General features: G+C 37.4%; 12 protein-coding genes and 2 long non-coding RNA genes across 28 annotated transcripts in view; 9 read left to right on the top strand and 5 right to left on the bottom strand.

Moving 5' to 3' along the window:
- LOC123874650 (protein groucho-like) overlaps positions 1–7,191 on the bottom strand; it is a 15,224-nt gene extending 8,033 nt beyond the window's left edge. For 4 of the 11 annotated variants that reach the window (XM_045920141.1, XM_045920144.1, XM_045920145.1 and 1 more), the window contains exons 1-6: positions 6,762–7,191; positions 6,105–6,202; positions 5,074–5,137; positions 4,941–4,985; positions 3,875–4,012; positions 2,539–2,571 (exon numbers count right to left, since the gene is read on the bottom strand). In XM_045920141.1, the coding sequence (XP_045776097.1) occupies positions 2,539–2,571; positions 3,875–4,012; positions 4,941–4,985; positions 5,074–5,137; positions 6,105–6,202; positions 6,762–6,803 (420 nt within the window). In that variant the 5' untranslated portion in view covers positions 6,804–7,191. The remainder of the gene's footprint in view (positions 1–2,538; positions 2,572–3,874; positions 4,013–4,940; positions 4,986–5,073; positions 5,138–6,104; positions 6,203–6,761) is intronic. The other 7 variants (XM_045920147.1, XM_045920150.1, XM_045920148.1 and 4 more) reach the window with 4 other exon arrangements.
- Positions 7,192–8,353: 1,162 nt separating this feature from the next.
- LOC123874652 (protein fem-1 homolog CG6966) lies at positions 8,354–96,403 on the top strand. 2 transcript variants are annotated; one of them, XM_045920154.1, is made up of 11 exons: positions 8,354–8,638; positions 83,540–83,699; positions 86,859–87,059; positions 87,610–87,828; positions 88,302–88,494; positions 88,999–89,165; positions 89,810–90,028; positions 90,662–90,806; positions 91,507–91,633; positions 92,215–92,448; positions 93,287–96,403. In XM_045920154.1, the coding sequence occupies exons 1-11, from the start codon at positions 8,570–8,572 to the stop codon at positions 93,533–93,535; spliced, it is 1,983 nt and encodes a 660-aa protein (XP_045776110.1). In that variant the 5' UTR covers positions 8,354–8,569; the 3' UTR covers positions 93,536–96,403. The 2 variants fall into 2 exon arrangements, with proteins under 2 accessions (XP_045776110.1, XP_045776109.1); XM_045920153.1 differs by lacking the exon at positions 8,354–8,638 and adding an exon at positions 76,303–76,431.
- Positions 60,999–76,135, top strand: LOC123874655. The gene is made up of 3 exons (XR_006797961.1): positions 60,999–61,396; positions 75,155–75,335; positions 76,013–76,135. It is a non-coding gene; the product is annotated as an uncharacterized LOC123874655 (long non-coding RNA).
- A 952-nt stretch (positions 96,404–97,355) lies between the features above and the next one.
- Positions 97,356–98,864, bottom strand: LOC123874654. The gene is made up of 2 exons (XM_045920157.1): positions 98,653–98,864; positions 97,356–97,934 (listed from the first exon to the last, which is right to left on the bottom strand). The coding sequence occupies exons 1-2, from the start codon at positions 98,862–98,864 to the stop codon at positions 97,451–97,453; spliced, it is 696 nt and encodes a 231-aa protein (XP_045776113.1). The 3' UTR covers positions 97,356–97,450.
- A 14,638-nt stretch (positions 98,865–113,502) lies between these two features.
- LOC123874653 (SKI family transcriptional corepressor 2) lies at positions 113,503–148,561 on the top strand. Its single transcript, XM_045920155.1, has 10 exons — positions 113,503–113,524; positions 128,107–128,200; positions 128,623–128,848; positions 130,916–131,057; positions 131,416–131,670; positions 132,451–132,617; positions 133,147–133,273; positions 133,827–133,995; positions 146,141–146,288; positions 148,274–148,561. The coding sequence occupies exons 1-10, from the start codon at positions 113,508–113,510 to the stop codon at positions 148,342–148,344; spliced, it is 1,416 nt and encodes a 471-aa protein (XP_045776111.1). The 5' UTR covers positions 113,503–113,507; the 3' UTR covers positions 148,345–148,561.
- Positions 148,562–149,447: 886 nt separating this feature from the next.
- On the top strand, positions 149,448–159,874 carry LOC123874154 (60S ribosomal protein L17). Its single transcript, XM_045919364.1, has 5 exons — positions 149,448–149,522; positions 149,723–149,811; positions 156,729–156,863; positions 158,335–158,472; positions 159,633–159,874. Exons 2-5 carry the CDS (start codon positions 149,731–149,733, stop codon positions 159,840–159,842), a joined length of 564 nt encoding a protein of 187 aa, XP_045775320.1. The 5' UTR covers positions 149,448–149,522; positions 149,723–149,730; the 3' UTR covers positions 159,843–159,874.
- A 3,086-nt stretch (positions 159,875–162,960) lies between these two features.
- On the top strand, positions 162,961–225,234 carry LOC123874153 (acetylcholine receptor subunit beta-like 2). 4 transcript variants are annotated; one of them, XM_045919363.1, is made up of 12 exons: positions 162,961–163,122; positions 171,415–171,519; positions 173,838–174,031; positions 174,658–174,786; positions 175,790–175,951; positions 176,535–176,691; positions 177,742–177,869; positions 180,625–180,800; positions 186,252–186,404; positions 189,978–190,090; positions 190,808–190,920; positions 224,669–225,232. In XM_045919363.1, exons 1-12 carry the CDS (start codon positions 163,023–163,025, stop codon positions 224,885–224,887), a joined length of 1,749 nt encoding a protein of 582 aa, XP_045775319.1. In that variant the 5' UTR covers positions 162,961–163,022; the 3' UTR covers positions 224,888–225,232. The 4 variants fall into 4 exon arrangements, with proteins under 4 accessions (XP_045775319.1, XP_045775317.1, XP_045775316.1 ...); XM_045919361.1 differs by lacking the exons at positions 162,961–163,122; positions 171,415–171,519; positions 180,625–180,800 and adding exons at positions 172,972–173,111; positions 180,836–181,011 and having other exon boundaries at positions 224,669–225,234; XM_045919360.1 differs by lacking the exons at positions 162,961–163,122; positions 171,415–171,519 and adding an exon at positions 172,974–173,111.
- Positions 208,541–209,608, top strand: LOC123874157. The gene is made up of 2 exons (XM_045919366.1): positions 208,541–209,010; positions 209,176–209,608. Exons 1-2 carry the CDS (start codon positions 208,728–208,730, stop codon positions 209,289–209,291), a joined length of 399 nt encoding a protein of 132 aa, XP_045775322.1. The 5' UTR covers positions 208,541–208,727; the 3' UTR covers positions 209,292–209,608.
- Positions 225,235–231,101: 5,867 nt separating the features above from the next.
- Positions 231,102–238,566, bottom strand: LOC123874155 (the record flags this gene model as incomplete). Its single annotated transcript, XM_045919365.1, has 7 exons — positions 238,398–238,566; positions 236,672–236,753; positions 236,059–236,190; positions 235,472–235,545; positions 233,366–233,473; positions 232,016–232,161; positions 231,102–231,118 (listed from the first exon to the last, which is right to left on the bottom strand). Coding segments are annotated over exons 1-7 (588 nt in total), but the record flags the coding sequence as incomplete, so codon positions are not given.
- A 4,275-nt stretch (positions 238,567–242,841) lies between these two features.
- Positions 242,842–256,053, bottom strand: LOC123874333. The gene is made up of 6 exons (XM_045919607.1): positions 255,970–256,053; positions 247,741–247,834; positions 247,209–247,340; positions 246,515–246,609; positions 244,535–244,639; positions 242,842–242,983 (listed from the first exon to the last, which is right to left on the bottom strand). The coding sequence occupies exons 1-6, from the start codon at positions 255,993–255,995 to the stop codon at positions 242,842–242,844; spliced, it is 594 nt and encodes a 197-aa protein (XP_045775563.1). The 5' UTR covers positions 255,996–256,053.
- Positions 249,385–261,976, top strand: LOC123874342. Its single transcript, XR_006797897.1, has 3 exons — positions 249,385–249,394; positions 260,175–260,179; positions 261,856–261,976. It is a non-coding gene; the product is annotated as an uncharacterized LOC123874342 (long non-coding RNA).
- Positions 261,977–262,908: 932 nt separating this feature from the next.
- Positions 262,909–272,322, top strand: LOC123874611. The gene is made up of 4 exons (XM_045920101.1): positions 262,909–262,926; positions 266,561–267,066; positions 271,391–271,501; positions 272,142–272,322. The coding sequence occupies exons 1-4, from the start codon at positions 262,909–262,911 to the stop codon at positions 272,320–272,322; spliced, it is 816 nt and encodes a 271-aa protein (XP_045776057.1).
- An 885-nt stretch (positions 272,323–273,207) lies between these two features.
- Positions 273,208–281,180, bottom strand: LOC123874332. The gene is made up of 4 exons (XM_045919606.1): positions 281,020–281,180; positions 277,601–277,830; positions 273,717–273,833; positions 273,208–273,391 (listed from the first exon to the last, which is right to left on the bottom strand). Exons 1-4 carry the CDS (start codon positions 281,164–281,166, stop codon positions 273,244–273,246), a joined length of 642 nt encoding a protein of 213 aa, XP_045775562.1. The 5' UTR covers positions 281,167–281,180; the 3' UTR covers positions 273,208–273,243.
- A 1,502-nt stretch (positions 281,181–282,682) lies between these two features.
- On the top strand, positions 282,683–288,047 carry LOC123874330. The gene is made up of 5 exons (XM_045919604.1): positions 282,683–282,801; positions 283,168–283,309; positions 285,239–285,459; positions 285,947–286,054; positions 287,855–288,047. The coding sequence occupies exons 1-5, from the start codon at positions 282,788–282,790 to the stop codon at positions 288,030–288,032; spliced, it is 663 nt and encodes a 220-aa protein (XP_045775560.1). The 5' UTR covers positions 282,683–282,787; the 3' UTR covers positions 288,033–288,047.
- The last annotated feature ends 311 nt before the right edge of the window (positions 288,048–288,358 follow it).

Here is a 288,358-nt window from a genome sequence, read left to right as displayed (position 1 = left end):
AATTTAAATGATGTCACGGTCAATGTTATTTTAATAATCTCAAAAACTGGTCAAGTGCGAGTCAGACTCGCGCACCGAGGGTTCCGTACTCAGGTATTTTTTCCGACATTTTGCGCGATATATCAAAAACTATAATGCGTAAAAATAAATTAAAAATCTGTTTTAAAATGTACAGGTAAAGAAAGCCTTTACATATCATATGTACCCCACTTGGTGAATATTACTTTGAAAATTGAAACATATTATGTCTTTTTTGTGATTTAACCACAAATTCACGGTTTTCCGATTTTTCCGTTACTTGTGGTATACCGTATAAGACCTACCTATCTGCCAAATTTCATGATTCCAGATTAACGGGAAGTAACCTATAGGTTTTCTTGACAGACAGACAGTCACACAGACAGACAGACAGACACCAAAGTGATCTTATAAGGGTTCCGTTTTTTCTTTTGAGGTACGGAACCCTAAAAATTGACTTACCAAGCGGTATTGTACGTTAAAATAATAAAATCCTTATCAAAAGGTGCTACTTATCAATCGACCGATATGTATTTCGACATCTAAACAATAAACATGCAAGTAGGTATTGTAAATGATATCACAAAACATGTGCAAAATAAGCAATAAATTCATGAGTTATTGGTGCTTAAAAACCTAATGAAATGTGAAGTTTGAAACTATAAACTTTCCTATTACATTTTATAAACAATGGCAAAATAAACTGATTAAACTTTTAATTATGTAGTTACTTAGTATCAGTAACTACAAAATTAAAATTTTAATGAAACGTGATAGGAAACAATCAATTTATTGAATTAATTTTTTTTTCTCTCTCGTCTGGCTTTACAAAAATTAGCCAATGTCAAGTTTGTAGTTATTTGTAACAAGTTAGTGGACCCCGTCTGTGCCGGCGCACGCCGACGTACGCACGGCACCCCCTTAGAGCACTTTCCAGTCAGTTTTAACAAGAAAAACACTCTAAAAGGCAGAGCACGCCCGCCAGCTAGCACCAACACAGACGAAGTCCTGAATTAAAATTGTTTATAATTCTGTTGTAGTTCGAAATTATCCAAAAATGACTGACAAAGGCTACTTTTTATTGCGGAAAATCAGAGTTCCCTCAGGATTTTAAAAACCTAAATCCACGCGGACCAAGTTGCGGGCATCATCCAGTCAATAATAATGTGTGTTAGTCATACTTCTTATCAAATAATTACAAATGTAATACATATTTTACTAAAAGCAAACATAGTATACTTAAAACTCGCATCATCATTTCATTACCATTTTACAGTAGACGTCATAAAAATGTGTAAACATGAATAACATTTATCTAATCTAAACAATATCTAAACAGTAAAAACTTCTATTAAGAGGGGTTTCTCCGTCACTCGCTTCATACAAACGTAGTTCCAATTTCATTTGAATATTAAGCAACCAAAGTCCATGAAATTTTGCAGACATATTCTAGAAACTAATATCTATGTCTGTGGTTTTCCAGATTTCTGTTAAAATATTCGGTTTCAAAGTTACGGGGTCTATAAATTTTCATACAAATCTTTGAGCCCCTGTAATTTTAAAACTACTTACATAATTTTAGAAAAATCTAAAACACCACAGACACAGATATTAGTTTCTAGAATATGTCTGTAAATTTTCATGGACTTTGGTTGCTTAATATTCAAATGAAATTGGAACTACGATTGTATGAAGCGAGTGACGGAGAGAGCTCTGTTAATCTAAGTTCTATACCATACTAAAAACATTGAAAAATAAAATAATGTGCCCTCAGCCAATAGTGTAAAATTTTAAGTCACTGGTGAGGATGTTATCTGTCAATCTGTACGTACAACAAAATCACAATATAGTGTGGCAAATTCTGTTGTATACAATCTCAAAATAAAACTTATTTGACTGGTCTACATCTAGTGCTATCCTTTTCCATAGGGAGCATTATGAAAGGGACAACAATACATTAAGACCTTTCATTTTAGCTGCAACACAATTATCACACTAATATTATAAAGGCGAAAGTTTGTGTGTGTGTATGTTTGTTACTCCATCACGCAAAAACCACTGGACGGATTTGGCTGAAATTCGGAATGGAGATAGACAATATCCTGGACTAGCACATAGGCTACTTCTTATCCCGGAAAACCAAAGAGTTCCCACAGGATTTCAAAAAACCTAAATCCACGAGGACGAAGTCGCTGGCGTCAGCTAGTATAAACTAAAATTACAGGTCTAAAGGTATTGCTATTGCTTCCATAATGCTTCCTGTGAAATAACTAAAAAAGAATAACACTTGAGCTGTCAATTTGTTAAGAGAATGTTTCCAACAGAAGTAGTCACATTTCCATATAACAATGACATTTCTCACTAGTGCAATCTAGCGAGTACAGAGTTGATGTAAGGATGAACCATTAGTCACGCAAAATAATACACTAAAGACTCTTTAAAACAAGGTGATAAAAAAGGATTGTTAATCACAAACAACAAAATAAATACCAAGCACAACAATGTATTGTTGTAACTTACAAGCAGTTGCTGGAGGCCGTGTTGTTGTTGTTGCTGTGGACAACATTAAATAAATGTTGCTGAATTACTACTATTTTTGTTGTCTATTGTTAATATGAAAATATGGCCAATTCTGTTGAATACAATCTGTAAACTAAACTAAAACGACAGTTCTGAATAAATTGCAGTTTCTTTTATTCCCATCAGAAAGGGATAGCACTTGATTAAAGTTGAAATCTATAGAGCGCACTTTGACTTTGTTTAGACTTAAGTTTCAGTTAAAACGAGACAGATTTATGCCAACGGTATAACGCTGTCTCGTTTTAATAGTGTCTTAAGTCTGAGCAAAGTCAAAGTGCACTCTATTGATCTCAGCTTTAGACCTATCAATTTAGTTTAGTTTAGAGACTGATAGTATACAACAAAATTAACCACTATTATATTTTATTATTATATTTAGTCAAAATATGTATAATCAAAATGATTGAAGTGTATTTAGGGCAGTTATTTGGTTTATTAGTAAAATAGCCTACTATTAGTAAGTATAATATGTAAATAGATATTTTTCTGGCAGCAGCAGGCTTGACTACAATAAAATAAGACTTTGTTTGATAATAATCTACCTCGATGATAAACCATAATGCTGTATAAAAAATATCTAACGCTAACCTGACTTTTAGCACAGAGTAAGGATTATGATATTACATACAGAGGTTCGATGAGGCAGAGTAGTAGCAATCATGCGGTAAATGCGGGACAAAGGAACGATTCGAACTGGCCTATGCACGTAGTTAGGGACCTATGTTAAAACGTCGAACTACGTTCTCTTTATAGTGTGATTGGGCCAACTTTCCAACTCTAAGCTGATACTGAGATTTTCTTCACAGAAAAACCTAATAGCGTTCTTATTCAACACAAAAGTTTTTTTTTTAAATCTTTATTTATTTTAAAGAACTTGTATACAATGTGTATATGTCAGTTCTGTAGCACTTAAACCTACATTAAACAAATTAACAATCGACTTAATCAAATTTTATAAAACCTACTACTAATCTATATTCTATCTCTAACTTAAACATTTTATATACTACCTAAACTATTTTTCGTTCGGAACCTACTAGACTAGCAAGTCAATAAATTGCTCATATAAACTTTAGTATTAATTTAAACATCTCCACTTTATTGTGATCCCGGAATATAATTCCTTTAAAACTGATGTTATCGTGCGAACCAACATCAAGCATAGTCAGTCAGTCAGATAATTCCTTTTTTAAATTTTTTTACCGAAAATTACTTGGCCAACTTTGGCAGTAATCAAAGTGAAAGAGAGACTAGGCCATGGCAGTGCTGGACTTACCCCGATAATAGCATTAAGTTCAGACATAGTGACCTGCTTAGCTCTGTCCACGGCCGCCGCCACCTGCTGCTGGTGCTCGCCCGCCAGGAACGGCAGCACCTGCCCGATGATGGCGCTCAGGCGCTTCGCTATTTCCGTCTACAATGGAATTAGCGAGATAGGTATCACACTAATATTATAAAGGCGAAAGTTTGTATGTATGTGTGTGTGTGTGTGTGTGTGTATGTTTGTTACTCCTTCACGCAAAAACTACTGGACGGATTTGGCTGAAAATCGGAATGGAGATAGATAATATCCTGGATTAGCACATAGGCTACTTTTTATCCCGGAAAACCAAAGAGTTCCCACGGGATTTCGAAAAACCTAAATCCACGCGGGCGAAGTCGCGGGCATCGGCTAGTTAATTAATATTATCAACTAGCAGAATAGCTGATGCCCGCGACTTCGCGTGGATTTAGATTTTTAAAGATCCCGTGGGAACTGTTTATATTCCGGGATAAAATGCCTATGTCATAATTGACATAGGAATTTTATCCCGAAAAATCAAAGAGTTCCTACGGGATTCGCAAAAACCCATCCGCTTAACTGATTTGTATGAAATTTGGTACCAAGGTATCTTGCGTCCCTGTTATTGACATGGGCAACTTTTTATCCCGGAAAATCAAGCAGTTCCCACAGGATCTTAAAAAACCTAAATCCACGCGGACGAAGTCGCGGGCATCCTCTAGTATTTAATAAAAACATACATATTACATACATAAACAGCTAAAATCAAACCCCTTCCTTTTGGCTTCGCCATAGTCAGATAAAATTAGGTAAAAGTTTATATGAATGTCTGTCATATTACAAGTTATATTCCTGAAAATTCATATTTTGGTTTTCGGTTAAAACTGAAGAAATATGTTGTTCACGGTTTTTTGGAAATGCCACCCCCAAATGGGTTAAGTAGGGGTTGAAAGTTTATATAAAACTTTGAGACAGACTTGTTTTTAAGTCTGAGCAAATCAAAGTACACTCTATAGATCTGTCTAACTCTTAGTCAGGTAATAAATGTAAATGAACTCACTTGTTTATGCATCTCGACATTAAGGCCATAAGACATTTCATAATACTGAAAAAGAAAGGACATAATTAGCTAAAATTATATTATTATATTCAGTTGCAATAAAAAAGCGATTTTCAAAAATCTATTTAGGTACCATAACGTAGTGCCTTTGCATTTCAGTTTTCTCACTGGCTAATTTTTCACACTCTAATTTTAATCTGCAACAAAACAAGGGTAAATTAAAACTTTATAACACCCCCGACAAGTGAAGGTTACAGTAACTAGAAAAAAGCTGGTAACTTTCAAATGGCTGAACCGGTTTTCTTGGATTATAGCTAAGAACACTTTCGATCAAGCCACCTTTCAAACAAAAAATTAAATTAAAATCGGCTCATTAGTTTAGGAGCTACGATGCCACAGACAGATACACAGATACACAAGTCAAACTTATAACACCCCTCTTTTTGGGTCGGGGGTTAAAAAAAGAGCTCTGTTAAAAGTCAGCTTTATTTTCATGATCTTACAAAATATAGAGACAAAGTTTTTTTTTTAATTTGTAGACTAGCACTTGCCTGCAAGCCCCTGGCAAGTGATAAGTGCACATGTACAACCGACAGCTATTCCTTAGTGTGGAACAGAAACTCAGGAAGTAGAAAGTGATGATGCAGCCTAAGATGGAACACACTTGCATAAAATATGCCTATTCACTCCTGCCTATATTAATAGTGGAGGGGAAAACTGATGCCAGAAGAGTGCTCAATATCCTAGCAGTTCAAATTAGAAATGAGGAAGTGAATCGCTTCATATGTGTTGGAGGAACTGTGGTAACATAAGCCAATCAAAAGTTAATAAAAGCTGAGTAAAAGAATAAAGTTGTAAGTAATTAAGCAACTATTTAATGTACTGCCACCTTTCACATGCACACAGTTTTTACAGTTTTTTACAAGATATATTTAAGAGAGTGTGCTAAAGAACTATTTGACGTAGTTCCCCCCTCGCCATTTTACAACCGAACCACTAGGCATAACCAAGGTCTGCATCCCTACAAAGTCGAAATCCCATAGACCTGTGGGTACAAAGTGATTTGCTTCCTCGTTTCTGATACGCTCTGCTAGAATATGGAATGCCTTATTTAGACTTTGGAATGCAGTTTTCATTGTTAGTAGACAAGAAAATATAACTCACGTGTGATACTGTGCTTGTAAAAAGTTAAATTCCTCTTTAATACGCTCTAAAGTGTCCGCTATAGTGAACTTTATAGGTCCACCTGAAGGCTGGGGACCCTGAAAACAATCATAAAATATTTTAGCATTTAAACTATTGTGAGTGATTTCCATTACCATAGATATAGATTATTACCGCTATTATTATACTCTAGAAGTAATATTGTAGAAACTAGTCAGGGTTACGGCAACTAAACACATGAGCTAAACCCATAATCATCTATATTTATAATCATAAAATAGAAATTTTTATTTAAATAATAGAAAGTTCACAAAAACAAGCATCTTGTTAAAATGAAACAAACTTACAAAAAAAACTTACTGGCCTTAAGGTAAAAGAATAAAAGAAAGTGTTTTAAGTATGTGAAGTTGAGCATTAACACAATTAAATGTGAAAGTGTATTTGTATGTCTGTAACTTTTCAAAGTCTCTGCTGAACCAATCTTGACAAAATTTGGGACAGAGACAGCTCGCATCCTGGAGGCAGACATAGGATAAGTTTTATCCAAAATTTCAAAAAAAAATCTAAATATCTATCCCACAGATTTAAAAAATATAAATTCACGCGGATAAAGTCGCGGGCATCAAATAGTATTAAGTATTTAAAAAAATCACAAACCCTCACAGAACCCGACGGGTGCCGCGTCGGCGTTGGATACATCTTGTAACTTATTTAAATAAAGTTTATATCCCACACAATCAAATAAAGTTCTCTTTAGATCCATACAAAACTAACACTGACGGCACCATTTCCACCTTCTCAGCCTCTGCTATAAAACACGTACGGGAAACCCGCGGCTAAGCTCTAAGAACAATGATATGCATAAACTTTGTCTCAAAACTTTTGAATTACAGCACATTATCTTGACATACACCACTTTTACTACAATCAGCACCTGCTGTGTTAAATCTTACAAAATATTATGATAAAAGATGTGAAACAATATACAAGCAGCAAGCAACAGTTATCTATCTTGGAATTCTTTAACCATAAATCCACGCCGCAGTTTTGTAGCCTGTCAAATCCATCAAACCCATCCATCATTCGTTCACTCAGCAAAGGTCAAAAATTCGAGAAGCAATAGGTAAATTAAAAATAAAATAACATAGTCTATGGTCTATGGTTACTGTAACGGTTATGGCGGCGCCACATGCTTGCGACAAACAGAAAACATTTGTGCAAGTTTCATCTCGCCGAGAATATAAAAGTGTTACTGGCAACATTGAAAAAATATGTCAAATAGACATTGTCGTGTCTACAGTATTAAGGTGGTCATACACGACAAAATTATAGAAGTTAAAAAAATTGGATAAAGTTAAGTTTATTATTAATGCTTTTAGATCAGGATCACAAGGAATTTGATAAACATAATAATGTCTTACAAAGGGCTGATTCACAATCGCCAAATATATTTTATCTGAGGAATTTTGAGGTTTTGACTGATTTCCTTTGGATTTCCTTCACAAAAACTGTCAAAATCGCTTTATTCCTCAGATAAAAGTTATTTGATAATTGATAAATCGGCCCTTAAAAAAAATCCGAATATAAGTAATATAGTGTAGTTTCTTTTTAAGTCTTTTAAAAGATAATATAATAGTGTGATGGTCTTAATTCCCACAAGGACCTATAAACCGTTTTATATTTTGTTACTAACTGATCAACTCCAGCTTCTTTCTGAATTCTGAATCTTTCATTGTGGTCTAAACTTAAAGAGAAAACCTTCACGGAAAAATTTCAAGTTTATATCCAGTTTTCTTCGTTTACTTAATATGAAAAATATTACATCAATTTGCAAGACAGAAGGAAAATTAATATTGAAGTATCGTACAAATAATGTCCAAAACTGCTAAAATATTTAGATAGAAAATGTTTAGTTCTAAACAATCTATAGATATACCTATGGATAAACTGACTAATTATCAATGTAGGTATTTTTTTTCTTGCTGGTATAGTTAGTTTGGGTTTGGGTAAAAAAATTTCATTAAAAAAATTATTATTTTATTCTTGATTTTATTTTACTATATTTATTAGAGCTGCACTGAAATTAGTTCAAAATATATTATTATTAAATCTAAAATTAGAGTAGTTACGTCTTTATCAAGGCAAGCTATGGAATAATATAGCTGATGGCATATTATGGTCTTTTAGCTTAAACGTCAACAAATCCGTACGTGTAAAGTGCGCCTAACAACCAAATGTTCACGTCACACTGTGGCAGACTGGCAACTGGCAGTGTGCTGGCAGTTGGCCTGCGGCTGCAGCTGTTCGATTGCAAAGCGAGTGTGCGGTGTCGGAGACCGGAGTGTTTTGAAAAAATTATGGTTGCATTGTTGTGGTGAAATAGTGCAATTAAAGGAAAAATAAAAGTGTTATTTTCTATGTGATTTTCGTTAATTGTGAGTTTCTACATAGCAAAGAAAACCATTATGGATTTCAATACAGCCGCCGATCACGTTTTTAATGCTGCACGAAACGGGAATCTTACGCGATTAAAAGTAAGTAGAAATAGGAAACTCTCTTTGTTTATTAGTTCTCAAAGAAAGCTGGATTCTCATTTATCATTCTTAAATGTTATTATTATTTTAACACAATAATAATAATTGTAAATCGAATTGAGTCCGTTAGCTTACGCGTGGAAACGGTTATCTACGCTCAATAATTTTTAAGTTTATAGAGTGTGATATACTACGATTATTTTATAACGAAGGTGTACTTAGTTATTTAAGAGTACAAGTAGGTATATTTAACTCTCCATTCTCCCAAAATTTCTTCACCTTGCCAATTGCGCAAATAGCTGTGATGTCGATATGATTTCGTCGAAAATAAATATAAAACCAAACAAGTTGTGTGTTGCTTTCGTAAGATCTTTGTGCAAATATTAATGCTTGGAAGGAGTTGATTATTATTTGTACATGTACATTTATAACTTTTTTAAATATACATTGTATTGATAATTCTAATACCACATGTATTCCTTTCAACATAATTTATTATTTTTGAGGCAAAGCTTTTTTATGGACGTTTGAGCTCTGCCACTAAGCAGTAAAATGAGACAAGTCACTGTACTGTAACCTCCTCGAGATACGCAAGTAAGCAACTTATTTAACTTAAGCAGCTCCTTCATATTGATTACCTGGTCTGGACCGGACCAGACTGAGTCAGGTCCATTCTATTCAAAAACACTTTCATAGGAAATAAGTCTTAAACTTTGCTTTTGTCAGGTGTCTCTTTCATCATTAAAGCATGTGAAATTTAAGCTTCTTCAAACCCACATAGCTCCGAAAAGTTTGAAATGTGTGCCTGGGATTGAACCCCCAACTGATCAGGAGGCTGACATCTTAACCACTAGTCTATCACCGCTTGTTTGTTGCAAAGTGACTTAAAATAAATAGAAAATAGGCACTAGTTACTTCAATGATTTCCTTATTACAACAAAGAGAAAGGTTTTCACTTACATAAGTACTTGAGATACTAAATTGAAATTCCTAGTAGGAAGATATTATGTTCTTTCTTGTTTGGGGCTGTGAAGGTCCTTGGGTTCTGTATCACTTATCTCTGATCCATTGTGATCACCATCAATTTTACAGTTTCGTGCCAGTATGTATGGCCAACAGGTATGGTCATATGAAGGTATTGACTATATCAGTAACAATACCTAATTACCTAATACATAGCAATGATGGAGGTACTTAGTAGGTTTCGTAATTGAGATAGAAGATTTAAGTAACTATCCTTAGTTTTATATGGTTTGAAGTCTTTCATCTGTTATCAATCCTTCAGCCTGCATTCAACCACTGCTAGTTACCTATAGCATATATGCTAATCTCTATATACTAATCTATGTAAATCCAGATGAGAAAAAAAAATCTCTATATAAGTAAGTAGTTACTTATGTCTTAGGAATGATATTAGGATAAGTTACATAATTTATACTTAAACAATTACTTATCATTAATCAATGTGTAAATGTTAATTTGTTACTGCTAGATACCTAAAACTATCCAATAAGTAACTGTTCAATATATCGAGGTGTGTGACCTCCTCCATAGTCCAGGTACTCTTGACAGTTATAGTAGATTCTAGTCCACTGTTGATTGGTGACTGATACAAGAAGTAGTAGAATTTAGATAGTTATTCTAAGAGTAGAATTGGAATTAAATGAATGTATTCAACAAAAGTAAATAATTACACTTCACCTTGTACTCAAGAATTTCCCATGGTGCCATCAAAAAAACTGGCCAATTATGTGTTGGACTCGCAGATGGAGTGTTCTATACCAGAAATAACACTTTTTAATTTTTTTATCTCATGTGACCAAGTGGTTTTCCGATTTTTTTCTTTACTAGCTGTGCCCGCGACTTCGTTCGCGTGGAATAGTGACTTTTTGGGCAGCATATACTCTGTACGTTAAAAATGTTCGGCGTGATTCTTTAAATTGACATAACTTTTTTATTTATGAACCGATTGACATGAAATAAACACAAAATGTTAAGTGAAGCTTACTACAATATATTAGTGAAAACCGTATCTAAATCGAATAAGCCGTTTCTGATATTAGCGTGCACAAACACACAGACAAACAGACAAAAAAATAATTAATTACAATTTCAGGTTCGGCATCGATATAATAACAACCCCTGCTACTTTTTTTTTTATATATTTCCATTGTACAGACACCACTTTTCTACAATTTTATTATATGTATAGACTAGCTGATGCCCGCAGCTTCGCCCGCGTGGATTGGTCAGATCCCCTGCAGCATCAGGATTGAGGAGTTGGACTCCAAATTTTTTATGAAACAATGTCGCAAAGTTCCTCTATCGATTAAAAAAGAAATGACGCAAATCGGTTCAGAAATCTCGGAGATTTCGGTGTACATAGGTAGAAAAACACAACTCCCTTTTTGAAAGTCGGTTAAAAAAGTAGCCTATTTTACGCCCTGGTCAATCCTCTACTTGCCTGTGAAAGTCCCGTCAAAATCGGTTCAGCCGTTCCAAAGATTAGCCTTTTCAAACAGACAGACAGACAGACAGACAGACAGACAGACAGACAAAAATTTTAAAAACGTGTGATTCAGTTATGGTATCGTTCAAATAACCATATGAGCTTAATATGAGGTAGTTATTTCGAAATTACAGACAGACACTCCAATTTTATTTATTAGTATAGATTTGTGCTATAAAACATTGCTACTTGCCAAATTTCATGATTCTACGTCAACTGGAAATAATTTATAGGTCTAGATTCCCTTAATGGGTCGTGCCAGGCAGACAGACAAAAAAATTGATCCTAAGGGTTCCTTTTTTTCTCAGGAGGTACAGAATCCTAAAAATCTAATTCTATACAGATACAGGTAAATCCAGTGGTGTGTCTGTCCCTTAGCACAACCGCTTAACCAATTTTGATGAAATTACGGCCCAGATCTAATAGCTTGATAATTCTGGAAATATTTTATCTATAAAAACAAAGGTTTTCTCGCTCTCTCGCTCTTTTATTATTTACATAATCTTCAATTGTATAATATGCTTTTCTTAGGAGCATAGTTTTAATAGATTTTTTGAACTTGTGTAAAGGCAAGTCCAAAATTGATTGAAGAATTTTGTTATAAAAGATTACTTATACCCATTCCCACCTTGGACCTTCCTGAGGCGGAGCGTCTAAGTCGCAAGCCTGTTACGGTGTCTAGTTAGCCTGTTGTGTAGATCGCCAATTTTCTTGTAACTAAGAATAATTTGTCTTACAAAAATTATATTGTTGTAAATATATTGAGAGGCTACTGTAAGGATACCTATTTCCTTACTTTTGGTTATAAGTAGGTATTTTTATTATACTTCCTATATACAATAATACGAATATGATACAGAAATATCTCTCCAAAGGGGGAAAGTGGGATAGAGGGCGTCGACCCCATTTGATTTGTTGTTCAGTAAATGCGCCTCGGTGCCGCGCGTGGGCGGATTGGTGGAGAAATCGGTCCTACATCAACTTGTGAATCAACATGAAAGTTAATTTTCATGTCGCATTTAACTAGGCGTTAGAGTGCATTATTAATGAGCTGGTGAATGGATTCGATTTTGAACCTTTATTTTAGTCATAACTGGTAACGGGTGAAATACGTAAATAGATTGGAAGATATAATAATCTAGATCGATATTGCCCGGAAAAAAGGACGTTTGTGCACTAGTAATCAATTCGTATTCATATCAGTAAATAACAAAAAATACATTCAAAATGTAGGTGCGTACGCTTGTGCACTCGCTTGATTCGTATTTATACGATACGTGAATATACGAATCAAATGAGTGCTCAAGCGCACTTTCATTTTGTATGCCAGCCAATTTGAATCGCATTTTTACGAATACGAATGAGTGCACAAACGCTAAGATTGGAACGTAGATTAAAACGTTTCAAGTTCTGCATTACATCCGTGCAGCTGTGATGACTTGAGTCTTGACATTTATTGAGAGAGCAAGCTAAAAGCATCTGTGAACTTATTTTAAGATTAAAGGGGAGGCGAGGCACATTTCAAGGGCCAAATTATTATGACTGTATAGTGAAAACATCGCCTTCGTAGTCGCCAGTCCGTCTTCAGGTGCCGATTAGGATGATTTATGCTAGACCGTGCCGGTGCCGGGCCTGAGCCGTGCCGCGTCCGAGACACAGATCGGAAAATGTATGAGGTCATATCAGACCGTGCCATGTCCGAGTCTTCAGAGCCTCGTCCGTGTTACGTTTCTTCATACAAAATTGCAATCCGTGAATCGCCAGCGCGTTCGGACGTGCCCCGAACGTGGCACCCACGTCTAGCATACTCGTAAGTCATCCCTTATTTATCAAGTCGCGTTTTTCATTCCTTTTCTGCGCTGTATAGTGAAACGTGAATAAGGACTTATAGACTGGTGAAGGAAAACATCATGAGGAACCCTTTATGCTCGAAAGCCCATAATGTTCTCGAAAGGTGTGTGAAGTCTGCCAATCTGCACTTGGCTAGTGTGGTAGCTGTTAAACTCTATTCAGTCTGGGTGGGAGACCCGTGTTCAGTAGTGGGCCGGCGATGATGATGATGATGACGCGACAGGTTGAGATGGAAATCGGGATATGAAATGGGCGGACGGCAGTGACGTACGCGCGTCGCGGCTGGAGAGAATATCGTGCGGGGCGCTGACGCGACGCGCAGTTCCGCTGCAGTGCAGTTCAAGTGCGTGGGCACCTTTAGCGCGCGGAATGTGTGGTTGTGCAGAGCGTCCCCACTCTGGTTGCCATCTCAACCTGTCGTGCACTACAGTTATAGAGTGTCTAGAATTGGAATTTGGAAACTTTCATAGTTAGATAGCTGATTAGTGATAACCGAAGTTAACCCCGGAAAAGTTTTTAAGTACTTAAGTTAAAAGGTTTCGTATTACGAATTCATTTTTAAAAGTTCCGTGAATAAATTCGCCTACATTATCGCTCGCAACTTTGCGAAACAACCCAAGTAGGTTTAACTACTTTGTGAACAAGATTGGCCCAGTAGTTTAGGCGCTAGGGTGGAACACTCAGATATCCATAGACTGCTAAAATCATAACCTTTCCTTTTGGCTTTGCCGCAGTCGGGTAAAAATGGAAATTGTACCTACCACGTTCCGTTTCGCATTTTGCGATTGCTTCAGCGAAAATTCGTCACAGCTCTGCTTTCAGTTCCGGAAGTGTTGTTACTCAAGTTAGTCATGCCGTTCGTCGCGTCGCTTCGGAATTAGACCAAGCATTTACTCATCGCTTTCGTCTCTATTCCATTTCTTCTTCCTTCTCTCTTTGTTTGTTACTGTTTCTGAGCCTTCAGTTTTGATGTTCTCTCTATAGTCGTATTCCTCATTACTGAGGGTCGTGACCCTTTTCCATGAATCCTATACTGGTAGGAGTTCTCTTTGTATAATGATGCGGTGGGTTCCCAGGTCTTTCCGCATACAACCCGACTAAGAGAACGAGGTCTCTTAGGTTAATTTACAGTTGTTTTAATTTAATTTACAGTATTTAGTTGTTGTAATTTAATTTACAGTAATAAATTCATTTTTAGAAGAAATATCTTTAATTTATCATCCACGCATCAACAATTATCAGATGTTATCGATAATAACCGGGACCGACGGCTTAACGTGCTCTCCGAGACACGGAGGCAACGAAAATTCTAAATTCGGTTCGTTTTGAATTTTGATGTTCACTTAAGAGAAGTATCTAATACTCGTAACTATTCGCAGGTATTTAGTAATTATGTCTGAGTCCAGGCTATTATAGTGGCAGAGATGGTCGTCAAAGAACCTCAGCTAGTGTAATAATTCGCATTTGGCGATTGCTTCAGCGAATTTTCGTCACAGTTCTGCTTTCGATCGCGGAAGTTGTATTCACGCCGCAGCTTCGGAATTGGATCACGCGTTTACTCATCGCTTTGCTCTCTGTTTCGTTTTGTATGGGCTGTATGTCAGGTTTAACCTCTTTGTTTGACTGTTTACAGTGATTCAGTATTCGTTTTAGTGCAAGAGACGATTGTCAAAACGATGTTAGTTAAGTATTTGACAAACAAAGGGGTTTGAATATTTTAGTATGGAGCCTGGCCTACCTACATGCCTGCCATTTTCTTTTTTTTCCAAATAGCGGCCACGCACAAAACCTGCACTAATCAATACAAAAAGTATTGTATGACACAAAATCTTCCAAAGTGTCACGTTTGCGAGATATAAACTACTATCAAAGTTGTACTGACTACTAAGACTGTTGTATTGATGACTCCAACTTCCTATCAATGATCTATCATTCGTGTTGTGCTATAGCTATACCCAATTATTTTGTAGGCATATAACTATGTAACAAGTGTTAAATCTTTTATTGGAGACGATTAAGGTTTAAGTATAATAAATCTGCATTACCTATAATTTAAGTATAATACTGTTTACATAAAATAAATAAAGTTTTATTTTCAATGGGCTCTTTGACTACTCCTAAAGAGATGCGAACAAGGAAGGATGGTTTTTGCCCGACATATTATTTCCTGGTAAGGTCTTTGTTTGGTGACAATCGTTCACGTTCCATCCTCAATCCTTGGACTGGTGCCAGTACTAAGTTCAGAGTTTTGAGACAATGGAAGTTTTTGAGATCCATTATAAAATTTGTTTATTGGGTCAATTTTTCGTTCGCGTTTTTTCGTACTTTTCTGTACGAAAGCAAATTGTTTTGATACTCAGCCTAAGCATCGTAATTTAACACTACTAAACTTAAACTAAATTAAAATCGGTTCATTAGTTTAGGAGCTACGATGCCACAGACAGATACACCCGTCAAACTAACACCCCTCTTTTTGGGTCGGGGGTTAAAAAAGTAACAGCATGGTATCCATTAAACCACTGAAAATGAAAGTTTTTTCGGTGAAGTAAAGTTGTTAATTTTGACTTACGTGGTAGGTATTAGAACATAAGTGACTATATAAAATGTTATTTCGACCATTGCTTGCTTGGCTCTGTATTATGAAACTTTGATGCAATCCAGTCAATGCTATAATAGCAATCACTGTCACGCTTGCACTACTTACTTGAGTAGTTATTGCCTAAAATTCAATGATGTAATGAAACAAGACACTATTTAGATACTCGTAGCGTCATAAATACTGAAATTTTCAAGGACCTGAGTTTCGAATTCGCTCGTCTTAGAATTCGCTTCCCGAAACGGTAGTAGAGTGTTGACATTCCTAATATCAAAAGTAGTATCGAAATCTTTCTTTTTGTCTATTCTGGGGTGCCTCGTGGTAACTGGTAACCGAAGAAAAAAGCTCCAGAAAAAATCACACGTCAGAAATCAGAATCATCACAAATCAGAATCAGACATCCGAAGGGAAACGAAGGTCGAGTAGGCGAAGCTGAATGAAGAGAAGAGCGAGTCTTCTGCCCACAGCGCATTTAAATCGTCAATCAGTCAGTCAAAAGTTTAGAATGTGGAGCTTTTCTCCTCGGAATTTTATTTCCGGATGCTGTTTTATCTGAGTTTCTCTTGTAACTATCAACAAATTCCTGAAAGGCCGGCAACGCATCGCCGGTGCTTCTGGTGCTCCAAATGGTCATAGACGGCGGTAATCACTTAACATCAGGTGTCGCGCCTGCTCTTTTGCTCGCTATTTTGATTAAAAAAGAACTTGTAGGTGCTCTCTTAGGTAGGTAAGTGTAGTCTATAGTCTCTATACTATAAATCACTTAAAGGAATCTTTAAAAACCTAAAGCGAGACGAAGTCAAGAGAAAAATGCTAGTCGATCTCGTAAAGCTAGTTGTTTGTCTAATTATAAGTTTATCTTACCTTTTCTTAACATAAAAAAGTTGATGTGCGCGTATTAACTTTTTTATGGTAAGAAAAGATATTGAGTACGCACTCGACAGGAAACGTGTTTAATAGCTATGTTTGTATTAATTTTTTTTATGGTGTACGATTTGGTACGAAATGGTAGAGCCATTCGTTTTGTTTAATTAATTTTTTTACATGGCACGGAACTTTCTGCTTTCTGCTTGCAGTTGATCGTTTTTATGTACATTTTAATTAGCTGCCGGTGTCAACGATTTGTACGGCCCAGTACGGCCACATTGTTCTGGCTCTGTGAAACATATCAGTACCAATGTTCATTGCCATGAAATAACAAAAGTTAGGTCGCAGTATCGCGAGCGCTCTTGTCCGTTACAAAACTGTATCGGAGTTTATACCGTTTTATTGCTGTTGCATTAACAGACGACCCGACTTGGTTGGCGCTGACAGTGTTCGTCAAACATGCAGTACCAGTGTTTATTGGGGAAATAACGCAAGCGGGGTTGCACTATCTGGTCCGTTACAAAACTGTATCTGAGTTTATACCGTTTTATTGCTGTTGCATTAACAGACGACCCGACTTAGTTGGCCCTGACAGTGTTCGTCAAACATGCAGTACCGGTGTTTATTGGGGAAAATAACGAAAGCGGGGTTGCACTATCTGGTCCGTTACAAAACTGTATCTGAGTTTATACCGTTTTATTGCTGTTGCATTAACAGACGACCCGACTTGGTTGGCGCTGACAGTGTTCGTCAAACATGCATTACCAGTGTTTATTGAAGAAATAACGAAAGCAGGGTTGCACTATCTGGTCCGTTACAAAACTGTATCTGAGTTTATACCGTTTTATTGCTGTTGCATTAACAGACGACCCGACTTGGTCAAACACAATACATTGCACATTGCCATGAAATAAAGACCGGGTCATAACCACTATTGCGAGCGCTCTTGTCCGAATTGTTCTAGTTGTATTAACCATTGATTTATTGATCAATAGTATTAACAAACTAGGTACCCAAGGTGAATGGCGCCAAGTTGTCATGATAGATCTATTTTTCGTCAATTATGTCACATTAGAGCCTTTGATATCAATTGTATACTTGCAATCAGCAAACGTGAAAAGAAACCATGTTTGTTGGCAGGTGGGTGCCAATGTAACTGAACTGAACACTGTACATAAATATAGACAATATACTTATATGTCCCAAATTCCAATCATGTAATACAAATTAATGAGTATTTACAGTTTTACCTGCTCAACCAGTTTTAGCAAATCTTGTACATGCTAGATTCTGCAGCTCGATTTCGGTAGAATGACAGCTACAATGTCACGACCGCAATCACCTCTGATTGGTTGACGGTTGCTCACTATTGGCTACTATGCATTGTTGCAACCAGAATAGCATAAAAGCCAATAACAAAGATTGTTACACATACAACATAATGATTGATGCAGGTTTTACGGAATCAAGCTGCTGGACGCACGTTCTTGGATGGTTTTTTCGGGTGAATTCTGTGCAATTCTTTGTTGGATGGTCGTTAACTAAATTGGTTCGTCTGTTCGGGGATAAATGTCGAAATGCGTCTTGTGTATTCAAGCTTGTAATGCCGTTGAAGCAAGTTTACATCATTGACATTTCGGTTCATGATAACTAGTTAGGTAAGTACTAACTTTATCTACTTATCCATACTAATATTAAATGCGAAAGTACTTGTACTAGGTATCCTCTAAGGATTCCTTATTCAAGGTTTTTCTATTAGTTTGTCTGTCTGCTTCGGCCATCTGTTTAACCGACTTTAACGAAATTTGGTACAGGAAAAGCTTGCACGTCAGGGATGGACATAGAATACATTTACTCCGGAAAATGTAAAGAATTCTTGCACGCGATTTTTAATAAACCTATGTATATCCACGCGCACTATGTTGTGGCATCATCTAGTATTTTATAAGACCAGTTAGGTAACCTTTCCGAAATCAATATATAAGCAAAATATATAGTTCAAATAATAATAAACCGCTACACGTTCCGCTTAGCGAAACATCATTGAATTGCGAAACAGCAGCGTAACTGCCTATTCTGACGCAAAGAATGCAAAGAGAGCTAAATCTTTTGAAAAACATTGTGCTCATTTATAGAACATCAGATGAAATTATATCGACATTGAGTCATGTTTAAATCAAGTCAATGTAACTACTTATTATATTGTAATTTTTAGTAAATAATATAATTTCAAGGCAATACAGTGAATGAAAGTGGGTTAAAATCAACAGATTGCAAGCATTGACCTGAACTGACTAAAAATATAACTTGTAAAAAGTCACTGAACTGAAATTAGCGGAGCACAAAATCAGGCCAATTTATCAACTCGTATAGCTCCAGTACACATTGGGTGTTCGGCGAATGCTGGCCAAAGTAGTGCTGGTGCAAAGATTCTTTGGTATTTTGAGAACACTTCCTTGAGTCGGCAACTCGACCAACGTTGGCTGCACGCGGAAAATATGGGCTAATGTGTATTAGGATCTTTATGGGCTGTACTGTGCACTGTAAATCTACATATAACTTAACAAATAAAGATTGAACATTATAAGAAAACTAGCGACCCGGCTTCGCACGAGTACAATTTACTTTTTTAAGCCCCGACCCAAAAAGAGGGGTGTTATAAGTTTGACGTGTGTATCTGTGTATCTGTCTGTGGCATCGTTGCTCCTAAACTAATGAACCGATTTTAATTTAGTTTTTTTTTTGGGTTTGAAAGGTGGCTTGATCGAGTGTTCTTACCTAATCCAAGAAAATCGGTTCAGCCGTTTGAAAGTTATCAGCTCTTTTCTAGTTACTGTCGGAGGTTATTAGGAGTTACCTTCACTTGTCGGAGGTGTTATAAATTTTTAATTTACACTTGTATATTATGTAAACTGTAAGTTCTTAATATAACTATATTTATTTTAAGTACCAAGTTGATATACTCGTTTATTATTTTTCTGATATCTTGTCGTGATTTTTTTGTCATTACTCGAGTGTCTGTTCTGTATTCGCATTTCTTCTGAGAAAATATAATTATATGTATCACACCTCACATCAATTACGTTTACATTTCCACGCTTCTTTTCGTGCAAGGTCATTAGGATTGAGACGATGTTGATATCATGAATCATGATGAAAGTATCGCATTAGAAATGTCGGCCGTATATTTGTTTCTACATTGATGTAGCTGAAATCACGACCCATGCTATAAATGCGAAAGTGTGTTTGTTTGTTGGTTTGTTTGTTTGTCCTTCAATCACGTCGCAGCGGAGCAACCCAGGTAGGTACTAGGCATAGTTATAGACCTGGAGAGTGACATGGGCTACTGTTTATCCCGGAAAATCAAAGAGTTCCCACGGGATTTTTAAATACCTAAAGCCACGCGGAAAATGTGACATGATCTAAATCATGTAGCTAAAATTATACATATTATATAAGTTTGAAGCACTTAATTAAATTTACAGAAATTAACAGGCTATGACAGAAAGACAGACGGACGGACAGACGGACAAGTGCAACTTCACTCATTAGCAGTCTCTAGACCTCGCTTCTCTCGTTCAATAATAAAATAACTTGTTTTTTACCCGACTACTGTTCTTATATTGTACTAAGTTTACTGTACATATATATTTTAAGTTTGAACTTCATATATAAGTTTAATTCTGCGGTACCTATTTAATGTAGGTACGTGCTAACATTAAGAGGGCTCTCTCCGTCACTCGTTTCCACTCGTTTCATACAATCGTAGTTCCAATTTCATTTGAATATTAAGCAACCAAAGTCCATGAAATTTTGCTGCCATATTCTAAAAGCTAATATCTATGTCTGTGGTTTTCCAGATTTCTGTTAAAATACTCGGTTTCAAAGTTACGCGGTTTTAAAAATTATCATACAAATCTTTGAGCCCCTGTAATTTTAAAACTACATAATTTTAGAAAAATCTAAAACACCACAGACACAGATATTAGTTTCTAGAATATGTCTGCAAAATTTCATGGAGTTTGGTTGCTTAATATTCAAATGAAATTGGAACTACGATTGTATGAAACGAGTGATGGAGAGAGCCCTGTTAAGTGTATTTATTTTTGTACGTATATCAGTGACGTGTAATCGTTTACGAGCTGTTATCGATAATCCACGATAGCCTGTGTTTGATATTATATTAAACACAACATATAATATGTACCTACTCATTTATATAACATTTTTATCAATAAGGTGACATTTATAGTATCGATATCTCCCTTATAATTAACTTAACTATGTTGCAAATATGTTTATATCCTACTAATATTATAAACGCGAAAGTTTGTATGTATGGATGTATGGATGTTTGTTAGTCTTTCACGCAAAAACTACTGGACGGATTTGGCTGAAGTTTGGATTGGAGATAGATTATACCCTGGATTAACACATAGGCTACTGTTTATCCCGGAAAATCATTGAGTTAACACGGGATTTTAATAACCTATATCCACCGGAACGAAGTCGCGAGCATCAGCTAGTATGACACCGTAAAATTATGACGTACAGACAATACCCAAAATTATTGATGAGCTGTGATGTTTGCTTAGTACACTGTTTAAAAAAACAATTACGAAACATAATTTATTCATACACCAATCAACAATAATGTACAATTACTTACTTAAATGCCTGCTCATACATAGAATAACAAATTAGCCGCATGAAATTCGCACGATTTAAACCACGTTTTGTCGTAACAAACAAAATTCGCATTGTGAATGCTACTTGAACAAACAATGTCATACAGTTAATATGCTTATTATGCTCAAAATTTCACACGTCCATGATCTGGTTTCTGTATGTGACATTATTGGAGCGGGGACGCTACGACTTCCAACTCTTTCTGAATGAAGATGAATAATAAAAAAACCGACCAAGTGCGAGTTAGACTCGCGCACTGAAGGTTTCGTACTCGGGTATTTATTCCGACATTTTGCATGATAAATAAAAAACTTTTATGAATAAAAATAAATAAAAATCTGTTTTGGAATATACAGATAAGCCGTTTCATATGATACCCCACTTGATATAGGAAGTTATCTTATTTTGAGAATTGAACATGCTAATTATTTGTTCATGAACACTTTTAATATTTTTTTTGTGATGTATATAACCACAAAAACGGTTTTCGGATTTTTTCCTTTACTTGTGCTACGAGTTCCTATCTACGTCCTGCCAAATTTCATGATTCTAGGTTAACGGGAAGTACCCTATACGACAGACGGACATACAGACAACGAAGTGATCCTATAACGGTTCCGTTTTTCCTTTTGAGGTACGGAACCCTAAAAATGCGTAGATAGACTTTAAACTGGCGCTGTATGGAATGAAACAGGCGTGCGGTGGCGCTTGTTGTGTTTAGAGTGCACATTTTGCCTTCCCGTCCGTACCGCTTGCTATACAAAGTCCCTAAAAGTAGGAACCTACATTAAATTCAAAGGCTATAACGAGGGCAAGCAGAGCATTTTTATCCTACTACCCTCATTTTTCGTCCCATTTCTACGATACTCGCCCTACTTTACTTATCCACTTGTTAATTGTCCTTCAAGTAAATTTTTAGAAATTCCCTGAGGTTCAGTTTACCTATTCTTCTATTCGTCGCTTTTTTACCCGACTACGGCAAAGCCGAAAGGAAGGGTTATGATTTTAGCAGTCTGTGTATTTTATTTTTCTATTGGCTACTATGGGGCCAGTTCAAAATCAAAAGACTAATGACTAGTTCAATCCCACTTCTGATTTGCGTTCTACAGTATTTACTTTGTCTCTAATATAGTACTGAGATATAATAAAATCAAATAAACTTAAGTATATAACTTACTTAGAAAAGTAAATGAAACACGGCGATACTCATTTATAACCAGCTCTGATACACGCCATCATGAGACTATATTTTACTAGCTGATGCCCGCGACTTCGTTCGCGTGAATTTATGTTTTTCGAATCCGGGATGAAAAGTATGTGCTAATCCTAGATATTATCTATCTTCATTCCAAATTTCAGCCAAATCCGTCCGGTAGTTTTTGCGTGAAGGAGTAACAAACATACACACACACAAACTTTCGTCTATATAATATTAGTGTGATGTGATTAAAATGGAATCCGCGAAAGCTGAAAATATACAGTAAGAAGTCCTCAATATGTCCTTCACAGCATTAAGTAGATTCTAATACATTTTTTGCCATTGTCAGCTTCGGTTTTGCATTTTAACTTTTTAGTGTAGTAGTTTTTGTACTTATGCCTTCATATAATTTGTTGAAAATTCAGATTTTTTGCTAATTACTCAATTAGAATTTGCATAAATGACTTAATTTCGGTATAATATTTATGGGTTTTTCCTAACAATTTTAAAATCATCTGCAATAATATCAATATGAGGTTCACTCCATAAAACTCAGATCCTCTACGCAATAGTACTTAAGTACTTCGATATATTTTAAGAACAGATTCCCTATTTTCTGTACTATGGACAAAAATAACTTGACCTATAAAACTGTTACGTTGCGTTGTAAAATGTACCTACTCCTATTGAAAAAAATATTTGTATATTTTTGATCGGTATGATTCGTTTCGCCAAATTATATTATTCGTGCTATGTCAGTGCTATAGTTTTTCTTATCTGCTTTTAAGATATTTGTTTACATTTTCACTCTTATAGCTCTTTTAATTAGGGTACTTATTGATAACTCGACAAATTCATTTCAAGAGTTCTCTATGTCGCTCTGTCTTATAATGATCTAAACTAGCGGCACGCTATGATGGCCGGTTTGACGTTTGTCCGCTCATGAAGTTCCGTATTAATTGATAACGACTTTGGAGGAAATAATTGTAATACTTTATTGACGATAGTGATGTGCAGAGATTCATAAATTTTATCGAATGTAGTTTTAGGTTTAGGACTCAAAATTTATTTATTAAATTGATTTCTTAAATGTATACAAGTGTAGAAAAATCAGTTTGCACCATTTAAGGGGTGAATGTACTTGTGAATATGAACAATTTTCACTATGTGGACAAACCTCTGAAATCGCAAAAAAATATCAATAAATTTTTAAAAATGGAATCTAATACGATCGTCACATAGGATCGCTGGCTAGCACAACTACTACCTCCGGCAAACTCGCGTCAATGCTCAATGCAAAACAAAGCAGTTTCGAATTGACCTTTTAATATGTTTCTTGTGTGCATATAAAGTATGTATATTCATTTTCGTTCAAATATTCAGTTCGTTCAAATAAATTAAATAAACATATACATTTTTGTTTTATTAAACCTATTTAATCAGGTACAAAAACAAAACTTAATTGTTTTTTGTTCGAGAATAAATTGACATTCCACATCACTATTGTAATGTGTCAAACCGGCCATCATAGCGTGCCGCTAGTGTAATCTTCTAAATAAATAAAAGGAAAAGCTGACTGATTGACTGATTTATAAACGCACAGCTCAAATTACTGGACGGATCGGGCTGAAATTTGGCATGCAGATAGGCTATTGTGACGTTGACCATCCGCTAAGGAAGGATTTTTGAAAATTCAACCCCTGAGTGGGTTGAAATTTGTGTACTCTACGCGCACTAAGTCGTGGGCATAAGGTAGTTTTTCATTAAATTATTCACAACTTCAGGAGATTGTAAAAACATGATAGATTGTGAGTTGCGACATACATTTTACGCTACTTTTATACGTGGCCATTAAAAACATTAAACATGACATGAAATGTATCCGTTTAAATAATGTCAAAATATCAAGAAACTGGCCGCAGACTTCTGCCATTTATTTTATAGCCTTGTTTATTGTATCTAGTTGTATGACTGGTACGCAATCATCAGGTTTATCTCTGTTTATTTTTTTTAACATACGTTTGGGTATGTCGTCATTGTTTGGATCGTGGAAAAGATGTGAGATCTTAAGACAGGTAAATTACCTTGGAGCGGATCTATTGGCTGCTAGTTGCAGTAAGATGTATGAAGTTGCAATCTAAGCAGTGGTTTACTTAAGCAATCAGAATCAAAGACTCATGAGCTCTGGCTTAGCTAGCCCAAATAATCATAACTATATAATGTAGGCTGCATCCTCTTTTTTTTTTTTGTTGACGCTGGGGAATGCATTTACGCATCCCCCCCGGAAGCTAGCCAGCCAGCCGTGAGGCAGCCAGCCAGCTGAGGGAGGGTATGTGGGACTCGCCGGCCGAGAGGCGACCGGAATACCCACTAAACCCCAGCGGCGCTACTGCGCGTCGCCTGGCGACTGGGTCACGGGAACGGCCGAAGCAAACAACCGCGACCCAGCCAGCGACGTCTGCCGAGGCAGACCCTCCACCGGGGTCCTGCTCGGTCCCCAACACCGCACCTCCGTGACGCACCAATGAAGTGCGTCCCCCGACCTTGGGACGCGCACGTCGCCCGCGTCCCTTCCGCCGCTTCGTCCACTGTGCCCTCTGCTAGTCAGAGACACACGCGGAGAAACCTCCCCCCCTGCCAGGTCATTAGCCATAGCCAACAATATCTCCGAAGAGAAATTATTAGCCATGTTACCGGGGCGCACCGGCCCGAACACTGCTCTTCCCCTCGGACGCATCCAAAAGGGACCAGGCTGCATCCTCACTTGCCAACAGATCTGAATGCAGCCAAGCGCTAGTCTATTAAAACAAAAAATGTTTTATTGGATTTTTGCAAAGAATTAGAATTGTAATGATGGTCTTTAGGTATCACAGTGAATAACTAGTATATTCACACGTGTTGGATTGCGACCCGATATTATATTTTTATCACGTTTTAGTTATTATGCCATCTATTCAGATGTTTGAAGACTAATTCTGACATTGTTTTGTTGCAGGTAAGTTGACGGCACCAGCTATAAAATTCTCACTGAGGTATTGTTTTTGCGTACAATTTCATCTTTTGGTAATTGTGGTACCATTAATATTTATTAATAGTTCCAAAATTAGTGGAAGGATAATAGCCCGTCCCCGGGATGCAACTTGTTTCTGTACCACGTAAAAACATTTAAACGGATGATCCTTTAAAAATCCCGAGGGATCACCAGGATTTAGGATTGCAATTCCTTACAGCATCAGGGGTTAAAGAATTGAGTCCAATTCATCTTTATCCAGATCTACTCCCGAAAAAACACCACTTAAAAATTTCGTGAGAGGGTTTTCTTTCTTATATTATTGATAACTGATAAGCATCTTAATTGATTCTAAACACCTTCTTTAGTGAGCTGATCTTGTATCTTATATTACCTGTTCTACTTGAGTTGCTAGTTCTTTAGGATCTGGCAGTGTTGTGTTATCGAGTGTGTTTTTCCTCAATTTCAATTTTCGACCAAGAATTAAAATTTCAATTATATCAAGAAATAATGTGTTACCTACAGCTAAAGAATCTACCTAATATTTTATGCTTTGGAACAAAAGATGTAATAAAAAGTCTTTAATTGTTTGTTTTTATTTTGCATCACGTTTTCCGTGTGCGCAGTAGGTATGTATGTGCGTTAGATTTCTGCTATTTGGCAAGTGCATGTTCTAAGAATAGATCACTGTACGCGATTAGCAGATTTTGTCATTTGTCTGACGGAGTGGACTCATTAGTGATTTTTTGTAACACATTTGGCCTAGGGATTTCCTCACTGAAGTTTGTCCTTGTATTATACAAATTTTTTTGTGTGTGCACAGTAGAACAATTGGTGCACTGCAGCCATGCAATAGCTTTCTAGGATTTTGCTTGAATATTGGACGCTAACGAAAATCTTCACGCCTGCTGAAAATACTCATAAAAAGAAAAATATATCCGAAAACAATATTTCCATTCCTTATACATGTCGACATTGAACTTTGATGGAGGCAAAGTTTCCTTTGCCATTTATATCGAAAGTAGAATATCTGTAATGAGTTGATGACTCATACTAGTATAAGTTCAACATCCTTACTCTTAAAAACGAACAACTTGACATTTAGGCATTTTATAGTTACTGCTTTTGATGCGCCGGCCACATAAACGGCCAACAACGCGATGTTCAACGGCGTTTCCCGTTAAACGTAGATGTAGCCATAGCCACGATCAATGTACAGCGGCATTCACAATGCCGTTTGGCGTTAGTCGATTTTAACCCCAATTCAATTGGTTCAATTCAATTGGTGGTTGGATTTTAACCGTTCAAATGTAGCCACTCAGTTTAACGCGTTGGTTATCGCAATAATTATGGCGCCCCAACCGGGACTCGCAGCGAGCCGAATCTCTATGAAAAGGTACTGCGGATGGGTTCGAAATTAGTCAGGCTTACATCGACTAAATACGTGAGTATGACCGTTACATTCTATACTTATAATTATGGCGTTGTTGGGCATTGACGTTGGCCCGAGCATGACTGATTTGACAGGCTACATACAAATTGTTCTTATCGTAAAACTAGATCCTATGCAATATGGAATTGAAGTGAAAATCGAAATCGGTTTTAATAGTAAACGTACAGATCGATATCGAGGCAAGCACGGACACGAAGGCCGTGGGACCACGGAAGCAGTGGCGGTCGCGTGCCATGACCTAATGAGGACGAACACGGGCAAGTGAACGACTGTCTTATACGTGGATAAATCAGTATAGCGCCTTATAGAGCAACTTGACACCGTTCACGATGTATTGGATATTGGAGATTGAGAAACCGATGACTTGTTATGACAAGGTTTCATATTATAACTGAACCTTTATGATTTAGAACTATTTTATCGTATTCGTGAATTAGGCAGCTGAAGTGGCAGTGAGCCACGTGTGCCGCAGTACTGGTAGCCGCTGGGGCATACGTGTTCTGGAGTGGAGACCGCGTATCAGCGGGTTGGAGGTCTATGGGACGAGCTCCAACCCGCTGGACTGACGACCTTAAAAAGATAGGTGGAGGATCGTGTGTGGTGGCGCGCTTTTGGGAAGGCATATGCCCAGCAGTGGACGCAAACAGGCTGATTAATTGATTGATGATATACTACAGAAAGGTTTAGTTATTAGAAATGGATAATTTGCTGTCACAAGGTTCCGCCTTTTAAGTTCATGGCATCTGATTTGGGTCCATTGAATAGTAAGCTAAGTAAATGGTAATTATGGCTCAGCATTCCATATCCGTTGGCAATCGTTATGCTTAATAAATTATTACAACAGCCTGTTGTAATTTGTTTTGGTTGTTTGTTTATTGAAAATTGAATTTCAACACCAGTAATGCATTATACCACAGTTTGTAATTTGTAAGGATGCCGGTGAACTTAACTAAAATAAGGCTCATTCTTATTTAACCGGCAAAGTATGATGAATGCAGTATCTGCTAGGTTATCCTAAAAATAAGCTGTTCCAGTAACTCCAATAATAAGTAAATAAACGTTATAATATCTTCTGATGATTAACTTCTAAACGCGTTTGTCAACGCCAGACCTGGCGATGATCAAAATGAGTGCGATAAGACTGAAAAAACTAGGTACCTGTTTGGTTTTGGAGGTTCTATAACTGGGCAGCTCACCTGAAGTATGAGGATTAGGAAGATTTGGATCAAGCAAATAAGCTTTTTTAGAAGGCATTTTTATTAAAGTTCCCTATTCATTGTAGAGAGACAGTCTTTAATTATGTAATGAGTAGGTACAAAACAACAAATGATGAATAATGTTTCGGAAAACCTAGAATTCGTAATTTCTTTAACCTTGACGTGAAATTTTCGTGTAGGTAATTTGAATAGTAATGGATTTTTAATGGTAATTACGAGTACATAATGCTGATAACAATAATGTAGGTACCTATCATTACCCAGGCCATCTAATAATTGTTTGTTTATATTCAATAACTTTGCAATGTGATAACTGATAAGGTACTTGTATTTAAATATGAATGGAAAGTTTGTTGGCGTTGATTCAAACTTCGAACCCGTATCATTTGTAACCGGTCAAAATCTTTTTTTTTTCTCGTTTAAAGAAAGTTCTCTATTAAAAATTAATGAAATTTTCTCTTAGAATATTCTGCAACAATACACCGGACAAAGTAACTTCTACTTCGTAATGTAGAGCCTGCACAACATCTTCCATACATTTTCCTTTTCCAAATATCCGATAGTGTGAAAACGTTCTTATTATTTGTTTATTCATGTAAACCTTCGGATACATCTGCTACTACTTGTTTAGGATTGCTTTGCATCTGTTTTGCATCAGCGGTATATTTTTCCTTATTCGACGTTACCAATGTTTGCCCAGCCTTGCTTTAAGCAAAAATAGTTTCCTTGACAGGTACTTTCTTATCATTTCTTTAAGCACCTAATTATTGGTAATTAAACCACTTCATTAATCAAATTTTTCACTATTATCATTGATATCAATATTTTTTGTCTCATTAAATGGATTTACAAAGGATACCTCAAATAGCTTTTACATCTTTGTTGACCTTTATGAGGACGGTAGGCGGTTAAAGTGACCTTTAAAATTACTTAAGCTTGCCCACCAAGAATAATCAAAATAGGTTATAAGGCATCTTTAAAAAAATCTTTTCACCTTCTTGATTAATGTTTTAAGAGTCAAAGGGAAAAAGTTATAAGATCATGACGAGTACTACCCAAACTGGCATTATTGGTGTTCTTTATCTTTTACGGTAACTTAACTTTAACTTTTTCTTACTATACAACTGGGCCTAAGTCTCTAAAATCGATTATTATGTATCGTTACCATTATCGATATTATATCTATTTTTGTGTCTCTAAACCGATTTTTAAAGGAGGTTTTAAATTATTCGTTTGCTTTGTCTATACTATCGATTACATCGCAATTATTAAATCGATAGCCTTTAGATAGCTCTCGTATAGATGCCCTTGCCCTAATATCGAGAAACGAGATCAGAATTTGATATGAAAATTATTCGTTCATTCTTTATTAATGACTTGATTTCTTTAAGGAAATAGTACTTATTTATCCTTTGAAGGAGATCGTGCTTTATTACAACGTCATAAAGATCTAATAATTATTATTATGAATATTAATAAATTATATTATTATCTATTATGAGGCTTAACAATATTGCGTGATTTATGCGCTACAGTAAGAATTTTACTGTAATTGAATTTAATAATATAATGTATTTTACCTGGCGTGTGCTACTATATAACGCTAATAAATAAAAAAGAATGCGCCTAATGCATTGTTTTAGTGGTGTGAACCCATCTTCGCATTGTAGCCTTTCTAATGAAACCGGGTTGAGGCAAATCAGTTGGGTGATTTCAAAATGTATAACGGACATAGGAAACATTGTTGTGTTTCATATACTTATTAGGATAATTTAAACTCGGTCGAAAAATTTTGCGCCTGACTATATAATGAGGTCTACCATTTATCCTAGCCTACCTAGTTATTACCTGACTTTTCGCAATTAATAAGGGTAAATTAAAAATTTATAACACCCCCGACAAGTGAAGGTTACAGTAATTAGAAAAGAGCTGATAACTTTCAAACGGCTGAACGGATTTTCTTGAATTATAGCTAAGAACACTCTCGATCAAGCCACCTTTCAAACAAAAAAAAACTAAATTAAAATCGGTTCATTCGTTTAAGCGCTACGATGCCACAGACAGATACACAGATACACTGATACACAGATAAACACGTCAAACTTATAACACCGCTCTTTTTGGGTCGGGGGTTAAAAATAGAGCGTAAGTTAAATAGATTCAAATTTTAAACTGCCATGCTTATATTGAAATTGTGAGTAAATTTCCTTGACCACTTTTAAAATCTCTGTCGTTGAGGTCTACTTATCTTTGGTCTTGAAAGAAAAACGTTATTCCATTGCAATTCCTATAAATAGCTATAAACAATTGTAGATCTATTATGACGCACAGACATTCAATATAAAGCTATTTATTGTTATGTTCATTAAGTGTCTGGTCTTGTAAGAAATGAGGAAAAATTTCTCATGTTAACCCTGCGCATGCCGCTGCAAGGTACTGTATGACAGTTGAGTGATTTATAATTACTAGTGACTGTAACTATTATCCGCGATAGATCGAGATGGCAATTTTCTAGGGAGGTGACATCACATACCGGTAATCGATATCTATATTTTTTTTGATACACAACTAATTTTTTCTATTCAGAAACGGTTTTTTTTTATTAACCCCCGACCCAAAAAGAGGGGTGTTATAAGTTTGACGTGTGTATCTGTGTATCTGTGTGTCTGTGTATCTGTGTATCTGTGTATCTGTCTGTGGCATCGTAGCGCCAAAACGAATGAACCGATTTTAATTTACTTTTTTTTGTTTGAAAGGTGGCTTGATCGAGAGTGTTCTTAGCTATAATCCAAAAAAATTGGTTCAGCCGTTTAAAAGTTATCAGCTATTTTCTAGTTTTCTTGTAGAAAAGAAGGTCAGATAACCCTTAGGTTCATAATATTCAAGTGTCAATTGACAAATGTCAAGCTGTCAAGATGGACGTTGCCTAGATATACATAATTATTTATTTGAAAATAATTTGTCGGGGGTGTTGAAAATTTTTAATTTACACTTGTTTAATGTTTATTTTTTATTATGAGTATTAATTGACGGTTTTTAATTTTTTTTTATTATGTGTGTAAATAAAATTTCCATAAATTTTATCTACTTACTTAATTTCTTTTTGGTTTATTACTTACGAATACTATTTTATTTTAAAACGTTATGCCTAGTTTAGATCCCCCTTGATTTGAATAATAATTAAAACCACCCTTCTCACAGTCTAATATTAATCAGTTCATAGAACCGGCTAATATTAAACTGTATGGAGGATATGTGGGACTAATATTCCATCTAGCTCACTGTGTAACTAATTACTTCTAATCATTGCATTCAGGTGCACTCACATAGCGCAGTTCACTTCGTCAATGCCACGTAGGTCTTGTCTCGAGTACGTTGCTATTGAAGTATTTGTGATATTTTAATTTGAAAAATAAATTCTTAAAACACGTTCTCACTGCCCTTTTTTAGCATTTGAAAAATAAATTAAATACAGATACGGAATCCTTACGCTTCCGTAAACATTGATACATGTTAACTACTCATCGTTTTGCGTTTTAAGTTTCACTGTGTATTATATGCCTTAAAGGCAAAAGGTAAACGATGATTCATTAATTTTACTTCTAAGCAATGAACTCCACATGCTAGGGTAAGAAAAAAAAATCCGGCTTCTTTTTCATGTTTGGGAGCCCCCCTGAAAAATAATCTAATTTTTCTAATCCAATGTTTGGTTTTGGGTCAACGTTCTACACCAAATACCAAAATTTCAGGTTTGTATCTCATTTCGTCTACAAGCTAGAGAGCAGTTACACGTGACAGACAGACAGCAGAGTGACATTAATAGGGCTCCGTTTTTACCCTTTGGGTACGATACCCCTTTTTTCCGCCGGTAGGAATGCAGTTACGCATCCCGCACAAAAAGGGGGTATTTGGGACTCACTGGCAATGCATTTGATGCAGCATTCTACAGCATACCCACTAAAAACCCGTCCCGTCCGTAAAAAAAGGTCCCGTCCGCGTCAGGTATGAGGCGTCTCAGGATACCGGCACAGGTGGTAAAAGCTCGATACATTACAACACAAGTGTAAATTAAAAATTTTCAACACCCCCGACCAGTGAAGGTTACAGTAACTAGAAAAGAACTGATAACTTTCAAAAACTTGGAGTTTTCCAAAACATCATTTTCAAATAAATAATAATGTATATCTAGGCAACGTCCATCTTGACAGCTTGACATTTGTCAATTGACTTAATATTAAGAACCTAACGGTTATCTAACCTTCTTTTCTACAAGAAAACTAGAAAAGAGCTGATAACTCTTAAACGGCTGAACCAATTTTTTTGGATTATAGCTAAGAACACTCTCGATCAAGCCACCTTTCAAACAAAAAAAAACTAAATTAAAATCGGTTCATTCGTTTAGGCGCTACGATGCCACAGACAGATATACAGATACACAGATACACAGATACACAGACACACAGATACACACGTCAAACTTATAACACCCCTCTTTTTGGGTCGGGGGTTAAAAATGTCACAAGTCAATCTCCAGCTTTAGACATGCGACACTTTTTTATCAGAAGTGCGCGTTTTCATTTACAGTGTGGCTCAGTTCCGGTGTGCGGAAACATAAATAATGTAAAACGCGCGTTTAAATGCAACTCAGTTTAATTGTACGTAACTTGCTAGTAACTAACTATGCAAATATTAAACACTAGATAATGCCCGCGACTTCGTATGCGTGGATTTAGGTTTTTATAAAATCCCGTGGGAACTCTGCTTTTCCGGCATAAAAAGTTGCCTATGTCAATTTCCGGGACGCAAGCTACCTCTGTACCTTTCATATAACTCGCTTAAACGGACCTTTGAGAATCCCGTGGGAACTGCTTGATTTTCCGGGATAAAAAGTAACCTGTGTCCATCCCCGGGATTTAAGCTAACTCTGTACCTTTCATCAAAATCGGTAAAACTGTTTGGCCGTGAAAAGCTAGCAGACAGACATACAGACACACTTTCGCATTTATAATATTAGTATGGAAGTATGGTAGTCCATACTACCTAGCTAGCTAGCTAGCTAGTAGCTGGTAGCTAGTGCTTCTGCCCGCGACTTGAACCGCAATACATCATATAGGTACATACAATTTGTAGCCTTATACCACTCTGGGATAGTTTAGCTATCTTTACCAGTCAAAGAATTTTTGAAATCGGATGACCAGTTTCCGAAATCATCTCTATTATACAAAGTCGAAACTTATAAATTTCATTTTTAGTGGCTCTATATTTTTGACAAAATTTATATAGGTTATGAATTTCGATAAAAATCAATAAATAAAATAAAATTACCTAACTAACTTTGTAAGTTTTGCTGCGTATAAGCATGAATAGTTTCATGTGTCAATAATACTCATAACTCAATATATACACATTTCTGATAAAAAGGAGTTACATATTTGTACCTAGATAGATAAAATGACGTACAAGGAAATATCGTCGACTAATATTATGCGCACTAAAGTTTTAGACTGCTGGTATTTTATAGTAACTACGCCTATTTTATACCCTTTGATTCTTATATGGACGAAAAAGTAACCCTCACTTAGGCTATCATATCTTTGTATACGAACTCTTAGCTAAAGCTATGGTTTCCTCCAAAAGCGGTGCCGTTTTTAAACGGACGCAATATGATGACCTCAAAAAGACGGCCGTAAACATGTGGAATGTTCGAGACTGCATTGACCGTTTTATTACGGTGAACAGACCACACACACACATATATAGCACATCATGAACCCGCACAAAATCAATTAAAATTTCATCATCCTCGCTGGTCCAGTTGATGAAACTCATTTTGAACAATAAATATTTTAAAATGACACGCAAATTAATATTACGCTTGAAAATACCTTCACCGCTACATGAAAAAAACGTTGACAGACATTTCGACACCGACAAGACGGCCGTCATGCAAATGGCGGTACCGCTTTTTGACGTTACGGTGTCAATTACCGTTATCTAGGAAACCGCGCCATATTGTTTACATAGACAACGTTCTAGTGACGTCATTCACCGCTGTATTACAGCCGCTACATGATGGCACCGCTTTTGGAGGAAACCAGAGCTTAAGAGGTCATCTTGTACCCCAAACTTATAATAGACTAGCGATATAATAGACCCGCCTCGACTTCCCACGGGTAGCTCGTAGGGATCACTAATTTTTTGAAAATTAAATATAGTCTTATATCACTCACAAATAATGTAGGTTTCTACTGGTGAAACAATTTTTAAAATCGGTCCAGTTGTTCCAGAGATTACTTCCTACAAACAAACTTACAAACTTTACATCTTTATAATATTAAAAAAAATAGAGTAAGTATATATTATAAGGAATCAAAAAACTAGTGTTGTGTGTCACAAAGCTAGTTAATTTATATGTAAAACGTAATATTTATGTATTCGACTCACAAGCTTAGAACCAAGCTTACAATACACCTATTATAACTCCTTCCGTTCATTTATGTCATCAAGGGACATTGCTTTATCCGTCATCACTTCCGAAGGTTTGTAGAAGCTTCCGTCTGACAAAAAGGTCGCATGCCCAACGTAACACTTATCTCTTTAAAAATTTCTACAGACACACCAATTTCTCTCTCAATGACTCAATCTATACGAAGTAATATTATAAAGAGGTAATGCTTGTAAGTTTGCTTGTAGGGGGTAATCTCCGGAACTACTGAACCGGTCTTGAAAATTCTTTCACCAGTAAAAAGCTATATTTTTCCTGAGTGACATATGCTATCTTTTATTTTCCAAAAAATTAGAAATCCCTATGAAACTTGTAATAAGCTACCCGTGCGAAGTCGGTGCGGGTCGCTAGTTAAGTACATTGGGTGAGTTAATTTGAGTCGATCAGTCCTACCACCTTACAAATTACCTACTGAACTAAATGAGTTGACAACTTGCAATAATTAAGTACAGTTTTATAAGTTCACAAGTCGTAACTCAATTTTCTTTGCCTCCGACTTATTTACTTAATTTTTTTACAGTTTAAAAGTTTACGATTGTATACTTAGTTTGGATTGGGGTAGTGTCTTAGTGGTGGATCTGCAACACCCGCTGGAGAAGTAACGAGGAGTTATCGATCCAAGACTGGCTCGATTAATCAGCGATGAGATAGGACTTCGTGAGGTTTTTAGACCATAGGAGTCCGACATAAACATCGCGCTCCCCCGTGGTCGGTGGTATCCATGATGGATTTTCGTCACGAAAACAAAAAACAGGTTGGAACTTGGAAGGCAACATGCACCGTATCAGCAGCCGACTTGTTGGCAGATCTGTAAATGGCTTTACTTTTAATTGCTCTGCGGTGTCCTTCAGGCCTTGCAGGTCGATGTCCGGGTTAACTCGTTAGCTCCAATTCGTGTATTGCTCAATCAATTCAATTGATCAATCAACACGATTTGCATTTATGTTTGTTTTTTTTTTTTAAGTTTTTCATCAGGTTGACTTGTTCGTTGAAATTGGTACATAACTGAATAAATGATTTTCCGGAAAGTTCTAAATGTCCGATTGAATAAAAATTTTGCAGACACGTGTGACTTAGGTAACGATAGATGATAATGGTACCACTGAGCTTCTCTGATCTTGGGGATGATTGGAACTCTATAATGATATTTAAAGGTATGATAGTTTATTTTGCTATAATTTAACTTTTTAGCCATAGCTTGATAGCGCTAGTGACGTGTGGGTGTGCGGAGTCCCCCGCCTCTTACCCCGATTGCCATCTCGACCTGTGGCAAACTGTAGGTACAACTACAATTTGCATGTCCGAGCGCCAGTATTACCTACTAGCGACTGCCCACTTGTTCGCTACCGTGGGAATTTAGTTAGTTGTGTGAGATTAGGTATATTTTATTTATGATAGAATGTATGAATCAGTTTAGTAGGAGTAAAACCCGAGACCAGCTAGGCTTTGCCTGCGTTCCGACTTTTGACCTACAAGCGGGCGAAGCCAAGGGCAGAAATAGATGTCAAACGAAAAACACATTGAATTTGATAGAGTTCTTTGTTGAAACTACATGGTAACTATGCAGCTGTAAATATTACCGTGTGTAAGGTTTCCTCATGGAAACTTATTGACTTATTGATACATACAAAACAATGCATGTAAGTTGGAACAGGTTTATTTTGCAATGATCTGTTTATGTTGCGTCACATGCTTAATAAAACATGGTAAGTAATGAGTATAGGAAGGGAAGGGAACTCCCTGTAAAACAATCGCCTAATTGGAATTTAAGATAAATCGATCAACTATGTAGGCGCGTCGTAGGTAAAGTACCTACTACTTGCTGCGTACGACACAAATTGAATTAATATAAGCCTCATAATCTAATAGGATATCTTTACAAGGAAAATGTTCGGTAATGAATTATTAAATCTGCTCACAAACAAACCCCAAGATAAGTAAGCAAGGCAATCTGAAAAAATGCGTAAGAACCTTATTGAAACCAGGACAGTGTTCTATGGAAAAGCAAACTTATAACTAACTAAACTGATAGATAGATAGAGAACTAATCAAACAATAGACCTTTTCGGGAACACAGTCCTCCGCCTTCATCATCCACCTGCATCTCGCCACCTTCCTGAGGATTAGATCCAGTATGCGATCTCCAGTCCAGAACAGAATTACAGAACACATCTGGAGATAACCTTTTTTTTTTTTTTTTTTTTTTTTTTTTTTTTTTATACACAGGAAATGCCTAACGCATACCCTTCCGTCAGGGGAAACGGAGGGGTTATGTGGGGCTTGCACCCACTAAAACCTGTGTTTGTTCCTCAACGGACTGGCGGTTGCGCGGGTCTCACTAAGGTAGTATTCACCGCACTCCCGCCAGGACTTGACCCGCCGCCAAGCGGACGGGTCCCATCGCTAGGCTGGCTGCTACCAGCTCCGTCTCAGAAGCGCACCCGGAACACGGTGCGCTACCTCCTGACCTGGTTATGTATCGGCTGACGAACGCCCCTTACGCCCGTCAACCGCAGGTCGGCAACTCATGGAGGCCGGAGGTCGTCGTTTGCCCTTCGGCGCCCGCTGCGTCTCCTGCGAGAGGGATCCACCATTGAAATTTCCCTCTCACGTTCCGCCGCCTCCTTTGCAGACATCACCTCCTCGCAAAAGGAGGCAGCGGCACTCCACGCTGTTTCGCTCCGAACCATCGCTTGCACGATGTTTGGGAGCGAGAGACCACCACCACCAACTGCCGCATCGAGTGTACGGCGCTGTTCTGCCCAAGCTTGGCACTCCTCCAGGGTGTGCTGCGCCGTGTCCTCAAGGCGGTCCTCACAGTGGTGGCAATCGGGCGATTGCTCCCGACCTATGCGATGCAGATACCTACCGAAACAACCATGTCCGGTAAGTATCTGCGTCAGCCGGAAGGTTAGGACGCCATGTTGGCGCCCTAGCCAATCCTCCATGACAGGCCTTACCGCCGCTATCGTGGCATGCCCTGCGCTGGGATTATCCAACCGCTCCCTCCATTCCACTAATAAGACCCCTCGGAGCTGGGAGCGATGCCGCGCATATTCTTGGGGCATCGGTAACTCACCCCGCCCGCGCACCTCCTTATTCCACTGGTACAGGGAGGCGAGAGATTTTGCCTCTAGATCCCAGGGTGGACATCCGGCAAGGAGGCTCGCCGCCTCGAAGGAGATCGTGCGGTACCCCCTTATTACCCTGACGGCCATCGATCTTTGCGGTCTCCGCAATATTGCGACGTTGCGGTCCGTCAGAGCTTCCGCCCACACAGGAGCCCCATAAAGGGCCATTGAACGCACGATCCCAGTGTAGAGCTTCCGACAGGAGGCGTCTGGACCACCGAGATTGGGCAGCAACCGAGCAAGCGCTCCCGCAGCTCCCATCAATTTGGGTAGAAGGTGCCTGAAATGTGGCCCAAAATTCCACCGGCCGTCGAGGATGAGTCCCAGATACTTCATTGTTGACTCGACGTCGATGCGAACGCCACCCACGATGATGTGGGATCCCGAAGGTGGCGCGCGTCGAGGGCCATGAAAGAACATCGCCTCCGACTTGTTAAGCGCCACCTCGAGACCCAGGCGCCGGATCCTCCCTACGACCTGTGCAACCCCAGCGGTTGCCAACAATGTCGCCTGCCGGTGTGTTTCGCCACACGCCGTAACCAGCGTGTCGTCAGCGTAGCAAGTGACACCGACGCCGGGCAGGAGTGCTCCGCGCAGCACCCAGTCGTAACCAATGTTCCACAGGAGTGGTCCCAAGACAGACCCCTGCGGAACACCGCACAAGCACTCTCGCCGACCCCAGCCATTCCGACCCGGGTACATGACCGCCCTATCCGCCAGATAAGCCCCAACCACAAGACGGAGGTTGTTTGGTACGCGATGGTAAACAAGCGCCTCCCTGATACAGCTCCAGGGTAAGGTGTTGAAGGCGTTCGCGATGTCGAGAGAAACCGCCAACACCACCTCGCCCCGGAAAACTGCTTCCTCCGCCAAGGCCCTCACGCGCATGATTGCGTCCACTGTGGAGCGCCCCCGGCGAAAACCAAACTGATTGTCCGCCAGGTCCGGCCCCACACTCCCCAAGTGCTGGACGAGGCGATCCGCTACAATTCTCTCGAAGAGTTTTGCCATCTCGTTCAACAGCACAATGGGCCGATATGCAGACGGAGTATCTGCCGGGCGCCCCTTTTTCTTCAGCAAGACCAGCTTTCCGACCTTCCAACTAAGTGGAAACTGGCCCCGCTCCAAGCACGCGCTAAAGAGACTTAACAATCGGGGCTCAAGAGCCTTTGAGGCCAGGACCAGGGCACGGCCAGGTATGCCATCGAGTCCTGGGGCGGTGTTTTTGGCCTGAAGTCTCCGCAACACCGCTCTCAATTCTTCCGGGGTCACTTCGTGCACGTCATCGTCGTTGCCCGCGTCAGGCAATGCAAAAGGCGGAGCCATCGGTGGCGGGTTGTGTTCCTCTCTAGATGGAAACAGGGAGCAGACCACGTCCTCCAGGAGCTGCGGATCAAGACTCTGGGTCAGCGGAGGCGCCGAAGGGCGAAGTTTGCCTCTTACCATGAGGTAAGGGCGCCCCCATGGATCAGTGTCCAGAGTCTCCAGCATCTCCTCACGGGCCTTGATTTTGGCTGATTTAATAGCTGCCTGAAGGGCCCGTTTTGCCATTTTATATGCTTCATATAGCTCCGCCTCTATAGCCGGCCCAAGCTGAGTTTGTATTTAGCAATTAAATACCCAACTACTGAAGGAACAAGATGAAAGTGAAGCTGAGATGAGGATCATTATTGCTAGGAACTCACAGTTAAAGTCTGAACTTGCAAACCTGCACAACGCTCATACTTTGTTATCAGAGGAGCGCGACCAACTTCAGTTGGCAGTAGGGTCGTTCAATCAGTGCATACAAACTTATGAAGAGGCTCTGGGAAAGATATCTATGTTAGAGGATGAATTAAGCCAATCTCAACAGTTAATTTGTGACCTTCAGTCACAAATAGCAAGTTATGAAACACAAAAAACAAATAACTTGTATGATGAGCTGCTTGCTTCATCCTCAACAGCACCAGTGTTGACAATTGACCTGACCTGTGACAGCCCTTGTGCTGCTAATAATAAGCCACATTCAGAAACTATCCATTTAAATAGTCACAAAAAAATTAAAAAATACATCAAAATTGGTAAATTAATTAAAAAAACGAAAAAATTAATAAAATTTCAGAAATTATGTAATAAAAACATTAGGCTTAGAAAAGAACGTTCAGATTTATTAAATAAGCTCAATACATATTGTTCCTCACTGCAAGAGATGAGAGTTCAATATGAAACTGACGTTCGGAGTCTTAATGAGGAGATTCTAAAACTGGAAAACTCCTTGAAAACAGTTACTTCCCAGTACGAGCTGTCACAGAAACAGGTCGGTGAGCATATACTGGCCGCTGATGAGCTGTTAGCCTTAAGTAATTATAATATAGATCGTCTTGACTCTCTGATTAATAGATGTGAGTGCTCAAATAAGGTTCCGGACGAAATGCCAGTGGACAGTCAGTGTATAGGACAACAAAAAGGCTGTGAAAACAATGGTTCCTCGTTACATTGCCCTCAGCGGAAAACATTTGTTGTTTCAGATGGATTGGGAAAAGACTTTGGTCATTTAATAAGTAATAAATTACATCAAACAGTGATCAACATATGTAACCCAGGGGCACCATATGAATATATAATTGAAAATTTAAAAGGCTGCTGTTTAGATAAATATAGTACAGTTGTCTTGTTGATAGGTGACAGCATGCAATTAACAAAAAAACAAATTTTAAGAAGTTTTGCATACCTATTGGACCTACAAGAAAATACGGGTTGTAAATTCATATTGTGCACTTTTCCTTACTCTTGCACTTTAACCCCAGCACAAAATAGGTATGTCTATAAACTCAACATGCTTATTAATAATTTAAGTTTTGGCCATAGGGATTATATTCACATAATAGACACGAATAATTTTATAAAAAAATTTTCACTGACAAAGGATACAATGTACTTGCCCCTTAGTTATAAGAAACAAATAGCTACCTTGGTAGCTTGTAATATACAAGACACAGCTATTTTTAGCTTGAGTTCTCTTGAAAACGGTACATGTTGTACTAATAATATAGACCTAATTAGTAATACTACTAATTCCAGTTTTTTTACGTTGGATACAAACTATTATAATAGTTTGGATACAAATAGTTGCATGGACACTACTGTAAACAGTAATAAGATTTTAAACTAAGTAGTGCGACAACAGATAAGCTATGTAAAATCAATCTTGTACACCAAAATATTCAGGGCTTATCTGGCAAAGAACATGAGATAGAACTATTTATTAAAAAATTTGATATTGACATCTTATGCCTCACTGAGCATTGGCTCAATAGTTATCAATTAATAGTAAATTTAAAACATTATCAATTGTCAAGTGCGTTCTCTAGAAAGAAAGCTATACGCGGAGGGTCTTTAATATTAACCCGCAACAATATCAATTATAAAGAACGGAAAGACATTGTTAATCTTTCATTGGAACGCACTATTGAGCTGTCCTGTGTTGAGCTGGAGCGCTATATTGTCGTCTGCGTGTACCGACCCCCCTCAGGTGACTTTGTTCTGTTTGAGGACGTTATGGAAGAGGCCTTGAGGCGGATATGTAGGTCATCAAAAAAGATATTAGTTTGTGGAGACTTCAATATTGATATTTTGCTTCACACTTCTTTTACTGACAGATTACTCAATTTATTTAAAAGCTTTAATTTACAGAAAATTTTCAATGAACCAACACGGATAACTGCAAATTCAGCCACTTGTATAGATAACATTTTCTGTGACTGTAAGATTGTCGCAAAATCGATCATGACGAATCTAAGATCCGATCACTGTGGACAAATGATATCTGTTCCCAGTGATAATCAAGACATAACAAAGTTAATAAAGTATAGGCCAGTAACCACTAAAAAGGTGGAGCAGTTCAAACTAAAGGTTTTAACTGCTTTACCTAAACTTGACTTTACTCAGGGTGGTCCGGATGAACACTATAATGCTTTTTTTGATCTCATAAACTCTCAATTTAATTCTACCTTTAAAATTGTAGAAAAAAAACTGTTTAAAAATCTTAAATTTAGTGACTGGGCTACTGTTGGCATCTATAAAAGTAGAAATAAGTTGTTCGACTTGTATGCAGAAAAACAATATAACTACACTCCCACATTTGTTGAATATGTAAAAAATTATTCAAAATTATTCAAAAAGGTTTGCATACAAGCAAAGTCACTCTGCATAAAACAAAAAATTATTAATTCTGATAATAAAATTAAAGCAGCTTGGGATATCATCACGGATGAAACTGGGAAACAAAAAGTGCATAACAATAAATTGGAGCTAAAAATTAATAACCGTATTATTGACTCCAATATTGAAATTGCAAATACATTTGAGAATTTTTTCCAGAACATTCCAGTCATCACTACTAGTTCCCTTAGCTCTTCACCAACAGAAGCCTATGATCTTCTCAGGGCCAATGTCACTGAATGCGGTGTGTTGTTTAGGTTTGAATACGTTACTCCATATGACATTGTTAAAGTGTTCAAATCTTTACAAAGCAAAAAAACCGGAGATCTGTGGGGAATATCAGTAAAAATAATTAACAATATTATTGATATTATTGCGCCATATCTAGCCTTAATTTTTAATGAGTCTGTGGATACAGGCGCTTTTCCAGATCTCATGAAATGTAGTAAATTGATACCTCTTTTTAAATCGGGTAGCAAAAGTGACCCAAACAATTACAGGCCAATTTCAATTTTGCCAACACTGAGCAAGATATTTGAGAAAATCATGCTCAACCAACTGCTTCAGCATTTCAATTTTAATAAGCTACTCCATTCTGAACAGTATGGCTTCACTAAAGGTCGATCAACAACCGACGCGGCCGCAATGCTGTTAAAGCATATATTCAATGCGTGGGAGGGGTCACAGAATGCCATTGGTATTTTCTGTGATTTATCCAAGGCATTTGATTGCGTTGAGCACGAGACTCTTTTAGTTAAATTGAGCCACTATGGAATCAAAGACACTGCGCTTGGTCTCATTGCGTCCTATCTTAGTGATCGTATTCAAACAGTATGTGTGAATGATGTGAAGTCATCCGGATCAGCCTCACTAATGGGTGTTCCTCAAGGCTCTATTCTAGGTCCTTTCATGTTCTTAGTATACATAAACGATTTACCATATGTAGTCCAAAATATTTGCGATATCGTACTATTTGCTGACGATACGTCTTTGATTTTTAAAGTCGATAGAAATAAGGACAATTTTGACGATATAAATGGTGCCATATCTCAGGTAACTCACTGGTTTACTGTAAATAATCTACTTTTAAATGCAAAAAAAACTAAGTGTATTGAATTCGCACTGCCCAATACCAAGAACACAAGTAACATTAATTTAAGGATAAATAATGATATTTTGAAAATAGAAGAGACTACTACATTTTTGGGGATAACCTTAGATGCGAAGCTGCAATGGGGCACCCATATATCAACTCTTGCTGGCAAACTAAGCTCTGCTGCTTACGCGGTTAGAAAGATTCGACAATTAACTGACGTGGAGACCGCAAAGATAGTATATTTTGCTTATTTTCATAGTATTATGTCTTATGGAATCTTAATATGTGGTAGAGCGGCAGATATTGGGAGAATTTTTGTATTACAAAAAAGGGCAATACGCGCAATTTATAACTTAAAACCACGCGATTCACTTCGAGAAAAATTTAAGGAAATAGGTATCCTTACCGTAGCCTCTCAATATATTTACAACAACATAATTTTTGTAAGACAAAATATTCTTAGTTACAAGAAGGTTGGCGATCTACACAACAGGCTGACTAGACACCGTAACAGGCTTGCGACTCCTACGCTCCGTCTCAGGAAGGTCCAAAAGTCATTTGTGGGAATGGGTATAATCTTCTATAACAAAATTCCTCAGTCAATTTTGGACTTGCCTTTACACAGGTTCAAAAAATCTATTAAAAATATGCTCTTGAGAAAAGCATATTATACTATCGAAGATTATGTAAATGATAAAAAAGCGTGGATTTAAACTTCGATTCGCTCCAGCAATGCGCAGGACTTCAATTGCTTTTATACATGGCATAATATTGTATATCAAATCTTTGAAAAGAGCAACCGCCGAGTTTCTTGCTGGTTCTTCTCGGTAGGAAAGGCATTCCGAACCAGTGGTAGATGCTTTTGACGATTCGAAAGAACTTGTAAAAGTCTAATTGAATAAAAACATTTTGAATTTTGAATTTTTGAATTTTGGCGACGCCTCCTGCGGTGCCTTTGGTACCGGCGCCTTGCTTCAACGCATGCGGCACGCAGGTTTGCGATATCTTGCGACCACCAGTATACCTGACGTCTGGCAGGAATGTGCTTGATACGCGGCATCGCCGCATCGCAAATCTGTGACAGTGCCTCTCGGAACCACTCTGCCTCCTCGTCAACACTGACTGGCCTAACTGGTGCAGAGACCCATGCCTGTACGATAGAGGCTTCCAGGAGTACCTCTTTATTTAGGCGTTTCAATGCCCAACGCGGGCTGCCCCCTCCCGAGGCGGTGCGTACATGAACGTCCAAAGCCGAAGGGGAGATATCGAATCGAATGTATCTATGGTCCGATAGTGTCTCCACCTCCTCCATGACACGCCAGCCCCGCACACGACTTGCTACAGCAGGGCTAGCAAACGAAATATCCACTATAGACCCGCCCCGCTGTCTCACGCACGTGTGAGCAGAACCTCGGTTCAGGAGAAGCAGGCCTTGCTCAACAGCCCACTCCTCTAGTACTCTTCCCCGCGCATTTGTCATTGAGGAGCCCCAAGCCGCAGATTTGGCATTGAAGTCTCCAAGAACAAGCACAGGACTAGGACGGCTTCGACCAACGACGACGCCCAAATTCCCAAGTAAGTCCTCAAAGTTGGCGAGAGTGCTGTTGGGTGAAAAGTATACTCCTGCGACCACAACTCCACCTATCTTCGCCACTACGAAGCCCCGATCCCGAACGACACTTTCAAAGGACGGAGATTCAATGGTGGTCCGCAAAATCAAGGCCACTGTGCCCGACAAATCCTCCACCCAGTCATCCCTCTGAGGGACAAAATACGGTTCAGCAACCGCCGCGATATTGATTGACCACTGCGCCATGCTCTGGAGGAGCAAGTCCTGAGCTCTGGCACAATGGTTGATATTCGCTTGGAGGAGGCGGAGATGTGGGCCCATTATTAAGTTTCCATACTCTCTCCCTCCTGAGCCCGGGATTGTGAAGGGTTTACCCCAGGTTTGTCTTTGCCTTTCTGTTTGGGCGCGGTACAGGTTTTTGTGCCTACCCGGTGATTCGCCGGCTTGTCTGCCGCCGCACACAACATGCAATGCGGCGTGGCCTCGCATGACCCTGCCTTGTGCCCTGGCTTGCCACAGCGGTAACAAAGGTTACTGCGGTCTATCTCCGAGGAACATTGGGCCCCGACATGCCCCTCCACGAGACATCGGTAGCACCTCATGGTCCTGGGCTGCAAGATCTTGACCTGTGCCAACACCCAGCCCACTAGGAGTCGGCCACCCTCAGCGAGTTTCTTGGCTGCCGCTACTGGACAGCTGACGACTGCTGTTCCCAGTCCATTGAAGCCCGACGAAATTGGACTGGACTTCACTTGGGCCGGAGAACAGTCTCCTACCCTGGCGATGGTAGCCTCCAACTCCTCAGTGCTTACTGAGTCATCTAGGCCCAAAATGCGTAATTCGGCGTTTTTGGTGGGCCTAGACACCTTGACTCCCATAGGCTCTAAAGACGCCTTCAACTTTTCAGCGAGAGCGTCGGCCTGTGGACCGCTGCTGGCACCCGCAACTTCCAGCATGCGGGCACCGGTCACAGTGGTTTTACACCGGACACCCGCAATGCCAAGCTCACCGAGTTCGATCTCTGCCTTCGCCTTAGCAAGGACCGTAGCGTACGTGAGGCCCTTCTCCTTGACGTCGGGCCGCAGCGTTAACACGACAGCCGCGGACCTAGGGGTGCGGAGCCGTGCCTGCTGCTTGGCGGTTTTTTGGGCCGCCTGTTTTGCCGCCTTGTTGGCCTTTGTTTTGGCCTTTTTGGCCTCCTTTTTGGCTCCCGCGGTCTGCCATTGACCACCGTTAGGCGGAGTGTTTGAGTGACTCTGATGTTCTGCATTAGAGGGGGCACTGCATCCTCCATGGGAGGTGGAGGGCTGCTCTGCATCAGGTGCTGGCGTGGCAGCAGAGGCCTTCCCCTTGCCTTTCCCCTTTCCTGAAGTGGCAGTCTCGGGTGTCTTCTGACTAGGCTGGCTGGAGGACTTCTGCGCAGCCTTCCGACTTTGTGGAACCGACGTACTCGGCTTTGCAGCCATTTCCGCAAAAGAAGACGTCGCATTCCCTGCTACTCCTCTGTCCGCGGCCAATGGTGGGCGCAAAACCCGGCCCTCAATCACTGAGAAGCGAGCAGACAGGCTCGATACTTCTTTTAGGAGCAGGCGAAACTGCTCCGATTGGTACTCCTCTTGTGCGGGCTCAGAAGAACCCTCCTTCTCCCTCTTCCCCTGACGGATCTTTTGTAGGTCTGCCCGTAACTTCTCCTGTTCGAACCGAAGCTCCGCCATTTCCTTTGTAAGCTTAGCATTCTCAGCCTGCAGACGTTTGACTTCATCCGTTGAGGTACGCCTCAGCAGTACCTCCGCGGCTTCCTCAATCGCTGCTACCGCATTTTGTAGGGCTTTCTGGTTCGTGCCTTTAAGGCCCTTGGAGGCTTTTGCCACTGTTTTGATGGTATTGACGGCCGAATGGACCCTGCTATTCAGTTCCATTCCCGTCAAGCCCTCGACTTCCATGCCGTCCGATGCCGCAGAAGAGGTTTCCGACAGTTGACGGGCCCGCCCACAAAAGATTTCTGCCGTCAGTTCGGCAACCTCCTTGTTTTCGGTGGCTTCTATTTCTGCCTGCTCTGCGGCACGCTTAGCAGCCTCTAAACTCCTCTTAGCCTGTGCCAGACCTATATATTTGCCACTTGTAGGTGGCCTGCCTCGACCGCGTTTGGCAGGGCCTTCTTTGGGTGCCACCGCCACCTCTTCTCCGCTAAGCGGCCTTTTTCTTGCCGTGCTCATTGTGCTTTCCGCACCTACGCTCATAAAGCTCGCCGCCGAGTCTGAGTCAGACCCAGATATGTCCACCTCCTTCGTCTCCACTTCGTTCATCTTAGGTTTGTTTGTGTTTTTGTCCATAATAAATCCCACGAGTACGACGGAATTACAGCTTAACAGGGGCAGAGCCGTCATTGCCCAAGAAGGTGTAAATTTGTAACCCAACCAGAGGGTCCACGAAAACTCTGGCTGGGGGTGCGCTAAAAACTGATCCCCCTCTGAGGATAGAAGCATAATCCATCAGCCATTCATCCCCTCGCCGCGCACCAAACTTGAGATTTGGATAATTTTTTATAGAGGTTTATTCCTCGCAGTCCGGGCGGTCAAGCCAAGACCCTCGGTCCCAGTATGAGGTCGTGAGACATGACCATGACGCTCCTACGGGATTACGATTTGTGGCGAGGGCCGCGCAGGACTAGTTCCCACACAGCCTTCTCAGAGGCAGGGTAAGTGCACACTGAACTCGCCTCTCCCTCCACGAGGATGTCTCCCTCAAATCCACCCTCATGTCTCGTCCACTGTGCCCTCTGCTAGTCAGAAGGACACGTGGAGAGACCTCCCCCCCTGCCAGGTCATTAGCCATAGCTAACAATATCCCCAAACAGAAAATTATTAGCCATGTTACCGGGGCGCACCGGCCCAAATACTGCTCCTCCCCTCGGACGTATCCAAAAGGGACCAGCAGCACTCAGGCACACTGGGAGGTTACCTGGCTGGCACCCCATCTGGAGATAACCTGAGATTTCGTAACCAATCTCAGTAGATATTGTATTTCATTTGTATTAAATCAAAATCTCTTATCTAAATATGTCGAAAAAAATCCTGATTCACTTACTGACTAACTCATCAACGCCCACTGTAACCCCTTGGATCTAGAAAGCTATCGCATAGAGATTCCCTTCATAATGTAGACAAGGAATAAGGTCCAATTTTTCAAAATTCCCAAGGTAGTGAAGTCGGTCGATAATAGGTACTAGACATTCTTCTTTTAACATAAGGCATACCTACTTAACTACTTTTTGAATGCGATTAAAAATACATTTCATATTCGCGTCCTTCAAACGAAATAGCTATTAAAAAAAAAAAAAAAAGTAGCTAGTATTACAGAAAATGTAACGTTGCTTCCCACACACTTACTAAATGTAGCATTAGTTAATTTAGCTTAAAGGCTAATTATGATTTTATTAGGCGCTAAGTCGATTTTAACTAACTAATTTTGGCAACTAAAATCTTTGCCAAATGGTCTTACGCTGGTCGCCCACGGTGCGTGAGATTACAGACTAAAACATGCGATCTTGGAGTTATTATGTAAGGTTGAGCAGATGAGTTGAGTTATGAGCACTGTTTTAAACGAATGTACCTACTTGTACAGAGCAACGCTAAAAAAAAGGGGTCTTGCGGGGCACGGGCGGCGCGGACCGCGTCTGCCAGACTCGCGTAGTTTGGCGTTCAACCGACCAGCCCGGCTAGCATGGGCAGTAGATAAAAATTATATCCCCCGATTATATCCACTGATGTCATAGAAATCAGTGGATATAATCGGGGATATAATTTTTATTTACTGCCCATGCTAGCCGGGCAGGTGCATATCTCGGTATCCGTAGTATTTTCGCGATATCACGCACCGTGGTAAACCACCTCGGGATTATTCGAAGTAGGTATTTAGATGAGTCGGCATTAGACTCAACTAGAATGTTGGCAGACGATATGTTTACGAAAACAGTGTTTGTTTTGAAATCAAGGAGCACATGAAATGACCTCGAATTATACATTTCAGGCATTTGAACTATTCAGAATTTTCATTTCACTTGTTTACTATACGAAATCACTTACAACAGAGAATGTATTATAGGTATGTATTTCATAAAATAGTAATATTTTAGTTTTTTAAAGGTATTAACTCCTAAAAACTTAACCTGAAATAAAGCCTTTAAATGTTGTTTTCTTTACTTAACAGCTAAGTAAATCTTTTAACACTATATTGTTATTAGTTTAGTAATAGTACTTACTTACTTAAATAAAAATCTTTGTTTTACAGTTCTCTGTAACACAACCACGCCTTATTTTATTTCCCTAAATATTCAAGATCTTCCTTATCGTCATTATATAATGTTTGATACTTAATTATGTTAATGAGAAAACGTTTAATTAAATTGTAAATTAAGTACATATTGTGTTAATTTGTTAAGCAAATACAACAAATACATACATGATTAAAACAATAGAGTGAAGCAATTAACATACTTTGATAGGTTACAATTCATTTAAATATTTCTTTTGTACATAATATAAATTATATTATAATACATATACATTATTAATTATTATAATCAATCACTGACACGTCTTGTGAGATAACAAACTATAAAATTCATTTACATAATAAGTAATTTAAGGGCACCTTCAAAGCCGCAATGTGCCGCGCGGAGGCAGCGTTGTTGCAGCGCTACACCCGCGCTACACCCGCGCGTCAATTCATCGTTCGAAATTATATGGACTTACAAAGCAGCGCTGCAGCCATGCTACCTCCGCGCGACACTTTGCGGCAATTTTGAAGGCGCCCTTAAAGCCTACCAATTAGGGACTCGTAGGCCGTAGCACTATGCTTACCAATTATTCCTTGTTGGTATGACTTTATGAGAGAAGCTTTTACCCTGTACTTGCAAAGCAACAAACAACGCGGCCGGCGCCTTACTCCATACAAACTCATATAAAAAGTATTGTCCGCTCCGCGACGCGCAGCGCAGCTCAAGTGCGTTGGTATCATTAGAAAACAAAAATACCAGATTTTATCGTGCAACCTTAAAGGTTATATAGCTGTGAGATTAGGTATAAGTAATAGCTTCCAATTCAATGATGCTAAGATTGCATGTGTTACCAATTACCATTACTACCATACCCCTATTGTAGACGGACATACTCTCTCTGAGTGCATTACTTACTCAATTTATCATACAAGGAACCAAAAGCTTAATTTGCTATAATCCGCAAAACCAAACAATGTATGGTGCAACATGCAGCATGCGACATGCACCGCCTGCCCTCCCGCTGATAAACATGCAGGAAAAGCCAGCCACCAAGCAAGCCATACGCACCACCACCACGCAACACCACACAAATCCCAAAACGACTCGATGCACGTTTCGCCCCGACATCGGAGCATCCTCAGGAGATATAGACCTGACAATGCCTAATTGCAAATCACCACCACCAAATAATCATCTCAATTCACACTCCATGTCCGGCCCACTATTGAACGCGGGTCTCCAAGTTCAAATTCCTCACGGAAAAAAAAAAGGTTCACGACCATAGCCCAGAACGCTGGCCAGTTGAGATTGCCAGGCTTCACTCACCTTTAGCATACAATATGGAAAACTCTAAGCATCTAAGTTTTCTCACGATGTTTTCCATAACCGTTTAAGCAAGCGATATTTAGTTGTTTGTAATAGTTGTATTTACTACTCAATTACTACCGCGACGGTTTAAACTACCTACTTTATAAGATGGGTTTCTGGAGATAATAATGTGGTAGGCTAAAATTCTTCGCATAATTTATATTACAACTAGCTGATGCCCGCAGCTTCGCCCGCGTGGATTGGTCAGATCCCCTGCAGCATCAGGATTGAGGAGTTGGACTCCAAATTTTTTATGAAACAATGTCGCAAAGTTCCTCTATCGATTAAAAAAGAAATGACGCAAATCGGTTCAGAAATCTCGGAGATTTCGGTGTACATAGGTAGAAAAACACAACTCCCTTTTTGAAAGTCGGTTAAAAAAGTAGCCTATGTTACTCCCTGGTCAATTCTCTACTTGTCTGTGAATATCCCGTCAAAATCGGTTCAGCCCTTCCCAAGATTAGCCTTTTCAAACAGACAGACAGACAGACAGACAAAAATTTAAAAAACGTGTGATTCAGTTATAGTATCGTTCAAATAACCATATGCGGTAGTTATTTCGAAATTACAGACAGACACTCCAATTTTATTTATTAGTATAGATACACTCTGCATATAGCCAATACTTAATATTTTTTGTATGTATGAACGCTTTCTAATACACGTAACTAATAGAGTTGCTGTTTGTATACCGCAAAAATAGGTATAAGTAGTTACAAGCAAAAACCCACTGGCGTATGAGCCATTGTTTTCAATACATTCTACTTTCTCGCGTTAGTCATACTTGTATGATGTATGTCGTATTATCGATTGGCATAACTGTATAACCACAGATTGGTAATGAAACTAAGCACAATCGTCAATCACTGAGAATAAGATTTTGTTAGGTTTGTACTTTGTAGAGTCAAAAGTGTTCTGTGTTCTAAGCCACGTAGCTTACTCGTGAATTTCCCATAATTATCATCAATATCAATCGATAAACGTCCACTGCTGGACATAGGTATCTTTTTTTTTATTTACAGACTAGCGCTTGGCTGCAATCAAGTGCTAGCAAGTGATGATGCAGCTTAAGATGGAGCGCGCTTGCCTAGAAGTTGCCTATTCACTCTACTAGACTACAGGCCCATGTTCAAAAATGGATGGGTCATATGAACCACCAGGTGACGTATACAGGACGATATAAGAGCATAAAATAATAAGATTCAGCACTATGCCGTCACTTGTAAGCTGTCCAACAGAGTGCTGGTGAGAATTCAAAAGTGCAGGTAGAGTGAGTACATTTTGGTCATATATTTTTGTACGGCATTTTTACCATCGATAGATCCATGAAAAATAATATGAAAGCGCGCAGTGCCGTAAAAAAATGGTGCGCCACAAAGTCAGTAAATTTTTTGATTTTCCGACAATTTCTGGGGTAAATTTGGTCATTTAATTCTGTACGGCACTAGTTTCATACTGTTTCAATACAGCCTCTAATCCATTATTCCGCAACGCCGTACAAAAATCATGCGACAAGGGGAAAAAATTGAGGGTAGCAACCCCCTCTCTTTCCGTGGTCCGGGGGATGATTTGAAACAACATAAAATTAATTTATTTTGAAAGTGTTTTATGCATAGATAATATTTTTTTACATGCCGTACATTTTCGTTGGTCCAAAGGTTTGTAGGGGATGTGGATATTATATACACACCCGTTCACTTCAGTTAGACGGCATAGTGATTTTATCATATTATCAATTGTTCTCTTCAAAAATATGTTAATGCCGTACAGTATCAGATGGCCATAAAGTACTACACCCTTAAAATGGTAGCGTCATTTTCATCAGCCTAAAAGATATGGTCTGCATTAAAATGTACGGCATATTTTTTTCCTAATTTATTTATCTTAATACTATTTAAAACAAGGGAAAAGCGTAGAAAATTGCTATATTTTATTAATCTATGAATATTTAAACTTTTGCGATAATTTGAAAAATTTCAGTTTTTGTATTTCTCTATAATTTTTTTTAGAACAGTTTCTTTTGAACGGCAATACTATACAACAATAGTATTTTACACTATCATGTTAAAAAAAAGTTGCCGTACAGAGTCAAATGATTTTACAGCTTTAAAAATCAAGTATACCATGAAATTAAGATAATTATTGATACACATTCAAATGAACACTAATTTTTTGACGGCATTATTTTTAATAGTACTTTTGAGTGCTAGATAATGTTTTGGAACCAAAGCCGTACTTTTTCAAATCACCCCCCGGACCACGGAAAGAGAGGGGGTTGCTACCCTCAATTTTTTCCCCTTGTCACATGATTTTTGTACGGCGTTGCGGAATAATGGATTAGAGGCTGTATTGAAACAGTATGAAACTAGTGCCGTACAGAATTAAATGACCAAATTTACCCCGGAAAAGGTCAGAAAATCAAAAAATTTACTGACATTGTGGCGCACCATTTTTTTACGGCACTGCGCGCTTTCTTATTATTTTTCATGGATCTATCGATGGTAAAAATGCCGTACAAAAATATATGACCAAAATGTACTCACTCTACCTGCACTTTTGAATTCTCACCAGCACTCTGTTGGACAGCTTACATGTGACGGCATAGTGCTGAATCTTATTATTTTATGCTCTTATATCGTCCTGTATACGTCACCTGGTGGTTCATATGACCCATCCATTTTTGAACATGGGCCTGTAGTCTATACCCTTGACTTGAAGGTACCCATATTAAAAGTGGAAGGGAAAAGTGATGCCGGAAGGGCGTTCCATATCCTAGCGGTTCGGATTAGAAACGAGGAAGCAAATCGCTTTGTACGTGTCCGAGGGATTTCAACTACGTACGGATGCAGACCTGTGAAAAATCCGGGACTTCTCACGCCATGGTCTTGCGTACATAATACAGATGTATGTCCAGAAGTAGACATCTGTCGGTTGATAATAACGATGATAATGAAGAACGATGTAGAAACCAAAGGAGTATACCTACGTTTAGTAAAAACTGCCATACCCCTTCCAGGTTAGCCCGCTTCCATCTTAGACTGCACCATCACTTACACCGTGAGATTGCTGTCAAGGGCTAACTTGTATCTGAAAAATAAAAATAAAAAACCACTCCCCTAGTAGCTTTCTACTATTCAACACTAGCACTTCTCCTTTCAGCAAAGGTTGCCTGGTAGAGATTGCTTCAAGCAATAAGGCCGCATTTGCACACAATTGTTTTTTCTGTTTTCTTCTTTCTGTGTTGTGATCCTTTACATATTGTGTTTTTGTGTGCAATAAAGTATTCTATTTATCGATCTTTCCACGCGATAAATCGTACCGGAACTTTAAATCGTTTGGCTATTTACCAAATAAACGTTTGCACATTAGTTGCATTTTGTTGCACGTACCGGCATCGCAAATAAATATAGTTGGCACATGACTATTGCGTCTAATGTTTTAGCAACAGCGGGTTTATAAAAAGCGAGAGTTGTATTACGCAGTACCATTACGTTGGGGCCATACAAAACGAATACCAATGTGCATTGACCTATCAAAAAGCCTGTCACACTGGCGTATTAGTTGCTGCGATGTACAACATAATATTATATACAGTAGAATCTCACTAATCCGGCACTTGAGTAGACCGACCCAGTTTTTTTTTCCAAAATTTTCTACTCACTGCACTGCGACGGCACTCCTAAACCTTTTCATTCAATAAGGCTGTAGGCGATGCCAAACAACTTTCTGCTACATATACTATGTTATACCTACATACCGAAAGACATAACCCTCGTTCAGTTAAATGAATTTGAAATGGTATGGAAGTTTTAATAAAACCCATACTTTTTATCGGTTTCTACATGTCAACGTACCGGAACGATAAATTGCTTGGCGGCGTGGCTTAGCCGGTAGGGTGGTAAGTGGTAACCAGCCACGGCCGAAGCCTCCCACCAGACCAAAGTTGAGTAAAAAGAAGCGTTATTTTCGAATGTGCTAACATCGTAAACCTTGTCGCCAGTCGCAACTCGTGATCGAAAACGAACAACGCGAGAGCGCGCGAAAGTTGACCGCCATAACTAGGTCAGTGGGTAAAGAGCATTCCCCCAAAGTGGGCTGTTAACAATTATCTAGTTCAAATCAGCTGTACACTGCGCACGATTGATCGACTTTCGAAATATTTAAAGCTCTGGTCAGATAAAACGCGGGACTGCAGCGACGCGTCTTGACAGCAGGCTCAGTGGGGTGATTCGCTAACTCAGTGATCAACACTAAATTATAGCCATCAAACTCATTTGACATTGGTTGGTTCCATATTGCTGCTGCATTGAGTGATATTAAAATTCTTAGAAAAGCATCCATGGATTAAAAATAAATCTCAAATGAGCTCGGTGGCTATCACTTAGCAATGGACAATGAGTTAGCAAATCACCCCATTGGTCATTTGCGAAAATTGAGAGCGTCAGGCAGTTGTAGTTAATTGTGATTGTTACACTGTTGCTTTTACTTTACCGCAATCGATCCCTAGATCATTATCCTGAGTAATCGATCTATTCGGTTGTATGAAATGAGGCATAACAACGGGAGTTTTCATAATGTCATGCGTCGCGTTTGTTATGTAAGCCAACCTTTCGTTCGTAATCCACGCGAAGAAAAATCAGCACTTATATGTAGTCACATCCCATCTAGTCTCGTCCTTAGCAATTTTTTACCTGAAACTCAGTACAAAAGCGACGGCAGCAGCGCGACTTCTGTAGAATGAACGCCTACGGTTCCTTTGTTTAAAAACTTCTATGAGTGGCAATTCTAGAAGTTGCTGCCGTCACGCGTGTTGTATGACCAAAGCTTTAAAGGTTCCATTCTTTTGTTACAATAACTTATAATAAAACATTGTAACAGTTTTGCTCTGTTAGTTAAGAGTTGTAGCTTTTTACGACGTACCTACCCAGCTATTTCGGCATTACCAAAAGAAACCAAGATTGCTAAATACATTAACTGCAGCTATGGCATAGATCGTCATGTAACCCGCATGCAATCACTACCCATTATTGTAAATGTTTTTTATTGGTTTGTCAATCCAATAGGTATTTGTAACTAGTTAATGCCCGCGACTTCGTCCGCGTGGATTATGTTTTTAATAATCTTTAAAAAAAATATTTTCCGAGATAAAGGTAGTCTTGCCTATATATCTGTGCCCAGTATACAAGCAAGCTATCTATACAAAATAGACGATACCCGCAACTTCGTCCACGGTGATTTAGGTTTTTAAAAATCCCGTGGGAGCTCTTCCATGTTCCAGATGCCAGATCGCTATTCTATTATGTACCTCAACATGGCCACCTCAACTCTGCAATCTGTTGAGCTATTACTCGGTTCTGTAACGGATCTCGTCATTTCTCATTTGATCCCGTAGAGAAACTTCGAGCACTCTCCATCGCCCGCTGAGTGACTGAGCTTTCTTATGGCCTATAGTTAGCCAGCGATGTCATGTCGACTTGGCTATGAGAACAATGTAACGCCTGCTCAATCGTAAATAGCTTATTTGCGCACGGAAGTTTTTGGTTGCAAATAATTTGAAGGCTTTTGCCGTATACCATTCAATGAATGAGGTTTTGAAAGAATCTGCCTGAATTTTCCAAGTGTTGTGAAACGAAAAGATTTTCTTTATGATTATTGATTTAATCTCTTATGTAATCTTGCTCAGTAGTAGTAATTTCATTTATTGTTTCACTCATAAGTCATATTGTTGTGTTTGGTACCTTATTACAATATTCGTTGGGATATCAATTTAATTTTTTTTTAAATAAAATGTAGCCTATGCCATTCAGGAATAATGTAGTCTTTTAATAAATTATTCTAATGGTGAAAGAATTTTCTAAATCGGTTCAGTAGTTCCAGAGATTACTTCCATCAAGCAAACTTACAAACTTTACTTCTTTATAATATTAGTATAGATGTCAACATGTCAATTTAGATGTGACTAGAGAAAGCCCGCGACTTCATCCGCGTGGATTTAGGTTTTTAAGATCCCGTGGAAACTGTTTGATTTTCCGGGATAAAAAGTTGCCTATGTCAATTACAGGAACGCAAGCTATCTCGGTACCAAATTGTATATAAATCGGTTAAACGGATGGGTGTTTAGGAATCCCGTGGGAACTTTTTGATTTTCCGGGATGAAAAGTGACCTATGTCCGTCCACGGAATATAAGCTACCTCTATACCAAATTTTGTCAGAATCGGTTAAACTATTGGGCCGTGAAAAACTAGCAGACAGACAGACACACTTTCGAATTTAGAATATTATGTAAGTAAATAAGTAATTTAAGTAATAAGTATGAATTATGAACAAAAGAATAGGTACTCGTACCATTAAGAGGTGATTGCGATCGTCACCAATGCATGTAAGTGTCGTCTGTGGTGCTTAGCAAGGCCTGCTGGTATTTGCTTGTTTCTTCTTTATATTTTTGTTTTGTTTTTATTAGGTAGGTAGGTAGGTAGGTAGGTATAAATGGGCAGTGTCGGATACAGTCAAACATCTTTATACGTTATTGGAATGTCGTTGCATAAAATAGATTTCCCTTTCTTGTGAATTATGTAAAACTAAGTAGGTAGTCAGGCTTGTTGTTGAAAACATTACGAGTTTTTCCCGTGTTTCCCCTATACCTAATATTGGAAAATCTCAGCCGTTTCTTTGTCATTTTATCACATATTTAATCGATTTCACGATAATTATTAAATCATTAAGTTTCTAAGTTTTTCCATTATAAACAAACACGATAATATATAATATATATATAATACCTATATAATATTATTTCAGTTTAGTCACGATTTGAGATTATGGCGTTGTTTGCGGGAAAAGTAGGTACCTAATGTTAATAGCTCAAAACTTAAATGCCCGAATGCTGCTAGTAATTTTCAAGCAAAACTTGAATTTATGTTTTTTGAAAAATACCTACCAAAACTTTGCCTTGACAAGAGAATTACGACAATAGTCTCGCCGCGCCATGCCACCAAATGCGATACAACTTTTATATGCCAATCTCTACAGGGCGATATATTGCCGACGAATGGTAACTCGGGCTTCACTTAGTTACCTATAGTATGATCGGGATATGAAGCGAGGGGTACGGCCCGCATATCCGCACATCACCCGCAGCGGATTAGCGTGGGGGTTGTGCGGGTGTGCGGGGCGTCCCCACCCCGGTTGCCATCTCAATTTGTCGCGCACTACATGCTATAGCGCTACGCTGAATTGAGAACTACTTTCTTAAAATATATTCTTCAACATTCGGTTGTATTAAATTATTGCATACTAGCTGATGCCCGCAGCTTCGCCCGCGTGGATTGGTCAGATCCCCTGCAGCATCAGGATTGAGGAGTTGGACTCCAAATTTTTTATGAAACAATGTCGCGAAGTTCCTCTATCGATTAAAAAAGAAATGACGCAAATCGGTTCAGAAATCTTGGAGATTTTGGTGTACATAGGTAGAAAAACACAACTCCCTTTTTGAAAGTCGGTTAAAAAAGTAGCCTATGTTACTCCCTGGTCAATTCTCTACTTGTCTGTGAAAACCCCGTCAAAATCGGTCCAGCCGTTCCGAAGATTAGCCTTTTCAAACAGACAGACAGACAGACAGACAAAAATTTTAAAAACGTGTGATTCAGTGTTGGTATCGTTCAAATAACCATACGAGTATGAGCTTAATATGAGGTAGTTATTTCGAAATTACAGACAGACACTCCAATTTTATTTATTAGTATAGATAGTATAGATTACGTACGTATGTATTTACTTGTAAGTTATTACTTACTTAGTTTCCCTATTTAATAAAAAAGAATATCGTAAACCGGAACAGAGCAAATAATAAATTCAAGGAAACTGCATTAAATCATTGTGAAAAATTAAATATTAATGTTGCATCCATGATTAATTCAAATGAAGATTAAGTTCATTGCCATTGTAAAAATATGCACAACAAATACAAATTATACGTTACTTATTTTAGTAGCTATATACTTACTTAATTTGAAACAAATAGTATTGGCCTAGTTCGTTACTATTTCCGGTTCAGGATGGAATATTTTGGTAGCTGCTTCCGCAATGCAACCAGCAACCGTCAAAAGTGAACAAGCGTTGCACAAAAGAGAAGGCAATGCGATACAGAACCGATATAAGCATATCACGTTATGTATTGCCAGACAACCCCCTGCCAGACGCCCTTAAAGTTTAAAAGTTAGAGGGTGTCTGGCAGTGTCGCTGATCGTTCCTACCCTCTGTGTTGGGGGCTGTACGCAGATAAACTTTCAGCTGTTATAAACATCGCAGGTCTGGCACGCGCTGGCTCTTAGTCCGTAGTGTTTAGCAAGAATAACATACTATATTATCCACAAACTCGATAGTAGCTATCATAACTTTGGTGACAGGCCTACATTCCAAAACAGAGACCAGACGGCTAAAAATTTCTTGTCAAACTGGTTCCATTTTTTAAAATTTGCTTAATTCACCGTTGATGGTTTGGATAGGACTAAATTAGCACCACTGTCCAAATATTTATCCGTCGCTCAAAAACCTAAATTGAAGGATAAAACAATATTAACAGTACGCAAAATTAAAATAGCGAGGTAAAACATGGCAGACACATCACACAGTCTGGCATGTCAACAAACAATACCACACTTGAGTCATTGAGTGCTATAAAAATACTTGAATAGCTTGTATTTGCAAAAACGTAGCCAAGAAAAAGCTACTGCCTCGGACTGACCTTCAAACTGGCAAGGTATTCGGAAATTATTGTTATTACATAAGATTTTTTTTTGTTATTATTAAGCCCCTAAGGTTTTCTCATTTTTACTTAACATTGGCGAAGCGCATTGTGCTGATTGGGCACTAGGAAAAACCATAAATTATGAAAAGGAGAAGTTAACTAAGGTCGTGGTGTAACTTATCCGCAGAGCGATATTAGTCTTGACGTACGACTTTGAGCGCTCTGGCAACTCCTACATCGGAATTGACAAAGGAATCTGCTTGCCATCAGTGACTATCGGACACGCTACCGGCGCAGCGTGGTGTTGCCACTAATAATTAGAGACTCGATAGCTCAACGGTTGAGGAGCGGACTGAATTCCAAAAGGTCCGCGGTTCGAACCCCACCCGTTGCAGTATTGTCGTATCCACTCCTGGCACAAGCTTTACGCTTAATTAAAGGAGAAAATGGAGAATTAGTCATGATTAGCATGCATTGTTAGCATGGCTAATATTCTTTATTAAAAAAAATATTGTCTTAGATTAAAAATGTTATTTATGGTTGTGTCAACAGGCCTTATATAGTAGTTTTAACAGTGCTATGTCGGTTGCCATCGCCTTGGATTGGCTTACACTCTTACTATTGGCTAAAATTCTGCAGCAAGAATACCATTTAAAATTCCAACCACAGATAGTAGTAGCAATGTGATAATAATGACTAAGTACTTTCATCGGGCAGAGCTTTTACATACCTTAATGAGTATCAGTATTAGAACGATGGAAAGTAGCAACCAAAGTGTGCCATAAATCATAATTCATAACCCTTGGCAGAAAAATACTCTATAAAATATCACATAGGATAGAAATGCTAGTGAGCTATTTAGCTGCGTGCATACAAAGTTGCGTGTCCGCCCGCAAACGCGTGAAGGAATTCAGTTTTGTTTTCTTTGACTAACTAAAGAAGGTGGCTGAAATAATTGTTATCAGACATAAAGTGTTTCTCTTTTATTGTTATTTTAGTGTGATAAGAATCGCGGCGAATCAAGTTGCTTCTCGCCTTAATAAGGTCGTTTGGTAAGTTATTTGTAATAAAACGAACATACTTTTCTTTGGTAAACCATTGAATTTGACTCAGTAGTCATCAAATTTCTGTAGTTTCGGTTTTTCGCTCAGCAGCCTGAATACCATAAGAGTTTATAACTACTCTATGTTATTGAAGACCTTTGCTTCCTCTTTTATTCTTCCATCTTGTTTCTTGACTTCTAATATAGTGAACAGGCATTTTACAAAATTGATCACATGATTTCTAGTTACACTTTATTTCTAGTTACATTTTAATACTATAGAAATATTAGAAATCAGCAAGCGATAAGTGATTTCCTGTAGGTACTTGTATCATGTTATATGTTGATTCAGGGTTCAATGACTGATGTTAACATTTTGTCATCGTATATCATTGGCAGAATGATAGGACATTTGATATTATTTCATTTGTTGCTAGTGTTTGCTTTTGCAATTTTTAAACAAGTGTAAATTAAAAATTTATAATACCCCCGACAAATGAAGGTTACAGTAACTAGAAAAGAGCTGATAACTTTCAAACGGCTGAACCGATTTTCTTGGATTATAGCTAAGAACACTCTCGATCTAGCCACCTTTCAAACAAAAAAAACTAAATTAACATAGGTTCAGTAGTTTAGGAGCTACTATGCCACAGACAGATACACAAGTCAAACTTAGAACAGCCCTCTTTTTGGGTCGGTAGTTAAAAAAAATACCGGTATAGGTACATAAGTATTGAAGACTTTCCACAGGAAGAAACGTCTATTTAGGTCTGTAGACTAAATGTGGTTCAGGTTCAAAGGCTACATACGTAAAGGATTTGTCAAAATACGACAGGTTTACTGTAACACCGATGTCACATTTCACAGTTATATTAATATGCCATTTGCACTTTTGTTAACGTGAACATTGGCTGGGCCCAGTTGTTCGATTCCAGAAAAGCAGCATCAATCATTATTGCAATCTCAATTGTTGTGATTGGAATTTATGGTATTCTTATTGCAATAATGTATTCTGGCTACTAGTGCGAGAGTGTCGATCAATCAGGAGGTGATTGCAATCGTCACATTTTAGCTGTCATACTACAGCGGTAGACCCCCGATACGTTCCGATTTACCAAGCATTGTATCATATATTGCTTCTTGGCCCAACCGGTTCCCATTCTTCAACTGACCCGGCAGCGCGCTTCGGACAACAAACATCGCCCGCTGCAGTTGGAAAGGCAAAAGTTTTACGTAAGACCGCTTGTGTAACCCCGAGTGAAAGAACTCTTGCAGTAGTGCAGCGTTTCCGAGCGCGGCGAGACGCGTGCGCGCGAGTTGATATACGTTTACGTTCGCAATACGAATCGGTATGATTGTGAAATTGTGTTATGTTATGTGCGTCTACTGTTTAGGGCTGCCATCGACCAAATTTGATGCTTAAATGCAAAGTATGCTATTCACAAAGAGTTTTACAAGTACATTACAATCATTAGAAGTAATGAGTCTTCCTAGTTAGGGTATACAAGCGAGAAATATGAGGCTTGCTTTGAAATTCTTCTGGATACCTCTAGTTAGGAAATACCAGTGAGGATAGTGGCGTTTTCTTATTAATTCGTCTGGATTAACGTGATAATTTTAATGTTCAACATTCATGAATAGATAGTTTCGCCAAATATCAGTGGCTCCATTAAGTAATTTATTCTCTAACGTAGCCAGACCATTTTTGAATGCGTGTTTACTACATTTCAAAAGTCTTGTAGTTTAAAATCCCTTTTAATTTTACTACTAGTTATAAAATTTGTTCGATTAATATCTATGACGTGTATTGTTGATTAGCAAATAGGGAAACGGATGGTTTAGAAAACCTCGTTCGGAAGTTCCCTGGCCTTGAAGCTTTCTTGAATCGTTATCAGTTCTTGTTTGATACGATGATTATATCTGAGAAAAACCGCAACGGGGGAATTATCCGGAGTTATGGCAACCCTACGTGCGTCCCATACATTCGTTGTGCAGTTATTCTAAACTTATTCCGTTTTCAGTTCAACTTGTTAACTTCATTTACAAATAGCAACCGGTTAGAAAACCTCGTTCGGAAGTTCCCTGGCCTTGAAGGTTTCTTGTGTGGTGTATCGTTCTCCGCTCTTATTGAATACCGAGAGTTTGATACGGCGATTCTCTGAGAGAAACCGCAACTTGGGAAATCCGGAGTGATGGAGAGTGGCAACCCTACGCGCGTCCCATACATTCCTTGTGCAGTTATTCTAACCTTATTCCGTTTCCAATTCAACTTGTTAACTTCATTCACAAATAGCTATCCTAGCATCTTATCGTGAATGTTTGTTATTTGTATTGCGATCATCACATTTGTCGTTACTTAGACGAGTTAGTGGTATTCTTGTTAAAACCGCATATTCACCCAATTCAAATGTTAACAAGCACAGTTTTGTGTTCCCTGCTAACTTCACTCACAATTTCGTTGTTACCAACATTATTACATTTGTAAGTGAAGTTAGCTGGAAATGTCATAATGTCTGTTAACATTTTTTTTTATGGGAGAAAAACATATTCTTAGTGATTGTTAAAAGTGAGGTTAGGTTTCCCTTTAATTGTTTTTAAGCCCTGAAATTGAACAGAGCAGAGCAGAATTAGCAGAGTGGACTGCTCGCTCTAATAGAAACTCTCGATTTGATCGTGAATCGACATCTGTGAAATATTAGGTTAGGGGTGACGTGAAATCAAAGATACTATAGTAGTCGGGTAGGTACTATAGTAGTTTCATAGCCTACCTACATTTGACGCCTGCCAGTGTAGGTGAAGCTTCGACGTTTTGTTACAATTTTTTTTTAAAGAACCCCTTTCCCCTCCAATTAAGCGTAAAAGTGCTAGGAGTAGGTATGACAATAGTGCAACGGGTGGGGTTTGAACCACCGACCTTTCGGAATTCAGTACACTCCTCAACCGTTGAGCTATCGAGGCTCTAAATTGGATTACAGTCGTGAACTCTGGTGCCTAATAGTCAAAAGGAATGATTACGATTATCACATCAATGTTTAGTGCCAGACGTGCTGTAATATTGATCAATCAGCAATGATAATATTGATTCAGATATAGATTTTATTATTAGACTGAGATGGCTCTTGGCCCTGGGTTTTTTTTTAACTTTATAGACTGGCGCGTAGCTACAATCAGACCTGCTGGTAAGTGGTACCCATATTAAAATTGGAGAGGAAAATTGATGCTGGAAGGGTATTCCATACCCTAGCGGTTCCAATAAAAACCAGGAGGCAAATCGCTTCGTACGTGTAAAGGATTCTGGAAAAATCAAGGAGTTCATCGTCAACTGTCATCCGCCCGCAACCCACGCCTTACCTCGCGAGCCGTCTCAGTGAAACAGTATTACCCTAGCCTCACTAAATTTGAGATATTCTTCATCGCGTAAAAATGTTGCTCAAACATGAATAATTTAAAATTCGTTGTGGTAACGTTTAGTTCTTACTATTTGTTAATCTTCTTGATAGTCTACGAGTATAAGTAAGAATATTAATCTAATTTACATATTTTAGACGATTAATGTTCCTTATTAGTGGTAATTATACTGCCTATGTGTTTGCTAAGTCGGACCTTATAGTACTTGACAATTAAGGTCAATCAAATGACTGAGGTACTGCAAAAGCTCTAAATGTTACATTCATTGCGAGTAGTAATTAATCACCAATATGCTATTGTAGCAAAACACTAAGCAATTCTTATTAAAAAAATATTTAAATTATTTGCACAGTAGATGATGGCCGCGACTTCGTCCGCGTAGATTGATATGTTTGAAAATCCTGTAGGAACTCTTTGATTTCCTGGGTAAAAAGTTACTAGCTACTTCTCTACCAAATTTTATGTAAATCGGCTAAGCGGATGGGCATTTAAGAATCCCGTGGGAACTCTTTGATTTTCCGTGATAAAAAATTCCCCGGGATGTAAGCTGCACCAAATTTCATCAAAACCGGTTAAACTGTTAGCCCGTGAAAAGCTAGCAGACAGACAGACACACTTTCGCATTTATAATATTAAGTATGGATTAATCTAGACAGGCATGATTCATCCTTATATTTTACACTTAGGTAATTCCGTGAACAACTTTCCATTTGTATTTTTACCTTGTTCAAGAAATTGTTTGGCTAATTGCAAAAATTGTTCTTTTGAGGTTATTACGCTAAAGGAAAGGCCTTGTCTCTCAAATCAGGGTTTCATAATTACTAAAATACGTTGCATTTTATGGTGAACAGTTCTCTCTTTTCTTACCATGTCACTGCCCTTTGCCAGAGTGTGTCCGAAATTGCGTGCCATATTTTGTTCAAAGTCCATATCGATGTCTTACGATTACTTCATCTCTAGAGTCTCGCATGTATCGTTGTATCTATTTGATTTAATTCAATTTCTGGTATGTTTTTCTAGATTTTTTTGTTATTATCTCTCTTCTAGATTGTTTGCGAACAAAGTTTCTTTATATTATTTCGTTTATTGGAATATATCGTTATAATTTGTTTTATTTATATTCCTCTCGTTTTGCACACACAGACACCCACACTTCCTTTATATCCTTACATTTATAACTTATCTTAATTGAGTATTGTCTACTCTTTAATTTGAATCGTCATTTGGTTTGATATGTTTAGGAAACTAATATGAAATGTGATCAAATTCATATTTAGGACTACACTTTTACGTAGAACCTACTAGTTTATTGACGTTAGTTACTGCTTTAATTAGTAAGGCGTTAATAGCCAAGGGTGATTAGACTAATCGTTCATATTCGAGAATTGTATATCTAAGCGGATCACATTATTACCGCCAGCTGATTACGAATTTTTTATCAGCTTTATTGTTCTTTGCTGTATTTTTAGGGTTCCGTATGTCCAGTATAAAAAGGAATCTTTATATAATCACTTCATTGTCTGTCTGTCTGTCGTGTCTATCAATCCCATCAAGGACACAAAACCTAGACGGTACTTCCCGTTGACCTAGAATCATGGAATTTCGCAAGTAGGTAGGTCTTAGAGCAAAAGTAAAGAAAAAAAAACGAAACTGTGAATTTGTGCTTACTTGCATTACAAAAAAAAAATTTAAAATATACTCACGAAAAAATTAATTTACTAAATCACATTAGGTAGATGGCGCAGTCCGTCATTAACTTGTAATGTTCTAAAAGTTTTAGGTATGTCTTATACGATGGTACGGAACCCTTTGTGTCCTACGCCGACTCGCACTTGACCGGTTTTTCTCAAACAAAACCCGTACAAGAAAAGCCGGTTGAAATGCAACGCTCTCCACTACTTGAATTACAGGAGCGAGTTTGCAGTCGTTGCTTGTTTAGAACCTACTTTTACTTGCGTAGGTACATTGCTTACGTAGTTACTTCGTATCTACTTTGCTTTGATCACTTTTTAACCCCCGACCCAAAAAGAGGGGTGTTATAAGTTTAACGTGTGTATCTGTGTGTCTGTGTATCTGTCTGTGGCATCGTAGCGCCTAAACGAATGAACGATGAGAGTGTTCTTAGCTATAATCCAAAAAAATTGGTTCAGCCGTTTAAAAGTTATCAGCTCTTTTCTAGTTTTCTTGTAGAAAAGAAGGTTAGATAACCCTTAGGTTCATAATATTCAAGTGTCAATTGACAAATGTCAAGCTGTCAAGATGGACGTTGCCTAGATATACTTACATAATTATTTATTTAAAAATGATGTTTTGGAAAACTCAGATACTTTGGATCGTAGGCGCGGAATAGTCCAAGAAAATCGGTTCAGCCGTTTGAAAGGTATCAGTTCTTTTCTAGTTACTGTAACCTTCACTGGTCGGGGGTGTTGAAATTTTTTAATTTACACTTGTTTTCTAATATCTGACGTGATCTGTTTGCAATTAGGTGCTAATAAAACAGACAACAAAGTGATCCTATAACAGTTCCTTTTTCCTTTTGAGGTACAGAACCCAAAAAAAAAACTCCCCAAGTCTCGCGGAAGCTGTTCAAATGTTAATAATAATGGCTTCGTCGATTCCGATTGTTCTGCAAGGTTCACTTCATGTTAATGATACAGATTGATTGAGGCCGTGATATTAAACGTGAAGGCTTAATGATTAGAGTTAGTAGATATTAGTCATTTTATTCGGCCAAATTGGTGTGTCAGAAATCAGAATCCCCCTTTACATTATATCACTTAGTCATAGGTTTTAAATCTGACCTTGTGGTTTTAAAATCTAGGTTAAATCGATTAGGTACAAAAAAATTAGGGGTTCCGTAGGGTTATTCTAAAATCAAACTTAAAGGAGATCATTATTTTTGGGCCTTTTCTGAAAGTGCCGGCCAACGAAAAAAAATGGTACGGATCGTTAGAACTAGCCATTTGGAGTAATAGTTAATATGGCAGAAAAGTTGTAGGGTTGCTCTGAACCAAGTTATACAAGGTCGAAGATTCGTCATTTTCATACATTTTATTGATTTCTAAAAGTGCAGGGAAACATAAAGTAATGTTAGATATTGCTAGAACTAATGATTTGAAGCAATTGTCATTATGACCCGAAGGCTGTGGGGCCATTATATGTCGTGTTATACAAGTTATACAAAAAATTAATATACTTTGTATAATTAATTGCAACCGATTTTATGATTTTGTTACTGTTCTGATTGTTTTATACGAATTTGAATACACGTACAATTATTTTGACTCCCACGAAGTGCTGAATCAGCTGCAATGTGGACAAAATTCGTTTATACATACCTGGATTGCATGCGGCCTTGTAATACTAGGTGATCTCATCCAGCCATCTCCCAAACTTCTGCCACTGGGATATCTCCGGCGAGCTTTGTGATGAATGCATTTGGTTATAAGTACTGTTCACCATAGTAACTACGGGCTTGCTTCAGTCGATAGCTGCCAAAAGCAACCTGCGTCGATTCTTCTGTGAATCTAGAAAAGTCATTGAATGGAGGATGTCGGCTTCCATAGCCTGGAAAAGAGCTCTTCTTCTATTATAATTATTGTGTGTGATAACAAGTTCTGCTAAACTTTTTTGCGCATTGACTAGTTCATGGATTTTGTCAAGGAAATCACGTCTGTAGTACACGTTATTGTCTATAGAACATGATAGCTGTTTAGCGATGTTACCGCGATCCTGAAATAATCGATCACGTTACTTAATGCCCGGTCATTCTAATCAATCCTGAGCAAACGAAAATCTCTTTCAAAGCAATTGTTCATTACTTCCACCATCCAGCGGCAAATGGTAACAAGCTTAGATTTATTGGTTTGGTCAGTAATTAGCTGGGTTTCATTTAAATGTTTTGTTTCTAGCATTTGTGTCACATAACCGCATGCCTCAAGAAAGAAAGGCTATCTATAAAGGGCATGTGCAGACAGATACAGGCATGTACATATATCTTCAGAAAAGCACTAATTACTTTTTTCAGTGAAAATCATACCCTTACCACAAGTTCCGAAACCACTAAAAGCCTTTATATTTGTTGCGATGGAACAATAATCTACACGCTGCAGCAACTTACAATGCCTAGATTTTAAATGATACCTTAAATGATCTAGAAGACTTTTACTGGATTTTTATCTTAGTCCATAGTTTTAGAGATACCATAAACAATCTTGAGGTAATCTTTCTTTCTTGAGGTGTGCGGTTATGTGGCACAAATGCCAGTAACAAAACATCAGTAAAAACCCAGCTAACTACTGACGAAGCCAATAAATCTAGACTTTTTACCATTTGCTGCTGGATAATGTAAATGATTAACGACCGCTTTGGTAGAGATTTTTGTTTACTAAGGGTTATTCAGGATTTGTAACCGGACATTAAGTAACATGATTGATTATTTCAGGATTTTGTCAGCATTGCTGAACGGCTATCATGTTCTGATAGACAACAACGTGCATGCACGTGATTTTCTTGACGTAATCCATGAACGGCCAGTGAGCAAAACAGTTCAGCAGAGCTTGATATCATAAACAATATGTAATTATAATAGAAGGAGAGCTCATTTCCAGGCTATGGAAGCCAACATCCTTCGTTCAATGACTTTCCTAGATTCACAGAAGAATTGAGGCAGGTTGCTTTGGGCAGCTATCGACTGAAGCAAGCCCGTAGTTACTATGGTGAACAGTACTTATAACCAAATGGTGCATTCATCACAAAGCTCGCCGGAGATATCCCAGTGGCAGAAGTTTGGGAGATGGCTGGATGAGATCACCTAGTATAAACTAGTATAAACGAATTTTGTCCACATTGCAGCTGATCCAGCACTTCGTGGGAGTCAAAATAATTGTACGTGTATTAAAATTCGTATAAAACAATCAGAACAGTAACAAAATCATAAAATCGGTTGCAATTAATTATACAAAGTATATTAATTTTTTGTATAACTTGTATAACACGACATATAATGGCCCCACAGCCTTCGGGTCATAATGACAATTGCTTCAAATCATTAGTTCTAGCCATATCTAACATTATTTTATGTTTCCCTGCACTTTTAGAAATCAATAAAATGTATGAAAATGACGAATCTTCGACCTTGTATAACTTGGTTCAGAGCAATCCTACAACTTTTCTGCCATATTAACTATTACTCCAAATGGCTAGTTCTAACGATCCGTACCATTTTTTTTCGTTGGCCGGCACTTTCAGAAAAGGCCCAAAAATGTATGGAGCTAGAATGATCTCCTTTAATTAATAAGTCTTAATTTTGCTAATTTAAAATAAGGTCAAACTATTATTTTTGCTTTTATTTTTTGGGTCGCTTTTGAAACGTTTAAAAAAATCCTAGAGACTGATAACGCTGGCTGAACTAGATGAATCCTTGCATGGAGGTCAAATGGCAAAATATTTTATTCTATGTTATCATCACTTCAAGATGATGAATGTTAAATGTTAAAGCCTACAAGGCACGCCGTGTTATGAATATGATATGAGTTTAACTTTTAAACCATCGTGAGTGATTTCCATTATAAGTATATACTGTTACGGCTATACTCACGTATTTAGTCGACGTAAGTCCGACTAGTTTCGAACTCATACGATGCTATTGTCATAGGGACTCAGCTTGTGTCTCAACGAGTTGAGTCCCTATGAATAAGGGTTCCGTTTTTACTTTTGAGGTACGGAACCTAAAATGGACCTCGGATGGGTTCGAAACAAGTCGGGCTTACGTCGACTAAGTACGTAAGTATAGCCGTAACAATCTATGTACTTATAATGATATGAGTCTCTTCAAAACGTCATATTTTCAATGTAACCGTGGAGTATTTGTACATAACTGGTGTTGAAACGCTTTACATAATAATATTATGTGTGTTCGAATGACGGGTTCGGTGTACGTAACATTAGTCATATATACATTTTATATATTTACACAGAACGGTAATGTTATGCCACTTGCCAATGCCTTGCTCAGGCCGTGTCGTCTATCACTTGGTAAATATATGAGTTAAGTATTTATTATTATTATATTTTTTGTCATTTAACAATAGTAAGTATAAATTCTTCTGTAGGTAGGTATGTATCTTGAATAAGTTTTCCTGTGTATGTGTGTGCAATAAAGATTGTCTAAATAAATAAATCAAATATAAGTCAAACTAATTATTATATAAAAAACAGCAATTTTTGAATGTTGATTGTTGAATTAAACAACTAACTGGTAGCGAGTAGCGACGTGATGGTGATAAATATATTTACTTAAAATTAATTACGTAAACATAAAAAACTTAATCTACGAGGGTTCCAAACACGCCCTGTTCTGCGAAGCCTCAAGAAATTCCAGCGTGTATTCTTTTTACTATCGCACCACACAATATCACATAAAACTAATCAGAATATAAAGGATTTTCGTGCAAATAGTCCTTTATACGTTATAAAGGACCAGTGTAATGTAATATACAAGTGTAAATTAAAAATAACACCCCCGACAAGTGAAGGTTACAGTAACTAGAAAAGAGCTGATAACTTTCAAACGGCTGAACCGAATTTCTTGGATTATAGCTAAGAATACTATCGATCAAGCCACCTTTCAAACAAAAAAAACTAAATTAAAATCGGTTCATTAGTTTAGGAGCTATACGATGCCACAGACAGATACACAGATACACACGTCAAACTTATAACACCCCTCTTTTTGGGTCGGGGGTTAAAAACACGATACAGCACAGTCTGAGAAATCCACTGACCGAATTATAACCGGTTTCGATTCAACAAGGAAGAGAAGCATTATATTCAGAAATTATTACGCAACCAAGAGAGGTAAGATAAACCTCAGTCTTCTACACTATCAATATGAGATACGCGGTATTGCCATGTCAGATATTAGTACATTTGACAGGCAGGTAGCCCTAAAGTAGCCCTATTTTTAACCCCCGACCCAAAAAGAGGGGTGTTATAAGTTTGACGTGTGTATCTGTGTGTCTGTGTATCTGTGTATCTGTGTATCTGTCTGTGGCATCGTAGCGCCTAAACGAATGAACCGATTTTAATTTAGTTTTTTTTGTTTGAAAGGTGGCTTGATCGAGAGTGTTCTTAGCTATAATCCAGAAAAATTGGTTCAGCCGTTTAAAAGTTATCAGCTATTTTCTAGTTTTCTTGTAGAAAAGAAGGTTAGATAACCCTTAGGTTCATAATATTCAACAAGTATTCAAGTGTCAATTGACAAATGTCAAGCTGTCAAGATGCACGTTGCCTAGATATACATAATTATTTATTTGAAAATGATTTGTCGGGGGTGTTGAAAATTTTTAATTTACACTTGTTCCTTCTTTGACATATCATCGATTCAGGACCAATCCGAGAGGTCCCTCACTCTAGTTCACTATGATATTGCGCAGTATTACTTCACTATTGAGTAATGTTACTTACAAACTTTACCTCTTTATAATATTAGTATAGATAACAGCCTCCAATATCTTAAAGGCAGTGGTCTCCAATCTTTTTAGTCTAAGGGTCACACTAATTCAAAGTCAAAGATTGATATCAGGAATTTTCATCTCGCCATTTTCAGACGTAGTTTGGAAACCCCTTGTTTAGAAAATGAACTCAAATCCTATCTGTTGGATTATTGTCGTTATAAGTTAACGTTTTATTAACGCTTAATTGTAGAGGAAAGGGGAATGTAAAATCGTCAATAGACCTTAAATTCTTTAAAAAACACAGCCTGATTATTAACCTTCATTACGTTCCGGTTGACAGTATGTGAAACATTAATGTATTAATAGTTAATACTTTAATGCACATATGAAATTAACACTAGGTATTTAGTTGTTACCTTCATCTGAACAGTTAAGCCTGAAACACACAACGCGCGACGGAAGCGTGTACAACGCTGTAAATTTTAATACAACGACGTTCATAGAGTTAACGTTAGACGTTAACGTTAGTAGACGACGTTGTTAATTGTAATACAAGCTGTATGAAGCGCACGCACCACGCTCTTAAAGAGTTAGTACGACTTAACAACTCGCCAACATTGATAGAACATTGAAAGTTGAACAACTATAAAGTTAGAATAAAATAGATCTGCAGTTAATAAACTTAGTTGTTTATTTTTTCAGTATTAACTACCGATTTTTAATTTACGATATTGTCCCTTTGGCGCTGGTGGTAGCTATATGGCCGAATCCAAATCATAAAGCAATCACTCAGGTTCAATTTACTGTTTTATTTCGATGTTCTTATTAACTTTGGCCAGATTTTAAAGTCGTACTAAGCGTATTACCCAACGGGCATTGCTGCTGCAATGGACCGCTCTTTAACCGGTGCTGATACTATAAAATGTACATACGTACGCGCGCGGTTAATGTGAAATCATGATGCTGCAGTTACCGTTGCGCCGCGCCGCCATCAAAGTTTTTGTTTGTGGCCATTCTATTATAGATTCTTCGTTCTACGATTGAAACCAATACAGCTCTAGGTCATGCAAAAATAGGGTTAACGGATAGAAACAAGTAGGTAATGGCAGTGCATGCTGTGCAGTTCGACGTTTTCATTGATTCTATAATAAAGTTAAAGGCAATCCTCTCAAGTCCGGAAGCTCATAATGGAATGTTGAGGTTGGCCCGATAAACTTACGAGTATCCTCAAAAGTTTATTGCAACTACGCATTAATTTTTGATTATATCCGAATTCTGCATCCGAAATGCTTTTTCAGACCGGATGCCCCTCACAATATAAACAATTTCTTATGACCGTTCTTTAGTCTGGCACCTTGGGACCCCAACGTCTAAATATCGGTTTTTTAACTATTTGCCCTGCCACTTCATATTCGCAACCCATTGAGCTAATCGGTTACCAACTCTTGTTCTCACACGGATCTCTTCATTTCTGATTTGATCACATATAGAAAGTGCTGAGCTTTCTTATGAGGCCCATATAAATATATATGCTTGAAAGGCCGCCTCGCACCGGAAAGTGGTGAAGACTCGCCACTAGGTGGACCGACGACATCAAACGAGTCGCAGGGATCCGCTGAGACCGATGCGTGTGGACTGTACAAGTCCCTACAAGAGATTTATGTCCAGCAATGGATGTCTAACGGTTGGTAATGATGATGATGGTGTTTTACTCGTTAGCGAATCGGCGAAAGCGCGAGAGCTGCGCGAACAATAGTGTAGATGGCCGATGGGTGTTTCTCGCTATACACGGTTTTTACACGCTTTCGCTAGAGCGGGCATTAGGTGACTTACAAGCTCGTGGAAAATTTTAATAGCGCGTGCCCACTGAGATGAAGCGTACTGGAGAGTGTTCGCGGGTCGACTAGATTATTGATTTAGATTACGCAAACATTGTATCATATCGTCTCTCAATAATCTGATTTGTCTGCTGTAGATGTCCACACACAAACGCATACGTCTGATTGGTCCGTTCTATTCCATTACGCCGTAAAGTGGCTCAAAAGGGTTAGCGCCCGCTGAGATTTTTGTCTCTATCATTTGTATGGGATTACGCAACAGAGAGAGTTTATAGTAACTTCTTTCCGCGGATAAAGTATACTTATCTCAAATGACAGATTTAATATGAGTTATGACCTATGACATTAATGTACTGAGGTTAAATGCGCTTGATCCATTTCACGCACACGTAATGTCAAACTACACGCGTTTTGCAAGATATATTAAGAAGTATTTAGGATTAAATTCTTTGATTCGAGGCCAAGGTTACTAATACTACGTTCCGTGGTTTCTTCGGCAAGCTTTGAATTAATGTCCTCAAATTATATTATTAATGTTCCAGGAAATAGAAATTTAAATCATTGATTGTGCGATGACAGCGGTTCGTCTGAGTCTTGTTAGCATTTTGTTAAGGTCTTTTAGAAGGTTAGGTTTTACGAGGTTACTATTATTTGCTTTTAATTGTACCTACCTAGTATTTAATTTCTTTGTTTATCATACTGTTACTTATTTTTGCTGTGTTTGACTTAGTCTGTACCTACTCTGTAGCGTCTACAATGTGCTCTTTAACTTTTAAGTTACTATTTTTAATAAAACCAATAGACTAAGAGCCCGTGAGGGTCAGAACTTCGTTATTTTATAAAAGCTGACAGTTGACATTACCCAGGGCGGAACGATTAACGACTATGAAGTTTGGATCATGTAGTGGCTTTGGTAGATAACAGGTAACAGAGACGTATAAAATCTTTCGGCAAAGTATAAAAGTCTAATTTTTTAAAATATTTTCTGCGAAATTATATTAGAAATCACATCATGCATTGCTAGATATGGCGCACCGATCGTTCCTTCCTGTGTGTGACAATGCGCAGAGAAACTTTCAATTTTTTATAAAATCACGAAGATCTGGCCCTCGCAGGCTCTTTCTCTATAAAGGATTTCTATCATCAATATCCATAAAAATATATCTATGTTGACAGGTAAAAGGTGTGTCGATTTCTAAAATACAAAATTCGCGTCATAGATATTATAATTTTATTTTTGTTTGTGCTCCACTTTATCGGTTTTAATTACGTTTTTTTGTCGATTCCGTGACACTTAAGTAGTAGGTACCCACATAAAATCTCTTTAAATCGAAAGTTAAAAAGTTTGATCGAAAGTTCGGCTTTGTGTGATTTTATTTTATTTTAGAGAACAACTTTCTGTACTCTTTCTTGCTACTGAATAATTCACTTGTGATTATTGACCTTAGAACATTGTTTTACAATTTTTTTTACGTAATATTATAAATATAAATACGCATTTATAAATTTATAAATTCATTACGTATTTATATATGACTAGATGACACCCGCGACATCGTCCGCGTGGATTTAGGTTTTTAAAGATCCCGTGGGAACTGTTTGATTTTCCGGGATGAAAAGTTGCTTATGTCAATTAAAGGGACGCAATCTACCTCGGAACCGAATTTCATACAAATCGGTTAAGCGGATGGGTTTTTGGGAATGCTGTGGGAATTTGATTTTCCGGGATAAAAAGTAGCCTATGTTCGTCCCCGGGATATAAGCTAACCCAAATTTCGACAAAATCGGTTAAACTGTTGGGCCGTGAAAAGGTAACAGACAGACAGACACACTTTCGCATTTATAATACTAGTATGGATAGAACTGCGCTAAAAAGATTGCTTTTGAAAATGTTTTTCTCAATATTTCCTATCATTCATGGAACTTAGGTGTCCTTGCTTAAGGTTATGTACTTGAACCACAAAAATTATCAAAGTAACCCGCTATGATTTACAATGAAACCTTAGTAACTTTTACTTTTTCTTTAGCCATAAATTGCTCTCGAAACCAAGAAAAACGTGTCAATAACGGAGTGTAGTCACGTTTCAAATTAGAAGCGCGAAGCTTTACAATTAAGGGCGTGACTTTGAGGGTACTTGAATAATTATAGTCTGCCGAACAAAGTTGTCAGTCGACTTAGTTCGTCTAGATTTTTTACTTGTTTACTTTATAATTACTTACGCATTTCAGAAACCTAATTGTCTTCTATTTCTATCTATCTTTAATTTTTAATGAGAATAAAATTTCTTTAACCGGTAATTATAATTTTAACTTATTACACTTCCCTATAAAGCTTTAATGTTTATGTTAAGAACATATAAAAAGTTTTTAAAGAGCGCCATATAACTATACAATGAAGATATTAATAACCCAGAGTATTCAAACAATTTTTAAGTTTACTTTTACGTAATTTTCACACAATTTCATAATAATATCGATTTGCTAGCTAGGCTGAACCCAATTCATCAAGAACTCAAAATAAAATAGGTAAAGAACTTTAAAAGACGAATTATCAAGAGAAGTTCTACCATATAAAGGCAAATGCCACAGTGTAGTGTAGTGTAATGTAGTATAGTGAAAATGTCAGTGTCCGGAGTATGGGATCTGATGGACTTGGTGCCGGTGAGGTGCCGCTGGATTGAGAGGCTGCGGCGTTGCGGCAAAACACTGCTGCGACGACACAAGCGACTTCTAAGACGGATTAAGAAGGTAATTTGTACTACAATAGTGTCGGTCAATAGAAGGCAAGCGCCAGATAGTGAAAACATCAGTGTATGCGGGATGGGATCTGGATGACTTTGTGCCAGTAAAATGCAGCTGAATTGCACCTTGTTGTGATGTTATAAGTAGACGGATTAAGAATGTAAATTGTTCGTAGTTGTATAGTGTAAGTAGGTCATTATTTAGTGTAGTGAAAATGTCAGTGTCCGGAGTATGGGATCTGATGGACTTGGTGCCGGTGAGGTGCCGCTGGATTGAGAGGCTGCGGCGTTGCGGCAAATCCCTGCTGTGACGTCACAAGCGTCTTCTAAGACGGATTAAGAAGGTAATTTGTACTACAATAGTGTCGGTCATTAGAAGGTAATCGCCAGAGTATAGTGAAAACGTCAGTGTATGCGGGATGGGATCTGGATGAGTTTGTGCCAGTACGGTGCCGCTGAATTGCACCTTGTTTTGATGTTATAAGTAGACGGATTAAGAAGGTAATTTGTTCGTAGTTGTATAGTGTAAGTAGGTCATTATTTAGTGTAGTGAAAATGTCAGTGTCCGGAGTATGGGATCTGATGGACTTGGTGCCGGTGAGGTGCCGCTGGATTGAGAGGCTGCGGCGTTGCGGCAAAACACTGCTGCGACGTCACAAGCGACTACTTAGACGGATTAAGAAGGTAATTTGTACTACAATAGTGTCGGTCAATAGAAGGCAAGCGCCAGATAGTGAAAACATCAGTGTATGCGGGATGGGATCTGGATGAGTTTGTGCCAGTACGGTGCCGCTGAATTGCACCTTGTTGTGGTGTTATAAGTAGTCGGATTAAGAAGGTAATTTGTTCGTAGTTGTATAGTGTAAGTATGTCATTATTTAGTGTTGTGAAAATGTCAGTGTCAGGAGTATGGGATCTGATGGACTTGGTGCCGGTGAGGTGTCGCTGGATTGAGAGGCTGCGGCGTTGCGGCAAAACACTGCTGCGACGTCACAAGCGACTACTTAGACGGATTAAGAAGGTAATTTGTACTACAATAGTGTCGGTCAATAGAAGGCAAGCGCCAGATAGTGAAAACATCAGTGTATGCGGGATGGGATCTGGATGAGTTTGTGCCAGTACGGTGCCGCTGAATTGCACCTTGTTGTGGTGTTATAAGTAGTCGGATTAAGAAGGTAATTTGTTCGTAGTTGTATAGTGTAAGTATGTCATTATTTAGTGTTGTGAAAATGTCAGTGTCAGGAGTATGGGATCTGATGGACTTGGTGCCGGTGAGGTGTCGCTGGATTGAGAGGCTGCGGCGTTGCGGCAAAACGCTGCTGCGACGACACAAGCGTCTTCTTAGACGGATTAAGAAGGTAATTTGTACTACAATAGTGTCGGTCAATAGAAGGCAAGCGCCAGATAGTGAAAACATCAGTGTATGCGGGATGGGATCTGGATGAGTTTGTGCCAGTACGGTGCCGCTGAATTGCACCTTGTTTTGATGTTATAAGTAGACGGATTAAGAAGGTAATTTGTTCGTAGTTGTATAGTGTAAGTAGGTCATTATTTAGTGTAGTGAAAATGTCAGTGTCCGGAGTATGGGATCTGATGGACTTGGTGCCGGTGAGGTGTCGCTGGATTGAGAGGCTGCGGCGTTGCGGCAAAACCCTGCTGCGACGTCACAAACATCTTCTAAGACGGATTAAGAATGTAATTCTTACTACAATAGTGTCGGTCAATAGAAGGCTATCGCCAGGGTTAAGTGGAAACGTCAATATTTAGAGTATGATACTGATGATATCTGATTCAACTGGTGTCGTTGAATCAGATATGTGAATTCGTTAATCGATGTTCAACAGTTCAATGCACGTTAAGTCGGTGGCCGAATTTGTCAACCGATGTTTAACGGTTTAATGCACGTTAAATATTAGTCGACGAATTCGGCCAACCGAACTAATGTAAATGTGCCCCTTAATCAAGAAGGTCATTTCATCATAGTAATATACATTTTTAGAAGATTTAAAATATCAAAAAAATCTTTTGTGGTACAAAAAATTGATGAAGATCGCTACCTAGAGTAGGTACCTATAGTGTTGATTTGAATTTTCAATAAAAAAGATTAAATTAAGTATGTAGGTAACTGGGAAGTTAGTACATGTTTATTTTAAAAATCTTGCGGACGGAAAAGGTGGACTAAGAATTTATGTAAATTTTTATATAATTAAGTTTTTGCTGACAGACCAAAAAGATGAACTAAATAAATAAAAAATGTTTCAGTTCATAATTTTCCGTTCCAAGTTACCTATTTACCAGATATAATAATCTTTATTTCAAAACATCTCAACTCAGGTAGAACTTCTAGACATTTTAAATTATTAAATTAAAAACAAATTAGTATGTTCCAGCTGTTTTTCTGTTAACTAACTTACGGCGCACTTTGTATTTTTTTAATTCAGTTAGGTACTAAATGCGTCACTATCAGATTTTATCATTGCCATTTTTTTTTATAATTTTTCATAACTAGGATTTATTAGTTTTAATATTTAATTCAATTTTGTGAATAATGTTCCCCTAAAATTAATAATGAATTAGTTATCTTTAAATATTTTTTAAATGGCCATCAAGTTTGTTAGTCGATTTAAAAAATAATAAGTAAAACTGAGAGGTCAATAAATTGATTTTTAAATATTACAGAATTACATAGGTCTATGGAGTGGTGATATATAGGTGCGATCTGGAAACTTTGACTACGCTCAGACTTAAAACGAGACAGCGTTATATCGCTGGCATAAGTCTGACACGTTGTAACTGAAACTTAAGTCTGAGCAAAGTCAAAGTACTTACGCTATAAAGATCTCAGCTTTAATCTCTTCTGTCAGTTGTTTTGTGACTAGGTAAAACAAACTTGATCCCAGTGTTGACGGTACTAGGTTATTAATTAGCAAACCCGGCTAAGTTCAATCAATCAATACGTTTCTACTAAACCACTTAATTAGTATATTTATCGGAACAAAAATGCAACATTTCCTGGATTTTGCGCGTGCGCAATGCAGCGTAGTTGAAAATTGCCTGCCGCTTACATTTAGAGGCCGCTGGCACTTTACGTCAGTGCTCAGCTGATAGGTCGTTGACATCGTTTCTGTTTGTACTTGTTTTATGTGAAAACTGTTTGGGATGCTATCTTTCACTAAGATATCCTTACAAGGATGCTTAGCAAGGGATGTAGGTAAACTCCAATAGGATCACTTTGTCATAGTTAAGCTCATTGCAACCGCCGAGTTTCTTGCTGGTTCTTCTCGGTAGGAAAGGCATTCCGAACCAGTGGTAGATGCTTTTGACGATTCAAAAGAACTTGTAAAAGTCTAATTGAATAAAAATATTTTGAATTTCGAATTTTGAATTGAACTCTTCGGCCGCCACATCAAAGATGAGATAAGCTTTGAAATACAACAAATAAACACTTTTCTTTCTCTTTCTTTCTTTCCTCGGTTATGCGCTATACCATATAACAATGATTCATCTTTGATCAACGACATAGAGACATTGAACCTAATAACACAGTTCACGACAGCGCGGCGACCCAATTTCGAAAGTGGCATTTGTCTATATGCTTGTGTAAAACAAAATTCGAGACAATACCCATTGTGCACCAGCAGTTCCTTAGGGAAGCTATTCAAGCTGTTGCACAGTGATTTTACTATGTCAAAACGTCGATACAGGATATGGACAATGGATAATTAATTCCGACACTTTCTTCAAAGGTTTTCGTAAAACGCAATTTGGGACAATACTCATTGTGAATGCGTACTTCCCGAGGTTGTCTCCATTTAATTGTGCTTTTGCGTTTCAAATTAATTTCGTGTTCTTGATCCTCGATGCGAAATGCAAACAATGGACATTTATGTCTCTCTATAATTCCATCACTAACAATGACACATTTCCGATTAACGATATTGCATGAACCTTCAACAGTGACCCAAGTCTAAAAGGGACACCATAGATTCTCAGGGGGTGCCTTTGAATTGAATTGCAGTTAGTGAAAGAGGATATTATGCTGTAAAAGGGGTGGATAATGCGTTGATGGGTAACAGAAGCGACTTCCACTCGCTCGAAGACATGTTGTGCCGAACCTACATAGCGTTTGATAAGGACAGGAAGAAAAAGAGATTGCATGAAACTTTAACAGTAACCCACAAGTAAAGTAAGGGACTCCACAGTTTAATTAATGTCGTTTACTGTCACAAAATTTCAATGCAGGATATGATAAATGGAAATGGGTACCTAATTCCGTCGCTAACAATGATTCATTTTCAATCACCGACATTGACCCTGTGACTGCGACCCGGTTTCAACAGTGACACTTGGTGACTTGACTTTTGTAAGGGCACTATCTCACGAGGACACCAGTGGTAACGCGACCAGGACGCGCTACAATCGAAATGTTTATTAGATCTATGGAGGGGGTGGTCTGTGATGGAGGGTGTCTCATCTGCCGTCCACGTGGTTGCGCAACCAAGTCTTCTAAATATTTTTTTAAATACATAACAAATTATGTATACATTTTGTTACGCAACCAAGAGGATACCAGGTGAAATACCCTTCATAAAGCTGTATATATTTTATTACTAGGGCGACCTGTGGGGTGATTCGCTAACTCGGTGATCAGTACTGAATGATAGCCACCGAGCGCAATTAATTTTAACCAATTGAAGGGTTTCTATGAATTTTTTTAAATATCACTCAGTGAAGCAGTAATGTAGAACCAACCAATGTCAAATGAGTTTGATAGCTACAGGCTAACATTTAGCGTTGAACACGGAGTTCAAGTCGAATCACCCCGCTGGTTGCGCCACCACTACACTGAAATTGAGTAGTGAGATATGGTACTAAGACGCAATTTGAGACAATACACATTGTGACACAAGTTCCCGAGGGCTCATTGTCTTCATCTACTGTATTAATAACGATTCCACTTGAGGAAAGGACGCCGTGGCGATCAGTTTAATCTTTTGGCTTAGTTTTATTTAATTTTGCTAAACTCGGAAATCAATTCAAATAATATTTTATTTTACTGCTTGCTTATCTGGCGCAACGAATAGTAAAATTACTTAATTACCTACTTAACTATAGTGTTGTCTTTTTTGTGTGTTCGCTGGGATTAAATTTTACAATATTTTTCGTAAGTAAGCATTTTGTAAGTTATGTTGCTACTTATATAATACTATGTTATTATTTAGTTTTGTATTGATTAAATAGCTGACTCTCCTCGCCATGATTTGGATGGAATTTCACAAAATCTTTTCGTATTAAAGAAAACCTATTTATCATTTTTTAGGGATCCGTACCTCAGAAGGGGAAAAGAACCCTTATAGAATCACTTTGTTGTCTGTCTGTCTGTCCGTACGTCTGTCTGTCTGTCCGTCTGGTTATCGTGTTTGTCAAAATAACCTTTAGGGTACTTCCCGTTGACCTCGAATCATGAAATTTGGACCAATAGAGTACACACTACATTCTTCCTGACATAGGCTATATTTTATTTTCAAGCACCCGCGCGAAACCGGGGCGGTTCGCTAGTAGATAATAACTGTCGGAAAATTATCTAATTTTGTAGGTCAATAGCACTTCACCTGCGTCAAACATTACCGATATTATAAACATTGTCGCGGGCAATTAGACCTTAGTTTCTGTTACAACAGCGACCCTAAAGCGACGGCATCTAATCTGAAATCGTTGCGTCAACTATTCGGTAAACTATCAATTTGTGTTTTTAGAGGTCCGTACTCATGGGTAAAAACGGGGCCCAATTAATGACACACTTGAAGACTAAATGAGTTACAAAGCTAAAATTTTGGTATTTGGTATAGAAAGTTGCCCCAAAACCAAATATTGAATTAGAGATAGGGGGCTCCCATACATAAAACAGGAACCTAGATAACTACTTTCCCAATTAAGGGGCTGATTTTTCAATCGTCAAATAACTTTCCTCTGAGGAATAAATTTTGAGGAAAAAAAAGGTTTTGTGTAGGAAATCTGACAATACGTCGAATATATTCGTCAGATAAAAGTTATTTGACGCTTGAAAAATTGGCCTTGAAGGTTCCAAATTTAGAGCACGCGCACACTATGGACTTATGCTTCCGGAAAAGTAGGTATATGTCCGGAGATATAATATCACTTTTGTTGAGAATAATGATTGCGTACCTACAAACAGAACAACTAGCAGCTCTTTCATTAAATGTCTAGATTTAACGGCGACGAAGCCACAGAAGATTTCTACCGCATTAGAACGTGATGTAAGTTTTAATCTTCGAAGCGTACCTACTTACCTAATCACTAAATTATATAAGTGCCATAATGAGCTTAGATTTATTTACGCAATAAAATCTCTATTATCTAACAGTTCAATTAGAATCAATGAGTTTTTATAGGTCCCTTCTTCGCCATACTCAGAACGAGGACGGATTGCTTAAAAGTTTTAAGCAATTAAATATCACTGATTTAAGGGGCACGCACCTTTAAATTTAAAGTTACACTTATATGCGTTTTAAGTTAAAACGCATACAACTTTAAAGTTAGAGGTGTGTGTCCGGTATCGAAAATGGACTAGAAGGCTAATAGCTTAACCACTAGGCATCGCTTATAGAGTTCCTTCAATGGTGTAATTATTATACCATTATCAGTACTTGGCCACCGTAGCCCACTTTCCAAAAGCTGTTAGTTCGTTAAGCTATTACTCATTGTTCGAGCCAAGTCACCGGCTTGCGGGTGTCAAGGTTCAGAAACCAGGGCAAACGTTGTTGCCACCGGAAACGCTATTATTATCCGACTACAAGGGTTACGGAGTTTAACCATCCATGTTGGTGTCTTTTATTCGCGTGCACTTTACGACAAACGGAAAACAAGTGTAAATTAAAAATTTATAACACCCCTGACAAGTGAAGGTTACAGTGACTAGAAAAGAGCTGATAAATTTCACACGGCTGAACGAATTTTCTTGGATTATAGCTAAGAACACTCTCGATCAAGCCACCTTTCAAACAAAAAAAAAAAACTAAATTAAAATCGGTTCATTAGTTTAGGAGCTACGATGCCACAGATAGATACACAAACACAGATACACACGTCAAACTTATAACACCCCTCTTTTTGGGTCGCGGGTTAATTATTGTGAGGCTTAGGTTAGAGCGCGCGTCCTTGAATCATTTCTTGAAGTTCTAACATAATATATCTTCATGGTCAAAGTTTTCGCTTGTTTCACATGAAACAATAAATAATTGGATCATAGTGGTAGTTCATAAAAGGTTTTATGAATTCTCTGATATATTTGATGTGCGAAAATAACCTCTTCTTCAATGGTGCCTATATTTAATTTAGTACATACTCTGGTACATACTCTGGTTTTATTTCTTGAACTCAGTCTTTGTCGTTGAAACCCTAAGCTTTCTTCGAGTGTCAAGGTTCAGAAACCGGGTCATGCGTTGTGTCACCGGAAACGCTGTCATTTTTAATGTGACTCGTCGTGTTGAAACGTGCTAGGTGTTACGTGATGCATATCTTTCCAATTTTTTTTTGTTGTTAGTCAAGCTGACGACTTGAAAAGCCCGAACAGGATTTATCGGGGCTCTTAGAAACAAATTGCATAATCTCATAATCTGAGTAAGCGAAAGTTATTTTTAATGGCTAGCTATCAGATCACAGTTTGTGAAAATTCACAGATAAATTCGTGTTCTCTTGTCGTCATCGTTTCGTGTTCCCCATTACTTACTGAGGGTCGTGACCCCTACCACCAGGGATCTTTCTGTGAACGATGTCTCTTATTTTTTTTTAACCTCCGACCCAAAAAGAGGGGTGTTATAAGTTTGACGTGTGTATCTGTGTGTCTGTGTATCTGTCTGTGGCATCGTAACTCCTAAACGAATGAACCAATGTTAAGTTTTTTTTGTTTGAAAGGTGGCTTGATCGAGAGTGTTCTTAGCTATACCTAATCCAAGAAAATCAGTTCAGCCGTTTGAGAGTTATTTACTTTTTAGAGAGTTTTGTGTCGGGGGTTTTTAAATTTTGAATTTATTAATCCGATACAAGTTAGTCCGACGCGAAGACTCTTAATAACTAATGTTTCTAACCATAAATGTTGTTTGTTCCAGATGTACCTACACAGTTGGCGCTCTGAGGAGCTGAGCATGTTAGTAGGTGCCAAAGTGACAGACGCCACGCCGCTGGTCATCGCATGCAGGAACGGCCATTATGACGTCGCCGAGTACCTGATCAAGCGGTGCAAAGCCGACATCGAGCAGCCTGGTTCAGGTAACTAAGAAACAAATTATTTCCTTGTCAGCTGTGTATGCCTTCATGATCAGATTTTGAGAAAACATACAAAAAGTACCCGGGTAAAGCACCTTTCAAACATAGGAAGCCGAAAAACACTGCTGTAAGGACAAAAAAAAGAGAAATTCTAGAATCGCAACGCATGTCTTACGTTTTTGCTATTGCCTAAGGTGTTTATAGACGTTATTAGTCTCTCATTATATTAATTGAATACTGTTTTGTGTAAAAACCGTAATCCGTAAAACCGTACCGTAAACCAAACCGTACCAAACCGTAAATCAATACTAAACTTTCTCTTCTCGGGACGTTCCGAGTACAGTAGTTATCTAACAGTCTACGATTAGCAAGAAATAGTTAACAGTGCTGTATTGTCAAGTTGACAATACAGCATTGTAAAGTCGAAATCTCCTGAGGATGCTCCGGTGTCGGGGCGAAACGTGCGTCGAGAGTAGTGGAAAAGTCTTGTGTGGTGGTGCATGTGAGTGGTGGTGGCAGTGCTTGCTTGGGAACTTGGCTTTATTGCTTGGTTGGGGAGGTAAGCGGTGCTTAGCTTGTAACTGCATGTTTGACCATACAGATTTTTTCTGTTGGCGGATTATAGCAAAATAATTTTTAACTGTTTCTTGCTAAACATGAACTTCCGCAAAGTAACGCCTGATTCTATCCAATAGTCTACGATTAGACAATAGGTTCAGCATCAATTCCGTCAATCATGAGTGATAGTTATCCAGATGTTTGTTATGCAAACATCACCCATTGCATGACGGAAGGCTGTCCATCAGTGACTGGCAATACTGACAGTAAAAGCTATCGTCTAATAGACGCCTTATAGATGGTAATTTGAGCTACATGACCACATGGTGGACGCGAGAGTGACATACACTGACCACTGGACTTTGCGTGCAGAAATGCCACGCATCCGTTTGCATGCATAATACGACACAGCGAATTAATCGAGTGGAATAAAATCGATATTAGATAGCCAAGACGATTGAGATGAACTTGTAATTTGTATGTGCCAGTTGCCTCATGAACAGTAGGAGGCATTATGATTTATAGTGACCCTGAGGATAATCCTTCTTCATGCGTATCGAATGCATCGAGTTTTCCGGTTCGATTCAATCGACACTTCCGCAATAGCATATCGATGTTTAATGGTTTTCGTGCCACTGACCTGTGTTAATTACGCTGGGCTTAATTTTATTGAATTAATATTGCAATAAAAATTAAATTAATTTCATTTTTTTTTTAATTCGGTCCACAACTTTGTATTGGTATTTGTACGGAATTTGCATGCAGTGTTTACTTTTAAATGATTTAGCATAGTTTGAGCATGATAGAAAAACCAATGTATTTTATATAGTTGCTTATGTTAAATCGCTAGTAAACCTTTAAATAAAAAATTAAATAAAAACTTCTATTGTCACCGCACCTTGATGTTTCACTACACATTTGTGCAACGACAATACCAGGCTGGTTTACCATTTCTATGTACCTATTTCGAATTCTGTGTCCAGTGCTAGGAGTGCTAGAGCAAATTCTAGCAATGAGCATTTATCAGTAAGACAACAATTGTTATTGCTTCACGTCCGCATTCTACACCTTCCCATTGCGTCGGCTTTTGGCCCATCGCCATTTTACCTAACGGTTATCTGTTCACCTACTAAAGAAAAAAGGTAAAAACAGCTGCAGATGGAAAAGTCAAGTGCGAGTCGGACTCGCACACGAAGGGTTCCATACCTACCATCGTACAAGATAACAAATAACATTTACTATCTTGTACGTACTTTTTATTTTGCACTAGAGGATGCCCGCGGTTTCGCCCGCGTGGATTTCGGTTTTTAAATCCTGTAGGATTGAAATACTCTTCGATTTTGCGGTATAAAAAGTAGCCTATGTCCTTCCGCGGGATGTACCCCAAGTCTGTACCAAACATTAAAATCGGTTCAGCGGTTGGGCCGTGAAAACGTAGCAGATAGACAGACTGACAGACAGACAGACAGACAGACACACTTTTGCATTTATACTATTAGTATGGATGCAGCCATTTTGAAATTTGTAATATAAATAATTGTTATGAAAGCCTCAATAGAAATACCTAAGTGCATGTGAAGTTCTCAACTCTCTACCTATTTCGGTTCTTGAGATTCTGGCCACTGACAGACGGACGGACGGACGGACAGCGGAAGCTTAGTGATAGGGTCCCGTTGGCACCCTTCGGGTACGGAACCCAAAAAGCTGTTTTATTACTAGTGATATAAGTTGTACTGCAGATGACAAGTCTCTCTTGAATGCTAGTTTTTTCGCGGAACCGAAAAGTAATTTGGGTCGGTTTTCGAATAAGAATTAAGTATGTTCTTCCACAGAAATGTCTTTCCAATAAGAATTAATGTACTTTCTGAGAAGCCATTTGTTGCGAATACGATTTCGTTTGATGGCCGTTTTTCATGCCTTAGGTAATGATGCCAAGAAATTAAGTAGTTATGTAGGAGACGACTTTTTTTTTAACAATTCCCCAACCAACTTGAGATTTAAACCTTAAACTTTCTACGAATAAATAACTTTCAATTAAATTGTAATACAATAATGGGACCTTCAAAAGAATAGGCACTTTCTAGGCATGCGCGCTCAACCTTAGGCCGCACCACACCTCTTATTTGATGTGATTGCAGTCAAGCCGATTGCCTATTTAGGTTTTTTTATATTGTCTTGGTTGTGCATATTTATTTTAGTCAATAGCAGAAAAGCGTCATAAATTCGGTAGTTGCGATCTCCACAATCATCATCAATCAGTGGACATCCACTGTTGGACAAAGGCCTTCCATAAAGAGCGCCACCACACCCGGTCCTTAGCCTTCCTCATCCAGCCACTTCCCGCCAGCCGCTTTATATCGTCGGTCCATCGTGTCCCACACTACGTTTGCCTAAACGCGGTCTCTACTCAAGGACTTTCCGGCTCCAACGGCCATCGCCTCTACGACAAGCATGGCATGCCCACTGCCACTTCAGATTGCTAATAGTTTGGGCTATGTCAGCAGTGACCTTGGTTCTCCTGTGGATCTCCACAATACAGCTTTCAAACTCTTTTCCTTATATTTGAAAATCAGTTGAAGAAAATGTTTGTGTTATCTTTTCCAGTAACGTTCGACGGTGAGACGATAGAGGACGCCCCGCCGCTGTGGTGCGCGGCAGCAGCTGGCCACTTGCCACTCGTCCGGCTCCTGGTGCGAGCGGGCGCGAACGTCAACTCCAGAACCTTCACACACAGCACGCCGCTGCGCGCGGCCTGCTTCGACGGACACTACGAGATTGTCAAGTTCCTAGTTGAAAATGGCGCAGGTGAGATCCTAGAACAGACGGCCGATAGGGCAGACGTCTTCTGGAGTAGAGACCAAGACTTCCAGCAAGTTGCACCGATGAGTACGAGATGAGGAAGCGGTACACCGCTTTTCTTGGTATCCTTGGAAGGGTGGCTTCCTTGTTTGGCTCTCGAAAAACCTATTTAGTTGTGGGTGCATTCAAGCTGGTGGATTGGATTTGAAATCTTTCTCCAGACGTAAAAAAAAGTACATTCGATGAAAGGTAGGAGTTGATGGAAATCATCACTCAGCTGTAACACTGCTATTTTAGGTGCGGGGTCTCCATCCCAGAATCCTGGGACCCACTAATATTTAACGGTCATCAGCTTATACGCCTCAGCCCATGCATAGCGTATGACACTAATTCAGCTTGGCTTTGACTCGTCGAGCAATCGTTAGTTCACCGATAACTTCGAGGATAGATAGATCTCTTAGCGCAGGCTAAATAACTGTTTCATCTCCCATCATAGTTAGCGACCATGTTTCTTTTTGATTCCTTAACTGAAATGTACCTATCCCCTTATTTGCAGATATAGAAAAACCAAATCGACACGGCCACACGTGCTTAATGATAGCATGTTACAAAGGCCACCTCCACATAGCCAAATACCTCCTATCCCTGAACGCTGACGTCAACAGAAAGAGTGTTAAAGGGAACACGGCCTTACACGACTGCGCGGAAAGTGGGTCGTTAAATATACTGAAGATGCTGTTGGATCATGGGGCGACGATGGATGTTGACTCTTATGGTGAGTGATTTCGTTAGAACTGGCAAAAGCCTTTTTACCAGAGATTTGGAAAGATAGAATAGAATAGAAATATTTTTTTTTTCAAATAAACTTTTACAAGTGCTTTTGAATCGTAAAATTTATCTCCATGATATAATATGATACCAAGGGCCAAGGGCTGTGTGTGGAAACCAAAAATCAAATATTGCGCTTTATTGAGGTTCATTTCCATAACTCTCATAAAGCTCTTTTTTTTTCCTTAAACCTTTTCCACCAGCCAGTTCTGGTGATAAATGAGTTTGGTCATATAAAATGAACCAAATGTTTTACTCTAAATATCCCGTACATCGTTATTTATTGGAAGCTATGGCAAGTCACTTAAAATTTGGGTAGCTCTAAATTGACAGCAACTTTCGTCCTAGCTTATAATATCCTATATCTATAATGCGTATCGTGAATTACATAAATTTAATAGTTATTTCTGTTGTCACCAGGTATGACCCCCCTATTAGCGGCATCTCTAACGGGCCACACGCACATAGTCGAACACCTAATCAACGCAGAGTACGGTTTGGTGACGCGGCAGCAGCGCATCGACGCACTAGAACTGCTGGGAGCTACGTACGTGGACAAGCGACGCGACATGGTCGGCGCGCTGGCTCTGTGGAAACGGGCTATGGACTATAGGTAAGTAGGTTAGATGCTCCGAGAATTCTCCCAAGCTTACAGGACAATGCTCTGTTCGAAGTCCTAAGAAGAAATGAAGAAACAAGCTTAAAGGGCAGAGCTAACCCTCTGCCCCATTAGGCTTGTTTTTTCGTTTCATATCTGTCCCAGACCCAATAGCCACTGGTGCAGACGAGATCTTTAGTTTGCTGAAAAATGCAAAGTAACTTGAGCGATAGACCGACACCTGCAATAACGTATCAGAACCTGGCCAGATTATGATAACATTCTTAGAAAGGTTAAAGGTTTAGCAGCGGGTAAAGCCAGGTGAAAACTCTTGGGGTCCCCTGCTAATGACATTAGCGATAGAATAGCGATTACATGCATTTTTTGACGACAGCAGCAATTCTCGTGAATTCCTAAAGTAGGTTCTTGCGGCATCTACACAATGGTAACGCAACCCAAAGTGATGGTACCGGGAGTCGCACCACGTGGACCTTTTTAAAAAAAATCCATCTGTTTCAGGTTTCCAGCAGACGGCAGCGAGCCGATCCCCAAGCCAAAGGACATCCCGCGGATAGAAGCGTACGACTACGCGGTGGAGCCCAGCAGTGCGCAGCAGCTGGAAGAGCTGCTCGCCGACCCCGACGCGATACGCATGCAGGCGCTGGTCATCAGGGAGAGGATACTAGGTGAGCTCATCCACTGCGCAGGTTTAGTCTGAGTCACGGATCTTTATCCGCGGCTCGAACTTGTCAAACATACGGCGAACCGAACGCGTGGCGAAGCGTTTTTATTTTGTGATGTACTCGGTGTTGCTCGAATCTAGTCACAGAAATGGGAAAACGAAGTGGTGTGAACCGTTTCCGCGCGGCGAGATGGCGAAGCGAAGCGCGAGCGAGATAACTATTAGCTGACTTTGTATGAACGACGTCAGACCGAAAGCGAATGTGAGTCGCGATGCGAAGCCTGCCGGTTGTGTTTGTTTACAAATTGTTCGACACGAGGACGAGATGGACACGGAAAAATTTTCATCAGAATCCGTTTCACTCCATATTTTTTAAATTAATAGCAGCTGCTTTGGCGTGAATACTCTACTCCAGCTGTGGCGATTCAGGATTTCGCGACGCGTATGCTCAATCAATCATTCATTCAGTCATTTATTTATTTGCTCGCACCTAGTTTGAAATCTCCGCCTCGGTTTGCTTTTGCTACGTGGTCAGTTCGTCTTCGTTTCGCAGTGTGTTTGACAAAGGCTTAAAGACGTGCGACAGGCGGTGAAGTTTGTTTGTTCACGATGAACAGCCTAACTAACAGTAGTGCGGTCGTGATGCAGGTCCGGCGCACCCCGACACGTCGTACTACGTGCGCTACCGCGGCGCGGTGTACGCGGATGCGGGCCGCTTCGCGCGCTGTCGCCAGCTGTGGCACCACGCGCTCGACATGCAGCGCGCCGTGCTGCCGCCGCTGTCGCCGCTCACGCAGTCCAGCCTCTACAGCTTCGCGGAGCTGTTCTCCTACATGCTGGCCGAGAGAGCGCGGCCGCCGCTCAGGGGTGAGTTTTGAGCACTAAACCTGAGTACTATAGAGCTTACTCTGACTTTGCTCAGACTTAAGATTGAGTTAAAACGAGACAGATTTATGGGAGAGATACCTCTGTCTCCTTTCAACTCTGTGTTAAGTCTAAGCAAAGTCAGAGTGCGCTCTATAGATCTTACCCTAAGTAGCCCACTCTGAACACAAGGTGTATGACTGCGCATTGTATAAAAACAGATCTCAGCTGGACTTGTGTACTTAATCCTTAGGAGCCATTTCCACGGACGACAGAATCGCAGCAATAGTCTCGACGCGCCACCAAATTCGATACAACTTATATGGGTCAATTTCTACAGGGTGATACTATCTTGGAGCCCGTGGAACTGGCGTCTTAGTCTATGACCTGCGAAAACCGCCATGTTGCAACTTTAGTTTGAACTACTTGTTTTGCGTGCAATTTACTGATACAATCACGCTACACATTAGCGTGATTGTATCAGTAATAAGTATTGTATTGTGTTTTATATGAAATTATTGAAGTGAAACTTCTTTATCGCGTAGGAAAGAAAAAAATTCACACTAAAAATATCAGAAATATGGGAGAGTATTATCATTTTTCAAATATTATTTTACATTTATTTCTTAATTCCAGGTCGCATAGTCCCACCAGTGACATTCGAAGACATCGAGCCAGTGTTCACCAAAGCCCTGTCACAGATACACATGGGCTTGGAACTGTTGAAGTTGGACTTTGGCTTCTTGTATGGACGCAAACACACCATGACCACCTTACACAAGTAAATAAATATCCTTTTTCAGCCAATAAACAACAAATAAAATAATTGAAAAATACAAACAGATAGATTAACATAGTCCCCGGGGAACCAAGGAGCTTGTACGAGAGCGGTGTCTGTGTGCTTGACTGTACCAATAGGGAATTCTCTCCGGGCGGTATTGTGCTAGGTAGCGCCAGCTGGGTCAACAGTTGTATCTTGAAACTTCTATACATATATAGTGCAGATTCCTAAACGCACCGTTAGTGCAATTGAGTTTTACGTGTTCTACTTGATATTCGGCTTTAACATACTCGTGCTGCCATCTAGTGGGTGCGTTGTGCGTGGCTTGGGTTCGTGTCTTGAGGACAGTTGATCGATGTCTTGATTTGAGTGAGAAGCGCCCTCTTGCAACTATTTACGATATTATTATATTACTAGATTATGCTGCGACTTCGTCCGCGTGAATTTAGGGTTTTAAGAGTTGGTTTTAAGGATTGTTTCCGATTATCGAGTTTCTTGCTGATTCTTCTCGGTAGAAAAGTCATTCGGAACCAGTAATAGATGCTTTTGACGATTCAAAAGTACTTGTAAAGGTTTAACTGAATAAAAATATTTTGCATTTTACGTAACAGAGCGAGTGCTCGAGTGCTACACAAACTTCTTTCCACAGATAAGGTATAGTGTATATTAGAATGGATTATGTCATTTTGGTTTGTTTTAGGTTCCTGGAGATATCCCTCCACCTGGCGGCGCTGATGGCGCGGCTACTGGAGGAGCCGGAGTGTACTGAAGACGTTTCTAGAAAAATACATAAGGCTGTGTACTCACTCGTTGAATTAGATATTAAGGTGAGTGTCAAAAAACTTGGTATCCTTAACAACTTGGTTACGTAGTTAATTAATTATCACCACTATCATCTTACAAATCTTGCAATTCTGACCATCAAAGAGTACAATAGTACCTACTTTGAATAAATTATTTGAGTTTGAGCAAAACAGCGCCTTACGCATAGAGTACTGCTCTATAGGAGTAACCTTGGGCTGCTGTCCGCAATAGCTAAGGAGTAGAATGAGTAGTGAAGTGATTGCCGCCGCCCATGAATATTTGCAGCACCGGAGAAGCCACCATTGCGTTGCCGGGTTTTTAGGAATTCGTTGAAAGTTGGTTCTGCAATTTATACGAGCGTGTAAAAAAGATCTGGCATACTGGTCGAAGTATCCCAGACATCCAGGTGGTCAAAGTACACCAGGCAGTCCCAGGTGTCAAGGTACGCTTACGCTTACTAAGTAAGCGTATTAAATTTTCGCTTAGTTGGAAGGGAAAGGGGAGTAGCTAATATTCTTTTATAAAAAAAAAAGTACACCAGGCACCAAGGGTGAAATTGCTTTCGGTGGCGTGTGATGTTAATGCATAGTCTGTCACTTTCCAGGTTCTCCGGCGCTCGATGCTGCACATCGCGTGTTCAGACGACGGTGGGCGGGGGAGGGGTGCGGGTGCGGCGGGTAGTGGCGCGGTGGGCGCCGCGGGTGCGTGGGCGGGCGCGGGGAGGGAGGGCAGTGAGGCGCCCTGTGCCGCGTTGGTGGCGCTCATGCTGAGGCTGGGCGCGGAGCCCAACGCGAGGAACCTAGTTGACGGGAATACTCCGCTTCATCTTGTTTGTAAAGTAAGTTGGATAGAAATAATTACTGGGAGCTGCTACTATGGGAACGGGGAAAGACTTACGGGAGTCAATAGTCGTGACTAAAGACTGCTGCAGGTGGAGACGGTCTATTTGGCGTCACCCTACGTCATAGTGGAATGACGGAGGGAAGTTAGTCAGCGACGCGCCCTACGGTCGCGCTGACGCTGAGGCTACGCGAAGAACCTAGTCGATGGGAACACTTTCCTGCTCTTGTTTGTAAAGTAGTTGGTTCTTTTAAAAGAGGGGGCTTAGGAATGCAAGTGGAGTGGTTTTGTGTTGCTGTACATCATAGCGGGGTATCAATGCATTGGAATGGTTTAAATGCATTGCTAACTCTTTCACAATGCTCCCTTCGGAAAAAGATAGCACTAGACTTAAACCTGTCAATTTAGTTTACTTAAGAGATTATGTGCAACAGAGTTAGTTACATTTTTTGTTATTTTTAGGGTTCTGAACCTCAAAAAGTAGAAAAATAACCCTTATAGGATCACTCCGTTGTCTGTCAGTCAGTCTGTCTGTTGTGTGTGTCGTGGTCAAGAAAATCCTATAGTGTACCTCCCATTGACCTAGAACCATGAAATTTGGCATGAAATCTTATAGGATAAAGGGCAAAATCTAAAAACCGTGAATTTGTGGGTACTCACAAAAAAAAAAATTAAATGTGTTCACGAACATAATTAGTTTGCTGAATCCCATATAGATGGCATGGATGGTACGAAACCCTTCGTGTGCGGGCCAGACTCGCACTTGGCCGGTTTTTTCAGATCTTGCTCGTCATGGTCAAAAATGCTTTAATAACAGTGGAATTCCCTCTTTCCAGTTAAACCCGTGTCCCGCCGAAGTGGTCCGCTCATTGCTCAACCACGGAGCCCACATCGACACTGTCAACTACAAGGGCGAAACGCCCGAAGAAATACTCAGCTCAACCCGCCAGAACCTCACCTCCATAGTCAACCCGCTCAAATATACCACGTTAAAATGCCTCGCCGCACGCACAGTCAAGAACTATAGGCTACCCTACGCGCATATCGTCCCTCAGTGTCTACATGCTACCATTAACACGCATTGAAATCACTCTGTACAAACACTACTCTGTGTATCTTGACTGAAAAATAATGTGGTACAGTGTCCAAATATGTAATCGATAATGTTTAGCTGCTAGTAAGCAATTGCTCTGTGACAAAACTAATCTATGTTTACTCTGTGGCTACACTACTCTGTGATTCTAACTTGACAGATATATTATGTTCGAATATGTAAAATCAAGTCTACCTACAAGAAATACGCTTCTATAGTAAACCCGCTCAAATATACCACGTTAAAATGGCTACTCTGTGTATTGTTATTGATGTTTACTCTACTTAGATGACTCTGAAATTACTCTGTACAAACACTACTTATACACAGAGTATCCTGACTAAAAAAAAAATATGTGTTACAGTGTTTCGACAATCAATAATGGAATTTCTCTGTGACAACACTACTCTGTGTCTTCTTATTGATATTTACTCTGTGGCTACACTACTCTGTGAATCTGAGGCTGAGATCTACAGAGTGTACTTGACCTTGCTCAGACTACTTGTTGAAACGAGATACATTTTTGTCACATTTTCACATTTTTTATGACAATATGAAAGTCATGATTTTATGTCATGTAAAGTACGCTCTGTAAGGGCCGGCGCACATATGGCGGAGCGCAACGCAGAGCATTTTTCACAGTCAAAATGTTATCGACATTGTCCTCATTGCAATAATATCTAAAATCAACATCCGTGCGGATACTCGCGCATTCTCTGGTACAAATTCGCGTAATGTGTCACGCGATTAGAAAACTTCGCGGGCATGCTCTGCGCTGCGCTCCGCCATATGTGCGCTGTCCCTATATCTCTACTGGAGGTATAATAAGATGTGTAACAGATGTTCAAACATGTCAATCAGTCAAAACCTTACGTCCCTAGTGAAATATAAAGTTAGAAATGTCTGGCTTAGCGCAAGGCTACTTACCCGAATAAACCTTTGTTTTATATTCGCAATTTTTTTCTCAATTTACACAATCACTGAATATATTTGTTTTGCATGTTTTTATTCGTATAGATATTATATTTTAATATAACGCATTTATATTGACTTAAATGTGATTTACAGTTTGGGTATTAAAAAAAATATATACTAATCTTGGTAGCCACTAAAATACCAATATTAGTGTTTTATAAAACAATATTAATTAATGTAAAGAATTGAGATTGTAAATGTTATTTAACAAAATATAACGTATATTTGTAGAAGTAAATATTTCAGACCCTATTTTTCAATCGCCTTGATGATGTTTTTGACATTTTTCAATACAAAAACTGAAAATATCTTTATTCCTCAATTAATATAATGTTTTATTGTGGCGATTGAAAAGATGGTCTTAAATGGAAAAATATTGGTATTATAAATGTCACTGGTTAGAAATGAATCACGAATCATGTGTAAATTATTGTCAAAAATAAGACAAACTTAATGTTAGATGTCTATTTTAAATGAATTTGTAGTGATAATGGAGATAAAACAATTTCATATGTGTTAATTGTAAATACCAGAAGATTTTTAGAGGCCGAATTAATTCATGTGGTTTTTAGTAATTTACAAGATAACTTTCATAATAATTTAGAAGTTGGCAAACAAACCGGTGTAATTGCGAGAGATAAAATTTTTCGTTTAGGAGTAAAAACTGAAAGAAAGGTGACGAAACTTGTAATTCTCTGTAATTATGCCGTTTTGTTCGAAATCAATAACTTTGGAGTTATTTTTGTCGCACCTTTAGGCCGTTTTGTTTAAATATTTCATCAGAGTTGTATTCAATCATTTAACTCACCGACTTTGGACTCATGTTTAGCACAATTTTAGGCTCTTTTGCTTGGAAATAATTTCAGATTTGTATTCAATACCAAAAACGACTGCATGAAAAAAAAAACAATTTTGATCAGAAGTGCAGTTACACCGTTTTGTTCGCCAGCTCCTCAATTATCTCATTTAGATTAAAAAATTAGATGGAATAAATACGCGACAAACTCTAAAAATCGTCAGAGTTTTTTGTGACTAAACTATAGACTTGGTGACGAAGCATACTTAAATTGTGTCATTATTACAAGCATGGCGTTGACTAGTCTTTTTATAGTGTAGATAACCTTTTTTTTTATTCAACTATCATTTATGTATAACAAGAGTGGAAAATTATGAGAAATCTTAAGTGTAAAAACTAGACATAAGTAGGTTGATTATTATATTATTTGCCAGTGTAGACCGATCAGTAAAATCCGCTTGCATCCTTCCAAGTTATAAATACTTCCATACTAATATTTTTAGTAAAAAAGTCTGTCTGTATTTTTCAACCGCTGAATAGATCTTGATGAAAACCACAGATATTTTTATCCCGGAAAATTCAAAGAGTTCCCATGAGATAAAACTTAAAATTTAAATCTAAGAAAATGAAGAGTGATTAGGCATTTTCGAGATAGGCAAGCACAACCTAAGGCTGCATCATTTAAGTATTACTGTTAAATGTAATTGCAGTCAAGCGCAGCCTATATTATTAAAAAAAAATTAAGATGTTGAATTTGCAGACATGAATAATGAAAAATTTTATCTAGCCATTTAGAACTGTTTGTGAAAGGCATAACGATTTCAAATGCAAGCGGAGTTTGCCTTCGGCCGGCGTTGGCTGTATGGAAAATAAAGTATAAATTTCTGTGTATATTGTGATGATGACAAAATGGACATATTTTGGAACTGAATTGATTACAAAGTGTTAGTATAGCATAGTTTTGTAACTTGCGCAAGCTGTTTGTTTGTTAGTTAATGTGCGTATTCTCATAGTATATTTTGGAATTATCGATACGGCGTGATTATGTATACTAGTTATTTTTGAAATTAATAAAAGCTTTAAAAATTATTTCACTCTTTTATTTCCAAGATCTTCGGAGAATCTGTCATGGCGTGGAGACCGCGTATCTGCAAATGTAGGGTGACTTTCTTAAGGCCGCAGCCGCGCTGGACGAATGTATATTTATTTCAGACACATCCGTCTCATTTAAGTTTAATGCTAGATAGTAATAGCAATAAAGCTGCCATTATATTATAATGGAGCTTATGGTAAAGAAAAAAAAGTGAAAGTGCTTCGACTTTGCTCAAACTGACAGTTAAATGAGACAGCCTTAGTTAGTCATGTATCCACATTTTAATTCTGTCGAGACTAACATAAATCTAAGTCTGAATAAAGTCAAAATACCTACGCTCCATAAATCTCACCTTTGAGAGTTGTTTCATTTTAACTAAAGTCTCAATTCAACAATGTCAACGTTATACGTGCAGATCTCAGGGCGAGATCCATAGAGGGTACTTTAACTTTGTTCAGATTTATGTAGAGATGTAAATCTATTTCCTGTCTCTAGTACGTATCATCTCTACAAAGTTATAAGATATCGAGTATTGTCGTACAGTGCATAGCGCATGAGCTGTAGGTACGATCGGTTCGAGAATTAGGGCCGGCGCACATATGGCGCAGCGCAGCGCAGAGTATGCCCGCGAAGTTTTCTAATCGCGTGACAAATTTACGCGAATTTCTACCAGAGAATGCGCGAGCACGCGCGGGACTGCGCGAGTAATTGATTTTAGATATTATTTCAATGAGGACAATGTCGATAATATTTTAACTGCGAAAAATGCTCTGCGCTGCGCTCCGCCATATGTGCGCCGGCCCTTAGTCTTCCTTTCAAGAAGCATAGTCTAATGGTTAAAAAACTGATAAAAAATAAAAGATTAGTTTAAAGTATCATTAATTTATTTGTCACTATAACAAAATTATATCTATAATGACAAGAATAATAATGATTAACAAATCACTATTATTTACATAATGGTCAAACATGATGCATTATGGTTATAAGTACTTATATGACAAATAATACTCATTGAGATCCTCTTTTGTTTACCAAATTTTTCACTTCATATTAAAAAATATCTTTTTGAGTTCAAGGGGCAAACACTCCATTTGCTTTTTAAAATCGGCATTTGACGTTTCAGGGAAATAGGACCAAAGTTCTTTTACAATAGCGAGGTTCTTCATTAGCTGGTTAGCCATTCGTACACCGTTCTGATTTTTGATCTTAGCCATTTTTATGATCGGTTCGATGGTTATTTTTTTTAGCTGCAGCTTTCTTAATCCACATACTAGTGGCCAGAACTGGAACTGTTTGTCGAAGTGCTCTGCACCAGAAACGGCTGAGAGGTATAGCTTACACTTCTTTACGTCTCCGTTGTCCCATGTCAAACCCAAGGCCAGGGCTTCGGATGACTTTAAGTCGGGGAACTTTGAGCGGTTGTCGAACGCATATGCTGCCACCAACCCAGTGAGGCGATTTGCTGTGAACTCATAACTTTGAACAACCATATTTGGACCGGTCTTCACGACGATAAGTGGAGTGCTGAAAAAATTCATTAGATGCACACTAATTATGTTTTATGAAGGAAATTACGATTTTTTTGTAAACATACCTAGCTATCGGATATTGTGGAACCAGATGGGATCCCCTCTGGGTCGGTATCGCGGCCGCCTTGGAATGGAGCTACTCGTATGTTCAATTTATGCCGGTTGCGCAATTTTTGATAGGTAATTACACTTATCCATTGAAAAAATCAGAAATTCACTATGGTCTGACTTCTGATTGATTTCTCAAAAAAAATTGCCTTTAAATATCTAAGTACTTACGTTAAAAAAATAAGTAGGTAGGTACTATTTTTTAACAACTTCAAATAAAAGGTTCTAAAATCGTTTTTTTTTAACTAAAATATACCTTCAGGTCCAAAATGTTGAATTCCTAAATATTACTAGCTGATGCCCGCGACTTCATCCGCGTGGATTTACGTTCTTCAAAATCCCGCGGGATCTCTTTGATTTTCCGGGATAAAAAGTAGCCTATGTTCTGTTCCATGTCTAGCCGTTTTTGCGTGATTGAGTAACAAACATCCAAACACCCACACTTTCAAATTTATAATATTATAAGTAGGATTAGGATAAGTAAGTACCTACTTAGGTACAAGACGTAGATGCCTAGATTGCACTAAGACAATCACACCAAACGAAATTGATAATGCAGCTTGGTGGGAGCATATTTTACTGGAGTTAAAAAGTTTTCAACTTACTCTTTCGCAAGGACCATCCCGCTCACTGCAACCCGTTGACCGGGTGCAACTTCCTTCAACATTTTCCTCAGTTCGTATCCTTTGGATAGTATAGTTTCTATGTTGTCACTCTGACGTAAAAACTCTGCTTGTTTGTAGACGCTATAGAAAATTGCTCCGCAGAAAATGGGCTCTTCGTCATTACTTGTGGAGGAAAACTCAAATTTCTTCATCACTGTAATAGGTAAGCACTCAAAAAAATTAAACTAGCTAGTTACAAAATAAAAACGTGTTCTTTAGCTCGTAAATGATAATGTACCTACTTAGGAGTAAAATCTACTTAAGTTAATCACACTTAATATTATAAAGGCGAAAGTTTGTATGTGTGTGTGTGTGTGTGTGTATGTTTGTTACTCCTTCACGCAAAAACTACTGGACGGATTTGGCTGAAATTTGGAATGAAGTTAGATAATATCCTGGATTAGCACATAGGCTACTTTTTATCCCGGAAAATCAAAGAGTTCCCACGGGATTTCGAAAAACCTTAATCCACGCGGGCGAAGTCGCGGGCATCGGCTAGTACCTATATAAATTTTACTATCTCACGTAGTTATGTTTTTTTTATATATCTACCTACCTATTTAAAAAAAATTAATGATTTTTTGAAGTCCGAAAATTTAATTCAACCAACTCCGTGCTATGTACTAAAAGGACTGTATTAACTTATACATATTTTTTTATGAAGAAAATAGGTAGGTACCCAACTTAAATATAACTTTCCCTAATCACTTAAATAAACAATTAAAACATCTAATCATCTAATGAGTAATGACCTATCTAACGACCTTTTTTTTAACACCTCAATACCTACAAGTATTTATGTGAATATCAGAGCTTCATATGACATAGACATAGGTAAGTAGGTACTTTTTATTTTGCTATGATTTGTAAAACCGCAGGTACCCAGGTAAGTACCAAATAACAATGCCCTTACCTAGATTATTCCACTGGATCAACTCCTTGGCTTTGTTCCGGTTAGTTTTTATCACTTTCAATTAGTCAACAGAGATTGTAAGCACGACTAAAACAAAAGAATTCGATTGTTTATTAGTGGTTTGATTCCTAGTAGATATTATAACAATACATTCGTTCCCTCATTGTCTCATTATCGCATTGCTACAATCGCAATTGCTGTGATTGGTTGAATTTAATTATTCCTACTGAAACTGCGCATTTTAGCCAATAGTGAGAGAATCAGCACGTCAGAGATGTTTGCAGTCGTCATACCTACTATTGCTGCGATAGGCCTAAAGGCTAGAGCAATAAACACGGAGAATGAACAATGATCATATTGTAAAGCCCTGATCAAACACAACGGGGTGACGATAGCGTTTCGAAGTTGTTGTTTCACCTCGAAAGAGAAAAAATCAGTCAAGTGCGGGGTGAACTGGCACACGAAACGTTCCGAACTATCCGTCCATCATTCCGTACAAGAATTGGTTTTTACCTTAGACCTATTAGATACGGTTCACGAGATACAGCCCGCTGCTGAACAGATGGACATCGGAGGCAGAACGCTTAGTAATAGAATCCCGTTGGCACCCTTTCGGAGTGCGAAAGCAAAAGTGCTCTACCGCTTTGTACTTTGTACTGCTTGGCTTCCTAGTGTGACGCGTATTACACAGTTCCCTGTATTACAATTTTAATAATCTCTAGAATCTTTTGCTGCAATGCGTCACTGCATATTCTGTTTGTGTTTGGCGACAGCGTTGCTCTCACTAGACCTTGGCAACACACTGAAAAGCACGACACTATACATGTACCAGATTCGAGGATATACCTATATAATATAAGGTAATAATAAGTTAATAACTTGTACAACACGGCTCGTAGAAGTTGAAATAGGTACAAGGAACTCTAAGAAGTATATGAAGTCACACTGCGGCGGCAGCAGTGTGGCTCTTACGCATCCTGTAATATCACCTGAACCTTATAATATAGTTCGTACTTCGTTTAGGCATCTTCCCTCATATAGTTCGTACTAATAATTCATTATAGGCAATTCCTAGAAGTCGCGATGGACACTTTACCGTCACGCGGTGTGTCTTTCCAAGTCTTTCACTATGAATACGATCTTATTTGATCGTGTTGTACCGGGACTCCCCCTTTTCTCTCCAATAACCATAGAGTAAGTATAAATGATAGAGTAGTAACACACTGACATTGTACAATAGATCATAAATCGAAACCATAGAGTAATATCGTTCATAGAGTAAAAGGTTGTAACTCGTAACACAGGTTGTGATGCGATTATTTTAAAGTAGTCATCTATGAACTAGTCTACTGTTTACTCTATTAGTGGTATATCAAGATACCTAGATACCAAGTACAAAGTACTCTATACTCACTCTGTATAACTCGTAACCTACACGGATTCTGTATGATTTTGCGTTTGGTGTAACGCCTTTATGTCGGCGCTAGACGCTTGTGGCAAACAACAAACTGCAAGCATCGGCAAACACCTCAGATAGCTTGCCTGCCAATCGGAACGCTCCAGAGCGTTGGCAAGCGCAAGCATCCGTGCACACGCTTGTTGTTTGCTGTTTGTCTCAAGCGTCTGGCGCAGACATTAACAGTTACTATGGAGCGTAGAGGTAAGGAAAACGATCTCATCCTTTTCTGATAACTTTTAGCGCTTTTTATAAAAATCCGGCGCCATGAACGCCACCCTTCAATTTTAACGGATACTTTTTACACGAAGATCGTGGTCCTTACCTCTACACTCTACAATAGTTACGAGTAGACCTATTTTCAAATCATTCGGTAAATATTTCTTCAAGAAACTTCGCGCAGCATAAGGTTTTAGTACCTAACTAGGTATATATGAATTGCGGGTCCCAAACTCCCATCTCCTCATTCCTGATGCTGCAGCAATTGCTATAAATTAGCAGCAGTTAGTGAATTGTAAATTGCCTACGGCTCTATTCACTTTATTAAGTAAAAGACGGGAATAGGACCAGAATAAAATATTTAATCTTAAATTCTGTGAACGTAAAATCGTAGGTGCTCAAAAATAAAAATAAATAAAAGAAAGCCACAGCAATATTTTCACGTGCGCATCTTCGCAAGCAAGGATGGGCAATTCCGTAAATAAAATACATTCATTTGTCAGAATTACCGCTGGCGCGGAATAACAGGGGCCGAGTTACGTGGAACAAGTGAGTATAAACACCCGACGACGCCTCTCGTTAGTGTTAGCTGCCCATCTTGTGGGCTTCATACATTTTTATGAGCGCTTCCATTTTATCCACCCATGTCTCACGCTAAAGGTGCAAACATATTGGGACGTGGTGCTGTGACGCGAGAGGACATTGAAGTCATACATTAATCGGGGTTGATTTAAGGGGAATGAAAGGGGGAGAGGAGATGATTCTGAAAGCCTAGTTACACAGTGCTGTTTTTATTTCAAAAATAATTACTATATGTACTATTTTTGAGACACATTTACTTTTGTATAATTACTTTCAAATAAGTCTACGCTATTACATAATAAAATCCCGACGACGCGCGACGCCTCTCCATTTCCTTTTTATCCACCCATGTCCCATGCTAACATAATATGTGACGCGAAGGGACATTGAAGTCATACATTAATCGGGGTTGCTACTTGCTATAGAATGCGTAAGCTTCAATTTGATTTAAGGGGGGAGATGAAGGGAGGGACCGGTGGACCCAGTTTTTTTTGTTGTGAGGAAAATCCATCATGGATACCATCGGCCACGGGAGAGAACAGTGGTTATGTCAGACTCCTACCGACTAAAAACCTCATGAATTTCCATCTTATTAATTTATTGATTGATAAATCTTAAAAATTCCGTCCGATCGATGCGCGTATGGGCGAACCTACGGCAGGCACAGGGCTCATCAACACTGTCGGGTACAATTGCCTATTATTATGTCAGTAATAGGTAGGTAAGTAATAAGTATGTATATACTGAAACAAAATAAAATTATAAAGTGTGTGTTGACACTAATTATTTTCAGAATATTCTGGACCGAATACCACCTAACCCTAATCCTCCCAAAATAAAGTGATTATAATACAAACATATTAATTTCTTGTACAGATTAAATCTACCGTATTCAATTCACGTTAACCCTAAATTGACACACACAGCTACAAAACCGAATCCCAGTCCGTGGGTCGAATGGGCCCCATTGAAAAAACTCTGCACGCGCTCGTCGCAATAGAAAGACGTCGTTAAACAAAAAGGCCATTGTACAAAAATCCCGGGCGGGCAGTTATTGTACAAATATGGCTGATTCGCGGAATTCAGCGGAGATGCTTACAATTTGCGGAAAAAATCACTCGCTTCAACGAACGCGATTGTGTTGCGATAGGGTTGACTAGATTTGCTGATAAGACTCTTTATTTTTTTGTAAACCTCAGTTGTTAACAATGTTGCAATTATTGCTTTTAATACGACTGCCCGATAAAGGAGTACCTAAGGTGTAATGTTTTCAGGGTTCATGAATTTATGTATGTGATTTTCCTTGTTCCACCATAACTCTTTAATGCCTGAATAGATTTGAGTGTATGGGATATCGTTAGAATGCTTACACCTGGCTATGAAATATAGCAAAACAGTCATGGTTTTAATTATTATTTTTAATTACTAAGTACTTGTTTTCTTGTTTCGTGGTATTATTAACCGACTTCCAAAAAGGAGGTTCTCAATTCATTGTGTTTTTGTGAATTACTGTTGTATCAAATCAACCTTCAAACTACATACGTACCAACGTAGCCCATATTTTTTAACTAACCGGATCTTAGAGGTAGATAGGTATTTGTCTTTCTTGTAAAAAATCTATCAAAACTATGCTCCTGAGAAAAGCATATTATACAATCGAAGATTATGTAAATGATAAAAGAGCGTGGATTTGACCTGCAGCTCGCTCCAGCAATGCGCGGGACCTCAATAGCTTTTATACATGGCATAATATTGTAAATCAAATCTTTGAAAAGAGCAACCGCCGAGTTTCTTGCTGGTTCTTCTCGGTAGGAAAGGCATTCCGAACCAGTGGTAGATGCTTTGACGATTCAAAAGAACTTGTAAAAGTCTAATTGAATAAAAATATTTTGAATTTTGAATTTGAACTACAGCGGATCTAGATTAGATAATATATCACCAATCTCCATTTGATTTTGACGATTATCTAAATTGTAGACAAATTAAGTTAAGTAAGTACTATATCATTATTTGAACAGTTCAACCCTAGCCCGCCCGCCCCGAACAATCCGCCCTGTTATTAATAACGGTAGCATATTACAATTCAATTTGAGCGGCCGACGGGCGTCTATAATCCTCAGCGTAATCCTCCGACAGATAAACTCTACAATTAGAGCTGCCGCAGACTACAGAATATAATACTTACCGAAAAACCCTAGGTTTTCACCTGCTACAGTACTTTCTTCAAATTCTGCTTCAGTTCTTAACGGCTACAATTATAAGACGTGTTCAAATTAGAAATGGGAAGATCCGTTGGAGAACCAAACTAACCGACATGTCTCAACTCTCAACGGATTGCAAAGCTGAAGACGTGGTATTAGGCAAGTCACATATATGCACCAGAAAGCGTAAAGTTACAATTCTAAAGTAATTAGTTAAACACAAACACACAGTTAAGTATTAAATAAAATAAAAAAATCAATAAGTACCTAATTTTCATATCAAAAATTCAGTAGACGGTCCGGTCGATGAATAAAATCGGTTTTACGCAAATACATAATATCGTACGTCTGCGTTAGCTCAAACTCAACAATTACGAGTATACTCAATAAAGACACGAGAATTTGGCAAAACAAACAATACATGTTAAATTGTGGCCCGAGTTGAATGCCTTGTCAGCTTTGATAATATACATTTTTCCTTGTTTGCTGAGTCAATTTACATTCGTTTATTATGCTTACAGAGTTAATATTTTATTTAAAAAAAAATAAGAATATTTATTCTTAATTCTCATCCTCCCCTTTTTTCTGAGGAAAATCCATTATGGATACCAACGGCCAATCCGGCGATCCGGACGGGGAGCACGGTGGTTATGTCAGACTCCTACCGACTAAAACCTCACGAAGTTCCATCTCACCGCTATTGCCGGAGCAGAAGGGATTGGTAACACCTCGTTACTCCGCCAGCGAGTGTCCGCCAAAGCAGAACCACCACTGGGACACTATGTGCCCCCAAACACCGTTAGAGTCATAAAGGAATCACAGAACGCTAATTAACTCGAGGACCATACGATGAGCAACGGACCTTCACGTGTCCATCAGCCACATATCCTCTTGGAGACCAGAGCTCGTGGAAAGGGCGATTTCCCTTCCACTTTCTCCATCCTCCATATCTCCGGCGAGTAATGCTATGAAATTGTTACTCGGGTACACTGGCCCAAGCGTTGCTCTTCCCCCCAGACGTATCCGAAAAGGACTCGCAACACTCAGGCACACAGGCAGGTCACTTGGTTGGTACCCCAGGGCTCATGTACCTAGACCGACTTGTGATTCGAGAAGTCAAGATTACCACTATGAGTGGATTCTACAGACAAGAGTCCCCAAGAAACTCGGATGAAAACCTAAGAATATGTTACAATATTAGATACTAGATGATTCCCGTGACTTCGTCCGCGTGGATTTAGGTTTTTAAAAATCCCGTGAGAACTCTTTGATTTTCCGGGATGAAAAGTTGCCTATGTAAATTTCCAGCATGCAAGCTACATCTGTTATCTTTTATATAAATCGGTTAAACGGATGGGCCTTCAAGAATCACGTGGGAACTGATTTTCCGGGATAAAAAATATTCTATGTCCTTTTCTGGGACGTAAGCTAACTCTGTTGGGCCTTGAAAAACTAGCAGATAGACTTTCGCTATTTCAATGCTACTTCAATGTATCCCATACTAATCATGTAAGTACCTAACATACGAGTATCTTGTGGGCATCTGAATGCATGCTGATTTTATAAAAAACTTACGATCAGATTATGAAACGACGATGTACCATAACTCTACTCCAGTACATAAACCTTAAGGCTACACTCACAGGAACGGCTAAGCCCTGCAGCACAAGGGTTGCTTGTTTCCGCGCCAAGACTCCCGAATATTGAATTGTGCCGTTACTGTAATCGGTTTAACGCTAGTAATGCTATTTGCCGGTCCAACAGACCCCTGCGGGTTGCGACTTGCGAGTAATTACAGGCCTGATTTGTGCTTATATCCTTTCAGTTACGTCACAATATCCTGTGGACGTGGATTACGTTACGCTTACGTTAGGGTTTTCTTTACGTTGTTATATTAATTACATTAATATTATTAAAGCGGGAAAGATTGTACTATGTTTGCTTACTTACCCTTTAAAGCTTAAAACAGGCTTTTTAATATTATGGCAATTGGCAGTGGACAAATTTACATTCCATGAAAAATTTAACAAAACATAAATTCTATTTTTTGAAAATTAACACGCGAACCTGCGAGAAAAAACAGATTGCCGAATAAATCATTCTAGGACGTTCTAGTAACATTTACTAAACAATTATTTAGTTTCTAAAATCATTAGTTTGGTCTGGTCTTCATCAGGGTCAGTCCAGCGTAGCTATGCCTACAGTGTGCTGTGGTGAAAAGCGAACAAAAACTCGTATGGGGTCGTTGTCATACGACCCCATAGACACAGACCCCATAGACCCCAAAGACAGTAGAGAAGCTTATAAGTAGTAAGTACCTAACTTATAAAAAACGCGCTGCCAGTTATGAGCCTGGCTTCATAGTATTTCATCACCGTGTTCAAGGTGTTTTAGATCCTCATATACCGAACGTGCCATTAGAAGCTTCACTTTAACAAAGGGGATGGATACTTACATTTTTATGAGTGCGGGTCCATAAATTCCCCATCCACTAATCGGGTTCTAGTAGTTCCCCGTATGTTTTAAGGGTTAATTATACCACATTAATATAATAAAACAAAATTTGAGCTATTTTTAGAAATATATATACAACAGAGGTAGGTAGTTTAATTAATTCCGACATTTTCAGCGGGCATTGTGTCGGGGGTAGGAGCGGGGAGGCTTTTCGTTTTAACTTTCCGCGCCGGTGCCCGCTCTAACCACTACTATTGGTCTTTTTCAATCTGACTTCCAAATCACAATTTTTGCAGGGATTTCTATGACAGTAAAATATTATAGCCTATGTCACTCGGGAGTAATGTAGCTTTCTACTTGTGAAAGGATTTTCAAAATCTGTTCAGTAGTTTACTTGCTGATGTATGGGGTATCGTTAGAATCCTTACAACAACATCCCAAGAAATACTGGATTTAAATTTTCTGAAACAATTCCATGAGTATGGCGCCATTTTCAAATGTGAAAATTTGTACTAACAAGTTTGTTTTTCAGTCGCATAGCAGCCTATTTTAGTATAAGCCTATTTTAAAATTTACTTGCCTTCCTTTTCTTATTACATTGCCCATTAATAAGAAAAAGATGCGAATACTCTTTTAGCTTGCATTCAAATCAGCATCCAAGCTCGACAACACAGTCGCATGAGTTGTGACGGTGAGGTTCTTGGTCAATCGCACTGCACCGAGCGATGTTTCAAAGTCAAAGTCAAAGTCAAAATCATTTATTCAAAGTAGGTACAATTGTACTCATTTTGATGGATGAAATTGTTAAATTTGTACGATATAGTGGTGATAATTAATTACGTAACTTAAAACTAAAGCTATGAGGGTTCAACTTAGGAATAAAAAATCGAGCACCAACGGTAGGGGTAGAGTATTCAATTAACTAGCGCCTCGTTGTTGCTCTCCCACTTTTAGTTATGTCTGACTACGTTTGTACTCAGTGTACTGAGTTATTGTTACGATAAATATATTTTATGTATGACGTCTGTTTCGCGTTTTTCGTTGAAGGGAAATATCAAGAAGAAATTTATAAGAAAATGTCTCTCTCTCTCAAAAAATCTGAGAAACTGTGCCCGCAAAACAAGAAGTCCAATCGAAACACGAGACGTATGACTGAACATTGTATAAAATCAGACCACAGCTGAGTTTGTGTGTCTAATCTTTAGTATAAAAAAATTATGACCTGCAAAATCCGCCTTGTTGCAACTTCACATTGGACTACTTATTTTGCGCGCGCTATAAAGACTCTAACTATAAGAAAAACGTTACCTAGCGTCAAATGTAGGAAGGGAGCCTATGAATGGCCTATTTTTCTGTAAATGTAGGATCATTTGATGCCTGCCAATGCCTCGACGTTTTGTTACAAGGGCGTACTGTCGTGAACTATTCCTAGTTAGAACCCTGTGTTGGTGACAATACGCAGAGAAACTTTCAGCATTTATAAAACAAAAGAAAAATAAAACCGACTTCAAAAACGACAAACACTAAAAAGTAAAAAATAACTTTTGTTTAGCTACACGTGTAATGCACCTAGGTATGAAGTCGAGCGAGCATATTAAAACACAATTAGAAATCCAAGAGTGAAGCTCGCCCGACTTCATACCTAGGTGCATTACACGTGTAGTTAAACAAAAGTTATTTTTTACTTTTTAGTGTTTGTCGTTTTTGAAGTCGGTTTTATTTTTCTTTTGAAAATTTTTTATTTCACAATTTTTAGTGGCCCTACTGTACTATAATATGCTGTGCCCAGTTAAAACCCTACTGTTTACTAAGCTATTACACTGATCGCGAGCAATTTGCTCCTATCCATTGAGGAGTTCTGTTCTCCATCTCCGAAGATATTCATCAGATCTTCACCAAATTTATATGGGACCACCTGCACAGTATACCCTTTCAAACAAAAAAAATATTTCCAAATCGGTCCAGGGGTCTTTGAGTAATCGGGGAACATACATAAAAAATATAAAAAAATAAAAAAAAAAAGATCCCGACGAATTGAGAACCTCCTCCTTTTTTGGAAGTCGGTTAATAACAAAAGTCTGGCACGCGCTGGCTGTCTCTCTGTTATTAACCCTCGACCCAAAAAGAGGGGTGTTATAACTTTGAAGTGTGTATCTGTGTATCTGTCTGTGGCATCGTTAAGCTCCTAAACGAATGAACCGATTTTAATTTAGTTTTTTTTTTGAAAGATAGCTTGATCGAGAGTGTTCTTAGCTATAATCCAAGAAAATCGGTTCAGTCGTTTGAAAGTTATCAGCTCTTTTCTAGTTTTCTTATAAAGGTTTTTGTGTCGGGGGTTTTTTAATTTTGAGTTATACAAATGACAGGTTTCACCTACTTCTATGCACTCGTACAGGTAAGTAGTTACTTTTTGTCAACAGATTAGTTAATGAACCGGCCGTGCCCCCTCGGTTTCGGGTTCCCGCTTCCCAAGCTAACATGTCAGTCCCAGTAATTACCCACGTGGACTCAAATAATTAATATTATATCGATAGTTTAACGATAACCTTTAGATAAGTAGGTCTTGAAACGAGTTATTGCTGAGTTATTGGTAGAATCTGCTTTTCAAACCGCGACGCGCTGAGATAGATTTTAGATAGTATTCTAAGAGGCAAAAGTTTCATTTCAGTATCCATATCTAAATATATAAAAGGAAAGCTGACTGATTGACTGACTGACTGACTGATCTATCAACGCACAGCTTAAACTACTTACTGGACGGATCGGGCTGTTTGGCATACAGATAGCTATCAAGTATGGGCGGTCTACTTGGCTTCTGGAGCGAGCTTGGATGGCTGGAGTGAAGACTTCGGCGGGGAGGGGCAACACACGCACAACAGACGGAAACGTTTAAGTGCGGAAACCAGCCCAGAGAGAAGAAGAAGGAAGCTATCAAGTATGACGCAGACATCTGCTGAGAAAGGATTTTAGAAAATTCAACTCCTAAAAGGGCAAAGTAGGGATTTGTTATTAGGTAATATGCGAAGGTCTATTGTCTACTAGCTACTACTATCTAAGTACTAGCTTTTCAGTGCCAATCGATTAACCGATTGTGATGAAATTTGATCCACGGATTAGCTTATTACGGACATAGGCTAATTGTTGATGTTAAAAAGTCTAAGAGGTTCCACGGAATTTATTAAACCTGAATTCACGCGGACAAAGTCGCGGACATCGTCTTGTATGACTGATGATGCCTAAACTTACTTATTGAAGCGCGTTTGCCTAAAATGCCTCTTCAATCAAATCACTCTTGAAATGAAGATATTTAGGATTTAGGATTTGTTTTAACCCAGAAGGCAATCAATTTCCTACCTATAATTAAAAAAATAGGTAGGTATTCCATCCAAGAAATAATAATAGGTACATTTTGTATAGGTACTTTTTTCTTTATTGAAATGTAAGTACGCAGAAAAATCCTCAGTTAATTGGTGCCTTATAAACGTGAGGGCAGATTAAATGTTTCGTATTCATAGCGGCCAAAAAAATTAAAAGTTATAATCATGTAACAACTCTATGCCATTGTGAACCTTATCAAAGAGGGATAAAGTTTCAAATCGATTAAGAAGAATTCAAAAAATAAAAAGGGAGTTGTAATCATAAGAGATTGCTTGGAATGACGGATTTCGATATTGTGGTTAGCATAAAATGGCACGTGCTTATTGTGTTTTTAAAAACATACAAATAAATGATGGTTGCCCTCGTATAGCCCTCGTTACCCGTGTTACTTTCTACGGGCACAGAACCAGACTTATCCATCCATCCATCCATTAGCCTGTATGCGTCCACTGCTGGACATAGGCCTTTCCAAGAGCGCGCCACCAAACACGGTCCTCCGCCTTCCTCGTCCACCCGCTCCCCGCCACCTTCTTCAGGTCATCGGTCCAGCGGGCTGGAGAGGTCGTCCCACACTGCGCCACCAGTCTTATACCAGTTAGTAATTATAATCAGTGTAGGTACCTATGTATACCTATGTGATACAATAATAATATCATACTATATCATATTATAAGGTTAGCGGTGATAGCCTAAGACTTCTTCTTCTTTTTCTTCGTCGTATCACTCTTGGCGGAGCGGTCGTGGTCATCACGAAGCAACGTCTTTGAGGGCCTAAGACATCGCCCTTCTATTCGAGAGGTCAGGGGTCTCGAGCATTCCCCTTTATCTTTTCGGGGCTTAAATATCACTTACTTTATCGGTGAAGGAAAACATCGAGGAAACATCTGCATGCCTGAGAGTTCTCCATAATTTTCTCAAAGGTATGTGAAGTCTGCTAATCCACATTTGATCAGCGTGACGGACTAGGTATGGCACAAACCATTTTCATTCTAGGAGGAGACCTGTGCTCATTAGTGAGCCAGCGATGGGTTGATGAAGTAAAAAATAAATTATAATTGCCCATAGCATTTTTGGAACGAAAAGAGCTTTATTATCACCATGATATCACTTATCAAGATCACATCACTACATTAATGTCATCGAGATAACACCCCGCGGCGCAGAGCAGGCGTGTGATAAACGACCCGCCCGTCTGTACTGATTTAACCCTCAATTATGAAATTAAGCGTTGAAGGGTTGGGAATTGGGATGCTCCATTGTATCGTTTAGAGAGGGAGAGAGTTGTTGCTATCGAGTATCGATGTCGATATTTTTGAAGTTTAAGTCATTAGCATCATGGCTGGTTCACTACTGAGCACGGTTCTCCTCTCAAAATAATAAGCTTTGGCCATAAGTAGTCCACCACGCTGGCCAAATGCGGATTGGCAGACTTCACACACCTTTGAGAACATTATGAGAGAGAGCTCTCGCATGCTGGTTTCCTGACGGTTAAAACATCATGCTCTATGGTTAAAGTAAGTGATATTTTAATTGCTTGAGACGCACATAACTCTTAAAAGTTAGAAGTATTGAACGCTGAATCCTCCGAGTAGTCCGAGGCTGATGTCTTCGCTAGACTATGAAAACCATTTTTGTATCATTTTTTTCAGATTTGATGAAGTAATGATATGTGTTAAGCTAAGGCTCTTGTGGCCAATATGTTAAACTTAGATTAATATTATTATAATAATAATTTTGTTGAACGCTGTAGATTACAATTAAATAAATAAAATAAAATAAGTAACTACAATCGACGGGTTTAAAACGCCTGTTGGGAAAAAATATCTTAGAGGAGTTAAATAATAGACAAATATTCTTAATTTTTTTAAATATTCACAAATTTAGGAACCAATTACAGGTCTCTAGAAGCGTTATAAAGTTAGCATTTACTATCGGTCTTAATTTTCAACAACTAGTAGGTATTACGAAGACGTTATCTTCAAGTTGGTAAGTATTACGAAGTGCAAAAAAATCGACGTTAGTCTGTTCGATTTTAGGAACCAGGTATAAGCTCACAAAAATCCGCAAAAACATAATTAGTTGTTAATTTTATCGATATATATTATGTACTATTCACATCCCTATTTCCTTTGATGCTCAGACACAATAGTGTTGTCACGCCACACGCCGCTCGGAAAACTACCGATATTGCTGTTGTAACGAGTAACAACCCTTACATTATGTTAACTGATTGATCAAGATCATTTCTGTATAATCTGAAAAGATTTTAATTGCTAGGTACCTACATTCCACTTATGTTTTTTGTAATTTTGTATTATATTTTTGGTGGTATTTTATCAAAAATAATAATTAATTAAAGAACTCTTTTAACTAACGAAGTTTTTACTAAATAGGAATGAATTGTTTGTAGTTTTATTAATTTTATGTACTATAAAGTAGAACCCTAAAAACTTGAAGATCCAAAACGAAAAAGAAAAACTTTACTGTAGTTAGGTAGCTACTACTCAATTAATAGATATGCCTTACATACTCGTAGACGACACAGACAGAAACCAAAAATATTATGTAAGTAGGTACTATTTAAATAAAGGACCATACAATCATATTATGGCCCACCTTAAATTCCAAGTCCCATAGCTCTTGTTTTACATATAGTTAAAATAAAAAATTCAAAAGAAAAATAAAACTCACTTCAAAAACCACAAACACTAAAAAGTACAAAATAATTTTTGTTGAGCTACACGTGTAATGTACCTAGGTATGAAGTCGAGCGAGCCTATTAAAACATAATTAGAAATCCAAGAGTCAAGCTCGCCCGACTTCATAACTCCCCGCCGGACCACTCCAGCCAGCCGAGCTCACTCCAAAGTCCTAACAGGCCACCCAGGTCAGCGAGGACTTCGCAGAGTGTTCCTGGAGAACCAGGCAATTAGATCACACATCTAAGCAATAAATAAAAAATTAATAGTGATAGGTACAAAAGATAAATAAATAAATAAAAGTATTTTTTATTCAATTATACTTTTGAATCGTCAAATGCATCTATCACTTGTTCGGAATGAATGCCTTTCCTACCAAGAAGAACCAGCAAGAAACTCGGCGGTTGCTCTTTTCCAAGATTTGATTTACAATATTATGTATGATGATAATATGATAATCAAAATGTTGATATATAATATATTTAAATATAATAACTTATACTACGTTATACAATTAAACATCTCAACGCAAGTAACCATTATTGTTCAGAACGAAACAAATCACAAAACCGCAAACCGTTTTAATCGAATGATAACAGAATAAATGAATGGCAATTTCAATCACAGCTTTAATTCCGCCCGCCTTAAACATCGCTGCCTCCGTCCAATCGATAAGTTTGGGCGGCGAGGGCGGGCGGGCGATTCCGGTAAATAACGCTTAACAAGCATTTGATTGGTGGATTTCTTTAGCTAACTGGTCGTTGATTGGAGGGTTTGCGTAGTGTAGGGCGGGGTTTAAGCTAGGGCGGGGGTGCTATAGCATGTCGGATGCCATGATGACAGTGTCGGCCCGTCGGTCTGTGTTGACTGTTTAGAGATGTGGTGATGTTGTGATGTTACGGGGTGACAGGTGAGTTTTTTGGTGGTAATGTGGTGTTTTTTTAAGTGATGTGTGGAGCGATTACGTTTAGATCGTTAAGAATATTCTTTTTTTTTAAGTGCATCTACATATCTATAGAAGTTGAATTATGGGCATTTTTTATTTGCTAATTAAAATGAAAGATTTTCGGAGAATTTTTTTATTAAAAGTAGCCTTTTCGCGCGATATATATATTCATTCGCGTGATATTTAGAGTCTATTGCCATTGGGGATAATATACAGTTTATCAGTGAAAGAATTTTCAGAATCGGATCATTAGTTCCAGAGACTCCCTACATTCAAACTTACAAGACGGATAAATACTTATTATTAGTAGACAAACAATTTTTTACACAACTGGTAATTATAATAGTTTGTATGAACTGATAAAGTGCTCTTTTCTTACATATTCGGTCTTTCCATTTAACTAAATTAAAAAAAAAACAATCGCAATAAGTATTTTTTGAAAAACGTCCTACCTAATTCAACATATTTTCAATGCCCATTAAAAAAAAACAATTAAATGCGAGTCGAACTCGTACGGAAGGGTTTTCTACCATCAAAACTTATACAAGAAATATTTTTTTTTTAATTTTTTTTTTGTGATGTACCTGTCTTCATGATTCTAGGTCAATGAGAAGTACCCTATAGTTTTGATACCCTTGACTGGTCTTGACCTTTGACAAACATGACCGGCAGACAGACAGACAGAAAACGAAGTAATCATTTTAGGGTTCCTTTTTACGGTTCCGTACCTCAGAAAGAAAAACGGAACCCTTATAGGATCACTTGGTAGCCTGTTCTTCTGTTTGTCTGTCTATCCGTATCGTGCAAAATGTAGGAAAATTTCCCCGAGTAGGGAACCCTCGGCGCGCGAGTCTGATTCGCACTTGGCCGGTTTTTTTCTCTGGAGATACGAAACCGTAAAAAAAGTGAAAAGGAATTTCCTCTCAAGTTAAGTAGGTCCCTAATGTTAGAATAATGAATTCGCAGTGAATCGCGTCTCTGGCTGTTTGTTTTTCAATCAGAGCCCCTCGGGAGCCCGTCTTTAAACAACAACGCATGTATATTTAACGAGACAACAAATTAAATCTTCCTTGTACCTATCTGTTCTGTGGATAATGCGCTTTACCGACCTACCTTAGCTTTGGGATCAGTTCGCCACGACTATAGACTAGTTAGACTAGACTATAGTTTAAATTGCTAAAACTTGATAAAGGTAATATTTTTACTAAGATAATAATAAGTATCTATTTATATGCCTGGGATGATGCTTAGGTTGGACTTGATTATAGCCCTATGCCCCCGAGACCGTGGCGTGAGTCCAAGCCCAGGTGACGTAAGAAGACGGGGGCCTTTGTGCTAACAAACGTGTGTTGATCTCCTATCAATCTGACCCTAATAGGATGATGTGTATTGCCCTACAAGACAGGTTGCAGTGTTGGTAGGAACGGCTCGATGAGCGCGTACGAGATGCGGGGTCGGGGATTCGATCCCGGGCACGCACCTCTAACATTTCGTAGTAAAGTGCGATTCAAATTCAAATCCTTTGTTCAAAATAGGTAATATTTACACTTTTGGATAGTCAGTTGTTAGATTTGTAAGATGAGCCCATAAGAAACTCAGCCGGGTATTCTTTTACTATCACCACTAAAGAAAATCACTTAAACTTATTAGAAGTATCCAAGAAAACATCGTAAGAAATCTGCATGCCTGAGAGCTCACCATAATGTTCTCAAAGGTGTGTGAAGTCTGCCAATCCGTACTTGGTCAGTGTGGCGAACTACTTCGCACTATGCTGGTCAAACTATTATCATTCTGAGAGGAGACTCGTACTCAGTAGTGAGCTGGTGATGAGTCGATGATGATGATAGGTCCGTCTTACAGTTCTATAAGTTTTTAAGTATATGGGTTGCCTGGAAGAGATCACTGTAGGATAAGGTCGCCCTTTGTTTGGAAGTCTATCCTGTATTCTTATTCTTTGTCATAGTAAAGCAATAAAGATGTTTAAATAAATAAATTGAAAAAAAAAAACGGCCAAGTGCGAATCAGATTCGCGCAACGAGGATTCCGTACTTGGGTATTTTTTTCGACATTTTGTTTGATAAATCAAAACTATTATGCATAAAAATAAATAAAAATCTGTTTTAGAATGTACAGGTAAAGGCCTTTCATATTATGTTACCCCACTTGGTATGGTTATCTCACTTTGAAAATTGAAACACATTTCAAAAAAAATTCTGTGATTGTAACCACAAATAGGTAGGTACACGGTTTTTGGATTTGCCAAACTTCATGATGCTAGGTCAACGGTAAGTACCCTAGGTTTTCTTGACAGACAGACAGACAGACGGACAACAAAGTGATCCTATATGGGTTCCGTTTTTTTCTTTTGAGGTACGGAAACCTAAAAACGCTAATCTGAAACCGCTCTTACATTCTCATGCTCGGTAATTCCCATCACAACTTTTGGGGGAAGGCCAATAAAAACCGTGTCTCGGAGTAATTTTCGTCAAATCAACTTAGCAGATGTCATTCTACAGGCGTGATTCAATTACTTCTGTAGGCAAATTGGGCGAATTTGCATGTTTATGATTTTTATATCAATCCTTGGCGCTGCTTAGTTAAACTTTCTTGTTATGTTCGAGTTTTTCATCAGTTTATTTAAATTATATGGAGTTTGTTGGATGATGGTATTTTTCTTTGTTAAGGAGGGTGCCATTGTAGAGTAGGTAGCAATATAGATACCTAGGCTTTTCCTATTGCTCTACTTACCTACTAACAAGTAGCCTATAAAGTAGGTAGGTATATAATATTATAAAAATTAGACCTACGTTAAAGTAAATGTTAAGATGGACTAAGCTAGAGTGCATTTTAAGGGTTCTGTACCAGAAGGCTAACAACGGGACTATTACTAAGCCTTCGCTGTCCATCTGTCTGTCAGCGAGCTGTACTTCATGAACCGTAGTAGGTAGGTAGTTTAAAATTCTAGTGTTAAAATTTAGTGTGAATTTCCATTACCGATCTTGATCGGTTTTTTGTGGGGCGATTGTAAAATCGATGGTTTTTTCACTAAAATACCTACATGTGTACCATAGGCATAGCTATTTCAAAATGTCAATCTTATAATAATGTAGATGTCCTTGTTGTCTTAGTCAGTTTTCTTTAGAAATAAAAACTGTAAAATGCAGATCAAACTAAAAAAATAAAATGGTAAAAGATTGATACCTGCTTAAGTACCAATCTTTTACCATTTTATTTTTCCATCTTTTACCATCTTCTCTGGACACGCGGCGCGTTGTGTGTCGGGTAGTACGTTAAACTGTGATGCTACGCTGTCAGATAGCAACGCTACGAACATGCTACGAAGCAATGCGACATTGAATTCCTTCCTATCCTTTCCTTTCCTTCCTTCCTTTCCTTTTAAGGGGCAAGGGACGGGTCTGCCTGCGATATTCAAATTTTACTTGGTTTTTCGCAATTTGTAAACTAATACGACAACGTAGGCTTATGGCACTTTAATTGCGGCAATGACAGTATCATCCTCACAGGTTTATATAAAAATCTTTACTTGAAAAGGTCCAGTTTAAGAAATTAGTTCCATTGTCGCAATTAAAATACTATAAGCCTACGTTGTCGTATTAGTTAACAAATTGCGAAAAACCAAATTAAATTTGAATTTCGTGGGCAGGTCCGTCGCTTCCACCTTAAGGCGGACAATTTTTAATCACAATATTTTAAAAATAAGTGTAAGTCCGCAAGCATTGATAAATCATCTAGGTATTCATCGATAAAAACCATGCAAACTAGAAAGTCAGTGAGTTCATTTAAATTTAAACTGTAGGCAGTAGGTACATAGGTATAAACGAAAACTGTTTTGAATGGCGACTCGCAAACGAATTAATTCATAAAACCAACAATGGCGAGGGGATTAGTTAAAAATTCAATTGTGCGAAAAATGCAGGGAGCCTCACGACCCGAGTCCGACAATGTATCCACAACGAATAGGTTTCATTTTAAAAAAATAAGAGAAGAACGGTTTTGTCTCGGATTTAAGGACAGTTGTGTAATTTTTAATTTGGGTGTGCGCTCACAAGCCACTTTTTAACCGACTTCCAAAAAAGGAGGAGGTTCTTAATTCGTCGGGATCTTTTTTTTTTTATATTTTTTTTTTTTTATGTATGTTCCCCGATTACTCAAAGACCCCTGGACCGATTTGGAAAATTTTTTTTTTGTTTGAAAGGGTATACTGTGCAGGTGGTCCCATATAAATTTGGTGAAGATCTGATGAATATCTTCGGAGATGGAGAACAGAACTCCTCAATGGATAAGAGCAAATTGCTCGCGATCACTGTAATAGCTTAGTAAACAGTAGGGTTTTAACTGCGTATAGCATATTATAGTACAGTGGGGCCACTAAAAATTGTGAAATAAAAAATTTTCAAAAGAAAAATAAAACCGACTTCAAAAACCAAAAACACTAAAAAGTAGAAAATAATTTTTGTTTAGCTACACATGTAATGTACCTAGGTATGAAGTCGGGCGAGCTTCACTCTTGGATTTCTAATTTTGTTTTAATATGCTCGCTCGACTTCATACCTAGGTACATTACATGTGTAGCTAAACAAAAATTATTTTCTACTTTTTAGTGTTTTTGGTTTTTGAAGTCGGTTTTATTTTTCTTTTGAAAATTTTTTTGTCTTCGCAATGTAATATCCGCAACTTTAAATAAAACAATTACAGATCAAAACCGGTGGTAGATATATAGGTATCATCTTTACTAATATACCTAAATAATATTATAAATGCGAAAGTGTCTGTCTGTCTACTAGCTTTTTAGGGCACATCCGTTTAATCGATTTTGATGGACGCAGAGATAGCTTGCGTCTCGTGGAAAGATATAGTCTAAGTGGGTACTTTTGGTTCTGGAAAATCAAAGAGATCCCGCAGGATTTTTAAAACCCATCAATTTCAGCTGATTTTGTTGAAATTTAGTACAGATGTAGTTTGTATTCCGGTAATGGACATATAAGCTACTTCTTATCATGGAAAATCAAAGAGTTTCCACGGGTTTTTCCAATAAAACTAAATTCAACTGAATTCTTGAAATGAGCCCTCTCAATCCGAATAGCATAAGTCTCAATATATTTATGGTTAGAAATCATACCTCCTGTTTATTCGCTCTTCTTCTTGTTTATTCTTGAAGAAAATTCGCACTTCTCGTGAAATATCACACAATAATTTCACAATTACTTAAGTTAACAAAACCTTATACATACATTTACCTATCTATCTAACTACATCCAGCCCCGTTTCGTCGTACCCGATTAAATATTAACCGACGAATTAACTCCGTCTTCGTCGGCACCAATTAAGCGGACAAAGTAGCAAAGTAAATAACTGGCGCGAATTAATTTTGTACCTCAATGCTTCGCTCGAGGCTTGTTTAAAGATTCTCTCCGATTCTATAGAAGCACGGCTTCTGTCGTATATTATTTATTTATCGAGGTGCTGTGCCTTGACTTTTGTGATATGATTATATTACAAATGGGATTACGAGTGAATTAAATTATTATTAGTAGGTCTACGTTATAGAGAGAACTTACTTGTAAAATCTCAAGTAGGTAACTCAATCAAATCTCAAGCACTAGAACATGTAATAAAGTCATTAAACAGTTGAAAAAGTCTTAGTCGAGACTACTTTTTTCGACATTAAAATAAAAGATAAATGAAAAACTATAATTCATAAAAATAAATTAAACTCTGTTAAGCCGCAGGGTTAATTAAGCCCTTTCATAATATAATTTCCCACTTGGCATAGTTTATCTTACTTTGAAATTTTAAACCCCAATTTTCCCCTCTTTTTTAGTTAAACTAAAAATATTTTTCGTTTTTTATTTGATTCCAATGGTGTTGGGCTACTATTATATACAATTACTCCCCTGTCGATAGCTTTAATAGTTACCTGCTGCAATAATCGACAGTGACGGACGGACGGACGGAGATACTCGTAGCAACACAAAGGTTCAATTTTTACCATTTGGTACGGAACCCAAAAAAGCATCTACCCTTTCCCTAAACTATCTAACAAACAACGGAGCGTAACAGCTGAATGGCACTTGGGAGAGCCAACTGGTGCGAGTAACTATAAAGATTAAATAGTATTTCGGTACGTATTGCTACAGATCTCAAAGGAACACTTCTATTGAACTATTGCGAACGTATTTTGATAGGACGACCATGAATTTTGAGAAACTAAATATCATTTGTTTTAACGTTGAAGGAAAACATCGCGAGGAAATCTGCATGCCTGAGGTTCTTCGCCATAATTTCTCAAAGGTTTGCGAAGTCTGCCAATCCGTACTTCGCGCCAGTGTACACCATTCTCTTTCTGAGAGGAGACCTATGTTCAGTAGTAGGCTGGCTCCATGCTATTCTCATATGCGTATGCATATCCACACTTGACTAGCATAAACCCTTCTCTTTCTGAGAGGAGATCAATGTTCTGTAGTGGGCGAAGGCCTGAAATCATGATGATGCTGACCATGAATTGTTTTTTCTTTCATTTGATGAGTTTTACCGTCCGCGCTGCGCTGATTTAGGCACAGCTCACTGTGGTTTTCAACACAATAGAGTCAGAGTAAAATAGACGATCCTTGATTTGAAGTAAAAAATTTAGTACTTACTTAGGTACCTTTATGTCGTAGATTTTTATGCGCCGTATTTTTAGTTCCGTTTGGAACGCTGCCTATACACATCTGGACAAACGTAAATTTTAAAATAAGACTGTTAAGGCCCATTTTACTTTGATGCTCAAATCAGAAGCCTCTAAACTTTAAGATTAAGTAAAAAAAAAAGGAAATCAAGAACCTGAAGGATGAAAACTATTAGATTCACAGCGATGCATTTGAAATGTAATCAACATTAACAGCTGATTTCTTACTGACATTGAGATCGCTGGATAAACTTTAACTCATGAAGTAATTTGACGTGTTGACAGATTTTCTATACAATAATTGTCAAACTCTCAAAATTTCTTAGATAAAAGTTTGACGATTGAAAAATCGGCCCTAAGTAACCTATCCTCATATTTAATGTTAAAATCACGGTCACCCTACAAATAATCCCTGCACACTTGACACAGGAGGATTTGAGTGTCCCCTTTAGTAGTGGATTATCCGCAGAAATGCGCAAATGTTGTCAATACGCGGTCCGCATTTGTTTGCGATTTGCGGACACACGTTAAATAGGTTTTGACCCAATAAGTTCTGGTTAAATCGGCTTTGAATTCAATACAAAATGTGTTAGATGGTAGCTGAAATATATATGTAAAGGGATTTTGCCGTCGCGTCGGTTGTACAGCTTTCGAGTTCGAGTTGAGTTTCGAGTTCAGAGTTCTGCAATAGATCTCTATACGCTAACATATTATAAAAGTGGTAGACCGCTGTTAAATTTAAACTATATGCAGATAGCAGGTTGTATTATATCATCATAAATATTATTAAGTACCAGTACACTTTGCCTGAAATAAAGAACATTTATTTATTTATTACTTATTATCTAAGTACAAATGATGGCTCTAGCTTCAGCGATGTACGGGTATTTAGATAAGTACCTATTCGTTGTTTTTACTACATTTCTTTTTAATATTAATTGTCTATTTAATTATATGATATTGTATCTATAAAGAGAAATCCTACGTAGATCAAGTCTACGTTGCCGCTACGCACCTCTTCGTAATATAACATGCAAGAAACATTAACTACCCAAGTCTAAAATTGCTATGCTGGCAAGATTATGTCAATTATAATAAACTAGCTGATGACCGCGACTTCGTTCGCGTGGATGTAGGTTTTTTAAAATTCCAGTGGGAACTCTTTGATTTTCCGGGATAAAAAGTAGCCTATGTGCTAATCCAGGGTATAATCTATCTCCATTCTAAATTTTAGCCCAATCCGTCCAGTAGTTTTTGCGTGAAGGGGTAACAAACATACACACACACACACACATACAAACTTTCTCCTTTATAATATTAGTGTGATGTGATGTGATAATGTAACCCGTTATTCGTCAAAAAAACAAACAAAACAAGGATGTAGGCACAGGTCTGTACCTTTTCCAAAGTTAAACGAAGATCAAATAATAATTATTATTCTCCGAACCTCTACATGTAAAACATGTAGAGGTTCGGAGCGAAAATTAAGCGAAGCAGCTAAATTTTGCGAGCAGGTCGCATAATTTAGGAAAAGAAAGAAAAAAACAGTCGAGTACGAGTCGGACTCGCACATGAAGGATTCCGTACCACCGTATCTATACTAATAAATAAAATTGGAGTGTCTGTCTGTAATTTCGAAATAACTACCTCATATTAAGCTCATATGGTTATTTGAACGATACCATAACTGAATCACACGTTTTTAAAATTTTTGTCTGTCTGTCTGTCTGTCTGTCTGTCTGTCTGTCTGTCTGTCTGTCTGTCTGTCTGTCTGTCTGTCTGTCTGTCTGTCTGTCTGTTTGAAAAGGCTAATCTTTGGAACGGCTGAACCGATTTTGACGGGACTTTCACAGGCAAGTAGAGGATTGACCAGGGCGTAAAATAGGCTACTTTTTTAACCGACTTTTAAAAAGGGAGTTGTGTTTTTCTACCTATGTACACCGAAATCTCCAAGATTTCTGAACCGATTTGCGTCATTTCTTTTTTAATCGATAGAGGAACTTTGCGACATTGTTTCATAAAAAATTTGGAGTCCAACTCCTCAATCCTGATGCTGCAGGGGATCTGACCAATCCACGCGGGCGAAGCTGCGGGCATCAGCTAGTAAGAAATAATACTATTAACTTTTGTAAATATTCATGGCGGCCATTGTTATATTTTTATTATTTGTTATTGTAGTGGCAATAGAAATACATATTCTGTGAAAATGACAACTGTTTATATTACGGTTGACTAGATACAGCCCGCTGACAGACGGACAGACGGGTAGCGGTGGCTTAGTAATAAGATTAAAAATAAATACCTTAGTTAGACAAATTCTACGAAGCCTCTACACAGGTCTACATGCAAAAGGTGCTTTTTTTTTTTCTTTGTTGACGCTGGGGAATGCATTTACGCATCCCCCCCGGAAGCTAGCCAGCCAGCCGTGAGGCCGCCAGCCAGCTGAGAGAGGGTATGTGGGACTCGCCGGCCGAGAGGCGACCAGAATACCCACTAAACCCCAGCGGCGCTACTGCGCGTCGCCTCGCGACTGGGTCACGGGAACGCCGAAGCAAACAACGCAACCCAGCCAGCGACGTCTGCCGAGGCAGACCCTCCACCAGGGACCTGCTCGGTCCCCACCACCGCACCTCCGGGACGCACCAACGAAGTGCGTCCCCCGACCTGGGGACGCGCACGTCGCCCGCGTCCCATCCTCCGCTTCGTCTACTGTGCCCTCTGCTAGTCAGAGGGACACGCGGAGAAACCTCCCCTCTTGCCAGGTCATACGCTTTATTCAACACAATGAAAAAAACATGTTTTTAAATTTATCTCTATTGAAATTGCAATTTTCATGGGTGCTTATAAAATGAATACACCACTGTAATCTGAAAAGCGTAACTGAGTTGAGAACCCTCTACGATTAGTTCCGATACAAGTGCTACACATGTTACTACGAGCGAGGGTCTGTGGCGAGTGTTTCGGCGATCGGGATCGGAATCGGGATCGGTTGATGGTTTTTTTTTAAATTTTATTTTTTATTGGAGCTTGGCTGCAATCAGACCTGCTAGCAAGTGATGATGCAGCCTAAGATGGAGCGCTTGTCTAGAAGTTGCCAATTCAATCTTGACTTGAAGGTAACCATAATATTAAAAGTGGAAGGGAAAACTGATGCCAGAAGGGCGTTCCATATCTTAGCGGTTCGGTTTTGAAGAAAATTAAAGTTAAATAATACTGACTATCCAACTAGCAGGATAAACGGTGATTGCCTAGTGGTTAAGACATCGACCTCGTATTCGGGAGATCTGGGGTTCGACCCCGGGGTACGCACTAACTTATCGGAGCTACGAGTATGTGTGTTTTAAGCTTTTAAAATCTGTGAAGGGAAACATTGTGAGAAAACCTACATGCCTGAGAGTTCTCCATAATGATCAAATTATGTCAAGGTGAAATCCGCGCTTGACCAGCGTAGTGGACGATGGCCAAGCCCGTCTTATTCTGAGAGGAGACCCGTGTTCAGTACTAAGACAGCGATGAGCTGATGATGAAGATGACCCAGCGAATTACCTGTTAACTTAATAAAGTTAGAAACTAGTAAACTTGCGTATCTAATCGCGATTGGCTATCGCAATAGCGCCAGTATCCCAAGGATATCAACACCATATGGGGTTGGGATTTGGGATTACGACTATCTATTGCTCGCTGACAGTTGTACCGTGAAATATAGTTTATTGTTCAAAAATGCTGAATTACTTTGAATAAAATGATCGAGTGTGGTAAAGTAAATAAAAGGGCCAAGTTCTTTTTTTTTGTTCCTTTTTTCGCAATGTTTTTCACTATTTTATGTTTTTTTTAAAATAATTTTTACAAGAGTCACATTGTTTTCAAAATTCTAAAAAAGTCACTTGAGTTTTAGGTATACCTAATACCTATAAGTAACCATAGGAGAGTCATATAACATTATGAAATATTTAAAGGTGTTTTATTGTTGTTATAAATATTATTTATCTTTTACAACATTCATTACAACTTTATAATTATACGATAAAATAATAGAAAAGCACTGTATTGGTTCTTGAATATGTTAATTATAAACCATAAAAAATCACGCCATCGCGCCTAATTTCTATTCAGAAAATCACCACAAGGCAACGAAATGTAACATATGCAATCATTACTATAATGTAATGCCATTTAACGTAATCAATTTGGCTCCTCTGTGGACGGGGGTGGCACAAATTAACTAGTCACACCCCCTAATGATCACTGCTGGTTGAATTAGGGCTGTGAACGAGTAGATAATCGATAGAATCCATATTCATAATTTATATTATAAAATGTGAAAGTGTGGTTTGTCTGTCTGTTCTGTTTAACCAATTTTGACGAAATTTGATACAGCTTGCATCCCGGATACGGATATATTGGTTTTTATGGGATTTCAAAAAACCTAAATCCACGAAGTCAAAATTTTTATATTTTAGATCAACTTATAGCAATTATGACAAGTCAAGATTCTCTACCGGCTCGGAAAGAAGAGTCTATTGAGAATTGTTGGGATATTTTGAATTTATAGGAAAAATATCAGTAAAAAGAAAAGCTTGGACGTCCTGTTTGAGATATTTATTTTGAAGTGAGATAAAAAGTCATCGAACGTAAAACAAAAAGATTTTAGAAAAAGAATAAGAATAAGAATAAGTTTAAATATAAACAATTTAGTTTACAGCCAGTTCCAACATCCCCCTTTAAACTAAATTGTCTTACAAAAAAAAACTTAACATAACATATCAACACACAGCAACAAAAAAATAAAAAAACTAACTAAAATCTACTCCTACCTGATGATTCTTCAATTGATTCATGCCTATGCAACATAAGTGTCCTAACCGTTAATGCCAGAGCTGATACTTGCTCAGACAGTCAGGGTGCACCTCGTACGCAATATTTTCACTATTCATCTTAGGTGGAATATTAACAGTACCATCAACTATGTACAGTCCACCACAGGGCGAAGCATGAAGGACAGAATCGCCAAACATCCTTATTTGAAAAATTAGCAGTAAGGGCTGTGATCGAATCCGTGACTTCATTTGGTTTGGATTTCATTCCTTTGGCCATTTATATCTCCGCTTGCTTGCGACATTTGGAAAGAAAAATATCTAAATATGATTTTCCTTGTTCGCAACAAATATAGCAACACTGGACAATTAACACCACTTTTCCACTTATGATTTTTCCCAAGAGCTTCGTGCTGATAACGTGTTGGGATATTTTGAATTTATAGGAAAAATATCAGTAAAAAGAAAAGCTTGGACGTCCTGTTTGAGATATTTATTTTGAAGTGAGATAAAAAGTCATCGAACGTAAAACAAAAAGATTTTAGAAAAAGAATAAGAATAAGAATAAGTTTAAATATAAACAATTTAGTTTACAGCCAGTTCCAACAAGAATAGTCGGCAAGGAACGTAGTTAGTCTTTTAAAACAAAATTTTGAGGAATATTTTTACTCAAGTAGTGCTTTTGAATGATTTTGAAAGTTAAGGCCGATTCACACCAAGCACGTACACGTGACCACGCGCGTAGTGACGCGCGTAAATCCGTAGACTTGACAGCACGCATTACGTCTACGCGAATGTTCACGTCACGCAAGCGGTATGTCATATCTCATACAGTTCCATACATTACAACGTCATGTTACGCGCTACGTCTACGCTTATGTGCTGCATACGCGCTTGGTGTGTCCCAGCCTTTAATCTTCCGTTGGTTTGGAATGTCTCTCAGTACCGAGAAGAACCATCAAGACACTAGGTGGTTGTAACTAGCTTCAAATTTACTTGTTTCGGAGTTGGAATTATTTTCCAGGAGATAAAAAGTAGCCTAGATCTTTGATCACTGAGCATAGGTTTTGATTTGTCTGTGAAAGTCACATTAAATATTTCCAAGATTAGTTTAAAAAGATTGTGTTATTATTCTGATAGAGTATAAATAACCATTTGAGCTTAATAGACACTTAATTGAAAATTGGGATTCAATTTTATTTTTAATTCATTAATTATTTAATAATATTTAATGCGATATAGAAGGAACTACTCGTATATAGAAAAGCATTTTATGTCAATCTTTCGTGAAAGGATTTGGTTGACCGGAGCACGGGACTATTTTATTTATTCATATTGATCTAAAATCGATTTTATTAAAGTTTAAAGTTAGCAACCCTTAAAATTTGGAACCACGAAGCGCCCCTCTGTTTGTTTTTAAATTAGGGGCGACCAAAAAATATCAAGTGGTGATTTATTAGAAACTGACATGTTTTGTTAACTTTTAAATGATGTCTCTTTGAATGGAGGGTCGCTTCAGTTGGATCACATTTTTAATAATGTCTTCTGGTAATCTAAATTACATCATTAATATTTTATTGGAACATTAAAAAAAATCGTTTTAGCGTTCTGTAATATTTGAAAACGTAACACGAATGGAATGACCTCAGAATTTGCTCGTCTATCTGACTGACCAGCAGTTTTATTTAGAAACTAAGAAAATTTAGAATTTATTTATGACTAGAGGATGCCCGCGACTTCGTCCGCGTGGAATTAGGTTTTCAAAAATACCTTGGGAACTCCTTGATTTTCCGGGATAAAAAGTAGCCTATGTCCGTCCCCGGAATATAAGCTAACTCTGTACCTTTCGTCAGAATCGGTTAAACTGTTGGGCCGTGAAAAGGTAGCAGACAGACAGACACACTTTCGCATTTATAATATTGAGTATGGATAAGTATGGATTTGTGGTGCCTAATTATCTATCTTATACATATTATTATACAGATTATTGCTTCGTAAAGCCTCTTGTAATAAGTTTAGCAGTTGTTAGAACTGTGTTTTGTAAAGAAGGAATGAACATGAGGCAAATAAATTAGGTAGGTATATAATGTCTATTGATCTATGTCTTTTCCTTTGAATGTTGTAGTAAGGATTTAGTAATATTATAAATGCGAAAATGTGTTGGTTTCTCCTTCAATCACGCCACAACGGAGCAACGGATCAACATGATTTTTGCTTAAATATAGAAAGGACTATAGGTGGTTAAAGTCCTTGAGAGTGACATATTTTTATCTCGGCAAACCAAAGAGTTCCCGCATGATTTTAAACACCTAAATAAATACAGCTACCTACTTAAATTAAAGAAAATATTCCCAAAATGACAAAAAATTGCATCTCAAATCATACAATAAAATAAATTGTTTACAAATGCCGAGCAAACGGCAAAGACCAACCCTTACAAGGGCGTCGCTACATACATTATCGCCCTTCGCCCTTAATATGCCCAATTGATATCCGATACACTAAATTCACACGTTATTTGTATACAAAGCCGTCGCTTTTGTTACAATTTACCAGTTTTCTCGCCTGTAGTTTATTGTCCGGCAAAATATGCCATTCGGTTTGGTACAATGACTTATTTTGTTCGCTCGAATTGGTTATTACGGATAAATGCGGCTATTTGTTTTAATTGTTATGGTAAACCCATAATATTTGAACTTGTCGGTACACTGCCGTGCGCTATCAAAACAACAATACCTACAAACTTTTTACAAATTAGATAACTCTTTTGTTACTAATATGGAAGATTTTTCCCTCTCTGAAAAGTAGGTACTATACTTACTTAAACTTTGCGTGTAAAGTGAAAATCTACTTTATGGTAGCTCAGGCGCTTGTACATAGGCATCAAAAATATTCTGCGAAAATTAATTAGGTTCCTCTCGCCGGCTAACAGGCCCACATACTGCAATTTCTACGTGAGATTTTTAGTAACTTAGTTTAGCCGAAGTTTAGGCAATTTGCTTTGGCATTTTAAAGATTTCAACACAGATTTTTTCTCTATCTAGGATGGAGGCGACAAACTTGGCCCTGTCGCCAAGAGAGTCACTCAAATCCCGATCGGAACACAAGGCCTTGGAAATGAGCAGCAAACCAAACCAAGTAAGTTTTATGGCCCCGATTTCGTCCCTATGGTTTAGATATTAAAAATCTCGAATGGGCACTTTGATTTTCTAGGATAAAAGTGTCTAATATGTATGATGTATCTAATGTCTATCCCTGTGTCTTTCTTCAACATAGGCAATAGGCCAAAATAATAGGCCAAATGAATAGGCACCTTCTAGATAAACGCGTCCCATCTTAGACCACATCATCACTTTCCATCAGATGTGATTGTGGTCAAGCGCTTGCCTATAGTGAATAAAAAAAAAAAGATTGGTTGCCTTTTTACGGCTCAATCACTAAGGTTGAGCCGTGAAAAGGCTACAAACAAACAGATTGTGTCATGTTTTATGAATTTAGTACGGAATATCTTCAAGTTGTGTGGCCCAACTTTCAAACAAAGGGTTTTCTTGTCTTACCAGGTCGGAACAGTGCTGCTATACGGCGTGCCAATAGTTTCACTAGTCATCGAAGGCACGGAGCGGTTGTGCCTCGCTCAGATCTCCAACACGCTCCTCAAACAGTTCTCCTACAACGAGATCCATAACCGTCGAGTGGCGCTGGGCATCACTTGTGTCCAGTGTACGCCGGTACAGCTTGAGATATTGAGGCGAGCTGGTGCGATGCCTGTGTCTTCGAGGCGATGTGGTAAGTAAATAATAATCTCTTTCCGACCAACTTTCGGCTACGGGGGCCAATTTGCATAGAGATTAGCCAAGTGTGCAGGAGATATATATGAGTGTGCGCATACACCGGTGCACTCTTTATTCCTTCACTCTCATAGCCCGGTATCGACCGGGGAGACATCAGTCACAGGACGAAGGCTTTACGCGCTCTCTGAGGCACGGGGGTCAAACACAACCACCTTCCTAACTCCGGGCTCTAGTAGGTACCTACTGGGAATTTCTTAATAGAAAAACCTAATACTCACCTATTTTTTGACCTGACCCGGGAATAGAACTTAGGCTCTCGATAGTCATAGAAACTACTTAGTGGAGGTTTTTAATGATCAAAATACAAAGAATTTATGTTCAAAAAAACTTTTACTAAGTGCTTTTGAATCGACAAGTACCTACCATTGATTTGGAATGCCCTTTCCACCGAAAAGAACCAGCAAGAAATTTGGTAGATCAGGATACCTATATCATTGCTATTTAACATTAAAATTTATTTATTTATTTATTTACTATAGTACCGCCCACAGAGTTACACATTTTAATTATACATTTTGTTCCTTACTTTCTATTGCTCTTATGCAACTCAACTTACGGGCAGTCACAGCGTGCATTAACATAAACATAAGTCGTACAGTAAAATATAAAATATAATATAATAGCTAACCTAAGCACTATGAAAAAATACCTAAGTTATAAATTTTAAAAGAATATAATAAGATGAAAATTAAGTCAAAGTAAATTTAAGTTAAACTAAGCTAAATTATCTAAATCATCTAAAATACAATATACTTACGGCTAGGGATTGACACTAATTATCGTTATCCTATTGAGGAATCAAATGATTTGAGCAACTTGGCTTTAAATTTAGCCAGGTTATCGCAAAACAGATCCGTGGTAATGTCCTTGTCCAAAAATTCCTTATATGTACTACTAAACCTTGGTATTAACGAATGACGACCGTCGTTTTTGGGCGACAATGCTCCACCGCGGTTACCCGACGATTTTGCGTTCGCTGTCCATCATGAGTGCGCTTGGGGCTGTAGAGTGTAGAGGTGCTTTTTTACCAGCCAGGTAATAGTTATGATATAAACAAAATTAAAAAAAAAAATTACAGTAACTTTGCAGTACCTGTGTATTGTATTTGGGTTAACATATAGTAATATGTTGTATGTTTTTACGTAACTACACTCAAATAAGTACATGTGTGTACTTGTTACCAGTTCTAATCTTCAGAACATCCGCTAAAGCAATTCGCAGTGGATTACCTACACTTAATGCTCTGTCGCACAAATGTATTGAAGCTAAGGGTGTCTATAAATATCACATTCTTATTACGTTTCTTATTCTTGTATAACACAATTTCTATTTATATCTCATTTCTATAGATTTATATATTTATTTATTTTTTATTTGTACCGAAAAGTTGTAACAATAAAGAGAGAAAAAAAGAAAAAGTGGACATGGAAGCACTTATCCTCTATAAGAGATCACTACCAGTGATCCTTGGCAGTGCGAGAGGTTATAAAGGGAATAGAATAGGTACAACAAAGATATTCATGAAAAAAAAAAGCTTAATAGATATTATGTTATATCACTGTTATATTGTTGTAATATGCATTTATATAATATGCTTTTATATGTCTTTCTCGTCTTCTTCTTTTTCCTCAGAATAAGCGTGATGGCTCTTTCAAAACTAATGTCTTTTTAGGTAGCAACAGTGCGGTAGCGCGCCGCACGCTACCGTGCGGACCAAGTTCAATAGAATAGTCATGAGTTTTACTTTATGCAGAAAAATAATTCTATCGAAGTCACTGAAATGGGCATATTCAAGTACACTGGAAGACGTTTCATACAAAATGATGGTTGACATTTATGCTGGCAGGTGTCCCATCATTTAATTCCGAGTACGCTCAAAAACAAAATAGGGAAAGTTAAGTTGCTTTAAAATTAAGTCGGGTCGTAGGCCCAGCGTGTCAGAGATATTATATGTAGGTGTTTGAAATATAACAAAGGTCTTTTTATTTCCGGTTTGAAACAGGCATGATAACCCGTCGGGAGGCTGAGCGGCTCTGCAAGTCGTTTTTGGGCGACAATGCTCCACCGCGGTTACCCGACGATTTTGCGTTCGCTGTCCATCATGAGTGCGCTTGGGGCTGTAGAGGTGCTTTTTTACCAGCCAGGTAATAGTTATGATATAAACAAAATTAAAAAAAAAATACTTGAAAACCATAGTATATGCCTACATCTATATCTACCTATGTATGGAAGGTATCCAGGCTATTCGGAGTGCAGTTCATTATTACCTAAGGGTATATACCCATTAAATCATTCAATTGCTTTTATCACAAACATTTTATCTCTTCACGAGTCCTTCATCAAGTCGTCAGAAACATAAACTTGTTACGTATGCAATTCTTTAATCCTATTAACCCTACGTTGTTTTGACTGATAAAAAAATAATTTTCTGATGAATTAAAATATGAAGCAATCCAATCATTGCTCGATCTGTTTGAAGCTAAATAAATTTTATTTCTGCAGGTATAACTCGTCAAGAGCGAAATGCATAAAATGCGCATACTGTGGTCTTTTTTTCTCCCCAAACAAATTCATCTTCCACTCCCACCGAGTGGGCCCTGGTGACAAGTACGTGCAACCTGATGCAGCTAACTTCAACTCTTGGAGAAGACATATGAAGCTGAGTGGTAGTCCACCAGTGGAAGTGGTCCACGCGTGGGAAGATGTTAAGGCTATGTTTAATGGTGGGACTAGGAAGAGAATGCTGTCTGCTGCTAGGTGAGAACCTAATCTTACATTTTATAAGTTTAGATTATTTTACCTGATCTGGAGCGAGCACAAAACCTAGCCCTCTTAAAACTCTAAACGTAAAAACTTGGCTGTCGACCAATGACCAATCGGAAAGATAACGTGCGAACATTACCCCAAAATGTAAAACTTCCCATTTAGCATAGAATAGAATAGAAATATTTTTATTCAAATAAACTTTTACAAGTACTTTTGTATTTCATCTACCAATAGTTCGGAATGCCTTACCTACAGAGAAGCATCAGCAAAAACTTCGGTGCTTATTCTTTTTAAAGATCCGACTTAGATTTACTCAGTGGAGAACCGACAGAGATGAAGAAAACACAATTAAGATGGTAATATCGAATAGGTACCATCCGCAGTAAAGAAGGAACGACGAAAAGAGGAGAGTGATAAAATAGTAAATACATAGACGATTTATCTGGTTTTTAACCCCCGACCCAAAAAAAGGGATGTTATAAGTTTGACGTGTGTATCTGTGTATCTGTCTGTGGCATCGTAGCTCCTAAACTAATGAACCGATTTTAATTTAGTTTTTTTTTGTTTGAAAGGTGGCTTGATCGAGAGTGTTCTTAGCTATAATTCAAGAAAATCGGTTCAGCCGTTTGAAAGTTATCAGCTCTTTTCTAGTTACTGTAACCTTCACTTGTCGGGGGTGTTATAAATTTTTAATTTACACTTGTGTTAATTTATCTTGATTATTTACCTATGACATCATTTGACCAAGTTCGGTTTATAATCGTGCCACAGAAGGGTACCTATTCGCAGGCCGGAAGTGGACCCAGAGGCCAAACGCACCGCAGCCAGTCCTCCCAGCGCGCACACTCCTGTTCCAAGGCTGGCTGATTACGTGTGGGGAGCGAGGCTGCCGTTGCCGTATGCGATACCTTGGCTCAAACCCACTTTATGGTCTCCTGGTAAGAGTTATTGTATACTACTCCAAAATTTCGCATTCGAAAAGATTTTTAGTTTGTTTTCCCTGCAATAAATTACACTCCAACATGACTAATCTATTTGGAAATACCTTTAAATAAAATAAAATATAATTGAACTACATTAGACATACATTAGACTTTGTTTGCTAGGATTTAAGTTTACGTTAGGATCTGTGATTTGTATGGAAGTTGCCGAGTCTGTATAGAAATGCGAAATGAAAAATTTAATGTTTTTCATTTCTGGACCTTTGCATTGCTGTTAGTAAGATCTAGAGCCTACAAGGTGATAATTTGGTCTACTTAGAATAAGTTATAAAAAAAATTAGGTTACCTATTTGCGATAAAAATTCTATGTCCATCATCAGAATAAAAGCTGCGATAGCTGTGTTAAAGGTCAAAAAGACCAGAAAGAAACAATGAGCAGTTATTCCGTGCATTTTAATATTATAATGTGAACTTCTGAGCCAGTTTAAACTGAAACTTAAGTTACTCAATGGGTTGGTTACTACAGGTGCTCTCACAGCGCTTAGTGGAGTCAGTGCAATAGAAGAACCCCGAGCGTTCCGGCCAGTGCGTTCACATCGACTGGAGTCGCCACAGTTGTCACCTGTAGTTTCGCCACAACGGTCACCAAATAGGTAAGGACTAGGATGTTTATCTGCAAAAATCTAATGCAAATAAAATGAGGATAATTAATTAATAGGGTTTAGCAAAATAAACTAATCGATAAAAAATAAATAATAAATCGACATAAGCCGTGCTGCCAAGCGATTTAGCGTTTTGGTACGATGCTGTATAGAAACCAAAGGAGTATGGGTTTAATGAAAACTACCATACCCCTTCCAGGTTCGCCCGCTTTCATTCTAAACTGCGTCATCACTTACCACCAGGTGAGATTGCAGTCAAGGGCTAACGTGTATCTTAATTAAAAAAATTGAAATAGCAACGACCTCGAAAAAGAATGCATTTCATAACTTAAACGTTTTCTCTTTGTAATGAATGGTTTTTGTGCTCATATCATTGTCTAGGAACTTGGCTGTATGCGCTACCGTGCGTAATTATTTAGGCATTCGAAAATCCATAACATTTCGTATGATAATTTAGTTTTATAGTATTGAAGTTCTGGGATGATATCATTCTTCGTGAAGTGCCCTATGCCCATCAATTGACCAGGGTGTGAACTATTCATAGGTCACCAACAACATCACCAAGACAAACCCGGTCGCCGCTCCGTTCACCCCTTCAGTCACCAATCCGGTCTTCAGTGCCCTCATCACCCGCCCGGTCGTCAAAGAGCGACCGCGACAGTGATGAGAGCGTTGACATCGAGACCACTGAAGAAGACCAGGCCAAAGATGTGGTAAGTCTTATCATAACTTTTATGATAGGTCCATCCCATCCATCCATCAGCCTGTATGCGTACACTGCTGGACATAGGCCTTTCCAAGAGCGCGCCACCAAACACGGTCCTCCGCCTTTCTCATCCACCCACTCCCCGCCACCTCTTCAGGTCATCGGTTCAGGCATTGCCTGGCCGGAGGTCGTCCCACACTGCGCTTACCCGTACGCGGTGTCCACTCCAGAACACGTCTCCCCATCGGCCGTCGGTTCTTTGCCACTTTAGCTTGCTAATCCTTTGAGCTATGGCGGTCGCTTTTGTTATTCTGCGAATTTCCTCGTTCCGGATTTTTATTATGGTAGGTGGCTTCGGTAATTTCGGCTGCGTGGAATTACCGAATGGTGCGGTAATTGCGGTGCGTAATATTGCGGCCGGATGCGGACCAGCCCGCACCGACGCGCGATGTACCATGGAAAGAGAGTTCGTGGTAGTGCAGAAATGTCATCGCCGTCTTCGTCCTTGCTTTGTGCGCGGTGCGTCGGCCGTACGTGATAATGCGCAGAATCTCGCACCGTGGGAAGTAAGCATAAATAACACTGTCATGGGTTGCAAGACTTTGTGTTAAGGTCCGTCAAAACGTGATCGTAATGGTAATGAAAGCGTTAACACCAGGATCTCTGAAGAAGACTAGGCCAATGATGTGTATTATGTAAAGGGTGTTTGAAGTAAAAATGTGTGCTTGAAATGAAGAAGACGATTGACACATCATTCATCAAAATCAGCCCAGTGATTTTGGCGCTACGTTGGAACTTGGAACACCCAGAATCTGATACAAACATACATACATATAGACTGCTAAAATCATAACCCTTCCTTTTGGCTTTGCCGGGTCGGGTAAAAAATAGTTTCGGTATTCGAGATAGTCATAAATAATTAATTTCCACCAAACAGTACACACACACACACCAATACCTCCACGTCCTCAGGCAATAGTTAATTGAATGAGCGCATATGACGTAACTGCATATGCATACTCCCCCGGGACTGCCCGGGCTGCTCGGGTGGCAGTTAATTACACGCTCCAAGGACGGACAATGCGACGGATTTGTTATTAATGATATCCCGGGTAACTTCGAGTGTGTAGGAACATCTTTGGACAATGCTACTAGTGTATAACAAATCGGTAATATCGTAGTGGTTAGGAGTTATGACGTCGGCTCTTTATTTGGATGGTCGGTGGTTCAATCCCGGGCAAGCACCTTTAACTTTTCGAAGTTATGTGGGTTTTAAAGCTGCAATTATACTTGCTTTAACGGTGAAGGAAAACATCGTGAGGAAATATGCATGTCTGAGAGTTCTCCATAATGTTTTCAAAGGTGTGTGAAGTAGGCGAATCCGCATTGGGTCAGCGTAGCAGACTTTGGCTTAAATCCTTCCCATTCTGAAACCCGTGCTCGGTAGTGGCACGTAGTGGGCTGGCATAGGGTTGGTTATAATGATGTTGATGACTGTTTAACCAGCGACTGCCTACAGTACCACTCCGACGTTTCTTTTTCAAGTTTACTATGTTTAATTACTTATATACCTATATACAATTTTTGTCGACACAGATCAACAGCTAGGTAGGTATACTCGTAGGTATAGGCACCAAAAGAAAAGAGGCTAAACACCTGCCTGTTGAAATAAAAGAATTTTTAACTGTCACTATCTAGGATTTCAGCTTGAAATAATTTAGACCAGTCCATTTGCCATCTGGCGTTTACATTTCACTTTTTTCATCCGCTTCTCCAACCGACGCTATAAATTAAAACAATAGAATGATAAAGTTCATTCGGAAGGAGGCACAGGTAGGTACTTAGGTTATCTACTTACTTAGGTTTTGAGTTTTTATTTTGTTAGCTGTCAAAAATGAACCAAGTTTTATATTACTTTAGTAAGAATTCAATTTCAATTAGTTTTCTATAGGAAAATGAAGGATTGTCGGTTCACACGTTGCGTTATGGTCGTACGGTACGGCATACCCACTCTTGAAACAAGCTTTACGCTTAGTTAAAGAAGAAAGATGAATATAGTCATGGCTGTTATATTCTATTCTGTTATATTCTATTCTGTTATATTATAGTAAATATCTACAACCAGACAAATATATGTGCGTTGTGATTGCAAGGATCACCATTTCCACGACATTATATTGTACAACAGCTCTCAGGGACATGTATAAGATCCATGAAAAAAGTTAGATAAAAGAGAAAGGTAGATCCATAGTGAACCCAAAAAATAGACTAAAAAGAAACCAATTCAAAAGCATCACTTATTCAAAACATAAATACATAAGTACCTATACACAAAATGGTTAAATTTCAGCGTCGCAAAATGGAAATCTCCCATTAATTGGTGCACGGGATCCGATCAGTGCTAAATTAAACATTTTCTCTTATTTAAAACCGAAATGAAGTCGATTTGAATTCCGAACGCCAGTAATTACAGAGTTTACGACGTGCAATGTGCTAGCGAACGGCCATTTTGTACAAAATAACGTCTCCAGGGATGTGACAGTTGGAAACTTAAATGGCGAATGTTCGGAACTGAATTTGAATTAATCAATGAATTCATTATTGTTGGAAGCTAAGGTTGGTATAGGTACGATCGGTGTTTTTTGCGTTCTTGTGTAATTTTTACCCGACTACGGCAAACTAAAAGGAAGGGTTATGATTTTAGCAGTCTATGTGTGTAAACTGTGTATGTATGTACATATGTATGTAGGTTTGTATGTATGTGTGTCCACCGTAGCGCCTAAACTACTGAGCCGATTTTGATGAATGTAGTGTCAATCGATTCGTTATTATGGTCGGGTAACGGGATCACTAAAATTTTGTTTTGCTATTGTATTGAGTGGGATATAAAATGAAAAAGGATAAAATATTCTGAGTTCATACATATAAATAAAGTACAATATTAAAATAGGCACACCGAGCGACAAAAACAATTTTATATTATAACTACCGCTATCTATCGGCATATCTACTAAGTTTTTTTTTTAATTTATTTATTCATATTAATTCTACAAGGTTAACTAACTCGCCAACTGGTGGGCCAGTTTGTTGGCGAGATTAAAAATCTATCTATGGTAGGTACCTACTATACCTAGGTAGGTACGTTAAGTAGGTATTTCGTTTCATGCATTTTTTTACCTTTTTAACTCGAGAACCACTAAGTAACTTAAAAAGAGAGTCTAATCGCGGATTACTTCGGGGATGTGATTGGAAATATTCTCGTCCAACTTTTCAAATTGGATCCAATTCAGCTCCGTTTGGCTTCAATGTCGCCATAATGCGACCGCTCCAATACTTGAGGTATTAAATTGCATCTTTGAGAAACGTTTATGTCGCTTTATTTATTTATAACTAGCGACCCACCGCGGCTTCGGTTGCAATTTACTAATGAAGAAAATGAGGAAATGCGCTTAGCCAAAAATATTAAGCAGGTAAGTAGGTGTAAGTATGTTTAAGTACCTATGTGTATATTCTGTTTGAATTCTTTGATCTGCCGTGATACAAATAGCCTATGTCGCAGCTCTCCAGGTCTTTAACTATACCCATGCAAAAATTAGGTCGCCGTTAGGTATTCCACTGTAACATGATTGAAAGACAAACTAATAACCCAACCAACCAAACAAACTTTCGCATTCCATGGGAAGTCATTTATCACGTATCTACTATCTAGTGATGTATTCCTCATTTTGACGACCGCAGTGGTAAGCGTTCGATTCCTCCAAGGTTCCGGGTTCGATTCCCGGCAGGGTTTGGAATTTTATAATTTCTAAATCACTGAAATGGTCTCGTATGTGGTTTCGGCCGGGGCTAGTTACCACCCTACCGGCAAAGCCGCGCTGCCAAGCGATTTAGCATTCCGGTACGATGCCGTGTGGAAACCAAATGGGTTTAATAGAAACTACCATATCCCTTCCAGGTTAGCCCGCTTTCATCTTAGACTGCAGTGAGATTGCAGTCAAGGGCTAACTTATATCTGAATAAAAAAAACCATTGTAGCGTTTGGTACGAAGCTGCGTGAAAATGAATGTGTTTAATAAAAATGTCATAAACCTACCCCTGCCAAGTTACCCCGCATCTATCAAAAAAGAGTGCATCTTCATTTACTTCCAAGTAAGAACGCAGTCAAGGGTTGATAAAAAACAAAACAGCTTCCAGAAGTTGTAACAATATTTTACAAACTTATAAGATTCTACGCACATCACGGTTGCAAAAACACCGAGACATTTCAAAAAAAGAACAACGGAAAAGCGACAACTTCGCAAGGGGTTGGTTAACACCCCAAGCACGTAGATAATGGGTGCTTTGGCAGACGATTCAATTGGACCACTTGATGTCGGTATAAATCACTGTTGTGTGGTGGTAGGTGTGTAGTACGAATTGATACTACACGTATCCTAACGGTCACGTGCCGTTTTAAATGATCAAAGTAAAGTTTTGCCGTCTAGTCTTGAAAGGCAGTATTGTGTTGGTTTTGTTTAGTTGTATGGTACGTATATTAGATTTTTAACTTGGCACATACATACAGGGTTTAACCAGAACGCTAGCAAAACGAAGACAGGTGATAGTACTGATGATTACTGATAAGATACCATTAAAAAACTGTGTTTTTTAAAAAAAACCTGTATTTTTAAAAGTTCACAATATATTGCAAATAAAACATCTGACTGACGCTAGAGGTCAACGAACGTTCCGTAAATAGGTCAATCGAAGTCAATGCCACGTCGTAGATAGGGCATTGACCCTGGTTTTGCACGCTATACAATGCGGGTTTGAAAAATACTAAATTACTAAAACTACAAGATAAGGCACATTGTTATTGGCATTGGATTGTGTTAAGATAGTTTAATAATAACGCTTAGTTTTTGCTAGCGTTCTGGTAACACTTGGTACCTATAGACATTAGACACGTTTCGGAAACAAACATTACAAAAAACGGGGAAAAATTCCAGTATTCTCTACTGGGGATAGATAAGTTGGGGACATATTATAATACTATACTATCACATCAATTGGCACAATTGTATCATGTAACTCGGTACCGATTACTCGATTATGTACGTGAGCTGGATGTTAACGGGACTCAGTAACTTGTGTTTGTCTTGCGTTCGGAAGATTAGGCGATTCGTCTTCGTGATTGGAAGAGTTTGTAGTCTGGGGTTGGTTGGGAATTGCATGTTTTAAGCTGAGCTAATGAATAATTTTTAGAGTTCCGTACCTCAAAAGGAATAATGGAACACTTCGTTATCTGTCTGTCCGTCTGTCTGTCATATCCGTCAAGACAAGGGAATCACAATCTATAGAGTACTTCCCGATGACATAGACACAAAATAACCAGTGTGCTCCCCTGTCAGTGGTATCCACGACGACGGATTTTCCTCACGAGAAAAAAAGATCATGAAATTTGGCAGGTAACAATGTCATCCTAAAAGCACAAGTAAAAGAAAAAATTCGAAAACTCTTTTGTATTTACAATTTCGAGACTCAACGATGTTAAATACTTCTGGTGTTTAGATCATCATTTTGATTATGTGGTTACAATAGCCTTTGTACCCTAATCAAACTCAGATAGACTCTGAAGTGATATTGCAGTTAGGTTTTTTTATTTAAAGATTAAGGAAATATCTCGATAAATTTCGAGCATTGTGGCCTGTGTCCCCGCGTAAGTTTGATCCGAGAGGGCATTTCAATTATACCTACTTGTTTGTAATAGTTAAATAATACACTTTTCTGAGTAATGCTAACACAGAAATTAACTTAAAAAGATTAACTTGATTAGAGAAAATTAACTTAAAAGTTACACTAAGGCTGAAATCTATACAGCGCACTTTGACTTTACTCTAAGACAGCCGCAACGCGCAGCGTGCCAAGTCCCTATGAAAAAGGACCCCGGATGGGTTCGAAACTAGTTGAGCTTACATCAACTAACTACGTCAGTATAGCCGTTACATTCTATACTTAAAATATTAACTTAGATTCGAAAAAATTAACTTAAAAAGTTATACCTATTAAGACCTCTGAACGATCGCTCAGCTGTCCGGGTAAACGACGCGGACGGGGCGAAGAAGAATCTATTAAAACAATTATGTTTACATAGCGAAGCGGCGGCGGTAGTTTTAATTTAGTAAATCGCCGTCGGTTACCGCCGTGTAGGGATGCAATGTTTATAAAAATATCAGTATACTATACCGAATTAAATCGATATCAATATATCGATCTAGTACGCCGATACGTCGATATATATCGATATTTTTACAAGTTGTTTTTTCAGATTTATTTAAGTGAACATTCAAACAATTTCAAACTCACACTGGATTGCAAAGAATCATTAGAGCGGGTTGCGTGGCTCAGTCACCACACTCACCACAGATTAAAGACATTAGAGAAGAGACTAATCAATGTTTTTTTAAAGATCTGGCTGGTTATCAATCTTTTTAGACAGACAAATGCCAGTAACAGCATTTAATTCGATTTTATTTATTGTAATTTTGTTAATTTATGTGGGTAATTTTGATATTTCGTTATTCGATATTATTAAGTTTATTCGATATCGGTAATTAACGATATTTCAACCTTTGAGATATCGAATACCGATCGATATTTGGAATCCTCGTAGCTTTAGTTTTATGTTTACGTAGTTAATTATCACCACTACATTATCATCTTTCAAATCTAACAATTCTGACCATCAAAAGGTGTACATACCTACTTTGAATAAATAATCTTTATTTGTCTTTTTTTTTATTCGATATTATCGGTTTTCCGATACATCGTTGCATCTCTACCTCCGTGTTTGTGCGCGCGCCCTAATTTGAACAGGGCACGCGCGGCACCGATTATTATAATCGCTTTCAAGAGTGCTTAATTCAAGTGCTGTTTTACGTAAGCTCGATAATTTATTATTTATAATCTGCTTCGTAAAATTACAGTTGTTTCATAGGTATTATTTTGTGTATTAAGGTTTAGCCCCTGTAGTCCCCTTAAGTATAGTGGTCTTGTAACACACGTAAAGGAAAAAAACCGAAAACTTGTCTGTATATGTCTGTCTGTCCGTCCGTCCGTTGTGTCTGTCAAGAAAACCTATAGGGTACTTCCCTTTGACCAAGAGGCTAGAATCATGAAATTTGGCAGGTAGGTAGGTATTATAGCACAAGTAAAGGAATAAATCCGGAAACCGTGAATTTGTGGTTACATCATTAAAAAAATAATTAAAATGTGTTTAAATTTTCTAAGTAAGATAACTATACCAAGTGGGGTATCATATGAAAGGGATTTACCTGTACATTCTAAAACACATTTTTATATATTTTTATTCATAATAGTTTTTTGTTATCGTGCAAAATGACGAAAAAAATACCCGAGTACGGAATCCTCGGTGGGCGAGTCCGACTCGCACTTGGCCGGTTTTTACCAAATAATAACTTTAAAAAAATAATTTTGACATGTTCGGGTTCTAACTCGAAAATCCGGGGTTTTCACTTCTTGTCCTGGTTGCGTTAAAGATGGTAACCCTAATTGTGGTTACAATTAATAACGAATATATTTATAAATACATAATATATTCGTAACAAACAATTAACTAATAACTCAATGGCCGCTGGTTGCTATATCCTGCAGCGGTTTTTAGATAAGCCGATTTCAGTCTAGACCGCCCGTATGGCCTGATGAGATTTAGATATTTTAAGCCTCTATAATGGGTAGGTATTTATCTGATGCTAAGTGATTAAACAATCCTGCCTACTTATCTTATTTTAGGGTTCCATATCTGGGAAAAAAAGGAACCCTTAGACACATTAAGTGCCATTACACACTCATCCGACCGAGTCCGGATCGGATGATTGCGTAATCGCTCTTATAAATACCATCTCTTCGTTGTCTGTCTGTCTGTCACTCGTGTCTGTCAATACTCAAAACCTTTCAAGGGAATAAAAACCTATAAGGTACTTACTATTGACCTAGAATCATGTTTGACAAGCAGCAATGTCTTAGAAATAGCAAAGTAAAGAGGAAATATCGAAAACTGTGAATGTGTGGTTACTCTTCTGGTCTTCCGCAAAAGCATTCCGTAAATATCAGTTTACTAGTAAACTAATTAAACCTGCAATCTTTTTAAACAGTTTTTCAACCGTAAGTAATCCGGAAACCTTCAATGTATTAAAACAAATCTCAAATGAGCTTGGTGGCTATCATTCAGTGCTAGACACTTAGGGTGAGATCTATAGAGCGCGCTCTGCCTTTGCTTAGACTTAAGACAGAGTTAAAACGAGACAGAGCTATATCTTTCACATAAATCTGTCTCGTTTTAACTCAATCTTAAGTCAGAGCAAAGTCAAAGTGCGCTTTATAGATTTCAGCCTGAGTACCGAATCAATAGGCAAGACTCCTTCGAGCGGTAGGCTGCCATTGAAGCGCCACTTGAAGAGCGTTTCCTTCCTCTCTTCGCAAAATACGCTATTTCCTTTATTCCGGTAGCCATATTTTGTCCCACAAGTCAAGAAAAACTCAATACCTAACTATATTTGCCCCGACCCGGGAACCGAACCCAGGAACTCGTCATTCGCAGTCGAACTTGCTAACCAATAGACCAACGAGGCTAGTATTATACAAGTGTAAATTAAAAATTTAACACCCCCGACAAGTGAAGGTTACAGTAGCTAGAAAAGAGCTGATAACTTTCAAACAGCGGTACCGATTTTCTTGGATTATAGCTAAGAACACTCTCGATCAAGCCATCTTTCAAACAAAAAAAAAACTAAATTAAAATCGGTTCATTAGTTTAGGAGCTACGATTTCACAGACAGATACACAGATACACATATATACACACGTCAAATTTATAACACTCCTCTTTTTGGGTCGGGGGTTAAAAAGGCGTCGAACTGCAATGATTAGGATTCGGGACCGGTAGTAATCAACACTTTAGAGGACCCTCAGTATAATCCGTTCAAAGAAAGGGTTAGGGTTGCCAGGTTATTAAATTATTTAATCACTGATAATCGCTTGCATTCAAAGGTTGTTAGATACTCAAATGAAAACATTTACGCAAGAGTTAAATATTAGTAGGTACACTTATAATATTATTAAGACGTCTAAACATGTTTTACATGGTTTCATCTATGCATATAAAAAACTACTTCTGTGACCCAAAAACGGACGTGTAACGTAAATAAATGAATTTTGAATATGGGGAAGTGGGAATTGTACCTTTTACGTAGTATATACTTACGTGTACCTTAGTATGTAGTAAATATTGCAGGTAAGTACTTGGGATTGTAAAGGTGAGATAGCAGTCTAGGGCTTACTTGTATCTGAATAAAAAAAGAGTTATTTAAGGGAATAGATGAAAATTGATTAGGTAACCTAAAATTTTGAAAAATTACAGAATTACAGAAAATACTTAGTTTTTTGTTTATTGGTTTCTATAGTCTCAAAATGATATGGTAATCTACTGTGTGTACAAGCTTACATATTTATCGTACGAAAACGTCTACACTTGCAAGATCGACTCGCACTTGTCCACTTTTTTAAGGATTTTAAAGTTCACATGTCAAAAAAGATGCCTATCTAATAATGATTTCATCTTCTATATAGATATCTTTGACTAGAAATGCCGAGGTGGCATTTAGTTTTTATTTATGTTCGTATCCACCTCATTCCGATGACATTTCGCCCTGTTTTTATTGGATGCGTCGTGTGCGGAACATTAATTCAGCTATTCAAACTATAATGATCTTTTCGGTGGAGGGACAGTGCGTAAATGTGAAAAATATACGCATCCATAGTAGTTATAATATGCAGGCAGGTATAATTATTGCGAAAGCGTGCTGTCTGTCTGTCTGCTAACTTTTCACGGCCATCCGTTTAACCAATTTTGGTACTTACATAATATAGGAAAGAGCTTATTTCCGTATAAAGGCTACCTACTTTTTATTTCGGAAAAGTGAAAAGTCCTCTTGGGATTTTAAAAACATCAATATGCACGTATACGAATTAGCGGGTATCAGTTATTTGCTATAGAGTAAACTCTGGAAACAGATATACCTAGAATACTTTTTATCCCGGAAAATCAAAGAATTTCTCAGGATTTTTAAAACTGAAAAACCACAGGCATAGATAAGATAGAAACGTTCCCGGAACGACGTTTCTACAAAATTCCATTGAGTATGATTGGTTTGTATTCCATTGAGAGACGAACTACGTTTGTATGGAGCGAGTGACGGAGAGACCCCTCTTGACATCCAAAAACAAAAATTTTGTAATGTAAAACGTTATCTCCTATAATTATAAATAAATCGCGTGCTTCGTCCAATAATTATGGAAGTTGTGAGTTAATACGGATTTATTTATTGATTGAATAAAGAGTTGGTTGTGCGACAGTCGACACGCCGACTCGTCTAAATAATTACACGGGGCGGGTGTTGAATAGTTTATGAGAGTACAGTAGAATTAAATACACGTAGAACAGCCGTATCGTTTTTTTAACTGACACCAAAAAAAGGAAGTCATGTATTCGACCCGTACCTTTTTTATGTCGATTACAAGTTAGCCCTTGACTGCAATGTCGCGTGGTGGTAAGTGACGATGCAGTCTAAGATGGACGTGGGCTAACTTGGAAAGGATATGGTAGTTTTTATTAAATCCACATCCCTCTATCGGCTTCTACGCGGAATCATACCGGAACACATTTGTCGGTAGGATGGTAACTAGCCATGGCCGAAGCCTCTCACCAGACCAAGCAGGGACAGTGTTTGCAAATTATAAATTCCCAATTTGCCTTGCCTGGGAATCGAACCCCGATTACACTTTCCACTAATAAGACCACAACGCTCATCACTGCGCCAGGGAGGTCGCCCAATAATTATAGTGTGCGACAGGTTGAGATGGCAACCGTGGTGAGGACGCCCTGCACATCCGTACAGCCCTAAATAGGTAAACTTGGACACTCCTTTACTACGACGATTTTAAATTTTTCTAGTGTCACTTCTATTAGCTTAACAAGTCTAGACTGTAACTCGATGGCTTTTAAAATTAAACAACAATAATTACTGCGAGCTTTGTCTGTTATGTCACTATCTGTAAAAGCTTAACGCGAACCAGTGGCTCTCAAACTTTGTTATCACTTCCTCACTGCCCATATCATAAAATAAATATGAAAGTATTTTGTTTGTTAGTTTATTGGTTTGTCCGTTAATCACGCTGCAACGGAGCAATGGATCGACGTGATTTTTTGCATGGATATAGCCATAAAGATCATGACATAGGGAATTTATATTTTAATGAAAAAACCATAATTTACACATGTTTCACGTGTATTTTTCTTACCTTCGCTGATTTTTATTTAACGTTGTTCACATGGATGTAGGCTTTTTGAAATCCCGTGGGAACTCTTTGATTTTCCGGGATAAAAAGTAGCCTATAACACGTAGGCTGCTAATCCAGGAGATAATCTATTTCCATTCTAAATTTCAGCCAAATAAGTAGGTACAGTAGTTTTTGCGTGAAAGAGTAACAAACATACACACACACATAAACACACATACATAGGTACACACCGCCTTTATAATATTAGTGGTTCAAAAAATCTATTAAAACTATGCTCCTAAGAAAAGCATATTATACAATCGAAGATTATGTAAATGATAAAAGAGCGTGGATTTGACCTGCTCGCTCCAGCTATGCGCGAGACCTCAGTAGCTTTTATACATGGCATAATATTGTATATCAAATCTTTGAAAAGAGCAACCGCCGAGTTTCTTGCTGGTTCTTCTCGGTAGGAAAGGCATTCCGAACCAGTGGTAGATGCTTTGACGATTCAAATCATCTTTAAATTTGAAGTGTGGTTATTAGATTACCCAACTATGGGATGACACTTTGGAGAGCTTTGTAAATGACGGTGATTGCTTTCAAGTTATTAGTTAAGTGATAGGCGATACACAACATCGGGAGTTATTACGGTAATCGTCGGTTCGTGTCAAATCTGATATCGCGGAATCGGATCGCTCTCGTGACGGTAATCGAACTACACACGACCTTTTAACACGACAGTGTTTTTACTGTTTTTATCTCTTTGAATTATTTTATCATTGTTTTTATACATACCTTTGTATTATTTACAGAGATGTTCCTGGCCTTGTCGCTCTGCACCTACCCCTCGTCCAGATGATTGTTGGAGCGGACTCGTCCCGAAAATCGAGAGGGAAGAAGATCGGGAACCCTGGCGCCTGCCCGACCTTCGCCCGCCGTTGCACTACATGCATGATCGCGGTAAGGATCTGTGACAGGTTGTAATGTTGTCCTTTATCTTATAGCATAATAATTTGTAGTTTTATCATCATAATCATGAGATTTTTGTGTTACTGATCCACCAATCATTTGTATCGACTCGTGGTCAAACGATAGACGTCCGATACTGAACGTTGGTCTCTTTTAGGGGCTTTCACACGCCACGGTCTTTCGTCGCCTGAATCCGCGGCTCCTTGGGACTCGTTTGATGTTATGTATCCACATAACATCCACACTGAGATTTACCCGCTGCGCTTTCCTGCGTGAGGTCACCATTTCAGTATTTTAAGAGCCCGACATCTATCGGCTATTCAAACTATATTCCCAGCCCATTGGCACTTCAGCTTCTGTTCTTCTACGGGTCTCCTCATTTCTGGCATGTTCACATAGAGAGACTCCGAGTAGGTATAGGCAGCTATTTCTATAACCCGCTGAATGACTATTCGAAGACAGTGATTTTCAGACACTGATCAGTGATCACTATACAAGATGCTTGACTGGTTTTTCCATTTGAATTATTAGCATCACAGCTTTATTCTTCTTGTCGGGCCTTGGTTTGTTCAAACTTCTACAGTAGGTACAATATTATGTAGTTATGACCTGGACCAGGGCAAAAGATTTATTTTCATTTTGCTCCAAATTAAAATCTCATACTTCAAGGCAACCCTCGTCAGAAATTTTACAGAATTAAGTATAAAATGCGTTTCAAAATGTCCGCAAATCTACAAAACAGCCATATAAATACACGATATTGATTTTGTCAAATATAAACACCGTGTCGTTTTAAATTATGTAATCATGTTTACTGGTGAGGCGTTCCTAATTGCTCGTTACATTCGACACCGCAATTAAATGCGGATTAGGCACCTAGGTGATGGGTCGATGGAGTTCGAGTGCCACTGAATGCTGGAGCCCTTTTAATTACGCGAATGTCGAACACAGTAGCGATGTTTGTTGATATTATAAATCGGTACCTTTTGAAGTCTCTAGCCATAACATCGTTTTAAAGTAACCCACTTCCTACACGTAAGTATTTGAATATAATAGGTCTTTGTAGCGGTAACAATTTTTTTTAAGTAAAATTGCCAAATTTGATCTTTCCAGCTTAAATAAACTTTTGAATAAAATGACCTACATACAGACAGACTGATAGACGGACAGTTCAACTGGATGAAACTACCCTGTAGACGTAGTTTCTTGTTTTATTACTAAAAATTGAATTCAAAACTTCATAGGTGTTGTAATGTTTTTTGTTTAATGACTTACCTATTTCTTTATTGTGTATGTCGGCGACAATCCTAGAATATAAAGCCATTATTGAAATTCGTAGATCATAACAAACATTAGTTCGAGTCACAATGATAATTATTTATACTCTAACCTCAAAATCACAATAATAAAACCCTAAGCATTCAGAAATATGTCGTCTTTCACTCTTCTTCCAAAAGTTCGTTTTTCCCGCCGAGGCACACTGGCGTGATTCGTCAAAACGGAGTCAATTAACATTTTCTATATTTCTTAGTTAAATAATTATCAAGTTAAATAACGTAATAAATATCTTAAGAATAATAAGATATTTAATTAATATCAAAACAAACAACAGAAGGTTATATTTATCAACTTATAAATTCTATTAGGACAATTAGTTCTAGTATTGGCGCCAATTCAGTTTGAAAAAGAGATCTTCAGAAAACTCACACTAGGCTGCGCTAGGATCGTGGAGGTTTTTAAACAAGAAGGTTCTATCTTAGACCGAAAGAGGTTGTTAAAGAAGATTCTATATAATAATTTTATAAAGCAAACACGCCCACATGTTAAGTACATGTGGGCGTGTTTGCTTTACAGTACAGTTCTACAGCGGGTAATAAAATAATAAGCTAAACAGAATAGGTAGTAATATTTTTTTATTCCAGTAACATGATAAAGTTTGAGAGCCTCCGATTTTGACGAACATTTTTCTTTTTCAGAACGAGACAGTTGCGCTGCCTGTGTTGCACCTTTGCCACTACTACCGCCACCTGCACCAGCGCCGCATTAACTTTTAGGGGCACACCAGCTAAAAAACGCAAGAAGCAATCGATAGATGGCGCTGTAACCATGGGCATGTTTGACAAAGATTTAACACTGACATTTCATAATGTTGCCCGCTTCGAAAACCAAATTACTTAAAATTAATAATAATACCTAGTGAAATTTAATATCGTTACGTTACAAACTAGTCATAATATCATAAAGTCATGTAGAATATTAAATGTAGATATTATTATAGAATAACGGAATAAAGAATCAAAGCAATGGAAATGAATTTAATTCATGGCAATTATAACGTTTTACTATATTTTAGTATTAAAAAAAAATGTGTACTTATCAATTTTTTTGATTACATATGTCGAAATCATAAGTTTATGTAACAACAGAAATTGTAAATAGCTTTTAAATACTTATAATGTTTTAATGATTAAGATGCACACAAAGATTTTAGTTAAAGTTTAAAATGCATAAGAATAGTATATTTTCTTTGTTGTATTAATATAGAGAAAGTGATGTGTGAATTTGGCTAAGATTTTGTGAGTAATAAAATCAATATCATTTCAATCTTCAATACATATCATAAACTATGTACTTTGTAGTGTATTATAAATAGAAATTTAATCATAGAATTTATGAAATGTATGTACTTATTTTAGATGTAGGTACCTGCCTAACTAATAGCAGCACAACATGAATAAAGACATATAAAGAGATTGCTTTGTTTCCTTGACTTCAACCTTTTGTTAATATTATATCAACCTTGCAAAATGGCCGCCATTTTTTGAAGGGTCAATATAAATGTTCAAAATGGATAGTACTGCTTAAGGCGATTCACATAGCCACTGCTCTAAAACACTAAAATTTCACCGTGTATAGGAGAATTTATAGGATTCTTTTTTAGTTTTTCGGGTAAAAAAATGATAACGATAAGTTATTGGAACATACTTTTGTGGAGTTTAAACTGCCGTGAGAGATTTCCATCATAAAATGGTACAGGATACTTAAGCAAATAAAAAAAATATTGTGTAAATTGTAACGTTACCAATTGTCTAAAACGTTACAAAACGATAACGGTAACGCATTCTCTATGGTAATTTTTTCTTCTGGCAATACATAAACTGTCAACGTTTAACAACTGTCAAGTTTGTTGTCTATGTCTTTTCCTGAGTAAATTTCTCTTGAGAGGTTGGTTTCAAAATTATTGAAATCTATTTTAATCTTAAAATAATATTGAATTTATAAAGAAATATGTCTGCGGAATGTGTAATAATAGTGTGCGCTGTAATGCGTTGTGTATATTTCGGTGTTTCTTGTGAGATTATCCCGCGAGGAAGTTGATAACCTAAGATGGTGTTTTGTGATTTAAAATTGGCTCTGTGTTTCAGTAACAAAAATGGGTCGTTATTCTCGAGAGCCGGATAACCCTGCCAAATCATGCAAGGCGCGTGGATCGAATCTCCGCGTTCACTTCAAGGTAACTACTGTTTGTTGTTATTCACTCTAACCTAAACTATCAATATACCTACAGACACCGCAGCACAATCCACATGGATTTGCTTGGATTGGACATGGATGGATGGATGGATGGTTCGCTTGTTACCAAAAGTGTGAAAGAAGACTAAACTATGCATGAATCGTGTCATATTTACTTAGGGCACAAACAATGAAAATATCTGAAAGAAACAATAACATTATTTTGAGGTTACTTTTGTAGTACTTAACGTATTACAGTAAGAATGCCTAGACATATTGCAAGCGCCTAGCCTACCATATGTAGCAAACAACACAAAAATCTTTTATGTTTATGAAAGGTAAGTTGTGGTGTAAGATAGTCTACGAGTAAACCTTAAACATAGTAGACGTGTTTTCCTTTCAATACTCCCCGATCCCCACACACCTCATGGCGACCCTGCCTAGCGAACTCGGCGCCTGGCCGTCGCCGGGTGTCGAATGACGGGCGAATTATGCTGAGGAGGCGGATTCTTGTGTGCCTCCGCGCATCGAGTAGGAACGTATATAATTAAAAGTAATAAGTGATACTAAAGCCGTGTTCTTCGTGTGGTAAAAAAGAAAAAAAAATGGGAATTTACACCAACAATATTTTACTCTCGACCATCATCGGCGTGTGCGGGCTAGCCATATTGCTCATAGCCTTCAGAAGCTACAAAGAGTGTCACGCTACAATGATACAAAGAGAAATAAATGATAGCGCATTCAGGAGGATGCAGCTGAGATGGACTGGCCGCAGGGAAACTAAACAGGAACAAGACGACTCCCCGGTCTAATAATTGGATAGCGACGAAAATAATATATTCCAGTGCAGTGCGGACCTTTTATCTATAGTGTGCGAAAAATAACAAAAAGTGTTTGAACAGTGCTTCATAAGAAAGAAAACTGTAACGTAGTATTATAAGGACATATCTAGGTCTTTGATAATGGTTTTATTCTTAAAAGATAATATGTGTTTTAATATAATTTAGTGTCTACATATAATAATATATAATTTAGTGTGAGGTTTAAATATGTAATAAGTTTTAATTTTAATGGAAAATGATTTAGAAAGTATTTTAAGCGAGTTATTAGATATTCAAACTAATTTAAGGAAATTAGGTCCACGTAGAAGACAACAGTATAAAGGTAAAGTACATCAAAGTATTTTAAAAGCTAAAGAATTATACTCAGAGTATAAAAATATTATTAGTACTTGTTCCTTACAGAAAAGCTCATTAGAATTAGCTGAATATATTTACGAAGCTTTAAATGAAAAAATAGTATCGACTTACGATAAAATTTTGACATATAGCTCTACTAGTGAAACGACCAAAGATCAACTTTTAAACATGGAGACATTTAATTTAAAAACTGCAGCTAGCTTGGTACCGGTTATGGACGAAAAAGAAGAGACTTTAGAAAAAATTATTGACAGTTTAGAGCTCTACGAGAGTTGTTTGAAAGACTCTAAGTGTAAGAAGCAATTAGCTACTTTTACTCTAAAAACTAGGTTAAGCAAATCAGCCAAACTTAAACTTAAACAAGAGTACGACTCTTGCACTGAATTGGTGAAGGACATAAAAGCGTTTTTACTAACAAAAAAGTCACCTAATTCATTATTAACGCAGCTCAATAGAGTTTCACAAAATGAAATGTCAATTTCTGAATACGCGTCACGTATCGAAGAACTATTTGTAGACCTCACTATTTCCCAGGCTAATTCTAACGAGAAGGCGTACGAAATTTTAAAACCTATAAATGAGCAAATGGCGATTAAAAAATTTGCAGATGGGCTCCGCAATAGGCGTTTAAGCACTATCATTTCAGCTAGAAACTATACGCAGCTCAAGGACGCAGCCCGTGCTGCACAGGACGAGGAGCTGGCCCAACCATCTACTTCCAACTCGGTGCTAAACATGGTAAGTACTAGAGGTAGACCCTTTATTCGAGGTCGGGGTAGTTACAACTACAGAGGTAATAGAGGAAAACCTAACCAAAATTTGAATTATAACCACCCCAATGCCAGATTTTACCGAAATAATAATTTCCGCGGGAGACAGCCACGTGGAACTGCCACGCAATCGAGTCGCAGTCGAGGTCGAGTAACTCATAATAGGGGATATTATCGTGGTAACGTACATTTCGCACAGCAAGAGACTCAAGAGAGAGAAAATTCGGAAGGCCAAAGTTACACAAATCAAAATCAGTTTTTTCGGGCCTAAAGATTACATTCTAACATGCGATATAAGGAACGCTAAATACATTTTTTTAAACGTAAACGAAACAAAATGCTCATGGTTACTCGACACCGGCGCGTCATCATCAGTAGTTCGCACATCGTGCCTACCAAACAAAATACCTATTTATGAAGACAAAATTGTAATACATGGCATCGGAGGGAAAATCTATTCAAATGGTTACGTTTTTCTCACTATTAAAACATCCGACGGCATATCCTTTCGTCATAAATTTTACATTTTTGAAAAATTGCCTTGCAAGTCTGACGGAATTTTGGGTCAAGATTTCTTTAATAAATTTAATACAATAAATTATGACTTGAAAAATTCAATATTAACCTTGCATGGTTCTGAAAATAAATATAGCCTTAAACTTTACAGTAATCCTACGTTATGCTCAGAGTTTTTAACTATTCCGGCTCGTAGCGAATCAATACATTACATACATATAAATAGCGTTACCCAAGATTGCGTCATACTTCCTAAAGAATTACAAGAAAACATATTTCTCGCGAGTATCATAGTAAAACCGAAAAACAATATTATACCCATTAAAATCCTTAATACGAGTAACGAAACTGTTAATATTCCTACTTTTCAACCCGATTTCGAATTATTAAATAATTATGAAATATGTTCTTTTGAAAAATGTGATTCTAATTCTATTCGAGCAAGCAAGTTGTTGCCTTTGTTGAAATTGGATCACTTGCATTCCAGCGAACGGAAAGTAATAGAATCTATTTGTACGAAATACGCTGACATATTCCAATTGCCCGGCGATAAACTCACAACTACTAAGGTATATGAGCAATCTATTACACTGAAACCTAATACGAAACCAGTGTATACTAAACCGTACCGTATTCCCAATAGTTTAAAGTCAGAGGTACAGAAACAAATACAAGGTCTAATTAGAGACGATATTATTGAAGAGTGTCAGAGCGAATGGTCCAGTCCTATTTTATTAGTTCCAAAGAAAAGTGACGATTCAAAAAAAAGTTGGAGACTAGTTGTTGATTACCGTAAATTGAATGAAACAATTCAAGACGATAAATTCCCACTTCCCAATATTAACGAGATTTTAGATTCGTTGTCAGGTGCTATTTACTTCACACATTTAGACCTGAGCCAATCGTACTATCAAGTTACACTTACTCCCGATAGCCGTAGGGTGACAGCATTTACAACTAATACCGGACAGTACCATATGAAAAGATTACCTATGGGTTTAAAAATAAGCCCCAGTGCTTTTTCCCGTGTCATGACAGTTGCAATGTCTGGCCTTACCTATGAAAAATGTTTCATATATTTAGATGACCTAGTTATTTTCGGCAGAAACTTAGAAACACATAATAAGAATCTCATAGATGTTTTCGAAAGGTTAAGAAAAGTAAATTTAAAACTCAACCCTAACAAATGTCAATTTTTAAAAACCGAATTATTATACTTAGGTCACACAGTAACAAAAAACGGAATCTTACCGGATCCAAGTAAAATTGCGGTGATAAAAAATTATCCAGTACCGAAAAATTCGGACGATGTGAGACGTTTTGTCGCTTTCAGTAATTATTACAGGAAATTTATAAAAAACTTTGCTGAATTAACATTACCTTTAAATATTTTATGTAGGAAAAATGTACCTTTTGTATGGACAGCGGAATGTGATCAGTCGTTTCAATTGTTGAAGGAAGCATTAATGTCTCCACCTATTCTGCAATACCCCGATTTTTCGCCAGATAGCGAGTTCATCCTACAAACCGATGCTTCTGGTATAGCGATAGGCGCTGTACTTTGTAATAAAGATTTGCGACCTGTAGCTTATGCGAGTCGACCTTTAAACAAAGCCGAAAAAAAATATCCAACTATTCAAAAGGAATTACTTGCAGTTGTTTGGGGTATTAAATATTTTCGACCATATTTATTCGGAAAAGCTTTTACAATTATGACCGATCACAAGCCGTTAGTATATCTGTTTGGAATGAAAGATCCCAGTAGTCGATTGTTAAAATTTCGCTTAACATTAGAGGAATACGATTACAAGATAGTGTATGTAAAGGGAAAAGATAATGCAGTCGCGGACGCGTTGTCTAGAATAATAATTACGTCTGACGAGCTAAAAAATATGAGTAATAATATCATAAACGTTATGACTAGAGCGCAAAGAAAAAGAGAGGAAGAGAAGGATAAAAGTCATACAGATAGGAGTGTAATCCCTAGTATAGCCAAGGACGAGCGGCCTGATCAACCGCGAGTCGTGGAAATATTACGGATACCAAATGATTCAGTAGAGATGATGTTAGTAGAAGGGAATAAATTAAAAATAATAAAGCAAAAGGAGAAAATAAATGCGGAACGGGAATGTTTTGCTTTTACGAACAGAAAGAAAATATTATACATTAATCTTGATTTTAAATCACATTTTACGCGAGACGAATTTGTGGTTAAATTGAGTAATTTTTGTAAAGAATTAAAAATTAATGAAATCTGTATAATAAAAACAGTAAACAATGCATTGTTCATAAGAGATTTAATTGATGAAGTTAAAAGTAAAAACACATATCAGGGCCCTAGGATTTGTGTTTTAAGAGGAATAAAAAGAATAGAGGATGATAAAGAAAAGGATTTCATTTTGAATGACTTTCATTTGCTGCCTACTAGCGGACACGCAGGGGTACGCAGAATGATTAATAATTTAAGAAAACAATTTTACTGGCCAGGAATGGAACATGATGTTAGAGACTATATACGTAAATGTGAAAAGTGTCAGAAAATGAAACACTCGAGACATACTGTAGAACCTATGGTTATTACAACAACCGCTACATCGGCTTTTGAAAAAATCTTTCTAGATTTAGTAGGTCCTTTAGATAGAGATGAGGAAGGAAATGTCTACATACTCACACTCCAGTGTGAACTTAGTAAATTTGTAGAAGCTTATCCTATTAGAAATAAGGAAACGAAAACTGTAGCTAGAGCATTTGTAAATAACTTTATCTTAAGATTTGGAATCCCAAATTGCCTGGTAAGTGACAGGGGATCCGAATTTTTATCTTCAACAATGACGGAGGTCTGTAAATTATTAGAAATTGAAAAACTAAATTCAACTGCTTACCACCACCAAAGTATAGGTTCATTAGAAAATACACATAAACACCTAGGTGCATTTCTGAGGATAATGTGTGATAAACAACCCGAAACTTGGAGTTATTGGCTACCCTTTTGGTGTTTTTCATATAACAATACCGTTCATACATCGACCAAATATGCCCCATATGAATTAGTATTTGGTAAAAGTTGTCGAATACCAAGTAGATTAAGTAGTGATGTAGAACCATTATATAATGTAGATAACTATAGTTTAGAATTAAGATATAGAATGCAAGTAGCGCAAAAGGACGCTCGTGAAAATTTAATACAATCAAAACTAGATAGGAAATGTAAGTACGATAAAAAAGTGAATACAGTGACATATAAAAAAGACGATAAAGTGCTAGTGAAAAATGAGTGCGGTGGAAAACTTGACTGTTTATTTGAGGGCCCTTATACAGTGATAAATGACGTCGGACCAAACGTAATAATTCTTAAAGATAACAAAAGTGAAGTAGTACATAAGAATAGAACTAAGCTTTTTGTTCCTAGTTTATAAGGTATAGAACCACCTGCGAGTGGAAGTAAGTAAAAAAAAAAAAATGTAAATTATTTACGTTACATTTTTCTTTTTTTCTCCTGCCCCGGTGGTGTGGTGTAAGATAGTCTACGAGTAAACCTTAAACATAGTAGACGTGTTTTCCTTTCAATACTCCCCGATCCCCACACACCTCACAAACCTGTGCCTCAAAGTATTTGTAGGCACAGGTAGTTATAACTTAGACAAAGATATTAAAATGATACATCAGAGACACTGATTTGGATGCTATCGTATTTTGGTCTCTTAGAACTGAGTTTCTTTATGGTTCTTTGTATACTCTAATTTTCCTTAGTTTGCTATAAAGATTGTAACAAGATTTCACTGTTATATTTGTGGTAGTGGTTGACATCTGGCTCCTATTTGAAAGGTCCGAGTTTCAACTCAGGCTCACAATTGACCTAAACAGTAAATGAAAACATTGCGAGGAAACCTGCATGCTGATAGTTCTCCAAAATGTTCTCAAAGGTCTGTCGTCTGCACTTAGGCCATGTAACTATAGCCTAAACCCTTCTCATTCTGAGAAGAGACCTATGCTCTGTAGTGGGTTAAGATAACAGTGGAATAAATATAGAATCTATACTTACTAATTAATAAAATTGAATTGTCCTGTCTGTTTGAACGGGCTAATCTTTGGAATGGCTAGACCTATTTTGACAGGACTTTCACAGACAAGTAGAGGATTAACCAAGGAATAACATAGGCTACTTTTTTAACTGACTTTCAAAAATGAAGTTGTGTTTTTTCTACCTATGTACAATGATATCTCCGAGATTTCTGAACCGATTTGTGTAATTTTTTTTAATTGTTAAGGTAACTTTGCGACATTGCTATATAAAAAATTTTGAATCCAACTCCTCAGTCCTGATGCTACAGAGGATCTGACCAATCCACACGGGCGCAGCTGCGAGCAGCATCTAGTATAATATAATTAATGTTAAAATTTTAATAGATTAATGTTCATTCGTTCCATTTCAGAACACATATGAAACAGCGATGGCAATAAAAAAGCTGCCACTCCGCAGGGCTGTCCGTTACCTTAAGAATGTAGTAGACAAGAAAGAATGCATACCATTCCGTCGCTTCAATGGAGGCGTAGGCAGATGTGCACAGGTAAGTCTGCTAAACTTATTACTAAATTCATCCATACTAATATTATAAATACCAAAGTGTGTCCTGTCTGTCTGTAAGCTTTACATGACCCATTTGCTTAGCCAACTTTGATGAAATTTGGTAAAGAGATAGTTATCCTAGGGAAGGACATGGCTATTTTTGGTTTTGGAAAATCAAAGAGATCCCAGAGGATTAACTAATTTCAACAGACTGCTATTTTATTTTGGTATAGAAAGAGTAACAGTGTGGCCACAATCTCTTAAGTTAAAATTTCAGATCTAAATGTATTGCTATATCTTTCATAATGTTATAAACTAACACAATTAGAATAGATGTACAATATTGCTTCTAAATCTCAGAAAAATGAATACTACTCCTTTTAGCAAAGGTTGCCTGGTAGAGATTGCTCTTAAGCAATAAGGCCGCCTTTGCACACAATTGTTTTTTCTGTTTTCTTCTTTCTGTGTTGTGTTCCTTTACATGTATTTTTGTGTGCAATAAAGACTACTACTATCTACTACATAAATTCTGAATTGAACAGGAATGTTATGAAAAATGCCTTTATGCTTGGCGGTGTATACCTATTATACAACTTGTTTTCTAAAGGCAAATAGTAAAAGTGACAAGCTTACCAAAGGGTAATCCTATTTTATTAGTTATCCTAAAATTATTTTGTTACTTACAGTTCATTTTTATTTTTAATATAAAATTAGCTTTTATATGAAATACTAGATTATTATTATGAGGATTTAAAGAATTTGTTTAAGATTCCCATGTAACAACCCTGCAAGCAGCTGATTGTGGAAATTAACTCTTGAAAATCTTCTGTGAACTCAAACAAGTGGCAGAGACAAAGGCACTACTTACCTCATTTATGTTATACTAGCTGATGCCCGCAGCTTCGCCCGCGTGGATTGGTCAGATCCCCTGCAGCATCAGGATTGAGGAGTTGGACTCCAAATTTTTTATGAAACAATGTCGCAAAGTTCCTCTCGATTAAAAAAGAAATGACGCAAATCGGTTCAGAAATCTCTGAGATTTCGGTGTACATAGGTAGAAAAACACAACTCCCTTTTTGAAAGTCGGTTAAAAAAGTAGCCTATGTTACGCCCTGGTCAATCCTTTACTTGCCTGTGAAAGTCCCGTCAAAATCGGTTCAGCCGTTCCAAAGATTAGCCTTTTCAAACAGACAGACAGACAGACAGACAAAAATTTTAAAAACGTGTGATTCAGTTATGGTATCGTTCAAATAACCATATGAGCTTAATATGAGGTAGTTATTTCAAAATTACAGACAGACACTCCAATTTTATTTATTAGTATAGATGATTTATTTATCAAACATGCTGTATAACCATAATATTAAGAGCTTAACGAAACGCAAATATTAAAATACAGATTTTTAGTAATTTATCATTGCAATGTTAAATTTTTTTTAAATGTTAATGCTATTTTCTTTTTTATATTCCAGGCCAAACAGTTTGGTACCACACAGGGTCGCTGGCCCAAGAAATCTGCAGAATTCCTGCTGCAACTGCTGAGGAATGCTGAATCCAACGCTGACTACAAAGGCCTAGATGTTGACAGGCTTGTCATTGATCACATACAGGTATGCCTTGTTGCTCTAGCAGTTAGTAGTAGATGACGAAGTTCTAGGTTTGATTCCCGGGCTGGGCCAAAAATAGGTATTGGGGTTTTCTGTTGAGAAGTTCTCAGTACTAGCCCAGTGTGAGGAAGTTGGTAGTGTGAGAGCATGTAAAGCCGTCGTTCCTGAGTCTGATCTCTCCGGTTGTGTTGGATGTCCGTCCCATCGGGCTATGAGAGTGAGGGAATAGAGAGTGCACCTGTGTTTGTGCACTCTTGTACACTATAATATCTCCCGCGCAGTTGACTAATCTTTATAGAGATTGATCACTATGCCTGAAATTCGGTCTGGAGGATATTATTACAGGTATGAACAATCATCATGATGTTCAACCCGTTGCGGACTCGCTACTGAGCACTGGTCTCCTGGAAGATTGAGAAGTCTAAGAACCATAGTCTACCACACTAGACTTTCATCACACTTCACACTAATATTATAAAAGCGAAAGTTTGTATGTGTGTGTGTGTGTGTGTGTATGTTTGTTACTCCTCACGCAAAAACTACTGGACGGATTGGGGTGAAATTTAGAATGGAGATAGATTATACTCTGGATTAGCACATAGGCTACTTTTTATCCCGGAAAAAAAAACTACATCCACGCGAACAAAGTCGCGGGCATCAGCTAGTTCATTATAATTATTAGGATGGACAATGGGTTGATGTTGTATCCTCACGTGCTTAGCTTACATCTGTAATTTAAACACACGCGTTAAACTTACATCTGTAATTTATAGTGCAGTGAGTTTTTTTTTATATATTAAATTGATTATGATTATTATTGCCTTTATGCTTGGCAGTGTATAGTTTCATTATACAACTTGTTTTCTAAAGGCAAACAGTAAAAGTGACAAGTTTATCTTATGGATAATTATTTTATTTTTAATGATCCTAAAATTATTACTTACATTTATATTTTTACTGGGTATTCTGGACTCACCAGATTCATGATTAGGCATATTCGACATATGACACGTACGTCTTTTGGCAGGTTTGTTCGGCAGAACACTCAAAAATATAATTTAAACATTTGGTTTATTTTGCAATGCACGCCCGAGGTGGTGCTGGTTGGGTGCTGGGTGGCTCTAAATGAGCTATGACCCTAATCCTCCCACTTTATGTTCCAGGTGAACCGCGCCCCCTGCCTGCGCAGACGCACGTACCGCGCGCACGGTCGCATCAACCCCTACATGTCGTCGCCCTGCCACATCGAGGTGTGCCTCAGCGAGCGCGAGGACGCGGTGGCGCGCGCCGCGCCCGCCGATGACGCGCCGGCCAAGAAGAAGCTCTCCAAGAAGAAGCTGGCGCGCCAGAAGGAGAAGATGATGAGGGAGTAGGGGCTAGGGGTTAATAAATGACTTGCAACAAATTATGAGTTTTATTCCTCATATCGATAGGTATAGGTACGTTTCCTTTAGGCTTAACTAGCTGATGCCCGCGACTTCGCGTGGATATAGATATTTTTTAAAATCCCGTAGGAACTCTTAATTTTCCGGGAATAGCCGGAAATATTGACACATATGTCAATCCAGGGAATAATCTATCTTCATTCTAATTACAGCCAAATCCGTCCAGTAGTTTTTGCGTGAAAGAGGAACAAACGCAAACTCGCCTTTATATTACTACTAGCCGATGCCCGCGACTTCGCCCGCGTGGATTTAGGTTTTTCGAAATCCCGTGGGAACTCTTTGATTTTCCGGGATAAAAAGTAGCCTATGTGCTAATCCAGGATATTATCTATCTCCGTTCCAAATTTCAGCCAAATCCGTCCAGTAGTTTTTGCGTGAAGGAGTAACAAACATACACACACACACATACAAACTTTCGCTTTTATAATATTAGTGTGATTACGTTAGTGATACGAGTTTGCAATAATTCGTCAACGTTGATAGATTTCGAGTAGGTATCGAAAGTATGAACACTACGTAAGTAGGTATTATGTGCACATGAGTAAAGATCGTAATAGTAATTTATGGACTACTAACTAGCAGGTTTTCTTTGGTTTCTTGCTGGTTAGCTGTGTTTTGGTCTATGTATGTAATGTAGTTATCTACTATCTACTTAGTGCAAATATAATTCTTCAATGGGAAACTACGAAGTCGAGCTAGTCGTGCGAATTTATTTTGAAAAACCTGCGAAACGAGTGGTTTTAAATAACGTAAATAGGTTCCTAAATCAATAAACACGTCATAACTCATACAGTAAGTACTTAGAAAGAATTCATTTTTTGCTTTATTACAAACTCTATAATTAAATTAATATTTAATTTTGATTCTAGTTAACCAGGTTAGGTTAGTAGGTACCATTGGGCAAGAATTTTTCTTTGCTTTATTAACAAGTACTTTTTATAACAAAGTTAATTTATTCTAGTGTTGCAGAAGTATAGGGACAGGTTTGAATAATAGACACTTTCCATTTTCACTTCACTGTATTTTCGAGAATAGTTTTCGCTTACAATTATTATTTCTCAATACCCCTCTTTATTCGATTCCTTCGCTATTTTTATCAGTTTGACAGATATATTTTTAAGGTAGGTAGGTACTAGTTTTCGGGAAGCTATTTGACAAATTACCACAGAGGTAAACCATGGTGATGTAATAGACAATTAAGTAACAATTATATCAGCTAAATGTAAAATACGACACAATATGTATTGATCTAAATAGTTAATAACTAAATGTGATTTATAATCCATTCCCGCCAATTATTTATAAATAATAATAATTAATCTGATATAGGTCTAGATGTCTATGACTCATGATATAAGGCAGCATCTTGAGGTAGTTGTTAACACTAGTTAACCAGATTACTAGGTACCATTGGATACTATGCTATTATCTTCGAGACGACAACGCTTTATATTCACACTTCAACTTATACACTTCCTCGCGGAGTTCAGTCAGGTTTTTCTCCAAATAATAGTTCTCTTCCGCTATTCTTTCTGCGTTATCACTCGCCTCAGTGCGTTTCAGTTTCGATAACATGATTTCGTATTTTAACAGTTCGTTTTCACGATGCAATGCTATTATTTCATCGTAGGCGTAAGACATTTCTTTTTGTACTTTCAACTAAACTAAGGTTGAGGTTTTCCCGGCTGAGTTTGTTGTGGGCCCTTCTCAAACTTGGGCGCGTTTGGAACCCTCGTAGCTTTAGTTTTAAGTAACTTAATTAATTATCACCACTATATCGTACAAGTTTAACAATTTCAACCATCAAAAGGAGTACAATTGTACCTACTTTGAATAAATGATTTTGACTTTGACTTTAAGATCTATAGGACGCACTTTAACTTTGCTTAAACTTAAAGAAGGAAAGAAAATTTTTTACCTATTAATTTTGCAGTTCATTAATAGAATCTCTTAAAGAGTTAGCTTCTTCTTTAGCCTCTTGCAGCTGTCTGCTTAATTTGGAGTTCTTCTTATACAATTCAATCGCTCTGGACATTTCTTGATGCTTCTTAGTAGTGGTATCGTACAACTCTTCGCGTAGCTTGCGGTTCTCTGCCATTACACTATTTATATTGAATAATAGGCTGGAGGCTTGCTGGGTTCTCACATTTTTCGGGATTTGTTGTCTCATAACAATTTTATAACACTTAAAATTTTTGCACCATTGTTTGAACAACCCCTAAAATTTTGATTGACCAAATGATTGGACGTTCGTTGAAAGTAATTTAAGAATTTGACATATTAAGTAGTTACCTAGTTGAAAAAATAAAAGTAAAAAGTTTTTATGGATATGGGTATTTATGGTTAATCATTTTCAGATTTCAGGTATAGAAGGTACGCGACAGGTTGTAGTGGTAATCGGAGAGGGACGTCCCCCCGCCTCATACCCCGATTGCCATCTCAACTATCTAGGTATCTTCACTTGAAGAAGTCTTTTAACAGGCATAAGTTACCTACCAAATAGTATCTACGAGTAAAGGTTAATGATCGTAGTAGTCGTTCACACGATTGGTATGGTTTGTGTTGACCAAATATAGACCAGAATATATAAATTTTTAGTAGGTACATAGTTACCAAATGCCTACCTCACCGAGATAATCCGCTATGAGGTCTAAGTTTATTATGTACCTACTGGGGCTGGGGTTGTTATTTACATGAAGAAGATTAAGGATAAGGAAAAACGCATATGAAATTAATTACTAGTTGATACGCCTAATCACTAACCAAATCGGCACCTGATCGAAACTATTTTCACCTCTAAAATTTACATTTTTCAGATAGGACCTTTACGCTTACACGGCAGACTCATGTTAAAATCTATAGAGTGCACTTTGACTTTGTTCAGACTTAAGACACTGTTAAAATGAGACAGCGTTATACGGCTGGCATACATCTGTCTCGTTTTAACTGAAACTTAAGTTTAGGCAAAGTCAAAGTGTGCACTATAGATTTCAGAGTTATAGCCCACAGGTAGGTAGGTAGGAACAAGGCGGAAGCATTCCCGCCAAGCCACTAGCCTGAAGAGTAACAATAAACATTAGTGCTCCAGTGGTCCTCACAGTTGCACGCATGTCGCGCGTCCGCGCCACAGCCTTGCTATGCGCGTGCGCGCTCGCCGCCAACATCGTTGCGTCCGTTCCCGCGCCGCCCAGACGAGCTGATAACAAAGGTAACTTATCTTACCCGATACCTACTATAAAGAGTAAGGGGGAAGAAAGAATTAGATACAGAAAATGAAAAAGAAATTAGGTACATAGTTTGAAAACATATTTAATTAATTATTATTTATTTGAATTAAAAGTATTTTGTACAATGGTCTTATAGTCTTATACTTAATATTTAATTTTAAAAGAATTTGAATTTAATAACAACATGTCTTGATAAAAGAATTTAAGAAAAAAAGAGATGAAAGTCTTATGGACCTTTTTAAGTTCCACGTTTTTTACAATTCGTTTTCCGTTGATCTGTATTTTGTACCTATTTCTAGTTTTTGTTTTTATCACACTTTATATCTAGGTACTCAAAACTTAACTAAATGGTGTACTTATTTCAAATCATGAAGATCTGACTTTTCGTATAAAAAGAACCTTCGTATAAAAAGAAAAGTTCCGATTCACCGACTGGCGCATTAAACGGGGTGATTCGAAGTGAGACCTCTAATCTAACTATATCTATTCGTGTGCCTCTAACATTATCAGTCATCAACAGCTAATATTATTATTACCATAGATAAGAAAATAATTTAGTACTTCATCATCATCATAATTATCAACCGATAGACGGAGGTCTTCGTCTGTGTTGGCGTTTGCTGGCGCGCGTGCGGTGCCTTTTTGGAATGTTTTTTTTTTGTTAAAAGCGGCCGGTTTTTGTGTTTTACTGGTGTGTTTGGTGGTGGCACAAACGAAGTCCATACTTATATAGTTTCCCCAACTTGTAAGTTACTACAAACTTGACATTGGCTGATCCGTGTAAAGCCAGACGAGAGAGAGAAAAAACCTATAGACGTCCACAGCTGGACTTGTGTCTCTTGTACTTGTAGGGACTTACACGCATCACGTTCTTGCCGCCTGAATCTGATCGATCTTTAACTTTTTATGTCGTCATTTCACCTAGTGGGGAGTCTTCCACCGGGGCGCTTTTCCGTGCCCTGTGGGTATCGGCACCTTAGGACTCCCAAAGTTTATAGAACTTATTTTACTGTCATAAGTTGCTATAAGTATAACAAGTTATAGACTTGCTTGTACTAAGTAATTAAACAGCAAATCCATGTTCTTCTTCATTTTCTTCGTCGTAACACTCTTGGCGGAGCGGTCGTGGTCATCACGAAGCAACGTCTTTGAGGGCAGATGTTATACGCCTCACGAGCATTCGCTATTTCTCCCTGCTGGCCGATAGCCTGGTGCACTCGTTCAAGGGACAATCCACAGCAGAATTTGGCCCGTCCATCGCATGGGCGACCTTCCTCGCCCTGCCCAGCTCCTCCGTCGGAGTTACTCTTGGAGTTACTCTTACGTTCGATGGAGTTACTCTTACGCCAGGAGACATTTCCAAAGAATTTTAATATGCGACTCTGTAGTCTGTACTAACGCCGAAAGTCCTTGTTTAATGCCGAGTTCTTGGAGTATAGAGCTGACGTTGGTGCGAAATTCGGTCCATGAGACTCCTAGCATCCGCCTCCAGCGCCACATCTCCAGAGCATCAATCTTTTTTTCGACTAGTCGCAGAATCCACTTTTCCGCAGTGTATAAAAATATGGGGAAAACAAGAAAATCCATATACCTACCTGGCTACCATAAATAAAAATCGTCTGAAACAGCACTATCTTTCCTCTCTGTCATAACATATTGTTTACATATATCTATCGGTATATATTATAAGATATATTTATGACTATAAGTATATATTTATGTATTAAGGTATATATGTTTTTGTAAGTCTATTTTAATATATAAATATTTGTAAGTATATATTATAACATAATATCTACTATATTTATTTTTTATTTTTCATGATTACTGTCTATCTTTGCTGTACCTATTCTACTCCATTTACAACCTCTCGCACTGCCAAGGGTCACTGGTAGAGATCTCTTATAGAGATAAGTGCTTCCCTGTCCACTTTTTCTTTCCTTTTATTTATATTGTTACAACTTTCTGGTACAAATAAAAAATAAAAAAATAAATAAAAATATTTCATTCTATAAATAGCGGAACTTGGAATACCTACTAACCAAACAATTGTAAGTGTGAGTAGATACACTTATCTGGTTCAAGTCCCTCCACGGCATTACGTATATGGATCATTGACACCGAAACCGTTGCGGCGCGGCGCCTTTGATCGGGATGACCCACATCACGACTCAGGCGATTCGCGGGTCCTATCTTAGTAGGTGCGTGGGAACGAACCCTATTTTAAACCTGACATATTTTACATCACAATCAACATCATGATCAACCCATCGCCGGCTCACTACTGAGCACGGGTCTCCTTTCAAAATGAGAAAGGTTTGGCCAAGACTTGGCCATAGTCCATCGCGCAATATTTTCATGAGAAAAACTTTTACTTGACTTGACGGGCTGAATACCTGGCTGGTTAGTGGAATGTTACCTTTAAATAGGAGCGCGAGCGCAATTTTCTTGTTAAATAAAGATAAAAAGCGAAGATAAACTTTTATTTTTCAAAGCACCTCACTCCACTTTTCTCATATTTTTTATCCCGGAAAAAGCCGGCCAAGTGCGAGTCAGACTCGCGCACTGAGGGTTCCGCACTCGGGTATTTTTTCCAACATTTTGCACGATAAATCAAGAATTATTATGCATAAAAATAAGTAAAAATCTGTTTTAGAATGTACAGATAATATTCCTTTCATATTATGATACCCCACTTGGTATAGTTATCTTACTTTGAAAATTGAAACATATTTTTTTTAATGATGTGACCACAAATTCGCGGTTTTCTGATTTATTCCTGTACTTGTGCTATAAGACCCCAGGAGATTTTCAAAAGTATATTATAGGTAACTGTATATTTTTTGGCAATTCACAACGTCTATCGAAGCCAGACCGCAATCAATACCAGTAATTACTTCCTGTGCTTCAAGTTTTGATCAACGGCCACTCTGGCAATGATTTTTATAGTCAGTTTCATTTCACTTCATCTGATTTAGTTGATTATATCAGACCTGACCTACTTATTTTATACTCCTGTATTAACTCCCACGGTGAGAACGAAATGGCGAATGAAAGTACCTATTTAGTTCTAACTCTAACTCAGAGTTATGGCCTACGGGGGTAGTGCCCTAGTTATGATCATATTAGGTTAGTAGGCAATATACCTACCTAATAATTGAATCTAATTGAAGAGGCTCGTCTCTAGTCTATACAGAATCTAGGTACCTATGTATACTATTTACTTGTATCACACTGATATTATAAAGGCGAAAGTTTGTATGTGTGTGTGTGTGTGTGTATGTTTGTTACTCTTTCACGCAATAACTACTGAATGGATTTGGCTGAAATTTGGAATGGAGATAGATAATATCCTGGATTAGCACATAGGCTACTTTTTATCCCGGAAAATCAAAGAGTTTAGAAAACCGAAATCCACGCGGGCGAAGCCGCGGGCATCTTCTAGTTTACTATAATTTATTGTTTATAAGTAGTTAGTTTGTATGTAGGAGAAATCTTCTAAACTAATGATACGATTGCTAAAAATTCTTACACCGATAGATAGGTAAATTATCCCCGAGTGCTATCAGCTGTTAATTATATCATGTGGATACTGTAGCAATTGCAGTAGGTGGGACATTATAGTTCGAAGGAGGTAGACAAATCGGAAGATGCAGTCAGTTAGTTGAACTTTTACCAGGCGGACGAACAAAATAGTATTTGAACAAATCTGTGACTATATATCTATATCTGTGAATATCTAAATATATACGTATGCACACTTGGAATTATAAAACTGTAATTTTGTGCAAGTTCTCTTCATTGTTTAAAAAAGAGAAGGCTGGATTTTTCAAAAATCCCACGGAATAAGTAAATCCAAACAAGAACGGAAACAATCCACTTCACGGAAAAAGGGATGGGATGCGGATGGGATTTCAAATAAAAGAAATAGACCAATCAAATTGTTTTCATCAGGGTTCAACCGTGTATTATACTGATCCTTCATGATAAAGGATAAAAATAGATCGGCTTACTTGACCATCCTCAAGATCGTATAGTGTAGGGTCAGTGAAGATTTAATATGCCCAGTAAATGTAGTAGTCATAGACTGTTCTATAGATCTTCTGATACCAAAACGGAGGATAATTAAAAAAAAAATAGCGAGCAAACGAGCAGGCGGGTCACCTGATGTTAAGTGATTACCGCCACGCATTTGCAGCATCAGAGGAACCGCCAATGCGTTGCCAGCCTTTCAGGAATTCGTTCCAGAAATCAACCTCTACCCCAAGGTAGATTAGACAAGCTAGTTTAATAAAGGTTTCCATCACACTTATAATATTATAAAGGAGAAAGTTTGATTGTGTGTGTGTGTGCGAAGGTATGTTTGTTACTCCTTCACGCAAAAAATACTGGACGGATTGGGCTGAAATTTAGAATGGAGATAGATTATACCCTGGATTAGCACATAGGCTACTTTTTATCCCGGAAAACCAAAGAGTTCCCACGGGATTTCAAAAAAACCTAAATCCACGCGGACGAAGTCGCGGGCGTCAGCTAGTTAAAAATAATTTTATGAATATCTACATTACTAGCTGACTTGTTTTCCGGGATAAAAAGTAGCATAGGCTACTTTTTATCCCGGATAATCCAGGATATTATCTATCTCCATTCCGAATTTCAGCCAAATCCGTCCAGTAGTTTTTGCGTGAAGGAGTAACAAACATACACACACACACACATACAAACTTTCGCCTTTATAATATTAGTGTGATTATTGTTACCGATTTTTTTTACTCACAGACTATCGCTTGGCTGCAATCAAACCTGCTAGCAAGTGATGATGCAGCCTAAGATGGAGCGCGCTTGTCTAGAAGAATAATAAACAAACAAAAGACAAGCAGGTTACTGTATCAGTTGGATTCCATCTTGCGTAATGTTCTAAAGTGATAAATTGTAACACTTCCTCACAGAATACGCGTGTCTTGGTAATTGGTATGAGCAGTGACCGATCGAGTGTTTGCTTGGTTTCGTGGTTATTAATAGCTATTAGGGAATTCAGCCTCTGGGTGATACTACCTATGTGTTCTTTGGATGTAAGTTTTGGTATAGTTCGAAAGTAAGTTTTCGTGAAATACTTAGCTTACTAAGGCCAATTGCAAAAACCGGCCAAGTGCGAGTCGGACTCGCGCACAAATCTGTTTTCGAATGTACAGGTAAAGAAAGCCCTTTCATACAATAGGTAAGGTACCCCAATTGGTACAGTAATCTTACTTTGAAAATTGAAAATACTTATTGATTATTTGTTAATGAACATGACGGACGGTCAGACGGACAGATAGACAGACAGACAACAAAGTGATCCTATAAGGATTCCGTTTTTCCTTTTGAGGTCCGGAACGGTAAAAAATGTTCAACATGGTTCAAAACTTCTTAGCATGATTCTAATTTTTAGAAAAGAGAAGTCCCTCTTAATCGGGACATCTCTATTCTCTGCTATTGAATTATTGTGTACTAACATAACATTGTACTAACGCGGTACATTTCCTCGAAGATCTTTGTAGACAATGTTGCAGACGGTTCTCTGCCAGGAATCAGACCCTAAGAAAAACAATCATATTCGATTACACAGCTATAAACCTATTACGTGGCAGCCGTTTTTACGCCCAGCTCTAAGTGAAAAATAATGCGTTCACACCTACCTACCGGGAAGTGTCGTTTAGAATGGGACATTTGATATGATTTTGCATATTTATTACTCCGGTGATTTATTTGTTTGTCTGTGTATTGCGAAGTTCTATAATATCAAGGATGTTATAGTCCTTAGACGGTGTGTAGTGATGTAAAGTCATGGGTAAATAACATAAAGTTCGAAACACCGATGGATATTGGGGTTCTGAGGTGTTTGAATGGCTACTTTGCACCGGAAAACGAAGTGTTGGTAGTGCCTCCTGCTAGAGGCGGATCAAAAACTACAAGATATAACACTTTTATGTGCAACATTGCAATTTAATTAATGACAGCGCCATCTATGATGTGATTTAGTAAATTAATTTTTTTTTTGTGAACATATTTCATTCTTTTTGTGACGTAACCTTAAATTGACATGGCGGCCGGATGATTTCAAGCTGGAGCCGCTGGGCACAATTGGCTATCTTTGCAAGAGACACCATATTATGTCCAGCAATGGACGTCTATCGGTTGAGATGACGAACGATGACGATGACGAATTATGTTTTATTTATATTTATATTTATATTTAGAATTATTCTCATACAAGTGAACATTGTTGAGAAATAAACTCTTTAAACCTAACGATCCTTAGTCGGAACCTTTTATCCTCTTTAACCCTAGTGTTTGATCGTAGGTAAAGTCTCTGAAAAATATTATGTATTTTTCATACCTTTGTTAAACAGACGGGCCCAGTCAGTAGACAGACAGACACACTTCCGCATTTATAATGTTAGTATGGATATTTCTGAAGGGCAGGCGGAACTACGAGCAAATTCTAGTTTGTATCAAGTTCAAAAGGACAGTCTGGCAATAGCATTGACATTGCAAATCTTCCTAGGTACCAGGAAGACGCGTCTAGACCCTTCCTCATTCGTTTGTTGAACTCATGTGTACTTCGGTGTTATGTAATAGCACAGAGTAACGATATAATATTACATACAGAGGTTCGACGAAGCCGTCCAGGGGTTCAGGGGAAACTTAACGGGTCCAGGACCCCCATTTTTTTACGTTTTTTTGTCACGCCAATGGGGGATTCACAATTCGTAATCGGAGGTCTACGAAAATTTGTCTGCTTTCAATAGTGAAGAACTAAAATGTTTGCTTGACTTTACCTATGTTTTCTAAATACAAGTGTAAATTAAAAATTTACTACACTCCCGACAAGTGAAGGTTACAGTAACTAGAAAAGAGCTGATAACTTTCAAACGGCTGAACCGATTTTCTTGGATTATAGCTAAGAACACCCTCGATCAAGCCACCTTTCAAACAAAAAAAACTAAATTAAAATCGGTTCATTAGTTTAGGAACTACGATGCCACAGACAGATACACAGACACACACGTCAGAGTTCACCTCTCTTTTTTGGTCGGGGGTTAAAAATAAGTGAGAATTGATTAGTTCCTTATGCTGTGAGTAGATGTCAAAAAAAGTAAAGTTGGTTGGAATCACTTTTTTGATTGGCCAACTTTACTTTTTGACATCCACTTACAGCACGATAGATTAATTAATCTTTGTTAATAATCGATTGGTTAATTAATTAATTAACCAATCGATTCTCACTTTTTTTCGAAAACTATTAATATTCGTGGTTGGAACTCAGCCGCAACGCAAATTTCCATAGTTAGATCCATGAGTTAGATCTAATCTTCACATTTTTTGTCGAGTTTTGGGAATATGGTAGAAATGTAGTTGCAGGGGGTCCACCGGAACCAGCTATATTTTGAAAGTGGTTCATGAGAAAAAAAAGTCTGGGGACCTCTAGTCTAGCAATCGTTCCGTAGTGCGGTACAGAGAAGCTACCCAAAATGGCTTACGTTGTCAGGGTTCTATGTTGAATGGTCGTCGTGGGCGTTATTTACCACGAGATTAAAGGTGTCGGACTACTGTGTCTCTCTTTATACTGTGGTAATAGACTATAGCATTGTAATAGGGTATCTTTATCCTATTATGTAATACAAGACGTAGGTACTTAGGTATAGGTATTAGTAGACATCTAAGTATAGGTCGATTGCGTAAGGGTTTATTTATAACTGAAAATCTTTCAACTTGGATATCTTGCGGTTTTGTTTGTGGAAATAATTAAATCCAATTTTCTTTTGCGGCTACATTAACGTTAACGTCAATACCTAAAAACAATGATATTAGAAGCAATTTTTCTTCTAATATCATTGCCTAACAACGCCATAATTGAAAAAATTCTAAAGTTCGTGCCTGGGATAAAAAGTTTTCAAACGTTGAAAACGTTTTAGGTAGGTACATGCTTAAACATAAAAAATGAAAGTACTTATTATGTATTACGCCTAGATATAGTGTGGCTTTTATTATACTCATCAAATATAATATGAGTCATGAAAGTAATCTTTATATTCCTATCTAAGACTGTGTTACAATAAATTAGTAACTTCTTAAATACACAACAGCAACAGTAACTCAACATAACAACAGTAACAACATAAGTAAAAGTAAATTAACGACGCGACCAACGCGTTGGACGGAAAATATAGTCCGTCGTCTGCGTTTGACTTTTTTTAAGTTTAAGTTGTAATTTTTTTGTTTTTTTCCAGGTTCTGAGAACATGGCGCAAGAAAAAACGATAGTCATCCGAAAAGTACCGAACGCATATTTTATCCCGATCAGTTTATGGCCAGTGCCCAAATATCCTATTAGTGGTAAGTAGATATATCTATCTACCTAAATATCAAATCAGCCTGAGAATATCACTGTGGAACATAGCTTTTCCTAGTGACCGCCACCACAGCCTGACCCCAGTCTCCCTCATTCAGCCGCTTCCCGCTACCCTCTCTAAATAGTCATTTCATCATACCAGAGGGCGCTTAACAGGGCTCTCTCCGTCACTCGTTTCCACTCGTTTCATACAATCGTAGTTCCAATTTCATTTGAATATTAAGCAAGCGAAGTCCATGAAATTTTGCAGACATATTCTAGAAACTAATATCTGTGTCTGTGGTGTTTTAGATTTTTCTAAAAATATGTAGTTTTAAAATTACAGGGGCTCCAAGATTTGTATGAAAATTTTAAGACCGCGTAACTTTGAAACCGAATATTTTAACAGAAATCTGGAAAACCACAGACATAGATATTAGTTTCTAGAATATGTCTGCAAAATTTCATGGACTTAGGTTGCTTAATATTCAAATGAAATTGGAACTATGATTGTATGAAAAGAGTGGAAACGAGTGACGGAGAGAGCCCTCTTAAGTAATCCGTCCGTCCGTCACTTAGTCCGTCCGTCGGGTGGACGGACGGACGGAGTGACGGACGGTCTGTCTGGCTTAAATTAAAAAAAGTATCTTATTCATATAGTATCTTATTCATTCTTTCTCATGTAAGTGTATTGTTTCTTAATGAGAATAAAATTTCTTTAACCGTGAAAAAAATAAAGTTTTTTTTTGGGCTGCAATAAATCGTGCAAAAAAAGTTCAGTATCAAGACGTTGTCGCACACTTCAGTATCTCAAATTCAGTTTTCTTGAACTCAATAATTTGAATTTATTATCACTCCTTTTATTTAAATGCTAACTATTTTTTTGTTACAGACGATCCGACAGTGGAATACATCTATAATGGCAAGACGTTTAAAAAAGTGAAAGTGGTGGAGCGGAATAAAAGATAAGAAAAGGACAGCGTTTAGTTAGAGTTAAAGTTAGATTTAAGCCGTTTTTAAAGTACCCTAGGTCCCTAGTTATCTAGTACCTACCAGTCCCAAATAGAAGAGAAGTTGTAATGATGAATAAGGGCCTGTACCTACCAAACATATCTTTAATTTATACAACACACAACGCATCGTGGGAATTTACATGGAAATTGCATTGAAGTGTGACGTCATTCTTATGATGCGACGTCGCACCGCAAGAATTGTAAAAGGTCCCTAAATTGTAAAAAAACCTGATCTTATTAGAATAAGTTTAATATTTTGTAATATTTAATGCTTAAGTTTTATTTTATTAATTACAAATAATAATTTTTTATTTGCTTTTTATTTAAAAAACAACGATCATATAGCGTCATCTATTGACAAGATGGGAAACTCAGTTAGTTCCACATTACTCCACTGAACTACGAGCGCTAGTGTCGCTCTACGGGCCTCTACGGGCGTAGATTCGTAGCATATTGATTACGCACGCGCGATGCATTTTATCTCAGCACTACAGCATCTTTTCGTAAATATTATCGCGAGTAAAGTGCCAAAATGAAGCTAGGTTTCGTGTGGTTATTTTTCACCTTTGCTAGGAGTTGTTTTGGTAAGTAGGATCTATGATTTTACATAAAGTTTAACGTAAGCGTAGATATTTTAAAAATGAAGTGCAATTCTTTTGTATAAGTAGGTTGTAAGTAAGTACCTACCTGCCTGCCTATCGATATTTTTCTGAATTTGAAATGATCACTTGTCGAAATAATAATGAAGTGACTGTAGATTTTTATACTTTCACATTCTAATTATTCAAGTACCCTCATAAATACAATAATACTTATCACATAGGTACCTGCAGTTAGCGCGCGTTCACACCCAACCCAACGTATTGCCACAAGAAAAATCACCTACGACTTACCAGGCTGCATTAAACTGGCAATTAAACTTTTACCAGTACTTTTGAATCGTCAAAAGCTGTACCACAGGTTCGGAATGCCTTTCCTACCGAGAGGAACCAGCAAGAAACTCGGCGGTTGCTCTTTTCAAAGATTTGATACACACACATTATGGCATGTATAAAAGTAATGGAAGTCCCGTGCATTACTGGAGCGAGCTGCAGGTCAAATCCACGCTCTTTTTAACCGACTTCAAAAAAGGAGGAGTTTTTTGAAGTCGTCTTTTTGTTCTTTTAATAATACAAGGAAGTAAGGCTGTATGAAGACCTTCACACTTCGAAGCGCATTAGGGGTTAGATTTAGGGCCTTAATTAATCAAAAATATGAATTTTAAATTTCCATTAAATTAAAAAAAAACAAAATATGTTAAAATTTTCCAGGTGTAAAACTTCTGGAAGCGAATCCAGATGTCAAGAGACTCTACGATGACCTTCTCAGCAACTACAACCGTTTGATTAGACCTGTGACCAATGTTAGCGACATACTGACGGTGCGACTTGGTCTAAAGTTGTCGCAGTTGATGGAGGTTAACCTAAAGAATCAGGTCATGACAACCAACTTATGGGTTGAGCAGGTAATGATCAATTAATATCTCACAATGATTCGATTGTGTCTAAAGTTGTCGCAGTTGATGTAAGTTAAGAACCAGGTCATGACTCGTGGGTTGAATAGGTAGGTACCTAATGATCAATAATAATTTATAAACAAATAATGAAGATTTCCTTGAGGGAAATGTAATTGTTTTGTGAGCATCATAATATTATTATGAGTAGGATAAATTTTTGCCTCCTAACAAAATATGTAATGCATTTTGTGGTTGATCAATAAAATAATGATTAGTAAACAAGTGTAAATTAAAAATTTATAACACTCCCGACAAGTGAAGGATACAGTAATTAGAAAAGAGCTGATAACTTTCAAACGGCTGAATCGATTTTCTTGGATTATAGCTAAGAACACTCTGATCAAGCCACGTTTCAAACAAAAAAAAAAAAACTAAATCAAAATCGGTTCATTAATTTAGGAGGTACGATGCCACAGACAGATACACAGATATACAGACACACACGTCAAACTTATAACACCCCTCTTTTTGGGTCGGGGGTTAAAAAAGAAGTAATTTATTATCTTGGTTTTTAAAGCAGAAAGTCTTGGTAGTCATTTTTCAAAAGTTTTAAAAGAGTTTATAATTAATTTCAGAAATGGTTTGATTACAAACTGCAGTGGAATCCTGACGATTATGGCGGAGTAGAGATGCTGTACGTGCCTTCCGAACATATCTGGCTGCCTGATATCGTTCTTTACAACAACTGGGATGGAAATTATGAAGTAAGTGGTGACAAGTGTAAATTAAAAATTTATAACACCCCCGACAAGTGAAGGTTACAGTAACTAGAAAAGAGCTGATAACTTTCAAACGGCTGAACCGATTTTCTTGGATTATACCTAAGAACACTCACGATCAAGCCACCTTTCAAACAAAAAAAACTACATTAAAATCGGTTCATTAGTTTAGGAGCTACGATGCCACAGACAGATACACAGATACACAGACACACAGATACACAGATACACACGTCAAACTTATAACACCCCTCTTTTTGGGTCGGGGGTTAATAATATCACACTTTGTTGTATAGAAGCAGGCGTCACTTTGCGGAAGTTCATGATATACAAGGAACCAAAAGCTAAATCCATATTCCATACTTCCATAGTTAATATTATAAATACGAAAATTTGTCTGTCTGTCTGTCTGTTACCTTTTCACGGCCCAAAAGTTTAACCGATTCTGATGAAATTCGCTGCAGGGTTAGCTTATATCCCGAGGACGAACATAGGCTACTTTTTATCTCGGAAAATCAAAGAGTCCGCACGGGATTCCTAAAGACCCATCTGCTTAACCGATTTGTATGAAAGGCACCGAGGTAGCTTGCGTCCCTTGTAATTGATATACCTAGGCAAATTTTATCCCGGAAAATCTAACAGTCCCCACGGGATCTCTTAGAACCTAAATCAACGCGGATGAAGTCGCGGGCATTTTCTAGTACCTACGCTATAATCCGCTGAAACATAGAAATCTGTATGGTGCTCCATACATATTAAGCTTTTGGTTCCTTGTATATCATACGATTTTTTTACTTATGCTGTCATTTCCATTTATGGCCAAACCAAATCATCATCGTTACTAATCGCCGGCACACTACTGAGTACGGGTCTCTCTGAATAAGAAGGGTTTGGGCCATAATATTTATGGATGGATAGTACAGTACGTAATTTCTTAACAATGAAAATATTACGATTAAAGTTATCCAAAATATGTATCCATTTCTAGGTGACATTGATGACAAAAGCAACGCTGAAGTACACGGGTGAAGTGAACTGGAAACCACCAGCGATCTACAAGTCCTCTTGTGAAATCAATGTAGAGTACTTCCCGTTCGATGAACAGACTTGCTTCATGAAGTTTGGATCTTGGACTTACAATGGTGCTCAGGTAACAAACAAAATAAAAAGTGATGATAATAATTTTGGAAGAGCAAGCAGATGGAGACAAAAGTAAATATTTATTTTAGAGTTGTCTCACACCATAATAATAATAATTAATATTATCGTCTTACATTCACATTGACCCTTACTATAAGGTAGGAGTTTGTTGTGGGCTCTTCTCAGACTTGGGCGCGTTTGGAACCCTCGTAACTTTAGTTTTAGTTACGTAATTAATTATCACCACTATATCGTACAAATTTACCAATTTCGACCATCAAAAGGAGTAGAATTGTACCTACTTTGAATAAATGATTTTGACTTTGACTTTGCCTAAGACTCCACGACTCAAACATTTAAAATTCAATACCCAAGAAAACTTGCAAGAAACCTGCAAACCTGGGAGTTCTCCATAATGATCTGAAACGCGTGTGAAGTCCTATCGTTTTCCGTTGGAATATTTTGAATGGGATATCAATACACTTGTCTTGAGTCTTGCCGCTATAATGTCTAAGAAAATCATAAAGTCATATCAAGAATCACTTTAACAATATTATCATCTGCGAATGTGTACTGTAAATTTTTGAACACAGGTTGACCTAAAACATATGGACCAACTACCAGGCAGTAGCTTAGTGCATGTAGGAATAGATCTCAGTGAATTCTACCTGTCAGTCGAATGGGATATACTTGAGGTACCGGCGACAAGGAACGAGGAATATTATCCGTGCTGCCCTGAACCATTCTCTGGTAAGATATATCTCTTCTTCTCGTGTTTTAGAGTACCTAATCAGTGACGGATTGAGACTACATGGTGCCTTAAGCAATCCATGCCTGTGGGCCCCCCTATCTGTATGTCAACTAGAATCGGTCTTAAAACCTTTACCGCCTTAAAACATTAGTTTTATGTAAAATAAGATGATGAGATGTAACGTACTTTAGAAGTGGAGTAGTTAGGTGCGACAACAATAAAAACCAAAGCATAATTTATTTATTTATTGAAATGCGCCTTGCGGCTTTCGGAGGCATTCGAATTGTCGAATTCCCCCGAAAGTAGGCAAGCGGGAGTGGAGTTATGACTCTAGGTCGGATTCTATGTCAACTTAAAACGCGCGAATTTTCAAATTAGACCTAGAAACTTTTTTTGGTGTGGGTTTTGGTGACGTGAGAGTGAGACGTGATGCCCTATGGACGGATTTTTTGTGCTTCTTCTGGTGCCTCCTCTGACGTAATGCCCTCCGTCACTGTACCTAATAAAACGTTTTTACACGAATTCGACAGCCAGTTGAGGAATAAGTAGCTTGTCGTCAATTGCTCATTACCAGATGTAAATTTTTTAAAAGCCGCGCTTTTGCACTCCGCTATACCAGTGGTTCTTTGCAACTCTTTTGCTGTCGTCTATCTACTTAGTGTGAGCGGTAGAAAAAGCTGCGCATTCTGGGTCGGAATTGCCATCAACCTTGGAACTTCGACGTCTATTGGTTTAGCGAACTATGGGCTTAATTCAAGAATAATTATTTCGACTTTATGATTATTATTATCAGGTATTAGTGTTTATATTATAATCGGGACCAGCGACCGCTTAACGTACTTCTGTACGATGAAGATTTAAAAGATATTAATGAAGCTGAGACTGGTTTTCTAAAGCTTGTGATTACCGTCGCCCATAGTTACTCAACCATGCATATAGTACGTGAAAGAAATGAACTGGTACTAAGGATGTTTGAAGAATAGGTACCAGATAGTACTCCTATGTGATGAATTTTAGTATTAAAATTTAACTCGTGATTTTTGTTTCAGATATAACATTTAAACTGACAATGAGAAGGAAAACTCTTTTTTACACGGTCAACCTGATCATACCGTGTGTTGGGCTAACATTTTTGACTGTACTTGTGTTTTATTTACCATCAGACTCTGGAGAAAAGGTAATTACTATTAATTGAGTGTGCTTTGCATTATTTAGGCCGTGTTTAGTTAGGAAAGCGGTGAGCGGCCGACAAGTGACAGGCCAATGGTTCAAAATTACCTACTTGTAAAAGTTTAATTGAATAATAACTCAGTGTCAGTTTAAGTAAAAATATTCTCATACTCTATCTATAATTATTTTATACTTTTCCGCATCGTAGTGAACTACAAATCAGCCGCTCACTAAATGAGTTGGCAAGCGAAACGCCGCAAACGGCGTATATTACGCGCTGTATCACACTCCATTTAAAAAATATAGTCAGGCAAACTGGAAGCACACAGCCGCTCACTGTTCGCTTAATGTACGGCCTCGGACAAGAATAGGGGTTGCCAGGCTCAGTAATAGATAAGGGTATTTTGATAGGACATTTTGAGCCCTTGAAAGCGGTCATTTTAAAGCCGAATATGGCTAACAACCAGTGTCTGCTTGTTAATACGTATTATTATTATTCTATACTGGTTTAACAGGCTACAAGTTTTTATATGGAGCTACTGCCATTTCACTTCCGCAATCGGTTGCGAATAAACGACTAGCTTAGGTTTAGAATGATTCCGGACATATTATATGCCGAACTGGTTTATGGTTTATTATTAACTTTACAGTGATGTTGGTCATGACTACAATCAAAATTAAAACATGTCTGGGCATGTTTCAACTTGGGTACTAAAGTTGGATATAAAATTGGGTTTCACTAAATTTTTATAACTTTAGCCGGTTAAAGCTGTTCGCCTGGCAACCCTAGACGAGAATCATCGAATAAAAAGTATTGGATGTACCTATATGTTGTCATGTGATAAATAACCATATCCTGAATTGGCTATTATTATTATTACAATGATTAAATTCATTTAATGTGTGTTAGGCTTAAGAAGTGGAAGTTGCTGAAAACGTAAATGGCAAACTATTTTTTTTTATTTCAAATTCAATCATTAAATATGTCATTATCCAAAATTGAAGTTATTCTTGAAGTTCTGGAAGTAATTTATGAAGAGAAATACTTTTTTGTAAGAGAGAACAAAATAATTATCAAGTCTCAATAGCTCAACGGTTATAGGAGCGGACTGAAAACCGAAAGGTCTAAGGTTCAAACCCCACCCGTTGCACTATTGTCGTACCCACTCCTAGCACAAGCTTAACGCTTAGTTGGAGGGGAAAGGGGAATGTTAGTCATGATTAAAACATGACTAATATTCTTAAAAAAATAATTATAGTTTTTAAGTAGTCACTACTAAAAGAGTTACTACTTTATATATACTAATACTTAATATTACTACTTGATGCAATTATTGGTAATTCATTTTTCAAAAATACGTTGATATAATTTTTTTCTTTTACAAAAACGTCCTCAGCAACTTCAACTTCAACCTGTGATCTATCATACTATCATTTTCAAAATTAATTTGCACGTATGCATTTGGTGTTTTCAATTAAATGACTATATTATAAAGAATCATTTCATGTATTTCCATCCTTCCATCCGATCGTAAGTCCAGTACCTCTTGCCTGCTCCATAACCGGCTATGGTCTTTTTTGATTCATTATACTTCATCCACGGAAAGAAGTTAGTATAGGGCTCTCTCTGTTCCGTAATCCCATACAAATGACAGAGACAAAAATCTTAGTGGGCGTTAACCATTTTGAGTCACCAACCAATCACAAACGAAACCATGTTTAGTAATTTGTATGGAATTACTTAAGAGAGCCTTATAGTAACTTCTTTCCGTGGATGGAGTATAGTAGATGTGTGGGTGTGCTAGTATCATTTATATGATTTCGCTTTTCATTTATTGTTGTCTTTCCACCAGCTATAATTCTTCTACCAAGTATATAACTATCTCTATATACATATACTCTTGTATTTGTGATCTATATTTTAGTGAGTTGTTTGTAAATATTTCTGTAATTCGGTAATCAATCCTTTGTAATTTTGTAATAATATGTGTGTAAGCTATTGGAAAGTAGAATTACATAAGTATTACAGTATTCAAATATATTTTTTCTTAATGTAAACTATTAAAGTGCATTGAAAAATATAATCGAAATTAGTTAGGTACCTACCTAAATGTTTTTTTAATTTTCATTTTTTTATTATTATTAAATTATCGAAGTTTATCACACAAGCAATGTGTAAAAATAGATTTTTCAATCGAGGCTGTAATAAATTGATGATTTCTTTAATGACAAAGTTGCGTGGGAGCAACCAACTGAGCTTTCAGTAGCCTACAAGATCATGTAGTAAATTGCTATACAATATTATACTCTAAATTATTGTTACTTTTGTGTTTTGAAAAGAGTAGGTAACTGCTCAGTTTTTTTGCTTCACTCCTTTCGATAAAATTTGCTTCCGAAACCGGTGGGAAATTCTAAGATGTAACATAAGTGCTACAAGGTTGTACTAAATGAAAAAAATTAGTTTGAATCTGTTATTAAAAGCATTTATTTTATTATCGTACTTCAAATTTTGTAAATACGAAATATAAATATATACAACTTACAAACGTCTCTGACACCACGTCAGAGGTACCAACCACGTCTTGTATTGATAACAAGAGTTAAAAAAAACGAAATATAGCAGAAACATAGTATTTTTTTGAAGCTTTACATTTATAATTTTTGTCATCTTTTTAATTTTTCACCACTAGTGGAAAGACAATAGACGCCGCTAACAACAAAATTGTATACAATATCATTCAAAAAGGACTTTTCTCCTTTAGATCTCGCTCTGCATCTCCATCCTGGTGTCCCTCACTGTGTTCTTCCTTGGTCTGGCCGAGATCATCCCGCCAACGTCTCTGGCGATCCCCTTGCTCGGGAAATATCTGCTATTCACAATGATTCTCGTCTCGCTGAGCGTTTGGGTCACTGTATGCATTGTAAACGTCCATTTCAGGTAAACTATATAACATATTTCTTTCTCTCTCGTAGATTTCGTTAAGCATCTCAATTCTGGTATCACTGACCGTGTTTTTCCTGTTAATGGCTGAGATTATACCCCCAACGTCTCTAGCCATACCGTTATTAGGGAAGTATTTGCTGTTTACGATGATTTTGGTGTCGCTAAGTGTTTGGATGACGGTATGCGTTCTGAATGTGCATTTTAGGTAAGTGTTGCAATCACTGGTAGCTGTTCTGCTGTCCCCCTCTGTTCTTTGAATTATTTTCCTATCTTTCTCTCTCTATGTCTGTCTTTCTTTCAGTATAATATATTTCTTTAAACCCTGTTGTAGATATTTTAGATCTTCCCTATCTTTAAACCTTTCTATTTTACCGTCTGACAACATTTACGACACTTTTATGATATAAAATTAAATGCACATCAGATAGACACCAATAATACGAGTCCTATATTGCAAATCACTAGTAGGTATTATTTCATCTCTCTGTATAATAGTTGTATAATTGCTTCCCTTAGTAAATAAGTAGGTACTTAGTCAAATAATTTGCATAGATTAACGTCGCAAAAAACGGAAAGGACTGGAGGTTTGCTATTCTATTTTTATAGCTGTTTTGGCAACCTCCTTGGCGCAATGATAGGGGCAGGAGTTTGGAATTTTATAATTTCTAAATCTCTGGTCTGGTGGGAGGCTTCGGTCGTGGCTAGTTACCGCCCTACCAGCAAAGCCGTGCCGATGCGATGCCGTGTAGAAACTAAAGGGGTATGGGTTTCATAAAAGCTGCTATACCTCTTCCAGGTTAGCCCACTTCCATCTTAGACTGCATCATCAGTTACCACCAGGTAAGATTGCAGTCAAGGGCTAACTTGTATAAAAATAAATATGAATGAAATAAGCTGTAACGATCGCAGTTACGTGATTGTTTCTTTCACTATTAGCACATAATACAAGGATCACTCCGCAAAATGTTAAAGTAAATAGTACTCTTAATACTAATTAGTACTCTTAATAGTAATTAATACTCTTGTACCAACGCAATTAAGTACAGTTCAGCTTGCACTGCGCTGCGGCCAAAATTTTTACAAATAACTCTCTTTCTATCGCATAAACTCCTATTCTTCTCTCTCATCACAGAGTTATGCGACAGAGGGGGTGTGGCGCCATAGATACTCGTATATATCTCGGGTTACATGACCAAGTGCACCAAGATCATCCCAGCTAAAATGTACTGTTACAACCAGAATCCAAACCAAGTAATATTATAAAAGGGAATTTTTTTTGTCTGTCTGCCTACTAGATTTCACGGCTAGTCTGTTTCTGAAATTCGATACAGTCTGGGACAAGAACTAAAAACGGGGACGAAATGGGCAAAATGATCTATACATTTTGCCCATTTCGGATTCTAGGGTACTTTCTCTATCTCTTTATCTACTAAATAGATGGTGCCCGCAAATTCAACGACCCAAACCCACGTGGATTAAAAAAACATTTTTAAAACCCCGTAGAAACTCTTTGATTTACCGAGATAAAAAAAAGCCTGTATATTATCCAGGACCTATCCCCATTCCAAATTTCAGCCAAATCCGTCCAGTGGTTTTTGCGTGAAAGAGTACCGAACACACACAAACTTTCGCGTTTATCATACAAGTGTCAATCAATCAATTGAGATTGTAGCAATGTGATAATGACTAGGTACATTCGTTCCAAGAGGGCGGGTACGCTGACGCCGCTAGCCCACATCACCCGTCCAATATCACACTAAATATTATAAAGGCGAAAGTTTGTATGTGTGTGTGCATGTTTGTTACTCCTTCACGCAAAAACTACTGGACGGTTTTGGCTGAAATTCAGAGTGGAGATAGATAATATCCTGGATTAGCACATAGGCTACTTTTTATCCCGGAAAACCGAAGAGTTCCCACGGGATTTTGAGAAACCTAAATCCACGCGGACGAAGTCGCGGGCGTCAGCTAGTAGTAATTAAGCGGCCCAACATAATTAATAGCTGTACAGTTTCAGTCAAATTAAGTTGAAACGCAATAAATACAAGGCTTATTTCAACACGGAACAAATTGCCATCAACTTAGCTGCGTTATTGCAGCAATTAAATCAACCATTTCACTGTATTACGTGACGTAATTTATTAAATTGACTCGGCCTGAAATATTACTTTAGTTCTTAACAGGGCTCTCTCCGTCACTTACTCCATACAATCGTAGTTCCAATTTCATTTGAATATTAAGCTACCAACGTCCATGAAATGGAGACATTCTAGAAACTAATATTTGTGCCCTTGGTGTTTTAGATTTTTTCAAAAATACGTAGTTTTAAAATTACAGGGGCTCAAGGATTTGTATGTAAATTTTTAAGACCGCGTAACTTTGAAACCGAATATTTTAACAGAAATCTGGAAAACCACAGGCATAGATATTAGTTTCTAGAATATGTCTGCAAAATTTCATGGACTTTGGTTGCTTAATATTCAAATCAAACTGGAACTACGTTTGTATGGAGCGAGTGACGGAGAGACCCCTCTTAATGGTAGACTTTACGCACAACAGACGGAAACGTTTAAGTGCGAAAACCAGCCCACAGAGGAGAAGAAGAATGGTAGACTTTGTGGTACGCGACACAGACGTGCTACGGCGACATGCGAAACTTGGAAGGCGGCAATTGCAATGTATGGAGAACATAATATGTAGTTTGTGATGAGCGACTGTGCAACAGGCGATAGACACAGATATCAGTCGATTGTGTGACACTTCACTATGGCGTGTTGGTGTCACGTGTCGCTGTCGCGTGTCGCTGTCGCGTGTCGCTGTCGTGTGTCGCTGTCGCGTGCAGCTGTCGCGTGTCGCTGTCGCGTGTCGCTGTCGCGTGCCACTGTGGCGTGCCACTGTCGCGTATCCCTGTCGCGTGTCGGTGCATATCGAACGCATCGTTCACGAATCCGATATACTTATTACTTACTATAACTGCTAAGCTAAGTATTTTTGTCTGTTTGTGTATATGTATATAATAATATTATGTATGTATCATGGACTTCCGTAAAGTCCTGCTTCTATCCAAAGTCAACAATATAAAGCTCTAGGTACACCAAGACAATCTGAAATAAACCAATATTAAAACAGATGCGATGTTTTTGTAGTAAAGCATTAAAATATGCTTTATTCTTCTTTTAGAACATTTTATTCGAGTTGCCGATGACTCGTTCTAAGCGATGGTCGTAAAAGATTTCGTTTTTGTTATATGAATAATATCATGGCCGATAATAATAAAGCATCATATCGGACAATAGCACTTTATCATCAGGCGCGAACTGTAAAATTGCAAAATAAAATAAATGGTCTATTCTATAGTGTGGCTGTAGTTTCCCATTTAAAATTTTAATGGCATAATGAAAAATAAAACATTTTTCTGCTTAACAGTATGTTTAAAATTTACACGTCAACGTTTACAGAATCAACTTATGTCAATTTTTCATTAAAAAATTGCACTTTTTTTATAAAATATATGTGTATTTTACTACCTTGTGAATATGAAACAGTAGTAAAGCACGCGTAGTCACATATAGACTTGTAATAAGAAGTATTACTCTCTACATTCATATAATTATGTAAAATCAAAAAATGAAAATTTGTTGATTTGACTGTATTTTGTTTATAGCATCACCAAAAAAAGTATCTAAGTACATTGTATTGTAAAACTTAATTTATTCAGTTAATGTAAGTCCTTCTAAATTACAATTATACACTCAATCGTAGTTAAACATAGATCATAACACTGATGTCCGTAAGGTCATCTTGTAATTTCTCATCAAAACATTGTATTCTCGTAGTTCTACTCGGATATCGGCATATTTCACTTTATCACACTAATATTATAAAGGCGAAAGTTTGTATGTGTGTGTGTGTGTGTGTGTGTGTATGTTTGTTAATCCTTCACGCTAAAACTACTGGATGGACGGCTGAAATTTAGAATGGAGATAGATTATACTCTGGATTAGCACATAGGCTACTTTTTATCCCGGAAAATCAAAGAGTTCCCACGGGATTTTTAAAAAACTACATCCACGCGAACGAAGTCGCGGATATCAGCTAGTTCAATATAAATGTGAGACAGTCTTGAAACGATTTCTTCTCAATCATACGATTCCGATTGTCGATAATAACACAGAATTATACCGGGAAATGGCACTTTGTCATCGCGCGCGAGCTGCGAAATTGCAATATAAAATAGATGGTCTAAAATGTATACTAGGCGTGCGTCATAAATCGAGTCTCATTGTAGTGTTGCCATGATACGGCACAATAGGCGGCTGAAATATAGCGTGTGGCGGGACTGCAATGCTTTTATTGAATGCGTGAACCCATATCGATTTGATACACTTTGATGTTTTCATATCTATGTCTACAATATACATGTAGAATATACAGTTGTTAACTTTAACACGGTCTTAGATGATAATCCTACTAATATTATACTATATTATAAAAGCGTACTATTATAAAAGCGGAAGTTTGTATGTATGGATAGATGTATGAATGGTAGTATGGATGTTTGCTACTCTTTCACGCAAAAACTACTGGACAGATTTGGCTGAAATTTGGAATGGAGATAGATTTATACCCTGGATTAACACATAGGCTACTTTTATATCACGAAAAAGCAATGAGTTTCCACGGGATTTTTAAAAACCAATATCCACGGGAACGAAGTCGCGGGCATAAGCTAGTGTTATTAAATGCAAATGTGTGTCGTCTGCTAGCTTTTCACGGTCCAAAAAAGTTAAAATCGGCTTAACAGATTTAACCGATTTTAACTTTAGGTACAGAGATAGCCTGTATCCCGAAAATGGAGATAGGATACTTTTTATTCCGGAAAATCAAGGAGTTCCCTCTGGATTTTCAAAAACCTAAATTCTAGTCCGAAGTGTTTTACATAATTGCAATACAAATTTTTGGCTTTGAAGATATTTATGAGCTCATGGAAAGCCACCAGAAAAATTAGAAGAGCATAAAATTTTTCGGCATAAAATTTTATAGACATTGAGCCATACGAATTACGAGATTATAATTTATCCTCCGTCTATTATAAGCCGTGATGATATAATGGTTAAGACGTAGGTTTCCTATTTGAGGTCGGGAGTCGATCCCAGGCACCCCTAACTTTTCAGTGTTATGTGTGTTTTAAGAAATTTAATATCACTTGCTTTAACGGTTTACCGTACCTTTCCTTTAGGAAAGGTCGTGAGAAACCTGCATGTCTAAAAGTTTTCCATTATGTTCTCAGAGGTTCTCAATTCGCACTGGGTTAGCATGGTAGATTATGGCCATACCCTTCTCATTCTGAGAGCGGACTCGTTCTCAGTAGTGAGCTGACGATGGGTTGATCATGAGCTGTATGAATTACAAGGTCAATAATATAATTTATCCTCCATCATACAGATCTCCGTCTACCCACACGATGTCACCCTGGATGAAGAAGCTGTTTCTGCAATTGATGCCCAAACTCCTCATGATGAGGAGGACCAAGTACTCTCTACCAGACTACGATGACACCTTCGTTTCTAATGGATATACCAATGAGTTGGAGATGAGGTTAGTAGTCTTTTACAGCTGTTTTTAAAATAAGTGCAGTGTGTACCATCCTGCACTCTGGTCAATTAATTCTTTTTCCAAAGTTTGTTTGTAAGGGATTGCTGTAGCAATACAGCCGCCTATTCACCCTCATTTATAGTTTCTACTGTGTTTTCTGTATGTATCGTATAAGTTCAAATTCAAATTCAAATTCAAATTATTTTTATTCAATTAAACTTTTACAAGTGCTTTTGAATCGTCAAAATAATCTACCATTGGTTCGGAATGCTGTTCCTACCGAGAAGAACCAGCAAGAAACTCGGCGGTTGCTCTTTTCAAATGTACAATTTACAATAATAATAATATGCCATACTGTATACAAGCAATTGCAGCGCCGTGTATTGCTGGAGCGCATCAAATCCAAGCTTTTTTGTCATTTACATAATCTTCGATTGTATAATAAGCTTTTTTCAGGAGCATACTTTTAATAGATTTTTTAAACTTGTGTAAAGGCAAGTCTAAAATTGATTGTGGAATTTTATTATAAAATATTACACTCATTCCCACAAACGATTTTCCAACTTTCCTGAGGCGGAGCGTAGGATATGCGAGCCTATCACGGTTTCTAGTTTGCCGGTCGTGGAAATCACCGATTTTTCACCGAAGTTTGTGTGTGCAATAAGGAATTCTAAATAAATTCTAAATAAAAATATAAGTATATGAAAGGAGCTAAAATGTAAAAGTATTCAGTCTTTGTTGGTGTCAACATAATATTAGCTAATCTTTTTGAAATTAATTTTGGGTGTCCATTATTTGTAAAGCTGTGATGGCCTTCTATACGGGGGGTCAAGAGACCAGGGTAGAATCTTGTGCATGCTGTTCTAAGTTTTAGAAGCTATGTTAAATTGAACCAATTAAACAGAAGGAAGACATCGCGAGGAAACCTTCATGCCTGAGAGTTTTACATAATGATTTTAAAAGTGCGTGCTAAATAGTCAGCCACCGGCGTGTTGAGATGAAAATGTCCACTATCACCAAAAGTACACAAAGTAACAAAAAGTTACTAGAGTTTGACTAAGCCCCGTAATCCATAACCGAACTCTATTATGTTTTGAAGTTAAAAAGTATAAAGATAGCTTCACGACAAACTTTTTACGACAATTTTTTACTGTGCTCAGACCATGAAGGAACTCAGTCATGCCTTTTTATTCGCTTTTACTAGCTCCTTACTTTATCACGCCGTTTATATTGAACGTAAACTGTGGAATATTTTACGATTGGAGCCAGTGTTTTGGGCCACAGGAAACCGTTTGCGTATTAGCGATAATTTTAGTCAATAATTCTAAAACGTTGTTGCTAGTAGGCAAAGCTTTTGGCTTACCAGCAGCATTTTGTTGTAAAGTAATTTAAAAAAAATTAGGTATTGTAATTATAAATTAAAAAATCTATGAAATGGTGTCTAACATAATTTCGAAGAAGTTATAAATAATAAAATCTTGAACTAATAATCAGTACCTATGTTTGTCTGTTGGTTTGTCTTTCAATCACGCCGCAATCGACGTGATTGAAAGACAAACCAAATTGATTTTTGCATGGGTATAGTTAAAAATCTGGAGAATACCTACGTTTTATCCTGCAAAATAAAGAGTACCCATGGGGTCGGACAAAGTCACGGGCATCATCTAGTGTGAAAGCTAGTTAAACTTTTTTTGAGAATTGGCTCCATAACTTACAACTTAAAGTTAAAAATATGTAATTACATCTACCTACAGTGAAAGAAATTTTTCGAAGAAGGTGTACGTGGCTTAAAATAGTAAAACTATGAATAATGGTCGTAAACGATACTTAAGCTTTTTATGTTATATTTTAAATTGAATAAACATAGCGAAATAAACAATCAACCCGTTAGATATTTTCCATTTTCAAAATTTTCATCACAACGTGGAAAATCTTCACCTATTTAATGCATATACACAAAAAGGTCCTTGAAAATACCATTTTTGGAAGAATTATGGCAACATAAATAAATGTGGATAACCGTATTATTCCACCTTTCCATTGTATAGAGCAGGAAAGAATCCAACTGAGCCCTTTTATTTGCTTTCATAAGCTTGTTACGTTATCCGTTTGTAGGACGTGGCAAATAAAAATATTTTACGATTTAGGCTATTGTTTAGACCTCGAATAACGGCTAGCGTATTAGCGATAATTTAACTCAGTAAGTCTAGAGCCTTTTGTATGTACAACTTTGGATGCAACAAACTCTATCGGTGTTATATATGTTGTAAATTAAATCGTGACTTCGACTCTACCATCACCGGTTCAGAAAGAGCTCTACTGACTGCAAAAATTCAGCAAATGCTTTTTAAAAGGACAGAATGTTGCAACATGTAGTTAAATTAAGCAACAATTCATTCTATCTTGTGAGAAGCTGAATGTAAAGCCAATTTCTATAGAGAGCTATAATATTCTACAAAGAGCCTCAATAGGTCAACGGTTGAGGAGCAGACTGAATTCGGAAAGGTCGGTGGTTCAAACCCCACCCGTTGCACTATTATCGTATCCACTCCTGGCACAAGCTATACGCTTAATTGAAGGGGAAAGGGGAGTACTAGTCATGATTAGCATGGCTAATATTCTTTAAAAAAAAATTAATATCAATTGTATAGAAAACGGCAATCTTATACCTACCTACTATTATATTATTACTAGCTGTTGCCCGTGACTTCATCCGCGTGGATTTAGGTTTTGAAAAATCCCGTGAGAACTTTTAGTTTTTCTGGGATATTAAAAATAGAAAAGTAGACCATGTCACTTCTCCATACAAAAACACGTTGATCTGCGACCTGATTGGAGGATAAACCAACAAACCAATAAACAGCCACTCTTTCGTATTTATCTACAAATAATTAAAAATGTTGATGAAATATTAATAATGTCCGTAAGTGAATTACCAATAAATAAATCATTTCGTGAGCTCAGTGTGCCTACAACTTAAAGCTCATGAAATTGTATTTTGCGTATTGGCGCATTTATCAAGAGGCGCACGTGACGCTTCCAAAATGGCGGAATAATAAGCTTAGTAAAGCTAGTTTGTCAATTGTTATTAATACCGATAGCCTTAAAAATGACTTATTGCTTACTAGCTTAGGCCCACGATTTCGTTCGCGTGGATTTAGTTTTTCCAGGTCTTTAACTTGGATATGGTCTTTAAAATAATGTCGATCCGTTTGCTTCATTGTGATGTGACCAATAAACCAGCAAAGAAACGCACTTTCGAATTTTTATAACTTGTGGTTGTATATGGTCTTTTTCTATCTTAAAACTTTAAAAAGGTTTCATTCGCATTCAGAATTTTAAAATGTAATAAAATCGTGTGACTAAAACACCTAGTTTTAGTTTATATTAGTGTGCATTTAAAGAATCTTGTTATAAGGATCTTGTTATACCAATATGAAACTCCAAAAAATTCTATTAGGTATTGTCAAGTATTATCGTAGTGAAAACTACTGAAAAGAGCCGATTGAGGTTTTTTTTAATAACTTTCCGAGAAAAAAAAGAAAAAGATTTTTCTAAGCAAGTTGTTTATTTCAGCAGGGACAGTCTGACCGATGCGTATGACAGCAAGGGCGAGGAAGGCGATTATCGGAAGTCACCCAACCCTGAGGATGACATACTTGGAGCGGGCACATATCAGAGACCTTCAGGTAAAACTCAGTATTTTTAACACATTTTTACTAACTCGCTTTCTTGTCGGTCTGTTTGTTTGTCTGTTCGGTACAAATTTTGTAATCGATTTTAAACTGACATGACGTCCCGATGAGCTTGAAATTGATTGGAACTGGACAGCAATGCAACATTATCTTACCTTTTTGACTTGCCACAAAAACAAGATAGTTAAAATAAAAAAAAAAAGTGCGCGTGCAAAGAAAAATGTTTTTTTTTTGTAAAAAACCTTCAATGGGTATAACAAATGCCAAATGTGCTCGGTGGCTATCATTCAGTGTAAGACACCGAGTTAGCGAATCAGTAGGCTGTATACAGGGTGTTACCAGAACGCTAGCAAAACGAAGACAGGTGATAGTACTGATGATTACTGATACCATGAAAATACTACGACAGTTTAAAAAGTCCTGTAATTTTTATAAGTTCATGTGTTGCAAATAAAACATCTGACTGATGCTAGAGGTTAACGAACGTTACGTACATACGTCACTCGGAGTCAATGCCGCGTCGTAGGTGGGGCATTGTCCCGAGTTTTGCACATTGCGGGTTTGAAAAATACTTAATCACTAAAACTACAAGATAAGGCAAATTGTTATTGGGATTGAAGTGTAGTAAAGTAGTATAATAATAACCCTAAGTTTTTCCTAGTGTTCTGGTGACATTCTGTATGGTCTTACAGAGTAAAAACTTGTCAACAGTGACGGAGTCTGAAAACATGCTACCCCGACATCTGTCGCCCGAAGTGGCGGCTGCACTACAAAGCGTACGGTTCATCGCCCAGCATATCAAAGATGCAGATAAAGATAATGAGGTGAGTGAATGGTCTGTGAGTGATAAGATTTATGTCGCAAATACACGGCGAAATTTTAGTGGTTGAAGAGCCGTGGGTAAGTGAATCTCGGTGAAATTTTAGTGATTTTAGAACCGTGGGTAAGGAAATCTCGGTGAAATTTTAGTGGTTTAAGAGTCGTGGGTAAGTGAATCTTGGTGAAATTGAAGTGGTTTTAGAACCGGGGGTAAGTGAATCGCGGTGTTTCAGTGGTTTTGGAGTCATGGCTAAGTGAGTCGCTTTAAGCAATAATATCGACTGCACTTGTTTGTTTTGGCAAACGGGGCACTTTTTTTGGTTAAAAAAATATCTTGATACTACAGTTTTTGAGGTAGAGTGACGTAGCGGGGTTCTACAATTGGTTCGCAAATTATACCTCAACTTCGATTCAGTTATGTATCCTATGCTGCATATTTTATTTTTTCTTATAGATTACAACCAAATCACTAAAAGATTGTTTTACCCAAATGAGTCGTCGGTGAAGAAAGAAAGTGTCGGCAATAAAACTCTCCCTCTTTACGATCGCACGAGCCCTCGCGGCCTTTCTTTCCCGTGATGACTTTATTACCTCCCATATGAAATAACATCATGAAACCAATGATATTACAATAGAAAGCCATATAAACGATTACATAGGTGATGCTTATAATACTTTGCGCAAATCCACGACACACAAAAAATAGTCCATTTTTTAAATCCCGGAGACTAAAATGATGTAGCACGCGTTGTCTGTTTTTCACGAAACTTTAATAGTGATGTGGTGCAATCGATACTTACCGAATATATTTTGTAGGAATTCTTGTCAAATGTGTGAATAACACAATTTGTTGAAAATAATTCCGATTCAAATGAAATAACTAAGTAATTAAAAAAATAATTTAATTTTAATTAAGTAAGTAAAAAAAAAAAAAATTGTTGTTGCTTGCGATTATTATTTGGTAGACTTATTTTTTCAGTGTATTGTACTGATTTTGACTTTCGTAAGTGCTTTTATAAGTCTGAAACGAAGAATAAATAAATACAAATACAAATAAAAGAAAAAAAAACTGTTTAGCAGTTCTTACCCTAACGAGTCGTCGGTGAAGAAAGAAAGTTTCGGCAATAAAACTCTCCCTCTTTACGAGCGCATAAGCCCGCTCAGCCTTTCTTTCTCGCGATAACTTTAAATTACCTCCCATAGTATGATATAACATCATGAAATCATATTATGAAGGATCACATAGATGGTTTTTACAATACTTTCTTCGCGTAAATCCATGACACACAAAAATAACTAAGTAATTGTTGTTGCTTCCGAAATAAAAGAAAAAAAACTGTTTAGCAGTTCTTACCCTAATGAGTCGTCGGTGAAGAAAGAAAGTTTCGGCAATAAAACTCTCCCTCTTTACGATCGCACGAGCGCGCTCGGCCTTTCTTTCTCGCGATAACTTTAAGTTGCCTCCAAATCTCCTCATATAAATACGGCCCTTAAAACTTGTCGGGAGTTCGCCGCGTTTGTATTACGCGCGCTGAATGAAAATTATGTAACTTACAAGTACTTTGGCCTGGATGCATTTTTAAATAGCTCTATTTGAAGCTCGATAATATCAAGTAAATATATATAATACAAGCTAATCCCCGCGACTTCGTTCGAATAAAATAAAAAGAAACATCTAGCAAACGCATTGATTTTAGAAGAGAGCTACCCCTAGAAAACGCAAGACTTCCCAACCGAGGACTTCGTCTGTGTTGGCGTTTGCCGGCGCGCGTGCGGTGGGTGCTTTTTTGGAGTCTTTTTTTTTTTGTTAAAGTGGTCGGTTTTTGTGTTTTGTTGGTGTTTTTTGGTGGTGGAACTGACTGGGAAGCGCTCTAGAGGGGCGCCGCGCGTGTGTGCGCGGGCGCCGGCACAGACGAAGTCCATACTTATATTATAGTTTCCGTACATAATTCGTTCACTACAAACTTGATATTGGCTAATCTATGTAAAGCTAGACGAGAGAAAAAAAAAAAAAGAATTTCCCAACCTCTTGTCACTTGTGTAAATTTGTGTCAATATGTCATGAACTACCGTATAGGTTTTCTTGACAGACGCGAAAGACGGACAGACAGACAGACAGACAACAAAGTGATCCTATAAGGGTTTAATTTTTCCTTTTAAGGTACGAAACCCTAAAAAGGAATCGGTATTACACAGCGAAACTTTTTAAATATACTATACCTACTCTTCTCTATAGCTGTTGCTGTAAAGTACTATATTTATTGGACTCTACAATCTGCCCAACTGCACAGCGTTTCGTGTTGTTACCCGTTGTAGTGTAGGAGCAAAATGTTCGTTGTTCAACACAAAGTAGAAATAACGGTCGCGTGCAATTGCTTAAATCGTAAAAACGTAGAAATTATTAAAGAAACCCGACTACTTAAACTTACCGAGTAAATAATTTAAGAAAGTTCTGTTAGAAATGTTTTGTTTCGTTTTAATTAACAATTTGACTGAATCCCATCCATACTTCTACTAATATTATAAAATGTGAAAGTTTGGGTGTTTGTTACTTTTTCATGCCGCAATGACTGAACCGATTTGACTGAAACATGCAAATATTGAGTCATTCGGCGTGACGCTGCCGAGTTTAATAAAACATTCATTCGTTCATTACAGTTCACTGAGCCCCGGGGATAATGCGCTCGCTCGCTGAGCGCGCGGATTTCTCATACACTTTGTATATTCGCTTTCATTCATTCTTCTTCAGAACATTCTTCACGTGACTATTCAATGGGCGAGCAAAAGTTTGATAATAATACTAATAGTTTGATTATAATCGGTACATACCAACGCCTTAACATGCTCTCTGACTTACGGAGGAAATGATCTGGTAAATTATTATATTTCGTAAAAAGCTAACGTCCCGTACGAATAGAAATCAGCAAAGAACCTGTGAGTTAAATATGCAAATATTGAGTCATTCGCCGAGTTTGACAAAACATTCATTCGTTCATTACAGCTCAGTGAGCCTCGGGGATAATGCGCTCGCTCGCTTAGCGCGCGGATTTCTTATACATTTTGTATATTCGCTTCTATAATTCTTGAATATTCTTCACGTGACTATTCAATGTGCGAGCAAAAGTTTGATGTTGCTTTTATAGCAGGAAACTTTTTGTTTGTAGGTATTGTTGTATAATTAGATTAACAGTCTTTTAGAATGAGTATCAATGATACACTCTACGTAAGTTACTCTATTAATGTTTTTTTGAGTGAGTGTTCTTGGTGTAAGAAAGACTAATGAAAATAAATATTGAGACTATTGAGAATATTGTTATTTAAGTTATCGTCAATTTAAGTATAGTTAGGAGGTCTATGATACGGCTAAATGTTACCTACTTGTTTTAACAATGAATTAAACAACGTTGTTTGAATGTAATCGACACTGTAAAACTATGATAGGTCATACTAGCTAATCTACTTTTTAGCAATTAAACTATAGTACGCGATAGGTCAAGATGGCAATCGGGGTATGACGCGGGGGATGTCCTGCACACCTGCACCCCACCCGCGCTATCTTGCACCGGGTTAGCGCGGGGTCTGTGCGGGTGTGTGGGGCGTCCCCACCCTGATTGCCATCTCAATCTGTCGCGTACCTTCTTATAAATATATCAAAAAGTGTAAATTAAAAATTTATAACACCCCCGACAAGTGAAGGTTACAGTAACTAGAGAAGAGCTGATAACTTTCAAACTGCTGAAACTATTTTCTTGGATTATAGCTAAGAACACTCTCGATCAAGCCACCTTTCAAACAAAAAAAAAAAACTAAATTAAATTCGGTTCATATATTAGTTTAGGAGCTACGATGCCACAGGCAGATACACAGATACATACGTCAAACTTATAACACCCCTCTTTTTGGGTCGGGGGTTAAAAATACAAATGATGACTCATCACAATCTTAATAAATTAGTAAAAATCTCACCACTCAAAATTATCAATCTCAATAAATAAATATGTACTTCTATTTCCATTTCTATTCATACATTCATGAATATGTAAATACTTACTCATTCAATGCAATACGGCAATTTTAATAATACATTCATACGATCATTTCAGTCCACTGAGCCCCGAGCATAATTCGTTCACTCATTGAGCGCGCACATTCGTTATGAGCTCTGTAAATATTAAAGTCTGTGATTTTTGATTAAACTTAAAATAATAATAATCGTTAACCAATATCATGATGAATGAATGAATATATTTTTTATTGCACACCATGAATTAATACTAGACTTGCAACGAATAGTATATTCGGCAGTATACCGAATACCGAATATTCGGCGAGGCCCCTGACCGAATAGCCGAATATTAGGCAAAAGTATTCGGCTGGATTTTAGTGCCAAAAACTTGCACAGACGCGATTGTTTCGCGCTCCTTTGTTTTGTTCTAATGTACTCATCATAAGATTGCAGCAAAATATTTGTCGGCGCCAGGAAGTAGTGTTTATTCAGAGCGCCTTTACTCATGAAGTTGGGATGGTCTACGAGAAAAAAAGAAGTAAACTACTTCCTAAAAATGCAAAAAAGTTAGTCTTTCTGCACTATAACCTTCCCCTTCTAAATTTTGATTATGAAAATAATTCAAATGCATAGAAAAATTCTTAACTTTTTTAATACAGAAAATAATTAAATTATGTACCTGTTTTATGTACTACTTAATAAATGATTATAAAAGAAATGAGAATTTTACCCTTCTAAATTTTGATTACCACAATAATTCAAATACATAGAATCCTCCATTTTTCCAATTCAGAAGATGATTATGTACCTGTGTTATGCACCAATGACTACTTAAATGATTATAACAGAAATGAAAATATGAATATATACGTAATCAATCGATTTTAATTTTTAATTTTACCAATTATTTCTCTATGACAAAATATATTATTTAAGTATTCGGTATTCGGCCGAATAATATGTAGATATTCGGTATTCGGCCGAATATAATAAAAGCAGCCGAATAGGCCGAATACCGAATAGTAACCGAATATTCGTTGCAAGTCTAATTAATACAGAAAAAACACCTAATATAAAGCAAAACAAAAATATAGGCAGGTATTTGGCGGCCTTATCCAATAATGGCCTAGCGATCTCTTCCAGGCAACCAAAGTGGTACAAAGGACATCTATAGATATTAGAAGTAGGAGGTACATGATCATATTAGATCTTTATTAACTGTTTTGTGCAACTGTGTGTTTTGGGTTTTACTTAATCGATTTTGATCAAACACAGTCACAGCGTTAGTCTAACTTAAGTTGTCTCGTCTAAGTTGGTTCAGTGAGTTTTGCGTTGTACCAATCAATATAAAGACAAAATTTTATAATAATTAAAGAAATTATAAAGAGTAAAAACAAATACCTCTATTTTTCTGCGAACAAATAATATTATTATACTCTTCTATATTTATGAACGAAAATGGATGATATCTTGTTAAACGTTCCGTAATACAAAACGTTCGTACGCCGTATCACGATGAAGAATACATTATTATTATAATATGGAAACCCTCATATCCTATTACAAGTAAATATAATGCAATGAAATGAAATGATTTATAATAGGTACCTAAGTATTACATGTTTTCACAATAGATACAATTTTCATAATAATATTTATTTATCTAGATACTCAGCGAATTTTCTACTTAATACAGTATTATAGAAGGGCCCTAATATATATTGGCTCGAAGCGTTGGGCCAACTCATTGGGTCAACCTATTCTTACTGGTGTGTATAAAATACACATTGGCCAGAGCACTTTGGACCAACATGTTGGCCCAATACTCACAACGCACAACGGCATTAATATACCAAATACCACCTACGTACGACTATAGATTAAACTGCTAATTTATTAGTATTACGTTACCATAATCTCGTAAGTAGTGCTTCGTGGCTGCCTCAAAATGTATCAAATAGCTTAAAACCTTAAGCTCGACGGCGTAGACGTAATTGGTGCGGACTTTATACAATATTAACAATGATTTAGAAGCTTCAGCAAGCGACATAATATTTTAACACTCTATCCTCTAATACCTCGTGAATATTTAATGTGGAAATTCCGCTGTAGATCGCCTTAGGGCGCTTTAGTTCTGACGACTCGATTACGATACGACTTGCACTATATTACAGAATCGTGCAATGTTACGATTTAATTGTAGCATAAGTTTTGCGTGTCAATGCTATGGTAAAAGAAAAATAAGGAATTTTAGATTTAAAACGAACATTCATGTCTTGTAACTCTTGTAACCAAGGAAAATCTGCATTGAAAAAACCTGCACTAAAAAACTAAAGCGCTGGCACGATAAAATATTAGAAATAAAAATTACAATAATCGAAACAAATACCGGCCGGCTTATGGATTCACGGAGTCATGGAATACCTAATTATGTAAAATTAACACTTTAAATTGAAAACCTCTTCATTACTTTTGGAAGTCAGCTGATAACTAACACACTTTAAAGGTCCTATCGCTGTAATATCGTATCGTGTGCTTTAAGTAATATCACGCTCATGTTACGTGTTTTAATTAAGATCCTGTACGTGCCTCGCAGTCTGCGGATTGGAGGAGCATACAAGGGAAAACAGTGATTTTCCACGCAACTTGTTGTGCTACAAGTTGTAAAGTTAATGCCACCAAGGCACGGGGGCTGAAAGTGAAGCTCGCCTTGTATATTTTTAGCTTTAAATTATACAAATGTGTAATATATTTAAATATGCAATTTCGCTGCATATTTCTCGAATCTTCTGTCTTATAACTTCTCTCGAAATTTATCATTTCTTTTTCAACTTAACATCGCTCTTATGTACTGTGTTGGTAGACTTATGCAATATATTTGCATATATGCATAAGCACATGCATGTATTACAAAATATGTTACTGTAGTGTGTACGTGTGTGTGTGTGTGTTTTTTGTGTGCATAAAACTGTTATTTGCTATTTTTAAACTTCAGATTTTCCAGAACTTAATTCATATTAGAACTCAAATTGAGATTACAATGTTGTGATTTTCAAGTATCTTATGATTATATCAAACACCATAAATTCAAGGCAGCGTAAATGTAACTGTAATGAATAGTTAGAAAAAGCAAAATTTAATGTAATAAATTTTAGTTTTAAATAAAAGTTTCAATATATTTATTACCTACTAAATCAAAAAAAAATAAAATAAGATCGATGAAAATTTTTCAAACTAAAATAAAAATACATGACAATGAATCGGGTAGTACAAATATGACCTAAAAATGTTAGATCAAACAAGATAAATAACAAATGAACACAGACAACAGACGGCGGCCGTTAAAAATGACCCCACACATATTTTGAAGCGTGCTAGTAGGTTACTAGGTTATGATATAGCACCCCCCCGGTTAGTTGCAGGTGACTTAGATTTTTTCAGAATAGATAGCTTTTTATTACCCATCTGCTGATTTTGGCAGTCTATGCTTGTGTATCCCAAACTATTCCAAAGATTTTAGTATATTATGTTATCGTTATCGTTGTTATCGTTCTCATTTTAATAGAGTACGTCAAAAAATCACAAAAATATATCTAGTTTGATATCAAGTGAAACGAATATTATTTAACACCAGAAATAATAGCTATATACCTTCATAAAAAGATAATAGACAAGTTATTAGAAACTTTAGATATTTTCTTTTTTAATTTATAGACTAGCGCTTGGCTACAAATCCGCTAGAAGGTAAGCGATGATGCAGCCTAAGATGGAGTGCGCTTACCTATAAGACACCTATTCACTCTTGACTTGAAGGCACCCATATCAAAAGTGGACGGAAAACTGATGCCGGAAGGGCGTTCCATACTCTAGCGGTTCGAATCAGAAACGAGGAAGCAAATCACTTCATACGTGTCCGAGGAATTTCAACTACGTACGGATGCAGACCTTGACGATGCCTTGCGATACGATGGTAGGAAGATGAAGGAGGAGGATGTAGGTTAGGAACAGCCTCAAAAGGTTCAAAGATTTTGAAAGATGTATGGGAGATATAAGTAGAAGTACCTAAATATGTATAGTAATGTTATGAACTAAAAAGGTCAGCCTCATTGAATAAAATCCATACTAATATTACAAATGCGAAAGTGTGCCTGTCTGTCTGTCTGTCTGCTACCTTTTCATGGCTCAACAGTTTGACCAATTCTGACGAAATTCGGTACAGGGTTAGCTTATATAACCTACTTTTTATCCCGGAAAATTTAACAATTCCCACGGGATCTTTAAAAACCTAAATCCACGCGGACGAAGTCGTGGGCATCCTCTAGTTTAAGATAAATATTATAACAAAAGAAGTTGCGTGATAATAAATAATCGTGGAACATGAAAGGTGTTGATTCCTAATGCCTCCAAAAATATGTCGACGAAACATCAAACAATGTAAATAACGAATCAACACAAACAATAGACAGCAGGTGCTTAAAACAAAAGGGCCTGAAACACACATAACGCGAGATAGCAGCGTGACGTGTGCGAGTCCTATGTGGCTCCTAGATGTGGTAGAAATTGTATAAAGGCTGCACAAGCTTTGTAGCTGTGCTCCTGTCGCGTCATCGTTAGCATGCACAGGAAGCAGTGAAATCAAAGACAAAGTCAAAGTTAAAGCCAAAGCCATTTATTCAAATAGGCACCATTGCATGCTTTTTGATTGTCAATTGTTGAATTGAAAAGCAAAAGTCTAGCCGCCAAGCAAATTAGCGTTCCGGTACGAGCCGTGTAGAAACCAAAGGAGTATAGGTTTAATGAAAACTGCTTCCATCTTAGACTGAATCATAACATACCATCAGTTGTGATTGCACTCAAGGGCTAACTTGTATCTAAACAAAAAAAAATTGTTAGTTAATTAATGTAACAGTTATTTAAAACTTAAGCAAATATGTGCAGTAACTATTTTTAAGTTAGGTTGGTCAGTTGATTCTTATTTCTTGCGATGCATCAACTTTCTTCCTCTACGCTGCTTTTTGATCAAATCATTTGCCATACCCTGTAGCCACTTACTTCTAAAGTCAGACAGTTACCAGTGTGCAGGGGGACGACCTCCTAATCAGTTAAGTGATGTGTATGAGCACTATGCAGCACGCAATTGGTGTGAATCGGCCTTTAGCGTCTAGCAATGCATGCTGTCTCGCGTTTTGTTTGTTCCAGCCCTTAAAAATGATCCGTACATATTCGGAGCATGCCAGTGGGTTACTAGGCTCAGAGGCGGGCGATATGGAAACGCGGGTCATTTGCGACTGCCATCACAGATTTTATGCAAATAGACATCAGTCATTATATATACTCGTATATATTCACACTTCACACTAATATTACAAAGGCGATAGTTTGTGTGTATGTTTGTTATTCCTTCACGCAAAAACTGATATTATATGGATTTGGCTGAAATTTAGAAAGGAGATAGGTTATACTCTGGATTAACTCATTGGCTACTTTTTATCCCGGAAAATATTTTCAGGTGAATTTACGTTATTAAAAATCCCTTGGAGTTTTTGATTTTCCGGGACAGCAAGTAGTCTATATTTGTCCCAGGGATAGAAACTGTCTTTACCGCTACCTCTGCACTGAAATTTCGTATAAGTAAATCAGTTATGGTTGGGCTTTTAAGAATCCCGTGGGAACTATAATATTGTCGGGCCGATAAATGTTAGCAGACAGGCAGACACACTTTCGTATTAATTTAAAATTTTAGTTTCAGTTAAATTAGCCAACGCCGAAATGAAGTTCTCAATATGAATTGCGCTATTCTGAACTTTATTTCAATCGTCATATCAAAGCTACTGTTATTGCGACTCCATTGCGTAACTAACCATCCCGCAATCATGACACACAAATCCCCACCGTACAGGGATGTCTGTCACATCCGAACAAGTCAACATCACAAACATCTGCCTCTTGACATAAGTCCTAGTTTCCTACCTCCAAGGTCCCGATTTATTCACCACCCGATCCCGACGTTTCCCCCTTACTCCATATTTCACGTATGTTTTGGCGGCCATTTTTAAACACGGAAACGCTTAGGTAAAATATGTGTCGGCGTTTTAGGGATGCTTTTACTCTCGCATACGTGTGAATTTTACTATTTTAAAGGTAAAATGGTATTTATTTACACAGTCTTAAAAAATGTCAGGTTCAAACGTATTGCTATATCCCTTTCACAATGATCCCTGAGGAAAAAGAATAGTATTATATAACTTAGTTTAAAGATTGTGTAGAACAGTGTGACTTAATTAGCACCATTGTAAAAATCATAACATACGTAACCGCGCGTACGTAAGTATGTAACACGTAAACGTAAGTATTCTAGTGGCTACGTAAAAATAAGTACAGGACTTGGTGACACTATATTGTTGTATGAGTGTGAGTAGGGGTGGTAAAATCACTGGAGTGCTTGCCCAGACTGCGGGGCGTGTGCAGGATCTTAATTAAAACACGTGACAGGGCGTCGAGCTTTTTACATAATACGACGCGATAAAAGAAACGTGCAGAGAAATTGTTACGAGTACACTAAATATAAAATTCTCATGTTAAACAGTTTATTAGTAACTTCAACATCGTGCAGATCTGGTATTTGAAAATAGGTCAAGTGCGAGTCGGACTCGCACATGAAGGGTTCCGTAGTGCCATCGTATAAGAAATAACACTTTTTTACAAACTTTGACATACCTACGGTAGTCCTATTGTAAATACTCAGTTGGCTATCATTTTTTTGTAAGGATCTGGAAAACCACCACACTATTATTCCGAAAAATCTTCTACCATTATGTGATTAATGGAAAGAGAGCACTGAAATGAAGAATACATCATTTTATATGTGTATGATACAATAATTTAGGAATTCTAACTATGTCTTTTTTTGTAGTTTCAGGCAATATACCTACAAAAGCAGCACAATCTTTACGTACCTACTTATAATATGAGTGCAGTTAGGGAAACACAGTTAGGGAGCAAATTATTTCCAAAGATCGGTGAGCTGGACTAGCCGATTGCATGTTTACTAAAAATCAGCAATTTCGCATTGAATGAGCAAATATTTACATATTCAGATTGCGGATTAGCGTTGAGTTCAAATCCCATACAGGGTAGAGACGTATATTCTATATTATGATCAAAATAGGATTAAGACTTATGTATTTTCGTTATTAAGTACATGTTCAAATCTCATATAGGGTAGAGGCATATTCTATAGGATTATCTAATTAGGATTTAGATTTATTTGTATACTTATGTGCATTTTTGTTATTCTGTATATCATCATTATTATCATTGTCTCAACCCATCATCAGTCCATTACTAAGTCCGTGTGTCCTCTCAGAAAAAGAAGAGATTAGGCAATAGTCCACCACGCTGACCGATGTTTATGATGGAACCCCAGACCCCCCCCCCCCCCCTCCTGAATAGGAGGATTTAGGTATATTCAATCACATAATAGGTTGGTGCCAAGTTGTGTTATAATGAAAAAAAAAACCAGCGAAGTGCGAGTCAAACTCGCGAACCGAAGATTCCGTGCTCGGGTATTTTTTCCGACGTTTTGCAAGATAAATCAAAAACTAGATGCATGAAAATAAATAAAAATCTGTTTTAGAATGTAGTACTTTCATAATTTGATACCCCACTTGGCATAGTTATCTTAAAGAAAATTGAAACGCATTTCAATTTTTTAAGGGTTCTGTACCTCAAAAGGTAAACCGGAACCCTCATAAGATCACTTTGTTGTCTGTCTGTCAGTCTGTCTGTCCGTCCGTCCGTACTTCCCGTTGACCTAGAATCATGAAATTTGGCAGGTAGGTAGGCCTTATGGCACAAGTAGGTACAGGAATAAATCCGAAAACCGTGAATTTGTGGTTACCTACCTGCCAAATTTCATGATTTCAGGCCAACGGGAAGTACTCTATAGATTTTCGTGGCAGACACGACGGATGGACGACGGGGACAGACAGACAGACGGGCATAAAAAAATCGCATTGTTGTTCTATATGCAATGACCAAAGATAAAAAGCTTCCGGCTATAAAAGCAACATCAAACTTTCGCTCGCACATTGAATAGTCACGTGAAGAATGTTCTAGAATCATGGAAGCGAATATACAAAGTGTATAAGGAATCCGCGCGCTCAGCGAGCGAGCGCATTATCCCCGGGGCTCAGTGAGCTGTAATGAACGAATGAATGTTTTATTAAATTCAGCAGCGTCACGCCGAATGTTTCAATATTTGCATATTTAACTCACAGGTTCTTTACCGATTTCTATTCGTACGGGTCTTTTTTTGAATTAATATAATTTACCGGATCGTGTCCTCTGTAAGTAGCAGCAAAAATAAGTAAGTGATAAAAAAGAAGCATCATCAATACATAATATATTACTTATTATAAAAAGCAAAGTTCTTATACGTACGGCTAAGGCTTGGAAAACTCTTCCGAGATCAGTGTTTCCTGCCAACCCAGGTATTTTTAACACCAGAGTGAATAGGCACCGTCTAGGATCTAGGCAAACGCATGCTTGCTGGTTCTTCTCGGTAGGAACGGCATTCCGGACCAGTGGTAGATTATTTTGACGATTCAAAAGCACTTGTAAAAGTTTATTTGAATAAAAATCTATTCTATCTTATTCATGCCGTCTAAGGACACATCATCAGGTTTGATCGTGGTTTTATAGTATAGTGAATAAAAAAAGTCGAGACTCACTCAATGTCGATTAATTATTCTTGCAACCAGACTAAAAACTAAGCAGTCTCTACACATTCATTTGATTGAATACCTTTGGGAGTGGAACCAAATCTAATCGGACTATCGAATTCATCTCATTACGAGAGAGCGACGAAATCAGCAGATTTAAATTGCCACTATCGGTCGTGGTTCCCTCAGGAACGGACTTGGAAGCTTCGTAGGCTCCGCTGGGACCACTTCCGACCACGGACGGTGGCCACTTCTAATGGGCTGTTCGATTAAAGATTAGTGCTACTGGATTGGACAACTGATCGAATTGTTTAAGCGGTGTTCGTGAACTAGAAATTAAGAGACTGGTAAGGGATTGAGGCTGTGAAATGTTATAAAATCTTAATGTATACAAGTGTAAATTAAAAATTTATAACACCCCCGACAAGTGACGGTTACAGTAACTTGAAAAGAGCTGATAACTTTCAAACGGCTGAACCGATTTTCTTGGATCGTAGCTAAGAACGCTCTCGATCAAGCCACCTTTCAAACCAAAAAATAAAATAAAATTAAAATCGGTTCGTTAGTTTAGGAGCTACGATGCCACAGACAGATACACAGATACACACGTCAAACCTATAACACCCCTCTTTTTGGGTCGGGGGTTAATAAAAGAAAAAGCTGACTAACGGACTTATCTATCAACGCACAGCTCAAACTATAACTGGACGAATGAGCTAAAATTTGCACACAGATAGCTATTATGACGTAGACATCCGCTAAGAAAGGATTTTTGAAAATTCAACCCCTAAAGGGTTAAAATAGGGGTTAGAAATTTCTGTAGTCCACGCGGACGAAGTGGCGAGCATAAGCTAGTCCTTGATATTTAACACGTTCGTCATATTAGGTATCTTTATGTATGTACTAATATTATAAATGCAAAAATGTGTCCGTCTATCTGGCTAGCTTTTCACGGCTCAGGCCTCATTCGCACGAGAGTTTTTTTAACGTCCGTTAAAAAAGCTTTTCAAATAAAACAAACGCATTCCCAAGTATCTTGTTCACACGTTAACGCTTTTTTAACGCGCACTCTGTATGTTCAGTGCAACGCCGGGTTGTAACGTAACGCTTTTTTAACGCTCGTGCGAATTAGGGCTCCTTCGTTCAATCAATTTTGACGTGCAGAGATGGCTTGCATCCCGAGGAAAGATAAAAGCTACTTTTTATCCCTGAAAATCAAAGATTTTATAAACCTCAATCGACGCGGACGAAGTCACGGGCATCATCTGGTATTTAATAACATTTAAACAGTGTAAGCACTTGTAGTAAATTATATATTAGATCATTCTCGAGAAACTTTGGCTGCCGCTTGAATTTCTGAACTTGTCGTACACGTACTGAGGCTAAAGATGAATTCAGTTCGGAAACTTTTACATGGGTCTTTGTTTAATCACTTCGATGTTGAAAATTTCAGTAGCAGCCAACCAAACCTGGCCGAGTCACTTTACACTAGCGACGGGTATAGTTTATAGTAATTTTATTCAAAACTAGCTGTGCCCGCGACTTCGTTCGCGTGGAATAGTGACCGCGCTTTATATTATAGCCACGGACGCTCAGGCGCGCGTGATTCTTTAAATTGACATAACTTTTTTATTTATGAACCGATTGACATGAAATAAACACTAAATGCTAAGTGAAGCTTACTATAATATATTAGTGAAAACCGTATCTAAATCGAATAAGCCGTTTCTGAGATTAGCGTGCACAAACACACAGACAAACAGACAAACAGACAAAAAAAAAATTAATTACAATTTCGGGTTCGGCATCGATATAATAACAACCCCTGCTACTTTTTTTTTATATATTTCCATTGTACAGACACCACTTTTCTACAATTTTATTATATGTATAGATTATTACACTGCACAGTCTTTGATAGTCAGTTGTTGGATTTGTAAGATGATGATATAGTGGTGATAAATAATTATATGAATGAATGAATGAATATACTTTTATTGTACACCACAAAATTAGTACAGAAAAACACATACAAAGCTCAACAAAATATAGGTACAATTTGGCGGCCTTATCGCTACCTAGCGATCTCTTCCAGGCAACCAAAATGGTCCAAAGGATATAGCTATAGATATTAGAGGTAGGTGGTGTAAGTATACATTTACATTTATATATAATATTAGAATAAATAAATATATAAATAAATAAATAAATACATAGAAACATGTTAAAATTTAAATAATGTACTAAATAATAAAATACATAATATAGACTAAAAAAATAATAATAAATAAATATGATATATAGATAAATAATAAATCCTCATACTATTATTAAGACTAGTAAAATATGTTCCAATAAATCCGATAATGCTAAAGTGATAGTGACAAATAGTGATCTTTCACCAGCCTCTTAAAGATATTGATGGACTTAGCCTCCCTGATTACGAGAGGCAAGGCATTCCACAATTTAATAGATTGAACTGTGAAGGATTTATTGAAAAAGGAAGAAGAATGTGAAGGCGTCCTTAAAATAAGCTTCCTAGAGGTGCGGAGAACTTGTCCCGGACGCGCTGCAAATTCAAATTTCTCCTTCAAGTAAGGAGGAGAAGAAGGGTGAAACAATACACAGTACAGAATAGAAAGGATATGTAAGTTCCGGCGAAGTCGGATGGGTAACCACTTGAGACGAGACCGAAAATGAGACACATGGTCATATTTGCGCAACCCAAATATGAACCGAATACTAGTGTTTTGAAGTCTCTCAAGCTTGTTTAACTGATCTTCTGTTAAGTTAATATAACTTGCGTCGGCATAATCAAGGATAGGAAGAAGTAAAGTCTGTGCTAACATAATTTTAGTAGGAATTGGAAGAAATGATTGTAGACGACGCAAAGAGCTCAGAGATGCAAAAGTCTTCCTGCTAATCTGTTTTAAGTAATATATTATGCAAAAATTTTATATTATATTCTTTTTATATATTTATATCTAAGTAATCACGCTTAGCAAGATAAATGATCGTGCTTAGGAATAATATGATAGTGAAAAACTAGTATCCTCTATGATTTTAAATTTCTCTTATAAACCCACCTAAGTGCCTGCGAGAAATGGAAATAAATCCACATTCGCGATTTTAAATTTATTCGTCTAGCGGGGACTATTTACACTGGAATTTGAAAAATGAGTGGTTATCGAATACCGATAGACCGTGAAAAACGTGTCCGGAATAACAATTTTCCACCGGATTATGGCGCAAACTGGTCTAGTGCACAAGTGTGCTATAAAAACGATTTAGTATTTTGATCCCATAAAAATGTTCGAGCAGTGGTTTTAAGTTAATTATTTTTAGTACCTGTTTCGCCTGTTTGGATTTGGATTTTTTGTAAATATTGCAGAACTTTTTCCTGGATAAAAAATTGTGGCTGACACATATACAACAAAAACACCAAATTCTGAATTTGTTCTTAGGTACATTCATTCGTTACCATTCCGTGGGAACCAAATCGTTCATCGCAACACTTTGGTGTTTCCAGAATGTATTAAATTGCTTCGTTGTCTAGAAAAACGAGCACAAAGTTGGGCCTTTTTTTACAAATCTTTGAGCCCTTGTAATTTTAAAACTGCATATTTTTAGAATAATCTAAAACACTACAGGCACAGATATTAGTTTCTAAAATATGTCTGCAAAATTTCATTGAGTTTGGTTGTTTAATATTCATATGAGAATGGCGCTACGATTGTATGGAGTAAGTGACGGAGACACTTCTGTTAATGTTCACCAAATTGTGTGCACACATCTCTTTCATATTTATCTATGGAATAGGTATACACACCCACGCAAAACCGGGGCGGGTTAACTAGTTAATGTCCCCACTTTATCTCACTTAAAAATACACCGTCATTTACAATGTTCATTTAAAACAAAAAACAAAAAATTGGCCGAGGCAAAAAATACCAAATTCCGAATTTCGTTCCATACTTTCACTCGCCATCATTCCTTGGGGATCGATTCGTTCACCGCAACACCGTACTCCATTAACAATATTAATCTGCCTAACGTTCACCAAATTGCGTTCACTCATTCCTTATAAGACGCCCCGTAATTGTCGCCGTCTTAAATTCAAATTAAAACAAAATTTACATGATGACTTTTAATTATTGAGACGCTTACGGCTTCATTTCTTGCGATGTTTTATTAAAATGTTTGAATTATAAGGCGCTCGCTTTTTACGAAGACGTTTAATGACACTGTAAAAAAGTTACGTGCCTTTTGTTTAATTAATTTATGCGCACTGAAATGACACTGAATTTATATTTTCAATATAAAATAGTATAAAATAACTTTTTTTTTCTCGTATATTCTGATGATTTAAAATAATATTGCATCGATTCAAGGCTAAATATGACTTTGTATCCTTTTAATACTTACTAGATGTCTGTTCTTGGTCCACGTGGATTCCGGTTTTTTTTTAATCCCTGACTTTTCGGGATAAAAGTAGCCTATGTTCGTATCCGACATGCAAGCATTTCTCTACCATATCTCGTCAAAATTGACAGAATATGGTATACAAATAGATAGTATGGATTTATGATTTCCCTTTTTCTTTTCCTTTGCCTTTCCTTTATTATTGGTAGTTACAAAAATTATGAAAAAATGAATGGTGAAATGTATTTGTTTATTGACTGAGTTTAATAAATTGAATGAAGAGAGTCAGTATTGAGTTAAAAAGAATAGTAAACCGTGTTAAAAAGGTATATATAAAGTTCGTATTGCAAATACCAAATACAGCTCAAATAACGCCCTTGTCCGTCTAAATCAAAACCAAACATACTACGTAGAGATATTCAAACATTTTCATACGTTTATTTGGAAAAATACCGATGTCTGCGCAAGTTATTAGCCGGGTCCACACCGGACGATCCATCGCGCTCCGATCGCGCGCGGCAGCAGCGCGATCCAAAGATGCAGGCGGTGTGGACGTGCCGCGCGCGATCCATGCGCACGTATTGGAGCGCGCGCTCCCTACCTCGCGCGATCCGTGTGCGGTCGGTTTTTGTGCCAGCCTCAAAGGTGCCTCAGTTGCGTGATGCGCGCGGTGTGGACGGTTGTGTTGGTTCGCGCGATCCACCTCGCCATGGACATCTCAGAAAGTCGCCGTTTGATATCGCTTTATAAAGAATTTAAATGTTTATGGGATCCCAAAGATTCTAATTACACCAATAGAGGTGTTAGAGATGATGCTTGGTGTCAGATTTCTCGTGAAATGGGGAATAAGTCGATCGAGAACCTAAAGAAAAAAATGCGATCTCTGGCGGGAGGCTACAGAAGGGAGAAACACAGAGAGAAGCAAAGCCGTATAACTGGATCCGGTAAGAAAACAAAGCTACTTTTTATCTGTAGGTATTAAAATTATATATTTTATTATAAGTAATTACATCATAATATTTACTGTGGATTTCACGTGATTTCGCTTTTTACATTTAAGCTGTTAGAAATACACGTGGTTATTTTAATGAGTAACTTGTTTATTTCAGGTGCTCAAGATACATATAAATCAAAGTGGTTTGCGTATGATGACTTCGACTTTATGGCGGATAAAAATGAACCCGGAACCACACGCGATACATTGGAACATATTGTGAGCTATTAGTTTACTGATATTCATTTTGCCAAACTATTGTATGGTTTGTAACAAAGTGTCTTGCTAAGTGGGACCGTATTGTAGTGGCATTTTCTGTTGCTCTTCTTGGTACGACGGCCATCGGTTGTAGCGATTGTGATGGCGGTTCATTTCGCCAGCTTCCAGGTATTACATCTCCATTCTCCTGTACTGTATCAAACGTTCCTGGCGATATAAAGTTAGGATTACTGCGTAAGTAGTTATATAAATGAACCGTTGCCAGCACGACTTTAGTCGCAGTTTCTGGTTCCAAAAGCATAGGTTTACGCAGGACTCTGTAGACAGAACTAAGTAGATTTTTTGCGCAAGCATTTAAGCAAAATAAAAGTTACTGCTGCAACGGCAAGACGCCGCCGTTGTACGTGTGACTCCATATCGTACAAGAGTTAGACTGGCTGAATCACGGATCGCCTTAGGATCGCTTGGAGCGCATATTTGGGATCGCAAGTTTCCAAGAGTGGATCGGCATAACACGATCCACGATCCACGATCCGCGATCCTGGATCGCGGATCGCGGGATCGATGGATCGTCCGGTGTGGACCCACCTATTGGAATACCTTTGGATCGTATTACCGACCACTTCAATCGCAATATTGCACTTGTGTTTACGAGTTCCCGTCATACTAAAGGCATATTATATGATACGATAAATGAGAAGCAAGTGCAGTAAGTCCCGACGGGACGTCACACTTCGTATAAAGCATCATCCACACTTGCGTGACCAAAGCGACTACGAAGTGGGAACATCAGCCACTCGCCGGTTGCCTCCCACGATGTCGCCACGCACCGATCACTAGGTATCTATCTAGGTAAATCTAGGTATATATCTGCATATTTTTGAGCAAAAGACATTCTGAGAAATGACAAAAAGGACATTATGAGAAAGGACATATTGAGAAAAGGTCATTATGCCCTGAGACGGTATAGTTTCGCATCGTGGACGCTCCCGCATCGCGTCTCGCATCCTGCGTTCATGATGCGCATTGCGCAGGTGTGTCTGCAATTTATTTTCGAACTGAGTCGTTTCGTTGCCTACAATTTTACGTCACGTACTTATAACCCAAAGAATTTCTTCGTGCTAAATTACTCTGTTTCTCTGTATTTAGGTTTTCTATTATTGGGTATTCCATATTTTTGAGTTTTGGCATGAGATTTCTATTCAACACCTCTTAACTGCATCAATCTCTCAATCAATCATTAAATTTTTTATTTAAATTAAATTCTTGGATCGAACCCCGACCGAAGGAGTCCGACGTATTACCTTCTAGTTTTTAACCCCCGACCCAAAAAGAGGGGTGTTATAAGTTTGACGTGTGTATCTGTGTATCTGTGTGTCTGTGTATCTGTGTATCTGTGTATCTGTCTGTGGCATCGTAGCGCCTAAACGAATGAACCGATTTTAATTTAGTTTTTTTTGTTTGAAAGGTGGCTTGATCGAGAGTGTTCTTAGCTATAATCTAAAAAAATTGGTTCAACCGTTTAAGAGTTATCAGCTCTTTTCTAGTTTTCTTATAGAAAAGAAGGTTAGATAACCGTTAGGTTCATAATATTATGTCAATAGACAAATGTCAAGCTGTCAAGATGAACGTTGCTTAAATACATAATTATTTATTTGAAAATGATGTTTTGGAAAACTCAAATACTTTGGATCGTCGGGGGTGTTATAAATTTTTAATTTACACTTGTATATCGTCTACTATCGTCTTTTATACCGAGCATACTTCCGTACGAGTGTCAAAAATAAAGAAAATGGGAACTAAGTGCAACGGAGTTCCCGTAGCTCGTCAAACTCGACGTAATTCTTGCTGAAAGCTTATTTACAACTTTTTGTCATCACAAGTTTTCTGATGTTTATTTACTCTGTTGTTATATCTTAAAAAGTTGACCTATATACATTATGTTTCATCATTATCATTCGTTGTACTACTGACTACAAGTTTCAATCTGGCTGGCAAGCTGGCCAATCACACTGCAACGGATCGACGTGATATTTTACAAGTACCTATATAGTTAACCTGGAAAGTGACATATAAGCTACTTTTTGGGATCCCATGGGATTTTCAGAACATAAATCCACGTGGACGAAGTCGGGGGCATCAGCTAGCTCACAATTATTATTCAAAACTAGCTTACTTGCGTGATTTCGTCTGCACTTCAAACCCCTATTTTACTCCCTTAGGGGTTGAATTTTCAAAAACCCTTTCTTAGCGGATGTCTACGTCATAATAGCTATCAGCATGCTTTTCAGCCTGATACGTCCAGTAGTTTGAGCTGTGAGTTGATAGATCAGTCAGTTAGCTTTTCCTTTTATATGCTTATTTAGCTGACCCGCTACCCGCGACTTTGTTCGCGTGGATGTAGGTTTTTTAAAATTCCCGTGGGAACTCTTTGATTTTCCGGGATAAAAAGTAGCCTATGTGCTAATTCAGGGTATAATCTATCTCCATTCTAAATTTCAGCCCAATCCGTCCAGTAGTTTTAGCGTGAAGGAGTAACAAACATACACACACACACACACACACACACACACACACACACACACACACACACACACACACACATACAAACTTTCTCCTTTATAATATTATAGTGTGAAGTGTGATTTAGCTGACGTTATCGTCATGCGTAATGGGTCTAAGAAGGTCCAACACACACTACTGTTTCTTTCGTAACTGGTACCGAAATTTATTTCATCTGAGATTTCTCTAGTGCTAATTCACTCTATCCCTCTCCGTTTACGAGCTCAAGTTACCCCTATATCCTTCAAGTTTTCAAGTACTATGATGCCTCAATAATATACGACACGGTAAACGAAGAGTAAGAGCAAGCAAGTGCAACAGAACTCCCTCGAGATCTCTGACGTCGACGTCTCGTAATTCTTGAAGGACTGCTTTGTTGGTTACAACTTTGCGCTGGTAAATTTATTTCTAGCGAACTCTGGTTCTAATTTACTCTGTTCTTTTGTGTTAACGATTTTAAGTTTTGAATAAACAGTAAGTATTTCGGCTGACGATGTAAGTTCCTTGATAGAGTCTTGGACTGTAGTAAGAAAATGATGGGATGTTTTGTATAGCGGTAGTTTATGGGGCTAGAGTTCATTATAATGCTCTTATTTAAAGAGCAAAATTAAATAAGCTAATAAGTTATTATTTAAAAAACTATTTATTAACTTTTGTACAGCGCGACGTTAATAATTAATTATGTTATAAGGATATAAAAATCATGATTTTTATTCAATTATTCTCTTTAATAATGAATAACTCATTCATAATTATTATAGCCCCATAAACTACTGCTGTATAAAACATCACACCATTTTATAAGCCAATCCAAGACCCTATTTACTCTGTTCTTTTGTGTTAAGAGGGGTCTCGCCGTCCCTCGCTCCATACAAACGTAGTTCGTCTCTAATTTGAATACTTATAAGCAATCATACTCAATGGAATTTTGTATAAACGTTCCGGGAACTAATATCTATGCCTGTGGTTTTCCAGATTTCCGTAATAATATTCGGTTTCAAAGTGCGGTCTTAAAAATTCACATACAAATCTTTGAGCCCCTGTCATTTTAAAACTATATATTTTTAGAAAAATCTAAAACACCACAGGCACAGATATTAGTTTCTAGAATATGTCTGCCAAATTTCATGGACTTTGGTTGCTTAATATTCAAATGAAATTGGGACTACGATTGTATGGAGTAAGTGACGGAGAGAGCCCTGTTAACGTGTTAAAGTTTTGAATGAATAGTATTTCGGCTGCGAATTGCGATGTCAGTTCCTTAATTATAGAGACGAGCTATGTTGGTCTCAACTCTTGTTTACATTTTGTGGTGATTGCTTTGGTGTTAATTTGCTCTAAATTGTTTGTGTGTGTGTTTTGGCTTTCATTCAAGTACTTGGTTTGTTATGATTATGATATAACGATTATGATATGCTTTTTGATAATGACGAGCTATATGGGCCTCAAGTTTGCATCGCTGTATTTCTGTGGTGATTCTTTGGTGTTAATTTGCTCTTTATTTATTGCATGTCATGGTGTTTATCTTTTATGACAAACATCGAAAACATTCATCGAATGAATGAATGAAAGCTTTGAATGAAAAATTTCAAAAAATGAAATTCATTCAAACATGTGTCGATGAGCAAAGTAATAAATTACCAGACTGAAATTCATATACATAATTATTATGAGGGTGACACTGTCGTAAAGATTAGCATGGAGGAGCACTTTTGTAACTTCTTTTTAACCCCCGACCCAAAAAGAGGGGTGTTATAAGTTTGACGCATGTATCTGTGTATATGTCTGTGGCATCGTAGCTCCTAGACTAATGAACCGATTTTAATTTTGTTTTTTTTTTTTTGTTTGAAAGGTGGCTTGATCGAAAGTGTTCTTAGCTATAATCCAAGAAAATTAGTTCAGCCGTTTGAAAGTTATCAGCTCTTTTCTAGTTGCAGTAACCTTCCTTGTCGGGGGTGTTATAAATTTTTAATTTACACTTGTCTCTATTGAATTGTCTGTGGTTCTCTTAAGTTATTCAGTCTCACACTTAGACACAGGCCACAGTATACATTTATATAAAAATAATCCTAGTTTTACGCAAAAGATTTGCGTAAAACTAGGATGTTAAAATATTGGTCTCATCATCTCACGTGAAGAATTTTTGATTAGTTAAACAAGAATTTCTAAAAACATATTACGCTTTTGTTCATTAATCTTTAAAACAACATTTTCCCAGAAACCAGATAACGCTGCAGGATCGTAAGGCGCGCTTATCTCGCAAAACGGTCATTCTCTGTCAGGAAATTATTCTATAATACGCCTTCCATTACTCACGCTGAGCTAAGAAAATGATGAAAATATTTCAATGCCTGAGGCGCCCTGTAAACTTTTAGAGACAAGATTTGCCTCCTAGTGTAATTAGTTGCTGTAATTAATAGACGTGCAGCCGTGAAGCTTTGCTTTGTCCGGTTGGAGGACGTGTCCCAGTTCGCGTTATGATAGACTAGCCGATGCCCGCGACTTCGCCCGCGTGGATTTAGGTTTTTCGAAATCCCGTCGGAACTCTTTGATTTTCCGGGATAAAAAGTAGCCTATGTGCTAATCCAGGATATTATCTATCTCCATTTCAAACAGCTAAGTCCGTCTGGTAGTTTTCGAGTGAAGAAGTAACAAACATACACACACATACACAAACATACACACATCCACACAAACGTTCGCCTTTATAATATTAGTGTGATTAGTCTTTAAAAAAAAAATCCTCTTGTGGGTATGACAGGAGCCGGCTGCTTTCTCTGACGTGGTGGTCAGAGACGTTTTTAGCCGATTATAAATTTGATACAATTTTTGTTATAATCTATTATTCAAGTAATGGATTAGTCTTTAGGTTCATAAATGCTAGCCTTGGGGCTCCGATTCTATGGCAGCTCCAAAACTTGAAAGATTCTTTAGTCACATCAAAATCAGGCTAAATTTTATGTAAGTAAAGATTTAAAGCCCGAAAAATTAAAGAATTCGTAGAAAAGTTTAAAAATTTGCGCCCGCTTCGCTTGTGTTTATGTTTTGTAATGGACTTCATTAAGCATATTCAGGTCTTGTTACTTATTTTATCTAGTAGTCTACTACTAGGTACTAGGTAATAGATGTTTCTAGGCTTCTTGTTTTGTCCTGTAGATGTAATGTTTTTCATCCAATTACGCCCAGAAAAGTATCCATCTTACATGGTGACTAGACTTAAAAAGCCCTTTGAGTATAGACTTATTATATATCCTTTGAGGCTCGATGCATGGAGGCTGTATTACTGCACAATTTCCTGTCAGAAATTAAACGTTATTCGAGACGAGAGCTGAACTCATGTCACCGGAGCTTTATTAGGTTCCTTTGAAAATATACGCAACAGGTGAGAGCGCATGGAAATAATCTATGATTCCTTTCAATCAATATTATTTACTAGATAATGATCATGATTTCATCCGTATGAATTTAAAGTTTTTAAAAATCCCCTGAAAACTCACGAGATAAAAAGTAGCCTGTCTATCAAAAAACAATAGTAAAATGCAAAATTAGTTAAACGGATGGGCCTTTAAATTAATTTTGTTTAAATTTTCGTCGGTAGGTAGAAATATTACCAAAACCTTCTACCCGAGCTAAAATGTAAAGAAATTATCTTCAATTGAATCAGCTGAGAATTGAATCCAAGACGTCCAAGACCTCATATTTTTTTTGCGCTTATTCAAGTGATGAGTGCTAACTTGTAGGGACTTACTTGGAGTTAAAAAAACGGTCCAAGTTCGGAAGTTGTTTCCCAAACTTTTAGTTGTCATCGACTATACTTCAATGTGACTTCAATATTGCAACTAGAAATCATAAAGCTTTAACGGGTGTCTTCAAATATCCTCGCAACCCATTATGAGGACTGCAATCCGAATAACGGATATTGAATTTCGATTTACTCTCAAACCGGATTCCAAGTGCTGAGTATCACACTTTACTTACAAGATGGATTTTTGAAGTGCTAAAGCGTTTAATATGAAAATCTTGCATAAGTTCTAAGATATATTGGCGTTTGATGAAAATTTTCATTAAGAAGAGATTTTTTAAGATTCGAATGAATCATTTCTGAGTTTATCAAAGTTCAAGAATTAAATCGATAATAATAGTTGTGAGATTTAGGGTCATAGCAGATACGATGGTTTAAGCATAAGGAAGTTTTATTTAACCCATACCCCTTTGGTTTCTACACGGCGTCTTATCGGAACGCTAAATCGCTTTGCCGGTGGGTGGTTACTAGTCAAGGCCGAAGTCTCCCACCAGAGAGAAAAAGTAATTATAAAATTCTTCTGCCGGGAATCAAACCGAGACCTCCCACTAATAAGACAGCGCAGACCACTGTGCCAGGGAGGTTGTCATTAAACTGAAGGTTAACGGAATAATAACATACTTAACAAGTGAAACTAATGAAACGATTTCAACAAGACGTGTAAATTAAAAATTTATAACACCCCCGACAAGTGAAGGTTACAGTAACTAAAAAAGAGCTGATAACTTTCAAACGGCTGAACGATTTTCTTGAATTATAGCTAAGAACACTCTCGATCAAGCCACCTTTCAAACAAAAAAACTAAAATAAAATCGGTTCATTAGTTTAGGAGCAACGATGCCACAAACAGATGCACAGATACACACGTCAAACTTATAACAGCCCTCTTTTTGGGTCGGGAGTTAAAAAATGGTTGTTAATTGAAGAACCCCATCTATTTCAATATGTCAGGTGTAACCGAGATAATTATTTAACGACCAATTTTAGGGTTGTTTTTACATTCAAACCTTGTCCTCCCCATTAAGATAAGAGGCGGCCATTAATACCGACGGGGAGAGTGAATAAACCATTTTTAAAACGTCACAATTTGTGGGGTTAGGAGATATTGATGGGGCGTCGACTGACTGATGTGCGAGGGATATTGGCAGAAGCGGCTTTAGAAAATGATAAATCAAAGTGAAGGCAGGCTTTTTTGTATGTGCTCCACTGTTCTAGGTATATCTAATATCCAACCAAAAAGAGACATAAGAACATGAAACTCAAAATCAAAGCATTTATTCAAAACTAGATGACGCCTGCAGCTTCGCCCGCGTGGATTGGTTAGATGACAGATCCCCTCAGCATCAGAATTGAGGAGTTGGAAACCAAATTTTTTATGGAACAATATCGCAAAGTTTCTTTATCGATAAAAAAATTATGCAAATCAGTTCAGAAATCTCGTAGATATCAGTGGTATAGTTAGAAAAACACAACTCCATTTTTCAAAGTCCAACAAAGTTACAGGCATTTTAATTTTGGAGTGGGAGGGTCTTCTATCCCTTTCTTTTTGTATGAAACCGCAGGAAGCTACTATGGCATTAGCACGGAGTGACGTCAAAATGCTATTATCGCTATCTCTGTCTAATCTGAAATATTTAAATGCTTATAACTTTTTTGTTATTTGATCGATTTAATTAGTTTTTCAGTTTACGTCATTGTTTTAATCCTAAAATTAGAGTAAAATACCCTCTTGCGATGATCATGCGTTTAATGTTGTCTGCCTACTTGGTGGGGGTCTTCCAATGCTGCACTTTCTGGTGCGGGTCGCTATTCTAGCCTTGAGACCCCAACGTCTATCGGTTTTTAATTAAGAAATGAGGAGATCTTCATTTCTTATTTTATCACGTAGAGAAAATCCAAGCATAGCTCTCTCCATCGCCCGTTGAGTGACTGAGCTTTCTTATGAGGCCCATACTTGGCGACCATGGATCTATGTCATCACCGGCAACACGCTGAGTAACTATAAGCTTAGATCAATAACTTTTCATTGAAAAAAAATCGTTGTTATTATATTCAAAATAGTTAAAAGTCAATTATCAATCAAAAGCGACATTGTACTCCAACTGAGCTCAGATTTAATGAATATTACCGATCGTTAGCAGTTTCGAAAACTTTCCACTTTTGCGCTGAGAAAATGATCATTGTATTTTTAATTCGCTTTCAAATTAGAACGAGTTTACCTTCTGTATATCGTCGCCTTAGAGTGAAAACCTCGGGAATTAATTTTTGCTCAAATTTATTTTATTGCGTTTCTAGGAAGAAAACCTCGCAACGCACATCCTGATCTAATTGTTTCATTCGATACTCGTAACGCCATCTATGACATTAAATGAGAAACTCGTAAATACTCGCTTCTGTCAGTTTGGCGTGAAAACCTTGGAACAAACGTTTCATTTTTATGCATTTCAGACAATCTTATAGTATCAAACATAAAAGCGGGTTAAATTTCCATCGTAATTAAAAAGTTTTTTCTTCCTCCTGAAAAGTTACTTCTTTTACACATACGAGGTTTTCACTCTAAGCCGTCGATATCTATTATCTACTTAAGGGGTTTGAATATTTTAGTATGGGGCCTGACCTACCTACCAATAGCTTACCAATAGCAATACAAACAAGTATGTGTGAGACAAAATCTAAAGTGTCGTCTATTTTCCGAAATATAAACTATCGTACTGGTGACAAGACTGTTGTACTGATGACTCCACTCTGTCTGACAGTAAGGCGAGTGAGAACTTAACAGGGCTCTTTCCGACACTTACTCCATACAATCGTAGCCCCAATTTCATTTGAATATTAAACAACCAAAGTTCATGAAATTTTGCAGACATATTCTATAAACTAATATCTGTGCCTGTGGTGTTTTAGATTTTTCTAAAAATATGTAGTTTTAAAATTACAGGGGATCGTAGTTTGTATGTGAATTTTTAAGACCGCGCAACTTTGAAACCGAATATTTTAACGAAAATCTGGAAAACCACAGGCATAGATATTGGTTCCCGGAACGTTTCTACTAAATTCCATTGAGTATGATTGGTTATTATTCAAATGAGAGACGAACTACGTTTGTATGGAGCGAGTGACGGAGAGACCCCTCTTAATGCCTAACCCTATTCCTATCCTTTTGAACCGACTTCAAAAAAGGAGGAGGTTCTCAATTCGACTGTATTTTTTAATTTATTATTTACTAGTTTGACCTTCGTGACTTCGGGCCGAGTTTTCCGATTGAAGAAATCTATATCCATTCTAAGTAGGTACTTAATATTATAAATACGAGAGTGTCTCTCTTGTAAATGCGAAAAAGTAGAGCTTAAAATTAAAAAAAAAAAACGATTAAAAGCTGATCCATACTAATATCATAAATGTGAAAGTGTGTCTGTCTGTCTGTCTGCTACCTTTTCACGGCCCAACAGTTTAACCGATTCTGACGAAATTTGGTACAGGGTTAGCTTATATCCCGGGGACGGGCATAGGCTCCTTTTTATCCCGGAAAATCTAAGAGTTCCCACGGGATTCCCAAAAACCCATCCGCTTACCCGATTTGTATGAAAGGTACTGAGGTAGCTTGCGTCCCAGTTATTGACATAGGCAACTTTTTATCCCGGAAAATCAAACAGTTCCCACGGGATCTTAAAAACCTAAATCCACGCGGACGAAGTCGCGGGCATCCTCTAGTTATTTATAAAGCTAATACTTCGTACAATTCTTTGCTCTTAAAGCAGGAAAGGGAGGAACATTATTAGCAATTTCATTTGAGATCCGTCTCAATAGCAACAGGAGACGCCTAATTCTGTGAGAAGGGGAAAGTGCGAGATCTTGTCTTGTTCTCAGCAATTTAAAAGTTTCGCAATAAAATCGGAGTCGATTTTGTCAAGCGTATTTAGTTTCAATCGTTTACTTGATTTGAACGAAGTTTTTACCCTTTTTAAGAAAGTAAAACATGATTTTAGTTCTCTTTATAAATCAAACTAGCTCATGCCTACGACTTCGTTCGCGTGGACTCAAATTTCAAACCTCTACTTTACCCTATTAGGGGTTGATTTTCAAAAACCCTTTCTTAGCTGACCTCTACGTCATATAATAGCTGTGCCAAATTTCAGCTCGACCCGTCCAGTAATCAGTCAGTCAGTCAGCTTTCTTTTTATATTTAGATAGATGATACCGAATAGACAATACCCGCGATTTCGTCGGCATACATTTAGATTTTAAAAATCCCGTATGAACTTTTTGAACATTGAATAAACAGATAGGCAGTGAAAAGCTGGCAGACAGACAGACACACTTTCGCATTTATAATATTTAGTAAGTATGGATTATTTATATCCATGACAAAATAAGGATGCAACTGAATTTTAATTTAAAAGTCAATTAAAACATTTTAATTTAGATTGTCTCAAAAAAGGGTTAAAAGGCCTTTTAAAAGAAGGAAACAAGCGACACTGTTACGCTCCTCAGCATGATTGGATAGGATTCTATTACGTAACTTTTAAATTGTCCGGTATAAAACGAGGCGCCGTGACTAATCGCTTTAGCTGGGTAAAATTAGTTTCCTCCAATCGCTGTTAAAAGCAGATATCAAAAGAAATTGCCAATATAACGGCTTAGTATTCCGCTATCAAAAATTATCTGCCAAGTTTGGATGGAGATGTTAAATCACATTTTAGTGTCCATTACTGGATGTAGAGCAATACCCAAAATTCGGGTCAGTTTTTTGGGGTAATGTACATACCCGAAAGATGATAATTTCACAGGATGTATTAACCGTTGCCATTGTAATAATAAATAATAAAAAATTTAAACCAGTTGCCACGAAAAATTCGATTGTATAAATAGTGCTATTAACTACCTAATAAACTAACAAAAATTTCAATTCCAACTTTTGAACATTTTGTTCAAAGTGTTCCCATAAAAATATGAAGCGCATACATTAGTTGAAAAATCTCAAACTTTTTGCATAATACCGGACTTTAATGCCCCCAGTCCACTCAAAATCTCCTTTTATACTGCAGCTAGTGACCATAAAGCCTTAACTGGTGTCTTCAGATATCTTTTGAAGCCGTTATGACGACTGCACTTTGTAAAATGGATATTGAATTTCGATTTACTCCCCTAAGTACCTACAAGTGCGAAACACCAGTGCTAGTATTATTGGTACTAAAGTGATACTTTAGATAGGCTTCTATCTTCCTTATTCTGCTGCTCTATTTTGGTGTAGAATTTCTGAGTAAATTCTGATACAAAGTTTTTTTATGTAGGTACCTACTTTATCGTCTTTATAAAATGGATTCAAAGCGCGGTTCCCTTTTGCACTTATTAAAGACTAGATGATGCCCGCGACTTCGTCCGCGTATATTTAGGTTTTTCAAAATCCCGTGGGAACTCTTTGATTTTCCGGGATAAAAAGTAGCCTATGTGCTAATCCAGGGTATAATCTATCTTCATTCTAAATTTCAGCCAAATCCGTCCAGTAGTTTTTGCGTGAAGGAGTAACAAACATACACACACACACTCTCACACACACACACACACACACTCTCACACACACACACACACACACACACACATACAAACTTTCGCCTTTATAATATTAGTGTGAAATACAATATCTTTGATAAGTAAATAATAATTACAAGGTGAGGTTACGGACGTCAAAATGTGCCAGTAAAAATATCCCCTCAACCACGATTGATGGTATACTTATATTAATTTGTTTATTTATACTTTGAAAGTGTGAAACAAACGAAATTGCGGGTATCACCTATCCGTATCCGTATTTTATCACACTTCACACTCACACTAATATTATAAAGGCGAAAGTTTGTATGTGTGTGTGTGTGTGTGTGTGTGTATGTTTGTTACTCCTTCACGCAAAAACTACTGGACGGATTGAGCTGAAATTTAGAATGGAGATAGATTATATTCTGGATTAGCACATAGGCTACTTTTTATCCCGGAAAATCAAAGAGTTCCCACGGGATTTTTAAAAAACTTTCCACGCGAACGAAGTCGCGGGCATCAGCTAGTTACTAAATAAGAACAATGAAAATTCTTCGTATAAAAATTGAAGGTAGATTGTACCCGGAAATCATGGGAGGGCCGTAATTATCCGGGAAAACGGAAATTAAAACCTGGTAACGGAAGTATAAATGGAACTGGAAGCAAGTACGCCGGAAGGTGCAATGCAAACTGAGTAGCCGTGGAGTAAAAAGTGGTTGTCTGGTGTAAGGTTTCGTTGTTTTTGTTGTTGATCTGATTCCTGAGAATGAGCTTTCACATATCACGCTAATATTTTAAAGGCGAAAATTTGTGTGTATGTGTGTGTGTATGTTTGTTTATCCTTCACGCAAGAACCACTGGACGGGTTTGGCTGAAATTCGGAATGGAGATAGATAATATCCTGGATTAGCACATAGGCTACTTTTTATCCCGGAAAATTAAAGAGTTCCCACGGGATTTCGAAAAACCTAAATCCACGCGGACGAAGTCGCGGGCGTCAGCTAGTCTAGAATAATAATAAGACCTTGCTTATACACTTATACACGATTAGGCTCTTTACTTCGCCTCGGTCGTTCACTGTAGGCCCGTAGGGGTTTTTTAATAAAGTAACCTACGATCTTTTTTTCAAAATGTTCTTTATTTAAATTTTTCTTATAGAAGATTTATTATTGCATTTCTACGTCATTTATACAAAGAGAAACATACCTACAAAAAAAGGAAGAACGTAGAAACTACCTATACAAAAGAAGTGAACTCCGTCATAAGTCGGTCCTATGAAGGATTTTGTTTATCAAGCTCAAAAATATGTATCTGCAATGAATTAGCAATGTCGAACGTATCAGGGGATTTATCAATTCTGAATCAATTTTCACATTTAAAATAAAAAATCTGTAGTAGCTTATTCAAGAAATTATTATCAAGAAATTAACAAAACGAATTTTAAGCCACATGACTCGTTCCAATCAGTTTATTCAGACGGCCGGAAACTTGGCCAATTTTCTCCGTAATCCGGAACTATGATTGCTATATTGTTATTCCGGACACGTTTTTACGGTCGACAGATAAACGAGGCTCATTTTTGAGACGCCTCCGATACAAATAACGCCCGGCGGGCAGTCAATTTCGAAATAATTTCAGTGGCGTAATTCCACACTTGAACGGCTTTTTGGATTATCGGGCGTTTGCGATAAAACAAAGGAAGTTGTTATCATATTTTATTTAGAAATATCGTTATGAAATATAGTTATAATGAGTTATGACTTACTTGCTAGACGAAAGGTTAAAGTTAACTTAGTTCATTTAAAGATAAAGACTCGTTTTGAAACTTTTTGAAACTTTAACGACCTTACCACAAAAAACTTAAACAAGCATTTTATCGCGTGTTTATTTTAAATCTTTCCCCATACAAAAACTGTAATCGACATTTAGTTTCTGTCAAACTAGTGTTTTGGGGTAAGAAGGTTAGAATGTGATTTCCGGATATTAAAGTTGGGATTATAAGAAATAACCTATGCTTCATTTCACAATTATATTACCTAATACAAAAAACTGCCATAAAATTGTCATAGTTCTTGTTGGTTTTCATATTGCATTCTGGATGTTGTCCCATACAGAATATTGTGTTTTGGTGGATTTTAGCGAATTAACTTTTGATTCCTTGATTTTGAGGAAATTTTACACATAAGTAGCTTGCATCACGGAGACGAATATAAAACTTCTTTTTCACGGCAGTAAAAAAATTAAATCTACGCGGACTATGTCGTGAATAAGTCTCTTAATAATACGAGTAATAATTAAATGATTAAAGTTTAAACATGCCACAAAACCATTTTAAAAATTACAACCATTTTATTAATGAATGAATGAATATACTTTTATTGTACACCACAAAATTAGTACAGAAAAAAACGCATACAAAGCACACCAGAATATAGGCAGGTTGGTACAACTTGGCGGCCTTATCGCTACCTAGCGATATCTTCCAGGTAACTAAAATAGTGTAAAGGACATAGCTTTAGATATTAGTGGTAGGTGGTGATTAATTCACATTACAATTAAGTAAGTACAAATCGAAATCGGAAACTAGGCCAATTGACACTATATTCCGGAATGCCGAGCGACATTGTAATTCCGGACACGTTTTTACGGTCTACAGATAACCGCTCATTTCTGAGACGCCGATATAAATAGCACCCTCTGGGCGAATAAATTTTAAAACCATTTCGGTGGATTAACCGCGGTCCCAGTCGGAGTGTGGATTTATCTCGCCACTGGAAGCTGCGAGGCACTTACGCGCTCTTAATTCCTGAACTACATTCACCAGTTTTAACCTACTAATCTTAAAGGAGCATTCTTGGTTATTATTGCTACTGCTAAGTTTTTCTTATTTAGATCTTAAGGGATTTATTTTGGATCTGCTCTATATTCTAATTTAAACTGATTTAGGCTTGGTTTTTTTAGTCGTCAAATAACTTTTATCTCTGAAGAGTAAATTTGACATTTTGACAGATTTCCAATACTGTCAAAATGTCAAATTTATTCCGCAGATACAAGTTATTTGACAATTGAAAAATCGGCTTTTAAAGAGTAAAGTAGGTACCAGTTTTGTAAATGAGTTGTTATTAATTTGTCGACCGTTATTTTTAGTTGAGTGAATATCCGGTATCCACCTGAACCAATAGACTGTGTTCAGCAGACTAATCAGTTCTGAATAGATTTCTAGATATTATCATTATTTATATACACAACTTTATATAAATAATGATAATATTTTATATATAAACACAACTTCAAGTTCAAAAACTGGATCTACTCGTAGAAAGTGAAATTTTGCATTCAGTTCTTTTTGTTTTTAGCAACCCCCACTACAACCCACCAAGAAAGGTTTTTTTTAGAAATTTCTTCAAAGCGAAGCTGGGATATGACATCTTATCTAAGCCCCATAAAAATATTATCAGTGATGTGTATTTCAAAGATACCATTTTGTCCACAGGTGGTCGAAGATTGGAAGTTCATGTCCATGGTGCTGGACCGGTTCTTCCTCTGGCTCTTCACCATCGCCTGCTTCGTCGGCACCTTCGGCATCATCTTCCAGTCCCCATCACTCTACGACACCAGGCTACCAGTGGACCAGCAGATATCTTCCATACCGATGAGAAAGAATAACTTCTTCTATCCGAAAGACATTGAGATTATTGGTATTGTTAATTAGGCAAAAGAAAGAAAACTTTTTTATTTTATCACTATAACACTAGGTACGATGTTATTATCTTTAAACTAATTGAATTTATCTCAAAATCTTCTGGATATCATGAACCAATCGATGGTCGCAACTTCGTCTGCGTGGATTTAGGTTTTTGAAAATCCCGTGGAAACTTTACGATTTTCCGAAATAAAAAACAGCCTATGTCACTCTCCAGGTCTTTAATTAGGTATAAACATGCAAAAAATACTAGATTTGTTGCTCCGATGTGACGTGATTCTTCAATCACCTTCCTTCCTTCGACAAACAAGCACACTTTCGCATTTTTAATAAAAATATTGGTAGTTATATTATTTTGCCAAAATATTGGCAATAAATAAATATTATTAAGTCATTATTTTTAGTTATAAATTATAATGCAATGGCTGTGAATAATGTTCATAAAATATGTAATGATATTTATTTGCTTAGGTAATAATATCATAAATTAGTATAGGTAATGATTTAATTATTATTAATGAAATTAAAACACTGTTTTACCGATTGGTTATACCTATATAGGGTTTTTTAAAATAGGTAGATATTTATTAATGAATAAAACTTAATTATTATTATCAAAAATCGTTGTTTTTTTTTTTTCACAACAAAGTCTTTTTAACCCCCGACCCAAAAGAGGGGTGTTATAAGTTTGACGTGTGTATCTGTGTATCTGTCTGTGGGCACCGTAGCTCCTAAACTAATGAACCAATTTTAATTTGGTTTTTTATGTTTGAAAAGTGGCCTGATCGAGAGTGTTCTTAGTTATAATTCAAGAAAATCGGTTCAGCCGTTCGAAAGTTATCAGCTCTTTTCTAGTTACTGTAACCTTCACTTGTCGGGGGTGTTATAAATTTTTAATTTACACTTGTTAAAATAGTAAGTATAATTTATTTTGTAAGCAAGTAGCTTCTTGCTGAAATGTGTAAGAGACCCAGGCCCTAGGACCTTGTTACTGCAAACTGACTGCAAATATCACGATTCGGGTGGAAAACGGGGGAGGCAGCGTGGCTGATCTTCCTCCTTCGTAGTCGCTTTCATCATGCAGATTTGGATGAATCGGATGGTAAACAAATGTAAAAAAAATATGGCTCAAAAAACTTATGTCTGGTATGACTAGCTTTACTTTAGAAATGTTCGAAGCCTAGTATAGAGCCTCGATATCTCAACGGTTAAAGGTGCGGACAGAAATCCGAAAGGTCGCTGGTTCAACCCCCATCCGTTGCACTATTGCCGTACATACTCCTAGCACAAGCTTTACGCTCGGTTTTAGGGGAATATTAGTCAGCATGATAAACTTGCCTAGTATTCTTAAAAAAAATATGCAGAGAGTCATCATCATCTTCATCAACCCATCGTCAGATCTCAGTTCAAATGAGAAGGTAGAGCAGAGTAGAGTAGAGAGGCAGTCAAGTGCAAATCTAACAGTCTTGAAGAAACCACGGTTCAAAGAACTCGTGTCTGGTATGACTAGCTTTACTTTAGAGATGTTCAAAGGTTGAATTCTGTTTCCTAATTTATCTCGTATTCGAGAGATAACAAACAAGCACATTACGTGAACACAATGTGTGATATATTATGCCCCAAAAAGCGTCACTATACGCCTGTACCTTGTCTATAAAACGGTAGAGACTAGAGAGTAACATAGAATAAGCGTCAGTCAGAAAAGCAGGTATTATTTAGTTAATTTCAATTTTTTTCAAATTTCAAATTTATTTATTTTCAAAAAGTCATACATCTTAAATTTAATAACTTAGGTACACCTATAATACTTATTTGTACACACAATACTCAGTATGATACTGTGCACACAACTATTTAAACAAATAGTTGTGTGCTCACGTTATAATTCTCCTATTCATTCCTTTGTACACGAAACTAAAACTAAAATTTTGACTAAATTAAATGAATAATAATACCTATATAATCTAGGATTTAAGTTTCGTGTACAACAGAGGTAGTACTTTGTGAAGAATATTTTCCCAAAACCTACACGAAGAACACAGGTTCAACGCGTAGAGCTTATCCGAGAGCTTAAAGCTCTCGGATCGGCTCTCGGATCGGGTTTTTTTAGACTAGTCTAAAAAAAGTAGTGGCAAAATAAGTAATTTAATTAAAGCGTGATTGCTATCACAACATCTAAGTATCAAGTTCACGATCCAAACACTAAAAATATGCAATAATCATTCATAGTCTCAGAGGAAGACTGAACTGAAAACCTGAACTGTACGGGGTAGAAGGTAGCTTGTCTACCCTGATGGTGGGCCAGCCAGTAGCTTAATATTTGGCGTATCATCGATTCAGGATCAAACCGAGAGCTGCCTCACTCTAGTTCACTCTGCTTTTGTGCTTTGTACAATGTGTAATATTTGCCCCAAAAAGCTGTCGCTACTCGCTACATGGCGCGTAGTCTGCGCGGCTTTGCAAATATTTCGAAGCTTGCATTCCTTGACGTTCATACCACGCTTGAAAGCAAACCAAATTTACGAGACAGTATTAAACTTGGCTTTGTTTATAAAGTAGATTTATGGGTTGAACAAGAGTTGGGTAAGTATTTTTTGTGTGCTTCTTTTTTGGTAGGAATCTAAACTCGTGGATCAAACATTAACATTGCGGTAGGTATCCAATATTGAGGTTCCCACCAACCACCCATGGCGCCACCAACCTTGCGGTTATATGGGCCAAAACGCGGGAGGGCGCCCGTTCGGTACTTGCTCGAATACTGAGGGTCCGGTGTTCGATTCCGGGCAATCATGATCAACCCATCGCCGGTTCACTACAGATCACGGGTCTCCTCTCAGAGTGAGAAGGGGTTTGGCCATAGTCTACAATGCTGGCCAAGTGCAGATTGACAGACTTCACACACCTTTGAGAACATTATGGAGAACTCTCAGAGGAATGTAGGTTTCCTCACGATGTTTTCCTTCACCGTTAAAGCAAGTGATATTTAATTACATTAAACGCACATAGCTCCGAAAAGTTGGAGGTGCGTGCCCGGGATCGAACCCCCGACCTCCGATTAGGAGGCGGATGTTCTAACCACTAGTCTATCACAGCTTATTCCGGGCAATAAATACCTTTTATCACCCTACCTATTATCACGGTGCGTTTTGACCAATTTAAATATCATCGCTTTAAAAGTGCAGAAAATTATCGTTAGGAAACCTGCATGCCTGAGAATCACACTAATATTATAAAGGAGAAAGTTTGTATGTGTGTGTGTGTGTATGTTTGTTACTCCTTCACGCAAAAACTACTGGACGGATAGGGCTGAAAAAAAATGGAGGTAGAATATACCCTGGATTAGCACATAGGCTACTTTTTATCCCGGAAAATCAAAGAGTTCCCACGGGAATTTTAAAAACCTACATCCACGCGAACGAAGTCGCGGGTATCAGCTTGTTCTTTATAATTCTCAAAGGTGTGAGAAGTTTGCCAATCCACACTTGGCCAGCATGATGGACTATGGCTTAAAAACACTTTCTGTTGCGATGGGTTTACCTGATGATGATGAAGTGAAAAATCAAGCGATCAATTGATTAACAGAAATCAAATAGGCTAGGTGAAAACATTGATTAAAAGTCAAACCAGCGTTACAATGAGCTGATAAAGTTACACTAATTAATTGCATGATACCTTGATGAGTATTGAACGATTTAATATTCACTTGTATTTGTTCAACTTATTATTGCATCTGTTAATTTTATAAAATGACTTCATCGGACGATTATTGAGATGAGGGAACTGTGGAATTAGTACCTATAGGTATAAGTTATTTTGACAACTTCCTGGTGCACTGGGGAACGCTGTGTCTTATAAAGTAGCTGCAGGTCTTAGGTTCGATTCTTGGCAGGAGCAATTTGAGAATTTATTATTTCGATATTGTCACTGGGCTGGTTTAGTGAGAGGCTACGGTTTTGGCTACTTACCATCCTAAGTCATGCTGCCAAGCGATTAAGCGTTCCTGTACGATGCTGTATACTTGCTAGACCGCATCATCACTTACCACCAGGTGAGATTGCACTCAAAATCAAATTGTGATCAAATCAGAAATGAGGTGATCTTTAGAAGACCCAGAGTAACTAACATAGCTTAGTGGGTTGCAAAGTTGCAAAGAGTTACCCCCTCATACCCCGATGGCCATCTCAACCTGTCGCGTACTGTAGGTACATACTCGTGACGTAGCCCAGGGTCACTCGTACCTATTTAATATTATCTACCTGTTGTTTTAAAAGATACAATAAGAAAAGTTGTAGAACAAAAGACGTTACACAACAAACAAAATATCCGAACTAATATTATTTTTAAGGCAAGGAAAATATTATATAAGACGCGAAATATGAGCGCCTTTGAGGAGGGGAAGGAGATTTAAAATTAAAATGAAGTTTGCACCCGACGACTTTGGGTCCAAGGAATTTTTGCTTCCTTATGTTATAATAGGTTTTGTATTCAGAATATGGGGACTTTATCAGCAAAATATAAAGCTTATAAACATAGGCAACATATTGTATTTTTCATGAATATAAATATACCTAACCGTTATTTTTAAATTTTGCATACCTGTATTTAAACTTCGTAAGAGGTAGGCTACCTATCTGCCTGTTTTCGGAAACAAAAGTAGTCCACATCCTTCCCTAGGATTCAAGTTATCTCTGCACCTAATTTCTCCTAAATCGGTTGAATGGATGGACCGTGAAAAGGTAGCAGACAGACAGACCGACACACACATTAAAATATTAAGAGGGGTCTCTCCGACACTCGCTCCATACGAACGTAGTTCCAATTTCATTTGAATATTAAGCAACCAAAGTCCATGAAATTTTGCAGACATATTCTAGAAACTAATATATCTATGCCTGTGGTTTTCCAGATTTCTGTCAAAATATTCGGTTTCAAAGTTACGTGGTCTACTATTTACACTATACTACATATTTTTAGAAAAATCTAAAACAACACAGGCACAGATATTAGTTTCTAGAATATGTCTGCAAAATTTCATGGACTTTGGTTGCTTAATATTCAAATGAAATTGAAACTACGATTGTATGGAGTAAGTGACGGAGAGAGCCCTGTTAAGTAAAAAAAATGGATGAAGACTATTTTCACCCAAAATATACGTACCGAAAACTCAGAAAATACATTAGCAGAAAATGAAAACATTATGCATTTGGCACAAATTATCCTGTAGATAAAACTTTAATTAAACTAAATTGACACTGCAAAAGTTGTGCGTCATAATTTTCGCAACGTTCTCTGCGGAAAAGGATAATTTCATTTCGTCCCAGTTAGTTGTAGTTACGGAAAATTTTGATACCGAAAGTAGGTTGATGAATTAGTTAACCCAAAAATATTACTTTTTTTTTTTTTTTGTAATGAAAGTAAATTACACCTCTGTAATTACAAGCTTCCCAATTAACTATACTTACTAATAATAAATCTGTCTGCCTGCCACTTCTTCATCAACCGATTTAGACGGGTTTCATTTCAAGAGAAAGCCTGCACCTTGGGGACGACATATTATTAGGTATATATACTACTTTTCTCTCGGAAAATTAAAGATTTCCCACGGGATTACAAAAATCTAAATCATCATGGATAGAGACGTGGCTATCATCTATTTGTACAGACGTAGCTTGCATCCCAGACACTTTTAATATAGGCTACATTTTATCCCGCAAAATCGTAGAGTTCCCACGGGATTATTAAAAAACCTATAAACCGCGGGCATCATTATTAGTTGCTATAAAGATAGCTCAGATCCCGGACACAGATGTAGGCTACATAATATTTTTAACCCGAAAAGTTGCAGAGTTCTCACATGATTTAAAAAAACCGGCCAAGTGCGAGTCAGACTCGCGCACTGAGGGTTCCGTACTCGGATATTTTTTTCCAACATTTTGCACGATAAATCAAAAACTAATATGCATAAAAATAAATAAGAATCTGTTTTAGAATGTACAGGTAAAGCCCTTTCATATTATGATATCCCACTTGGTATCTTACTTTGAAAATTGAAACATATTTTAATTTTTTTTCTGTGATGTAACCAAAAATTCACGGTTTTCGGATTTATTCCTTTACTTGTGCTATAAGATCTACCTACCTACCTGCCAAATTTCATGATTCTAGGTCAACGGGAAGTACCCTATAAGTTTCTTGACAGACGGACGGACAGACAGACAACAAAGTGATCCTGCAAGGGTTCCGTTTTTACTTTTGAGGTACGGAACCAAAAACTAAATCCACGTGGAAGAAGTCGTGAGCATTTTCTAGTAAAGCAACATACTATCTTATCTACTTCACATATAGTAACTGTACCTCTACCCACAATTAGAGTGCACTTCTGCCCGGTTTGTGGCCCACTTTACACACAAAAGTGTTAATTTTAGGCGACAATGGACTGACCGCTGGGAAATGGGCTTCTATGCTAATTGTAGTGGAATGCATGCGGGTGCGGCGGACTCAAATATCATCTTGTATAATAAATTCTATTTGATATGAAAGTTAGCCCTTGACAGCAATGCGCAATCTCACCTGGTGGGAAGTAATGATTCAGTCTAAGATGGAAGCGGGCTGACCTGGAAGGGTATGGCAGTTTTTATTGAGCCTATATCCCTTTGCTTTCTACACGGTATCGTACCGGAACGATACATCGCTCGGGGGCATGGCTTTGCCGGTAGAGTGGCAACTAGCCACGTTGCTTGATTCCTGCCACGTAGGTATTATTTATGTTCCTTCAAGGCAAGAGTGAATAAATAGACTTCATCATTAGTTTCCTTAAGGCACGATTGTCGTAAAGCGCATAAAAAAAATCGGGCGCAATGCCGAATGTCTCAGCCATTGGATTAAGAAGGTCGTTTGACACTCTTGGCTCATGGTCATAAAACGCGAAATCGTATCCTGTAATCCTGTTTCATGAAAATTGGGGTAAGTACTTAGTAAATTTCAAAACTTGCTCTGCGAACTATAGTTCAAAATTCTTTAATCTCACCATTTTTAAAGTGTTTTCGTAATAATAATAACAAATTAAGTATTTTTAGAGGATATTTTAATGTCATAGTGAAGCAGTCCTAAATCCTAATTAAATCTTGTGCTATAGTTTCTGTCGCACTTCCACCAGTCTAGTGATGACGTCAAAGAGGCTGAAAGGGCAGAAGTCGAGGTATTTGTCGCAGTCGCCTCGGAGCCCGGCCGCCTCTGCCTCGTAGTATTCGTCCTCTAGACCCTCCTCTTTGGATGATGATGGACTGTAAAAGATATATTTATCTGGGTAATTAAGACGTTTACTTGTGATACGTGTGTGTGTGTGTGTGTGCGTGTGCGTGTGCGCGTGTTTGTTACTAAACTACTGGATGGATTTGGGTGAAATTTGGAATGGCTGATTCACATAGGCTATATTTATCTCGGAAAATCAAAGAGTTCCCGCGGGATGAAAAACCACGCGGACGAAGTAGTGGGTCATCTAGTATGTACCTAATAAATACCAGATGTTTGTGAATAAGTAAGTGCATACTTAAATTTTTCCTATTTGAATAACAGAAACAGAATAAGGAAGACTTAGTTAGGGAAACTCAGTTCTTTTTAGCATTTTGCCGTTATTTGACAAGGGTCTACTTAATATTCCACAGCGGTGTTGACGCAAAGTTATCTAATGCCATCTGACCTTTGCACATAAAGGCGTTCCCACATATAGCTACGCTCAACATAACGAAGCGATATACTACCCAGTACCCAGTAATACATATAAAAAACCAGTCAAGTGTGAATTAGACTCGCACACAAAGGGTTCCTTCCGTACCGTCTACCGTCGTACAAGAAATAACACTTTTTTGTGTACCACAAATATATAGTTTTCGGATTTTTACCCGTACCTATTTATGCTATAAGACCTACCTACCAAATTTCATGATTCTAGGTCAACGGGATGTACCTGATAGGTTTTGATTCCCATGACGGGTCTCGACAGACAAACAGACAACGAAAAGATCCTTTTTTCTCACTAGAGATACGGAGCCCTAAAAAAATTAGAGAGCAACGCAATGGGGCTTAGTTTTTGGCCTACCCGCGTGATGTACAGTCAAAGGAGCCTCAATAGCTCAACGGTTGAGGAGCGGAGGTCGGTGGTTGGAACCCATCTGTTGCACTATTGTCGTACCTATACTCCTAGCACAAGCTTTACGCTTTGTTGGAGGGGAAAGGGGAATATTAGTCATCTTTAGAATGCTAATATTAAAAAAAAAGGCTGTAAGTCGTTTAGCACCTTAATGATCATATTCGCAATAGAACCTAACTTTACAAATTACCTGTAGAGTATATCCATTATTAATATTTGCTTGCTGAAGTTTCAGTAAATATGCAGGGACTATTTAGATTATAAGACCTTCGTAAGCCACCCATAGTTAGCAAATAAATAAATTTCATTTCATTTTTCATTTCATTTCATTTACGTACGTAAAAACAATATGCATAATGTGTCCCAGCAGACCGTTGTGATGCAGCGGCGTCTCGGCGGCCTCGCAGATGTTGCGCAGCATGCAGTCCCGCCCGCTCATGCCGTGCCTGGAATTACAGTACACATATACGGTTTTATACATCACTGGATGATGCCCGCGACTTCTTCCGCGTGGATTTAGGTTTTTAGGGTTCCGTACCTCAAAAGGAAAAATGAAACCCTTATAGGATCACGTTGTTGTCTGTCCGTCCGTCGTGTCTTTCAAGAAAACTTTCCGTTGACCTAGAATCATGAAAGGCAGGTAGGCAGGTCTTATAGCACAAGTAAAGGAATAAATACCGAGAACCGTAAAGTGGTTAAATCATTTCAAAAATTAAAATGTGTTTAAATTTTCAAAGTAAGATAACTATACGAAGTGGGGTATCATATGAAAGGGCTTTACATGCACATTCTAAAACAGATTTTTATTTATTTTTATGCATTATGATTTTTGATTTATCGAGCAAAATATCGGAAAAATACCCGAGTACGAAACCCTCGGTGCGCGAGTCTGACTCGCATTTAGCCGGTTCGAACCGGTTCGCCGGAGCGTACGAGCATCCTGCGAATAATCTGCTAAGGATTATTAAAGTTTGACTGTTTGAGCCTCGATAGCTCAACGGTAGATGCGCGGACTGAATTCCGAAAGAACGGCGGTTCAAACCCCACCCGTTGCACTATTGTCGTACCCACTCCTCGCACAAGCTTTACGCTTAATTGGAGGGGAAAGGGGAGTATTAGTCATGATTAGCATGGCTAATATTCTTATTTTATTTTATTTTATTTTTATTTTTATTTATTTGGGACAATAAACAATTACATATTATATATTTAAAGTTATAACTTAAATCTATCATTAAATATTAGTAAATATGTAATCAACTACACTATCCACAGCTTAACAATAGAACTAGGGCGATACAATGTGAATAAACTTCTTAACCTAATATTAACAAAGAACTGTACAGTAACTAATAATATTATGTAGTTTATACAAAACAAAAAAAAAAACAAAAACAAGAACAAAAAGAAAAAGTGACTGTTGTTTGCAAAATAAGGGAAACAGAAGTAAATAGAGAAATCCTTATCATAATTGAATATTTCGATTATTAAATTTTTTCTTTTTTTTAAATATCAATAATAGCCTTTTTATATCTACCTTCAGACAGGGCAAAGATGTCGACTACGTCAAAGTTTTTGTTATAGGTGTCAACAAGTCGACGCATAGGTGACCGTGCTCCAGCATTGTTTCGGCAGAATTTAACCGCGAATAAATTATAAGCACGCACCTGTCGTCGATTTGCCAACTTGAGAACATTGAGAGATAATTTATTAACCAAGTCAATACAGTCAAATTTGTTGTGGAGCAGACCATGCTTAAGAAATGAATGTGTGTTAAGACATGTGATTCTTAAGAAGAAAAACAAAAATTCACACTGTTGACTTCGATTTTTGCAAGTTTTATATCAAATAGCCGTGGAACAAAGTTCACAGAACAAGCGGGTAGTTACTCTCCTGATTGAAGCGAGTGCGGTTACCCGAACACGTACTTACTTTGAAACAAACAGTCAATATCCGAGATGAAGGTTTCATTTTTGCTCTTGAATCTTTACTTTGCTCCTATTTGTGTTCTGTACAATCTTGCTAATTCGGTGAACCTCGCTTGCCTAGAAGACACTTGGAGTTTTTCTACGTGTTCACAAAGATGTTGTGGAAAACCAGAGCAACCAACATAGCTAATAAATCCATTGTCACTTCAGCTTCGCAACCCTTTGAGCTATGTCTGTTACTCTGGTTCTCCTACGGATCTCTTCATTTCTGATTTGATCACATAGAGAAACTCTAAGAATAGCTCTCTCTATTGCTGCAATTACTCTTGGTAAATCTCAGGTTTTACTGGTAAATCCTAGGAATTACCGTAGTTCGAGCTTTACAGTAACATAAATGAAATTAAATGGTATATAAAATATTTCTTTGGAAACTGTAGTACGTTCGTGTTACGATCGCTTTAGCATACTTGTGAATTATACGAAAGTGAAACAGTTCGCAACTTGCTATTGACTTACTCTCGGAACTTGGCTTCGAGGGTCGTGTACGCCAGCTCCCGGGTGATACTCCGGCTGTGACGTGCTGCAATTACCTGGAAAGTTTCAACAGTTTCAACTGTAGTATTCAAGTCAATTCTATGAATTTGCTCTGTGAATTTTCACTCGTTCCATTCAGTCTACTGTTGTAGTCTAGACTTTACAGCAAATTGTTTATTATATTAAAGTTTTCTTTTCAATACGTAATAATTGCTAATCTTTATTGCACTCAAAAACTTACGCACTTAGTAGCGTATTTGTGCTGCAAAAGAAATTCACGATATACCTACAAACTCTTAGAAGTGATATTATGTCTAAGTAACTCTATTGAACAAAGTCTCTAAACTAAATTAAATTAAAAGTGCTATCCTTTTTCGCAAAGAGCATTATGAAAGGAATAGCAATACATTTAGATTTATCATTGTAGTTTAGTTTAAAGATTGTGTTCAAATAGCCATAAAAAAATCATCAAAATCGGAGCTGTTTCTGAGGACTTCCGAAGATTAGCTGTTTTACGGCTTCATTGACTCCACTATATGCTTGAATGAAAATATGATAATTAAGCTTACAGGTAAATTGGGAAATATGACTTCATCGATCTGCGTGATGTTGGTGACCACGGAGTAGTTGGACTCGAAGTTGTAAGACACGAACACGTTCCTGTCCGGAATGTCGAGGGGCACGGCTATGGCCACGAAAGTCTGCAACACGAACGGAAAGTAAATTAAAGTAAGGTAAAGTAAAGTAAAGAAAAATAAAGTATTCTTTATTGTACACCAAATTTGCATAAAGAAATACCTGTGACAAAATAAATATACCTACAGGTAAAGCTTTTTCATATGATATCTACCCCACTTAGTATTTTTGTATTAGTAGTTATCTTACTTTAACAACCGAAAATATTAATAATTTTTTTAATTTTTTAATATATTTTAATTATTTTTGTGATGTAACCACAAATTCATGGTTTTCGGATTTTTTACTTTACTTGTGCTATTATAAGACCTACTTACCTGCCAAATTTCATGGTTCTAGGTCAACAGGAAGTACCCTATAAGGTTTTCTTGACAGACACGACAGACAGACAGATAGATAGGAAACGAAGTGATCCTATAAGGGTTCCTTTTTTCCTTTTGAGGTACGGAACCCTAAAAAACAACTGACCCTAACTATTTTACTCACCCCATATAAACTGGTGGGAGGAAATATGAGGCCTCTTTTTTCTACATTGTGCCCTTTGCTGAATGGAGACAGAACAGCCAAACTGGAAACATCAAGTCCAAAGTTAAGTTTTTCAAATGAAGAAATTTTATTCAAATCAGTTTGACGAAGTACCTAATGGCCTACATTGGCTTGGATGCATTGCATAAAATGTGCGTGAAAACTCAAATTTGAACTCAATTCAAACTCAAAAGCGAGCGTTTTTAACCCCCGACCCAAAAAGTGTTATAAGTTTGATGTGTGTATTTGTTTATCTATCTGTGGCATCCATAGCTCCCAAACTAATAAACCGATTATAATTTTTTTGTTTGAAAGGTGGCTTGATCGAGAGTGTTCTTAGCTATAATCCAAAAAAATCGGTTTAGCCGTTTGAAAGTTATCAGCTCTTTTCTAGTTAGTGTAACCTTCACTTGTCGGGGGTGTTATAAATTTTTAATTTACACTTGTTACTTTAGACAAAAAGTCACTGATGTGATTAGAGGTCATCACCCCTATTCTGAGAGGCGCCGTGCTTAGTAGTACATAGGTTGATGATCATGATAGTTTCTTGTAAAATTGACCATACCTAAAAACAGCATAGACAAGTAGTAAATAAATGCATCCCAACTATCATTTTTATTTGGAGGAATATAAAACGCAAACCGGTCTTTGAGACGAGACGGAAGATTTAAAATTAAAATGGAGTTTGCGCTGAACGCGAGTTCGGTAAAGAAAATTTTTACTTCCCTAAGAAACCCGCTTCGCAAACTAAGTTATTTCATTTGTAAAATAAATAGCACGTACGTCGTACTGTGTTTACCATTTACATTAAAGAATCACTAAAGTTTTCACAGAGTTTTCTTAGAACTAGCATAAAAAATCATGTTCTTGTACAGCATTATTCTACAACTAAGTACCTACCTAGATGATGCCCGTGACTTCCGGATTTAAATTTTTAAAAACCGGCCAAGTGCGAGTCAGACCCGCGGACTGAGGGTTCCGTACTCGGGTATTTTTTCCAACATTTTGCACAATAAATCAAAAACTATTTTACATAAAAATAAATAAATATCTATTTTAGAATGCACAGGTAAAGCCCATTCATATTATTATGATAATCCACGTGGTAAAGTTTTTATTACTTTAATAACTGAAACACATTTTAATTTTTTTTAATGATATAACCACAAATTCGCGGTTTTCAGATTTTTTTGTACTGGTGCTATAAGACCTACCTACCTACCAAATTTCATGATTCTAGGTCAACGGGAAGTACCCTATAGGTTTATTGACAGACACGACGGACAGACGGACGGACGGACGGACAGACAGACAGCTAACAGACAGACAGACAACAAAGTGATCCTATAAGGGTTCCGTTTTTCCTTTTGAGGTACGGAACCCTAAAAACACTGTGATAACTCTCTGATTTTTCGGGATAAAAAATACCTAATTCGTTCCCGCATTGTAAGCTATCTCTGTACTTCGTCAACACTGCATAGGTCTTATATTTTTAATAGTTTTCTAAACTTTTATTTTTCTTTACGTAACTATTTTGTTATGAAAAGGCTGCCTAAAAATTTAATCCAAAACATTCAATGTCCTGCATTTAATTCAAATCATAAAACACAAATTTAATAAGCGAAATGAAACCGCATCAGCATATTACAATCCCAAATGAAATACAGTTTATAAAAATGGTACTTACAGTAATATCACAGTTCCATTCCACTTCATATTGCTTTTTTTCTAAACAAAAATCACTAAAATTCACACAAATAAACGCGTATGTAGACATAGACAAATACTGAATGTGACTAAAATTACTATAGATACCTTTAGACCTACTTTACGGCAAACCGTTGATTGAAAAAATTTACACTTACATGCTAAAAAATGGGTGAAATTATGGTTAAAGTTCTTTCGTATAATTGGGATCACCTAAAAAGTTTAATGTAGAGCAAGTAAAAATTGTTTTTTTTTTTTTTTAGTTGATTTTGCCTATACAATTTTTAACACAGGCAGGATAAGTTTAAGTTTTGATCTGATAAACATTTTTAGTAGGTATAATAAGAATTCTTAATTATTATTAACAGCATAGAAAACTTAATAGAACTTTTAAGGTAGGTAGGTACGTAAATTAATTTGAGAAAATTCTAAGTTATTTATGTGAGAAATTCTTATGAAATATTTTGGAACAGTGTAAGCACTATTAAAACTATTCTAGTTTACAAGCTATTGTTCGTATAACAAAGTATGTCTACCGTAAAGCCTGATTTAGTAACAGTAACGTTTCTTCGAGAAAACGGTCATGTGCTAATTGTTCTAAAACGACGCGCTGAAAATGAACAGCACGAAGTTCAATTCTATGAAGTCTTAAAAAATAAAGTAATACTCAAATTACTTTAAAAAAAAAAATTGAAAATCTCTGTACAAAATTTCATATAAATCGAATAAATGGATGAGCCTTTAAGAATCCCGTGAAGACTCTTTGGTTTTCCGGGATGAAAAGTAGCCTATGCTCGTCTCGGGATGTAAGCTAACTCTGTACCAAACTTCATGAAAATCGGTTAAACTGTTGTGTCGTGAAAAGGTAGCAGACAGACAGACACACTTTCGCATTTATAATATTAGTAAGTATGGATTTGGTATTAAAGCATGACGGTCAGCAGCTGCATCAGATAAACAAGGAACGGCGCGCGTCGGCTTAATTTATCGACGCCAATTAAATTGTTTGCGCCCGTTGTTTGGGATGCAGCGATTTTATTGCTGTGCCAAACTTCGAGTTATTATCATAGCGCTGTTTAGGGCAACTATACAGTATAGTTCCCGGCAAGAAATATTGTACATCGAACATTAGAAAGAGATAACGGTTTTGTAGAGGGTTGTCTCTGTCGTTGACCTGACCAATGAAACGTCGTATAGGTATGAGTGACAGAGGCAACGCTCTACTCTCTTTCTAAAGTTCTATGTATGAGTGGCGGGTACTGTACAATGTATGAGTGGCGAATTCGCCCTGAAAAGAGCATCGTTGGAAAACCCTCCACTAGGTGGATAGACGACATCAAACGAGTCTTGCACTTGTAAAAGTTTACTTGAATAAAAATGATTTAAATTGAATTGAATTGAATGAGTCGCTGGGAACCACTGGATTCAGGAGTGCAAGATCGTGGCATGTGAAAGTCCCTATAAGATACCTATGTCCAGCAGTGGACGTCTATTGATTGGCAATGATGATGATGATCCAGTACAATAAAAAGGTGATGACCATAAGTATGCCTAGTCTCATTTTCTTAGTGCTAAAAGATGTCAATTTTTTTAACACAACATTATGGGACCTGGATCCATTACCATTAGATTATCATGGCGTAACGTGCTGTTCTACCGTGCGTTTTCGTGACAGCGCCAGTGTGTTTAGTGATTTTTCAACAAATCGACGTATTTATTTGTATTAAAAATAAAATAAAAAAAACATTTAGGTAATAGTGGGTAAATAGAACTTATTGAAAAAATTGTCTTTTATGAAGCTCTAGCTGATGCCCGCGACTTCCTTCGCGTGGATGTAGGTTTTTTAAAATTCACGTGGGAACTCTTTGATTTTCCGGGATAAAAAGTAGCCTATGTGGTAATCCAGGGTATGATCTATCTCCATTCTTCAGCCCAATCCGTCCAGTAGTTTTTGCGTGAAGGAGTAACAAACATACACACACACACACACACACACACACATACAAACTTTCTCCTTTATAATATTAGTGTGATGTGATTAGGAATTATCCTAACTTAATCTTAGTGTAAAATCTAGTGATAAAATCTAATGGTAGCCGTTGCGATGATTCTATGGCAGGCTCACCATAATATTATTGGTTAAAATTATTTATATTATATATATATATACATATATATATATATATATATATATATATATATATATAAAAATATGGTAAAATATTTAACTAAACTATAATCTTACATCCTTTAGCCGAGTTTCTTGCTGGTTCTTTTCGGTAGGAAAGGCATTCCGAACCAGTGGTAGGTAGATGCTTTTGACGATTCAAAAGAACTTGTAAAAATCTAATTGAATAAAAATATTTTGAATTTTGAATTTTTAAAGTTATTCCTAAAATACTACCTACACTGAATCTGCAAGCAATTTAGCCATACGCCAATATTTACCCCGTCAACTGCCAGTGATGTAAATCCACTGACGAAATACTTGTAAATCAAAAAATAAAACAATTTGAACCTTATATCGCCAATTATAAGGTTCACATGTTGTGCAAACTAGCGTATGTCAGTGAGCATGTAGGGTTGCTACTTTTATTATAAATAAAGAATTATGACTGTAAAGGTTTAGATTAAAACACTGACAGTGATAGGCATACAGAGTTACTGGCATTTTCTATCTTTCTGTTCTATCAGTTCTTATGTAACCTTTTTTTCAAGAACTAAGAAGTTGATATTTGTAAGTATTGTGTAGTTGTTGTGTTCGCTTAACTTGCCCGCGACTTCGTCCGCGTAAACTACACAAACAAATCTTTATTTTACCCTCTTTGAATTTTCAAAAATCCTTTCTGAGCAGATGTTTACGTCATAATAGCTATCTGCATGCCGAATTTCAGCCCGATCCATTCAGTAGTTTGAGCTGCGCGTTGATAGAGCAATCAGTCACCTTTTCCTTTTATATATTTAGTTTTTAATGTAATTTAGGTATGGATCCAAGAGAAAAATTGTCAATAAGTAAAGTGTACTTAAATCCAGTTAACAAAGGTAACTATAATTACAACTGCTTATCTCTATCAAAAAGATTTTTCTCGGGACCTAGAATATTGGAAAAATTAGTAATTTCAGAAGTGATACTTTTTAAAATCTTTTTAAACCACGCTAAAATGCGGAAGATTGCATGTATGTATATGTTTGTTAGTCTTTCACGTAAAAACTACTTTTTATCCCATAAAAGTCTATGATTCCTGCGGGATCTTTAAACATAGATATATCCCGGAAGTCGTGGGCATCGTTTAGTAAAAAATAAAAAGTATCTTAAGGTGGCAACCCTACGAGCATCCGATAACGATATTTTGATTGAACACCGGATTGCATGGTGAAGCTTTTGGACGGTTTTTCGCTCAATACAGCGGATTGTTGTTTTATCTATTGCCCCTTGATAGCTGACTCGAACTTTATTTTTCAGAAAAAAGAGTTCAAAGGTTATTTTTTCAACTTTTTCAATTTTACACAGTAAAACGTAACCCCAATAGCCTAAATTCAAATTCATATACAGGAAGTCGCGGAATATAGCGACCAAGTACTGACCAGGAGAATTCGCCTGTAATGTAACATTTTGAATTTAATCTTTACATATTCAAATTCAAATTCAAATTCAAATTCAAATTCAAAATATTTTTATTCAATTAGACTTTTACAAGTTCTTTTGAATCGTCAAAAGCATCTACCACTGGTTCGGAATGCCTTTCCTACCGAGAAGAACCAGCAAGAAACTCGGCGGTTGCTCTTTTCAAAGATTTGATATACAATATTATGCCATGTATAAAAGCAATTGAAGTCCTGCGCATTGCTGGAGCGAATATCGGTGAATACCTTCGTCGAGTGAGCCATCTTTACGTCGAGTGAGTGAGTTGATCTTTACGTCAGGGAGTAGGTACATTGCGCACTTTTTATAGTAAATAATGATACAACTTCGAACATTTCTGTAGTGAAAGAGAGTTACAGAAATGAATGTTCCTCCGATCAAGACTACTAATCCCGTTCAAAAGCGTCATGTAAACGCTCCTGCAGGATGTTTCGCCAATTCAGTGTCTAACACTGAATCATAGTCACCGAGCTCATTTGAAATTGGTTGGTATTACATTGCTGCTTCACTGAGTGACACTAAAATAATTTTTCGTTGAAAACCTTCAATGGATTAAATATAAATGTCATTGAACTCGGTGGCTATCAATCAGTGTTAGACACTGTAGCGAATCATCCCGCTGGCCAATATGAACCCGCATATATTTGCTGGATATTGTTACAGATTTTATTTATTCTTATTGTAATTATTCTTCAGTTAGCTTGTCTAAAAATTTAAAAATCAATACTTATATGTAATAATGTAAGTAAAAGTAAGTAGTAAATTCGATTGCGAAATCGATTTATTCTAAACCTATAGATATACGATCGATAGGGTTGTCAGGGCACGCGTTGATGTAGTCCCCACATTTCCCCTCCAGGCCCCAGTACTCCGCTTCATAGTAGAAATCTTCTATGTCCTCTTCTGACATCGACGTTGAAGGCCTAGGCAGAAAGAATAGAAGATAAAGCTATGAGCGAAGCGAGCACAATAAATTTTATTAATTATAGTAACTGTTACTTTTTTATCGATCTACGCGGCATCGGACTAGAACGCTAAGTCGCTCAGTGACACACTTTTGTTGGTAGGGTGGTGACTAGCCACGACCGAATCTTCTCACCAGACTCTGTTCGCCATATTTAAGATCTGCGCTATGGTCCCAAATAAAAGAATATTTATTTCTTGTCATATACTCGTACATACGATAAAAATAATTTTAGTATGTCCTTCGTCCTTCATCTGCACATACCCTAAGATTCGTCTGGTCTAATAAAATTTCTAGCGTGTTGAACAAATGATATACTGCCTCCAACACCTAGACTCCGCACCCTGTATAAATGACTGCTACATTTATTAGATTTCATCTCTCACAACGTTTCACAGCCGCCACATGTTCACATATTACTGCCCTAATATCAAATGTTTGCTATTCTTTTTCAATTTTAGACCCTCTTGTTCATAAAATAAGGTTTAGAATTAAGTGTATTTTAGATTGTCAACATTATGGGGTGCTATGAAGTTTAATGAGGTAGGATCGCCGGTCAAATGTTTGATTGGTTTTGGAAATGGTTATATTTGCTATTATCGGGTTATGTGCGTGTTATTATTTTGTGGGTGAGTTGGATTTATGTTTTTAGTAAGTTTATGTGATAACTGACTAAAATTTTTGGTGAGTAATTTATATAGCTTGTAATTTTCATCCACTGCTGAACGGCCTTTCCCAAAGAACGCGGCGCTACCACAATCGGTCCTTAGCCTTCATCATCCAGCCACTTCCCCCCACCCTCTTTATATCTTTGGTCTATTTTGCTGGAGGGCGTCCCACACTACGCTTACTTATTCTAGAACTTTCCGGTGCCACTAGCAGCACGCACTGCCAGCCGGGGTAAATGTGACAGAACAACGATTTAAAGAACAACTGTAAATTAAAAATTTATAACACCCCCGACGATCCAAAGTATTTGAGTTTTCCAAAACATCATTTTCAAATAAATAATTATGTATTTAGGCAACGTCCATCTTGACAGCTTGACATTTGTCTATTGACATAATATTAAGAACCTAACGGTTATCTAACCTTCTTTTCTACAAGAAAACTAGAAAAAAACTGATAACTCTTAAACGACTGAACCAATTTTTTTAGATTATAGCTAAGAACACTCTCGATCAAGCAACCTTTCAAACAAAAAAAACTAAATTAAAATCGGTTCATTCGTTTAGGCGCTACGATGCCACAGACAGATACACAGATACACAGATACACAGACACACAGATACACAGATACACACGTCAAACTTATAACACCCCTCTTTTTGGGTCGGGGGTTAAAAATGCGTCTCTTGCGCGTCTTTGGCTCTATCAGCTCTTGCTCTAGCTCTATTGGCTTCTGTAAGTCTTGCGTCCGTAAACGATCTCCTTTAAAAGAAACCAAAAAAAATCGTGTTACTAGCTGTCTTTCAACACGAAACAAACTGTAACTATCAAGGCAACTCACGTGAGCACAAGGTGCAGTAAATCGCCCAGCACGCCGTTATGCAGGAACTGCGAGGCGCTGTCGCAAATGCCCCTAAGCAGGCACGCCCGGCCGGGGTAATTGTGCCTGAAAAATAACAAAACAAAACTTTATATGGATTTACCCCAAGAATCTCTTAATCCTTCATTAGATCATTTTCTATCTGTGAAAACTTATCTCCTTGAGTTTAATTTTCTACTTCGTGAACTCTTTTAAAGTTTTATCTATTTAACTAGTCGGTAATGAAGCTGTAAGTTTCCATGGAAATAAAATGAATCTGAAAATGTTGCTATATCTCTCCACTTGTATCTGTTGCATTCCACTATGTTATTTAGAATATAATTGTAATTGTAATTTAGGTTACGATGGGGCTGGCGTGTCCGTGTCGGACAAAAGTCCCAAAAAAATAAAGATTTAAAAAAAAAAAACTTATTATTTAACTACCCTGATCTAATTGATAGATATTATTAACCCCCGATCCAAAAAGAGAGTTGTTATAAGTATAGTATCTGTATATCTGTTTGTGGCTTCGTAGCTCCTAAACTAATGAACCGATTTTAATTTAGTTTTTTTTTTGTTTGAAAGGTGGCTTGATCGAGAGTGTTCTTAGCTATAATCCAAGAAAATCGGTTCAGCCGTTTGAAAGTTATCAGCTCTTTTCTAGTTACTGTAACCTTCACTTGTCGGGGTTACTATAAATTTTTAATTTACACTTGTACATACGAAAATTATAAATGCAAGAGGTCTGCTAACTTATCATGACCCGATTTTGATGTGGCGCAGAGATAGCTTGCAATCTGGAGACATAATATAAGTGCGGGATAGCGCGGGTGACGTGCGAGTGTGCGGGGCGTCCCCCCGCCTCATACCCCTATTGCCATCTTGACTGTCACGTACTATAAGCACTATGAAGTATGAATACGACGAGTAAGCAAGTAAGTAGTAAGTATATTTACGTAACTCAGCGATTCGTGTTCCGCAACAAAATTGCTGGATTAGCGAACTGCCGCGTACCAACCGAATGGTTTATTAGTGTTACATAATGACTGAAATTGTTATCATTCGCTGAGAATTCAGGCTTTATAGAGTAATTTTAGTAAGCTACAATATTTTTGCACTCAAACTCAAAATCATTTGTTCAAAGTAGGTAGGTACTGTTGTACACTTTTTCATAGTCAGAATTGTTAGATTAGTGGTGATAATTATAATTACGTAGGTAAACTTAAAACTACAGCTACGAGACACGGTACTGGGACAGGACGTAGTCTAGGATGATTCTTCCTGCAAAACTAAGTATAAGAGTGAACAGAGGCCTAGCAGGTATAACTTAGACCTGAGTTTTCATCATCAATCATCATTAACCCGCCTCCGGCCGGCTACCGAGTATGGGTCTCGTCTTAGAATGAGATGGGTTTGGCCATAGTCATACTAGTAGTGTGGATTAACAGACTTCACACACCTTTGAGAACATTATGGAGAACTCGTAGGCATGCAGGTTTCCTCATAATATTTTTTTTCACTGCTAAAGCAAGTGGCATTTAACTGCTGTAAACACACAATAACTATGAAAAGTTAGAGATCAACCGAGCAGGAGGCCAAAGTCTTTAACCACTAGACCATCATCGCTTTTTCATCCTCCCAAGATTAGATTAGGACCGATGTGTAGATGTACTAAAAAAATAATGAGTAGTATGAGTATGATTTTACCCCTAAAAAACTTCTGAGAAGTGGAAAGAACGTTTGAACGTATGTCAACTTTGAATGTTTGAGCAGAAACTGCGAAAGATTAGTATGGCACTATTTGGTATAACCAAGGAATTTGGAAATTCTTATGCACTAGGTGCTAGGTATAACTTAATAATTCTATGGGTACTGCATACCTACATCATGTCATGATGAGTTATTAAATATGCTGTAGCTATAATATGAACTACTCTTATTTAACTTTGCTCTAACGCTTACCGTTCAAGCATAGCTTCGATGAAGGTGTAAACGCTGCGTCTGGTGATCGTACTGTTCTTGTTTTTGGTACTTCGTTGATGACGGACTGTAGGTACCTGATAACATAAAGGAGGTACAGGTGACAGAAACTTATCGAAAAAGTCAGGGAATATAGTTGGCTCTTATTCTTATTGGAATCTTATTTATTATTCTTTCCTTGCCACCATGAATAGCTCTTTTGAATACTACTTTCTTGCAATGCCGCCAGTTCACTTTTGAGGAAAGTTCTTCTTAAGCTGGTTTTCATTTAATTAGCATACAAATATCCTAATTAACCCCCGACCCAAAAAGAGGGGTGTTATAAGTTTGACGTGTGTATCTGCGTATCTGTCTGTGGCATCCGTAGCTTTTAACCTAATGAACCGATTTTAATTTAGTTTTTTCGTTTGAAAGGTAGCCACCTTCGATTCGATCGAGAGTGTTCTTAGCTATAAACCAAGAAAATTGGTTCAGCCGTTTGAAAGTTATCAGCTCTTTTCTAGTTACTGTACGTAAGTTGTAACCTTCACTTGTCGGGGATGTTATAATTTTTTTATTTACACTTGTCACTTCTGTAATCTAAGCTAACATACATGTTCACTCGCTCGCGTATCGCTTCTTAATCTAGGAAACTAGTAAACTTCGATGTAGTTAGCAGAATTTTTATTATACTCACATCGCCAATATCACCAAGAAGAGGTTCCAAGTATGTTGCGTTGTCCACAGTGTAGTAGTTAGCTTCTATGAACCACGCCACAGACACAAGGTTCTCTGGATGAGGGAGTGGGATGGACACTGTCACGAATACCTGTAGCAGAACGGATACTCAGTAAAAGCACAAGACTGACTTGAGAATTTGACTTGACGACTGCCTGTTTCTTGCCTGCGTTGCAAAGGCAAGCTCGCCTTTGCAATTATCAGTTGGATACGATTATCAGTTGGGTCTATTTGAGAAAAAATATCTTCAAAGGTTTTCCTTGAATTATAGGGGTCTTTGAATAGCTTAGCGGCCGAAATTAACAACCAGTCCCTTCCCCTTCATATTCGCCAATTATGTCCAGCGATACAAATCCATGAAAACTTATTCACTAACTATTATGAGATAAATAGCAACCTTGCTTGAAGAAACAGCAATTCGTCTACTTAACAAAGTTTTCGAACTACCCACATTTTTCGATAGTAGTGAAACATTGATGGTGTTAACTTACTCCATATTGTGTAAAAGGTGTAAATATAAGGTATCTCTTTTGTCTCTTGTGGGAGTCCACATTCTCCGTGAGTACCGTATGAAGAAGATATAGCCTGAAACAAAATATTTTTAATACTTTAGTATTGAAGACCTTTAGAAGAACATGAAAAAAAACATAGCTCCAGATTTGCTTTTGAATATAATCTCGATATTAAAGAAGCCCTGACTGACTGATACATCAACGCACAGCTCAGTCGGAGGCATGCAGATATTAGCAGATATTATGACATAGGTAGACATCTGCTAAGGATGGATTTTTGAAAATTCAACCGTGGAAGGGGTAAAATAAGGGTTTGAAAGTTTAGTCCACGCAGACGAAGTCGTGGGCATAAGCTATATTGCCACTTCGGCTAGGGTGGGGGGCATAGTTCGAAGATAGATGTTGCGGCCACAAAGTGCTGGAAAAGTGCACCGGAAAGCGTAGTATTGGCAGATCCCCATGAAGTGGGTAGACACTGGAAAAACAAGCCGCGTAGAAGTCCCTACAAGAGAACTGTGTTTAGCAATGGATGTTTATTAGTTCATAACGACAACGAAGCTTTTTAGGGTTACGTACCTCAAAAGAAAAAATGTAACCTTATAGATCACTTCGTTGTCTATCTGCCTGCCCTGTCTGTCAAGACTAGGGAGTTAAAACCTATAGGGTACTTCCTGTTGACCTAGAGTCAGACTTGGTAGGTAGTTAGGCCGTGGCCTTAAAGCATAAGTAAAGGAAAATATCCGAAAACCGTGAATTTGTGATTACATCACAAAAAAATAATTGAAATGTGTACACGAACAACTAAATAATTAGTTTACTAAATCACATGTAACTGTCTGCCATTAACTTGCAGTGTTGCACATAAAAGTGTTATTTTGCACGATGGTAGCACGGAACCCTTCGAGTGCGTAGTCTAACTCGCGCTTGACCGGTTTTTTGGTTTTGAAGTTATTTGTAGAGGCGTTAAGAGGGCTCTCTCCGTTACTCGTTTCATACCATTTCATACAATCGTAGTTCCAATTTCATTTGAATATTAAGCAACCAAAGTCCATGAAATTTTGCAAACATATTCTAGAAACTAATATCTATTTCTGTGGTTTTCCAGATTTCTGTTAAAATATTCGGTTTCAAAGTTACGCGGTCTTAAAATTTTCATACAAATCTTTGAGCCCCTGTAATTTTAAAACAACATATTTCTAGAAAAATCTAAAACACCACAGACACAGATATTAGTTTCTAGAATATGTCTGCAAAATTTCATGGACTTTAGTTGCTTAATATTCAAATGAAATTGGAACTACGATTGTATGAAATGGTATGAAACGAGTGGCGGAGAGAGCCCTGTTAAGGTAATTGCTATTTGACAAATCGCAAAAATGCTGTACTTTGAAGTAAATTGTTTATTTTTCTAAAGCATTAACAGCTATTAAATACATGCAATTAAAAACTTCAGTTTGTGAAGATTATAAGGGCCTCTTTTTATTTAGTATACATTATCCCAATAAAAAAAAAAAACCAAGTTGAAAACATTGCTGTTCGCAACTTGTTCTGTAAAAGTTTTCTTTAACATCTTGATACTTTGAAGCCAACCTCCAGAAAATGATATGTTTAGGTTTAGCAATCAATTTTAACTGTTAGTTTTATACTAAATGTTTTTCGTTTCTTAAATAATCTAAAACTAACCAAAAAACTTCCTGTGCTATTTATTTTCTTGCAGGCGCTCTATGGAATTCAGTGTCCACTGGACTGTCATGGCGGAAGGACTGTGCGCGTCATTTCGTCGCAAAATATTATTTAAAATGAATTTAAGCTTATTATTTTTGAATGAAAGTTGTGTTTATAATCGTTGAAAAATAAAATAGGGATTTTTTCATTTCTAAATGAAGCCTGCTTATATACTAAATTTTATTCTAAAGTTACGGTTTTACCAGGTAAATACTCGGAGGTTGTCATAGATTATGATGACAGATAGTAAGTGTTCTAAATAGGTATTATACCTATGTTAGGAGATAGCGCGCCTCGTTCCGGGTGCCGTGTTCCGAAATGGATTTCGTTGTAGTGCAAGTTTGGTGCAAGCCCCACATGACGGAGGGGTATGCGTCAGGCATTTCCTGTGTACAAAAAAAAGACCTATATTTCGGATCCATATTTCATCACTGACAATATGCACTATTCAAAGACTGTTCTTCAAGCATTGAGGAATTTTGGACAGAGACATCTCGAAGGTTCCCGAAGACTGCCTGAGTTAGATTTGTCGGCTAGCTAGCTTTTTTCGAAATTGGACTTACTTAGCTGGATTGTGTGTTAGAGCTTTCTTATGAGATATTATATGTACATAATATAACCATGGGTCTCATAAGAAAGCTCAGATTCATGCTGCGGGCAATGGGGAGAGCCTAAAGGTTGGAACGCCATTTCGGCGGCCGTGTTTCCTGCCATATATACCTTAGATACCTGCAAGCCAAGAGTGAATAGGCATCTTCTAGGTAAGCGTGCTCCAACTTGGACCTCATCATTGCTTTCTTTAAAGCATGATTGTCGTCAAGCGGAAGCGCAAAGATTCAGGCGGCGCAAACCCGTAGCATGTGGAAGACCCTATTAAAGACCTATGTTCACTGTGGACGTCTGTCGGTTGATGTTGATGATTATGTCTTTAGTGCAAGTAGTTCAGTAGTTTCAGAGTTTATCGATAACAAACAAACAAACCTTTCCTCTTCATAATATATGTAGTTAGTAGCGCAAACTTGGAAAAAAATCTCGTGGACACTCTTTGATTTTCCGAGATAAATGTCATTTTACCTGACAGCCTTAATCAATTTTATCACTGATATTAATAACTAATTCATAACCGTTAAACCTAAGTGTCAAAATCTCGTTTTTCTAGTCGAGTTCCGTAGGCTCTTTGAACCCACTGCATTATTATCCCAAGAAAACCTACCATTAGATGTAGGAATAATGGAAAGAGGTCACAACCCTCAGCAATAAAGAATACGATGCGGAGAGAGATGTCACTCTCAAGGTCTTTAAATGTATCCATGCAAAAAACCACGTCGACTGGTTGCTCCGTTGCAGCGTGATTGAATATTAAACCAACAAACACACTTTCGCATTTGAAATATGGCCAGTGATTATAAGAAACAGTTTAAATCTCTCTCTGCTCTCTGAGAGTCGTTAGGCAAAGTGAACACGAATTATGACACTTCTGTGTTCTTATACAAGCTTAGGTCTCTCAATTTTGTCAATTAATGTCAAATTTCTTTCTCAGATCAAAACCTAGTAAGTGGTTTAAATTCAAAAGAAGTTTAGGCCGTAGTTCTTTCTGGTCCAATGCGGAATGGCATACTTCACACACCTTTGAGAACATGGAAAACTTGCAGGTATGCAGGTTTCCTCACGATGTTTTCCTTCGCCGTTAAAGCAAGTGATATTAAATTGCTTAAAACGCACATAACTGAAAAGTTAGTAGTGCGTGATTCCGGGATCGAACCCCCGACCTTCGATTAGGAGGCGGACGTTCTAACCACTAGGCTATGACAGTTTTTAAATTAAAGGGGTTTAAATATTTTAGTGTGAAGACTGGCCAACACATTTATTCATTACATGTGCATCATTTTCTTTTTTAGGGTTCTGTACCTCAAAATGAAAAACGGAGCTCTTAAAGGACCACTTTGCTGTCTGCCCATTTGTCCGTCCGTCCGTCAAGAAAACCTATACAGTACTTCCCGTTGATCTAGAATCACGAAATTTGTTCTCGGATTTATTCCTTTACTTGGGCTATGAGAGTTGAGACCTATCTACCTGCCCATAATTCTAGGTTAACAGGAAATACCCTATCGGTTTTCTTGACAGACACGACAGACGGACAGACGGACACAAAGACAGACAACAAAGTGATCCTATAAGGGTCCCGTGTTTCCTTTTGAGATATGGAACCCTAAAAACATTATGTAAGTATGCAAAGTATTTCCCTTGCAAACCATATTTAACAGTTGACATGTAGAGGTCATTGACTTTTCCTATCTTACTTTTAAATTTTAATGCATTATTAAGTATTTACTGTTTTGACATGGTATTTAGATAATGGGTGATATTTATTTTATTTAATCTAATTCCTTTTAAAAACTTAGTAAGGCGCATTAATCTATAAAAACCTAGCCAGTTCAAAGACTTACTATGTTTTAAAATGGTCAAAGCGACTTACTAGCTTTTAATTTTACTTTAATGTGGGTGTCCTTACAATACAACGGGACATACTATGAAAGTTAGGCTTATGACATAAAACGATTTTCGGAAAAATGACATTTACTTTGTTTTGATATGGGGCGGTCGATATAATTAGGTACTAGGGTAAAGGCTCGAGTAAATGAACAGATTGGACGTTTTTACATGTATTAAGAGCTGGAATAAAAAACCGGCTGATATACCTTTTTTAAATATTTTCTTACAAATTCTTACACTTTTTTCAATTTCAATTTCAAAACCGTGTTCCGTTCAAACCGTTCAAAAGTGCGTGTGCGTGCGTCCATGTGTGTGTGTGAGTGTGTTGTATGTTTGTACGAGTGTTTGTGAGTGTGGTATTGCGTTGTATAACCACATGAGTAGCGAACAGAGTCAAAGCTTCATACAAGCGCGCTACGATAGGTACACTACTACAAGCTTGAGGCGCGTGTGTGCGTGAGCACAGGCGCTACGTCGCGTACGGAGAGAAATCGGTTTATACCGGCTCGGCCTGTGCTCAAGTTCAGGGGCTGCAGTACACGTCGCGCGTCGTGTTTTCATTTAATTTAATGTTAATGATAATAATTTAAATAGTGTTTAAAATCTATTTTCTTGAACTGTCATAGATTTTGTTCAAAATCAATATCTGAGGATCCCTAGGATCACAAAACAGGAAATTGTTACCAAAATTTAAAAAAATCGACGCCATTTTGAAATTCTTTGTTAATTGACCGATTTCGTTCAAAATCGATATTTAGAGCTCCCTGGGATCACAAAATAAGAAACTGTTACCAAAATTTAAAAAAGTCGACGCCATTTTGAAATTCTTTGTTAATTGACCGATTTCGTTCAAAATCGATATTTAGAGCTCCCTGCAATCACAAAATAAGAAACTGTTACCAAAATTTAAAAAAGTCGACGCCATTTTGAAATTCTTTGTTAATTGACCGATTTCGTTCAAAATCGATATTTAGAGCTCCCTGGGGATCACAAAATAAGAAACTGTTACCAAAATTTAAAAAAGTCGACGCCATTTTGAAATTCTTTGTTAATTGACCGATTTCGTTCAAAATCGATATTTAGAGCTCCCTGGGATCACAAAATAAGAAACTGTTACCAAAATTTAAAAAAGTCGACGCCATTTTGAAATTCTTTGTTAATTGACCGATTTCGTTCAAAATCGATATTTAGAGCTCCCTGGGATCACAAAATAAGAAACTGTTACCAAAATTTAAAAAAGTCGACGCCATTTTGAAATTCTTTGTTAATTGACCGATTTCGTTCAAAATCGATATTTAGAGCTCCCTGGGATCACAAAATAAGAAACTGTTACCAAAATTTAAAAAGTCGACGCCATTTTGAAATTCTTTGTTAATTGACCGATTTCGTTCAAAATCGATATTTAGATCTATTGATCGATATTTAAAGATCGATATTTAAACTAGGCAATAACAACAAAAACAAACTTTACCATCTTGTTGAACAAATAACTATTGTTAATTAAATTGTATCCTCCAGTGCCAACCCTACCAAAATAGTTATAAAATTTGCTCGCTTCTTAGAAGCTTTGCCTCTGTTTGCTACTCTGTGGTATAACACCATGTTAGTAAATCTTAGTATATTTTTAACCGACTTTAAAAAAAGGAAGAGGTTCTGAATTCGTCGGTATCTTTTTTTTTATGTATGTTCCCCGATTACTCAAAGACGCCTGGACTGATTTGAATTTTTTTTTGTTTGATAGGGTATACTTTGCAAGTGGTCCCATATAAATTTGGTAAAGATCTGATGAATATCTTTGAAGATGGAGAACAGAACTCCTCAATGGATAAGAGCAAATTCAATTTTTTTTTTAATGTATGTTCACCGATTGCTCAAAGACGCCTGGACCGATTTGGAAATTATTTTTTTTTGAAAAGCTAGGTATACTTTGCAGGTGGTCCCATATAAATTTGATGAAGTTCTGATGAATATCTTCTGAGATGGAGAACAGAACTCCTCAATGGATAAGAGCAAATTGCTCGCGATCAGTGTAATTGCTTAGTAAACAGTAGGGTTTTAGCTGGGCATGGCATATTATTATAGTACAGTGGGGCCACTAAAAATTTTGAAATAAAAAATTTTCAAAAGAAAAATAAAACCGACTTCAAAAACCACAATAACTTAAATTATTTTTTACTTTTTAGTGTTTGTGATTTTGAAATCGGTTTTATTTTTCTTTTGAATTTTTTTTATATTTATTCTGGTATTCTTCTTTCTTGGATATGGATCCCTCTTGGGTATCCCCATTTCTCTCTGTCTTTGGTACTATCAAGCTAATTTTCTCTCGCGATTTGCACAATAGCATTAGACCAACGCGTCTTCGGTCTACCTACCTGTCCTTCTTTCATCTGTAAAAATCGATACAATATGACCATTTGCATTTCAGTTTTAGGGCATGTCTCAAGGTGTCTGTAGGCTTTGTCTTTTTTCTTATGTCTTCAATTCTCACTTTGAATATTTTTTGCTTAATTTATGCAACTTGCCATCGCCCTTTAGCAAGTTACTATTTCTTTTTATATTCTTTGTCTGGACCCATGTTTGGCTGGCATAGGTAAGGCATGGCAGGATGCATGTATCTATAACGGATCTTTTAAGATGTACTGGGTAAGCTCCTTTAATTCTTTCCTTTTGTGCCCAGTAAAACAAGCATACTCGGGCTACTTTGAGAACCCATTAGCAGCTAACAGCAAGGCCTGGACTCCAATTTTTATATGTGGAAGCTGTATTTCCTCGTTGCGTTTATGAGCAAATAAGAATAGTTAACTACTTTTACTAAAAAAAAAATTTATTATTTGGCGCGAACCATCTAAACACCATGATGATTATTATTTCTGCGTTGTGAATATTACCAGAAGAAACAGCAAAAAAATTGTTCCAAGCGGCTCTATTGTAACTTGCAGTCTGCAATTTGAACGATTCTGACTTCTGGTGATAAATCTGTACCTCAGCCCCAACCCAGTACCTCTAATCTACCATTTCAAGAACTTTCAGAAGGTAGTGACGATGTAGTGACTTTTTTACATCTCAACTTAGACCATTCAATCAAAATTATTTGGATCACTTAATGAGAGATCTTAGATTGTCTAAAAAGCATCAGAACATGTGGCTTCTCGGCTCAAAGGAACAAATCTGATAACATCAGACACTTGTGTTACGGTATATTATTCTCACTACTCTTAACACATTCAGTAGCTGATGTTGCACTTCCAGCGACTTGGATGCAACAAGGGCGTTAAGTTTCATTTTCTCTGTAGTCATTTGGACTGTTTTCCAGAAAATTTAGGTGACTTTCAAACTAAGATAACTATACCAAAGGGGATAATATCATATGAAAGGGCTCTATTATACATTCTAAAACAGGTTTTATTTATTATTATTATGTAAAAGAGTTTTTGATTTATCGCGCAAAATGTAGAAAAAAATATACAATAAGTCAAAAACTGAAAATCTGACAATTTTTTTTGAATTCCAAGCCGAAAATATACTTAAGAATTTATTAATAGGAATCGAGAGTTTATGCACTAGATAGAGTTCGTTCATTCACTGAAATTTCCAGTTCATTTACTGGCAATTTATCCTTTTGTTAAATAAAATAATTTATAATAATTAATACCACGCATTTTATTTGATTTTTTGATATACTGTGTACAGATACACAAAAAATAAAAATTATATATAGAACAATTCTCATATATCTTAATTTTAGGTGAAAGTCAGGGTAATCCTTATTCGTTCATGTACTGGATCTTTTACCCTCCTACGTCAAAATACTAAAAGTCCGCGTAAATTTCGCAGATTGAAATGTCTGCTTGATTGATTGTCAATAGAGGGTCATGACATGTCAAAATTGCTAGTTTGAAGGTGAAATCGTCTAAGTCATTCGAGATGGTTTTCCTCTTAAATGTAAATGACACGACCTTTTACTACCAAAACTAAAAGTTAAATACGTACGTGATTACGTGCTTAATAAACCACATTAATAGCGCAATTATTCTGATAAATGATAATTTACTCAAACGACTGGCTTACTTGGAATTAACAGAGTATATGTCCCAGAAAACTACTTACCACTGACATAACTAGATATTATACATATAATTTGCATAATTTGCTGCACTACTTTAAATCTTAAAGTTAGGTGAAAGGGTTTATTTTTGAGTGTGGATTAGGACACCTTTAAATCTGTATGAGCCAATGCTGGCTTAGTATAAACGCATAGATCTCACTTAACGCCCGTCATAGCTTTATTTGGATAACAAATTTGCTAGGCCCCTCTTTCTGTCTGTGTGTGTGTTCATATTATATGAAAACTAGATGTTGCCCGCGACTTCGTCTGCGTGGATTTAGTTTTTTTTTAATCCTGTGGGAACTCTTTGATTTTCCAGGATAAAAGTTGCTAATGTCAATTTCCGGAATGCAAGCTACTTCTGTACCTTTCACAAAAATCGGTTAAACAGATGGGCTTTTAAGAATCCCGTGGGAACACTTTGATTTTCCGGGATATGCCCGGAATATGATAGCCTATGTCCTCCCTTAGGATGTAAGCTAACTCCGTGCCAAATTTCATCAAAATCGGTTGAACTGTTGGACCGTGAAAAAGCAGCAGACAGACAGACAGACACACTTTCGCATTTATAATATTAGTATGGAATATGGATGGTCTAAACTCCGAACTCTTAACCCTATTTCTTCCACTGTTCACAATAAAGCTATTAGCTCAGCAAAATATAAAGTTGCACAGTCGGTATTTACGGCGCAAACGACCGCGGAGTCCTATTCAATAAACTCTGAACATAAAAGCTTTTTGATGCCGCACTTTATACCGCATGACGTGTGACGGGAATTATTTTAATTGAAATAGGACATTATAGTAAAATTGTTTTAGTTTCCTTTGAAATCAATTCTCAGTTTTTGTTTTTACATATAGTAATAATACAGATTTTCACAAATGTTAAAAATACTTAAATATAAAATTTATAAAACAAAAATATCATCCAAATACTGTAACGAGGCAGGGTGCCCAGAACACTGGCTGCGTTACCTCGTTGAATGGCCAGACTAATATACTGACCAAGGTAACTGCCAGATTTCCGGTCACCCGTGGACTCCACAAGACGGGATAACAGGTCCTTAAAAAAGGATCTGGCATCCTCGCCCCACGAACCCATGGTCTCCACTCCAAAAGGCACAAATATGAAATTATTTTCTATATTTTCATATTTGCGCCTCTTGGCCCTTTCTGCCTTAGTGGCTGCCGTTCCGGCCGCCACGGAGGTCACCTGTATGTGAGACAGCGCCAGTGTATCAACACACGTGGCATCCCATACAAGCGGCCTTCCTTGTTTCCACGGAACCAGAGTCATACCGTCTGGTCTCTTGCCATCACTACGTGCCAAACCAAATTAATTGAATTATACTTTTTAGGAATACCTCAAAAGGAAAAAAGGAATCCTTATAGGATCACTTTGTTCTGTCTATCTGCCTGTCCGTTTGTCCAAACTATGGGGTACCTACTTCCGTGGATCTATAATCGGCAGGTAGGTAGACTTACAGCACAAGTAAAAGAAAAATACCGATAACCGTGAATTTGGTGAAATTACTGAACTCAACCCTTTTGGTTTCTACACGTCATCGTACGGGTACGTTAAATTGCTTGGCGGCACGGCCTTGCTGGCAGGGTGGTAACTAGCCACGGCCGAAGCGTCCCACCAGACTAGAAAATATTTAGAAATTATCAAATTCCCCTGCCGGGAATCGACCCCGGAACCTCCCACTGATAAGACCACAATGCTCACCACTGCACCAGGGAATTCGCCAGATTATGATAATGAATTACGAGTATTTTATCTGAGTATAAATAGATAATTTTGTACTTGTAAAACTGTTAATATTTTAAGGATTAAGGCACTTGTATGTCCAGTGATTAAATGGCATTAGAAGTTTGTAGGATAGTATATTTTAGTTAAAACAACACTTTCACTAAGAGATCAGAACTACTTTTATGTTTTAAGCAAACTTTTTGACTAAGACACTGTTTTAAACTAATATTTAAACGAAAATTTTATGAGAGCTAATGTTTACATGGCTACTAACGCCAAGATTAATATTTAACAGGGCTCTCTCCGTCAATCATTTCATACAATCGTAGTTCCAATTTCATTTGAATATTAAGCAACCAAAGTCCATCAAATTTTGCAGACATATTCTAGAAACTAATATCTGTGTCTGTGGTGTTTTAGATTTTTCTAAAAATATGTAGTTTCAAAATTACAGGGGCTCAAAGATTTGTATGAAAATTTTTAAGCCCGTGTAACTTTGAAACCGAATATTTTAACAGAAATCTGGAAAACCACAGACATAGAGTATATTAGTTTCTAGAATATGTCTGCAAAATTTCATGGACTTTGGTTGCTTAATATTCAAATGAAATTGGAACTACGATTGTATGAAACGAGTGACGGAGAGAGCCCTCTTAAGCTTGTCAAATATGTGCTTAAAATAATGAGCAATGCCTGTGTTAAATATTGGGAACATGGCAGGAAACTAATGCCTCAAAAAGCTTAAAGGTAAGTATTCAGTTTATTGAATAGCTCGCGGTTGACCGTAAAATATACGAGTACCTTCAGTGCACTTTATATTTTGCTGAGCTAATAGCTTGCTTCATAAACTTAGATGTTATTTAACCTGCAGCTTGCACTGAAATTGTGTGGTTTCAGTTTCTTTATTATAAAACATTACCAATATTTAATGTAAGCTTTTAGCTGACATGATTTTGAGTTTAAAAAGTTTTAATTAGGTAAAACATGTTCAATGCTGTGATTAAGTGCATTCCTCAGTGTAAATCAAAAATTTAACACAAAGAAATCGGTCAAACTTTTGGGCCGCGAAAAACTAGCAGACAGATAGACAGACACACTTTCGCTTTTATAATATTACTAGAGGATGCCCGCGGCTTCGCCCGCGTTGATTTCGTTTTTTAATCCTGTAGGAACTCTTCGATTTTCCGGGATAAAAAGTAGCCTATGTCCTTCCCGGGATGTACCTCAAGTCTGTACCAAATTTCATTAAATCGGTTTTGCGGTTGGACCGTGAAAACGTAGCAGACAGACAGACAGACACACTTTCGCATTTATAGTATTAGTATGGATGTTAGTATGGATTGATTAGGATTAATCCAGTTAATTTATCTTTTAACCTAAAAACGATATAAAACACAAAATAAAATGCGAAAAAAATGTGAAGGTTCTGAGAAACCATATTAATATGAACTAGTTAAACTATCAAAATACCATTCACTATCTAAAGAGGTACGAAAACAAAACGGTTTATCCCACCACTGCAAATAATAATGTTCTACTTTTTCTTATATCGATTTATTTCTTGATGGAAAAGCACGTCTTTAAAAAATACAGTAGAATATAAACAGAGTAATATAAGAAGAGCACGTTTCTAAAAGATACAGCAGAATATAAAAAGAATAATATAATATTAAAAGAAATATATCAGGAGAGGATACGTAAACATGATACGAAAGCTTATTTTGTTTAACCTGCTTGTAGTTTTATGTAACGGGAAAGTAAGACAGAAGAGGTATCTCGTTTACCCGGATGGAGGACCTGCTAGAACACAGGTAGATAATTTTTTTATTTATTTCGTTAAAACTTTTTTTGAGGCTTTTATCGTATAAAAGTACACAAAAATAAAAAAAAAATTGTAAGTATTTTATTATATTATTGTGTTCAACTTATTAAGATTAAAAAAAAAATAGAAATAGGGTACTATGTCCTCACTAAGAAAGGATTTTTCAGGAGTTCTCCACGAGCAAAGTTGTGGCGGGTCGGTTAGTAAATAACTGGAAACAAACAAAGCTACTGATTCCACTCATAACTTAAATAAAAGAAAGATTTGTTTCACTGGATCCGATTGAGTTAACGAAGTGACGAAGAATGATTTTATTTGTTCGTGAATTCAGACACAATTAAGTTTTGCCATTGCTTTCCGTCCCTCGTTGAGCTGATTTTTAGGGTTCCGTAACCCAAAGGAAAAAAGGGCCCCTTATAGGCCCCTTCGTTATCTGTCTGTGTGTAGGTCTGTCTGTCTGTGTATCTGTCTTTCTGTTTGTCGAGTCTATCAATGGGGGGGAAACAAACCTATAGGGTAGGTACTTCTCGTTGACCTAGAATCATGAAATTTGGCAGGTAAGAATGTCTTAGAACACAAGTAAAAGAATATACACCAACACTTTCGCATTTATAATATGGGTAGGTACTGAGTAGTGATACACGATATTGGTACGGAACCCTTCGTATGTGAGTCCAACTTGTACTTGGCCTACTTTTTGTTTGTCTCCAGTAGTTGTTAGCTCTCAGAAATAAATGAGTTGAGAAATAATTACAGCATCAATTATTTATTATTGTCTCATTTTAAGTTGTCATTAGTCTTTCAAGGACTTTAAAGGGTTTGCTTGTAATAATTTTATTCTAATTTGATTTTGAGAAGTAAAACTCCAGCACACATTGACCTAAAACTCGGCGAAAGGACCAAGCGCCTGGCAGGCTTGTGTCCTTTGTAGGTTTTCACTGTTCATTCAAAGTTCAACGGGTTTTGGGGCGATTTTTAAAGGCTGTTTTACGTCAGAGCAACGCAACTTGTGACAATGCAGCGTGTTAACCACACAACCACACAATGTTTCTATACTGCGTATAGAACCATTGTGCTTCAAACCACATAATGTTTCTATACTGCGTATAGAAACATTATGTGGTTTGAAGCAAAATCTCTAAACGTAGCTATCCCAAAAATAAATAAGTTATTACTTAATTTCGTTTTTCAACTGCTAACACTTGCTGCCAACTGCTAACACTTGCTGTTAGGTATGAAATAATTTATTTTCTACTATTTTGCGAACCAACATTTTCCCTAATTTAGCCGAATTTACTCATAGTTTGTATTAACTAAACGTGGAACAAGTTTAACTAAACTGTAAAGTACCACTTAACAGAAAATTAGACTTGTATATCAGTACTCAAAATTGTAGAGAATCTGCTAAAATGCATTTCCAGAGTGAACTGGAGTGAGGGAACTCTTGGTTTAATCTGAATCGACGATATGTCAAATATTTGATTATGGCGATGTATATAATCATAGAAAAATAGGGCTACATTATGGCTACCTACGTCAAATGTACCTACTAATATTTGACGGTTGCCAGTGACGTCGAAGATTCAACGTTTTGTTAGAAGTTCTCTAACTCCCTTAACATGTATGTCTATTTATGAAATCATTTTGCTTTCATATTCCAGTGGACCAATATTTAGTTTTGGCTCGTGAAATTAAATTCAGTTTACGTTAGCAATTTAAAAGTTTATGTTGAACGTTAAACAGCATATTACATGCAACTTGCAACTGACATTCAGGTTTATGTAACATAAAATAATTTTGGTTTAATTTGCAAGAAGCGTTGGCCAACACTCATCAAACGTATTGAGCTAATATGTACAGGAGACTTTATACATTAAACAAACGATGTTTTAAGTAAGAAAGTCAACATTTAAACAGTCAAAAAAAGCGGAATTAGAAAAGGAAGTTTGAAAAATGAATAGAACAAAAATTCAGGATGTAACCCGGAAGGGATCGGGAAAAGTTGATTTTCAGAGCAAAGAAACCGATTGCCGTGTAAAATGTGAAGGGACAATACGTACGGTACCTGAACTACATCGCACATCACGAACTTTGGCTTTCGTCACCGTAGATGTAAAAAAAAAAGATTTTTTGAAAAATATCGACCAGCTCTCCGAGTGTGTAAGAAAAATGTATTATCATACTCGTAATCGGAAGCAAATTCTGTGCCTTGATTGGCTGTCAAAAAACGTGAACAGCAAATTCAACCAATCAAGGGGCAGATTTTGCTGTCGATCATGATTACGATGAATATGTTTTTCTTACACAATCGGGGGACAGGTTACCGGTTTTGAAGGCCTGTCTTTTACCTTTTCTAATTACCTTGATGAGCACGTTATCCATCGGTACCAATTCTTATCACCAATATTTATGATAATAATCTTCAAGATTGCAATTTTGATGTACTGTGTAATGCAAACCTAAAATTTACTGGGTCAATTCACAGTTCACACACAAACTCGCACAAAAAAACACGCTCACACGCGCATATACACACTATCTCTCCCGCTCTCTCTCTCTCTCTCTCACACACACCCAAATAGGACGTCACCCCACCTCTATTTAGGTTAGAATAATTAAAAACTGTGTTATAGTTTTGTTACCGTTCCTTAGTTTTAGGGCAATGCAAATACAAAAAAAAAATTAACATTTTTCAAATTTTTTCGTTATCAAGCATCGCAAATCTTCGTGTCTTCAATATATCAATGTAAGCAACCTAAATCGCTGGGAAAACATAACGGTTCATTAGTCGCACCGAACGCTGAAAGCAAACATTCTACAGTTTATCTTACACAGTTTCACACATCAGTAGCTACGCTGCAGGGCACAAAAAACGAAAAATCAGTACACGGTATACTAAAGCCTATATGCCAAGAGCCCATGAGGGCTAGACTTTCGTTATTTTATAAAATCTGTTTCTATGCACATTGTCCCCAACACGGAGGAACGATCAGCGACTATGAAATTTGGATCATGTTGTCTTTGGCAGATATCAGGTAACACCCTTAAACTTTAATATTCTTGGGTGTCTGGCAGAGGGTTGCCACGACACTAAGTGTCTGGCAATGCATGACGTGATTTTTAATACTGATCCGAAGAAAATATAAAAAAAAAAAAATTTTTATACTTTGACGAAAGATTTTATACGTCTTTGTTACCTGGTATCTGCGAAAGCCTGTTCACTGATCGTTCCTCACTGTGTTGGGGACAATGCCACAGTTCACGACAGTAAGGGAACTTCTAACGAAACGTTGAAAATTCGACGTCACTGGCAGGCGTCAAATGTTAGTACTTTTTACGCATCCCTATAGTAACCCTTATTTTTCTTTCATTTTACGTTACAATAGCTTAATATTTGACATATTAGTTCCCTCACTCTAGTTCACTCTGACAAGGCGCAGGGAAACTTTCAGCTTTTATAAAATAACGACGGTCTGGCACTCACAGGCTTCAAGTCTATATACATATACATAGTATACATGGGACTATACAGAGTATAACATGTTGCTAAGACTTATTTGCTTGAATCTTCTCGTTGCTTGTGAAGCGAATATACGGGATAGAAGGTACCTCGTCTACCCTGACGGTGGGCCAGCCAGAGCTCAGGTACGATTATTACTGTTTTTTTTTCTTGATCTAAGAGATTTAAATTGGTGTATAAGTTATAACAAACGAAATGTATACCACTTGCTAATGCCCGCGACTTTATCAGTGTTGATTTAGATACTTTGAAACCCTATGGGAATGCTTTGATTTTCCCAGATAAAAAGAAGAATTTTTCGTCTTCGGGATACACGCTATCCATGTACGAGTATCAAATAGATGATGCCCGTGACTTCGTCTACGTGGTTTTAGTTTTTTTTAATCTTGTTAGAACTTTTTGATTTTCTGCGATAAAAATTAGCCTTTGTCCTTTCCTAGTATGCAAGCTATCTGTGTACTAAATTTTACCAAAAATGGTTAAATATAAAAATACACTGGCAATAAAAGGTGGTGTTTAGCTTTGCCTCGCGTCACATCAAGTTTCGATCTGCTACCTAACTATGCCAATGTAAAATCCGGCTCAAAGTTTAAATATCTTCGCCTCTCAACGAATCCAAATTTGCGTAACGTTGCTGATTTTAACTTAAGCAAATGATGTTTGCCTCCACTGGATCCGGCCTAACGAAGCGATGTTTTTGTTCGTGACTCCAAATGCAATTAAGTTCTGCGCCTCGTCGCTCGTCCGAGTTAATTTTTATTTATCTTCGATGATTTCAAGTGTGCTGTCAGAAAAAATATCACGTATTCATGCCATGACATTTTTCATCACGTGAAAGAGGTATGGACTCATTACTGCGATGACTAGACCAAAGTTTCATAATATCTTATATATTTATATTTTATTCGTGTACCAATAACAAAATTGAAAACGCATACTTAGTACAATAAAAAGTCAAGTACTGATGATTACTACGATTTCGTCCGCGTGGATTTACGAGTCGGTTCTTTAAAAAACTTATGAGATTTTTTAAATTTTCTGGGACCAAAAGTAGCCTATAGGTATCTGTCTTCAGGATGCAATCTATATCTAAACCAAACACAAAATCGACACCTGGTGTGTGATTGTATTGTAGCAGAAAGAGAGACACACAGACATACTGACGGACGGATGGACAGATGGACAGACTGACACGCAGATACAGTTTCGCATTAATTATGAAATGATAGTATGGATATGGATTTAAGATTCTGTTTCCATCCCATTTGGCAGAATTGTAGAGTAATTGAAAAATAATGGACGGCTGGGGTGGGAAACGTTATTAAAATTAAGCTTCCCAGCTCATTTATTTTACTCATTCGAGTTTAAAATGTTTCATCTCAAAATAATCCTTCAGTTTAGAAACAATGAATCAATTTAAACAACGCAAACACTAGGCACAGTTGTCTTAATATTATTCTCATTTATTATTTCAAAGGCTCTCTTTTACGTTTTTAATTAAGTTTCGCATTTTGTTCTCGTCTGCGTACAGTTACAGACCGCACAATGGTATAATGATCTATTGAAATAGGTATAATGATTTCAGACAAAACACAATTTGGCTATTTGTATCTCCATAAAGTTTTATGCTGCGTACAGACCGGCCAAACGAACGCCAACGAACGGGTTTCGTTGACCTTCGTTGCTGCAATCTGGACGGCTTAGCGAATGCCAACGATCGCTCGTTGGCGTGTGCCGGCGATCCGAAGCGTGGCGGTAACATCAAAGAAATCGAGCTATTTGATCGAACTCTGTTTGGACGGTCGCCGAAGGCCAACGAACGAACGCTCATTTTACTTCCACTATACACAGTCCTATTCTTAAAATATGTGGTTATCCACCATCTTCGCTTACGTTTATTTTTTCTTGTTCTTGCTAACTCGTTTTGGTATATAAAACTAGCAATTATAATGATGTCGTCGTCGTCCATAATTAAATTGCGAATGAAAGAGAAAAGAACCGGAATCAAGTGCCAACGAACGTTCGTTCGAGCACTAAATGTATTAACGAACTCCAACGAGCGTGCGGAAGCCAACGCTAGCGAACGATAATTATCCATCGTAGGGCGTTCGTTGGGCCGGTCTGTACGCAGCTTTACACGAGTTCAACTTTTCATTGAAAAGCGAGTTATTATTTAATAGTATATTCAAAAAATCAAAATACAAAAATATATTGTTTCAATTTTCATGAATTCAAAGGAAAGTTTAAATTTTCATGGACATAATTGAAAAAAGCGGATATAAGTTAAGGCTTTCATCCTCTATTAACCCCATTTGGAAGAACAAAAACCGTAAAATTCTTATTTCTTTATTTTTAAACAAAAGCCTAAACACCAATTCTTAAAAACTAAACTTAAAAAATGACGGATTTTTATATACACTTTCATCCCCTATTTAAAAGAATTTCCATAAATCTTTTTTTAGTGCCTACATCATAATTAAAGTTCCGAACCCATGCGTTGATGGATCAGTCAGTCAGTCAGGATAAATCTAAGTATATGTAGGTCTATTAAAGTACTTAAAAACTTTATTGGATTGGACGAACATTGCACTCTAATAAATTCTTATTACTCTCAGAAAACCTTGTTAATCTAAAAGATCGAATATTAATAGGCCAAGTTACAATACGGTTTAATAACCACTAAAACTTAACGACATGTGGAAAAGACCAATCGTATTAAATAATAAAATAGGGGTGGAGTATTGGAGTAATAGGATTTCATCGTTTTTCGATTTCAGATTGAAACGGTACCATATGAAATATAATAATCATTTAAGAAGTGTATTAAATTATATTGATGTCGTTCGCTCTTATAAAACTTTTATTGTTGAGGAAGGAATATTTATTATTATTCTTTTACTTCGTGGATAGAGGTTATTAAACCTTGTAGGAACTCCTTGATTTTCCGAAACGGAATAAAAACTATTTATATAAGTATCTTCTGGTCTTTAAGAGGGGTCTCTCCGTCACTCGCTCCATACAAACGTAGTTCGTCTCTCATTGGAATACTAACCAATCATACTCAATGGAATTTTGTAAAAATGTTCCGGGAACTAATGCCTGTCTATGCCTGTGGTTTTCCAGATTTCCGCTAAAATATTCGGTTTCAAAGTTACACGGTCATAAAAATTCATATACAAATCTTTGAGCGCCTGTAATTTTAAAACTACATATTTAAAAAAAATCTAAAGCACCAAAGGCACAGATATCAGTTTTTAGAATATGTCTGCAAAATTTCATGAACTTTGGTTGCTTAATATTCAAATGAAATTGAGACTACGATTGTATGGAGTGAGTGATGGAGAGAGTCCTGTCAATCATAATAGTTTTTTCTTTTTCCAGTTTATCATTGGTTTGGGTGTACCAGTTGATTTGAAAGAGGCATCTGTCACAGTTGGTACAGTAATTAAATTTCAATATGATTTACCCACAAACAGTTCTGAATACACAAGCAGAATCTACGGATTTGCTAACACAGTTTCAAGGGATATGGATGGTGATGGACATTCTGAAGAAGAAGATAAAAATAGTAAAGAAAATGAAATAGACGCAAATATTTCAAAAGATTTTAAGATAGTCGACAAGACTACTTTGGATAATAGATTTGAGAATGACAATGATACTTTAGTCGATTTAACTTTTGATGATAGAAGAAAACGATCGCTTATTTATTCTGAAGGAGGTTTAATCAATGATTTAGAAGAGACAGATGTAAAAACAGAAGTTCCATTGCAAGAAGCAATAAGACGGCAAGAGTTACTGGATAAAACACATCAAAACGAATATCCAGAGCCTCAAAGAATGAATAGATGGGACTTCTATAAAATTATTGAACACATGATCGAAAGGTATGTTGGTATTAATATTATGATAGTCAAAAGCCGGAATTCATCTAATGCCTAGTACTATGTGAATAGATAGAAGCCCACTACTGGATATAGATGTCTTGTAGGGACTTCTAGTACATATCTTTGCTTCTAGCGTATTGCTCAAAGGCTTCCTACGATTCGTTTAATGTAATCTGTGTATCTAGTGGAGGATATACCAACTCTGCGAATAATTCATTGATCTTGAAAGAAAAATGAGTGTAAAATACTTAGTCTATTTCAATGCAAGTGAAATCGTTTTATATTATGTTCTCGATATCGTTATCGCGCACGACTCTCTGTGTTAGAAGAATTAAAAGTTTTTCAATACTTCGTTGAACGTTAGACTTCTTGAGTAAACTTCGCCGAGTCAAAGTTCATTTTATTCCTCGCATTCTCAGATTAAGTTTGTTGATTTCAGCAAAGCTCACTCCCCAGTTATTATTTATGTTTTGTGTTCATTGTTTAAAAGTTATGGGACTGAATCAGATCGACACCTCCCACGTAAGTTGTTGTAAGCCACAAAATTGCAATTTTGCGTTTTTTACATAACAATGTCTATTTTTATCTATTTTATATGTTCAATTAAAAAAAATCCTAAAATTCAAACAACAACAAGTATTTTTCAAACGAGGACGACGTAAAATATCATATCGACCTTTACAACGTTTTATGTGGGGTGAAGTCGCACGTTTGCGCCTCGTATGTAACAGATACAACAGATCACGCCGGACTTCAAATGAAATGTTTGTAACTCAAGACACTGATATGTCACGGTTGTGTTTGCATTTTTTTATTTCATTATCGTATTTTAGTAATTTAATAGTGATGCCAAGCTAAACTATTGTATAGGTTACATACAACAATTTACGTCGTTGAGGACACCCAAAAACAGTATTGTATGATGACATACAACCGTTTACGTTGCAGCATTATAATAAATTTTGTGTTAAGTGATACATACAACATTTTACTTCGGCATTCATTTCTCAAAATTTTGTTGTATGATTACATGCTATATTTTACGTTGCTATGACATTGTTTTTTTTTCTTACATACGACTTTGTATACAATAAAACTATGTTAAAATTTAGTTTGATGGCGACGTAAACTTATGATAGTCAATGAAATAACTAATCGGCTCATCATACCACTAGGTTACCATATAATTAACAAAAAAATCACTACTACAATATATTATTTCAGGGCCTACCTTTCCAATAAATAGGTTGGTAGAACCTGCCAGGTGGTGGAGTCCAATTTCTTTACGGCCTATCGTCCAAAAATAACAAATATTTTTTTATGATTTTAAAGCTCATGGCCAGAAAAAGGCCAGAAATGATACTGTAGTCTTCAGCAGATGCACCTACCTACTGGCAGATCATTGTACAAACACGTAACTTATGGATCTTTAATTTCGTTTTAAAGATACCATAGAGCGGAACAGGAGCTCAAAAGTATTCACGAAAGATCTGTCAACTAAACAGGGCCTGCTGATACGACAAAAAACTGACAACACCTCATTTCAGCTAAACTTGAGCTTTTGAAATAAGTGGAGAAGTTCTATGGACAGTTATACACCACAATACAAAGACTTGTTGAAGATTTAGCTAAAGATCCCAGAGCTAAATTGACAGGATACTATACCCAAGATATCCCAGATTCCAGTTTATACGAGATAAGTATGGCTCTCAAACAACTCAAGGATAAAAATTCGCTCGGTGATATCAGAATCACAGTAGAATTCCTGAAAGCGGGTGGCAAACCAGTACTTAAGGTCTTTCAGCGATTTTCCAATCGCCATGACGGGATTTTCAATCCCGTCATGGCGATAATGCCGTAATAAATAATAAGTAATGGTTTATTCGTTGCAATGTGGGCACAAAAGGTTAGTGAATCTTATATTCAAATTAATCTAGTTCATTGCATAACGAAATTACAAAGTTACAAACATTACTCAAGAAGAGTCATAGACTCATCTCGCTGCTAAGCCATGTCTATAAGCTATTGTTATCGTAAGTCATTATGAATAGTCACAATAATAAGTTCCATGACTTTCAGCATCCCTAGCAAGCTTGATTCTGAAAAAGCTTAAGCACTATAGGTCACATTCATACGCTGCGACATGTTATGCATAATATAACTGAAGGTTATTATAATAATCTGCCTCTTTGCTAAGCGTTTGTAAACTATGAGAAAGTTTTTGATTTGGTGGAAACTGGGGCTGTATTAAGGTCGCTATTGAGATGCTGAAACAACTGCCTGTTCATACAAATGCTGAAATAGAATCCTGTACGAAAACACCATGTCAGTCGACATATAGGACCAGACTAGGCCAGTCCAATTGCAGTGACAGAGTGCACATTGAGACGTAATTCTCTGAAACTCTTTACCGCTGCTTTGGAAGACGTCCTTATCTTTAAGCTTGGATTGGAATGAACTTGACATTAACATCAAAAGAAATTCACCTTCGATTTGTCGATGACATAGTCACTATCGCAGAAACTTTGGGAAACCTCATTAGGTTTCCCAGAGTTTCTACATTTACAGCTCAATGACCTTTGCAAAGTTTCACAACAGATGGGCCTGAAAATGAACATGAGTAAGACGAAAATTATGTCTAATTCTTATGTCTCGGCCCACCCAGTAATCGTTGAGGGCTCTGCACTTGAAATTATAGAAAAGTGTGTAAGCCTGGAACAGGTACCTGGACCAGGTAGGTAAGTGCAACTTCAAGAACCAGGTCAGCCAACGAATCCGACTCGGCGGCAGCGTACGGAAACTAAATTAGTCTTCGAACAGTGCGTGTTACCAGTGATGACATATTATGGATCCGAGATAATATGGTCACATATTATAATGGAATTCATAAGAAAGTTCAGAGTCACTAAGCGGGCAATTAGAGAGCTATATTTGAAGATTCTCTACGTGATTGAATCTGGAATGTGGATATCGGTAGGAAAATCAGAGTAACCGGCATAAATGGGTTGCGAAGCTGAAGTGTAAATGGCCGGGGCACAAAATTCGAAGGACCCATAGACGTTGAGGTCCCAAGGTGCTGGAACCTCGCACTGTAAGGCACAGCGTTGACAGACTCCCACTAGGTGCACAGACGACATCAAACGAGTCACAAGGAGCCACTGGATTCAGGTGGTGCAAGACCGTGGCACATAGAAGTCCCTACAAGAGACCTATGTCCAGTAGTGGACCTCCATTGGTTGGAAATGATGAATCGGACTACACATACTACATTTTTTTTTAATTTTAAACGACGTACACAGTTGTATGTAACACATACGATGACACTCAACCCATTTTTTCCAGCGTAATTTGTTGTAAGTATCTTATACAACATTTTACAAAGATGAAACACGCCGTAAAATGTTGTATGAACAAAATCTCAGAAATGTGAAGTATTTCTATAAATTATCTTTCAGAATATGTGAAAGTACTGTAAACTATAACTAAATACCGAATTTAACAAAAATATATTGAAAAATGGAGCTTTAATTTCAATTTATATCTTCAAAACGCTCTACTGAAAAGTTGTAGTTTTGGGGATACAACAACTTACGTGGGAGGTGTCGAGATGACAAACAGTCTTAAATGGATACTTGAGTTTGGCTTAAAGTTTCTCGTAGTTTTCTGTTGGTAACAATAGCTTTTCTTCTATTGTTATAATTAACATTTTTGTAGAAGCATTTGGAGGTACTAGGGATTAATAAATCATCCTGGACTACCAGCAGCTGTATAATTTAAGTAGTAATGATAGTGTAACTTAGTAGCGATAGTGTAAATCAGTAATTATTTATTTGTATCCTGTACCAGTTGCAACTTCAACCCAGTATACGGCAGTGGGTAAATGAATTGCTAACTGAACTTTGCAAGTTCTCGAACAGGTTCAAGTTATTATAAGTTAGACCTGATAAAAATCGTTAAATAATAAAATTTAAGTCACTGATTAACTTAGATGGTGGGTGCTCCGTTTTAAAACTTTTGGCTTGTTGAATTTGATATTACAATAATTTATACCATCAATACCGGAGCAACATAAGCTACATTTCATCAAGAAAATCTATGAGTTCCTACAGGATTAAAAAAATCTAGATCTAGTAAATAATAAAGCAGATCCTAATAAAATTTTGGGGATATGCCAGGTCAAAAAATACAATAGCTTTCCTTTTCAGTTAACATTTTTGTAGCAAAATTTGGATGTACTAGGGAATAATAAATCGTGCTGTAATAGAGTTAGCTAGCCGAAAATGTAACTGCGCTTGTATTAAAGAGAATTTCAAAAACTCCGCAGGTACGGATATTCGGGGAGACCTTGCCTGCTACGAACCATCTGCGAGGCAGCCGAGGTGCCTTTCACATACGAGAACGGGTTGCTTGGAGAAATTGGCCATATATTATTCACGTAAGTGGCTGGATACTTGCAGCCTATAAAAGCTTAATAACGACCGTGGCTCGTAACATAATGCATAGGTAGTAGAGATTTCAGTTCGGAATTTTAGAATTCTTGATACTTTAATGGTCTAGAATATTTTTCTATCTATTTAGGATGTATATTTATGTGGATCATGCTACGGAGCCCTTCTGACTTTATGCACATGTACTGCACTAGTAATAATACTTTAACCTATCCACGAATTTTCCGCTGATGCGAGTAGCTTAATCTTAACATGGTACGGTGAGCGGCAAAGATAAAGAAAAAGTGTTATTTCTAGTACCATGGTACATGGTGCCCTTCGTGTGCAAGCCCAACTCAGACTCGAACGTTTTTAGGGTTCCGTACCTAAAAAGGAAAAGCGGAACCCTTCTAGGATCAAATAATTAGTATTTTCAATTTCCAAAGTAAGATAACTATACCAAATGGGGTATCATATGAAAGGGCTTTACCTGTACATTCTAAAACAGTTTTTTTTTATGCATAATAGTCTTTGATTTATCGTGCAAAATGTCGGAAAAAATACCCGAGTACGGAACCCCCGGGGCGAGGATTCCGTACTTGAACTCGACCGTTTTTTAACTTAAATATAATATGGCATCTTTTCCAGGCCTTCAACTACCAAAGACGTCCTCTCCCATCATACGGACAACGAGTACCATGCAGCAGAAAGACTCGGCAGGGATGTAGGCATGGACTGTGAGACCATGTTCCCGGAATGCGAGTCTTCTATCCTGGATACCTTCACTGGAATTGGGATCGACACGCTGCACAAGTTTGGACTGTATTGATTTTTAGTAAACCTTTTTTAAAGTAAAATTTTTATTAAAAACCTCCTAATATGTAGGAAATTCAAAAGAAATCTACTCATGAATTAAATAACCTAAATCCGCTATTTTATTTTTAAGAATTTTGGGTACCCAGTAACCCTTGCACTATCAAGACGAATCTAATGACAAATCGTTTATCATAATTCGTTGAGCCTTTGAGTAGTTACATGCGGACATGGGAACGGACATACATACATATAGGTCGAACACATAACCCTCTTTTGGGCTTCTTTGCCATATGCCATCAGAGAGTTCCAATGTCCAGCATTCATCTCCATGATCAGAGGCATTCAATGGAACCATAAAATTATTATTATTTGATCGTCTAGCTAAACAACTATCTGACATTGGAAAGAACCGAAAAACCTGCGATGCAATAGCAACATACGAATACGAATACGAATATAATAAAACCTAATATCAACCTAATAAAAAGCTTCCGAGCCTTTCCGATGCCTTTGGCATCATACATTAGAGAATTACCATTTTTAGGGTTCCGTACAAAGAACGTCTATAAGCCATAATTATATTATATAAGCAGTGTATTTTTAGCAGATAAGGGTCAGACCCTTAAGGTGGCCACGCACTTGAACTGAACTGCTACTGAACTGCGAGTTTCAGTTCGAGTGCGTGGGCACCTTTATCCTTTCATCCTCAAGCCCGCTGGAACGATGACCTGAAGAAAGTGGCCGGGAGCGAATGGACGAGGAAGGTGGAGGATCGTGTTTGGTGGCGCGCTCTTGGAAAGACATTGCCCAGCTGTGGACGCATACAGGCTGATGGAATGGAATGGAAAGGAAAGGGCCTTAATTTACAAGGAATTAGTTAACCAAAATTAATCAATACTATTATAAATCCTTTAAGTATAATTTTTATGTTTACTTAATGTAAACTAGTAAATAAATCAATTAGAGATACATGACAATCATTGTACATAACAAAACAGTCTTGATACTGGCGTCCAGCTTCATACGCTTGGATGTAAGGGGCTGAATCTTTATTCTCTTCCTCTAATACATCATTCAGTGGACTGAAAATAATAAATTAAAATTAAATCAGCAATTTTGTACCGGCAAAAAGAAGGAGGTTTAAGGCTGATTCAGACCAATTGTGTACACGTGACACGTACGTAGTGAGCTGATATTCTTCAGGGTTTCGCCAGGGTAAGTTCTGAGTCGAAAGTGCAAATAAGTTTTTTATCACATCCTTTTTTCTTCTCTCTGGGCTGGTTTCCGCACTTAGCCGTTTCCGTCTGTTGTGCGTAATCACATCCTTGTATATCAGTTTACTTTGTAAGTTCTAGAATGGCGAAACGGTGACTTTAGGCAAGGAGTACTCAAAGAAAAAGAACTTACTTCAGCACGAATGTCGCGATTTCGTGTAAAATATCTTCGTCACTTGTAGAGTGAAGAGGTTCGGAGCCGAGTTGGCACAAAGTTCGGAGGACGCACGACGTTCCGTTGTGGCCGAAACTGTAAACAGAAATATAATGGTAACAAGAACATTTGTTTTAGACCTCCGACCCAAAAGAGGGGTGTTATAAGTTTGACGTGTGTATCTGTGTATATATATTTGTATCTGTGTGTCAGTGTATCTGTCTGTGGCATCGTAGCTCCTAAACTAATGAACCGATTTTAATTTAGTTTTTTTTTGTTTGAAAGGTGCCTTGATCGAGAGTGTTCTTAGCTATAATCCAAGAAAATCGGTTCAGCCGTTTAAAAGTTATCAGCTCTTTTCTAGTTATAACTGTAACCTTGTAGGGGGTGTTATACATTTTTAATTTACACTTGTCTATCATAACATCCCTAGATGTTAATTCAAAACTGGGATTCAATTAGATGGCGTAGAAGAAGACCTGAGGAGTATAGATAAATAAACAAACTGGAGAAGGCAGACGAAGGACCGCGATAAATGGTAGAAGACTGTAGAGGAGGCCAGGATATCTGCAATGCATAATAATATGCCTTCCAGCTGTCATAAGTAAATAAATAAAAAAATCTATGTTTTTCTTTGGATATCTGATTTAGGACTGATTTACAATCTCCCCATATACTTGATGATTTTAAAAATCTGATGAGATTGTAACTACATGGACAGTTATTTTTATTTATTTGGGACAGTAAACAATTAGATTATTATGTATTAAAACTATAAATTAAATCTATCATACAATATTGGTAAGTAGTATCAATTAGTGCACACTGCACACATAAAAAAATCTGTTTCAACGAGACATTATTTTGATAAATGACCAATAAAATTAATATCGCAGATACTAAAGTTATCGGAGTTTTATTGGAAAGGATAAACAACCATAAATTACTTCAGATGACATTTGGGGAATCGAAATTGACAAAAGTAATTTATGTGGAAATTGGTTCTTCTGTACACCATTGGACTGTCCAGAAGCGATATATCATTTTTATCTTATCATAGCATAGTTTTTCTTTGTTTAATTGAAGGGTTTATTGATATCGACATGTCAGCAATTAGCAACAAAGTAACAAGCAGTTCTAGCGTCAAAAATTGCATAGCAATTTCATCCATATCCACATTTGGTGAAAGACTGAAATCCACTGACCTCTACTTAATATGTATAAATATTTTTTTTTTAAATTCAGATACAAGTAAGCCCTTGACTGCAATCTCACCTGGTGGTAAGTGATGATGCAGTTTACGATGGAAGCGGGCTAACCTGGAAGGGTTATAAAAATACACCTTATTGATTGTGTGTTCTTATAACATGTAGTGTAGGTAGCCTAAACTTAACCATGATAATAAATCGATTGACACCTCATTTATCAAAATCGGCTCAGTAGTTAAGGCGCTACGGTGGAACATATACAAATACAAACAAACATACATAGACAGGTAAAATCGTATCTTTTGGCTTTTCTGTAGTCGGGCAAAAACAACACAAATCAATGCAATTTCACAACCGGACGAATAATCGAATACGTTCAATAAACGAAAGATCGTTTTCCCACTTCGATAATTTTACGAAAAGTGAAAACAAAAGGAATCAACGATTGAAAACTGTGGAATCGTTCACCTTTTTTCTGTGAAGCTTTTGCTTTCCATTGCGCAATCAATAGGAAGTTTGGCTTTCGGCCAGCCCTCGTTAGGGCGAGGCAAGGCACCGAATACCTAACCAATTATGCGCCTTGGAAATATATTTAAAAAGCTGAATGGAAAGAAAATAACAAACGGGAACTTCAAAACACCGAGGGTAAGGGAATTTTGATGTAGGTACATGGATATTCGGCCAATTTTAGGATTTTGTACCTGAATTGCCAATGGGCATATTACTAAGCCTCCACTGTTCGTCCGTCTATCCGTCCGTCCGTCTGTCCATTTGTCTGTCAGCGGGCTTTAATGTCATGAACCGTACAAGTAGAGGGTTGAATTTTTCAGTGTATTGCCGCCATGTTAATTCAAAAACAAGTGTAAATTAAATTTTATAACACCCCCGACAAGTGAAGGTTACAGTAACTAGAAAAGAGCTAATAACTTTCAAACGGTTGAACCGATTTTCTTGGATTATAGCTAAGAACACTCTCGATCAAGCCACCTCTCAAACAAAAAAAAAAACTAAATTAAAATCGGTTCATTAGTTTAGGCGCTACGATGCCACAGACAGATACACAGATACACACGTCAAACTTATAACACCCCTCTTTTTGGGTCGGGGGTTAGTAATTAAATGGTAGATACAAAGTGTTATATCTTCAACGATGGTATGGAACCCTTCTTGTGCAATTCCAACTCGCACTTGACCGGTTTTAAGTAAAGTATAAATGACTGATTCTTAAGTATAAGAGCCTCGTAAATGGGCTATAAAAATTGCGTCTTGCTGGCAATTGATGCCCAGCAATTCTAACCACAACTTGGTGGCGTTATAATGAGGTTTAAATGAGCCTTCTAACGGCCGATTTCTGAGAAAAATAATGCAAAGCTTATGCGGTAATGAGCTAGTGATTAGAGCACATAAAGGACGCTTAACACTTTAATATTATCGTCGAAAGAAACAGGCTAACTTTATTAACTCAACTGGGTTTATAGTACGTGACAGGTTAAGAGGGGTTTCTCCGTCACTCGCTCCATACAAACGTAGTTCCAATTTCATTTGAATATTAAGCAACCAAAGTCCATGAAATTTTGCAGACATATTCTAGAAACTAATATCTTTATCTGTGGTTTTCCAGATTTCTGTTAAAATATTCGGTTTCAAAGTTACGTAGTCTTAAAAATTCACATACAAATCTTTGAGCTCCTGTTATTTCAAAACTACATATTTTTAGAAAAATCTAAAACACCACAGACATAGATATTAGTTTCTAGAATATGTCTGCAAAATTTAATGGACTTTGGTTGCTTAATATTCAAATGAAATTGGAACTACGATTGTATGGAGCAAGTGACGGAAAGAGCCCTGTTAACGTGGCAACCGGGGTGGGGACGCCCCGCACACCCGCACAGCCCCCACACTAAACCGTTGTGGGTGAGCGTGGGTGACGTGAGGGTGAGCGTGGGTGACGTGCAGGTGAGCGTGGGTGGGTGTGTGTGGCGTCCCCCCGCCTCATACCCCGAATGCCATCTCAACCTGTCACACAAGGCATCCGTACACACTTTTTTGGAGAGTGGCTAGTTTTTTTCATGGATTTTTTTTCACAGAGAAGACTGTGGAAAAGGCTAGGACTCACAAAAGGTTGTTGTGCCGCAGGAAGGATGATATTCTACGAAATTCTTACGCTCCTTTTAGCTAACACACAAAATAATATTTTCTTTGTATATTCTAAGTTTAGTTGTTATTTTGTCTTAACATCAATTGCATTTTTATTTTTATTCTTTACTAGAGGATGGGAATTTAGATTTTTATAGATCCCGTGGGAACTGTTTGATTTTCTGGGATAAGAAGTTGCCTATTTCAATAACAGGGACGCAAGCTACTTCGGTACCAAATTTCGTACAAATCGGTTAAGTGGATGGATGGGTCTTTAGGAATCCCGCGGGAACTCTTTGATTTTCCGGGATAAAAGTAGCGTATGTCCGTCCCCGGGATATAAGCTAACCCTGTACCAAATTTCGTCAGAATCTGTTACACTGTTGGGCCGTGAAAAGGTAGCAGACAGACAGACAGACAGACACACTTTCGCATTTATAATATTATATATAGTATGGATTTTGTTCGGCGAAATAAACTTTTATTTATTTATTTTATTTATTTAAATTGCCTCACCTGGTCAACATATCCTCCACGTATTTATAGAAGTGGAACAGCTTTGCATCACACGTATACTTCTCATCGGTCTCCCGTTTCTTTCTTGCAGTACCAACATAGCCAGTGTTGGCGCCAAATATGTCCACAGGTATTTGTGTTCGATTCCAAGGCAGTTGGAAGTTCAGTTGGAGCGCCCAGTTCACGTTGATAGTCTTCACGGGAGTTGGTGTTCCTACGCCAATGTTGAGCTGGAAGTTTGATTAGATATCTGTGATTATAAGCATTATTGTGAGGTTGAGGTAAGTCTAACAAGTGTAAATTAAAAATTTATAACACCGCCAACAAGTGAAGGTTACAGTAACTAGAAAAGAGCTGATAACTTTCAAACGGCTGAACCGATTTTCTTGAATTATAGGTAAGAAAACTTTCGATCAAGCCACCTTTCAAACAAAAAAAAAACTAAATTAAGGTGGCTTAATCGAGAGTGTTCTTAGCTATAATCCAAGAAAATCGATTCAGCAGTTTGAAAGTTATTTTCACAAGTTACAGCTTTTTTCTAGTTACTGTAACCTTCACTTGTCGGGGGTGTTATAAATTTTTAATTTACACTTGTTAATGGCTTAAAATACACATACTTCCAAAAAGTTATAAGACGAGAGGTCTACAATATATCAGCAAAAAACTGCATTAAAATGTGTAAGCGTCATGCTCCCTTACACAGAATTCCGTCGCATAAAAGCAACGTACGCTCTAGGTATGTACCTAGTTACCTACGTATGTCTGGGAGCGTGTTTTCTAATTAACGTGGATCCATTTCACTAACACCTTCCGCCGCAAGTGCACTTAGGTCTAGTGATGTGGCGTGTTTTCATTGCTTCAATAACATAGGTTTTAACGACCTTAGGCGCAGGGGTTAGCACTTTTTAGGGTTCCGTACCTCAAAAGGAAAAACGGAACCCTTATAGGATCACTTTGGTGTTTGTCTGTCTGTCTATCTGTCCGTCGTGTCTGTCAAGAAACCTTTAGGGTACTTCCCGTTGAATCATGAAAGGCAGATAGGTAGGTCTTATAGCACAAATACAGGAATAAATCTGAAAACGGCGAATTTGTGGTCACATCATTAAAAAAAATATGTTTCAATTTCAAAAGTAAGGTAACTATACCAAGTGGGGTATCATATGAAAGGGCTTTACCTGTACATTCTAAAACAGATTTTCATTTATTTTTATGCACAATAGTTTTTGATTTATCGTGCAAAATGTTGAAAAAAATACCCGAGTACGGAACCCTTTGTGCGCGAGTCTGACTTGCACTTGGCCGGTTTTTTTAATTTATAGACTGGCGTTTGGCTGCAATCGGACCTGCAGGTGGTGATGCAGCCTAAGATGGAACGAGTTTGCCTAGAAGATGCCTATACACCATCCATACTAATATGAAAGCGGTGATAGCTTAGTGGTTAAGAGGCACCCTCCTATTTCGGGGTCGGGAGTTCGATTCCGGACCTTTATTTTTTCAGTGTGTTTTATGCAATCTAATACTTATTACTTGCTTTAACGGTGAAGAAAACATCGTGACGTAACCTGCATGCCTAAGAAAGAGTTCTCAATAATATTCTCAAAGGTGTGTGAAGTTTGCCAATCTGCAATGATGATGATAATGTATTAATAATTCTAAATTGGCTCAGTTGGTTTGGTGAAATACATTACAGACTTAACGTTATCACACTTCACACTAATATTATAAAGGCGAAAGTTTGTATGTATGTGTGTCTGTGTGTGTGTGTGTGTGTGTGTGTGTGTGTGTGTGTGTGTGTGTGTGTGTATGTTTGTTACTCCTTCACGCAAAAACTACTGGACGGATTTGGCTGAAATTCGGAATGGAGATAGATAATATCCTGGATTAGCACATAGGCTACTTTTTATCCCGGAAAACCAACGAGTTCCCACGGGATTTCGAAAAACCTAAATCTACGCGGACGAAGTCGCGGGCGTCAGCTAGTCCAGTATAAACGGCTGATTGCGTTTTTGCAACTAGAGACTACGCTTTACGTACTGACGCATTTTTTTTTGTAATTTAACTAATTAATGTAATGTAATTTGACTAACGCTTGGCTTCAAGCAGACTTGCTGAAAGATGAGCCTAAAATGGAGCGTGATTGCCTAGAAAATACCTATTCTCTCTTGACGTGAAGTGAAGAAAAATTGGAGAGAACTGTACGTACTATATTTCGCTACTCATGAAATTATGGACACGAAGAAGTTTGTTCGGAAAGAATTTTCTAACTTTACTAACTCAAGCTTTAAGCTCGTAAAAACTTTCCTATTTTCCATAGAAAAGTAATTGTCGCAGACGTTTTTGTCATGAGAAATTTACAGTCTTGTCTGGAGTTCAAACTAATCTTTGAAAAAGTTAACTGAGAATCTGAGAATAAGAAGTTTGACAACCTTTATAACAAAGAGGTACCAACTGCACCTGTAGATGAGAGGATCTAATTTTGATTAGAGGTCCATAAGTAATATTTAGACAGATTATTTTATGTCTTTTACTGGATGATGCTCGCGTAAGTCCACGTAGGTTTCAGTGTTTTCCTAAACCTACGTGGACGTTGTTCATATGTATATTTGTACCAAATTTCGCCAAAATCGGTTAAAGTCATGAACTGTGAAAAGCTATCAGACAGACTGACACTTTCATATTTGTAATATTACTAAGTAACTATGATTAATATAATATGTTTCCGCTGAATCATTCGTAGACTAAGCTCCTTATGAAACTTACTAATCTGTTTTGAAGCTAGGGCTGCAGGCAGATTTCATATGCGATCGTGGTCAATGACCTTAACAGGGCTCTCTCCGTCACTCGTTTCCACTCGTTTCATACAATCGTAGTTCCAATTTCATTTGAATATTAAGCAACCATAGTCCATGAAATTTTGCAGACATATTCTAGAAACTAATATCTGTGTCTGTGGTGTTTTAGATTTTTCTAAAAATATGTAGTTTTAAAATTACAGAAGCTCCAAGATTTGTATGAAAATTTTAAGACCGCGTAACTTTGAAACCGAATATTTTAACAGAAATCTGGAAAACCACAGACATAGATATTAGTTTCTAGAATATGTCTGCAAAATTTCATGGACTTAGGTTGCTTAATATTCAAATGAAATTGGAACTACGATTGTATGAAACGAGTGGAAACGAGTGACGGAGAGAGCCCTCTTAACCATTAACAAGTGTATATTAAAAATTTATAACACCCCCGACAAGTGAAGGTTACATTTAACGAGAAAAGAGCTGATAACTTTCAAACGGCTGAACCGATTTTCTTAGATTATAGCTAATTAGGAGCAACGATGCCACAGACAGATACACAGATACACACGTCAAACTTATAACACCCCTCCTTTTGGGTCGGGGGTTAAAAAAACGAAAACTCACTTGCAATAGTGTTGAATTAGGAAACAGCAACTGTCTTCGACTGCGATGTGACATCAGTTCATCTAAACTCAACTCAGTCAAACTAACCGGTATCATTAGAGACAGGTTCAATATTAATCGTATGATAATTTCCCTCTTCAAATACATGTTTAACTATGTACGTACTGCCGGTAAGTGCCACGGATATAGTTCTAAGTGATTGGTTACGTGTTGTGAATGCAATGATGTTGCATTGAAATTGGCCAAAAAAATAAACTTTTTGATTTTCATCTACATCAGTTTTAATTTTCTTGTAGTTCATCTGAAAAATAATTAAATTAAATGCGCGGTTCAATAACAAATATAAAAAAATATTAATTAATACTTTTAGAACTTTTGCTTATTTTTTTTCAATATTTGTTCAAAAATCAAATATCACAAATTTTAGTAAACTTTTTATTGTAAAACGATGACAATACTGTTTTTGGGGTTTTGATGTATCAAAAGGAACCTTTACAGAATCACTTCGCTGTCCTCTATGTGTCTGTCTCTCAAAACACTTTGTCTCAAGCAAAACAAAGTTTTTAGTCAGTTTTTAGATAAATGGCAGCTGTTAAATTGTAGTTAGGGAGGTATATCACATTTTTTTACGATTACAAACTAACATTTGCAGTTAGAGATTGTGAGTTAGAGATAAGCAACGACATCTTTTACGACATGGAACCCTCGGTGCGTGAGTCCGACTCGCATTTGGGCTGTTTTTTATTCAATTATTGAAACCACTATTTTATTTACAAGTAATTTTCCCCGCTTTTCTTGGTATATTTTTCGCAGTCGCTATCACAAAGGAACTGATTATTATTATCTCTACACGATCTCAGCGCGGCTGGCTTGTTTCCTCGTGACGCGCGTTGTTAGGTAAACAAATTAGTGCAGTAGAGTCATGTGACTCCTGAGATTTGCTCCTAAGGCCCTGATCACAATTGATTACATTTTAATACGTACTATAGTACGTGACAGGTGCTGAAGGTTATAATAATAAGAAGAGAAGAGAGAGAAAAAGAAGAAAGAAGAAGATAGAGATTTTCGTCAAGAGAGCTTGATGGTGGAGATGAAAGATGTGTTGAATCAGCATATGGTAGGATTGTCGTGTTTGATTTTTTTGCGGATTCTTACTTGAAACTGGTTTTTGCTTACAACTTGTTATCCAGTGACAAACTAATTTTGACATTATCCATAATCCATCCGTAATAATATTATAAATGCGAAAGTGTGTCTATCTGTCTGTCTGCTACCTTTTCACGGCCCAACAGTTTAACCGATTCTGACGAAATTTGGTATAGAGTTAGCTTATATCCCGGGAACGGACATAGGTTACTTTTTATCCCGGATAATCAAGGAGTTCCCACGGGATTCCTAAAGACCCATCCGCTTGACGGATTTGTATGAAATTTGGTAGCAAGGTAGCTTTCGTCCATTTAATCGACATAGGCAACTTTTTATTGCGCAAAATCAAACAGTTCCCACGGGATCTTTGAAGAACTAATTCCACGCGGACGAAGTCGCGGGCATCCTCTAGTTTGAAATAAATAAAGGTACCCATTTATTGCTCAGTGTTTGAAGCAACTCATTGATTGCTTCAGTGTGTATGCGGCTTTAGGATCTTTTAAACTCGTTTGGAATGGAGTCGAAATTTACTAACAAAACTTGACAATTAGGTGCGGGAAGCGCATGGCGGAAAACATGCAACGTATTTTGTTACTTCTCAATGCTTTGATACTAAATTAACATGCACGAAAAACGGTAAGAGAAACTTTTTTCAACGTAATAATAATTTTATGATGATTTTTTTTAATATTTTTTTTTAAATATATTTTCAGATAGATTTTATGAACATTTCTGGCTGACTACAGAGCAAGGGATTTTCATGAGAAAATATATTGAAAAAAAAAATAATTTGCAAGAATTATTTACTATTTTTTTTATTTTTGAGAATTTTGAGATTCTTTTTTATTTGGTTACAAGCTCGAATGTGACCTTATTAATGATGATTTTTTCGGCTTTGCTTTCGAGTAAATTTTATGAATTATGTTTTATTTTTAAGCTTTTTGATGATTTGAGGCTCTCTTTTGATTGATTACAAGCACTACTGTGATTTATGATTTTCAGGTATAGCTTCGTGCTGTCCTTATTCTTATTAATTGATTGCGGCATGACAGAAGAATCATCAAAATCGATAATAGAAAATTTTAGGGAGAAAAGACAAGTCAACGGTCTACCACTTGTTTATCCTTACGGAGGCACTTATAAGGTAAGTTAGTTTGATTTAGTTCCTTTTTAACCCCCGACCCAAAAAGAGGGGTGTTATAAGTTTGATGTGTGTATCTATGTATCTGTCTGTGGCATCGTAGCTCCTAAACTAATGAACCGATTTTAAGTTAGTTTTCTGTTTGAAAGGTGGCGTGGCCCTAAATTTGTAACAACTTTGTGCGTAAATAGATAAGATTAGGTGTATGACAATTCTAAAACAATTTAACTTATGACATAGGTTTTAATTATTCATTAGTTGAAATAACTTTACATTGCAGTAATAAATTTAGTAAGTTTTTCTAAAAAAATACTTTTCTCAAACGACTGTTCAATCCTTTTCGCGCTTGATTTTTCTCGTCTTGCAATAAAACAATAATAATAGACAGACAGACGTACAAAAGTTCCCCATTGCCCTCTAAAATAGAAGTTAGTAGGTACAATATTTAAATGAAACAGGTAATTAAATGGGGCTTGACCCATCGATTCTCGGTTTTCCCGCTTCTCGCTCAGTGAGCGGTTGGGGCTTAAAATAATAATATTATCGTTTTCATTTCCATGTTCTAGGTAGGTAACTTGTTGCACTGTGTTCGGAAATTTTAATATTCATATTAACTGACATACGCGACAGCCCAGGCGCCATGTAACCACGAGCTTTGCCGTGTAGGCGGCAGGAATCGGATGTTAAAATGTAAACAAAAAGTAAAATTTTCAGCACTGTTTTATTTGTATTTCTCCAATAAATCGTACAATTCATCCTTCCCAATCTGTCTGAGTTATTTAAAAAAAATCAAATACAAGTTACCCTTGAATGCAATCTCACCTGGTGGTAAGTGATGATGCAGCCTCAGCGCGTAAACCTCTAACACACCGGGTTACGCATACATCCATGCTTTACGCAAGTGGTGTGCCATGTTTCTTACAGTTCCATACATTACAACGCAATGGTACGCGCTACGTCTACGCTTACGCAGCCTGTGTGAACGAGCTATTAACGTTGAAATTCATGTCAATAATATTGCGAACTAGCCACGCTAGTTCTGCGTACCGGCAATCAATGAGAAGAACTTGTTAGCAGTAAAGTTCTCGTACATCGTCCCAAGTAATTAATGTGCCGCAATACGTACATGAAATTAATTTACAATAACCTGTCGTTAGCAACTAATTTACCTTCCAGCGAACATCAAGTCTTGAAGTTTGTGAGGAGGATATAATTAATCGTACGAGTATCTACTATGCAATTGAGAAGACTTGATAAAGCACCTACTTCTACACTCGCATAGTGCATACTTAGTGAGTGGATGACTAATATATGGGTCTGAATGTCCTTTTCATCTTGACCGTGATTTTAAGAGCATCATGCTAAGCAGGATTCAAAATCTGCCAGTCCGCCCTAGGCCAGCGTGGTAGACTGTGGACAAACCTTTCTAATTCAGAGAGGAAAACTGTATTCAATTATATCGAGCCGGCAATGGGTTGATTGATTGATGGGTTGATTGTGCATTTAAAATCGTACTCTTTAGTTGAAGTGTACACGATATGTGATGAAAAGGCGTCATGGCCTTCAGGCCTCAGAAATGAGAGATGTGGTTCAGAGTATAAAGTGATGATATCGAAGTGTTTTATGATGGAGTTAATAAAACTTACCCACCGCCTTAGACTGCACCATCACTTACCACCAGGTGAGATCGCAATCAAGGGCTCACTTGAATCGAAAACAGAGTCTCTGGGTGCGTGTGTGTGTGCGTGGGTGTGCGTGCGTGAATGCTTACTTGTGCGTGTTTTTCTGTGAGTGTATGAATAGATTAATTATAGTAAAGTTACAATATCTTCCGAGTCACTGTAAAAAAGTGTCCTAGGGCTTTTTGTAGATATAAGTAGGTATTATACAGGTTCATTGATTCGCAATTAACTAGACTAAAACTCTTTCCAGCTGCTAATCGGCTTCGCGGCTCCGGTACCCAACGACGACCACATCAATCTCCTCTTCTCAGCCAACTACCAGTACCAGTACCTTCAGTTTCAAAACATATCACAACTCTCCCAGTACTATTTCATCAACACAGTCTCGCGGGAGCAGAGAGATGCCGATCTCGTATCTAGAAGAGATGAGAGGATTGTCTTTTATAACTCTGTGGCTGATTTGCTGGAAATGTAAGTAGTACTTAGTTGTAACTAGATGTTGCCCGCGACTTCGTCCGCGTGAATTTAGATTTTTCAAGATCCCGTGGGGACTCTTTGATTTTCCGGGATGAAAGTTGCATAATATGTCAATGACAAAGATGCATGCTACCAAGTTTCATATATAAATTGATAAAACGGATGGGTCTTTAGCTTACATCCCGGGGACGGAAATAAGAAACTTTTAATCGCAAAAAATCAAAGAGTTTCCAAAGATTCGTTGGAGTTCTTTGATTTACAGCATAAAAAGTAGCCTATGTCACCCTCCAGGTATTTAACTATATGCATGCTGATTCGTTGCTCCATTGCTGCGTGATTGGAGGACAAACCAAAAACTGATAAACCAACAAACAAACACGCTATCGCATTTATAGGTAATAATATGAGTAGTGATAGTGATAGATAGTACACGAATCAAACGTTCTTTTTCTTAAGTAAATACTTACTTGAAACTTTGCAGGAAAGGGATGAACGGCCAAGACTGTGTGCTCAGAGCTATTTGCGAAGCAGCTCAATATCCGGTCCTCGAGGAAGCGCTAGTTGGGGAGATCTTACATGTATTGTTAACGTAAGTACCTAGTCAGTACAGCTACAGATTTATTCTCGATGTCTCCGACTAGTCCTAGGTTTTTGACGAACTCCCTGGCGCAATTGTGTCTTATTATTGGGAGGACTTAAGGATTTTATAATTTCTAAACCTCTGGTCTGGTCTGGTGGGAGACTTCGGCCGTGGCTAGTTACCACCTTACGGGAAATACCGTGCTGACAAGCGATTTAGCGTCCGGTATGATGCACGTAGAAACCAAAGGGGTGTGGGTTTAATAAAAACTGCCATACATCTTCCAGGTTAGCCTGCTTCCATCTTAGAACGCATCATCACTTACCACCAGGTGAGATTGCAGTCAAGGGCTAACTTGTATCTGAATTTAAAAAATAAATAAAAAAAGGTTTCATAAAGAGCATTATAATTGAAAAGTTATTAAAAAATATTTTAAGGAGTTGTGGATTAACATTAACAGTCCCCTATGGCGAAAGAACTCTGTTGTTTTTGGAATAAAAAATAATTTAAATGTTATTACAAAATACACGTCAAATCTAGAAATCACAATCGCCGTGTGAGCTGGTAGCTTGAATAGTTTGAGGAATTCTTTGAATGTAGAGTGGCCATGGATTTTAACATCTGACCAAAAAAAATTGTCAGAAATAAAATAAAAACCGATTTCAATAACCACAAACACTAAAAAAATAAAATGTAATTTAATTTATTACCAAATATATTATGTATGTAGTTCTATACTAACATTTTGTGTGTATTTTATGTATGTGGTATTCAATTTCAATGCCATATTTTTATTTAAATATAGATTTATTTGCAATACTCCTTGGTTATTACCAAAGTTGTTTATTAACTTAGCCTTAACAACTGAAAATCTGCTCAGCCGTATAATTATATAAAATCAGCTCGCTTATAATGTATGTTTAAGTTACCTACTTAAACGAATTGAAAGGCATTTTTTCAACAACAGTTCTCTTAATACGGGTACCAAGATCTGATGCTATCTGGTGTCATGATCTGGTGTTGGGTCTAGAAGAGTTGAAGGTTTCAAATAATGACCTGTTTCTCACGATGGAACAGAAAATAGGTATAGGTAGATGTTCCGTTTTTCGCGTACAAAACTATGGTGAGCCTATTTTATCACAACCACTGTTTGTATATTTTATCGCGTTCCGTTTTCTCCCCTGTGGTGAAATTGAGGCTTTGCAACTACAATGCACGTCTTTTAGGGCTTTAAAGATGAATGTATGCCAACTTTGCTGTTACGTGGAATGAACTTTTGATGTTGAGAGTGATTTGTATCCTAAGTTCTACCTGTGTTTGAGTATCGATTTGACTGCAGGCCTTTTCCGTGTCTTAGTAGCCCTATAATTAGTTTCGTTATAATAAACAAATTAAAAAAACCGACTTCAATAACCACAAACACTTAAAAGTAAAAATAATTTCATTTATAACTGATTATATTATGCATACAAGAGTTAACGTAGTTCTATTATAACATATTTTGGAGCTGGTGCCAATTAGCCCCAAGTATATACAGTTCACTATTCGCATTGTTTGTGACTCCACATTGGCACCGACTTCAAAAAAAATTATTATAACATTACCTCTTGTATTACACATGTAGTATATTCGGTAATAAATTAAATTATATTTTACTTTTTAGTGTTTGTGGTTATTGAAGTCGGGGTTTTTTTTTTTTTTGGTGTGATTCATGAAGAGAGATTTAAAGATTGGATGAACGTTAATGTAATAGATCTTAAACTATATGAAATGTTCATGATAGAAACAGATGTTACATGCTCATTTTAGACCAGACTACGGCCATTCACCCTTCGAAGAGCAGGATCAAGACTGGCAGGAAGCGATGTCAATATACACGGATGCGGCGACCGCCGGGCGACAGATGTTCGACTGTGGCTACATATACACCGGCTGTCCACAGGGACAGGGGATACTGGATATTATCAGCACACTGAGGGATGAATAAAGGAATGTACCTACACCGTGTTTTTTTTTTTTTCTAACCCCCAGTGCAAACTGAACATTGTTTTAAGTTCAACGTGTATATCTGTGTATCTGAGAATAATTGTCTGTCTGTATGGCTATTCACCCTAAGAAGAGCAGGATCAGGGCTGGCAGGAAGCGATGTCAATTTACACGGACGCGACGACCGCTGGGCGTCAGATGTTGGACTGTGGCTATACCCAGCTATATATATAAAGGCTGTCCCCAGGGACGGTGGATACTGGATATTATCGGCACACTGAGGGATGAATAAAGGGATAAAACCGTGTTGTTGTTTGTTATAAGTTT

This window comes from Maniola jurtina, chromosome 18, assembly GCF_905333055.1.
Source record: "Maniola jurtina chromosome 18, ilManJurt1.1, whole genome shotgun sequence".
Lineage (NCBI taxonomy): Eukaryota > Metazoa > Arthropoda > Insecta > Lepidoptera > Nymphalidae > Maniola > Maniola jurtina.
Note: the sequence above shows the minus strand (reverse complement) of the source record. Positions and strands in the feature narration are given on the sequence as shown.

Bases quoted from the DNA above. Each gene is read 5' to 3' on its own strand.
- LOC123874333 (XM_045919607.1), bottom strand. From the start codon at position 255,995: ATGTGGTTTATTAAGCACGTAATCAC. The intron at 247,341-247,740 runs GTAAGTTAACAC...GTTCTGCTACAG, and splicing joins CACCTTTTACACAATATGGA to GTATTCGTGACAGTGTCCAT. The intron at 242,984-244,534 runs GTGAGTTGCCTT...CTTTCTGCCTAG, and splicing joins TTACTGCACCTTGTGCTCAC to GCCTTCAACGTCGATGTCAG.
- LOC123874153 (XM_045919363.1), top strand. From the start codon at position 163,023: ATGTCGCGCGTCCGCGCCACAGCCTTGCTATGCGCGTGCGCGCTCGCC. The intron at 171,520-173,837 runs GTAAGTAGATAT...AAAATTTTCCAG, and splicing joins GCCCAAATATCCTATTAGTG to GTGTAAAACTTCTGGAAGCG. The intron at 174,032-174,657 runs GTAATGATCAAT...AATTAATTTCAG, and splicing joins CCAACTTATGGGTTGAGCAG to AAATGGTTTGATTACAAACT.
- LOC123874611 (XM_045920101.1), top strand. The intron at 267,067-271,390 runs GTATGTTGGTAT...AAAACTCCGCAG, and splicing joins ATTGAACACATGATCGAAAG to GTACGGATATTCGGGGAGAC. The intron at 271,502-272,141 runs GTAAGTGGCTGG...CATCTTTTCCAG, and splicing joins ATTGGCCATATATTATTCAC to GCCTTCAACTACCAAAGACG.
- LOC123874654 (XM_045920157.1), bottom strand. From the start codon at position 98,864: ATGAAGAAATTTGAGTTTTCCTCCACAAGTAATGACGAAGAGCCCATT. The intron at 97,935-98,652 runs GTAAGTTGAAAA...GAATTTTTTCAG, and splicing joins GGGATGGTCCTTGCGAAAGA to CACTCCACTTATCGTCGTGA.
- LOC123874652 (XM_045920153.1), top strand. From the start codon at position 76,303: ATGTCAGTGTCAGGAGTATGGGATCTGATGGACTTGGTGCCGGTGAGG. The intron at 87,829-88,301 runs GTGAGTGATTTC...TGTTGTCACCAG, and splicing joins GATGGATGTTGACTCTTATG to GTATGACCCCCCTATTAGCG. The intron at 90,029-90,661 runs GTGAGTTTTGAG...TCTTAATTCCAG, and splicing joins AGCGCGGCCGCCGCTCAGGG to GTCGCATAGTCCCACCAGTG.
- LOC123874332 (XM_045919606.1), bottom strand. From the start codon at position 281,166: ATGTATTTGAAGAGGGAAATTATCATACGATTAATATTGAACCTGTCT. The intron at 277,831-281,019 runs GTGAGTTTTCGT...TCAAACTTCCAG, and splicing joins CTAATTCAACACTATTGCAA to CTCAACATTGGCGTAGGAAC. The intron at 273,834-277,600 runs GTGAGGCAATTT...TTCTGTTTACAG, and splicing joins GTGGAGGATATGTTGACCAG to TTTCGGCCACAACGGAACGT.
- LOC123874157 (XM_045919366.1), top strand. From the start codon at position 208,728: ATGCGCGCGGTGTGGACGGTTGTGTTGGTTCGCGCGATCCACCTCGCC. The intron at 209,011-209,175 runs GTAAGAAAACAA...TGTTTATTTCAG, and splicing joins AAGCCGTATAACTGGATCCG to GTGCTCAAGATACATATAAA.
- LOC123874330 (XM_045919604.1), top strand. The intron at 285,460-285,946 runs GTAAGTAGTACT...GAAACTTTGCAG, and splicing joins GTGGCTGATTTGCTGGAAAT to GAAAGGGATGAACGGCCAAG. The intron at 286,055-287,854 runs GTAAGTACCTAG...TGCTCATTTTAG, and splicing joins ATCTTACATGTATTGTTAAC to ACCAGACTACGGCCATTCAC.
- LOC123874154 (XM_045919364.1), top strand. From the start codon at position 149,731: ATGGGTCGTTATTCTCGAGAGCCGGATAACCCTGCCAAATCATGCAAG. The intron at 156,864-158,334 runs GTAAGTCTGCTA...TTTATATTCCAG, and splicing joins GCGTAGGCAGATGTGCACAG to GCCAAACAGTTTGGTACCAC. The intron at 158,473-159,632 runs GTATGCCTTGTT...TTTATGTTCCAG, and splicing joins TTGTCATTGATCACATACAG to GTGAACCGCGCCCCCTGCCT.
- LOC123874653 (XM_045920155.1), top strand. The intron at 133,274-133,826 runs GTAAGGACTAGG...AACTATTCATAG, and splicing joins CCACAACGGTCACCAAATAG to GTCACCAACAACATCACCAA. The intron at 133,996-146,140 runs GTAAGTCTTATC...TATTATTTACAG, and splicing joins AAGACCAGGCCAAAGATGTG to AGATGTTCCTGGCCTTGTCG.